Source organism: Pelophylax lessonae (genome assembly GCF_965119305.1).
Source record: "Pelophylax lessonae genome assembly, chromosome: 11".
Taxonomy (NCBI): domain Eukaryota; kingdom Metazoa; phylum Chordata; class Amphibia; order Anura; family Ranidae; genus Pelophylax; species Pelophylax lessonae.
In genome coordinates, this window is record NC_138778.1 from 231159906 (window position 1) to 231448263 (window position 288358).

The following is a 288358-nucleotide window of genomic DNA, read 5'->3' on the forward strand; positions in this document are numbered from 1 at the left end:
GAACATTCAATCTCCAAGTTCCTCACCTTGCAACGTAAACGTGAAATCCATGCTGTACATCGCATTGATGGCGCTATTGTTGGCTTTACATTTGTAAGACCCGAGGCTGGTGTGATTATAGATGGTGACGTTGAATGTGGCTTCCCTCTTCTCCGATACCGTCATTCTTCCTTTGGTTGTCTTATTTTGAAATAACACTAAAGTGACGGGGAGCGATGCGTTTCTAACGAGGCAGCGGATGGTCACTGTGCTTCCCATTGTTACATTGGGGGATTCAGGAATCAGCTCCGGGTTTGACAATATTCCTAAAATGAACATTAAAATGAATAAAGATGCTGCAGTAGTTTGTGTCTCTGCCCCTCCCACAATGGTGAGATTTTCCCCTAGTAGTCTGTGTGTCTGCCTCTATCTTAATAGGGAGATTTTCCTGCAATCGTTTGTGTCTCTGCACCTCCCACAATCATGAGATTTCCTGCAGTAGTTTGTGTCTTTGCCCCTCCCACAATCATGAGATTTCCCTGCAGTAGCTTGTGTCTTTGCCACTCCCACAATGGTGAGATTTTCCCCCAGTAGTCTGTGTCTGTGCCTCTCCCTTAATAGGGAGATCTTCCCACAAAAGTTTGTGTCTTCTCCCCTCCCACAATCATGAGATTTCCTGCAGTAGTTTGTGTCTCTGGTCCTGCCACAATGGGGAGATTTCCCTGCAGTAGTTTATGTCTTTGTCCCTTGCACAATGGAGAGACTCCCCCTAGTAGTTTGTGTCTCTGCCCCTTGCACAATGGGGAGATTTCCCTGCAGTAGTCTGTGTCTCTGCCCCTCCCACAATGGTGAGATGTCCTGCAGTAGTTTGTGTCTCTGCCCCTTGCACAATGGTGAGATTTCCTGCAGTAGTCTGTGTCTCTGGCCATGCCACAATGGGGAGATTTCCCTGCAGTAGTTTGTGTCTCTGCCCCTCCCACAATATGGAGATATTCCATAAAAAAAAAAAACCCGTACAAACATTCTGAAACCAACCCTCCTTTATCTCTGTAGCTATAGGCACTGTGGAGAAATTCACATTCAAAGTTCACAATAGAGGCACTGAAATCTCAACTCTTTTCTATAGACCGGAATCTTAGCAACCCTCTAATAGAGATGTATAGAACTGTTCGCCGGCGAACAGTTCCCGGCGAACTTAGCATGTTCGCGTTCGCCGCTGCCGGCGAACATATGCGATGTTCGGTCCGCCCCCCATAAGACATCATTGAGGCAAACTTTGACCCTGAACTTTACAGTCAGCAGACACATTTTCCAGCCAATCAGCATACCTCCCTCCCACACCCTCCCACCTCCTATAAATAAGCAAGGGCTGGTATTTGTGTAATTTTTTTTCTATATATATATATATATATATATATATATATATATATATATATATATACCTAGCGTCCCCAAAAGCCCTTTTAAGGGCTGGTAATTGAGTTGTTTCTTCTTATATATATATATATATCTATATCTATCTAGTGTCCCCAAAAGCCCTTTTAAGGGCTGGTAATTGAGGATTTTTTTTTATTTATATATATATAGTGTCCCCAAAAGCCCTTTTAAGGGCTGGTAAGGTAATAGAGTTTTTTCTTTATATATATATCTATATATATCTATTGTACACTGCAGTTGCCTGCCCGCTGTGTGTGAGAGGCCACAGACCTACCACAGACTGTACTGTGTGCACACCACACTCATTTCGGGTGGCACAGGCACAGTACCTTGCATTTTAAAAAATATTTTTTTTTTTCCTCTGTCATAATTGCAGTGAGTGCTGTGTCAGGTCCACAGAGTGCACTGTACCCACTGCAGTGCACTGCCCACCACTGATATATATACGGTGGCACAGCATCTTGTTGCAAATTGAAAAAAAAAATATTTTTTATTATTGCAGTTGCCTGGGCTGCCAGTGACTGTCAGGTCCACAGAGTGTACTGTGCCCACTGCAGTGCCACTGTGTGCTCACCCATCACTGATATATAAGGTGGCACAGCAGCTTGCAAAGTAAAAAAAAATATATATATTTTTTAATTGCAGTTGCCTGGGTGCCAGTGACTGCTGTCAGGTCCACAGAGAGTGTACTGTGCCACTGCACACCCACCACTGATATATAAGGTGGCACAGCAGCTTGCCAAGTAAAAAAAATATATATATTTTTTAATTGCAGTTGCCTGAGTGCCAGTGACTGTCAGGTCCACAGAGTGTACTGTGCCCACTGCCCAACACTCCTATAGGGTGGCACAGCAGCTTGCACTCATAGTACAACACATTAAAAAAGAAAATGACAGGCAGAGGCAGGCCACCCCGCAAGGGCCGTCGTGGTCGTGGTGCTGTGATTTCCTTAGGCCCTAGAATAATGCCCAGTGTTCAGAGGCCACCACAGACCCTGAACTCAAAAAATTCTGAGGCCATAGTTGACTGGCTTACACAGGACACCCAATCGTCTACAGCTTCCGCTCGGAACCCTAATGCACCATCCTCCTCCAGCTCAGCTTCGGGCACCTCTCAATTTACCACTCGCCAGCCCGCCGGCACCACCACCAACACTAGCACCACAGCCGCTTCACTTGATCCGTCAGAGGAGTTATTTTCACATCAGTTTGAAGAAATAAGTGATGCGCAACTATTAGTGCCAGAGGATGTAGATAACGGGGATATGTCTCAGTCAGGCAGCATTATACACATGGACGTACATTGTGATGATGATGATGTTGTACCTGCTGCTGCTGCCTTTGCTGAGTTGTCAAGTGAAGCGGCTGATGATGACGATGTGTCTGTGGATGTCACCTGGGTGCCTGCTCGAAGAGCAGAAGAAGAGGGGGAAAGTTCAGATGGGGAGACAGAGAGGAGGAGGAGACGAGTTGGAAGCAGGGGGAGGAGGTCATCGCAAGGAGCTAGTGGCGCAGTCAGACAGCATGTAGATTCGGCACCCGGGGTCAGCCAGACAGCACGCCAATCAACGCAAGCTGTTGCCACCACCAGAATGCCGTCCTTGCAAAGCTCAGCAGTGTGGCATTTTTTTTGTGTGTCTGCCTCTGATATCAGCGATGCCATTTGTAACCTGTGCCAAAAGAAACTGAGTCGTGGGAAGTCCAACACCCACCTAGGTACAACTGCTTTGCGAAGGCACATGATCTCACATCACAAACGCCTATGGGATCAACACATGAGTAAAAGCAGCACACAAACTGAAAGCCACCATCCTCCTCCTGGTCCAGCATCTTCAGCCACGTCAACCACTGCTGTCCTCCATGCCCCCTATCAACAACCCGCCCCTCCGCCTCTCACCTTCAGCAGTTCCTGCTCACCTGCCCACAGTCAGGTGTCTGTCAAGGAAATGTTTGAGCGTAAAAAGCCAATCTCGCAGAGTCACCCCCTTGCCCGGCGTCTGACAGCTGGCTTCTCGGAACTCTTAGCCCGCCAGCTTTTACCATACAAGCTGGTGGAGTCTGAGGCCTTCAAAAAATTTGTCGCTATTGGGACACCGCAGTGGAAGGTACCCGGCCGAAATTATTTTTCACAAAAGGCAATCCCCAACCTGTACTCTATTGTGGAAAAGGAAATCATGTCACGTCTGGCACACAGTGTTGGGGCAAGGGTCCATCTGACCACTGATAGCTGGTCTGCAAAGCACGGTCAGGGCAGGTATATAACGTACACTGCGCATTGGGTAAACCTGCTGGCGGCTGCCAAGCATGGAATGCGTGGCTCTGCTGCAGAGGAGTTGGTGACACCGCCACGACTTGCAGGCAGGCCTGCTGCCACCTCCTCTACTCCTCCTACTCCATCCTCTTTGCTAACCTCCTCGGCTGAGTCCTCTTCTGCTGTTGCGTCTTGCTCCACACCAACTGCACCCCCCCAGCTCCCCAGGGGCTATTCCACATGCCGGATACGACAGTGTCACGCTGTCTTGGGGTTGACTTGCCTGAAAGCAGAGAGTCACACCGGACCAGCACTACTGTCCGCCCTGAACGCACAGGTGGATCAGTGGCTGACCCCGCACCAACTGGAGATTGGCAAAGTGGTGTGTGACAACGGGAGCAATTTGTTGGCGGCATTGAATTTGGGCAAGTTGACACATGTGCCGTGCATGGCACATGTGTTGAATCTGATTGTGCAACGTTTTGTGCAGAAGTACCCAGGCTTACAGGACGTCCTCAAGCAGGCCAGGAAGGTGTGTGGCCATTTCAGGCGTTCCTACACGGCCATGGCGCACTTTGCAGATATTCAGCGGCGAAACAACATGCCAGTGAGGCGCTTGATTTGCGACAGCCCGACACGTTGGAATTCAACACTGCTAATGTTCGACCGCCTGCTCCAACAAGAAAAAGCGGTCAACGAGTATTTGTATGACCGGGGTGCTAGGACAGCCTCTGCGGAGCTGGGTATTTTTTTGCCACGTTACTGGACGCTCATGCGCAATGCCTGTAGGCTCATGCGTCCTTTTGAGGAGGTGACAAACCTAGTGAGTCGCACTGAAGGCACCATCAGCGACATCATCCCATATGTTTTTTTCCTGGAGCGTGCCCTGCGAAGAGTGCTGGATCAGGCCGTAGATGAGCGTGAAGAGGAAGAGGAAGAGTTGTGGTCACCATCACCACCACCAGAAACAGCCTTACCATCGATTGCTGGACCTGCGGCAACACTGGAAGAGGAGTGTGAGGAAGAGGAGTCAGAGGAGGAATGTGGCTTTGAGGAGGAGGAACACCAACCACAGCAGGCATCCCAGGGTGCTCGTTGTCACCTATCTGGTACCCGTGGTGTTGTACGTGGCTGGGGGGAAGAACACACCTTCAATGACATCAGTGAGGACGAGGAATTGGACATGAGTAGCTCGGCATCCAACCTTGTGCAAATGGGGTCTTTCATGCTGTCATGCCTGTTGAGAGACCCTCGTATAAAAAGGCTGAAGGAGAACGACCTGTACTGGGTGGCCACGCTACTAGACCCCCGGTATAAGCAGAAAGTCTGTGATATGTTACCCAATTACCGGCAGTCGCAAAGGATGCAGCAGCTACAAAATAAGTTAAAAACTATGCTTTACACAGCGTATAAGGGTGATGTCACAGCACAACGGGAATCCAACAGGGGAAGAGGTGAAAGTAATCCTCCTCCTACCACCACAACCACGCCGGCAAGGACAGGACGCTTTACAGACGTCTTGTTGATGGAGGACATGCGGAGCTTTTTTAGTCCTATGCATCGCCACAGCCCTTCGGGGTCCACCCTCAGAGAACGACTCGACCGACAGGTAGCAGACTACCTTGCCTTAACTGCAGATATCGACACTCTGAGGAGCGATGAACCCCTTGACTACTGGGTGTGCAGGCTTGACCTGTGGCCTGAGCTATCCCAATTTGCCATTGAACTTCTGGCCTGCCCCGCTTCAAGTGTGCTGTCAGAAAGGACCTTCAGCGCAGCAGGAGGTATTGTCACTGAGAAGAGAAGTCGCCTAGGTCAAAAAAGTCTTGATTACCTCACGTTTATTAAGATGAATGAGGCATGGATCCCGAAGGGACTGACAGTGGGGGATGCATTTGACTAAAAAAGGCCTGGTGATGACTGAGATGCCTTGGCCTAAAAATGGTCCACACGCTGCTGTATATAATCATTCTCTGCATGCCGGATGACTTACGTGACGTCTCCGCCACCAACTACGGTTCAAGCCGCAATGTTTTAGTGCACTTTCTGCCTTAAAACCTCAATTTTTCAGGCCGCTGCTACAGCAGCGGCTGCAACAATACCTACTTTTTCATGTGGCTGCAAAAAAACAAAAAACAAAAAAAAGGCACATACATGTGTCAATTCCGCTTCGTGATCGTTACCTTGTCGTGGTGAAGGGGCTTGCGTATCACAATGAAGCGATCACCTCTAGGATTGTGTTGGCACACCCCAGATGATAAGGTCGTTGCTGTCATGGTCTTACCTTCTTGCTGTTTTCCTTCGTTTGACATGTGCTGGCGGCCATCTTGGTTTCTGGGTTTCTTGTAGCCTCCTACCCTGCGGCTCCTCCTTCCCTCTGGGAGGAGCTGGATGCCTAGCTCATATATATAGGAGGTCTGTGGCTTCAGTTCCCTGCTTGGTCCTCCTGAGTTCACATGCTCCTAAGACTGCTGCTGCTTCTGGCTCCTGTTCCTGGCTTCGTCTGACTACCCTGCTGGTTCCTGATCCTGGCTTCGTCTGACTACCCTGCTGGTTCCTGATCCTGGTTTCGTCTGACTATCCTGCTGGTTCCTGACCCCTGGCTTCGCAAAAGACTCTGCATCAGTTTCGCCACCCGTTTGGACTTTTGCTTTCTTATTTTCACTTATCTGTTGTTGTACGTCTGGTTCATGGTTCCGTGACATTAGGACCAAGCCATGAATTCTGACGGTACAGGGCCATCCTCGCTACCCACGCTGGTTGCCAGACTTGATCAGCAGGATCACCTGTTGGGTCGGTTCACCGTGGCGTTGCAAACCCTGCTTGAACGCACGGTACCACAGGCCATGAATTCTGACGGTACAGGGCCATCCTCACTACCCTCGCTGGTTGCCAGACTTGATCAGCAGGATCACCTGTTGGGTCAGTTCGCCGTGGCGTTGCAAACCCTGCTTGAACGCACGGCTCATTTCGCTCCCGTTGCCGATGGGTCGGTTGTCGCTCCTGGGCCCGCTCCTACTACCGCTCCGGTTGTTGCGCCAGAGTCTACCCCGACACCTGTTGTTGCGCCTGCGGTGTTTCGGGGTATGTCCGGTTCTGCCCCCCTTCCACAGCGCTTTGGGGGAGAGCCAACTCAGTGCCGAGGTTTCCTTAACCAGGTGGGCATTTATTTCGAGTTGCTGCCACATGCCTTTCCCACTGAGAGATCAAAGGTGGGCTTCTTAATCTCGCTGCTCTCGGACAAGGCCTTGGCCTGGGCCAGCCCTTTATGGGAGAACAACAATCCGGTGGTTGCCGAGTTTTCCGGTTTTGTTGCTTCTCTTCGGAAGGTATTCGATGTGCCGGCTCGTGCTGCCTCTGCTGCGAAGCTCCTTATGTCCATCAGACAGGGTTCACGATCCGTAGCTGAATACGCCATTGAGTTTCGTACCCTGGCAGCAGAGGTGGGCTGGAATAATGAGGCTCTGGTCGCTGCTTTCTCTCATGGTCTCTCGGATGCCTTGAAGGATGAGGTTGCAGCTAAGGACCTACCAGTGGAGCTCGAGTCTCTTATTTCTTTCCTGATTTTGATTGACACCAGACTCAGGGAGAGACCTTCCTTTAAGGAGAGTCTGCGGAGGCCTCCTAACAGATTGGCGCCTACCTTTGTTGTCCCACCCGTGCCTCCCTCTCCTCCCACGCCTCCTGGGGATGACTTGTCTGGGGGTGAACCCATGCAGCTGGGGTTTGCTCGCCTGTCCGAGGGGGAGAGGGTACTCCGGAGACGCGAGGGCCGATGCATGTACTGTGGTCTCGGTGGGCATTTTCGGTTGGCATGTCCGAACCGTCCGGGAAACGCTCGCACCTGAGATCCTGTCGGGGGCAGATCTTGGGTGGAGTCTCCTCGTCCCCGGTTTCCCGTGTTGACAAACCACTGATCACTGTTGTCCTCTCCTGGGTCGGGGGCTCGGTGACGACCCAGGCGTTGGTGGACTCTGGTGCTGGTGGTTTGTTCATTGATAGTGTGTTCGCTGCCGCCAATTCCATTCCTCTGCAGGCTCGAGGTTCTCCTCTGGCTCTTGAGGCGATAGACGGCAGACCCCTTCTGCCGCCACACGTGACTCATGAGACCCTTCCAGTGGGGTTAGCCATTGGTGCCGTCCACAGAGAGTCGGTCTGCTTCCAGGTTATTTCGTCTCCACACTACTCGGTGGTCTTGGGGTACCCCTGGCTCCAGAAGCATAATCCGATTTTCGATTGGAGATCGGCCGAGATCCTCTCGTGGTCACCGCAGTGTGGGGCTAGTTGCATCCATGAGCCTGTCAAGTTGCTGTGTACTTCCTCGGACTCTCTGTTGCCCCCTGAATACGAGGAGTACCGGGATGTATTCGATAAGGTGCGCGCGGTTGCCCTACCTCCGCACCGCCCATACGATTGTGCCATCGAGTTACAATCTGGTGCCGTTCCTCCTCGTGGCAAAGTCTATCCACTGTCGGTAGCGGAGAATGAGGCCATGGAGGAGTACGTGAGGGAGGCGCTTTCACGCGGGCACATTCGCAAATCCTCGTCCCCGGCAGGGGCTGGATTTTTCTTTGTGAAAAAGAAGGGCGGTGAGTTGAGGCCTTGCATCGATTACAGGGGTCTCAATCGCATCACGATCAAGAACGCTTACCCGATACCCTTGATTTCCGAGCTGTTCGATCGCCTTAAAGGGGCCACGGTCTTTACCAAACTCGACCTGAGGGCGGCATATAACCTTGTAAGGATCAAGGCGGCGATGAGTGGAAGACCGCGTTTAACACCAGGACCGGTCATTATGAATCCTTGGTTATGCCCTTTGGGCTGTGCAATGCGCCCGCAGTCTTTCAGGAATTCATCAACGATGTTTTCCGTGACCTGTTGCAGCAGTGTGTGGTGGTCTATTTGGATGACATCTTGGTATATTCTGAGTCCATGGAGACCCACATTCTGGATGTCAAACGAGTGTTGCAACGGTTACGAGAGAACAAGCTGTTCGGTAAGCTTGAGAAATGCGAATTTCACCGATCCCAGGTAACCTTCTTAGGTTACATCATTTCCGCTGAGGGGTTCTCCATGGATCCTGAGAAGGTTTCGGCTGTCCTACAGTGGCCCCAGCCCAGTGGTCTTCGCTCCCTGCAGCGCTTTTTGGGCTTCGCCAATTATTATCGGAAGTTCATCAGGGACTTTTCCATGCTAGCCAAGCCTCTCACGGATCTGACCAGGAAGGGCAGTAATTCCCAGGTCTGGCCGCCCGAGGCCATCCGAGCTTTTGAGGCTCTAAAGTCCGCCTTTGTGTCAGCTCCGATTCTGTCGCATCCCAACCCTGGGTTGCCCTTTGTCCTCGAGGTGGACGCGTCTGAGACGGGAGTAGGCGCCCTTCTGTCTCAGCGTAGAACACCAGAGGGTCCTCTGCTTCCTTGTGGGTTTTACTCCCGGAAACTGTCTTCCGCGGAGTGCAACTATCAGATTGGTGACAGGGAGTTATTGGCCATCGTGCAGGCTCTTAAAGAATGGAGGCACTTGCTCGAGGGTTCGGTGGTTCCGGTCCTCATCCTGACGGACCACAAGAATCTGACCTACCTTTCTGAGGCCAAGAGATTGACACCACGTCAGGCCAGATGGGCTCTGTTCTTGTCACGTTTTAATTACGTGGTCTCCTACCTACCCGGTTCCAAGAACATCAGGGCGGATGCCTTATCACGGCAGTACTCCGACCTGTCCAGGGAGGAGTCGATTCCGACTTCGATCATACCTCCGAATCAGATCCTGGCCGCCATTCGCACCAGCCTGACCTCTCCCCTGGGTGAGCAGATTTTGGCGGCTCAATCTGGTGCTCCCTCTGGGAGACCCAACGGCAGATGTTTTGTGCCTAAGGAGTTGCGCACTCGGTTGTTGCGAACCTACCATAACTCCAAGACCGCGGGGCATCCTGGAAAGAATCAGCTGTCCTGGGCTGTTTCACGTCTGTTCTGGTGGCCTTCCCTACGTTCCGACATCGCCGCATATGTAGCGGCATGCTCCGTTTGTGCCCAGAGTAAGTCTCCTCGGCACCTTCCGTTGGGCCTTCTGCAACCCTTAGCCACCGGGGAGCGCCCATGGTCACACCTGGGGATGGATTTCATTGTGGACCTCCCTGCATCCCGAGGCCATACGGTCATTCTCATGATTGTGGATCGGTTTTCCAAAATGTGCCACTGTGTTCCTCTCAAGAAGTTACCCTCTGCACAGGAGTTGGCCACGATCTTTGCCTGGGAGGTCTACCGGTTGCACGGTTTGCCCAAGGAGATTGTGTCGGATCGGGGGAGTCAGTTTGTGTCCAGGTTCTGGCGCGCCTTTTGCTCCCAGTTGGGGATTCATCTCTCCTTCTCCTCGGCCTACCAGCCTCAGTCCAATGGGGCCGCAGAACGATCCAATCAGGCCTTGGAGCAATTCCTTCGTTGCTATGTCTCCGATCACCAAGACAATTGGGTTGACCTCCTGCCTTGGGCTGAGTTTGCCAGGAACACGGCGGTGAACTCTTCCTCTGGGACGTCTCCCTTCATGGCCAACTATGGGTTCCAACCTGCCGTGTTACCGGAGGTATTCTCTCCCCAGGATATTCCGGCTGTGGAGGATCACCTTTCCGTCCTACGTGCTTCTTGGGTACAGATCCAGAGGTCCCTTGAGGTCTCTACGCAGCGCCAGAGACTCCAGGCTGATCGCAGACGAGCACCTGCTCCTTCCTACCAGGCCGGAGACCGTGTATGGTTGTCCACCCGCAACCTCAACCTTCGAGTGCCCACTCCCAAGCTGGCGCCTCGCTTTGTTGGTCCCTTCCGAGTGCTTCGCAGGGTAAACCCGGTAGCCTATGCCCTTGCGCTTCCTCCTGGCATGCGGATCTCCAACGTGTTTCATGTCTCCCTGTTGAAGCCACTGGTGTGTAATCGTTTCACTTCCTCGGTTCCTCGGCCTCGTCCGGTCCGAGTGGGCAATCATGAGGAGTATGAGGTGAGCAATATCCTGGACTCACGCCTGGTCCGCGGTCGGGTGCAGTTTTTGGTTCATTGGCGTGGTTATGGTCCAGAGGAGCGTTCCTGGGTTCCCTCCGCAGATGTCCATGCTCCTGCCTTGCTCCGAGCCTTCCACGCACGCTTCCCTCAGAAACCGTTCTTTACTCCGCGGAGGAGGGGCCCTTGAGGGGGAGGTACTGTCATGGTCTTACCTTCTTGCTGTTTTCCTTCGTTTGACATGTGCTGGCGGCCATCTTGGTTTCTGGGTTTCTTGTAGCCTCCTACCCTGCGGCTCCTCCTTCCCTCTGGGAGGAGCTGGATGCCTAGCTCATATATATAGGAGGTCTGTGGCTTCAGTTCCCTGCTTGGTCCTCCTGAGTTCACATGCTCCTAAGACTGCTGCTGCTTCTGGCTCCTGTTCCTGGCTTCGTCTGACTACCCTGCTGGTTCCTGATCCTGGCTTCGTCTGACTACCCTGCTGGTTCCTGATCCTGGTTTCGTCTGACTATCCTGCTGGTTCCTGACCCCTGGCTTCGCAAAAGACTCTGCATCAGTTTCGCCACCCGTTTGGACTTTTGCTTTCTTATTTTCACTTATCTGTTGTTGTACGTCTGGTTCATGGTTCCGTGACAGTTGCTTCATTGTGTACAGACCAAAAGCGATCCGCAGGATAATTTTTCATAAAAAAAAACATTCATTTTCTTTCATTCTTTCTGCGGAGCTGGGTATTTTTTGGCCGCGTTACTGAATGCTCATGAACAATGGCTGTAGGCTCATGCGTCCTTTTGCGGAGATGACAACCCTGGTGGTCAGTCGAACCCAAGGCAACATCATCGACCTCATCCCATATGCGTTTTTTCTGGAGCGTGCCCTGCGAAGAGTACTGGATCAGGCTGTAGATGAGCATGAAGAGGAAGAGTTGTGGTCCTCATCACCACCAGAAGCAGCCTTGTCGTTGTCAATTGCTGGACCTGTGGCAACGCAGAGAGAGGAGTCTGAAGAAGAGAAGTCAGAGGAGGAAGGTGGCTATGAGGAGGTGGAATACCAGCCACAGCAGGCGTCCCAGGGGGCTTATTGTCACCTTTCGGGGACCCTTGGTGTTGTATGTGGCTGGGTGGAGGAAGAGACCTTCAATGATGTCAGTGAGGACAAGGAACGGGACATGGCTAGCTTGGTATCCAACCTTGTGCAAATTGGGAGTTTGCGGTTGTGCAAATGGACTGACTGACTGTTAAACGGGGAGTTTGGTCTGTCAGAGTTTGGTCTGTCACTGTGAATCGGGCGACGGGCGTAACCCTTACACTACTTGACCGATAAAACATCATACCTGATCGTATTCACACACTGGATGTTTTAGTGCTGGTTTACACTGCCGCTACCACTAAAGTAGCGTCGCTTCCAGTGCGACTTTGGCGCGACTTAGCGCGACTTTGGCGCGACCTCATCGCGAGGCGACTTTTTATTTGGCCAATCACAATATCATGTTTTGTGACCGTCACCTAATTTCCTTTTCCTGTTTTTTGTTTTACATATTTCCCCATGTGTGCAGTGTTGTCTGTGTCATAGCTCAACTGATAGGCATGTTTGCCTTGGCATATCATATTTCAGCTTGCCAGAAAGAAAAAAAGACAGCTGGAAAGACACTGCATTAGTTTTCTACTAAAAATCATAAGAAAAATGCTGTTTTTTTTGGGTTGTGGACATACTACAGAGCTGAAACTTGACAGGTACACTTTTTAGACCCCCCAGACACTAAATACAAAAAATGACATGCCTGCCTAAAAAAATGCCCGCTAAATGCCTGCAAGAAAAAAAGCCAGCCGCAGAGAAGCCATATTCCTGAAAATATAAGAAAAATGCTGTTTTTTAGGGGTTCTGGACATGCTACAGAGCTGAAACTTGACAGGTACACTTTTTAGACCCCCACAGACACTAAATACAAAAAATGACATGCCTGCCTAAAAAAATGCCCGCTAAATGCCTGCAAGAGAAAAAGCCAGCCGCAGAGAAGCCGTATTCCTGAAAATATAATAAAAATGCTGTTTTTTAGGGGTTCTGGACATGCTACAGAGCTGAAACTTGACAGGTACACTTTTTAGACCCCCCAGACACTAAATACAAAAAATGACATGCCTGCCTAAAAAAATGCCCGATAAATGCCTGCAAGAGGAAAAGCCAGCCGCAGAGAAGCCGTATTCCTGAAAATATAAGAAAAATGCTGTTTTTTAGGGGTTCTGGACATGCTACAGAGCTGAAACTTGACAGGTACACTTTTTAGACCCCCCAGACACTAAATACAAAAAATGACATGCCTGCCTAAAAAAATGCCCGCTAAATGCCTGCAAGAGAAAAAGCCAGCCGCAGAGAAGCCGTATTACTGAAAATATAATAAAAATGCTGTTTTTTAGGGGTTCTGGACATGCTACAGAGCTGAAACTTGACAGGTACACTTTTTAGACCCCCCAGACACTAAATACAAAAAATGACATGCCTGCCTAAAAAAATGCCCGCTAAATGCCTGCAAGAGAAAAAGCCAGCCGCAGAGAAGCCGTATTCCTGAAAATATAATAAAAATGCTGTTTTTTAGGGGTTCTGGACATGCTACAGAGCTGAAACTTGACAGGTACACTTTTTAGACCCCCCAGACACTAAATACAAAAAATGACATGCCTGCCTAGAAAAATGCCCGCTAAATGCCTGCAAGAAAAAAAGCCAGCCGCAGAGAAGCCATATTCCTGAAAATATAATAAAAATGCTGTTTTTTAGGGGTTCTGGACATGCTACAGAGCTGAAACTTGACAGGTACACTTTTTAGACCCCCCAGACACTAAATACAAAAAATGACATGCCTGCCTAAAAAAATGCCCGATAAATGCCTGCAAGAGATAAAGCCAGCCGCAGAGAAGCCGTATTACTGAAAATATAATAAAAATGCTGTTTTTTAGGGGTTCTGGACATGCTACAGAGCTGAAACTTGACAGGTACACTTTTTAGACCCCCCAGACACTGAATACAAAAAATGACATGCCTGCCTAAAAAAATGCCCGCTAAATGCCTGCAAGAAAAAAAGCCAGCCGCAGAGAAGCCATATTCCTGAAAATATAAGAAAAATGCTGTTTTTTAGGGGTTCTGGACATGCTACAGAGCTGAAACTTGACAGGTACACTTTTTAGACCCCCCAGACACTAAATACAAAAAATGACATGCCTGCCTAAAAAAATGCCCGCTAAATGCCTGCAAGAGAAAAAGCCAGCCGCAGAGAAGCCGTATTCCTGAAAATATAAGAAAAATGCTGTTTTTTAGGGGTTCTGGACATGCTACAGAGCTGAAACTTGACAGGTACACTTTTTAGACCCCCCAGACACTAAATACAAAAAATGACATGCCTGCCTAAAAAAATGCCCGCTAAATGCCTGCAAGAGAAAAAGCCAGCCGCAGAGAAGCCGTATTCCTGAAAATATAATAAAAATGCTGTTTTTTAGGGGTTCTGGACATGCTACAGAGCTGAAACTTGACAGGTACACTTTTTAGACCCCCCAGACACTAAATACAAAAAATGACATGCCTGCCTAGAAAAATGCCCGCTAAATGCCTGCAAGAAAAAAAGCCAGCCGCAGAGAAGCCATATTCCTGAAAATATAATAAAAATGCTGTTTTTTAGGGGTTCTGGACATGCTACAGAGCTGAAACTTGACAGGTACACTTTTTAGACCCCCCAGACACTAAATACAAAAAATGACATGCCTGCCTAAAAAAATGCCCGATAAATGCCTGCAAGAGATAAAGCCAGCCGCAGAGAAGCCGTATTACTGAAAATATAATAAAAATGCTGTTTTTTAGGGGTTCTGGACATGCTACAGAGCTGAAACTTGACAGGTACACTTTTTAGACCCCCCAGACACTGAATACAAAAAATGACATGCCTGCCTAAAAAAATGCCCGCTAAATGCCTGCAAGAAAAAAAGCCAGCCGCAGAGAAGCCATATTCCTGAAAATATAAGAAAAATGCTGTTTTTTAGGGGTTCTGGACATGCTACAGAGCTGAAACTTGACAGGTACACTTTTTAGACCCCCCAGACACTAAATACAAAAAATGACATGCCTGCCTAAAAAAATGCCCGATAAATGCCTGCAAGAGAAAAAGCCAGCTGCAGAGAAGCCATATTCCTGAAAATATAAGACAAATGCTGTTTTTTAGGGGTTCTGGACATGCTACAGAACTGAAACTTCACAGGTACACTTTTTAGACCCCCCAGATGCTAAATCCAAAGACATTTTTTATTTTTATTTTTTTTTAATTTTTCCAATAATTGGTCTCTATCAAAAAATTATAATTTTTAAGAACTTTTTTTTGCGTGATCCCTCTCCGGCATGCCACAGTCCAGGTGTTTGTCCCCTTGAAACAACTTTTCCATCACTATTGTGGCCAGAAAGAGTCCCTGTGTGTTTTAAAATTCGCCTGCCTATTGAAGTCTATGGCGGTTCGCCCGGTTCGCCGGTTCGCGAACATTTGCCGATGTTCGCGTTCGCCGTTCGCGAACGGCGAATTTTAGGTTCGCGACATCACTACCCTCTAATGCAAACACACATGTTTCTAAGCTGCTATAAAGCAACTGAGTCCCAATTATAGAGTCTTTACAAGATCTTTGAGTCAGGGCGGGGACAAGAGGTGGGCAAGAGGGACGGCTGTGATGAATTATTCCAGAGTACCTGCAGCTAGAGGGGTCAGGAATGGCTATTTTTTTTGTTTTGGTTTTTACTGGGTCCAGGTGATCTTTATTTATCAGGACACAGTCACATTTTAGTAGAGGAAGTTACAGTGATATTATAAAATATGACTTTGCACTAAACTGTGTGTCCCGATCCATGGGTTGTGAGCTCTGCGGAGACAGAGGGGCAGTTATCACACCATGATTAATACATACACCCCCCCTCCCCCCCCCTCCAAATCTCTACCAAGCCGTCACCCTGAGAACATTCAATCTCCAAGTTCCTCACCTTGCAGGATAAATGTGAACTCCGTGCTGTACAGCGCATTGGTGGCGCTATTGTTGGCTTTACATATGTAAGACCCGAGGCTGGTGTGATTATAGATGGTGACGTTGAATGTGGCTTCCCTCTTCTCCGATACCGTCATTCTTCCTTTGGTTGTCTTATTTTGAAATAACATGAAAGTGACGGGGAGCGATGCGTTTCTAACGAGGCAGCGGATGGTCACTGTGCTTCCCATTGTTACACTGGGGGATCCAGGAATCAGCTTCGGGTTTGAAAATGTTTCTAAAAGGAACATTAAAATGAATAAAGATGCTGCAGTAGTTTGTGTCTCTGCCCCTCCCACAGGGTGAGATTTCACTGCAGTAGTTTTTTTCGTATCTGCCCCTCCCACAATGGTGAAATTTCCCCCAGTAGTTTGTGTCTCTGCCCCTCCCACAATAGGGAGATTTCCCCCAAATAGTTTGTGTCTCTGCCCCTCCCACAATGGTGAGATTTCCTGCAGTAGTTTGTGTCTCTGCCCCTCCCACAATGGTGAGATGTCCTGCAGTAGTTTGTGTCTCTGCCCCTCCCACAATAGTGAGATTTCCCTGCAGTAGTTTGTGTCTCTGCCCCTCCCACAATAGGGAGATTTTCCTGCAGTAGTTTGTGTCTCTGCCCCTCCCACAATGGTGAGATTTCCTGCAGTAGTTTCTGTCTCTGCCCCTCCCACAATCATGAGATTCCCTGCAGTAGTTTGTGTCTCTGCCCCTCCCACAATGGTGAGATTTCCTGCAGTAGTTTGTGTCTCTGCCCCTCCCACAATGGGGAGATTTCCTGCAGTAGTTTGTGTCTCTGCCCCTCCCACAATGGGGAGATTTCCTGCAGTAGTTTGTGTCTCTGCCTCTCCCACAATGGTGACATTTCCTGCAGTAGTTTGTGTCTCTGCCCCTCCCACAATTGTGAGATTTTCCTGCAGTAGTTTGTGTCTCTGCCCCTCCCACAATGGGGAGATTTCCTGCAGTAGTTTGTGTCTCTGCCCCTCCCACAATGGGGAGATTTCCTGCAGTAGTTTGTGTCTCTGCCCCTCCCACAATGGGGAGATTTCCTGCAGTAGTTTGTGTCTCTGCCCCTCCCACAATTGTGCGATTTTCCTGCAGTAGTTTGTGTCTCTGCCCCTCCCACATTGGTGAGATTTCCTGCACTAGTTTGTGTCTCTGCCCCTCCCACAATGGTGAGATTTCCTGCAGTAGTTTGTGTCTCTGCCTCTCCCACAATGGTGACATTTCCTGCAGTAGTTTGTGTCTCTGCCCCTCCCACAATTGTGAGATTTTCCTGCAGTAGTTTGTGTCTCTGCCCCTCCCACAATGGTGACATCTCACACCATCTTTGTTCAGGGATCATCCAGGGTGACCATCTGCTTCCTGGACTGAGATTCTGGTTCACAGATGACACAATCATTTAAAACCTTTTGCCCGAGTAGTTCTTGGCTGTGGTCACAAACATCTGACACAGATCAGCCCCTGCTGCAGCCTCTCACCTTGAGTTACAAAATTACAATGTTCAGTCTGATCCATAGGGGAGAGGGGAGACTGAGGAAACGCGTTCTCCTGCCTGCAGCTGACTGATTACATCATCTCAGCCTAGGCAAAGTCAACGGGGGAGGGGAGACTGAGGAAATGCTTTCTCCTGCCTGCAGCAGACTGATCACATTATCTCAGCCTAGGCAAAGTCACTGGGGGAGGGTGAGACTGAGGAAATGCTTCCTCCTGCCTGCAGCAGACTGATCACATCATCTCTAGCTAAGATAAGTCACTGAGGAGGAGGGGGGGGGACAGACTGAGGAAAGGCTTCCTCCTGCCTGCAGCAGACTCTTGACATCATCTCTGCCTAGGCAAAGACACTAAGGGAGACTGAAAAAATGCTTTCTCCTGCCTGCAGCAGACTGATGACATCATCTCAGCCTAGGCAAAGTCACTGGGGGAGGGGAGACTGAGCAAATGCTTCCTCCCGCCTGCAGCTCACTGATGACATAATCTCAGCCTAGGCAAAGTCACCGGTTAAGGGGAGACAGAGGAAATGCTTCCTCCTTCCTGCAGCAGACTGATGACATCATCTCAGCTTAGGCAAAGTCACTTGGGGGAGGGTAAGACTAAGCAAATGCTTCCTCCTGCCTGCAGCAGACTGATCACATCATCTAAGCCTAGGCAAAGTCACTGGGGGAGGGTGAGACTGAGGAAATGCTTGCTCCTTCCTGCAGCATACTGATCACGTTATCTTAGCCTAGGCAAAGTCACTGGGGGAGGGAAGACTGAGCAAATGCTTCCTCCTGCCTGCAGCAGACTGATCACATCATCTCAGCCTAGGCAAAGTCAATGGGGGAGGGGAGACTGAGGAAATGCTTGCTCCTTCCTGCAGCATACTGATCACATTATCTTAGCCTAGGCAAAGTCACTGGGGGAGGGAAGACTGAGCAAATGCTTCTTCCTGCCTGCAGCAGACTGATGACATCACCTCAGCCTAGGCAAAGTAACTGGGGGAGGGTAAGACCGAGGAAATGCTTCCTCCTGCATGCTGTAGACTGATGACATCATCTCTGCCTAGGCAAAGTTACTGGGGGGGGGGGCAGACTGAGAAAATGCTTCCTCCTGCCTGCAGCAAACTGATGACATCACCTCAGCCTAGGCAAAGTCACTGGGGGAGGGTGAGACTGAGGAAATGCTTCCTCCTGCCTGCAGGCGACTGATGACATCTCAGCCTAAGTAAAGTCACTGACCTCCCACACAGAGTTGCACACTTACTGACCGGTCCATTTTAAAAAGTCCATATGAAAAGGCAACTTACTTGAGACATCGTGGGCTGAGACATCGTGGGCTGAGACATTGTGAGCTGAGACATTGTGGGCTGAGACATTGTGGGCTGAGACATCGTGGGCTGAGACATTGTGGGTTGAGACATTGTGAGCTGAGACATTGTGGTCACCACTGATTCTCGGAACTGTGGAGAAGAATCAATAAAAGACGTTAGAATCTGTGACTGGCCATTTTTTCTGTACTTTACGTGTTTATCCCTGGCAGCCCAGAGTCCCCAACTTCCAGCATCCCTTGTAAATATTGGGGCATTTGGTGGGAATTGTTAGATTTTTGTAAATCTCCCTCCAAGCTGGACCGATCCTTCACTTCTATAGAGGAGAAGGAAGAATCCAACAAAACTCACCCAACCCACTAACAGTAATAGTGAGAATGGTGGTGAGGAGGGCATGGGGATTGTTTCCTGCCCACCTTTCCTCTGGGGATTCCTTTCTATAGGTAGCCTAAGCTGGATCTTCTCTTCGTGTCCAGCCTCCTCCAGATCCACACATCCGTTCCTCCATAAGGTTCGGACTTACCCGCTACGTTCAGGAGACAGAATGCGGCCAACCATAAAACCTCCATTTCTGGTCTTCACTGACACTGAACACAGAAAGAGGAAGAAGGTGGTCACACACAGGAAGCACAAAGTTTTTCCTTTAAACTTCTGCAGAAGCGATTTCCAGATAAAAAGCTTCGTGCCGTGCGTGACCAGCATGGCGGCTGCTAAGATTCCATCAAAGACGTCATCCTGACCACGCCGCCTCCGGTCTTCATGGGGTGTAAGGTTTCCAATAAGCTTTGACGAAGTTCTGTTTCTATAAGTCTGGCTCCTGGTTCTGTCCTCGTTATGTTGATCCCTACCGATGATATGAAAGTGCTTCTTCCCCTGGCCGTCCTGCCGATCATGACTCCGAGCAAAGTGGTTCCAGACTCAGAACGTATTGAAGCCAGTCAGTCAGCATTTTCATTTTAACTGTGTGAAAGAGTGTATCAATGTGCCTTACTGAAATATTATATTTCATAATACATTTCAGCTCATGCCCACTTTCCAGTGGAATGTGGCCACTTGCAATTATATTAAACACACCTCATTCATACACCCTGGACACTTGGCAGTTGGATTTTTTGCATATAGACGACAGACAACACCTGAACACAATTGACAATTGCTTACATTAACACATCAGACAGCTGAACGCAGACGGAGCGGCTTTCCCACAAAACACAATTTTGACAGAGATGTATGGGGAACACAAGGGCCTTTTCATGTATTGTTTCTGTGAGATATGTTCTATTGTTAAGTTGACCCATGAATTGTAACTGGTTTAAACTGGGTTTTGCCGCTCAAATTTCCTTTAAATGTGTGAGCCACCTTGAAATAAATCAGATGTGTCTACGCTAAGCTTAAGTTGCTATGTGTCGTCGCATCTCCTGGCCAGCAGACGGAGAATTCACTACACAGGGGGAGTTAGGACTGAAGGGCCGTAAATCATCTTGAAATTGCCTCCTGACAAGATTGAGCTAACACTATGACTCTCAGGTCTTTAGTATCTGGAGTAGAAGGGAAAGATTAGAGTCGTCAGTTTGTGGTCACACGGTTCCTAACCTGATCTGTGATAACAGACAGAAAAACCCCCGAAAGGGCATCATGGGAAAAAAAATTTCCAGCTAACCTCAATGTGGTTTATGGTTGTGAACAAACTATGTGTAATGTTCTGGTACCTTTGGGTACCCTAATTACTCTTTCATAAGTGTATGCGCCCCACCATTCTCTTTTGGTAAGGTGCGCATACACCTTTAAGACTGATGCTGTCATCACTGAGCGCCGGACTGGATGGCTATTTAGATTGCCGGCTCTCACTCACATGTGTTCGTTCAAACTGCTTTGTGCCTTGATGCTAACCTGTCTTGAAGCTCTCATGCTTGCAAGCATACCTCGCTGTCGGAACCACGCTGCGCTGATCCCTGTATCCCGCTACCGGATCATCCGCTCTTGCCGAACCTCTCCTCTGCTACATTGCTATTAGTGATAAGTACCCCACAGGGGAAACCTCTATAACCTTTATACTAAAGCTTACACTATCTAGCTCTGCATACTAAGGACTATTACTACATCTGCATTATCCAAGATTGCTAGCTCTTGAGCCTACTACCACCTGTTCTTGCACTGGGTTGATCTCTCTTGTATGTCCACCTGCTACTCTGTCATCTACTACTATACATGATTGCTAAACCTATCTGCATCCCATCTGCTGCTATCTTACTTTCAAGAACATTTCCTTTCAAGTGTCTGTCATCTACCATCTCTACCCAACCTGTCTCTTCAGCCTATCATCACTGTGTTACTATATACATAAGTCACTCTAGGAAACATCTTATTGAGTGTGTGTATTTACTTGCTGAATTGAGATCATCCACACATGATGAGTCATTGAGAGTTGGGATTGGTGTCTCAGCGTTTCTCTACATGACTACTGAAGTGGAATATTTCTGCAGCTGAAAATCCACATCATACGTAAAACGCAGGAGCGTTACAGATTAAACGAACCACAAATGGATTCAGCAGAAATAACCACTCAGATGACACAATTAAAACAGCAAGTACCTGCGTTAATACACGCACTTGCTGAATTAAAAGAAGACAATCAAGCTCTGTCGCAGCAGGTAATTAGACTGACACAACTTACCACTGCTCAGTCCCCTGAACCCAAAATAAATCCTCCTTTGGTATTTACAGGCGATCGCAAAAAATTTCGCGAATTTAAAAACGCATGTGAGTTATTTTTCTTGCTAAAACCCCGTACCTACCTTACTGATCACATTAAGGTTTGTACTATTATTTCTTACCTAACAGGCGATCCTCGGGCCTGGGCAGACTCTCTTTTTGAGAAAAGCGACCAGCTTCTCAACTCCTATGCCTTGTTCCTAGCAGAACTCACTAGCCTATATGATGATCCCAATAGGCAGAGTACTGCCGATCTTCAATTAAGATCCTTGAAACAAGGTGGGAGACCTGTAGAAGACTTTGTCGCAGAATTCAAGAGATGGACCCTTGATTCAGAATGGAATGATGCATCTCTGAAATCCCCGGATCACAAAATAAACGTCTGTCCCCTAGTCTACAAAAAGAAGGGTGAGTGTTCACATGTCCTCCTAGGGGGATTGACAACTTCAATCACTAACCCTTACCTTTCTGTTTGCTTAACATTACAGTGGGACCAGAACAGGATTACTACTAAGGCCATGATTGACACAGGATCTTGTGGAAATTATATTGACATACGTTTTGCTGCTTTAAATAAAGTTCCTATTATTTCTAAACTTAAACCTGTCTCAGTGAGTCTTATTAACGGTGTTCCTTTATCCTCTGGTCCGATCACTGATCAGACACAGGCACTCCTAGTCACTACTAACGGGTCTCATATGGAGACCACTACCTTCGATCTAATACCTTCACCCCACTTTCCCATTGTTTTGGGACTTCCCTGGTTGCACACACATCAACCAACCATAGATTGGAAGGAACGGACCCTGACCTTCCTCTCTTGCTATTGCGAGGGTACGTGTAACCTCCCGTCTTTCGGGAAGATCCTGTCTGTGGTGACAGATGAGATTGCACCACTATGTTATCAGGATCTCTCTGAGGTTTTTCTTGAGAAAAATGCTCAAGCACTACCTCCCCATCGAGACTATGATTGTAGCATTGATCTACTCCCAAATAGCAAATTGCTGTTCGGTCATGTTTATCCTCTTTCACAGGATGAACTTTCCCATCTCAAAGACTATTTGGATGAGAATTTGGAAAAAGGTTTTATTAGACCTTCCACTTCTTCCACAGCAGCAGGACTCTTTTTTGTCCGCAATAAGGACTCAAGTCTCAGGCCTATCATCGACTATAGGCAATTGAATGCTATTACAATAAAAGATCGCTATCCTCTACCGCTTATCCCTGAGCTCATTGAGCAGGTGCGTGGAGCTACCTATTTTTCAAAATTGGACCTGAAAGGAGCATACAATCTCATTCGAATCCGTGATGGACACGAGTGGAAGACTGCATTCAGAACCAGATACGGATTGTTCGAATATCTGGTAATGCCATTCGGGCTATGCAACGCCCCTGCAGTTTTTCAACGATTTATAAACAATATTTTCAGAGACTTACTAGATGTCTGTGTTGTGGTATATCTGGACGATATACTTATATATTCACGATCCCTGTCTGAACACATAAGACATGTAAGACTAGTATTATCGAGATTGCTTGCACACAACCTTTATGTGAAACTGAAAAAATGCTTGTTTCATAAAGAAGAGGTACTGTTTCTAGGCTACATCATGTCCAAAACAGGAATCGAGATGGACATGAGTAAGATATCCTGCATTCAGGATTGGCCTACACCAACCACACGCAAGGCGCTACAGCGATTCCTTGGATTTTCGAATTTCTACAGGAAGTTCATCAGAAACTTCTCTGCCATTGTGAGACCCCTCACACAGCTCACTAGCATTAAAAAACCATTCAAATGGTCAGATGAAGCAAATAAAGCTTTTCACCTGTTAAAGACAAGGTTTACTTCTGCTCCCATACTACGCCATCCAGACCCATCCCTCCAATACATTCTGGAAGTAGATGCGTCAAACATGGCAGTAGGAGCAATACTCTCCCAACGACCAACTCACACTTCACCACTTCATCCAGTCGCCTTTTTTTCTAAATCCCTAAGCAGTCCAGAGATAAATTACCCCGTGGGTGAAAAGGAACTGCTTGCTATAAAATTGGCTCTGGAGAATTGGCGACATTTACTCGAAGGCACCCAAGTACCAATAATAATATACACGGACCATAAAAACCTCCAATATCTTCAGACTAACAAAACTCTCTCGCATCGACAGGTACGATGGTCACTATTCTTTCTAAGGTTTAACTTCCTAGTGACCTACACACCTGCAGATAAGAACAAAAAGGCGGATGCACTATCACGACTAACTGAAGAAAACTACTTCGAAATCCCTTCCGTTCCTATAATACCTCACAAACGCATTATTGGAGTTGTCCGTTCCTTGAAGGAAGAGGTTTTGCATGGTATAAGTTTGGATTCACCCCCACCACAACTAAATACTGATGCAGAAGGCTTCCTCTACTACAACGACAAACTTTACATACCACCTACCATACGCACCAAGATCTTGGAATTATCGCATGATGTGCCTATGGCAGGACATATGGGTATGACAAAGACTCTTAATCTGATTACCAGGCAATTCTGGTGGCCTGACATGAAAACATCTATACAAAAATTCGTGTCTTCATGCAATGTCTGTGCCAGGTCCAAAATTGACACTACGAGACCATCCGGTCTACTATGCAGTCTACCAATACCCCAAACTCCATGGGAAGTTGTGTCCTTGGACTTTATAGTGGAATTGCCTCCTTCCAAAGGATTTAATACCATCTTAGTGTCAGTGGACCATCTGACAAAAATGGCACATTTCATTGCTATTCGCAGACTACCTTCGTCCAAACAAACGGCAGAACTCCTGATGAAACATGTCTTTAAGTTACATGGTATCCCAAAAACTCTTCTGTCTGACTGTGGATCACAATTTATTTCCAAGTTCTGGCAAGAACTATGTCACATACTACGGATCGAGCGGAAGCTCACTTCTCCTTACCATCCGCAGACCAACGGACAGACTGAAAGAGTCAACCAATGCATCAAGCAATATTTACGTTGTTACACTTCTTACCAACAGGATGATTGGGTGGATCTTCTCCCTCTGGCAGAATTTGCCTACAACAACGCAACCCACAGTACGACCAAGCAGAGTCCGTTCTACTTGAACTATGGGTTTCATCCCTCTATTCTTCCACCACGCATCCTTCCTTCAAATAACCCAGTAGCCTCAGACTATCTTACCCAAATAAAGGATTCTCTGGGTTTATTAAATACTACCATTGCACACGCTCACAGTCAACAAAAGAAGTACTATGATCTTCGCAGAAGACCTTCTCCTCAGTACGCTATCGGGGACCTCGTTTGGCTCTCAACAAAAAATTTAAGACTGAAAATCCCTAGCAAAAAGCTTGGACCTCTGTTCTTGGGACCTTTCCCAATCAAGAAACTTATTGGAAAAGCTGCAGTACAGCTTACATTGCCAATAGACCTCAAAATACATCCCATTTTCCATGTGTCGCTACTGAAGCCCCATGTTCCTGACCAAGGAATAAGGCCTACTATCCCACCTCCTCCTCCTGTACAAGTTGAAGATGGAGAAGAATATGAGATAAAAGAGATTCTGGATTCTCGTATCCACAGAGGAAGACTTCAGTACTTGGTTCGATGGAAGAACTATGGGCCCCAAGATGACACCTGGCTAAACACCTCTGACATACATGCCTCTAGATTAATCCGCAATTTTCATGTGAAGTACCCAGACAAACCAGCTCCAGAGGCCTTCAGGAGCCGGCCTTAAGGGGGGGGTACTGTAATGTTCTGGTACCTTTGGGTACCCTAATTACTCTTTCATAAGTGTATGCGCCCCACCATTCTCTTTTGGTAAGGTGCGCATACACCTTTAAGACTGATGCTGTCATCACTGAGCGCCGGACTGGATGGCTATTTAGATCGCCGGCTCTCACTCACATGTGTTCGTTCAAACTGCTTTGTGCCTTGATGCTAACCTGTCTTGAAGCTCTCATGCTTGCAAGCATACCTCGCTGTCGGAACCACGCTGCGCTGATCCCTGTATCCCGCTACCGGATCATCCGCTCTTGCCGAACCTCTCCTCTGCTACATTGCTATTAGTGATAAGTACCCCACAGGGGAAACCTCTATAACCTTCATAATAAAGCTTACACTATCTAGCTCTGCATACTAAGGACTATTACTACATCTGCATTATCTAAGATTGCTAGCTCTTGAGCCTACTACCACCTGTTCTTGCACTGGGTTGATCTCTCTTGTATGTCCACCTGCTACTCTGTCATCTGCTACCATACATGATTGCTAAACCTATCTGCATCCCATCTGCTACTATCTTACTTTCAAGAACATTTCCTTTCAAGTGTCTGTCATCTACCATCTCTACCCAACCTGTCTCTTCAGCCTATCATCACTGTGTTACTATATACATAAGTCACTCTAGGAAACATCTTATTGAGTGTGTGTATTTACTTGCTGAATTGAGATCATCCACACATGATGAGTCATTGAGAGTTGGGATTGGTGTCTCAGCGTTTCTCTACATTACTACTGAAGTGGAATATTTCTGCAGCTGAAAATCCACATCATACGTAAAACGCAGGAGCGTTACACTATGTGAAACACAGTGGGGGGTATTTGCTAAAACTGGAGCATACAGAATCTGGAGAAGTTGTGCGTATTAACAAATCAGCTTCCAAGAGTTTCAAACACCTCTGTAATCAAGCCCCATTGGACAGGGCGTAACGCGTAAGGGTGGGCTGAGGCCACACATTTCATCAGCACTGGGTGGATCTGATCAGCATCCCACACCATATAGTTTGATACTAGTGGATGAGTGAATTGACGCCTTCTCCCATCTTCTGGACACCGGTAGGGAGACCTTCAACCCTTAGCTTGGAGCGGCACTTCAAGTCCTTTCATGAATCCACTCCCGACTCCAGCTTGTTCAGTTGGGCTTTGAAAATGAAAGGTAAAAGCTGATTGGTTGCCATGCATAACTGCTCCAGATTCTGGCTGCTCCAGTCTTAGTAAACACCCCATCATATGGCAATACGATACTTAGACCCTGTGCTGCCATGGAGATTCGTCAGGAAGACTGAACATTTTATTATATAGTTACATAGTAGGAGAGGTTGAATAAAGTCAATAGTCCATCTAGTTCAACCTGTGTAGGTGTGTGTGGCCGTAATCCTCTCGCATACCCCTGAATGTTCTGATTCTTGAGATGTACGTATGAGTCTTTTGAGAGCCACCATACTTCCCGCAGAAACCACCTCTTGTGGTAGAGAATTCCACAATCTTGTAGCCCTAACAGTAAAGAACCCCCCCCCACGTTGCCTGAGGTTAAAACGCTTCTCCTCTAATCGCATTGTATGTCCTTGAGTCCTCATGCAATCCTTCCGACTGAATAGCTTTTTTTCTATGCTGAGATCACCATTGAGGTATTTATAAATTGCTATCATGTCCCATCTCAGGCGTCTCTCCTCCAGGGAGAATAAATCAAGCAATTGCAGACGCTCTTTATAATTAAGATCCTCCAATCCCCTAATTAGTTTAGTTGCCCTTCTCTGGACTTTCTCCAGCTCCAACACATCCCTCCTGAGGACCCGCGACCGCGACCAGAACTGGACAGAATACTCCAGGTGTGGTCGGACCAGAGTTTTATAAAGTGGAAGGATTATCGTTTTATCTCTGGAATACAAGGGGTATCAAGAGCAGAGATCAGAGATCAAATAAAGTATCAAATACTTACCTTAGTTTCCCTTTCCTGACCTATCTTTATGACAAAATACTAACATGATCCTACCCTACCATGGGTTGGTCAGGAGAAACTGCATACAATTACTTTCCTTAATTTCATTCCCTGAATCTATCTACACGATAAACATACTAATGAGATGCTATGCGTTCATGGGAAGGTACGGAAAATGGGAAACTTTTTAGATCTACTTACCTTCGTTTTTCTTTCCTGACAAAAAACCAATGCGAATCCACCCTGCCAAAGGATAGCCAGGAGATTTGCAGACATTTACTTACCTTAATTTTCCCCTCCTGACCTATCCTAATGGTAATGGATTCTCTACTTCCATAGGATGGTCTGGAAATAGGAAAACCAATTTTACCTTAATTTTTATCTCCTGAGTCCTGACAAAATACTAATGTGATACTGCCCTGCCATGGGATGGTCAGGAGATCTGCCTACAATTACTTACCTTAATTTCCATCCTTGACCTATCTCCATGTTAAACATTCTAATGAGATCCTGTGCTTCCATGGGATGGTATGGGAAAGAAAAAACTGCTCAGAACTATTGACCCTAATTTTCTTTTCCTGACGTATCTCTATGTACTTCTAGTATTCTAATGACACCCAATGCTTCTCTGGGATGGTCATAAAAATGTAAAATTGCTTACAATTTCTTATCTTAAATTTTCTTTTCCTGACCTATCGGCGTGACCAAATTCTAATCCAACCCTTTGTTACCATAGCTTGGTTACATGGATTGGGTCTCCATGACAAAATACTAATGTGATCCTGCCCTTCCATGGGATGGTCAGGAGATATGTTTACAATTACTTACCTTAATTTTCCTTTACTGACACCAACATGGCAGCATACATGTGATAAATAACGAGCAAAATGGAGTGCTCATGCTGCAAATTCAACTTTAACTAATAATAGACACCGAAGCCCGATTCATCTTGTTCCGAAAGACTGGGCATGCTCAGAGAAGAAAGAACACAAAGAAAGCAATCCAACACATGACATCACTTCTGAAGTAGAATTCTGTCGGTCGACAAAATTCGTGTCCAGTCTAGAGCACATTCCAACCAACAAAACACCACTCTGGACAAAAGATGGACGACCGGTCGGCGGAAATTCGTTGCGTGTGTACTAGGCTTAAGGATCCACCCTGTAGTGCCTCGGAAACATGTGCTGTGATGACCAACTTTCTGCTTCGCAGATAATTTCCATCAACACTCTTGCCTATGCTGCCTATGAGATGGAGATTGACCTGGTGGAATGAGCCTTCACCGCTCCTGGAGGGTCTTGCCTGGCCGCTCTATATGCTCTTTGGATGGTCTTGACCATTCAGGATGACAACGTTCTGGCTGTGGCTTTGGATTTTCCAGATGGGAGAATAAACACTATGTCTGAGGCCCCCTAAATGAGGAGGTGGCTCCGAAATATGTGCTGAGGACTTATGGGGACATTCAACTCTTGTAGTTCCGGTTCTAACCCTGCTGGGAAGGATGGCAGCACCCATTCCTTGGTGAGGGGAATGATGGAAGAAGACAATGCAGGCCACCATGTCTATTAATTAAAGTTGATTATGCAGAATTAGCACTCTGTTTAGCTCGTTATTTATCAGAGGTATGCTGCCATGTTGGCATCAGGAAAATTTTATCAAATACTTACCGTAATCTTCCTTTCCTGACGCCAATCCATGGCAGCATACGGACCCTCCCTTTTTGATCTTGTTATTTTTACGGAGAATGGGGAAGGTTGCTCTAGCTTTCCTTTTATAGATTTAAGCAGGTTCTGTGTGTGTGTAGCTAGGGGCAGAGTTATATCACATGTATGCTGCCATGTTGGTCTCAGGAATAGAAAATTAAGGTAAGCAATTGAATGCAATTTTCCTAACTGACCCATGGTAGCATAGGATCAGATTAGAAATTGGTCACAGCGATAGGTCAGGAAAAGAAAATGAAGGTAAGTAATTGTAAGCAATTTTCCATTTTCTTGACCATCCAATAGAGGCATAGAGTGTCATTAGTATACTACCACGGAGATAGGTCAGGAAAACAGAAAATTGTTATCAGATACTTACCATCATTTTCCTTTCCTGTCCTAGCCTCATGTCAGCACACAATGGGTTAACACCTCCTCTGGAACCCACAGGACCACCTCTTCCTAGCTAAATAAAAGACAGCACCTCCCCAACTGAAGTGATGGATAACCTAGCCTGCGACAGGCCACTAAGGAGGGAGTCCTGTGCTGACGCGGGGATAGGCCAAGAAAGGAAAAATTACGGTAAGTATCTGATAACAATTTTCGGTTTTGCTGGCCCTACCTCACGTCAGCACACAATGGGATATAACTGGCAGAATAAATGGGAGGGAGAGAACACATGAAAGAAACATTGACAATCAAAGAAAAGAAAAAAGATAATTTATGTCTCATCCCAAACTTTGCAGAACTTGCTGACCATATGTCTAGCTTTTAAAGTCAATCGAAGGGCTCACATATATCTTCCACCAAAATCCTGGCATCAATGCTCCAAAGGCTGCCACCTCTCTGGTCGAAGGAGCTTTCACCTGTTCCTGAGCAGAAAGGCCTACTTCCTGCATGCCAATCTAATCACCCTGGTTACATTGTTAGTGAGGTTAAAAAAAGACATCAGTCCATCCAGTTCAACCTATGATGTGTGTGTATGTTTGCTGTTAACCGTACATTGTAAACCAATAATGACTTTTCAGAACCTGATGGCAAAAAGAAAAGATTGTAGGCTTTCCTCGCATCTTTTGACATGTACACTGTTTGCAACTTGTCCATATGTAAGGAACTGAAGTCTTCTAGTGACTTTCATGTGAATGTTTGGTGGGACTGAGCCCATTTTTCCTGGGAACCGGATACCACTTTAGAATTGAGCTTTGTAGATGGACATAGTATCACTATTTCTGGTAAAAAGACACAAAAGAGATCTTTACAGGAAAATGCTGCAATCTCCAACAGTTTGAAGCAACTGCTGTCAGAAGAACTAGTTTTACCACCAGAAACCGCAATGGAAGTGAAGCTTTTGGAGCAAAGGGTGCCTGTACTCGTGCTTACAGAACCAATACTAAGTCCCATGAAGGGAACAAGCATTTCCTTGGTGGTCGTATATGGATTACTGCCTGCATGTAGCATCTGGACAATGGCTCTTCCACCCATCTGCAGCCTGAAAAAGAGGATTAAGGCTGAGACCTGTACTTAATGGAGTTGTATGCCAGACCAACCTCTGGCGCTAATTGTAAAAATGTCCAGGATATTAGCTGGAGCCGGGGATACAGGAGAGAAATATTTTGCTGAGAAAACAGAACAAACTTCCTTCATATCCTCTCATATGTAGCATTCATGGATGATCTTGTGGTCTTTACCAAGGTCTGAACCACCTCGGATAAGAATCCCTGCACCTCTAGTCCATCTGATTCAATAGCCAAGCTATTAAGACTGTGACTGGATTAGGGTGCAGCCATTGACGTTGGCATAAAAGATCTTGTTTGACTGGAAATGGGATTGGTGGTGCTGATGACATCTGGGAGAGCAATGAAAACCAAGGCCTCCTTGGCAGGTGGAAAGCACCTGTATGGGATAAATGTTTTCTGTCCAAATTTTCTGAAGAATCTTCATAATCAAGGACACTGGAGGAAGACAAACACCAATGGAAATAGCCCATGGCACTGTGAACCCAACTTCTATCACTTCACCTTTGTACCTTGTTGCCAATACCGGAAGCTGCGTGTTCAGTGGAGTCTCTATGAGAACTATTGCTGGAATGCCCTATAGCAGTGATGGCGAACCTTGGCACCCCAGATGTTTTGGAACTACATTTCCCATGATGCTCATGCACTCTGCAGTGTTGTGGAGTATCATGGGAAATATAGTTCCAAAACATCTGGGGTGCCAAGGTTCGCCATCACTGCCCTATAGAGACAATACTAGTTGAGGTACTCATTGTTGCAAAACAATCTGCCTAACTGATCCGTTAGTGGATTCTGCTTTCCTAGCAAGTAGACTGTCGTTAACTGCCTGTAAGCGGCTCTCTGCCCAGCAAAAACAACCAACCACAACCACAAAGCTCTCATGGCTGAGTTAATTTCGTCCAAAACTAAAATAGCATTTTAGTCATATGACTAAAACTAAATCGAAAATTTACATCAAATTTATACTACTCTGCTGGCTTTTTCTAAATCGCCAACACAATCCCATCCAGAGCATGTAATAATCGCACATTAAAGTTTAAACATGTATTGCACCACTGCATAAGCATAAATAAGGGGCGTCTACTAAGCTGCTGAAAAAATTAGAAAAAGGCTTTTTTTTATATTTTTTCTTAATATATAATGTTGGTAATATATTCAGGCAGTATGTGGAATGACATTACAGCCAAAAGAATTTAGATTTTTTTTTTTTTAACCACTTCCGGACCGGACGCCGCAGTTATACGTCGCTACTTTGACGTTAAATTCCGGGGTTATGGCAGCAGATAGCTGCCATAACCCCGGTATTTTTTTACTGGGTGGGCGGTCCGCCATTCACCGCGGGATCAATTTTATGGGTGGCGGGAGACGTGCCCCCCCCCCTCCCCCTCTAGTGCCACTTCCCAGTCGTTTTCCCCACTTACCGCAGCCATCGGTAGTGACGAAAACTATCCGGGCCTTTCCCCTCCTAGGTAGGAAGTAGAGTGAGGGCAAGCTGCCCCCCACTCCACTCTATGGCCTTGACGAGAGTTGAAGATCTTGGCAGGTTGAAACTTTCGGCAGGACACCGCCCTGTAAAATGGCGGCGGGCGGTAATGCTATTGCTGATTGACAGGCACAACCCTGCCACACTATAGATTCTCTACAAGTCTGAGGGCCAAAAAAGTGAAATGCTTATCAGCGCAACTAAATATGATAATAAATATAAATATTTAAATAATAAATAGTATTGTGGCTGCAATATCGAAATAGTGAATCACTACTCATAAAATCAATAAATATATACTGTATAAAGTGATATCGCGCAACAATAAAGTGCTAAAGACCAAAAAATGCTGTGTTGTGCAAAAAATGCAATTATTCAAAATGTTAAAAAAAATAACAAATGAATCAATAAAATAATTCATCAACATAATACATATGTGTCCATGCGACTGCTTCAAATAAAACGCTTAGATGACATGTCAAAACAACTTGATCACATCAAATGAATTAAGTAAATAAAAAGTGCAAAGTGCTAGTCCATTAAATTAATTTTCCAGTGAACAAACAGTCTCTAAAGTGCCAAAAATAGTGCAGCTGCCGCTATGGATCATTAAGGTGCTCACGATCCCACTACCAGTGATGGATGGCCTCTCACCTTATATTTTGACCAGTGTTTTACCACTAGGTCAAAAACAGCTTGGAAAAGAAAAAAAGAGGAGGCGCAAACACCTAGTGCATTACCCGTGGTCAATTTGCAAATTGTTTAATAAAAAATGCCAAATGCATACTCACAGACGTAAAGATAAAAACATGTTGCAAGAATCCACCATGTGTGAACTGGGACACGTCCTTCAGTCAGGACCGCTAACGCGTTTCGGGGGTCAGGCCCCCTTCCTCAGAGCTGGGGACTGCAGCTAAGGAAAAGTGCCCGTACACCTGCACTGCAGCCAAACCGCAGCACACTGTGTGAGCCCAAAGGCTTGTATGCACTTACAGAAGGCACTGCCACTCCACTGAAAAGTGATCCATGCTCAGATCACTTTTAAGAGGCATTTGACAAGCAGTGAGGAGGTGATATCACATTTCCTCCCTGCCTGTTTTAACTTCCTAAATGCCAGTCCTTTCAGGTTAATGGCACTTCTAAAAGGGGGGGGGGGCTCCACTTAGGTGTAGAAATTTACTATGAACATAACCTTATGGAAACAAGGTGAAGTTCAAAGTGAATTTCTTCACCTAAGTGGAGCATCCCTTTTGGAAGATTTGAGGATATTATTGAACCCAGAGACTGGTGGACTTAAGCCACCACAGACATTGAAATTTCTGCTGAACCGGCAGAATTTCCATCTATGTGTAGACTGGTTGTACAGAATTCAATCTATCAATTGACTTCAATACAACCAGCGTATCTTTTTTGATCACTGCTGGCTGTTATATTTGCCGGCAGTGTTCACTGTATTCTGATGGCTGGGAAACTTTCACCGCAGAGCACACGCCAGCACACAGTTCTTATGGAAGTTTGGTAAATCAAATGCCAGGCTTCCCGAGCATTACACCTGTGCGGCTGTGAACAAGTCTGGGCACAAGCCAGCACAGGCTCCTGGAAATACAGGAGGCCAGTAAGAGGAGAGCTGGGATATGGTGTTACTTATGTCATATCCCTGCCACTCCAGCACCAGGCCCACGATGCCCTTAATCTGGCCCTGGGGGCCGGTGCACCAGCATGTGCCTGCATGTGCTTTTCTCACTACCCGCAATTGGCACAGGAGGAGCCTGAAGCCTGGGGAATTTGGTGGTCGTGCCCAGGGAGACAACAGGACTTGCATGTTTAGCCTGCTGCACTTACTGTGACTCTCGGCTACTCTGCTTGCTTGGCTTGCCCAGTGGTGTGGCGCTCACTCACCAGAGAAGGTCCAGACTCCACAAGTAGTGCTTAGTGTAGCAACAGTGACAGCCAAGACTTTAGTCTTCATCTTCCTGCAGTCTCTTTGGTCTGTGTACTGGGTGTGGGGAAGGGGCAGGCTCTCTGTCTCATTCTCTCTGGGACAATCATGTGGAGCAATCTCTGAGAGACTGCTCCACATGATTGCCCAAACAGAGAGTATCCTCCGCAGAGAGTGACCGGGGGGGGGGATGTTGTCCCGGGGGGATTATGTCCAGGAGGATGTTTTCCGGGGGGATATTGTCCGGGGGGATATTGTCCAGGGGGATATTGTCCTGATACCAAAAAATACTGATTTTAACTTGTAAACAACAAGTGTCAGAAATAGGAGAAATAGGCCTGGTCCTTAAGTGGTTAAACATGCCAGCGTCATTGGATAAAGTGTAGAGAACTTGTACTGTATATTGGTCTTCTTATCAGATCTCTCCCGTTCTTCGTCAATTAACTTTTTAACTCTTTGTCATTCTGGGAAGAGAAGGACCTCCCTTTTTCACATTTGGAAACATTTGCGTGCTTTTTGCGGTGGTTAAGCCTGGGTACTAAATAGACCAATGAGATTGAAATCAAAAGAATGCTCTTTTTTTCCTCTGGCCCGTGGCACGGATATTTGCTGCTTACTTTGTGCTACAGCCTCTTAAATCTAGGCTTTGAAATGTGTGCCTCCGCTTCCTTATCCAATGTCACTTGGGTGTAATCCATGCAATCAAATTTTCCGTCACTGCAGACTGCATGCAAGTCCAACATGCACCCTGGGGGGGGGGGGGGGGGCATTTCCTATTGCGCTGATATAAACACATGTGAGCTGCTTGAAGAGCATGACAGCCACCCTGTGCATGAATCTGAGGAATGCAGATTGTTCTGGTCAGGAGATGACCAGTGGCGGGTCTTTTTCTGTTTTTCTGACTATCCCATGCATACATAGCATCACAATAGTATGCTACCATGGAAAGGAAAGGAAAATTAAGGTAAGTAATTGTGAACAATTTTCCATTCTCCTGACCATCCCATGGAAGCATAGTGTCTGTTCACTGATGGCTCAATGTCAGCACAGCTGTTTGTAGGCAGCTACGTGGCAGTTACGTGGTGGTCAATCAGGGGAGGACTGGGTCAGGGGGCAGGGGGGCAACTTCCCCCCCGGCTGCTCTTATGCCCTGTAAAAAGGCTGCACCACTTCTTCCACAGACATGCCTAAAGGATTCCTGGTGAAAAGAACTAAAATGTGCCCACTGCTGACCTACTTAGTGTGGGATAAAGACAGGGGAGGACTGGGCCAGGGGGCAGGGGGGCAATTGCCCCCGAGGCCACTCTGATGCCCTGTAAAAATTCCCTGCCGCTGATCTACTGAGTGCGGGTTGAAGACAAGGGCAAAGCACAAGCCTCCCACCCCCATCATGGATGGTGTAAACTGTGTCTGAGCAGAGGCCGGTTCCATGCCCCACTGGGGACTCTTCTGCCCTGGCCAACCCCAACCGAGCTGTCCTAGCTCCCCCCAACCTCCCCCTGCTGGCCAGGTTGGAAACCCAGATTCAGCCAGTAAGTAGAGAGTATCTGGAGAAGGGCTTCAGCATCGAATGGGGGTCAGGAGGAGGCCGGGAAGAGGGAGAGTGGGAGGGGGTCGTGTCACTGCACCATGGACCTCTGGTTTGTACTTTCCCCCCGGGCCAAAAAGTGCCAGTCTGTCCCTGGATAAAGACAAGGACAGAGCTCTGACCTCTCCCCCCCACATGGATGGTGTAGACTGTGTCTGAGCAGAGGCTGGTTCTATGCCCCACTGGAGACTCTCCTCCCCCAGGAAGCCCCAACCGAGCTGTCCCAGCTCCCCCGCTGACCAGGTCAGGTGCCGGATTAGGCCGGTGAGTAGACAGTACCTGGAGCAGAGCTTCAGCCTTGAATGGGGGTCAGGAGTAGGCTGGGAAGAGGGAGAGTGGGAGGGAGGCTGAGTTGCTGCACCATGGGCCTCTGGTTTGTACTTGCCCCCTGGACTGAAAGTTGCCAGTCAGCCCCTGGGGTCAATATATCTATACGTTCATGGCTCATTACTGTAAAGAAGCGGCCTTTACGACGGTTACGTTTGGTAGAGGCATCCTCGCTTTGGCTTTTAGCCAGAATTAGGGAGTCTGTAGCATTAACCCTCCCCTGTATGGCTAGTTAGTTCCCAGCTGTGGTGACATGGAGCCATCAGGAAAAACTGAAAATTGAATGACAAATACTTACCGTAATTTTTCTTTCCTGACGAGCTCCCTGTCAGCACAGTTCCCACCCAGCTTGGTAGGACTAGTTACAGCCATTAATGTATATATATTGACACCCACGTAGCTGTGGTGACATGAAGCGCATCAGAAAAGGAAAATTATGGTAAGTATCGGTCATTCAATTTTCCGTTATAATTAAGCTACCATGGAGAAAGGTATGGAAAAGAAAATTAGGGTAAGTATCGGTCATTCAATTTTCCGTTATAATTAAGCTACCATGGAGAAAGGTATGGAAAAGAAAATTAGGGTAAGTATCGGTCATTCAATTTTCCGTTATAAATAAGCTACCATGGTAAGGAAAGGAAAATTAAGGTAAGTCATTGTTAGCAATTTTCCATTTTCCTGACTATTGCATGCAGGCATAGGGTCTCATTAATATACCACCTAGAGATAGGTAAGCAAAGGAAAATTAAGATAAGTAATTGTATGCAATTCCCCTAACCATCCCATGGTAAGGTAGGATCACTTTAGTATGCTGACATGGAGATGGGTCAGCAAAGGAAGATTAAGGTAAGCCACTTTGAGCAGTTTTTCCATTTTTCTGATCATCCCATGGAAGCATAGTGTTTCATTAGTATGCTCCCATGGAGATAGGTCAGGAAAGGAAAAATAGGGGTAAGTCATTGTGAGCATTTTTCCGTTTTCCTGACTATTCCATGCAGAGGCGTAACTAGAACCTTCAGGGCCCACGGAGCAAGAAACCATGAAGGGGCCCCCGGACCCCTGGCCTGGGGCTCTTTCCACTGATCCTGGGGCCCTTTACTCTCATTGAGGGGCCCTTTATTACGGTCCGGTAGCGGGACCCTTTCACAAGCTCTGCAGAGGGCCTCCTTCCACCTCACAGTGGTGGAATGCCAGGGCCTGGTTGCAAGTGTGACCTTTGCGATCCTGGAAGTTCACCCACCGGTGTCAGTAGTTTTTATTTTTTGGTATTTTAATTGTATTATTTTTTATCATTATATTTTTTTACAATGTCACTGACTATGACTCTGTCAGAAAAGGAGGGAGCTGGTAAATTACATATTTACCGACCCCTTCCTGGTTCTCTATTGTGACACATCCCCTGCAGCAGCCGGCAGGAGAGAGGAGGGAGCACAGGGGGGGTGGGGGCAAGACAGTTGGGGGGGGGGGGGTGACCAGGGGAGCACACAGGGGCCCAGAGACAGCAGAACACAAGTGAACTGGATAGGAGGAGTGGCGCGGTCAGCATGCAGAGGAACCAATCTCCTCCATTTTCCTCCTGCAGATACAGGAGGAAAGAGGGCAGTGATTTCTCTACATGCTGCCCCCGCCGTCCCTCCTATCCAGGTGTACAGGGGAGCTGCACGGGCCCCCTGGAACATGGGGCCCGGTTGCAATTGCAACCCCTGTAATTACGCCCCTGATTCTGTGTAAGCATAGAGTTTCATTACTATGCTACCATGGAGATAGGTCAGGAAAGGAAAATTAAGGTAAGTATCAGTTAAAATTTTTCGTATTCTCATTTCTGTGTATTTTTCCTGCACAGGAAGATGCAGCTCCAATGGCTCCCCTGTCATTAGAATGAGGAAGGAACATAATACATTGGATGAAATGGAAGACTTAAAGCATATCTGCAATAAAGTTATGAATTTTGGCATATTGTCTTTGCTCCTGATGGGAGTCGGAATAGTTTGCAGTGTTGGTTGTGCAGCATCTGGTTTTGCTGGTTAAAATTTTCATAGAGAGGTTTTAGAAGGCCATCTGATGGAGCAGGCCGAGTGCAACATGTCTTCCAGTACAATCAGTGGTGCACCACTAAAATGATAGCAAATATTTCAAAACGATTGGTATAGACATTGGCCGAAATTTTTGGCCTTTAAGACCAGCTATGATTGGAAATCCAGATTTTGGATAAAAACAGCAAATGAACATCAGCAACACAGGAGACGCAGATGCGCAGAGATGTATGGTAACTAAGTAGAACTACTTCACTACTGTACTTAAGTACTGAAATGCGGTATCTGTACTTTCCTAGAGTAGAATTTTTTTCTCCTACTTCCACTTTTACTTCACTACATTTTTTCGATGATTTCAATACTTCTACTCCGATATTTTTTTTTGTGCTGCATAGTTACTCGTTACTATTATAAAAATGACCACTGCCAGAACAGTAGATGGCAGGTTTCATGAAGCTCAAACAAATGTGTATAATGTCATGTGTAAATCAGCGCATAGGAAAATAAATGCTACTGTATGTATAAATAAAATGGTCTATATATCTGCTGTTAAGGGGAAAGAGAACCTCCCCCAACCAAGGAGAGTCACAAGCGTACATAGAACTTTTTTCTGGTAAGAGGCTGATTTTGCTTTTTTCACTGGAAGTTGAGAGCACAGGTTTTGCAGTTTTGTTTCACTGGAAGTCTATTTGGATATTATTTTGCACTTACCTTCATCCGCCGTGTGTAACTAAAGGACATGTTTTATCCACTCGCTGGCTTGTATACAATTTTTGGGCAATTTTAAGGCATTTTGCCAAGGCACCCCTGAAGAAACCTTAAGGCACCCTGGTTGAAAAAGGCTGGTGTAGAAGAGTCATTGCGTTGGAGCTGCACAGCGTAGTGGCTCCTGCATAGGCTGTCAGATCCGAGATACCAGACTGCTCTCCAGAAAAGCTTATGACAACGAATTGCCAGGGGAAGCCACCAAGTGGGCAGTGCAGGATTTGCATGTTGGATCATTTTTGGGATTGGCAACATTAAGACTTAAAGCGGAGTTCCACCCTGGATTTTTTTTTTTTTTTTTTTTAATACCCCCGGGACAGTCAGGGCTAGTACATTCCACAATGGCTAGCCTCTGATCTGTCCCGGGTTGCACTTACCTGTTAGGACAAATACTTACCTTGCAAACGTCTTGTCCAGATGTGGGCAGCTTGAAGCCAGCGAGATCCCCTTCGGCGTCTTCTTCCGCCTTCTTTGGTCCCACGATGCTCTGCGCCGGCCCCGACGTCACTTCCGGGTCGCGCGCGTCATCCCTCTACAGCTTCTGGGCATGCCCAGAAGCTGTTTAGAAGGGGATGACGCGCGCGACCCGGAACTGACGTCGGGGCCGGTGCAGGCGCAATGATTCCTGGGAGCTATGACGTTCAGCTCCCAGGAATCATTGCAGAGCCAGGAAGTGACGACGGGCCGCGGCCGAGGAAGGAGGAAGAAGGAAGTAAGGTAAGTATTTTTTCTTCGCTACGAGGTAAGTAAAAAAAAAAAAAATATGCGATTATCCATTTCTTTTTCAGGTGACCCGGAGCGAGAAGATGGAGGTAAGTATAAAAATAGGGTGGAACTCCACTTTAATACTGAAAAAAAAAGTTGCTGTTCTTTTGCTGTAACCACGATGATACAATGCATCCGGAAAATATTCACAGCGCTTCACTTTTTCCACATTTTGTTATGTTACAGCCTTATTCCAGAATGGATTCATTATTTTCCTCAAAATTCTACAAACAATCCCCCATAATGACAATGTGAAAAAAGTTTGTTTGAAATCTTTGCAAATTTATTAAAAATAAAAAAACAAAAAAATCCCATGTACATAAGTATTCACACCCTTTGTCCAAGACTTTGGTGAAGCTTCTTTGGCACCAATTACAGCCTCCAGTATTTTTGAGTATGATGCTACAAGCTTGGCACTCCTATTTTTGGGCAGTTTCTCCCATTCTTCTTTGCAGGACCTCCCAAGCTCCATCAGGTTGGATGGGGGGAGGGTCGGTGCACAGCCATTTTCAGATCTCTCCAGAGATGTTCAATTGGGTTCAAGTCTGGGCTCTGGCTGGGCCACTCAAGGACATTCACAGAGTTGTCCCGTAGCCACTCCTTTGTTATCTTGGCTGCGTGATTAGGGTCGTTGTCCTGTTGGAAGATGAACCTTCGCCCCAGTCTGAGGTCCAGAGCGCTCTGGAGAAGGTTTTCATCAAGGATGTCTCTGTACATTGCTGCATTCCTCTGTCCCTCAATTCTGACTAGTCTCCGAGTTCCTGCAGCTGAAAAACCTCCCCACAGCACGATGCTGCCACCACCATGCTTCACAGTAGGGATGGTATTGGCCAGGTGATGAGCGGTGCCTGGTTTCCTCCAGACACGGCGCTTGCCATTCAGGCCAAAGAGTTCAATCTTTGTTTCATCAGAGTAGAGAATTTTGTTTCTCATGGTCTGAGAGTCCTTCAGGTGCCCTTTGGCAAACTCCAGGTGGGCTGTCATGTGACTTTTACTGAGGAGTGGCTTCCATCTGGCCACACCCATACAGGCCTGATTGGTGGAGTGCTGCAGAGATGGTTGTTCTTCTGGAAGGTTCTCCTCTCTCCACAGAGAAATGCTGGAGCTCTGTCAGAGTGACCATCGGGGTCTTGATCACCTCCCTGACTAAGGCCCCCCTCCCCCGATCGCTCAGTTTGGCCGGGCGGCTCTAGGAAGAGTCCTGGTGGTTCCAAACTTCTTCCATTTACAGATGACGGAGGCCACTGTGCTCATTGGGACCTTCAATGCTGCAGAAATGTTTCTGTACCCTTCCCCCGATCTGTGCCTCCATACAATCCTGTCTCTGAGGTCTACAGACAATTCCTTGGACTTCATGGCTTGGTTTGTGCTCTGACATACACTGTTAGCTGTGGGACCTTCTATAGACAGGTGTGTGCCTTTCCAAATCATGTCCAATCAACTGAATTTACCACAGGTGGACTCAAGTTAAGTTGTAGAAACACCTCAAGGATGATCAGTGGAAACAGGATGCACCTGAGCTCAATTCTGAGTGTCATGGCAAAGACTGATATTTATGTACATGGGGATTTTCTTTTTTTTTTTTAAATAAACTTGCAAAGATTTCATACAAACTTCTCTCACGTTGTCATTATGGGGGATTGTTTGTAGAATTTTGAGGAAAATAATGAATTGAATCCATTTTGGAATAAGGCTGTAACATAACAAAGTGTGGAAAAAGTGAAGCGCTGGGAATACTTTCCGGATGCGCTGTATGGTAAAAAAAAAAAAAATAGACAGGGGGTCTAACCCCTCACTAATAAACCCAAAACTAAAACAAACATTTTGCCTTTACATAAACTACACAGATAACCAACGGCGTCAGCGCTAAAGAATAAAAGCTTAGCCCCCGGAGGAGAGTTTGCAGTTTGTTACGTTGTTGTGTTCTACTTTGTCCTTGGCAGCTGCTCCTTGTACGGGACGTTTTGTGGTGGCAGTGGGTGACGTCACTGTCCCGGGGACGTGTTGTCCTCCTTGGCTGCTCTTCATTGGGTAACAAGACGGCAGTTCTATAACACAATACACCATTGAGGTCACGTCTCTGAAGGTCACTCTGGCTTGTGGAAAGTCACCATTGTCCTACGCCAGTCTAAACTTCCCCCAAATTTTTCCTAGATCCGCCGTCACCTTCCACAGAGAGCCGATCATTTCACATTCCACTGCAAGACTTTTTTTTTTTCACTTTTAGATCCTCCATGAGACAAAATTCATCATTCCAATCAATTTGCAAAAGTTGCACCCTTCATAGACTAAAGCCCCGTACACACGTACCGATGGTCGGCATACAAATGTTCGTCTTTTCTCCCCGGGATGTCGGTGTCTGTTGAAAAGTGCAAAGACAGCACAAGGACAGCACAAGAATTTTGTCTGCAGACTTCAGCTGACTGCAGAAGTGATGTCATGTAATGGTTAACTTTCCCTGTGTTTTTAATTTTCTGAGCATGCCCAGTCTTGCAAATCTGCGGTCTGTCGGCCGAATTCTGTACTGACAGGCGAACAATCGTCCGTTCTGGTGTCCGCAGACAAAAATTTTCATGTTTGCACGAAAGACTTTTGTCCGCGGATTGTGTGCAGACATCTGTCGGAGGCACCATACTAACACGCGTACAATCGGCAGATCTTTCGTCCGCCGACGTTTGTATGCCGACGATCAGTACGTGTGTACGGGCCTTAATGCCCCGTACACACGTGCAGATTATCTGCAGACTTTTGTCTGCAGACTTACCAAAACCATATAATATGAGGTCAAACCTAAGCACTTTCAATTTGTATGCAATCCGGCAGGCCCTTGCACTACATAGAAAAGGTAAGTCTGCAGACAAAAGTCTGCAGATAATCTGCACGTGTGTATGGGGCAATAGATACAGGTTCTCATGCTATCACTCTTCTTTTTATTTCCTTATGATTTCTCTGTATTGGGCATGGCTCTGAGCCAATGTGTGTGTGTTGGGGGGGGGGGGGGGGGGTTCTGAGTCATTTTCTAGCAAAAAGATGATGATTTTTACATGTAGGAGCGAAGTGCCAGAAATGGCCTGGTATGGAAACAGTTAATTTTAACCACTTCAATACCGGGCACTTTCACCCCCTTCCTGCCCAGGCCAATTTTCCCCTTTTAGCGTTGTTGCATTTTGAATGACAATTGCGCGGTCATGCAACACTGTACCTAAACCAAATTGATGTCATTTTCCCCCCACAAATAGAGCTTTATTTTGGTGGTATTTGATCACCTCTGGGTTTTTTCCTTTTTGCTAAACAAATAAAAAAAGACCGAAAAATTTGAAAAAAAAAAAAAAAAGTTTTTTTGTTTATGTTATACAATTTTGTAAATAAATAAGTTTTTTCCTGCACTGATGAGACTGCACTGACAGGCACTGATGAGGAGGCACTGATGGAGCACTGATGGGGTGGCACTGATAGGCGGCACTGATAGGCACTGATATGTGGCACTGATAGGTAGCACAGATATGCAGCATTGGGGGGCACTGATAGGCGGCACTGCTGGGCACTGATAGGCGGCATTGATGGGCACTGATAGATGGCACTGATGGGCACTGATAGGTGGCACTGATGGGCACTAATGGGCACTGATAGGTGGCACTGGTGGGCACTGATGGGCACTGATGGACACTAATGGGCACAGATAGGCGGCACTGGTGGGCAATAATGGGCACTGGTGGGCGACACTGAAACATGGCAATGATGGGCACTGGTGGGCAGCACTGATAGGGAGGGCACTGGCGGGCAGCACTGATAGGGAGGGCAATGGGGGGCTCCCTGAGCCCTGATTGCCATCCCTGGTGGCCATAGTGGGCATCCCTGGGGTCATAGGTGGGCATCCCTGGTAATCAATTATCCGATCCTTTACTCGTGCCTGTCAGGCACGAACTAAGGAAAGCCGATCAACGGCTGTTCCTGTTTACGATGTGACCAGCCGTGATTGGACACGGCTGATCACATGGTAAAGAGCTACGTCAGTAGTCTCTTTACCGAGATCGGAGATGCAGGGTGTCAGACTGACACCTCGCATCACCGATCGCCGCTCTGTGCGCCGGGGGCGCCCAGAGCTGTGTTATCCTGCCGCCGTCATATGATGTCCGGTCAGGATAATACAACCACATTCCCGCCATCAATCGCCTATAGGGCTGGAGGGGAGTGGTTAAATTAAAAATCAGATTTTAATTCAACATTAGTTGCAATATTTTTTTTTTTTTTTGCTGAGAACCCCCCCTTATTACCCCCCCCCCCCAGACAGGGTGCGTGTCATCCCCGTCTATGTATTACAATTGCAGCCCAGGTGACTTTGGTGGTAATAGTAACAATGTGCAGCTTGGACTTGGGGGGGGGGGGGGGGGTTAGGCGAAGAGCAGGGGGGGGGCGGATTGTCACAAACTGATTTTTGCACCTGCCCTTTAACAATTTACAACTCCGCACCCTTTCCATAGCAATGGAGGATTGGTTGCCAGAAGGTACTGTAGTGGTAAGGAGGAGGATCATTTCAGGCTCAGAGAATGGGAGTCTCCCTCCACACGGCAAAAGTAGTTACAAAGTTGGAGAAAAATTATATTTTCTTTATTTATTTTTTTTAAAGTGAACTGCCTCTGTGTGAAGTCTGATATAGAGGGTTTCTGTTGCTTTATGTAAACTATATAACAATCCTTACTGCTGATTATCTGTGTGGCCCCCTTCCTGTGGGATGTGGCCCTTCCCCTCCTACAGCTTTTGTTTGCTTATTTTTCTCCCTCTGACATCCGCTCCTCCGAACACCAAACTCATCCTCTGCTACAGAGATATGACTGGGAGGGGACATTAGAGTGTAAGCTCCTCTGGTACAGAGACTGATGTGACTGGCTCAGTGATCTCTGTACAGCACTGCGGTATATGTCAGAGCTATATAAATGTATAATAATAATAGTGTGTGACTGTGGGGGAGGGGGCATTAGAGTGTAAATTGTTGTTTATTAACCACTTTACCACCGGAGGATTTTGCTGTCTTACGTCTGGGCCACTTTTTGCGATTCGGCGCTGTGCGACTTTAACTGACAATTGCGCGGTCGTGCGACGCTGTACCCAAACAAAATTTACGTCCTTTTTTCCTCACAAACAGAGCTTTCTTTTGGTGGTATTTGATCACCTGTGCGATTTTTATTTTTTGCGCTATAAACAAAAAAATAGCAACAATTCTGGAAAAAAAAAAAACAATATTTTTCAAATTCTGCTATATGAAATTCCCCAAAATAAAAAAAATGTAAAAATCGAAATATAATATAAACAAAAAAAGAGCGTAAATTTTGAAAAAATAACAATATTTTTCACATTTTGAAATGTGGGGGGCGAATTATGAAATCCTCCCCCCCCCCCCCCCAAATGTAAAAATCAAAATGTTTTTAAATTTTTGGCCAATTTGTTTTCTGCTACCTATGTTTGGTAAAAAAAAATCACAATAAGCGCATTTTGATTGGTTTGCGCAAAAGTTATTGCGTTTATTAACTAAGGGAAAGATTTTTGTCATTTTTGGTGGTTTTTTTTTAACGAGTAATGGCGGCGATCTGCGATTTTTTTTTTGCGGGACTGCGACATTGCGGCGGACAGATCGCTCCCTTGACTGACATTTTTGACACTTTTGGCGGTACCAATGACATTACTGCAGTAATCAGTGCTATACATATGAACTGTTACTGTAAAAATGACACTGGCAGGGAAGGGGTTAATTTTATTGGAGAGGGAGGGGTTAATGTATGCCTGGTGCTTACTAACGTGTGTTGGGGGGAGGTGACTGAGTGACACAGGGACAGATCGCATGTTCAGCTATGCTGAACCCTGCAATCTGTCACTGTCTGTCACTGAGGAGATCCGCCCGCTCTGTTTACACAAGCGGGCGGATCTCCAGACTCTATTCCCCGACGATCGGGGAAGAGCAGCGGCGATCGCCGCTGCTCCTCCCCTGGCCCGACTCCCGCTGTGAATGAACACAGCGGGAGCGAGCCTCCGGCGGCGCGCGAGCGCCGCCCACAAGGGGAGGAGTCCAGCGACATAGTACTACGTCGCTGGACGATAACGAGCCACTGTGCCGCAGTAGAGGCACAGTGAGCAGTCGTCAAGTGGTTAAAAATCTTACAAGCATAATAAAAACATATTTACATATTTACAAAATTAAATAAATATATAAACAAAAAAAGCTTACATCAGCATAGAAAGAGAAAATTGTTACTATCATGACTAAACTCAACAAAGCCCCAACCTCCACCTAAACCCCCCCTCCCCACCCCCCTAACCTCCACCTAAACCCCCCCTCAGGCTAAGAAACGATTACACATTGATGCCATGCATGCAGCCTTTTTTCCTAAATTCAATCTTATAAAATTCTAGGGGACGTGAAAGGAAAGAAAGAAAAGCCGCACACCCAGAGACTGACAGACAGCAGCTACGGGGACCTGACATTCCTCCACGCCTTTTCCCAGGCTCCCGGCCTCCACCTGTCCTTCTCAAGAACCTGAATCTTCCCAACCTCACCCAGAATGTTGTGCACCACCACCTCGACAGGAAGCACTTTTTTCCGAGTGGAAACCTGACACTGTGCATTCCACGTGAAGTAACGGACTACTAAGCTAACTAGAAAAAGTGTCTCGAAATCAAAATCCTGATGTGTCTCAAAACACCCGTACGACCATTCCGCATAACTTAAGCGGGAAAGGGAAGGGATACCCAGAGCCCCACCCACCCGCTTATAGACTTCTATATTGAAGGGGCACTGAAGCAAGAAATGGTTCATAGTCTCCTCCACACCTCCACACTCCACTCTTGGACAACCACGGTTCTCCGGCGAACGATGCTTCAAGTTGCCCTTCAGATAGAGTCTGCCATGGAATGAGAACCAAGCCAAATCCCAAAACTTCAAAGGGATTCTCTCCAGATTAATCAAACGCAGACCCTCCCTCATAACAGGGTCTGGGCAATCCCTCAAGGCCAGTGGCTCGTTAAAGGCAGATTCAACAACCCTCTTCTCCAGGGCCTTCCTAGGAAGAGACTTTATTTCCTCCGCCGTCACTTGCCATTGCCGAAGCATCTTCAGGCATGGAGCAACGTAAGCTGAGAGCTTACCATGTTGGACCCTCAAGCTTTTAACTGGACCACCTTTCTCCCAACTTCGCAGAAAAGGCCTAAACCAGGACTGAAAAATACCAACCCACCCAGGCGGTTCCTCTGCCAGCATGTTACCAAAATTATGTTTCAAAAACATCAGAGAAAAAAATACCACCTGGTTGACCATACCCAAGCCACCCATCCGCCTGGGAAGATTGGTTACAGACCTCTTAATGAGATTCAGTTTTTTCCCCATAACATCTGGAAAAAACAGCTGTAGATCCTTGCATAGAGAGACACTGGCAAAACGCAGACAAAGCTGACATACAGAAATACTGGGATCAGGTAAGTTTTAATCAGGTCAATCCTTTCCCTGTAAGAGAGTTTCCATTCCTTCCAGCTGGCAACCTTGGCATTGGCATCTTGTAGCCTGCTTTCCCAATTTGCAAGGCCATAACAGTGCCATCTTAAGGGCAATAGAGGGCCACGGGCAATGTAGTGCACTGGGGCCCCGCCTACACAATCAGCCATGAGAATAAAAATGCAAATTATCGATAAAGCAATATTTATTGGTTCAGCAGTGCCAGTCTAATGACAGCTTCCAGGTTTGGCGGCTGGGTCCTGTGAATACACGGACGGGAGTCAGACTCGGCTGTCCTGTGTGTCCCCCGTGGAGGGGGACAGGCATTCCTGCAGTTGTGGGCTTCCCCTCCACGGCCCAAGTGACCTGACAGCAGCGCAGGGCCGACAGGCGCTTGCCACCTACTAAGTTCGGCGGCGGGATGCACACAGGATTCGGGACTAATGCTTGGCTGGGGCTTGGTCGTTGGGCAGGTGGGGCCCCCCGGGCAAGTGGGGCCCCCGGGCAACTGCCCAGCATGCCCAATAAGTAAGATGGCCCTGGGCCATAATTGCCGGGACCAAATTTGATGCCTAAAACTTTTATTTCCTGTCGGGCTCTGGGAAGGTGTCCGGAAGCTCAAAGCTATCGCCTTCTTCTCCCATCCAAAAAACTTCACTCTTATCCTGATTGATCTTTGAGCCAGATGTCTCACCATACTGCTCCATCACCGAGACCACCTCCTTCGCCTCCTCTGTCCCAGAGATGAAAACAGACATGTCATCAGCATAGGCCACAACCCTCAAAGGGGGCTCACCAGCAATGCCCAAAGGCACCCACCACAACGGTCCACACTCTAATCTCCTGATGAAGGGATCGATTGCGAACGCGTATAGCAGAGGACTCAAAATACACCCCTGACGCACACCCGAGCCAACCTCAAAGGGCTGTCCAATCCAACCATTCACAAGCATGAAGCTTTCAGCTCCTCTGTACAAAGTCTTCAGCCAATCAATAAATCCCCCCTCCAGGCCATACTTGCCAAGAAGCAACCATAGGTACTCATCATTGACCCTATCAAAAGCTTTTGCCTGATCCAATGCCAGCAGGTACTTTCCCCAGCCTGCAGCCCTGCATCATTCCAGGGCCTCCCGGACAGCTAACACCGCTGAAAAAGTGCTTCTACTCTGAACCCAACAGTGCTGGTGGTGAGAAAGTAGATTGCCTGCTACAGACGATAAACGCCAGAAAATGATTTTTTCCAGCCTTTTTTCAACCTTAAAATGCTTGTAAATCTCAGCTGTCAATCCATCTGGTCCAGGCGACTTCTTAATGGCAAACTTATCAATAGCCTTAACCACCTCATCTGCAGTGATGTCCTCTGCCAAACTCACCAGAGAACTGCCATTTCCCAGTCCTGGAATAGAATAAAAAAAACCAAGGTCCCTCCTGCCCAGGAGGTCAGCATAATATGACCTGGCGATTTCCAGGATCCCCAACTTGGACTTGGTCAAGGAAACCGTACTGTCAACCAGGCCTACAACTGACTTAACTGCTCTACCAGGGGCTGACTGGCAACTTTCGGCCCAGGGGGCAAGTACAAATGAGAGGCCCATGGTGCAGTGACTCTGCCCCACTCTCCCTCTTCCTGGCCTCCTCCGGATCCCCATTCCAGGCTGAAGCTCCACTCCAGGTACTCTTTACTCACCGGCTGAATTTGTGTTCCCAACCTGGCCAACAGGAGGGAGCTGGGATAGCTCGGTCGGGACTGGCCAGGGGAGGAGAGTCTCCAGTGGGGCAAAGAACCAGCCTCAGACACAGTTTACACCATCCATGCTAAGGGGGAGGCCTGCCCTGTGTCCTTGTCTTCATCCCGCATTCAGTAGGACAGCAGTGGGGGCTTTTTACTTCTCTTCACCAGGAATCCTTTAGGCATGTCTGTGGCAGAAGCGGTGCAGTCTTTCTACAGGGCATCAAAGCGGCCCAGGGAGCAATTTCCCCCCTACCCCCTGGCCCAGTCCTCCTCTGCCTCTTCCCACATCATTCACCCCAACCTCCACATCTTTCAACTTGCATTCTGCACCAGCCACTCTCATTCCCTTCTTACCCCACCAACATCCAATCCATCACCCACTCTACCCCTTGGCATCTGCTGACCTCCAGCTGCACCATGTCATCCTACCAGCATGGTACTTTATGGACTGTTAGCCATTAGTCAGTATGATTAGAAGATGTCTATTTTAGGGGCCATTTCTGCCTATATATAAATAGCTTTGTCTTTCATCCCGCTTCCTCTCATACATTGTCCGGCTTCGCTGTATGTTGGTGATTTCCTTGGAATGCGTCCTTCGTGTGAATACCGCCGGACTCCATTGTCCTTTTATCTGTAGAAGGAGGGACATGGTCCTGGAAAGATCACAGAAGGAGATCCCTCTGATGTATGTGGAGTCCCAACATCCCATCTCCTCATTGGGGCCCTCAGATCATTCAACACATCGCTCATGGCTTCAGAAAGGAAGCTGTACAACCTCAGATCACCCCACCCTAACCAGAAAATGTACACAAATGCTGCTCTACCCAAGGTGCAGCAATGCATTTTTGCACTATTCTTAAAGGGCACCACCACCCAGAAGTGATATTTCAGCTCTGTGTGGTTCCTATAAGACAATTACATGTTGGCTTCTTTTATTTCTAAGGGACTGCAGTGATGACAATTCCTATTTTGCTCAAACTCAGCATGTTGTCAAGCCACGTTCCACCAATAGATTCTCTATAACGTAGAATAAAAATAATTCTGGAGCCCATTCTGTCCTGGTAGACTCAAATTACTGCAGGGAAATCCCCCCATTGTGGGAGGGGCAGAGACACAAACTATGGCAGGAAATCTCACTATTGTGGGAGGGGCAGAGACACAAACTACTGCAGGAATTATCACTATTGTGGGAGTGGCAGAGACACAAACTACTGCAGGAAATATCACTATAGTGGGAGGGGCAGAGACACAAACTACTGCAAGAAATCTCACCATTGTGGGAGGGGCAGAGACACAAACTACTGCAGGAAATCTCACCATTGTGGGAGGGGCAGAGACACAAACTACTGCAGGAAATATCACTATTGTGGGAGGGGCAGAGACACAAACTACTAGGGGGAAATCTCACCATTGTGGGAGGGGTAGAGATACAAACTACTGAAGGAATATTCCACTGCTGCAGTTTTTGAAAGGCACAAACTAGCGTGATACACAAAGAAAATTCTACTTACCAATTCCTTCCCAAAGCTGATATACAGTGCACCCGGAAAGTATTCACAGCGCTTCACTTTTTCCACCTTTTGTTATGTTACAGCCTTATTCCAAAATGGATTAAATTCATTATTTTCCTCAAAATTCTACAAACAATCCTCCATAATGAAAACGTGAAAAACATTTGTTTGAAATCTTAGAAAATGTAATAAAAATAAAAAAGGAAAAAATCCCATGCACATAAGTATTCACACCCTTTGCCCAATACTTTGGTGAAGCTCCTTTGGCACCAATTACAGCCTCCAGTCTTTCTGAGTATGATGCTACAAGCTTGGCTCTCCTATTTTTGGGCAGTTTCTCCCATTCTTCTTTGCAGGACCTCTCAAGCTCCATCAGGTTGGATGGGGGAGGGTCGGTGCACAGCCATTTTCAGATCTCTCCAGAGATGTTCAATCGGGTTCAAGTCTGGGCTCTGGCTGGGCCACTCAAGGACATTCACAGAGTTGTCCCGTAGCCACTCCTTTGTTATCTTGGCTGTGTGCTTAGTGTCGTTGTCCTGTTGGAAGATGAACCTTCACCCCAGTCTGAGGTGCAGAGCGCTCTGGAGAAGGTTTTCATCAAGGATGTCTCTGTACATTGCTGCATTCATCTTTCCCTCCATCCTGACTAGTCTCCCAGTTCCTGTTACTGAAAAACATCCCCACAGCATAATGCTGCCACCACCATGCTTCACAGTAGGGATGGTATTGGTCAGGTGATGAGCGGTGCCTGGTTTCCTCCAGACATGACGCTTGCTATTCAGGCCAAAGAGTTCAATCTTTGTTTCATCAGAGCAGAGAATTTTGTTTCTCATGGTCTGAGAGTCCTTCAGGTGCCTTTTGGCAAACTCCAGGCGGGCTGTCATGTGACTTTTACTGAGAAGTGGCTTCCGTCTGGCCACACCCATACAGGCCTGATTGGTGGAGTGCTGCAGAGATGATTGTTCTTCTGGAAGGTTCTCCTCTCTCCACAGAGAAATGCTGGAGCTCTGTCAGAGTGACCATCGGGTTCTTGGTCACCTCCCTGACTAAGGCCCTTCTCCCCCGATCTCTGTTTGGCCGGGCGGCCGCTCTAGGAAGAGTCCTGGTGGTTCCAAACCTCTTCCATTTACAGATGAAGGAGGCCACCGTGCTCATTGGGACCTTCAATGCTGCAGAAATGTTTCTGTACCCTTCCCCCGATCTGTGCCTCCATACAATCCTGTCTCCGAGGACTACAGACAATTCCTTGGACTTCATAGCTTGGTTTGTGCTCTGACATGCACTGTGAACTGTGGGACTTTATATAGACAGGGGTGTGCCTTTCCAAACCATGACCAATCAACGGAATTTACCACAGGTGGACTCCAATCAAGTTGTAGAAACATGTCAAGGATAATCAGTGAAAACAGGAGGCACCTGAGCTCAATTCTGAGTGTCATGGCAAAGGGTGTGAATACTTATGTACATGGGATTTTTTCGTTCTTTATTTTTAATAAATTTGCAAAGATTTCAAACAAACTTCTTTCATGTTGTCATTATGGGGGATTGTTTTGTATTGTATTTAATCTATTTTGGAACAAGGCTGTAACATGACAAACGTGGAAAAAATGAAGTGCTGTGAATACTTTCCGGATGCATTGTATCTGTTTTGAATTGAACTGTCCTTTCAATCTTTTTTTAGGTACGTTGTATCTTAAATACAATCTATCGCTGGTCTCCGTGTGTGACCCATAACTGTGATGTTGAGTCACGTTGCAGAAACTGCAACTTCCCCAAACCTTCTTCTCTTCCCCGAGTCTGCTCACGCACAGGACCTTCTGAAGAAGAACGATGGTGGGGCTATTTCTTCTCCTTCTCCTCGGTGGGACATGTAAGACACAACATTTATCATTTTAAACATTTGTCTGTCCTTAATATGTTCATTTAGATGAGTTCTAACAACTGAATTCATTAACTACTTTACCACCGGAGGATTTTCCTGCTTTACGTCCAGGCCACTTTTTGCGATTCGGCACTGTGCGAATTTAACTGACAATTGCGCAGTCATGCAACACAAAATTTACGTCCTTTTTTTCCCACAAACAGAGTTTTCTTTTGGTGGTATTTGATCACCTGTGCGCTTTTCATTTTTTGCGATATTAATAAAAAAAGTGCAAACATTTTGCGAAAAAATTGACATTTTCTATTTTGACAGTTAAAAAATATCCAATATATTCAATTTTTGTCATATATTTAGGCCAAAATGTATTTAGCTACATGTCTGTGACAAAAAAAATTCTCAATGAGCGTATTTTTAACCGCTTTAAGACCGGAAGATTTTACCCCATTCCTGACCAGGCCATATTTTGCGATTCGGCACTGCATTAATTTAACGGACAATTGCGCAGTCATGCGACGCCGTACCCAAATGAAATTGACGTCCTTGTTTTCCCACAAACAGAACTTTCTTTTGGTGGTATTTGATCACCTGTGCGATTTTTACTTTTTGCGCTATAAACAAAAAAAGAGCGACAATTTTGAAAAAATAACAATATTTTTCACATTTTTTTATATGAAATTCCCACCCCAAAAAATGTAAAAATCAAAATTTTATCATTTTTGGCCAATTTGTTTTCTGCTACATATTTTTGGTAAAAAAAAATCGCAATAAGCGTATTTTGATTGGTTTGCGCAAAAGTTATTGCGTTTACCAACTACGGGAAAGATTTATGTCGTTTTTGGTGTTTTTTTTTTAACGAGTAATGGCGGCGATCTGCGATTTTTGTTTGCGGGACTGCGACATTGCGGCGGACAGATCGGACCCCTGACTGACATTTTTGACACTTTTGGGGTTACCAGTGACATTACTACAGTAATCAGTGCTATAAATATGCACTGTTACTGTAAAAATGACACTGGCAGGGAAGGGGTTAATTTTTATTGGTGATCAAGGGGTTAATGTATGCCTGGTGCTTACTGACGTGTGTGGGGGGAGGGGACTGTGTGACACAGGGACAGATCGCATGTTCAACTATGCTGAATCCTGCAATCTGACCCTGCCTGTCACTTAGGAGATCCGCTCGCTTTGTTTACAAAAGTGGGCGGATCTCCACACTCGATTCCCCGACGATTGGGGAAGAGCAGCGGTGATCACCGCCACTCCTCCCCTGGCCCAACTCCCGCTGTGACTGAATACAGCGGGAGCGAGCCTCCGGCGGCGCGCGCGCCGCCGAGAGAGGGGAGTGTCTGGCGACATAGACCTACGACGCCAGACGTTATCGAGCCACTTTGCCGCAGTAGAGCTCCAGTGAGCAGCGGTAAAGTGGTTAATATGTTAATTTAGATGAGTTCTAACAACTAAATTCATTAAAAAATATTTTTTGTTGCCTTTTTCTGGATTAGCAGTGGGTTTAGGGTTCAATGAGTACAGAGCATGGAAGGCTCACTTTATTATTATTATTAATATTAAACTTTTATTTTGTATAGGTAGCTTCTCAAAGCTCTTTACAAAGAACTTTAACCACTTCATTACCGGGCGCTTTCACCCCCTTCCCGCCCAGACCAATTTTCAGCTTTCAGCGCTGTCACACTTTGATTGACAATTATTCAGTCATGCAACACTGCACCCAATCAAAACTTTTATCATTTTTAGAGCTTTCTTTTGGTGGTATTTAACCACTTGCTGACCAGCCGTCATACATATACTGGGGCAGGTCAGCTCTGTCCCGCTAAATACGACGTACCTGTACATCATTTTGCGCCCATTCACCACAGGGGAAGCCAATTCGCGGCCGTGAAATGCCTCTCGGGGGATCAGGAAGGAATTTTTTTCCCCTGCTGTAGAAAATTGGATCATGCTTTGCTGGGTTTTTTCGCCTTCCTCTGGATCAACTGCAGGTATAGGATTGTGTATATAGAAATGAGGTTGAAGGATTATAAGAGGTGCATGGAAGTCAGCCAGCCCCCAGTCTGATGTACTCACCCTCCAGTCTGTCACCAACCAACTAGACCTGTCTCTTGATACAAAGAACAGGGGTTTAGTTGACACACATTTGCAAACGCATGTGAAAGCTGCAGAGCCACTTCACGGCACCCTGTTAAATCTGCAGTCCTACACTCCTAATTTAGTGTCCTCACACTAGAGGCACATGGCTGCTAATGGTGGATGGATGGGGGAACAGGTGAGAGGGAGACAGCCCAAACCTCCCCCAACCCACCCCCATCCATGACTGGTCTGTTGTCTCAAAACTCAAATAACTAAGTTGTAGCGATGGTACAAACTGGAAGGGACCAGCTGAGAAGCATTACACCTCCATCCTCTTGGTGGATCCAGTATAAAGACAGATAGGGATTTTAAATATATGGGGCATGGCCTGTAAAGCACAATGCCTTTCAATCCCTAATTTCCTATTTGGGACTTTGTGTGAGACAAGCAGGTCATGCTATTGGTCTCCATCCCTGTATACGGAAAAGTAAGGTCAAATCAGACTGCATCCACCAAAAACGCACGAAAATCGCACGGTGGGACTTTATATGAGGCACCAAGCTGTAAGCAAGGCGTCTCCATCCCTGGTTGCTTAAACACAATAGGCTAGGTGGGACTTTGAGTGAAACCCCAGCAGGTAGTGCCCGGCGTCTCCATCCCTATAACAAGAAAAAAAATGAGGTTGAAGGATTATAAGAGGTGCATGAAAGTCAGCCAGCCCCCAGTCTGATGTACTCACCCTCCAGTCTGTCACCAACCAATTATTTTTTATTTTTTTTATTTTTATTTTTTTTTTTATTTTATTTTTCTTGTTATAGGGATGGAGACGCCGGGCACTACCTGCTGGGGTCTCACTCAAAGTCCCACCTAGCCTATTGTGTTTAAGGATTGTGTATATGGGATTATTGTATGGTTGGGTTTTCTTTACTGTTGTTTTTTTTGTTTTTTTGTTTTTTATTGGTTTAGCCAGATGGACTTGTGTCTTTTTTTCAACCTGACTAACTATGTAACTATATGTAATGGCACCCCATGGAGACAGAACGGCGGTCTGCTGTTGTAAACACGGCAGACCGCTGTTCTGTCTGTTATGAACACAGGGATCCTCTTATTTAGGATCACAGGTCTCGGGTGTTCATACAGCAAGCCCATCCCCCACACAGTTAGAAAACACCCCTTAGGGCAGTGATGGCAACCCTTGGCACCCCAGATGTTTTGGAACTACACTTCCCATGATGCTCATGCACTCTATAGTGTAGTGGAGCATCATGGGAAATGCTGTTCCAAAACATCTGGGGTGCCAAGGTTCACCATCACTGGCCCAGGGACACATTTAACCCTTTGATCGCCCCTGGTGTTAACCCCTTCCCTGCCAGTGTCATTAGTACATTGACAGTGAGTTATTTTTAGCACTGATTTCTGTAGTAATGTTACTGGTCCCCCCCCCAAAAATGTCAGTTAGGGGTCCGATCTGTCCTCCGCAATTTCGCAGTCCCGCTAAAAATCGCTGATCGCCGCCAGTACTAGTAAAAAAAAAAAAATATATATATATATGTATGTGTGTGTGTGTGTATATATATATATATATATATATATATATATGACATAAATCTTTCCCCTAGCTTGTAGACGTGATAACTTTTGTGCAAACCAATCAATATACATTTATTGGGATTTTTTTTTACCAAAAATATGTAGCAGAATACATATTGGCCTAAAATGAATAAAAAAAAAAAGGTGATTTTTAATTTTTTTTTATTAGGAATATTATATAGCAGAAATAAATAATGTTTTTTTTTTTTTTGTTTTTTTCAGAATTGTTGCATTTTTTTGTTTATAGCGCAATAAATAAAAATCGCACAGGTGATCGAATACCACCAAAAGAAAGCTCTATTTGTGGGGGAAAAAAAGACATCAATTTAATTTGGGTACAGCGTCGCATGACCACGCAGTTGTCAGTTAAATTAACGCAGTGCCGAATCGCAAAAAATGGCCTGGTCATTAAGGGGGGAAATCCTTCCAGTCAGGAAGTGGTTAATCACCACTGGGTTTTTTATTTGTTTGCGATACAAGTGAAAAAGAGAGCCAATATTTTTGAAAAAAAATAAATAAAAACACTTTTTTCTTAGTTTCTATTATAAAATGTTGCAAATAAGTAATTTTTGTTCATAAATTTGGGCCAAAATTTATACTTCTACATAATCTTTGGTAAAAAATAACCCAAATTAGTGGTTAATATTTAGTCTGTGTAAAAGTTATGGAGTCTACAAACTATGGTGCCAATCATTGAGAATTGATCACACCTGATGTACGAATGGCCATCTCATTTCTTGAGGCCCTGAAATGTCAGGACGGTACAAATATCCCCCAAATCACCCCTTTTTGGAAAGTAGACATTCCAGGGTATTAGGAGGCATGGTGAGTTTTTTGTAATTTTTTCCACAATTCTTGGAAAAATTAAGAAATATATTTTTTTATTTTTTTACACAAAATTGTTATAATAACAAGCTATTTCTCACACACAGTATATGCATACTTGCAAATACACCCCAAAATACATTCTGCTACTCCTCCTGAGTATGGCGATACCACATGTGTGAGACTTTTTCACAGCCTGGCCACATACAGAGGCCCAACATCCAAGTAGCACCGTCCGGCATTCTAGGAGCACAAATTACACATATAATTTCCTGACAACCTATCGCACCTTTGAAGGCCCTGGAGCACAAGGACAATGGAAACCCCCATAAAATGACCCCATTTAAGAAAGCAAACACCCCAATATATAATATATGAGGCATGAGCTGCAGATAGGTACTCGGGTACTCTGATGGGCTGCAGACAGGTACTCCGTAATCTGATGGGCTGCAGATAGTTACTGTGGTATACAGTAGGTACTCCAGTACTGTAATGTGCTGGAGACAGGTACTCGGGTACCCTAATGGGCTGGAGACAGGTAGTCAGGTACTCTGATGGTCTGCAGATAGGTACTCGGGTACTCTGGGCTGAAGATAGGTACTCGGGTACTCTGGGCTGAAGACAGGTCCTCGGGTACTCTGACGGTCTGCAGATAGGTACTCGGGTACTCTGATGGGCTGGAGACAGGTACTCGCGTACTCTGAGGGGCTGTGACAGGTACTCGGGTACTCTGATGGTCTGCAGATAGGTACTCTGGGCTGGTGACAGGTACTCGGGTACTCTGATGGGCTGTGATAGGCACTCGGGAACTCTGATTGGCTGTGACAGGATCTCGGTTACTCTGATGGGCTGTGACAGGTACTCAGGTACTTTGAGGGGCTGTGACAGGTACTCTGATGAGCTGTGACAGGTACTTAGGTATTCAGATGGCCTGTGACAGGTACTCGGGTATTCGGATGGGCTGTGACAGGTGCTCGGATGGGTTGTGACAGGTACTCAGGTATTCGAATGGGCTGTGACAGACATTCAGGTACTCTGATGGGCTGTGACAGGTACTCCGGTATTCGGATGAGCTGTGACAGGTGCTCTGATTGGTTGTGACAAATACTCAGGTATTTAAATGGGCTGTGACAGGTACTCAGATGTGCTGTGATAGGTACTCGGGTATTCTGATGGGCTGTGACAGGTACTCAGGTGCTCTGAGGGGTTGTGACAGGTACTCGGGTATTTGGATGGGCTGTGACAGGTGCTCTGAGGGGTTGCAACAGGTACTCAGGTATTCAAATGGGCTGTGACAGGTACTCGGGTACGCTGATGGGCTGTGACAGGTACTCGGGTACGCTGATGGGCTGTGACAGGTACTCGGGTATTCGGATGGGCTGTGACAGGTACTTGGGTACTTTCATGGGCTGTGACAGGTACTCGAGTGCTCTGAGGGGTTGTGACAGGTACTCAGGTATTCGGATGGGCTGTGACAGGTCCTCTTTATTACTGGGGCAATCAGTGTGTTTTTCTTTGTACTATGCAGTAACAGAAAGTTACCCCCCCCCCCCCCATCTCCTCCTCACACGGGATCGGTGTGTGAGGAGGAGAGCCCAGTAACAGCTTGTTCCACAGTTTGTTTACATTCTGTGGCTGGCTGTGATTGGACACAGCCGGTCATGTGGTAAAGAGCCAATTTCATTGGCTCTATACCCTGATTGGGATGGGCTGTGTCAGAGTGACACACCTCATCCCTGATCTCTGCTCTGCGCGCCCCAGGGTGCACGCACGAGCGGGGTTCACAAGGACAGTGATTGGACACAGCTGGTCACTTGGTAAGGAGACATATTTATTGACTCTTCACACTGATCGGGAATGGGCTGTGTCCTGAGGGACACACCTCATCCCCAATCGCTGCGCGCCGAGAACGTAGAGAGAGTGTTCCTGCCGATGTCTGGGAAGGCCGTCCACAAGGTTTAGGAGTGTCTATGGGAATGTTTGACCATTCTTCCAGAAGTGCATTTGTGAGGTCAGGCACTGATGTTGGGTGAGAAGGCCTGGCTCACAGTCTCCACTCTAATTTATCCCAAGGTGTTTTATCGGGTTGACTCTGTGCAGGCCAGTCAAGTTCCTCCATCCCAAACTCGCTCATCCATGTCTTTATAAACCTTGCTTTGTGCACTGGTGCGCAGTCATGTTGGAACAGGAAGGGACCATCCCCAAACTGTTCTCACAAAGTTTGTCCAAAATGTCTTGGTATGCTGACGCCTTAAGAGTTCCCTTCACTGGAACTAAGGAACTGGGACTATTGAATTAGCCCTCCCTTTGCAGCTATAACAGCTTCAACTCTTCTGGGAAGGCTGTCCACAAGGTTTAGGAGTGTCTATGGGAATGTTTGACCATTCTTCCAGAAGGGCATTTGTGAGGTCAGGCACTGATGTTGAAGAGAAGACCTGGCTCACAGTCTCAGCTCTAATTCATTCCAGAGGTCAGGACTCTGTGCAGGCCAGTCAAGTTCCTTTACCCCATATGCACTCATCCATGTCTTTATGGACCTTGCTTTATGCACTGGTCCAAATCATTTGGTGGAAAGGGGATTATGCTGTTTTTATTTTTCCTCAGGGGTTGGGTTTGGCCCCTTAGTTCCAGTGAAGGGAACTCTTAAGGTGTCAGCATACTAAGACATTTTGGACAATTTCATGCTCCCAACTTTGTGGGAAGAGTTTGGGGATGGCCCCTTCCTGTTCCAACATGACAGCGCACCAGTGCACAAAGCAAGGTCCATAAAGACATGGATGAGCGAGTTTGGGGTGGAGGAATTTGACTGGCCTGCACAGAGTCCTGACCTCAACCCAATAGAATACCTTTGGGATGATTTAGAGCGCAGACTGTGAGCCAGGCCTTCTGTGCAACATCAGTGCCTGACCTCACAAATGCCCTTCTGGAAGAATGGTCAAACATTCCCATAGACACTCCTAAACCTTGTGGACGGCCTTCCCAGAAGAGATGAAGCTGTTATAGCTGCAAAGGGTGGGCCAACTCAATATTGAACCTTACGGACTAAGACTGGGAAACCATTACAGTTCATGTGTGTGTAAAGGCAGGCGTCCCAATACTTTTGGTAATATAGTGTAACTAGTAAGACAATGGTGCTGGTAATAATTATTACAGTAATCAGTATTCTAGTAAGTTACATTCATATTCTTTGTTATTCCTTTATAGGTCACATAAGCGAAGGACAGACTCATGGTAAGTGATTTTTTTTTCTCTGTCACAGGAAACCTCGGTTGGAATTATGTAAGATTAAAAATATACACTGACTGGCCAAAAAAAAAAGTTGCCACCTAGAATTTACTAAGCAACTTACTAAACTAAGCATGCAGTACCTCTCCTATTGGATATTACTGCAGCTGACTACCTGAATATACTAAATGATCCGGTTATTCCATCAATGGATTCTTCCTTCCCTGATGGCACGGGAATATTCCAAGATGACAATGCCAGGATTCAGAGTGGTTCAGGGAGCATAAGACATCATTGTCACACGTGGATTGGCCACCACAGAGCCCAGAACTTCCCCCCATTCAGAATCTTTGGGATGTGCGGGAGAAGGTTTTGCGCATTGGTCCGACTCTCCCATCATCAATACAAGATCTTGGTGAAAAATGAATGCAACACTGGAGGGAAATAAATCTTGTGACATTGCAGAAGCTTATCGAAACAATGTCAATGTCGTAATCAAAGCTAAAGGCGGTCCAACAAAATATTAGAGTGTGTGACCTTTTTTGGTTTTTTTTGCCCAGGCAGTGTGTTCAGTCCTAACGACAATCTGTAGCTATTTTAGGTCAGTTAATTTTAAATAATAATTGTGACACATGTGGCCATCATCCACAATCGTATATGTGTAAAAAGAAGAAAAAATCGGACTGCACAGGACAGACAGAAGGATATCCATAATTAGATAAAATATATGTTTTTATTATATCAAAATAAAAACAATAAAAAATGACAGATAAGTAAAAAAAAAGGGAAAAATAGTGTGGCTGGTTTAATAAGCACTATAAAATTAAAGGTCTTCGGTGCCAACGCGTTTCATAAATCGCTTCCTCAGGGCTTCAAAGACCATATAGTACTTGTAACGGAACCTCAGACCCACACTGTACCTGTAGTTTTCCGTCCGTATACGGCTTCCTCCCAGTCATGAACATAGATATGAAATCCCAGCCGCTGTCATACAAAGCTAGCCTGACACTTAGTTTGTATACTGGAAACAACTAACTCCTTTATTGAAAAAGAAACAGACTTTTATACACTTGAGAAGTATGTCAGTCACTACATGAATAGATAACGAGGTACAGCTGACTCATGGCTAATCCCAATTAACATGCTAATTAACTCATTACACTTACACCCGGTTCACACTAGGGCGACCTGTGAGGCGACCTGGGGGCGGCGCCGCATCATTGGCGTTGGTGCTCGCCCCACCCCGCCGGCCAATGATGCGGCATCTGATGAATCCCCGTAAAGTTTTTTTTTTTTTTTTTGTCTTCAACTTGAAGTAACTATGCAACTAATGAGAACAATGGTGGTGGAAAAACTGTAATTATTATTTCAATTCAATTCGAATTAAAGTAAGCAACAATATTTTTCTTTGTTTTAAATTTTTAGGTGTTGTAATTGAAGTACAGACTGCAAGTAAGTGACTCAAATATTTTCTCCGTCGCTGGAAATCCCCATTGTGTATAACCACTTGCCAGAAATACTGCGGCAGGCTGGCTCGGCTGCACGAATCGCCGTACCCATACCTTGCAGCAATTCGTGATAGAGAAAGCTGATATGCGGGGCCGGCGGCCGCGATGTTGGCTGGGCACCCGCGATCCCTCCCCTGTCAGCAATCAGCACAGAGCTCTTGTGTGCCTCCTATTTAGGAACACAGGTCCCTATGTTAATCCAATAAGCCCATCCCCCTCACAGTTATAAAACACCCCCTAGGGACACATTTAACCCTTTGATCACCCCTGGGTTAACCCCTTCCCTGTCAGTGCCATTATTACAGTGACAGTGCATATTTTTAGCACTGATTACTGTAGTAATGTCACTGGTCCCGTCAAAAGTGTCAAAAACGTCAGTTAGGGGTCGGATCTGTCCGCCGCAATGTCGCAGTCCCGCTAAAAATCGCTGATCGCCGGGATTACTAGTAAAAAATAAATAAATAAATAAAAAGGACATAAATTATTCCCCTAGTTTGTAGACACGATAACTTTTGCACAAACCAATCAAAATACACTTATTGGGATTTTTTTTTAACCAAAAATATGTAGCAATATACAAATTGGCCCAAAATGATGAAAACATTTGATTCGATTTTCTACTAGTGGGCACTAATTAGCAGTACTGATGGGCACTGATAGGTGGCACTAGTGAGCACTGATTAGCAGTACTGATGTGCGCTGATAGGTGGCACTAGTGAGCACTTATTAGCAGTACTGATGGGCACTGATAGATGGCACTGGAGGGCACTGATTAGCAGCACTGGTGGGCACTAAGGGGGCTGATGTCCCTCTAACAGAAGCCGGTTAACGGCTTTCTTCACGCTCTCAGCGTGAGGGGAAAAAAAAGCCGATAACCATCTTCTATTTACTTCCACGATCAGGTGTCATTAGCTGACAGCTGATCACATGGTAAAGGGCCCGCTGTGATTGGCCCTTTACCCCGATCAGTGATCAGCCTAGTCCCAAGGACTCAGCAATCACAGAGTGCACAGCCGGGCAGCATGAGAACGGAAGGACATCCATGGACGCCCTCCTGGCATTTTAAGCCCGCGCTGTAGCCGTCTTTCGGCTATAGTGCGGGGGCCAAGTTATGGAAGAATCTGAATACTCAGTACTAAAAATAATCTGTAGGTGTTTTAGGTCAGTTGTATTCTAACATCCCAGATTTATAGGTTATTAGATTGATTTTTCTATATCTTTTTTTTTTACTATTTAGTTAAAGAGTATATTTTTTATCAGAATTTAGCAGCCATTCTCAACCAGGGTTCCTCCAGAGGTTGCTAGGAGTTGCTTGAACCATGGCTGACTGGCCTCACATTGGATGGTATTTTTGGATAAAAATGTTTTTTTTCTTTTTTTTTAAATCCATATTCAGTGGCCATCCCCAGCCAGGGTTCCTCCAGGCGTTGGTAGGGGTTTCTTGAGTTCTTGAGTGAACTCCCAGATAGTGGTGCCTGCATAGTTCCAGGGTCAACGCCAATGGGCAAAGCCTACTGCATGGCACCAATAATGGTTATAGCTGCCTGTAAGGGTGGCATTCTGATTACCACTGTAAAGGGGGCATTTTTTGATCGATCGCCAATGAATATATTTTAACAAATCTTTCCTAAGACCCGGTGGTGGGTGGTCATACGGGGAGCAGGGGCTCCGCCCCCCTATCCATGCGTCCGGCCCCCTAATCTACATGCGGGGCGACGGTAACATGGAGTTCAATGGGGCTTTTTTTTTTTTAGCTATGTGATTAGAGCCCCGATCCCACCCAGTTGTGTGACAATAGCGAATGAACATTCGCTATTGTCACACGGATCCTCCTCCTGGCCAATCAGGAAGCGGGTTTTGAGGAGGAGGAGGGAAGAGACGTAAAAGACGGGGAAGAAGCCGAAGCTGCCATCGCCACCTGCTGCTGCATCCAGGCAGGATGAGTGAGCGGGGGGTCCTGCCTGTTTTTTCTGTCCTCTCCTCTCTTCTATCTCCCTGTGGTCTGAGGGGGGGTATGGTGTGCGGCCTGGTGTGGTCCGGGGGGGGAGGGTTGGTGTTGTCTGTCTGCTGCCCCCCCAGCCCATGGGGCAACAGGTGCCACTGCTAAGACCTGAAAATTATTTCAAAGGTTCCTCTAAGGCAGTGGTCCTCAACTCCGGTCCTCAGGGCCCACTAACAGGCCAGATTAGAGTACTGCAATCACCGAGCAGCAAATGATATCACCTGGGATTTATTTCAGTTATCTTGCAAACCTGGCCTGTTAGTGGGCCCTGAGGACCAGGGTTGAGGACCACTGCTCTAAGGTACCTAAGGGGGCATTTTCCTCAATAACAAACAATAAATTGGTTTTAGCAAGGGTTCCCCAAGACCAGAAAATTATATCAATTGTTCTTCCAAGGTAAAAAAGTTTAGAAAGGCTGGTTGGTGTACAGTGTCATCCCTCTATTGTACATCTATGGCATGGTCTTGTGAGTATTTGTATGAGAGACTAGCACAGAAGCTGTTTTCTTTTAGACACTGTCTAATAAGAAACCTCCTATGACCTCCACTGGAGGGGAAAGCAGGGTAGGTTAAACCTCTGAGTCTTTTAGTTTAAAATGTAAAAAATGTGACTCATTAACATAGTATACATTTTAGCTTCAGCTATTGGGTTCTGTAAACAACAGCCATTTTTTTTTTTAAGCAGAACAGTTAGGATTAGTCTGCAGCCATCTTCAGCCAGGGTTCCTCCTGAGAATATTAAGGTTACTCAAGCTGTGGCTGACTAACCTTCAATTTGATGGTGCCTGCATAGTTCCAGGGTCAACGCCATTTGGCAAAGCCAACTGCATGACACCGACAATGGTTATAGCTGCCTGTAAGGGTGGCATTTTGACCACCACTGTAATAGGGGGCAATTTTTGATCGATAACCAATGAATACATTTTAACAAATCTTTCCTAAGATTTGAAAATTATTTCAAAAGTTCCTGTTAGGTAGCAAGCTTGAGGAAGTCTGGCATACTGTGTCTTCCCTGTACTGTACACTTATGAGTATTCTTAACTACTTCCATGGACGTCCTCTGGTTTCAGTGGTTATACCGGGATGGTGCCTGCACCTACAGGCATCATTCCAATTTGTATTTCTTCAGCCGGCAATTCTCTTTTTTGCAGAAGTGATCTGAGTGGCTCATTAGCCACTCGATCACTTCTGCAGGTGGCGGAAGGGGGTCCAACCCGCCGCCTTTCCCGGGCTCTCCAGTCCCGGAGCGATGCGGCGATGGCTGCCCTGTACAGAGAGAGAGGAACTGACATCATTCCCCTCTCTCTCTGTAACCCTGTCACTTCCGGTTTCGGCTCTTTGCTTACCTGGCCATTAGTGGTCAGAGAAGCAACCGAACAGACTGATCCGTGTCTGATTGGCTGCATAGGAAGCCAGAGGAGAGATTTGGGGTCTAATAGACCCCAGATCTCTCCATAAAGAGGACCTGTCACGGCCCATGCCATCACAAGGGATGTTGTTCATCCCTTGTAATAGCAATAAATAATTTTAAATTTATATACAATATATATAAAATATATATATTAAAAAAATAAAGCATCCCCGTCTCACCGTGCTTACGTGCGAATGCAACGCATATGTTACTCCCTCACACATATGTAAATAGTGATCGCAGTCGCACCACACATATGAGGTATTTTTGCGAACGTCAGAGCAGGAGCAATAATTCTAGCACCAGACCTCCTGTACCACATTAAACTGGTAACCTGTAAAGGTATTTTTAAAGCGTTGCCAATGGAGAATTTTAAGCAACGTGTTTTGCTGCCATTCCATGGGCAGACGCGAATTTAAAGCCTGACATGTTCGGTATTTATTTACTCAGAGTAACATCCTCTTTCAAATTATACAAAAAAAATTGGGCTAACTTTAGTGTTTTTTGTCTTTTTTTAATTCATGAAAGTGTTTTTTTTAATACTGTGTGGCATAAAAATTGCAACACCCACCATTTTATTCTCTAGGGCAGGCATCAAGACAATTCTACCTGGACCACAGCTCTGCCACTTAGCAGCCTGGATATCCTCTCCTGGCTGACAGCTTCCTTCTCCCGCCACTGTCACAGCATTTGTACATAGCAAGCAGACGGCACGGCATGTTCCGGACAGAGGGCGGGACATTCCTTTCAAGTTAACAAGCCAGTGATTTATTGCTAGGATGCGGGGCAATCCTAGTAATCAATCCTCTGCCTGTTAATATTAAAAGCATTTCCCGCCGCCTTCTGTCTGGACATGCCATGCCTTCTGCCTTCTATCTGCTGTGTAAGGTAGAATCGCAAACATTGGAGGAGGATTACAGGGACAGAAGAGTGGCTGTAAAGGGGACCAGTATGAAAAAAAGGGGAGGTGGTGCTGTGAAGGGGACTTGGATACAAGGAAGGTGGGGGGGGGGGGGGCTGTGAAGGAGACTGAGATGAAAGTAAGGAGCTGTAAAGAGGACTGGAGTGTTAGGAGAGGGGCTGTGAAGGGGACTGGGATACAAGGAGGGGGGGGGGGCTGTGGAGGGGACTGGGATTAAAGGAGGGGGCTGTGAAGGGGACTCAGATGCAAATAAGGGGGGGCCTGAGATGCAACTTAAGGGGGCTTTAAAGGAGACTGGGTGCTAGAAGGGGGGCTGTGAAGGGAACTGGGATACAAGGAGGGGGGGCTGTGAAGGGGACTGGGATACAAGAGGGAGGCTGTGAAGGGGACTGAGGTGCATATAAAGGGGGGCTGTGAAGGGGACTGAGGTGCAAGGAAGGGGGCTGTGAAGGGGACTGAGCTGCATGTAAGGGGGACTGTAAAGGAGAGTGAGGTGCAAGGAATTGGGGCTATGATATGGACTGGGGGGGGCAAGGAAGAGGGTCTGTAAAGGGGACTGGGATGCAAGTAAGCGGGGGAGACTGCAAAGGGGACTGAGGTGCAAGGAAGGGGGGCTGTGAAGGAGACTGAGATGCAAGTTAGAGAGGGCTGCAAAGGGGAATGAGGTGCAAGGAAGGGGGGCTGTGAAGGAGACTGAGATGCAAGTTAGAGAGGGCTGCAAAGGGGAATGAGGTGCAAGGAAGAGGGGCTGTGAAGGGGACTGAGGTGCAAGGAAGGGGGACTGCCGTAGGTATCTGATTTAAGGTGGGGGTGTTGTGATGTGAAGGGGGACAGAAATCATTTAAGTAAAGGAAGCACTGTGATGTAAAATGGGGGGACTTGGATGCAAAGGGGGGCTGTGATGTAAAGCAGGCACTGTAATGTAAAGGGGCTGTATTGTAAAGGGGTGCTCTGATGTAAAGCGGGTGCTGTATTGTAAAGTGTGTTTACATTAGCCGTCTGCCTTTCTCCTGCTCTAACGGACGATCGCGAGTGACCGGCGGACATCGGGTCCGCCGGGCACACGCACGGGGGATCCGTGACCTCGCGGGAGCGCGCCTCCGGCGGCGCGCGCTCGCTCCCTAGACCCTCACAGGCTAGCGATGTAGCCCTACGTCGCTTTGCCTGTGAGGGGCTGACTGCCGACATAAATAGTCGTGCGGCGGTCAGCAAGTGGTTAAGTTTGAAATTCCCTTTTGAATTTCCTGTAATTCTCTCTATATTGGAGTAGACTCTATAATCTGATAAGTAGGCGAGATTAATTATGCAGTGTGGGTGGAGCTTCAGGGAAGTGGGTGTGGTAAGTAATTGATAGCTGCAAAGTGTCCCTGGAATTTTTTTTAAATGTTGGCAACTATGTGTCAAGTCCCATCACAAGATTAAAATGTGGCTCATTTACGCTTACCAGACAGTGTGGACCTGTATAGCCATATAGCAAAAACAGGTCTAACTTGGCATGGTCTAACTTGGCATGGTCTAACTTGGCATGGTCTAACTTGGCATGGTAAAAGCAGGGATCCCTCTGGAGTGTTGTTTACATAGGATGTACAGGGATGATGCAGGAATGGTGAGTCCCTCACTCATCAGCCATCTAAGCAAGCCAAATAAAAATACATAGCGTAATACTGCTATATCAAAATTTATTAAAATAAAAAGTCTTGTACTTACAAACATGCAACAGTAAACAGCATAATAAAATCAAGGAAGGCCGGTTAAATCATCCTGATATATTTATATTGATTAATTATCACTGTTCCATTTGTTAGAGTTTTTTTCATCGAATTTTTATTAATTCTTTGATTTTTATACCACATATATAAACAATTCATAGTTTACTTTCTAGCGCTGCACTTATTTACATGTCGTTTTGCACCACTTTTTTGTCAGTTGGATGCGCTAGCAGCTTTTCTTTTCAGGTTAGTGCGGTGGTTTCACACATATATTTCGGTTTATGTATAAGGGGAAGCTGTAATGTAATGGGGAGGGGCTGTAATGTGATGAAACCGAGTCATAGCACAAACATGAGAATTTTAACGGCCGGACCTCCGAGAATTTTAATTCAATACCCCTAGGGCCTCTGCTAAAAACAATATATAATGTTTGGGGGTTCTAAGTAATTTTCTAGTAGATTTTTTACATGTAGGAGCGACGTGTCAGAATTGGCCCGGATGGAAAGTGGTTAAGAGGCACCAACACAGAAGCTGTTTCCTCTCAGACCCTCTCCTCAAGGGCCTCCTCCCTACAACCTTGAACTTGTGTTTGTGGGGACCTGCAGGTCTTATCAGAATGTACCCCTAAGTACCCCTTACCTATTCACATGACAACAGGTGGTATCTAGGGGCCCCCTTATTGTTAAATGGGGCTTCCAGATTCCGATGAGCCCCCCCAATCTGCAGACCCCCAAAACCACTAGGCCAGAGTTGTGGGGAAAAGGCCCTTGTCTTCATCAATAGGGGGACAAGGTGCTTTTTCCGGGGGAATTCCTCCTGGCAAGGTACCCCTCCAGTTTGAGGGCATGTGGCCCAGTATGGTTCAGGAGCGGGAAGCACGCTAGTCCCCTCCTTTCCTTGCTATCCAGGCTACATACTTGGATCAGAGTCTGATATGGAATTTAGGGGAACCTTACACTGTTTTTTACATTTTTTTTTTTTTGCCGTGGGGTCTCCCCTTAAAAACTTGCTTACCAGGCACATATACCCCTTCCTGCCCAGGCCAATGTTCAGCTTTCAGTGCTGTCAATTTTTGAATGAAAATTGCACGGTCATTCTTTTGGTGGCATTTATTCACTACTGGGGGTTTTATTTTTTGCTAAACAAACAAAAAAAGACCGGAAATTTTGAAAAAAAAAAGTTTTCATAGTTTGTTCTATGTTTTCCTCTTCACTGATGTGCGCTGATGAGGCTGCACTGATGGTCACTGATAAGGCGGCACTGGTGGGCACTAATCAGGAGGCCCTGATAAAAGCTGCACTGATAGGTGGCACTAATGGGTACTGATAGGCAGCACTGATGGACACTGATAAGACGGCACTGATGGACACTGATAAGGCGGCACTGATGAGGCTGCACTGATAAGGCGGCACTGATGGACACTGATAAGGCGGCACTGATGGACACTGATAAGGCGGCACTGATGGACACTGATAAGGCGGCACTGATGGGCACTGATGAGGCTGCACTGATGGACACTGATAAGGCGGCACTGATGGACACTGATAAGGCGGCACTGATGGGCACTGATGAGGTGGCACTAGTGGGCACTGATCAGGGGGCCCTGATAAAGGCTGCACTGATGGCACTAATGGGTACTGATAGGCGGCACTGATGATGAGGCACTGATGTGCACTGATTGGCAGAACTGATGGGGGCTGATAGGTGGCACTGGTAGGTGGCACCGATGGGCACTGCTTAACGATACTGATATGCACTGGTAGGTGGCACTGATGGGTGCTGGTGGGCACTGCATTGTCTGTGTGCGGGACCGATGTCCCGTTTACACAAGCCGTTTTTTTTTTCTTCTCACGATGATAGCCGATTTACCGTCTTCTGTTTACATCACGTGATTAGCTGTTATTGGCTGACAGCTGATCACGTGGTAAGGGGCGGGATCGGCCCCTTACTCCGATTTGTGATCAGCCGAGTCTCATGAACTCGCTGATTACAGAGTGTGCTGTCTGCGCCCCCTGCAGGGGGCGCGCAGGCCGCACATGCACAGGAGGACGTTTAGGCCCGTGCTCGGCTATAGCGTGGGTGGGAAGAGGTAAAATTCATACCAGATGTGAAATGGTGGGGTTTTCTGCGCTAATCAAAGAATTGTGATAGCAATTATTATAGTGAGCTGCTGCACAAAGGAAACATAGAAGTACCAACAAAATATACAATCAAAAAATGTGCTGCGCTACAAAAGAAGTCTCCCAAATAAATGGAAAAGTGCTGATCTATCAAATACTTAATATATGGTACAATCTAGGATAAAAAGCAAAAATGTGCACGCAAGTTATAAATTATCAGTGTGAAGAAAAAAGGGTGTTTTAAGTCCCAATAAAGTCCGTAGCTTTAGAACGTGAAAATGATGTTCAAAGAAATCAACTAAAAAAAGGTCCCAGAGGCTGAATCCAGATGACACTTTTTAAGAAGATAGGGGAGACACCGACGTGCAGATCACCAGATACAAAAAACAAGATGGCTGCTTACCAGAGCAAGATGGTCTCTCAACCTAATGAGCTGACCAAAACGAGCTTATGTGTAAAACCAGGGATAATCACCGGATATTTCCTTATGGATCCAGATACAGCATTTATCCTCTATATCCAGGCAATGGAATTTGTTGGTAATACCACAATAAGCCACAAGGTGTCTCTCTATGGGCTCACACACGATATCCACATCATGAAGTCAAAAGATAAAAGTATATACAGGGACATAGCATAACTCCATTTTAAAAGTTTTATTCAAAGTAAAAGCAAACAGTGCACTCACGTTTTTAGTAGAGCATCAAGGCATGTAAAAAACAGCTAAGAGCGAGCAAACATCTCTTGCAGTATGGAGATCCTTGGTAGCCGGCTATTGGGGGCGCGGTAGGGTCACGACTGGCTTCACCCAAGGTCTCAGGTGTGAATGGGGAGCAGGTGTGGTAAATTTGGTGTTATCGCTCTCACTCTCTCATACTGGTCACTTGACGTTCAACATGGCACCTCATGGCAAAGAACTCTGATTGTGCACAATCTTCCCTGCACAATCAGAGTTCTTTGCCATGAGGTGCCATGTTGAACGTCAAGTGATCTCCAGTGTTGCTATATGTAGGTGGGGTGGGAAGACAGCCCAACCGGGAACACTCATGGGTTCCAGATGAACTGACAACGCCTGTTAGGATGGGCGGAATGCAGCCTGGCCTTCTTGTGCCCAGGTGGGAAGATGTCCAGAGAAGTTGCCATCCCTACGTTTTCCCTCATTATCAGGAACCTTTCCCTGCTACTAGTTCTGTCCCTAACAGACGGAGTACCTGTCCCTACTCTACCCACTCACAAATGCATGCCAAGCCTGGGGGCAGGGCCCTAAATAGGCTCTGCCTGACCCATGATGGCTTCTAGAGTCATATGGGGTGGTAGTATCCAATTGGATAGCTTCCCAAGGGACCCAGAAAACCATAGAGGGACCATGTTCCTCTTGACTTCCTCTCCATCTGTAATGCCTCTGCAGATGAGTGCCACCTACAGTAAAGAAAGTAGACTGCACCTGCCAACATATGCACTGGATATCATGGCAGAGGTGTGAACTTGTTGCGGGGCCCTTTATTACGGTCCCATAGCGGGACCCTTTCACAAGCTCTGCAGTTGCCCTATTCCTGCCATCTTGGGGCCTCCCCATGGTGGTGGAATGCCAGGGCCCGGTCGCAAGTGTGACCTTTGCGATCCTGGAAGTTCACCCACTGGTGTCAGTAGTTTTTATTATATTTTTCTGTATTTTAATTGTATTATTTTTTTATCATTTTACTTTATTTTTTTTACAATGTGACTGACTATGACTCTGTCCATTCAGAAAAGGAAGGAGCTGGTAAATTACATATTTACTGACCCCCTTCCTGGTTCTCTATTGTGACACATCCCCTGCAGCAGCCGGCAAGAGAGGGGAGGGAGCACAGTGAGGGGAGGGAGCACAGTAGGGGGGGGGGGGGACAGAGGAGCACACAGGGGCCCAGAGACAGCAGAACACAAGTGAACTGGATAGGAGGAGTGGCGGGGGCAGCATACAGAGGAACCAATCTCCTCCATTTTCCTCCTGCAGCTACAGAAGGAAAAAGGAGGACAGTGATTTCTCTACATGCTGCCCCCACCGCCCCTCCTATCCAGGTGTACAGGGGAGCCGCACAGAGCATGGGGCCCGGTTGCAACTGCAACCCCTGTAGTTACGCCCCTGCTTTAAGATATCACAAGGTAAGGTATAAATTCAGCATGCTGAACCAACAAACATGCAGCGCAATAAAATGCTCATTATTTATTGTGGAATCTTTTAGATTACAAATGTTCTTAGTATGCTTTGAGATTTATTGCATAAATACAGCTGCATCTCATAAAATTAGAATATCATCAAAAAGTTTTATTTCAGTAATTCAATTCAAAAAGTGAAACTCATATTTTATATAGATGCGTTACACAGAGTGATAGATTTCAAGCATTTCTTTATATTAATTTTGATGATTATGGCTTCCAGCGAGTGACACCCCAAAATTCAGTATCTCAGAAAACTATATTATTACATGATAGGACCAATAAAAAAAATGGATTTTTAATACAGAAAACTTGGTTTGTCCATGTACAGTATAGGATGCACTCAATACTTGCTCGGAGCTCCTTTGCATGAATTACTGCATCAATGCGGCGTGGCATGGAGGCGATCAGCCTGTGGCACTGCTGAGTTGTTATGGAAGCCCAGGTTACTGTGATAGCGGCCTTCAGCTCATCTGCATTGTTGGGTCTGGTGTCTCTCATCTTCCTCTTGACAATAGCCCACAGATTCTCTATGGGGTTTAGGTCAGACGTGTTTGTTGGCCAATCAAGCACAGTGATCCCATGATCATGTGACCAGGTATTGGTAGTTTTGGCAGTGTGGGCGGTGCCAAGTCCTGCTGGAAAATGAAATCAGCTTCTCCATAAAGCTGGTCAGCAGAGGGAAGCATGAAGTGCTCTAGAATTTCCTGCTAGAGGGCTGCGCTGACTTTGCACTTGATAAAACACAGTGGGCCAACACCAGCAGATGACACGGCTCCCCAAATCATCACTGACTGTGGAAATTTCGCACTGGACCTTATGCAATTTGGATTCTGTGCCTCTCCACTCCTCCTCCAGACTCTGGCGCCTTGATTTCCAAATAAAATGCAAAATTTTCCACATTCTGTGGAAACCTGGGCTTCTATAACACCTGAGCAGTGCCACAGGCTGATCGCCTCCATGCCACGCCGCATTGATGCAGTAATTCATGCAAAAGGAGCCCCGACCAAGTACTGAGTGCATCCTATACTGTACATGGACAGACTTCTCACTAAGCCAACATTTCTGTATTAAAAATCCTTTTTTTTTGGTCTTATGTAATATTCTAATTTTCTGAGATACTGAATTTTGGGGTGTCACTCGCTGGAAGCCATAATCATCAAAATTAGGAGAAAGAAATGCTTGAAATCTATCACACTGTGTGTAACATCTATATAAAATATAGGAATTTTAGTGTTTGAATTGAATTACTGAAATAAATGAACTTTTTGATGATATTCTAATTTTATGACATGCACCTATATGTAAAATCTTTGGCTGTATCTGTTATTTTCCAGCTGAGGGAGTTTTACTAAACTCAGAACTGATTCCTGGATCGCCCGAGGCCACGATTGGACAAATGCAAACCATCCGTTGCGTGTCCAGAGGGGGATCACCCCCCATCACGTACAAATTATTCCACAACAAGCAAATCACAGGAACGGCAACTGTGTCGGAGGAGGGAGGAGCCACGTTCAGCGTTACCATCTATAATCGCACCAATCTCGGGCCTTATAAATGTAAAGCCAGCAACCGCGTCCCTGGTGGCATCTACAGCACGACATTCTGGTTTACACTGCGAGGTGAGGAACCCTGACTCCCCCACTGGAAATCCCATTTGGGTTTATGGAAGAATCTGAATATTCAATCCTAAAGAGAATCTGAAGCTGTTGTAGGTCAACTGTGTTCCAATTGCTATTATTTATTTATTTTTAATCTATTCCAACCACCGTATATATATCAGTAGTATAAGCCAGCTTTCCCCCCCCCCCCCCTCGGCTTATACTCGAGTCACGGTCTCACTTACCTGTTCTCCGGTCAGTGTGCATGAGTCGCCGCCGCTCGGGAAAGCTCGTGCGCGTTCGGCTATTTCCAGGCAGAGGGCGCATGCGCGGTGACAAGTTGGCGCCAGGCAGCACCATTTTTAAATGTAAGGCGCCTCACCGAAAGGTAAGTGAGACTCCTCCTGTACCATGCCCGCAGCACTGCATCTCCTGTGCCATGCCTGTACCATCCCCTGTGCCATGCCTGAACCATCCCCTGTGCCATGCCTGAACCATCCCCTGTGCCATGCCTGTACCATCTCCTGTGCCCTGCCTGTACCATCTCCTGTACCATGCCTGTACCATCTCCTGTACCATGCCTGTACCATCTCCTATACCATGCCTGAACCACCTCCTGTGCCATGCCTGAACCATCTCCTGTGCCATGCCTGTACTATCTCCTGTGTATGCCTGAACCATCTCCTGTGCCATGCCTGTACCATCTCCTGTACCATGCCTGAACCACCTCCTGTGCCATGCCTGAACCATCTCCTGTGCCATGCCTGTACTATCTCCTGTGTATGCCTGAACCATCTCCTGTGCCATGCCTGCACCATCTCCTGTACCATGCCTGAACCACCTCCTGTGCCATGCCTGAACCATCTCCTGTGCCATGCCTGTACCATCTCCTGTGTATGCCTGAACCATCTCCGCTGCCATGCCTGTATCATCTCCTGTACCATCTCCTGAGCCATGCCTGAACCATCTCCTGTGCCATGCCTGTACCATCTTCTGTGCCATGCCTGAACCATCCCCTGTGCCATGCCTGTACCATCTTCTGTGCCATGCCTGTACCATCTCCTGTGCCATGCCTAAACCATCCCCTGTGCCATGCCTGTACCATCTCATGTGCCATGCCTGTACCATCTCCTGTACCATCTCCTTTACCATGCCTGAACCATCTCCTGTGCCATGCCTGTACCATCTCCTGTGCCATGCCTGTACCATCTCCTGTACCATGCCTGTACCATCCCCTGCACCATGCCCGCAGCCCCGGTTTTGGGTCTCGTGGTGGCCCAGTAGCTGCTGCATTTCCCACCCCAGGCTTATACTCGAGTCAATCATTTTTCCTAGTTTTTTGTGGTAAAATTAGGTGCCTCGGCTTATATTCGGGTCGGCTTATACTTGAGTATATACGGTATTAATATATAAACTATTTATACTAGATTCCAACATTTTATAGGTTTTAAATTTCATATCTTTTATTTTAATATTTAGATAAAATGGTTATTTTTGTTTAGATCACTATTCACTAGTCATCCTCATCCAGGGTTTATCTAGTTGTTGGTGGCAGTTCCTTAAGCTGTGACCGATTGGCCTCCCATTAGATGGTGCCTGCATAGTTCTGGGGACAACGCCAATGGGCCAACCCAAGGCAAAGAAAGCTGCATGACACCAATAATGGTTTTAGCTGTCTGTAAGGATGGCATTCTGACCACCACTGATCACCAATGACTTCATTTTAGTAAGGGTTCCTCAAGATCTGAAAATTATTTCAAAGGTTCTTCCAAGGCAAGCAACAACCATTTTTTTTTTTTAGCAGAACAGTTAGAATTAGTCTTCAGCCATCTTCAAGTAGGGTTTCTCCAGAGGTTGGTAGGGGTTCTTTGAGCTGTGGCCAATGGACTTCCCATATGGTGGTGCCTACATAGCTGCAGCCATCTTCAAGTAGGGTCTCTCCAGAGGTTGGTAGGGGTTCCTTGAGCTGTAGCTAATGGACTTCCCATATGATGGTGCCTACATAGCTCAATGCCAGCAGCATGACACCAATAATGTTTTTAGTTGGCTGTAAGGGTGGTATTCTGACTTCCACTAAAAAGGGTTCCTTAAGACCTGAAAATTATATCAAAGGTTTTTTCCATGTAAAAAGGTCTTCAAAGGCTGTCATCCCTGTACTGTACACCTTTGACGCTTCCTATGTTTTTCAGGTGGTCTGTTTATTTATCAATGGTTTTTAAAATCCATTTGTCTTGGGGGGTATGGGGCTTGAAAAAGGTGAACCTTTCATTGAGAATGGAAGGTGCACTTGAAACCCGATGGACATGTGCCTTTTTTTTTTCAATGTGATGTAACTATGTACTGTAATGAAAACATGACAGCGGTAAGCATTATTGGTATAGTAATTGACAGAATTGTGGTAACATTAATTTTCATTTTTGCTCCTTCTTTAGGTCCCATAAGTGAAGCACAGACTGTAAGTAAGTTTTTTTTTTTCCCTCCGTCACTGAAAATCCCAGTTGGGTTTATGGAAGAATCTGAATATTGAGCCTTAAAGAGGATCTGTAGCTGTTTTAGGTCAATTGTGTTCTAAATTCCAACATTTACCTGTATAGTTATTTTTTTTTTTTATTTAATTTTTATATCCTTTACTTTACTTTTTAGATAAAGTGTTTCTTTTTCAAATCAGTATTCAACAGCCATCCTCAACCAGGGTTCCCCAAGAGGTTTTTAGGGGTTCCTTGAGCTGTGACTGGTTGACCTCCCATCTGATGGTGCCTGCATAGTTCCAGACTCAACACCAATGGGTAAACAATACACCTCCCTTCAGAGGTGTAACTAGAACCTTCAGGGCCCCAGTGCAAGAAACCATGAAGGGCCCCCCGGACCCCTAGCCGGGGCCCTTCTCTTCAAGCCTGGGGCTCTTCCCACTGATCCTGAGGCCCTTTACTCTCTTTGCGGGGCCCTTTATTACGGTTCTGCAGTGGGACCCTTTCACAAGTTCTGCAGTGGCCCCCCTTTCTGCCATCTTGGGGCCTCCCCACGGTGGTGGAATGCCAGGACTCAGTCCCAAATGTGACCTTTGTGATCCTGGGTATTACACAGGGGCCCAGAGACAGCAGAACACAAGTGAACTGGATAGGAGAAGTGACGGGGGCAGCATACAGAGGAACCAATCTCCATTTTCCTCCTGCAGCTACAGGAAGAAAAAGGAGGACAGTGATTTCTCTACATGCTGCCCCCACCACCCCTCCTATCCAGGTGTACAGGGAGTTGCACAGGCCCCTGGAGCATGGGGCCCGGTTGCAACTTCTGTAGTTACGCCCCTGCCTCCCTTCATAGTGGTCAAATATAGCATTTTCAACATCACAAGTGCAAATAACAATGCGACTTATAGAAATAAATCTGAAATCTAGTGTTACAATGCAACTCCCTAATACTATCACCACTACGCAATACAATACAATTCCCCAAGGCCTGAAAAATATCTCAAGGGTTCCTTTGAGGTAAAAAGGTTTATGAAGGCTGGTATGTGTGTGTTGTCGTTCCTGTACTGTTCACCCATGACACTGCCTTCTGATTATTCTAAAGAGACACCAACACAGAAGCTGTTTTCTTTCAGACCCTCTCTCCACATTGATGAAGGCAAGGACCTCTTCCCCACAACCTTCGCCAGGTACATATAAAGTATTATCTGTTTAATTATTTGAATAATAAATGAATCAGATCGATGTCAGCAGCGTTTGATGTTTGGTCACAACTCCACCAATCTAAAGTTCCTTCCAGTCATTCCAGTTTGATGAATACTTGCTGGTCTGTTTTCAGGTTATTATGAATGTGATTCAGGATTAGTCTTTTGGGGTGTTATCATGAAAACCAGCTGGTGTTTAGACTGTATGCATGGGGTAAAACCATGTCATCCACCAGGGAGGTGTTACTCTAATACTGTGCTTCCCAGCAGAGTGCACAAAATCCTGCAACAATGCACACCAGCCTATTGCAACAGGGCATTCTCATGGGATTTTGAGCTCCTAGCTCTGCTTTCCCAGCATGGTGACCTTCTATTGGGCATTTGCTTTGTCAAGTTCTATTTGCTCATAGTGCACCTGTCCTGTGATATTATTTTATGGCCCAGTAACTGGGGGTGTGGCTTTTTGGTTTTGACACTATAAGGAGGTGGGGCTTTGTAACCAGTGTACCGGGGCTATGGCTGAAGCCACTCCCACTGCTGGGGTTTCTTGGGCTTACCATTTTCACCGGCGAGTCTAGAAAATACACGTTGTGGTCTGCAAGCAGTTTACCGGGGCTATGGCTGAAGCCCCTCCCACTGCTGGTGTTTCTCGGGCTTACCGTTTTCACCGGCGACTCTAGAAAATGATCCAATGGTTTGCGCGGCTGGCCATAGAGGTGAACAGAGACCAGATAGTCTCTGATCACCTCTATTATCTTGGAGGACAGGAGCAACTTCTGGTTTAGGGCAGAAGAAACTTTTTTTTTCTTTTTCAACCAAAGATCACATTATTTTTGTTGATATTTTGCTTTTAAAGGTAGAGGAGAGATTTGGGGACCCCAGATCTCTCCATAAAGAGGACCGTTCATACTTTATTTCTATTACAAGTGATTAAAAAAAATGAAAGAGGAACTGAGGGAACCAAACTACGTCACTGGAAATCCCATTTGGGTATATGGACGAATCTGAGTATTCAGTCCTAAAGAGAATCTGTAGCTGTTTTCGGTCAAATGTATTCCAAATGCTAACATTTATAGGTTCTTAAATTGATGTTTTGTATCTTTTTATTTTACTATTTAGATAAAGTGTTTCTTTTTCAAATTAGTTTTCAGTACCATCCTCAACCAGGGTTCCTCCAGAGGTTGGCAGGGGTTCCTTGAGCTGGGGCTGACTGATCTCCCGTCTGATCTGATAGATCTGCATAGTTCCAGGGCCAATGGGCATGACACCAATAATGGTTTTAGCTAGGTGGCATTCTGACCACCCCTTTAAAGGGGGGTATTTGCTGATCATTTCCCCACTGATCACCAATGAATTGGTAAACTAATTTTAGTAAGGGTTCCTCAAGACCCCATGCGTCAACGCCAATGGGCAAAGCCGACTGCATGACACCAATAATGGTTTTGGCTTTCTGTAAAGGTGGCATTCTGACTACCACTGTAAAGGGGGCTTTTTCCCCAGCAGTCACCAAGGTAAGGGGCATTTCCTCACTGATCACTAATAAATTTGTTTTAACACAGGGTTCCCTAAGACCTCAAGGGTTTCTCTAAGGTAGAAAAGGTAGAAAGGTTGAGAAATCCAGGTGTACAATACCACCCCTGTACTATACACCAATGACAATTCCTTATATGAATATTTTTAAGAGACACCAACACAGAAGCTGTTTCCTTTCAGATGTTGTCTCTAATGTAAATCTGTCTATGGCCAATGAGTAGGGTGAATTAGTCCTCTGGGTCTTTTAGTGTACAAAAAAAGACTCATTAAAAAAGTATAAATGTGAACTTCAGCTATTGGGTTCCATAAACAACAATCAATTTCTTAGCAAAACATTTAGGATTAGTCTGGTAAATACGTGAACAACAATTTCAAGCTCCCTGTAGGGATTCGAACCCGTGACCAGCCACACCCCAGGGGGTAGCCCTGCTTACTAGGCTACCATCCTCTCTGGACATTCCTCTCTGGACATTCCTCTCTGGACATTCCTCTCTGGACATTCCTCCCTGAAGCCTATTATTCAACCTTAGTCTTGCCAAGCCTTGCTCATCACCCTTGATTCCCCACACCTGGTACTTCCCTATATAAGTCCAGCCCCTTGCACTCCAGCTTGCTGATTATTGAGCTCCTGAGCCTTGATCAAACTTCTCCTCATCTGCTGCTTTTGCCTACTACCACAAGTCCACTGCTGACCAGGAATTGACTAGCGACTGTAACGGATCTTAGTATCCCAGGTGGGGCACATCCGCCGGACCTGTGTCTCCTGTCCTCCAAGCGCACCCACAGTCTGCGGAGAAGCCATACCCAGCCCTTAATCCCTCAATCACGAGACAATCCACACAGGTGTTGAGGGTTCAACATGCAGAACTTAAACTGTTTATTAAATTCCAAGACATACAGTTTTACACACAGTTAGGGACACTCCCCTTAGCCTTGCCAAAGGGGGGAAGGGGACAAGGAACAACCAATGGGAACTGAACATTTGTACATTGAAACAGGCTTCAGATAACCTAATGAGCTTATGGTAAACAGGCAGTCTCTCAATACACATCCCCTGCGGAGAGATGTCTCCAGTCCAGACCATTGTCTATGTGTCATGAATCCACACAATTAGACACAGAAACAGGAGGGGGGATGGGGGAGGGAGAAGGGCTGTAGCATTACATTACATTAACTCAATGCTAGCATGTCCCCAGGTCTTCTGGCCCATAGTCTGTCGGTAGGAGGCTTGCGCACAGTCCCCTCCAAAATACACAGAGACAGTGGGTTCTGTTCACAGACTACTCTTCTGCTTTGTCCCTACCTATTGAACTGCTACCACCGTTGCCGATCCGGATTGTCTGACCACGCTTATGGCTGCCCACCCTAACCTTTGGCTCGTCTGACTTCTCTCTGGTTTTCCCTTGTCTGCTTCTCCGTCTCCGGACCGAACCTGCACTCTGCCTGGCTGGGTGATCCTGAGGACCGCGTCCTGGTGTTAGCTTGCAGTGCAGTCCATCCCCACCATCAGGGGCTCTGGGGAATACCAGCTAGCACTTAGTTTCCGCACCTCAGATGAACCCGTGTCCTCGTCAGAGTGCTACCTAGTGTCCATCTGGTATCCAGCACTGCTACCACCGTAGCCGACCCGGATTGTCTAACCACGCCTCTACCAGACTTCCTGCACCTACTACCTGCCTGCAGTCCTTGCCACTGGGCTTCACTCCTACCTCCGGCCAGCTGTCCTCTGACTCAGGTGAGCCTGTAGGATTGTTACACTCCCCTTCTGGCTGGACATAGGTAAATATGAAGTATTATCTGTTCATTATTGCAACAATAAAGAAATTACCTGATCGGAGCACTGATTGATGAGTGGTCACAGCTACATCAAAGTGACCTCCAGTTGTTCCAGTTTGATGTACTGTATATTTTGCCAGTCCATTCCCAGGTTGTTATGAATGAGAATCGGGATTAGTTCATCATTTTCTCTCTCTCTCGACAGAACCAACATTGCACTGGTTAATCTTATGGATGCGCCTTCTGATCTTCCTAAATCTCTTGTTTTTAACCCTTGTGATCATGGTGGCCTTGATAAGGACTGGTGAGTCATCCGTGGTGCTCATATCTGGGAGATGTAGACTTGCCTACACCCTACCAGCTTTAACAGTTTCAGTGTCATCATCCTATATTATGATTGGTTGTTGTATATAGCCATGAGTCCACCAACCCAAGTAAGATGTCTTTTAGGACTTTAATGGTTTGACAGCTAAATGTTCTCTGCTGTCCTTCAGATAACAAAATCCTTAAACTCCACAAATAACAAATACAATAAATGAAATATGTTATATACATTTATAAAAAAAAGATAAAATCTTAACAATGAACTCTTTTTTTTTTTTTTGACACTTACAGGTGTTTGGAAGCTATGATGACCAAAGATTTGGACATTTCAAGTGTTTATTCACTTCCTGGGGCCGATTCAGTGAATGTACTTTGTTGGGTGATGTAAAATATGGGGGTGTCATTGTAGAGCAGAGCCAATAGTGTGGGGCCAGAGGGGCTTTTCCTATCCTTTGTCAGATAAATGCAATAAAGACAATATTCATGTTAGGAGGCATTCATCAAACTGACCAGCAAAGTAAGGAGCATTCTTCCCACTGACCTCCAATGTAAGGAGCATTCTTCCCACTGACCTCCAATGTAAGGAGCATTCTTCCCACTGACCTCCAATGTAAGGGGCATTCTTCCCACTGACCACCAATGTAAGGGGCATTCTTCCCACTGACCACCAATGTAAGGAACATTCTTCCCACTGACCACCAATGTAAGGAACATTCTTCCCACTGATCACCAATGTAAGGAGCATTCTTCCCACTGATCACCAATGTAAGGGGCATTCTTCCCACTGACCACCAATGTAAGGGGCATTCTTCCCACTGACCACCAATGTAAGGGACATTCTTCCCACTGATCACCAATGTAAGGGGCATTCTTCCCACTGACCACCAATGTAAGGAGCATTCTTCCCACTGACCACCAATGTAAGGGACATTCTTCCCACTGACCACCAATGTAAGGAACATTCTTCCCACTGATCACCAATGTAAGGGACATTCTTCCCACTGATCACCAATGTAAGGAGCATTCTTCCCACTGACCACCAATGTAAGGAGCATTCTTCCCACTGACCACCAATGTAAGGGACATTCTTCCCACTGATCACCAATGTAAGGGGAATTCTTCTCACTGACCACCAATGTAAGAGATGTTCTTCCCACTGATCACCAATGTAAGGATCAATTGTTCAACTGACCACCAATGTAAGGGACAGTCTTCCCACTGACCATCAATCTAAGGGGAATTCTTCCCACTCACCACGAATTTAAGGGACATTCTTCCCAATGATGACCATTGTAAGTAGCATTCTTCCCACTGACCACCAATGTAAGGAACATTCTTCCCCCTGACCACTAATGTAAGGGACATTCTTCCCACTGACCACCAATGTTTGGGACATTCATTACGATGACCACCAATTTTTAGGGGAATTCTTCCCACAGACCACCAATGTAAGGAGCATTCTTCCCAATGACCACCTATTTAGGGGAATTCTTCCACTGACCCCCAATGTAAGGAGCATTCTTTGCACTGACCTCCAATCTAAGGAGCATTCCTCCTACTGACCACCAATAAAGGGACATTTTAAGGGATCACCCATGGTAAAATATTGAAGGATGGTCTAGGCTTGGAATGTGTCCTATTGAGCTTGTGGTGTGATTCTCTTGCTTTATATATGATTAATTCTTGAAATAAGTGTACAGTAAAATGTTTACTTTTATTTATCCTGTTCTCTTTTCTGTTTTTATTTATTTATTTTTAATGTATAACTTGGTTCAGATTAGTAAAAGCTAAAAATATTCAAAGATGACTCCCTTGTTCAGCAATCCCATGTTCTAGCAAACAGCAGTCATCTCAGCTTGGTAAAGGACACACCCCCAGCCTGTGATAGGTTCATGAAGAAGCAGCAGGACACTGATGACTTACGCCTTCTACTCACTCTCTTGTCTTGCCATAAAGCAGAACCTGATTAGGTCCCAGTGCTGGGTGTGTATGCAATGGGATAATACCAGGACAGATTCTGGTTATTAATGCTAGCTTGTCATTTAAAGAGAAATCATTAATTTATGGCTGCACACAATAATTGCATTAAATGGTGTTTTATGTCTGCAGAGTTTAGTTAGCAGAAGACTGGGACCCGAGCAGTACGTTAAATGGCATAATGCACTGCGGTAAGCACAGAATAATTTTGCTTCTCAGCCTTTTGGCTAAGATCAAGTGTAGTATCTGTTCTTACCAGTAGGGACGCTGTTCTGTCATCTGGCCTGACCAAGGTTGGAGTGATGGGGATCTGGAAAGTTGTATCGGCAGGAACTGAAAGCGGAGCGCCTGAGCGTAATTGGGGGCCGGGAGTAAGTTCTCCCTGAGAAAGCTGGAAGGGTCCATTACCTCTTGATTTGAGCATGCTACCTTGTCTGGCCATAGGATGAGAAGGCAGAGAGCCCGCGGTGTCTGTGCCCTCTGGGAGTAGTCGCCCCTAGAGGTGCTCTTATTAACAGTTGGGTGTGGGACCCCAATGTGTGAACCGACACATGGTCACAGATTCCAAACACTTTTTTCTGCACTGCGCCTTTTAGGGCCTGGCCTTTTGGCTAAGTCCGGGGGCAATTTTTGTCTACCAGGCCTCAGGGTCTAGGCCAATGCACATTCGGCACGGACACTTTTTTAGTCTCTATTTATTTTTCTCCCACGTTTGTCACTCTTTCACTCTTGTGTGTGTTTTCATGGATTGTAGGGTGTGAGTCCTCTGGCTTACCCTGAAGTCTAGGGGGAGGATGTGTGGCCCTTAGGTTCCTTCCTCCCCTGCCTCTGGAGGGTCTCTCTTCGGGAGAGCCCCTCGACCAAGTATTCGGTGGCGGCTTTGGCTGCCCAGAAGAATGGGGTCTGCCAGGCCTTCTGGCTAGGCAGACCATGTAAACCTTTGTCCCTGTCAGGAGCCTTGCGCCCCAGGGGATCACCACCCTTTGGGGGGGGGGGGGGGGGGAATTAAAGCACACCCTTAAGTGCACTTTTTAGTGTGTTCACATGCACGTTTTTTGTTCACTTACTGGGTTTTTTCATTGAGGTTTTTGCGAATCGCAGATTTAAAAAAAAAAAAATCCTTCCACTTTATAAAACTCTGGTCCGACCGCATCTGGAGTATTCTGTCCAGTTCTGGTCGCCAGTCCTCAGGAGGGATGTGTTGGAGCTGGAGAGAGTCCAGAGAAGGGCAACTAAACTAATTAGGGGATTGGAGGACCTTGACTATGAGGAGCGTCTACAATCGCTTGATTTATTCTCCCTGGAGAAGAGACGTCTGAGGGGGGACATGATAGCAATTTATAAATATCTTAATGGGGATCCCAGCTTAGAAAAAAAGCTGTTCATTCGAAGGGATTGCATGAGGACTCGAGGGCATACAATGCGATTAGAGGAGAAGCGTTTTAACCACAGGCAACGTGGGGGGTTCTTTACTGTTAGGGCTACAAGATTGTGGAATTCCCTACCACAAGAGGTGGTTTCTGCGGGTAGTATGGTGGCTTTCAAAAGACTCTTAGACTTACATCTCAAGGATCAGAACATTCAGGGGTATGAGAGATGATTACAGCCACACACACCTACACAGGTTGAACTGGATGGACTATTGTCTTTATTCAACCTCACCTACTATGTAACTATGGTTAGGAAGAACTAATAAACCAGCCTCCATCCTCCTGGTCCCGGTCTAGGCACCCTCATAATACCATATTCCCAGCCTCCATCCTCCCGGTCCCGGTCTGGGCACCCTCATAGTACCATATTCCCAGCCTCCATCCTCCCGGTCCCGGTCTGTGCACCCTCATAGTACCATATTCCCAGCCTCCATCCTCCCGGTCCCGGTCTGTGCACCCTCATAGTACCATATTCCCAGCCTCCATCCTCCCGGTCCAGGTCTAGGCACCCTCATAGTACCATATTCCCAGCCTCCATCCTCCCGGTCCCGGTCTGGGCACCCTCATAGTACCATATTCCCAGCCTCCATCCTCCCGGTCCCGGTCTGGGCACCCTCATAGTACCATATTCCCAGCCTCCATCCTCCCGGTCCCGGTCTGGGCACCCTCATAGTACCATATATCCAGCCTCCATCCTCCCGTTTCCGATCTGGGCACCCTCATAGTACCATATTCCCAGCCTCCATCCTCCCGGTCCCGGTCTGGGCACCCTCATAGTACCATATTCCCAGCCTCCATCCTCCCGGTCCCGGTCTGTGCACCCTCATAGTACCATATTCCCAGCCTCCATCCTCCCGGTCCAGGTCTAGGCACCCTCATAGTACCATATTCCCAGCCTCCATCCTCCCGGTCCCGGTCTGGGCACCCTCATAGTACCATATTCCCAGCCTCCATCCTCCCGGTCCCGGTCTGGGCACCCTCATAGTACCATATTCCCAGCCTCCATCCTCCCGGTCCCGGTCTGGGCACCCTCATAGTACCATATATCCAGCCTCCATCCTCCCGTTTCCGATCTGGGCACCCTCATAGTACCATATTCCCAGCCTCCATCCTCCCGGTCCCGGTCTGGGCACCATCATAGTAACATATTCCCAGCCACCATCACTTTTTTGTTATACACATTTGATTTACATATTTACATTTTTTAAATATTTTTTTACATTGTTAATTTTTTTTATCCCTTGTAAGGCCGTCCCTGCCCAAGTCAAGCAAACACAGGCAGGGACGGCAGTGCAAACTGGGAAGGATGCTGCAAGGGGATCTGATTGTTTTTTGTGGGGTGGCTATATTTGGTGGGAGACTCAATTCAATTCCCCTTTCAGCCCTCAATGGTCTTTTCCTGTTAGTCCTCCTCCAGGGGTAAGAGGGAGGAAAGGGCAGGCAGCAGCTAAAATTTAAGCATGCAATCCTCCAGCCACAGGCTTGTGGGTGGGACTCTGTGCTGGATGCCTCTAGGCAGGGTTTTTTTTTCAGCGGGAACATAGTTTGGGCACCTCCCCCACTAAATGTGTGTGATGGCAAGGGGTGCTGGAGGGTCTATTGATGATAGCTGCTGGGAGATCTATTGTCGCTGGTGGTGATCTGTTTTTGTGTTGGGGGTCTATTGTTACTGTGGGGGGGGTTATGTTGCTGGGGTGTCAATTGTTACTGGGAGGAATCTACTGTTGAGGGAGAGGTCTATTTTTGCTGGCTGCCAGAGAGTCTATACTGGCTGCTTGGAGGTCTGTTGTAGCTGCAGGGGGCAGGGCCACTGATAAGGCAGTATGTTCAGCCCTCCTGTACTAGGCCCAGGCCCCATCAGTTTAAAAGGGGGGGGGGGGGGGCTTATGCACCTGCTGAGCAGGAGCGACTGCTGTACTGCCTCATTGGCAACTCTTGTCTCTCCCCCTGCAGCTCTGCCAGCTTCCCCTCCATTTTCTTGCTTCAGCTGCACTGCAGGGGGATTGGTATCTGCATCCCCACCCCCCTGCTGTCCGGGCCCCTCCCCTGTATGGCCCCCTCCCCTGCAGCATTGCCAAATTCTCTCCTCTCCTCTGCTGCCAGCAGCTGCTGAGGGCTTAGAGGGGGAGGTTTTGGCATAGAGAGGGGTTGAGCACAATAAATGTTCTATTTACCAGCCCCTTCCTTTCCTGAATAGACACAGTGAGCGATCAATAACAATAACTCATTGTGTCCATTCATCACTGAAGCATAGTAAATTGTGTACATATGTAGAAAAAAAAAAAGAGGGGAGGGTCTGTCAGGTAGGCATTTCTAACAGCAGCCCTGGCAGGGGGTCTATTATTGCTTGGGTGGTATTTTGTTGCGAGGGGGCCTATTGTTGCGGAGGGAGGTTTATTGTTGCAAGGGGGATCTGTTGTTGCTTGGGGTCTATTGTTGCCAGGTGGTCAATTGTTGCTGGGAGGGATCTACTGTTGAGGGAGGGGTTTATTTTTGCTGGCTGCCAGAGGATCTACACTGGCTGCTGGGAGATCGGTTTTAGCTGCTGGAGGTCTATTGTTGCTGGGGTGATATTTTGTTGCGAGAGGGGCATCCATTGTTGCGGAGGGGGGTTTATTGTTGTATCAAGGATCTGTTGTTGCTGCGGAGGTCTGTTGTTGCTAGGGGGGTTGATTGTTGCTGGCTGCAGGGGATCTATTACAATTACAAAATTATACCTACAGTATTTCACACTCACTTGATTTGGCCTGATGATTGGCTAAAGTCAGGGTGCCTTTGGCCAATCATGGCTCAGGGGCTAAGTCCACGCCCCACACTATATAAGGCTGCTTTCATGGCAGCTGTGTATAGTGTGTGTTAGTGGAGATCAGGAAGGTAGTTAGTGGATTGTGTGTTCAGTCAGTTTAGTGCAGTCAGTGTAGTGTTGTGCTGTGATTCTTGTGAACAACACAGTGTAGTGGTGCCACTGAAGTGTTGGTGTGTGCACCACATCTGTGTCACCCCACTAATGCCATTTTTTTTCATTGATATATATATTTTTTTTCATTTGTTTATTATTTTTTGCAGCATTAGGTTCTGTTACTGCATCTGTGTTGTAGGTACTGTTTCTTCTGCGTCAGCAGGGTTTTTTTGTGGCGCAGCAGCACTAATAATATTTAAGGCATAATTGCTTTTCCCCCTTCTGCGTTGCAGGTGCTATTCCTTCTGCATCAGCAGTGGTTTTCTTTTTTTTTTGGTAGCACAGCAGCACTAATAATAATTAGGACATAATTGCTGTCCCCCCTTCTGTGTTGCAGGTGCTATTCCATCTGCATCAGCAGTGGTTTTCTTTTATTTGTGGCACAGCAGCACTAATAATATTTAGGGAATAATTGCTTTTCCCCCTTCTGCGTTGCAGGTGCTATTCCTTCTGGGTTAGCAGTGGTTTTCTTTTTTCTTTTTTTTTGTGGCACAGCAGCACTAATAATATTTAGGGCATAATTGCTTTTCCCCTTCTGTGTTGCAGGTGCTATTCCTTCTGCATCAGCAGTCGTTTTCTTTTTTGGTGGCGCAGCAGCACAAATAATATTTAGGGCATAATTGCTTTTCCCCCTTCTGTGTTGCAGGTGCTATTCCATCTGCATCAGCAGTGGTTTTCTTTTTTAGTGGCGCAGCAGCACAAATAATATTTAGGGCATAATTGCTTTTCCCCCTTCTGCGTTGCAGGTGCTATTCCTTCTGCATCAACATTGGTTTTCTTTTTTTGTGGCACAGCAGCACTAATAATATTTAGGGCATAATTGCTTTTCCCCCTTCTTTGTTGCAGGTGCTATTCCTTCTGCATCAGCAGTGGTTTTCTTTTTTTTGTGGCGCAGCAGCACTTATAATATTTAGGGCATAATTGCTTTTCCCCCTTCTTCGTTGCAGGTGCTATTCCTTCTGCGTCAGCAGTGGTTTTCTTTTTTTGGTGGTGCAGCAGCACTAATAATATCTAGGGCATAATTGCTTTTCCCCCTTCTGCGTTGCAGGTGCTATTCCATCTGCATCAGCAGTGTTTTTTTTTTTTGGGGGGGGGGTTTTCTTGGTGGCGCAGTAGGACTAATAATATTTAGGGTATAACTGCTTTTGTTTTTCGGCTTTCTTAATTTTTTCTTTTTATAAAATGGTTTATAGTGCACCAAACACAAAAGTTATGCACCCAAGCACCATATTCCCTTCCCACATTCTATGATAAAAAGTTATAAAAATCCCCCCCCCCCAAAAAAATAAAAACCAATAATAAAACATGTTACAGTGTTCAGGCTTCACCAACACCCAAGGCCCAATTTTCTGCATCTGTTTGACAGGTGCATGCAAATTCAATTATTTTTTCTAATTTTAACTGTGAGGGGTTACAATGTTCAGGCACCACTAGGGATGGGTGAACGGTTTGGGCTGAGCATAAGTTTGACCTAAACATTGCCCATTCAGGTACTCGCCTAACACCTGAAATCTCTCGGCATTTAGCGGGATGTTCGCTCGCCGAGCGCACAGTCACTAAGTTGTTAAGGCTTCCCTGCTGAGAGATGAATTTAAAAAAATTATTGTAAAAAAAAAAAGTAAATTAAAAAGAATTGGGGTAAAAACTGCTTGGGGGAACCCTCTGGGTCTGGTATGGCTTTTAAGGGGAACACCATGACAGAATAAAGAAAAAAAATGGCTTGGGGTCCCCCCCCCAAATCCATACCAAGCCCTTTGGGTCTGGTATAGCTTTTAAGGGGAACTCCATGCCAAAATGTATAAAACAAACGGCATGGGGTCCTCCCCGAAATCCATACCAGACCCTTACCTGAGCATACAGCCTGGCAGGCCAGGAAAGGGGGCAGGGGGTGAGCAAGCTCCCCCTCCCTCCTGAACTATACCAGGCCACTTGCCCTAAACATGGGGAGGGTACTTTGGTCTGCGGGTGGGGGGCTTATTGGAATCTGGAAGCCCCCAGATCCTGCCCCCCCCCATGTGAATGGGTATCAGGTACATTGATAGGCAATCGCCTTTTTTGTAAAAGCCATCCTAGTGTCTAATTAGAAGCTGGATGGCTTTTACAAGCAGGGGGAGGGGTTGCACCCCCCCCCCCCACTCCTGCCACCCACCAGTGACTCTCTGGGCTCTTCATCCCACCAGAGAATAAGGAAGTGAAGCCAGTGGTTACTATTGTAATTTTCAAAGACTAGAAGGTCCTCGATCATCTCTGTGGTATAGGAGGCCGGAAGCGACCAGCATTTTCATAATTTCCGGTTTTCCGGCGCCATGATTAAAAATTGAAAGCATCTGAACACACCAATCTTGGTGTTTCTTGGATGCTTTTAAGGGCAGAGGAGGGATCTGGAGCCTAATAGACCCCAGATCTCTCCATAAAGAGTAACTGTCACTGCCTATTACTGTCACAAGGGATGTTTACATTCCTTGCAACAGCAATTAAAGTGATAAAAAAATGTACAGAAACAGTGTAAAAAAAAAAGATTCCTCCTGTGGTTCCGCACGCATACGTAAACGATGATTGCACTACACATGAGGTGTTGCCTCATGAAGTAGACACTGGACAGGCTAGTGCATCAGGCTCTCTCCTGTCTAGCCTGCCACAATGCCCTTACAGGTCCCTTTAAATTATGCAGCCTTTCCATTCAGCCCTCACCTTGTGCAGTTTCCCCACCCTCCCCCTCTTGTGGTGTACCCCCTGATACCCCTCATCTTGTCCTGCTTCCCCTCACCTTGTGCAGCTTCCCCACCCACCCCCTCTTGTGGTGTACCCCCTGTTACCCCCAATCTTGTCCTGCTCCCCCTCCCCCCTCAACTTTTGCAACTTCCCCATCCCTCCTTCACCTTGTGCAGCATTCCAACCCTACCCCTCTTCTGGAGCACCCACTGACACCCCCATCTTGTCCTTCTACCCCTCCCCCCTTCACCTTGTGGACCTACCCCTAACCCCCCCCCCAGTCCTCCTCTACTCCTGCCCCCACCTTGTACAGTCTTCCCATGACCCCTCTTGTGCACCCCCCACCTTGTCGTCCCCAACCCACCTCACCTTGTGCTGCTCCCCCTTCCCCCTCTCACCCTTTGCAGCTTCCCCATCTTGTACACCCCCTCTCTCCCCCTCTTACCTTGTGCAGCTTCCCCATGCCCCCTCTCCCACCTTGTGCAGCTTCTCTTCCCCCCCCCATATCTTGTGCACCCCCCATTCTTGTGCAATCCCCCCCCATATTTTGTGAACCCCATTTCTCCTCTTACCTTGTGCACCCCCTCCACCCTGTGCAGCTTCTCCATGCTCCATATCATGTTGCCCTGTTTTTCCCCTTTGACACTGGTAGCACTGGGGGGGTCTTGCACTGCACACAGTACATGCTGTGGTTCTCCAGTTTGTGGTCAATACTGGTGGAGATCAGTCTCCTGGCCGTGGGCGGGTGATACCATGCAGTGTTTGGCCAGCGGTACCCAGGCAGGTGACAACAGAAGCAGCAGGGCTCACATGTTGCACTCCTCGCACATGACGGTGGCCTGCTGCGGCCTGCCTTGCTCCGCTGGTAGTGCCTGGCACCCCTGGCGGGTGTCACCCGGCTGCGGGCACCCCATAGTCAAGCCAATGAGACCTCTTGTGTAACTCTCCACTGGTAACCAGTAAAGGCTTTTAAAACGTCACCTATGGAGATTTTTAAACACCGTAATTTGGAGCCATTTCGCAATGCGCAATTTTGAAGCGTGACATGTTAGGTATCTATTTACTCGGCGTAACATTATCTTTTATATTTTGCCCAAAAAATTGTATTATATTGTGATTGTGTGCAATAAAATGCATTAAAGTGTATTTTTTCCAAAAAATGTGCGTTCGAAAAAACTGCTAGGCAAATTCCTGTGTGCCCTAAAAATACGCAAAACCAACTATTTTAACAATATTAAAAGAGCCCGAGACGCTTACTACACCGACGCTTGCTGGGACTTGACGGCTTTCCTCTGACATTCAAATGCTGCATCGAATATTACATCTCGGGAACAGCCATATCTAATGTGAGTGGCTATTTATTTTATGTCAATAAAATTTTTTATATGATTACACTATGAGGAGCATATTGTTTTCCCACATATGTCCACTGACTGCTGAACTGGGTGCTCACAGTCCGTGAGAGGCTTTACCATATAGCTGAACGCAGAGCGCCTAACTCGCGATCTCTATCGAGAAACGGCATACCTGTGATCGAGTGCTGTATCCATTACGCTTATGTTGATCTCTGTAGTGGGGGGTCTGCATCATGATCTTCTGGTAAGCAGCTCTGTGATCGGGTGTTTGTGAAGGCTATCTCACTGAACTTTTCATCAACTTTTACATTTTTTGACATGGTTCATCAATATGGACTTTTAATGGTTTATTTATACATTTATTTTACAGCACTGCATCATTTGTGTATATTTTGTAACTTGTTGTGGATTGGTAACATTGTGCTGGCTGCTAAACTTTCTTCTTTTTTATAATTTTTAATTTTTGCCAAGCGCAACAATTATCTTAACATTTGTAACAATAATTATTGTCAAGTTTCATCAGGTGTTCCCATCAAAGTGCCCCTCATCATATTTCCCAAGTCAGAGTGCCCATTTCCATCATATTACCCCATCAGAGTGCCCCTTTCCATCACATGTGCCCATCAGTGTGCCCCTTTCCATTGTATGTGCCCATCAGAGTGCCCCTATCTATCACATGCCCACAAGAGTGCCCCTATCTATTACGTGCCCACCAGAGTACCCCTATCTATCATGTGCCCACCAGAGTACCCCTATCTATCATGTGCCCACCAGAGTACCCCTATCTATCATGTGCCCATCAGAGTGCCCCTATCTATCACGTGCCCATCAGAGTGCCCCTTTCCAACACATGTGCCCATCACAGTGCCCCTTTCCAACACATGTGCCCATCAGAGTGCCCTTTAAATCACATGTGCCCATCAGAGTGCCCCTTTCCATTGTATGTGCCCATCAGAGTGCCCCTTTTCATCACATGTGCCCCTTTCCATCGTATGTGCCTATCAGAGTGCCACACATGCGGCCATCAGAAGGCCCCTTTTTATCACACGTGCCCATCAGAGTGCCCCTTTATATCACATGTGCCCCTTTCCATTGTAAGTGCCCCTTTCCATCGTATGTGCCCATCTGAATGCCCCTTTCCATCACATGTGGCTATCAGAGTGCCTCTTTCCATTGTATGTGCCCATTAGAGTGCCCCTTCCATCACATGTGCCCATTAGAGTGCACCTTTCCATCATATGTACCCACCAGAGTACCCCTTTCCATTGTATGTGCCCATCAGAATGCTCCTTTCCATCACATGTACCCATCAGAGTGCCCCTTTCCATTGTATGTGCCCATCAGAGTGCCCCTTTCTATCATGTGCCCCTCAGAGTGCCCCTTTCCATCACATGTGTCCATCAGAGTGCCCCTTTCCATTGTATGTGCCCATCAGAGTACCCCTTTCCATTGTATGTGCCCATCAGAGTGCCCCTTTCCATCACATGTGCCCATCAGAGTGCCCCTTTCCATTGTATGTGCCCATCAGTGCCCCTTTCCATTACATGTGCCCATCAGAGTGCCCCTTTCCATTGTATGTGCCCATCAGAGTGTCCCTTTCCATCACATGTGCCCATCAGAGTGCCCCTTTCCATCACGTGCCCATCAGAGTGCCCCTTTCCATCACAAGCACCCCTTTCCATTGTATGTGCCTATCAGAGTGCCCTTTTCCATCACATATGCCAATCAGTGTGCCCCTTACCATAACATGTGCCCATCAGCATGCCCCTGTAAACAATATACCAGCATGTAAGTACATAGCATACCTTGCAGACAGGCAGAGAGCGGGAGCTGCACTAAGAACCTTACTGAAGGGGGCGGGGTGCACACATGACGTCATTGGTTGTTGGGACACCCGCGATGACTGCTGAGTGGCTGGGATCTGGCAACTCGGACTGGCGGGCTGAAAGTCCGGACAGGAGCGTCGCTCGGTCCGTATCCGGACCGCGGTCCCCCCATTTAATGACAAAAAAACAGGCAGAAGGATTCATTGGTATAAAATCTTTATTTACAACAAGCCAATACAAAATGATGCAATGCAGATTCCAGTGTTTTTGGTTTTCTTTATATTAGTAAAGCTGAAGTCGGACATATTGAAAGGACGCAATGGGGAAGGGGCACGGAGACAAATTCCCATAAGGGCAATAAGAATTTTTTTTTTGTAGTCCCATCTTGTGGGGTTGTGTTGCTGTGCACCGGTTTCTTCATATGTTCCTTGTACACTTGTCACGCCTCGGTAATGCTCTTAGCAGCGTTCCGGCACACAGTGGTTCTCATCCATTGGGGATTGTCTGTAAATGATATCCGCGCCCCCCTCCAAGCAGCTGTGCCCCAAAAACTGATGGTGGCATGAGATGTGCTATAAAGCCTCCCCACCATTAATTGTCTTTAATATTTACAGGGGTCTCTTGTAAACATAGAAACATGGATTCCTTCTGGTGGTTCCAGGCCCCCGTGGTTGGGATGAAGAGTCCACCATGTATTGGTTTTGGATTGGGCTGTGATGCGGGGAAATTGACCAAACGCCGGACCCTTCGGCGGTTTCAAAGCTGATGTCGGTTATTTGGGGTGCCGCATCCATGTTTTTACCACAATTTGTGACGAGGAGGGCTTTTATTGATCCATGTTGCCCCCGGATGATCCTTCATCCCTATGTGAGGTTGTTGGTGATGGGGTTTTCCTACAACGATAAATAATCTATTACTGGTCTGCTAATATTACCAAATATATTGCGTATTGATAAAGAATCGGCCCATTGGAAACTGCATGTTGTCTCTGCGGTTAGCGGCTTGCCGACCAGCTGCTGTAGTTTTACTGCGGCAGGTCAGCTCTGTCCCATGTAACGTTGCTTAGCGGGGGTGCGCGTGCACTCATTGGCCACAGGGGGAGCCAATTCAGCTGGTCCAGCTAATGCGATGTCCGCCAGGCACCCGTGATCGCCCCCTGTGTAAACACAGCAAACCGCTGTTCTATCAGTAATGAACACAGGGATCCTCTTATTTTGGATCACAGGTCTCTGTGTTCATGCAGCAAGCCCCCCCCCCACCGTTAGAAAACACCCCCTAGGGAGACATTTAACCCTTTGATTGCCCCTGGTGTTAACCCCTTCCCTGCCAGTGTCATTATTACAGTGACAGTGCATATTTGTAGCACTGATTACTGCAGTAATGTCATTGGTCCTCCCAAAAGTGTCAAAAATGTCAGTCAAGGGTCCGATCTGTCCGCTGCAATGTCGCAGTCCCACTAAAAATCGCAGATCGCCGCCATTACTAGTAAAAAAAATAAATAAATATAAATTACATAAATCTTTCCCCTAGTTTGTAGATGCGATAACTTTCGCGCAAACCAATCATTATACGCTTATTAGGATTTTTTTTTTTTTTTTTACAGAAATATGTAGCAGAAAACAAATTGGCCCAAAAATGATGAAAAAAATTAGATTTTTATATTTTTTTTATTGGAAATATTATATAGCAGAATGTGAAAAATATATATATTTTTTTTTTCCAGAATTGTCGCTCTTTTTTTGTTAACAGCGCAAAAAATAAAAATCACACAGGTGATCAAATACCACCAAAAGAAATCTCTATTTGTGGGAAAACAAGGACATCAGTTTCATTTAGGTACAGCGTTGTACGACCGCGCAATTGTCCGTTAAAGTAACACAGTGCCGAATCGCAAAAACTGGCCTGGTCATTAAGGGGGTAAATCCTTCTGGTCCAGAAGTGGTTAATATGTGTGAGTGTGGAAAATACTGCATTATGGCCACTAGATGGCGCTGACTCTTATAAGAAATGAGTTTGCTCCCCAACTCCATCTAGTGGCTATTATGTGATATTTTCCACATTTCACTCATTCGGTCACCAGAGCTGGAAAACATTTGATTTTACCCCATTTGGACAGAATAACATATAACTAAAGGCAACATTTTTTTTTTTGAGAGGGGCGGCTTGCCCTGGGCACTGTGGTATCATGTGAGGTTGGGGGGGGGGGGGGTGCCACAAGCAGATTGGGAAGGAGGGAGTTTGGGGGGGCTGGCAAGGGGGTAAGAATTGTTCTAGGAGGGGAAATTTGGGGAGGTGTGCTTGGAGTGGTGATACATGGGGGATTTCTGTTGGGAGGGGGGATGGATAAAGAGGAATTGTGCTAGGAGGGGGGATTTGTGCTAGAAAAGGTAATATGGAAGGGGGGATTTGTGCTGAGATCGGAATTTTGTTTTGGGGGGGGCGGGGGTTGTGCTAGTAGGGATGATTGGGGGGTGTTTGTGCTAGGAGGGAGAGTTTGGAGTGGGGAGGGGAAGAGGATTTGTGCTCGGAGGGGAAAGTTTTTCTTTTTTGAGGGGCAATATGTGCTGGGGGCATGTGGGGTGAGAAAGTATTTGAGCTGGGGGGGGGGGGGCAAAGATTTGTGCTAGGAGGGGGGATTTCAGCAGTACGGTGGATTTGTACTGGGAGGAAGGAGGATTTATGCTTAGGAGGGAGCATGCAGATTAGTGCTCAATTTTTTACTTTTTTTGGGTGGGGGGATTTTTGCTGATTCATAATCATATATCTTGGGGAAAGGGGCACAGTTTGGCATGTTCGCCCAGGGCTCTAGATGACCTTGTCCCGTCACTGGTGACAGCGACATCACTGCTAACCCTAAGGGAAAGGGGGTGCAGTTTGGCACCTTTGCCCTGGGCACTGGATGACCTTGGGCACAGCTGCTCCCACTTTCATGTCGGTGCGGGTGCACATTGTCTGAATTTGGGGCCATGCACCCGCACCTTCACAGATGTCAAATTGGGAGCAGTGGCTGTTCTCCTATGTCTCCCCGGCATGTCCTCCTATGTCTCCCCGGCATGTTCTCCTATGTCTCCCCGGCATGTTCTCCTATGTCTCCCCAGCATGTTCTCCTATGTCTCCCCAGCATGTTCACCTATGTCTCCCCGGCATGTTCTCCTATGTCTCCCCGGCATGTTCTCCTATGTCTCCCCGGCATGTTCTCCTATGTCTCCCCAGCATGTTCTCCTATGTCTCCCCGGCATGTTCACCTATGTCTCCCCGGCATGTTCTCCTATGTCTCCCCGGCATGTTCTCCTATGTCTCCCCGGCATGTTCTCCTATGTCTCCCCCGGCATGTTCTCCTATGTCTCCCCCGGCATGTTCTCCTATGTCTCCCCCGGCATGTTCTCCTATGTCTCCCCGGCATGTTCTCCTATGTCTCCCCCGGCATGTTCTCCTATGTCTCCCCGGCATGTTCCCCTATGTCTCCCCAGCATGTTCCCCTATGTCTCCTCAGCATGTTCCCCTATGTCTCCCCGGCATGTTCTCCTATGTCTCCCCGGCATGTTCTCCTATGTCTCCCCGGCATGTTCTCCTATGTCTCCCCGGCATGTTCTCCTATGTCTCCCCGGCATGTTCTCCTATGTCTCCCCGGCATGTTCTCCTATGTCTCCCCAGCATGTTCTCCTATGTCTCCCCCGGCATTTTCTCCTATGTCTCCCCAGCACGTTCTCCTATGTCTCCCCAGCACGTTCTCCTATGTCTCCCCGGCATGTTCTCCTATGTCTCCCCGGCATGTTCTCCTATGTCTCCCCGGCATGTTCTCCCATGTCTCCCCGGCATGTTCTCCTATGTCTCCCCGGCATGCTCTACTATGTCTCCCCAGCACGTTCTCCTATGTCTCCCCAGCACGTTCTCCTATGTCTCCCCAGCACGTTCTCCTATGTCTCCCCAGCATGTTCTCCTATGTCTCCCCGGCATGTTCACCTATGTCTCCCCGGCATGTTCTCCTATGTCTCCCCGGCATGTTCTCCTATGTCTCCCCGGCATGTTCTCCTATGTCTCCCCCGGCATGTTCTCCTATGTCTCCCCCGGCATGTTCTCCTATGTCTCCCCCGGCATGTTCTCCTATGTCTCCCCGGCATGTTCTCCTATGTCTCCCCCGGCATGTTCTCCTATGTCTCCCCGGCATGTTCCCCTATGTCTCCCCAGCATGTTCCCCTATGTCTCCTCAGCATGTTCCCCTATGTCTCCCCGGCATGTTCTCCTATGTCTCCCCGGCATGTTCTCCTATGTCTCCCCGGCATGTTCTCCTATGTCTCCCCGGCATGTTCTCCTATGTCTCCCCGGCATGTTCTCCTATGTCTCCCCAGCATGTTCTCCTATGTCTCCCCCGGCATTTTCTCCTATGTCTCCCCAGCACGTTCTCCTATGTCTCCCCAGCACGTTCTCCTATGTCTCCCCAGCACGTTCTCCTATGTCTCCCCGGCATGTTCTCCTATGTCTCCCCGGCATGTTCTCCTATGTCTCCCCGGCATGTTCTCCCATGTCTCCCCGGCATGTTCTCCTATGTCTCCCCGGCATGCTCTACTATGTCTCCCCAGCACGTTCTCCTATGTCTCCCCAGCACGTTCTCCTATGTCTCCCCAGCACGTTCTCCTATGTCTCCCCGGCATGTTCTCCTATGTCTCCCCGGCATGTTCTCCTATGTCTCCCCGGCATGTTCTCCCATGTCTCCCCGGCATGTTCTCCTATGTCTCCCCGGCATGCTCTACTATGTCTCCCCAGCATGTTCTCCTATGTCTCCCCCCAGCATGTTCTCCTATATCTCCCCAGCATGTTCTCCTATATCTCCCCAGCATGTTCTCCTATGTCTCCCCGGCATGTTCTCCTATGTCTCCCCGGCATGTTCTCCTATGTCTCCCCGGCATGTTCTCCTATGTCTCCCCGGCATGTTCTCCTATGTCTCCCCAGCACGTTCTCCTATGTCTCCCCAGCACGTTCTCCTATGTCTCCCCAGCACGTTCTCCTATGTCTCCCCGGCATGTTCTCCTATGTCTCCCCGGCATGTTCTCCTATGTCTCCCCGGCATGTTCTCCCATGTCTCCCCGGCATGTTCTCCTATGTCTCCCCGGCATGTTCTCCTATGTCTCCCCGGCATGTTCTCCCATGTCTCCCCGGCATGTTCTCCTATGTCTCCCCGGCATGCTCTACTATGTCTCCCCAGCACGTTCTCCTATGTCTCCCCAGCACGTTCTCCTATGTCTCCCCAGCACGTTCTCCTATGTCTCCCCGGCATGTTCTCCTATGTCTCCCCGGCATGTTCTCCTATGTCTCCCCGGCATGTTCTCCCATGTCTCCCCGGCATGTTCTCCTATGTCTCCCCGGCATGCTCTACTATGTCTCCCCAGCATGTTCTCCTATGTCTCCCCCCAGCATGTTCTCCTATATCTCCCCAGCATGTTCTCCTATATCTCCCCAGCATGTTCTCCTATGTCTCCCCGGCATGTTCTCCTATGTCTCCCCGGCATGTTCTCCTATGTCTCCCCGGCATGTTCTCCTATGTCTCCCCGGCATGTTCTCCTATGTCTCCCCAGCACGTTCTCCTATGTCTCCCCAGCACGTTCTCCTATGTCTCCCCGGCACGTTCTCCTATGTCTCCCCGGCATGTTCTCCTATGTCTCCCCGGCATGTTCTCCTATGTCTCCCCGGCATGTTCTCCCATGTCTCCCCGGCATGTTCTCCTATGTCTCCCCGGCATGCTCTACTATGTCTCCCCAGCACGTTCTCCTATGTCTCCCCAGCACGTTCTCCTATGTCTCCCCAGCACGTTCTCCTATGTCTCCCCGGCATGTTCTCCTATGTCTCCCCGGCATGTTCTCCTATGTCTCCCCGGCATGTTCTCCCATGTCTCCCCGGCATGTTCTCCTATGTCTCCCCGGCATGCTCTACTATGTCTCCCCAGCATGTTCTCCTATGTCTCCCCCCAGCATGTTCTCCTATATCTCCCCAGCATGTTCTCCTATATCTCCCCAGCATGTTCTCCTATGTCTCCCCGGCATGTTCTCCTATGTCTCCCCGGCATGTTCTCCTATGTCTCCCCGGCATGTTCTCCTATGTCTCCCCGGCATGTTCTCCTATGTCTCCCCAGCACGTTCTCCTATGTCTCCCCAGCACGTTCTCCTATGTCTCCCCAGCACGTTCTCCTATGTCTCCCCGGCATGTTCTCCTATGTCTCCCCGGCATGTTCTCCTATGTCTCCCCGGCATGTTCTCCCATGTCTCCCCGGCATGTTCTCCTATGTCTCCCCGGCATGTTCTCCTATGTCTCCCCGGCATGTTCTCCCATGTCTCCCCGGCATGTTCTCCTATGTCTCCCCGGCATGCTCTACTATGTCTCCCCAGCACGTTCTCCTATGTCTCCCCAGCACGTTCTCCTATGTCTCCCCAGCACGTTCTCCTATGTCTCCCCGGCATGTTCTCCTATGTCTCCCCGGCATGTTCTCCTATGTCTCCCCGGCATGTTCTCCCATGTCTCCCCGGCATGTTCTCCTATGTCTCCCCGGCATGCTCTACTATGTCTCCCCAGCATGTTCTCCTATGTCTCCCCCCAGCATGTTCTCCTATATCTCCCCAGCATGTTCTCCTATATCTCCCCAGCATGTTCTCCTATGTCTCCCCGGCATGTTCTCCTATGTCTCCCCGGCATGTTCTCCTATGTCTCCCCGGCATGTTCTCCTATGTCTCCCCAGCACGTTCTCCTATGTCTCCCCAGCACGTTCTCCTATGTCTCCCCGGCACGTTCTCCTATGTCTCCCCGGCATGTTCTCCTATGTCTCCCCGGCATGTTCTCCTATGTCTCCCCGGCATGTTCTCCCATGTCTCCCCGGCATGTTCTCCTATGTCTCCCCGGCATGTTCTCCTATATCTCCCCAGCATGTTCTCCTATGTCTCCCCAGCATGTTCTCCTATGTCTCCCCGGCATGTTCTCCTATATCTCCCCAGCATGTTCTCCTATATCTCCCCAGCATGTTCTCCTATGTCTCCCCGGCATGTTCTCCTATGTCTCCATGCACACACAGGCTGTTATCAGCAGTTTTTGGCAGGGGGCGTTTTCTGGCTGGAAAAAACCTGAAATCTAGTGGGTTTTGAGTGGCGTTTTTCAGCTGCAAAAACACTCTAACGTCAATAAACACCAAAAAACGCTGCTAATTGGCGTTTTTTGAAGTTTTTAACTCCATTGATTTTTTTAAGCCTGGGTTGTGTTTGGAGGTGTCGTTGATGGAACATAGCCTGGGGTCACACTGGTTCATGCTGAACACCGCATGTGATTTACACCAAAAACGCACCGCATTCCTGTGCACATCACATGTGATGTCTCTGCGATGCGATTTGAGACATTTATTTTGTATGGCTCAAAATGTTGTAGGACCCTTTTATTCCCCCGCACCAAAATCTTATCGCATGAGTGTGAACACCTATGGGATGCGATTCTGGCAAGCATTAAATTGTGGGAAAGTGGGAGTTACTAAAATAGCAGAGAGGTGATTTTTAGCTAAAAACGCCAATACAAAGACGCTGAAAAACGCACTACAAAGCTTCTGGCGTTTTTATAATGTCCAGTGTGGATGAGGCCTCATGGTTGGAACTCTTCCTCTGTGTTGCATTGCAGTGATGTGCACATTCAGTTTGAATGGTGCCCCAACGCACTACGGAAACGCAGCCCCAGTGCCCATGCTTTGCAGCGTACCTCAATGCATGGTGACGCACCGCTGCGTGTTGGAGTGAGTCGCATTGTGAAATGATGAATGTCCTGTTTCGTGGTTGCTTTGGTGCGTTCTCCGTCCATTCATCTGACATTTGGACTGTCTTAGCGCTCTTTCAGGCTGCAGTCACACCTCTGCGATTCGAATCTGGAAACAGCCGAATGACAGATTGCAGAACTCCCATTGGATTTGCCATGATCTTAAAATCGCAGTGCGGTTCTGGCACGATAATTTGCGCTACAAACTGCATTGTGTGAAGCATGTAGCCCAAAATAAGCTCCTGAACTTTGTTTTGCGCGGCAAACATCATGCCATGCGCGACTGCAGTGCGATTTATCGCGGCAGAACCGCACCGCGATTTTAGGTGCCATTCTAATGAACCGCATCGCAAAATGTGAGCTCTGGGATTTGTCATTCGTACCCGGCCACTTTGAAACTGCAGTCAGAATCGCTGCAAATCTACCCACAATTCAAAACACTGAATTGTGCATGCAGGCTCAGATAGGCAACCGCGGGGGGGGTTAAAAAAGGGCAGCTGAGCTTAAGCTGCGCTTTTGCCCCCCACCCACATGAAATGTCCTAATACAGCCAGACAGGGCTGTACAGATGCCATGGCTGCAACGCTTTGCAGTTGCTACATTGGCGCACATTGCGTGAAGCTTGTCGCCAAAGAGAACAACGTGAGAAAAAGCGATCACTCCCAGCGCTCAGCCCTGTTCACACCTGGGGGTATTTCAGCTGGTAAACCGCTCATCTCTGAAGTCTCAAAACACCCAACAAGCAAAATCCCATTCATTTCAATGGCCCCCGTTCACATCTCAGCGTTTTGTCCCCTGAAGACAAAACGCCCACCCAGTTGTGTGACAATAGCGAATAAAAATTCACTATTGTCACAGGGATCCTCCTTCTGGCAATCAGGAAACGGGTTTTGAGACCCATTTCCTGATTGGCCGAAAGGAGAAGCCATGCCATTGGGCATGGAGGAGGAGGGAGGAGACGCAGAGGACGGGGAAGAAGCCGAAGCCGCCGCCTGCTTCTGCATCCAGGCAGGGGGAGCGCGAAGGGGGGTCCTGTCCTGTCTCGCTGTGGTCCAGGGGGGGGGGGGGTTGTATGGTGTGCGGCCTGGTGTGGTCCAGTGTGGGGTATGGGGTGGTCTGTCTGCCCCCCCCCTCCCCCGACCCATGGAGCACCAGCTGCCACTGATTTTTGGTAACGCTCTGGGTGTTTGCTCCTTCCCTGTTTGTTCTTTTTGTTATTTTAACCACTTAAGCCCCGGAGGATTTGGCTGCTAAAGGACCAGGGGTTTTTTTGCGATTTTTTACTGCGTGACTTTAACAGACAATTGCGCGGTCGTGCGACGCTGTACCTAAACGAATTTGACGTCCTTTTATTCCCACAAACAGAGCTTTCTTTTGGTGGTATTTGATCACCTGTGCGATTTTTTGATCACGCGCTATAAACAAAAAAAGAGCGTAAATTTTGCAAAAATAACAATATTTTTCAAATTTTTTTATATGAAATTCCCCCAAAAAAATGTAAAAATCAAAATTTTTTAACATTTTTCGGCCAATTTGTTTTATGCTACCTATGTTTGGTAAAAAAAAATCACAAAAAGCGTATTTTGATTGGTTTGCGCAAAAGTTATCGCGTTTACTAACAAAGGGAAAGATTTTTGTCATTTTTGGTGTTTTTTTTAACGCGTAATGGCGGCGATCGGCGATTTTTTTTTCGGTACTGCGACATTGCGGCGGACAGATCGGACCCTTGACTGACATTTTTGACACTTTTGGGGGTACCAGTGACATTTCTACAGTAATCAGTGCTATACATATGCACTGTTACTGCAAAAATGACACTGGCAGGGAAGGGGTTAACTTTATTGGACAGGGAGGGGTTAAGTGTGTCCTAGGGGCGTGTTTCTAACTGTGTAGGGACATTCCTATTGGTGTAAAAGCAAAGATCAACCGTTCTGCATAGTAGAACGGACAGATCTTCACTTTTACACAGGGAGAACTGACAGGCAGCTTGTTTACACAAGCCGCTCTGTCTTTCTCCCTTCACAGGAGCGATCGTAGTGTGACTGACGGACATCGAGTCCGCCGGTCACACACACTGACTTGTCTGTGAACGAGCCGCGGCGGGCGCGCGCCTCGGCGGGCTCGCGCCCGCCCGCAAAAGGCTCGCAAGTCAGTGACAGCCGAGTGACGTACCGATACGTCACTCTGCCTGGCCGGGGCTGACCGCCGCAGTATATAGTCGTGCGGCGGTCGGCAACCGGTTAAATCAGCCTTTTTCAACCAGGGTGCCTAGGCAAAATGCCTAAAACTGATCAAAATTCTTATACAAGCCAGCAGATGGATCAAGCCTGCCTTTTAGATACACAAAGCCACGGGTTTTCATTATGAACCATTACAACTTTCTAGACAGGCATTCTAACAACCAATGACGTCATCTTCTAATACGGAGGATGTCTGTTGCCTCCACAGCATCCTTTGTTTCACCCTCCTGTGCCCCTCTACCTCAGCGCTGGGGGTGACATTAGCTGACTGATGTAGAGATATTGAGGGAGAAGAGAAACATTGGAATACTAGTCAGTACCGGCGTGCAAAAGTGTATTTGCTTTGAAGACTAACTCACCTCTAAGTTTGGGTGTCCTATGTATGGATGTTGCTGCATTTTGTAAAGCTATTAGAATAGGCTTTTACATTTTAGAATACATTTTAGAATGGGGCGCCTCAAGAATGTCCATAATTTTAAAGGGTGCCTCGACTAAAAAAAGGTTGAGAAACGCTGTTTTAAATTGTCACCAAAAAGGAGCCACAGCTTCTTATTGAGCTTTGTTCATTGGGGTTTGCCGCGTTTCTGTGCCATTGACAATGAATTGCACCCGAACCGACATGATGCGATTTGTCATTTTTGTGCAGAGCATTTTGGGATCGTGGGCAGATTTGCACTGATTCTGCTTGAGGTCGCAAACGCTGACGTATGAACAGGGCCCAATGTATAAAATAACCCCTTCTGGACCGGAAGGATTTGCCCCCTTTAATGACCAGGCCATTTTTTGCGATTCGGCACTGCGTTACTTCAACGGACAATTGTGCGGTCGTGCGATGCTGCACCCAAATAAAATTGACGTCCTTTTTTCCCCCCACAAATAGAGATTTCTTATAGTGGTATTTGATCACCAAAAGAAATTAAATTTTGATTTTTTTGCGCGATAAACAAAAAAAGAGCAACAATTCTGAAAAAAAAAAAATCGTTTTTCAATTTCTGCTATAGAACATTCCCCAAAAAAATGTAAAAATCTAAATTTTTTAACATTTTAGGCCAATTTGTTTTCTGCTACATATTTTTGGTAAAAAAAAAATCGCAATAAGCGTATTTTGATTGGTTTGCGCAAAAGTTATCACGTCTACAAACTACGGGAAAGATTTATGTCATTTTTATTGTTTTTATTTTTTTACTAGTAATGGCGGCGATCTGCGATTTTTAGCGGGACTGCGACATTGCAGCAGACAGATCGGACCCCTAACTGACATTTTTGACACTTTTGGGGGGACCAGTGACATTACTACAGTAATCCGTGCTAAAAATATGCACTGTTACTGTAATAATGACACTGCCAGGGAAGGGGTTAACATTGTGGGTGATCCTAGGGGAGTGTTTCTAACTGTATGGGGGCAGGGCTTGTGAAATGATCATAGAGACATGTGATCCTATATAGAAGGATCACAGGAGCTCTGTGATCATTCCAGGGAGAAGAACGGTCAGCTGTTTACAACATCCGACCGTCCTTCTCTCTCAGCGGCGGGAGATCGTGGGTGGCCGGTGGCAATCGGGGCCGCCTGCCCTGTGTATCTCGTGCCTACAGCCAGGGGGCTATCGCGCGCCGGTGGCGGCGGGCGCTCGCCCCCTAGCTGCAGGCGCGTGACCGACATAGCCCTACATCGGTTCACGCAGGAGGGGCTGCCTGTCGCAGTATATCTGCGGCGGGCGGTCCAGAAGCGGTTAACTTACTGTTTTTGGTCATTTTATTGTTACTGTCGCCTCGTTTGTGTTTGTTATTGTGATTTTGTGTTGTCTTTGGTGCCACCTGTCAAACTTGACCGTTGTGTTTTAGCCCCTGTTCACACCAGTGCGACTTGTTGTGCTATTTGCCAGTTCAAAATTGCATGACAAATTGCACCCCATTGCCGGGAATAGAACTGTTCATATTACTGCGATTCATGTTGCAGCGATTATGAAAAAGGTTCCTGCACTACTTTTTGCTGATTTTATTGCGACTTGCATAGACGTCTATGAAATGAAGCTGCGATACCCCAATGAAATCGGCAGTGCAAATTGCTTTGAAATCGCACTGAAATAGTGAGATTTCAAAGCCGCACCGGTGTGAATGGGGGCTAATGGGGCAATGCATGCGAAAAGAGCATGGTAGTGTAGCGGTAAAGGATTAAATAAGGTGGTAAGGAGACATTATAATGCAGAGTGCTCATCAAAGGACAAAGCACGGCAATGCAAGTCTGAAAGAGCACTTAATGCAATGCATGCCAATGTGTGAAGAAAACGCATGGTAATGCATGTGCGTTAACACAATGGACCAGAAATCTGAATGGGCCACCAAGCTTTTATTTATTTGGTGCAATACATTATTATTTTCACATTTTCTGTCCTGTTCACTTTCATTTTAGTGTGGAATAGTTCCATTGAAAGTTGTATATACAGTGGGTACGGAAAGTATTCAGACCCCCTTAAATTTTTCACTCTTTGTTATATTGCAGCCATTTGCTAAAATCATTTAAGTTCATTCTTCTTCCTCATGAATGTACACATAGCACCCCATACTGACAGAAAAACACAGAATTGTTGACATTGTTGCAGATTTATTAAAAAAGAAAAACTGAAATATCACATGGTCCTAAGTATTCAGACCCTTTGCTGTGACACTCATATATTTAACTCAGGTGCTTTTCATTTCTTCTGATCATCCTTGAGATGGTTCTACACCTTCATTTGAGTCCAGCTGTGTTTGATTATACTGATTGGACTTGATTAGGAAAGCCACACACCTGATTATATAAGACCTTCCAGATCACAATGCATGTCAGAGCAAATGAGAATCATGAGGTCAAAGGAACTGCCTGAAGAGCTCAGAGACAGAATTGTGGCAAGGCACAGATCTGGCCAAGGTTACAAAAAGATTTCTGCTGCACTTAAGGTTCCTAAGAGCACAGTGGCCTCCATAATCCTCAAATGGAAGACGTTTGGGATGACCAGAACCCTTCCTAGAGCTGGCCGTCCGGCCAAACTGAGCTATCGGGGGAGAAGAGCCTTGGTGAGAGAGGTAAAGAAGAACCCAAAGATCACTGTGGCTGAGCTCCAGAGATGCAGTCAGGAGATGGGAGAAAGTTGTAGAAAGTCAACCATCACTGCAGCCCTCCACCAGTCGGGGCTTTATGGCAGAGTGGCCCGACGGAAGCCTCTCCTCAGTGTAAGACACATGAAAGCCCGCATGGAGTTTGCTAAAAAACACCTTTGTGGCCTTAATTCTAAGCGGTATGTGTGGAGAAAACCAGGCACTGCTCATCACCTGTCCAATACAGTCCCAACAGTGAAGCATGGTGGTGGCAGCATCATGCTGTGGGGGTGTTTTTCAGCTGCAGGGACAGGACGACTGGTTGCAATTGAGGGAAAGATGAATGCGGCCAACTACAGGGATATCCTGGACAAAAACCTTCTCCAGAGTGCTCTGGACCTCAGACTGGGCCGAAGGTTTACCTTCCAACAAGACAATGACCCTAAGCACACAGCTAAAATAACGAAGGAGTGGCTTCACAACAACTCCGTGACTGTTCTTGAATGGCCCAGCCAGAGCCCTGACTTAAACCCAATTGAGCATCTCTGGAGAGACCTAAAAATGGCCGTCCACCAACGTTTACCATCCAACCTGACAGAACTGGAGAGGATCTGCAAGGAGGAATGGCAGAGGATCCCCAAATCCAGGTGTGAAAGACTTGTTGCATCTTTCCCAAAAAGACTCCTGGCTGTATTAGATCAAAAGGGGGCTTCTACTAAATACTGAGCAAAGGGTCTGAATACTTAGGACCATGTGATATTTCAGTTTTTCTTTTTTAATAAATCTGCAACAATGTCAACAATTCTGTGTTTTTCTGTCAGTATGGGGTGCTATGTGTACATTCATGAGGAAGAAGAATGAACTTAAATGATTTTAGCAAATGGCTGCAATATAACAAAGAGTGAAAAATTTAAGGGGGTCTGAATACTTTCCGTACCCACTGTAGTGCTGTATCAGGGTGTAATTCCAAATATCACCAGCAGGTGTCGCTCAGCATTTCTGCACACCTAATGACCTGCACCTGCTGGGAGGTTATATATATATATTCCCTGCAGGTGTCTCTGGCCCTCCTCTGTAGTCTAGTTTAGTATGTTGGTGTCTTGTTCTGAGAGAATCCTCTGAGTCTTCGCTTCACATCCATATAGTAAGGTCCATGTATATTCTGACACAGGCACAATTTTTATACTTTTGGCTCTGTATGCCAGCAGAATAATTTGTGGGTCATTCTGCCTTTAGTTTTGACATTACCAAAGACTGGGTTTCCTCCTTTCAGATGATTTGTCAGACTCTACCTGCAGCTGTCTTCAGTTGTTCTTTGTTTGTGGGTCTTTCTGCCTTTAGTTTTGTCTTCAGCAAGTGAAATGCATCCTCAATTGGGTGGAGATCAGGAGATTGAATCGGCCACTGCAGAATATTCCACTTCTTTTTCTTCGAAAGCTCCTGGGTTGCTTTTGCAGTGTGTTTTGGATCATCATTGTCCATCTGTACTGTGAAGTGCCGTCCAATCAACTTGCTGCAATCGGCTGAATCTGGGCTGACGGTATATCTCTAAACACTGCAGAATATTCATCCAGCTGCTTCTGTCACATCATCAATAAACAATGACCCAGTGCCACTGGAAGCCATGCATGCCCATGCCATCACACTGCCTCCACCATGTTTTACAGATAACGTTGTGTGCTTTGGACCATGAGCTGTTCCAAGTCTTCTCCACACTTTTTATTTCCGTCATTCTGGTACAGATTAATCTTCGTTTCATCTGTCCAAAGAATGCTTTTCCAGAACTGGTCTGGCTTTTTTAGATGTTTTTTTGGAAAAGTCTAATCTGGCTTTTCTATTCTTTAGGCTTATAAATGGTTTGCACCTTGTGCTGAACCCTCTGTATTTGCTCTTATGAAGTCTTCTCCGGATTGTAGACTTTGACAATGATACGCCCACCTCCTGGAGAGTGTTCTTCACTGGTCTAGATGTGGTTAGTGGGTTTTTCTTTACCATAGAGAGGATCTTACGATCATCCACCACTGTTGTCTTCCATGGATGTCCAGGCCTTTTTATGTTGCTGAGCTCACCAGTGCATTCCTTTAGGGTAAATACCTGAAAAATGGTGCCTTTTATGTGCTTTTTATGGACCTAACTGTAATATTTGGATTTTGTTTTTTTTTAGGTATTTACCAAAACCTGTTCATGCTATAGTTATATAATAGATATAGGATGAAAGTGCACACTCTTGGGTTTAATTTGAGGGTATGTACATCCAAATCGGAGGAGGGGTTTAGGGATTACAGCTCTTAAGAATAGCCACCCCTTTTTTAAAGGACCAAAAGCAACTGGACAATTGAATCAAAAGCTGTTTCATGGCCAGGTGTGGGCTACTCCTTCGTTATTTTTTCATCCATTAGGCGGGTAAAAGGTCTGGAGTTGATTCTAAGTGTGGTATTTGCATTTTTAATCTATTGCTGTGAACCTCCATCATGTGTTCAAAGGAGCTGTCCATGCAAGAGAAACAGGCCATTGTAAGGCTTCAAAAACAAAATAAACCCATCAGAGAGATAGCAGCAACATTAGGAGTGGCCAAATCAACAGTTTGGTACATTCTGAGGAAAGAAGAATGCACTGGTGAGCTCAGCAATATAAAAAGGTCTGGATGTCCACGGAAGACAACAGTGGTGGATGATCGCAGGATCCTCTCTATGGTAAAGAAGGATCCTCCTCTTTGGTTATGCAGTCTGTAGGCTCTTAGTGAATGGACACGGGTGCTTCATGCCCCTTTTTGGCGACCGTTTGTCGGTGACTCCTTGTAGACCTCTACGCCCACTCTGCCCTGCATGGTGGAAGAGGGTATGCCCTTCCAACCTTTGAGGATTTTCTGATTATCGAATATTCTCCTTGGCTCTCAGCCGTCTATTGCTTCAATGATATCATAATCCCCTTGAAGAAGACCACCATTAGGGTGAAACGCGTCGGGGTTAATGCCCCTCCACCACTTAGTGTTTGGGGCGTTGTTTTGCATTTTATCTTTGTAAATATCATTATGAAATGTAACCTTTTGCTTTTTATACGTATCAGCAACCAGGAGCTCATAACATACTTCCCCTTTAGGGGTTGTTTTTAATATTTAATATTTATTTCACCACTTGTCACTTTTTCCATTTTTTTGTTTAATAAAGTATACTTTTAGAAATATTTTTGAAATTTTTCATTCCATGATTTGGTTTATACTTACTGCCCAAAAACCCGTTGGGGGTTGATACCTCCGGTAACCCTTTTTTCTATGGTAAAGAAAACCCCATTCACAACATCCAGACCAGTGAAGAACACTCTCCAGGAGGTGGGCGTATCATTGTCAAAGTCTACAATCAGAAGACTTCATAAATACAGAGGATTCACCACAAGGTGCAAACCATTCATAAGCCTGAAGAATAGAAAAGCTAGATTGGACTTTGCCAAAAAAACATCTAAAAAAGCCAGACCAGTTCTGGAAAAGCATTCTTTGGACAGATGAAACAAAGCTTAATCTGTACCAGAATGACGGGAAGAAAAAAGTGTGGAGAAGGCTTGGAACAGCTCATGGTCCAAAGCACACATCATCATCATCTGTAAAACACGGTGGAGGCAGAGTGATGGCATGGGCATGCATGGCTTCCAGTGGCACAGTGTCATTGGTGTTTATTGATGATGTGACAGAAGACAGAAGCAGCTGGATGAATATTCTGCAGTGTTTAGATATAAACTGTCAGCCCAGATTCAGCCAAATGCAGCAAAGTTGATTGGACAGCGCTTCACAGTACAGATGGACAATGATGATCCAAAACACACGGCAAAAGCAACCCAGGAGCTTTTGAAGGAAAACAAGTGGAATATTCTGCAATGGCCTAGTCAATCTCCCGATCTCCACCCAAATGAACATGCAATTAATTTGCTGAAGAAAAAACTAAAGGCAGAAAGACCCACAAACAAAGAACAACTGAAGACAGCTGAAGGTAGAGTCTGACAAAGCATCAGAAAGTCTTTGGTAAACCCAGTCTCTGGTAATGCCCATGGGTTCCAGACTTAAGTCATTGCCAGTAAAGAATCCTCAACAAAATATTAAAAATGAACATTTTATTTATGATTATATTCATTTGTCCAATTACATTTGAGCCCCTGAAAATGGAGGGACTGTGTAGAAAAATGGTTGCAGTTCCTAAAATTTGTACTTGATATTTATGTTCAACCCCTTGAATTAAAGCTGAAAGTCTGCACTTCACATTCTTTTGGATTGTTCCATCTTAATTTTATTCTGGTGGCATAGAGAGCCAAAAGTATGACAATTGTGCCTGTGTCCATCCATACACTGAATAAAATTATAAACATAACACTTCTGTTTTTGCCCCCATTTTTCATGAGCTGAACTCAAAGATCTCAGACTTTTTCTATGTACATAAAAGGCCGATTTCTCTCAAATATTGTTCACAAATCTGTGTAAATCTGTGTTACTGAGCACTTCCACTTCCTCACAGGTGCGGCATATCAAGATGCTGATTAGACAGCATGATTACTGCACAGGTGTGCCTTAGGCTGCCCACAATAAAAGGCCACTCTAACTTGTGCAGTTTTATCACACAGCACAATGCCACAGATGTCCCAAGTTTTGAGGGAGGGTGCAATTGGCATGCTGACTGCAGGAATGTCCACCAGAGCTGTTGCCTGAGAATTGAGCGTTCATTTCTCTACTATAAGCCGTCTCCAACGGCGTTCCAGAGAATTTGGCAGTACATCCAACCGGCCTCACAACCACAGACCACGTGTGACCACACCAGCCCAGGACCTCCACATCCAGCATCTTCACCTCCAAGATTGTATGAAACCAGTGCCCCGGACAGCTGTTGCAACAATCGGTTTGCATAACCAAAGAATTTCTGCACAAACTGTCAGAAACCATCTCAGGGAAGCTCATCTGCATGTTCATCGTCCTTAATCGGGGTCTCCACCTGACTGCAGTTCGTCTTCGGCACTTTAGAGAGGTGTTCTCTTCACGGATGAATCCCGGTTCTCACTGTACAGGGCAGATGGCAGACAGTGTGTATGGCATCGTGTGGGTGAGCGGTTTGCTGATGTGGATGGAGTGGCCCATGGTGGTGGTGGGGTGATAGTAAGGGCAGACGTATGTTATGGATGGAGTGACCCATGGTGGCGGTGGGGTTATGGTATGGGCAGTTGTATGTTATGGACGGAGTGGCCCATGGTGGCGGTGCAGTTATGGTATGGGCAGGCGTACGTTATGGATTGAGTGGCCCATGGTGGCGGTGCGGTTATGGTATGGGCAGGCGTATGTTATAGATGGAGTGGCCCATGGTGGCGGTGCGGTTATTGTATGGGCAGGTGTATGTTATGGATGGAGTGGCCTATGGTGGTGGTGCGGTTATGGTATGGGCAGGCGTACGTTGTGGATGAAGTGGCCCATGGTGGCAGTGGGGTTATGGTATGGGCAGGCGTACATTGTGGATGGAGCGGCCAATGGCGGCGGTGGGGTTATGGTATGGGCAGGCGTATGTTGTGGATGGAGTGGCCCATGGTGGCGGTGCGGTTATGGTATGGGCAGGCGTACGTTGTGGATGGAGAGGCCAATGGTGGCAGTGGGGTTATGGTATATGGGCAGGCGTATGTTGTGGATGGAGTGGCCAATGGTGGCGGTGGGGTTATGGTATGGGCAGGCGTACGTTGTGGATGGAGTGGCCAATGGTGGCGGTGGGGTTATGGTATGGGCAGGCGTACGTTGTGGATGGAGTGGCCAATGGTGGCGGTGGGGTTATGGTATGGGCAGGCGTATGTTGTGGATGGAGTGGCCCATGGTGGCGGTGGGGATATGGTATGGGCAGGCGTATGTTGTGGATGGAGTTGCCCATGGTGGTGGTGGGGTTATGGTATGGGCAGGCGTATGTTGTGGATGGAGTGGCCCATGGTGGGGGTGATGTTATGGTACGGGGTGAGGTTATGGTATGGGCAGGCGTATGTTGTGGATGGAGTGGCCCATGGTGGCGGTGGGGTTATGGTATGGGCAGGCGTATGTTGTGGATGGAGTGGCCCATGGTGGGGGTGAGGTTATGGTATGGGGTGAGGTTATGGTATGGGCAGGCGTATGTTGTGGATGGAGTGGCCCATGGTGGTAGTGGGGATATGGTATGGGCAGGCGTATGTTAGGACAATGAACACAGGTGCATTTTATTGATGGCATTTTGAATGCACAGAGATACCGTGATGAGATTCTGAGGCCCATTGTTGTGCCATTCATCCACGACCATCACCTCATGTTGCAGCATGATAATGCGCTGCCCCATGGTGCAAGGATCTGTACACAATTCCTGGAAGCTGAAAACATCCCAGTTCTTGCATGGTTGACATACTCCCCGGACATGTCACCCATTGAGCATGTTTGGGATGCTCTGGATCGGCGTATAGGACAGCGTGTTCCAGGTCCTGCCAATATCCAGCAACTTCGCACAGCCATTGAAGAGGAGTGGACCAACATTCCACAGGAACCAATCACCAACCTGATCAACTCTATGCCAAGGAGATGTGTTGCACTGCGTGAGGCAAATGGTGGTCTGGTCACACCAGAGACTGACTGGTTTTCGGACCCCACCAATACAGTAAAACTGCACATTTTATTGTGGGCAGCCTAAGGCACACCTGTGCAATAATCATGCTGTCCAATCAGAATCTTGATATGCCACACCTGTGAGGTGGATGGATTATCTCGGCAAAGGAGAAGTGATCACTAACACAGATTTACACAGATTTGTGAAGAATATTGGAGAGAAATCGGCCTTTTGTGTACATAGAAAAAGTCTGAGATCTTTGAGTTCAGCTCATGAAAAATGGGGGCAAAAACAAAAGTGTTGTGTTTATAATTTTGTTCAGTGTATTTGGACCTAAGACCCCCCATTCACACTACCGCAACTTGTCAGCCTGACAAGTCGCGGTCCTCACGCTCCCATAGTGTAGTACAGGAGCCATTCTAATAGGAGCTCCGACATAGAAAAAGGGTCCTGTACTACTTCGGGTCAACCTCGGAGCGACTTGCATTGACTTCCATTATGTGAAGTCCGTGCAAGTCGCGCAGAAGTCGCGGTGCATAGGACTTCACAGGTCGCCCCCGAAGTCGTGCCGCGGTAGTGTGAATGGAGTGTAAGAGCCGGTTCACATAGGGGCGACCCGACTTCCCAGGGCGACCTGTGAAGTCGCAGTGCACAGCTCGCACTGCGACCTCGGAGCGGCATGCACGGACTTCATATCATTGAAGTCAATGCAGGTCCCTCCAGGTCGCCCCAAAGTAGTATGACTTGTGTCGCTCCTATTAGAACGGGTCCTGTGCTAATCTATGGCAGGCGACCCACGGCGACTTGTCAGGCGACCAGGTCGCCTGACAAGTCACCCCAGTGTGAACCGGCTCTTACTGTATATTGGATAGTTTGTAGCGAGTTCTTAGTAATTATGTAACAGTTCCAGCAGATTCTCAATTCTGAAAATGTATCCATACTTTGGGTTCTTGCACTCAGTAGTGATAAATAAAACATCAGATCGTGCTGGCAGAAAGTTTCTGCACATGCGCAAAAGTAGCGCCAAAACTTTTTTGAGCTTCAGGCGTTTTGGGGTGGAGATGTGAACTCCATAGGGAATAATTGATTTTTTTTTTTCTCCCTGAACATTCGGCGTTTGGAGCTACAAATCGCACGGGTGAGAATGGAGCCTAAAAACGCGTGCAAGAATCGAATATTCGTTTTTCTACGTTTTTTTTTTTTTCTCCCTTAAGGGTAATAAAAGCTTTCTGTGAGCGGTGACAATAAATCTGCATCCAGCCGCTTCCGCCCTGCGAATTCCCTTCCTTTAATAGTCCAGCCGGGACCCTCCAAGACAATGCGGCGATCTATCAGCGCGGCGACACACAAATAGGTGCATTCCTCGCTGCATTTATGTAAACATGGCCGGCGAGGAAAGAAAAATAATGCGGGCTCGCTCGCAGACCGTTTTTAGCCGGGGGAGGGGAGAGATATAAATTTAATGGTGCTGCGGAGGAAATAGGAGTGCGTTTCCTTCCTCCGCCTATAACTGACAGCGCTCATTTAAGACGCGGCCTTTGAAAAAACATATTTGAGGAAATATCTTAACAATGACAAGCCGCCTCGGCCAAGGATGACTAATCGGCATTGTTTATGTAGTATGGAACCCGGGGCCGCCGCGCCATTATTAATGGGGCCCTTCCCTCTAAACTCGCACTTAACCCTTTCATCCCCCCCAATATTTAATTCATTTACCCCCCCCCCCCCCCCCCATCCAATCTACATCCTTGTAGGAGCCACTAAATACTTACATTGACGTTGTTTTCTACAGAATCTGGAAGAAAAAAAAGGGGAAAAAAGGAGTTAATTTTTCAAAAGCGTGTTTTGTTATGTGTTAATAGTAACAAAGTATCAATAATAGAAATAATGATCATCAGGGCGTTTTCTCAGCTGGAACATGGGGGAGAATGCGGGAGAACGCAGTACTGAATGTATGTAATGGATCGGGGTGCTATGGTGTGCTGAACGGTCTATTGATGACCGCTGCTGGGCGATCTATTGTTCCTGGAAGAGATCTATTTTTGCATGGTGGGCTATTGTTGCAGGGGAGCTCTGTTTTTACTGGTCAGGGATCTATTGTTGCTGGGGAGGTCTATTATTGTTGCTGGTGGGGGATCTATTATTGCTTGGGGAGGTCAATTGTTGCAGGAGGGCATCTATTTTTGTGTGGCAAACTATTGTTGCTGGGGAGGTCTGTTTTTAATGGTCAGGGATCTATTGTTGCTGGTTGGGTTTATGTTGCTGGGGGGGTCAGTTGTTGCTGGAAGAGATCTACTGTTGAGGGCGGGGTCAATTGTTGCAGGAGGGCATCTATTTTTTTGTGTGGCACTCTATTGTTGATGGGGAGGTCTATTTTTATTGGTCAGGGATCTATTGTTGCTGCGGAGGTCTATTATTGTTGCTGGTGGGGGATCTATTATTGCTTGGGGAGGTCAATTGTTACGGGAGGGCATCTATTTTTGTATGGCAAACTATTGTTGCAGGGGAGGTCTGTTTTTACTGGTCATGGATCTATTGTTGCTGGTTGGGCTTATGTTGCTGGGGGGGTCAGTTGTTGCTGGAAGAGATCTACTGTTGAGGGAGGGGTCAAGTGTTGCTGGAGGGCATCTATTTTTGTGTGGCACTCTATTGTTGATGGGGAGGTGTGTTTTTATTGGTCAGGGATCTATTGTTGCTGGGGAGGTCTATTATTGTTGCTGGTGGGGGATCTATTATTGCTTGGGGGTCAAGTGCAGCTGGAAGAGATCTACTGTTGGGGGCAAGTCTATAGTTGGTGGAGGGCATCTATTTTTGTGTGGCAATCTATTGTTGCTGGGGTGGTCTGTTTTTACTGGTCAGGGATCTAATGTTGCTGGTTGAGCTTATGTTGCTGGAGGGGTCATGTGTTGCTGGAAGAGATCTACTGTTGGTGGCAGGGTCTATTGTTGCTGGGGGGTGTTTATATTTTATGTGGCAACCTACTGTTGCTGGGGAGGTCTGTTTATACTGTTGATTTAGCATTGATTTTGATTTTGGTGATTAAATACCGCCAAAAGAAAGCTCCATCTGTCTCAAAAAAATGATAACAATTTAAATTGGGTACAGTGTTACAAACTAAATAATATACACTGATTTGGGTTATTTTTTTTTACCACAGAAATGAAGCAGAATACACGCTGGCTGAAATTTATGAAGAAATATTATTTATTTACATAATTTAATAACCGAAAACAAAGGAAAACACATTTCATAAAAATACATAGAGAGAGCCCCCAGCGCTGTCACTTATAAAGATAAAGATAATATGTTCACAACAATAATAAGCGCCGGTTCACATATGAGCGACGCTACTTGCAGGGGCGACCTCCGAGGTCGCGGTGCGAGCAGCGCGCCGCGACCTCGGAGCGGCCGCCACGGACTTCATAACATTGAAGTCTATGGCGGTCGCCTCCTGGTCGCCCCAAAGAAGCTCCGGACCCTTTTTTCTAGGTCGGAGCGACTTGTGTCGCTCCTATTAGAACGGGTCCGCAGCTTTCCTATGGGAGGCGACCTGTGAGGCGACCAGGTCGCCTCACAGGTCGCCCTAGTGTGAACCCGGGGCTAAGGGAAAGCTGCAGCTCCTAGGTCAGCCAAACCCAAAACTGAATAAATGTAAAGAAAAAAATAAAATAATAGAAAGTAGAGCTACAACACAGGATAAGCGCCGCTCTACTTTCTATTATTTTTTTCTTTACATTTTTTTAAAAAATGTTGGTCTTTTTTCATTTAGTAAAAAAATATAAAAACCCCCAGCGGTGAATAAATACCACCGAAACAAAGCTCTGTCTCAAAAAAAAATAAAACTGTCATTTGGGTACAGTGTAGCATGGACCGCGCAATTGTCACTCAAAGTGTGAAAGTGCTGAATGCTGGAAACCGGTGTAACGTTAGAATTCCATACCGTCGTCACTTCCTGTCTGAAACAGCTGAGCAGCGCAGCAGTGCGCATGCTCAGAGCCCCGGAAACGTAATTGAAGAGTAAAGAATTTGAGAAGTGCGCATGCTCGGAGGGAATGAACTTCTCACGGCACTGTGTGTAATTTTATGCTTGCGGCGGTTAAATAAAAACACTTCGGCTGCAACATCAATCATCTCTTCTCCTGTCCCTGTCACTTACCTGATCTCGCCTAATAAATATAAAAGCGGCGGCGGGTGTATGAGATGTAAATGACGGCGATCGCGGCTCCGTGATCCGCTTTTATATTTATTACCCGAGATCAGGGAAGTGACAGGGGGAAGGAGCGTAGATGAGCCATGATGCAGAGGAGCTGTTTTAATGTAACCGCCACAAGTTTAAGTACCGTGAGAAATCCATACCCTCCGTAGGTGCACCGGAAGTGACGAGGGTATGGTTTTCTCACGGGTATGGTTTTTTCACGGAACACCGGCCTGGGCAGGAAGGGGGTGAAAATGCTCTGGTATTGAAGGGGTTAATTGAAGAAGCTGAAGCTAGAAGCTGATTGGCTCCCGTTAGATTTTGCACTCTCCAGTTTCAGTAAACCCCCCCCCCCCCCCCCCAGGAAGTAGTAAGGCTACGTTCAGTCCCAGGGCTGCTATTGCCACACCTCTGAAAAGCGATCTAGTTCTCTTTTCAGAGGCGTTATATAGGCAGCGTGGAAGTCGATATGATGCCACCTTACGGTCTGTTTTTACTCTGTAAATGGAGCCCCCTACTGTGCTGCACCAGCATACGAAGCACGCGATTGCGATGCAGCCCCATTCACTAAAATGGGTTGTGTTCAGCGGGGGTACTGCATTCACTGCGATTCGGCACTGCGTTACTTTAACGGAAAATTGCGTGGTCATGTGACGCTGTACTCAAATTAAATTGATGTCCTTTTTCCCCACAAATAGATCTTTTCTTTTGGTGGTATTTGATCACCTCTGCGATTTTTACTTTTTGCGCTATAAACAAAAAAAAAGAGCGACATTTTGAAAAAATAACAATATTTTTCACATTTTTTCATATGAAATCCCCCCCCCCCCCAAAAAAAAATGTAAAAATCAAAATTTTTTAACATTTTAGACCAATTTGTTTTCTGCTACATATGTTTGGTAAAAAAAAAAAAAAAAATCGCAATAAGCGTATTTTGATTGGTTTGCGCAAAAGTTATCGCAGCTACCAACTACGGGAAATTTGTCATTTTTATTGTTTTTTTTTTTTTTAACCACTTAAGCCCCAGCCCTATTTCGGACACTTTTTGTTTACAAGTTTAAATCAGTATTTTTTCCTAGAAAACTACTTAGAACCCCCAAACATTATATATATATATTTTTTTTAGCAAAGACTCTGGAGAATAAAATGTCGGTCATTGTAATATTTTTTATCACGCGGTATTTGCGCAGCGGTCTTTAAAGCGCCATTTTTTTGGAAAATTTTTGAAAAATCACATTTCACTAATTTTAAAAAATACTAAACAGTAAAGTTAGCCCATTTTTTTTGTATATTGTGAAAGATGATGTCACGCCGAGTAAATAGATACCCAACATGTTACGGTTTAAAATTGCGCCCCCCCGTGGGATCGCGACAAACTACGGTCAATAGAGATCTCAATCTGCGACGCTTTAAATGTATTTAACGGTTACCAGTTTAGAGGTAGAGTGTAGCTCTTTTTTTAAAATTATTGCTCACGCTCTGGCGATCGCGGCGATACCTCACATGTGTGGTTTGAACAGTGATTTCATTTGCGGCTCGACTTCCGTATACGTTTTTTTTTGTGCGCGAGCTAACAGTGACGGGGGCGGCTAAATTTTTTTTTTCCCATTTATTTTATTTATTTTTTTAACTTTATTAAAGTTTTAAAAAAAAAATAAAATCTGATCACTTTTATTGCTGTCACAAGCAATGTAAACATCCCTTGTGACACCAATATGTAGTGACAGGTACACTTTATGGAGGGATCGAGGGTCTAAAAGACACCAACCCCCTCCACTACACTTCCCTGTATGCAAAACGCCGAAAACGGCATTTTTGCATACAGCCGTTTTTCAAATTTGCCGCCTTTTGCAGCACAGTAACCCGGAAGTGACGTCATGGACGCCGCTTCCGGGTTACGTCATCGGAGACCCGATCGATGCCGTTTCCGGCATTCATCGGGACTCCATCCAGCCGGCGGACGTGCCGGCTGGGTGCTCGGGGCTCCCGGTGGAACGGGACCCCCGGGCAAAGCCACGGAAGGCGGCGGGAGGGGGGGGGGAAGTCCCCTCCCGCCCCCCCGGGTACCGATCGAGCGGCTCCCGAGCCGCATCGGTCGGTACCGACGGAAAGCCAACCGTCGGCTCTAAACCACGGTACCGGGATGGTGCCTCTAGCTAGAGGCATCATCCCGGTACACTACCGCAAAGTTTACCGACGTAGATCTACGTTAGTATGCGGTAAGTGGTTAACGAGTAATGGCGGCGATCTGCGATTTTTTTTTTTGCGGGACTACGACATTGCGGCGGACAGATCGGACCCTTGACTGACATTTTTGACACTTTTGGGGGTACCAGTGACATTACTGCAGTAATCAGTGCTATAAATATGCACTGTTACTGTAAAAATGACACTGGCAGGGAAGGGGTTAATTTTATTGGTGATCAAGGGGTTAATGTATGCCTGGTGCTTACTAACGTGTGTGGGGGGAGGGGACTGAGTGACACAGGGACAGATCGCAGGTTGAGCTATGCTGAATCCTGTGATCTGTCCCTGCCTGTCACTTAGGAGATCCGCCCACTTTGTTTACACAGGCGGGCGGATCTCCACACTCGATCCCAGACGATCGGGGAAGAGCAGCGGTGATCACCACCGCTCCTCCCCTGGCCCGACTCCCGCTGTGGCTGAATACAGCGGGAGCGAGCCTCCGGTGGTGCGCACGCGCCGCTGAGAGAGGGGAATGTCTGGTGACGTCGCCAGACGATAACGAGCCACTTTGCCGCAGTAGCAGCTCAGTGAGCGGTCGGCAAGTGGTTAACATCTCGGATTTATTGTTTAACATATCATGGCAGATAACATCGGTACAAATCAAAGTACAAGAACAGTAAACAAACATACAAAGTATTTATTGTACAAACACACAACTTTCTTCATTGTTTCTTTTTTTAGCACTGCGTTGGTTGGTTCATGTCCAGCCAGGTTCTCGTTTCTTATTGTTCTACGCTCTTCACCCCCTCCCCCTTTATCACATCATTTAGACTGGCTGATACGCAGACTTTCACAATTTTGCTATTTTCTCCTGGTATCTTGGTTTTGGGTCTGTTTATCATATTAACACAACCCTGTGTTTCTTTACACAATTTATCGATTTGATATTTTTATACAGTCCTACTTGGCTTTTCAAGACTCACTATGGAGATCTTTATCATCTATATGGACCATGAGCGTTAGCTCTGTGTGGGGGATTATACTCTCTCAGTTCCCAACTTGGACATACTTCTGGGTGATGTGCATCCTCACCGACAGCTATTGCCCCCTATGTAAGCTATATTCTTATTTAACCACTTTACCACCGGAGGATTTTGCTGTCTTACGTCCGGGCCACTTTTTGCGATTCGGCGCTGTGTGACTTTAACTGACAATTGCGCGGTCGTGCGACACCGTACCCAAACTAAATTTACATCCTTTTTTTCCCACAGACAGAGCTTTCTTTTGGTGGTATTTGATCACCTGTGCGATTTTTTATTTTTTGCGCTATAAACAAAAAAAGAGCGTTTATTTTGAAAAAATAACAATATTTTTAAAAAAATTTATATATATTTTATATGAAATTCCCCCCCAAAAAATGTAAAAATCTAAATTTTTTTACATTTTTGGCCAATTTGTTTTCTGCTACCTATGTTTGGTAAAAAAAATCACAATAAGCGTATTTTGATTGGTTTGCGCAAAAGTTATTGCGTTTACTAAGTAAGGGAAATATTTTTGTCATTTTTGGTGTTTTTTTTTTTTAACGAGTAATGGCGGCGATCTGCGATTTTTTTTTTGCGGGACTGACTGCGGCGGACAGATTTTACCCTTGACTGACATTTTTGACACTTTTGGGTGTACCAGTGACATTACTACAGTAATCAGTGCTATACATATGCACTGTTACTGTAAAAATGACACTGGCAGGGAAGGGGTTAACTTTATTAGAGATGCAGTGACTATGTGTGTCCCTAGGGGCGTGATTCTTACTGTGCAGGGATGTGGCTGTGTGTGCAACAGCACAGATCAACGGTCTTACATAGCAGGACTGTTAGATCTGTGCTTTTACACAGGGAAGAATGACAGGCGGCTTTGTTTACATCAGCCGCCTGCCTTTCTCCCTTCACAGCGGACGATCGCGAGTGACCGGCGGACCCGGTGTCCGTGAACGAGCCGAGGCGTGAGCGCGCCTCCGGCGGCGCGCGCCCGCCCGCTATTGGCTCCCAGGCTAGTGACGTACCGGTACGTCACTTTGCCTGGCCGGGGCTGACCGCCGCAGTATATGTACTTGCGGCGGTCGCCAACCACTTGCCGACCGCCGCACGCCGATCTACGTCGGCGGTCAGCCCCTCACAGGCAAAGTGACGTAGGGCTACGTCACTAGCTTGTGAGGGTCTAGGGAGCCAGCGAGCGCGCGCCGCCGGAGGCGCGCTCCCGCGTGGTCACGGACCCCCCCGCGCGTGTGACCGGCGGACCCGATGTCCGCCGGCCACTCTGCAATCGGCGGGGGAGAGGGAGAAAGTCAGGCAGCTTGTGTAAACAAGCTGCCTGTCATTCTCCCCTCTGTATGAGAGCTGATCATATGGATCTACTATGTAGATCCGTTGATCACTCTGCATACAGCTGAAGCCACAGCCAATCACAGTAAGAATCACGCCCCTAGGGACACACACAGCCCCTCCCTCTCAAATAAAGTTAACCCCTTCACTACCAGTGTATTTTTACAGTAACAGTGCATATATATAGCACTGGTTACTGTAGTAATGTCACTGGTAACCCCAAAAGTGTCAAAAATGTCAGTCAAGGGTCCGATCTGTCCGCCCCAATGTCGCAGTACCGCAAAAAAATCGCAGATCGCCGCCATTACGCGTTAAAAAAAAAACAACAAAAATGACAAAAATCTTTCCCTTAGTCAGTAAACGCAATTACTTTTGCGCAAACCAATCAAAATACGCTTTTTGCGATTTTTTTTACCAAACATAGGTAGCATAAAACAAATTGGCCAAAAATGTTAAAAAATTTTGATTTTTACATTTTTTTTGGGGGGAATTTCATATAAAAAAAAGGTAAAAATATTGCTATTTTTACAAAATTGACGCTCTTTTTTTGTTTATAGCGCGTGATCAAAAAATCGCACAGGTGATCAAATACCGCCAAAAGAAAGCTCTGTTTGTGGGAAAAAAAGGACGCCAAATTTGTTTAGGTACAGCGTCGCACGACCGCGCAATTGTCCGTTAAAGTCACGCAGTGCCGAATCGCAAAATAGCCCCTGGTCGTTTAGCAGCCAAATCCTCCGGGGCTTAAGTGGTTAATAACATCTGCATCCTGGCCACACCTCATATAAAGTCCCACTCACTATGTGTTCTATTGTTCAATCACATACATAGGGATGGAGACTCGATGGCAAGAGTCTCATCTAAAGTCCCACTTTTTCCCATTCCCATTTGTCCCTTCCTTTCCCCTTCCCTTTATATCCAACTATCATTTGTTGTTAGGTTTTTTAGCTTTTCCATCAGCTCTTATTTCTTCTTATTATTAATTATTATTATTATTCACATCTGAGTGTAGCGTCTTTTTTAGTGGTTTTCCAGTGTGTTTTCGCACGTTTTTATGCACGATTTTCGCACGTTCTTATGCACATTTTTATACATCTTTGAGCTTTGTGTTTTTTTTTTTAAATTAGCTAATAGAGAAAACTATCAACTGTTGCAACATTTCTCGTTAGGGTTTTCAGCTTTTTTAGCTTTTCCATCAGCTCTTCTTTTTTTTTTTTATTATTATTATTATTATTTATGGGGGGCGTGGCCTGGAGCGGCATGCAGTAGGTCGCAAGTGAGAGGAGCTCCGCCGGCCGTCTATCCTTCACCCCGAAATTATTATTTATTTATTTATTTTTTTGTTGGGGAAAGGATTTAGAGATAACTTAGGTTAGGGGTTAAGCTTGGGGGTTGGGGTTAGGATTAGGGGTTAATTTTATATTTGTTGTCTTATTATTTCTTTATTTTAGAGTGTTCATAATACTACTACTAGTACAGGAATAAATGTAAATGAAATACACAAATAAAAATAATCATAAATAATAAATATAATAAATTAATCTGATTGGCTCCCGTGCACAGCTGCACCAGATTTTGCACTTTCCAGTTCCAGTAATCCCCTACATGTTTTTTTTTTTTTCTACCATTCCATCTCAAAATCTGACTGATTGAAATGCAATTGAATTCTTAACAAAGTGAATTGTTAGGTTTTCTTAGCTTTTCCATCAGCTCTTTTTTTATTTTATTTTTTATTATTAATTTATTATTATTATTATTTTTTTTTTTTTTTTGTTTATGTAAGGATTTAGACCCCGTTCACATAGGCGCGAGGTTGCCGGGGCGACCTGTGAAGTCGCGGTGCGCAGCTCGCACCGCGACCTCGGAGCGGCATGCACGGACTTCATATCATTGAAGTCAAAACAGGTCGCTCCAGGTCGCCCCAAAGTAGCTCAGGACCCTTTTTCCAAGTCGGAGCGACTTGTGTCGCTCCTATTAGAACGGGTCCTGTGCTAATCTATGGCAGGCGACCCACCGCGACTTGACCAGGTCGCCTGACAAGTCGCCCCAGTGTGAACCGGCTCTTAGAGTTAAGCTTAGGTTAGGGGTTAAGCTTGGGGGTTGGGGTTAGGATTAGGGGTTCGTTTTTTTATTTGTTGTCTTATTTATTTATTTTTTTGTTCGGGTTAGAGCCGGTTCACACTGGGGCGACTTGTCAGGTGACTTAGTCGCCTGACAAGTAGCGCTCCATTCAGTGCAATGGAACCGTTCTAATCAGAGTGACTCAAGTCGCTCCGACTTAGAAAAAGGTTCCTGCACTACTTGGGGGCGACATCGGAGCGGCTTGCATTGACTTCTATTAAAGAAGTAATTTGCAAGCCATGCTGAAGTCGCGCTGCAGGGGGCGGCTTCAGAGTCGGGCGGCTTTGAAGTCGCCCCAGTGTGAACCGGCTCTTGGGGGTGTTCATAAGGCTCGGTTCACACTGGGGCGGCACGACTCCTTACTACTTCGGGGGCGACTTGTGCATTCCCATGCACCACGACTTCGGAGCGACTTGCATGGACTTCACATAATGGAAGTCTATGCAAGTCGCTCCGAGGTCGCCCCGAAGTTGTGTCGCTCCTATTAGAACGGGTCCTGTAGCAGTCAATGGACCGCGAGGGAGCGCGACTTGCCAGGCTGACAAGTCGCCTGACAAGTCGCGCTAGTGTGGATCGAGACTAATACTACTAATAAACAATAGTACATGAATAAATGCAAATTAAATACACACATAAAAATAATCATAAATAACGAATACAATAAATGATGTATGTAATATATATAAATGATATTTATATATTTTAATATTAAATATATTTAATATTAAATGATATTTATATATATATATATATATATATATATATATATATATATAATTAATATAAATATAAATGATTATGTAATAAATAACCCCTAACCCTTAAAAAAAAAAATAAATAAATAAATAATAGTAATAAAAAAAATAATAATAATTGTTTAAAAAAAAATTATAATAAACACTCTAACGCAAAATAAATGAATACATTATTATTATTAATAATAATAATAATAATAATAATAATAAAAATAATAATTTATTATTATTATTATTCTTTGGGTGTTTTTTATTATTATTATTATTAATAATAATAATTTGTTATATTTATTTTTTAAGGTTGGGGTAAATACATTTTTTACATATTATTAATTTATTTTATAATTATGATGATTTTTTAGGTATTTGTGTGTTTATTTTACATTTATTAATTCATATACTATTACTATATATATATATATATATATATATATATATATATATATATATATAATTTTTTTTTTTTAACATTTTTCATTTGAGTAGAAAATCGTGCATTTCCATTCATTTCTATGGGAATAAAAACATCGCAAAAATGTGCAAATCTACCAAATTTGAGCTACCAAAAAAAAAATAGCTTGGATTGTTTGCAGATTTTATCATTTTTAGTACATCGATTGGATGAAAGAAATGCCACCACATGAGGGCACACAAACATGAAGAGACAATGATACAATGTATTCATTATTATACAATATAGGGGATGGTTCTAATCCAGAAGATTTGTGCTAGAAGGTGTGATGGGGGGGGGGTTGTGCTAGAAGAGATGATACGGTTGCGGCGGGGGGGGGGGGGTTGGGTTATGCTATAGGAGATGATATGGAAAGGGGGGGGTTGTGGATAATTGTGGAGTACTTTTTATAGGAAGGGACTTTTTTGGGGGGGGGGGGTGGTATTTGTGCTAGGAGGAGGAGAAGATGTGCATTTGGAGGGAACATTTGAGTGGTAGAAGATTTGTGCTAGGAGAGTTGATTGGGGGGGGGGGGTGTGTGCTAGAAGAGGTGATATGGTAAGGGGGATGATTTGTGCTAGTAAAGAAATCTTTTTTTTGGGGGGGGGAGTATTTGTACTAGGAGAGGGAGTTGGGGGGTGGGATTAGTGCTGGGAGGGGGGATTTGGAGTTGGGGGGGGGGGGTATGCACTTGGAGAGAAAATTTGAGGGATAGAAGTTTTGTGCCAGGAGGGGTGATTTTAGGGGGGGGGTGGTTTGTGCTGGAAGAGGTGATATGGGTAAGGGGGGGATTTGTGTTAGTATGGTTTGTGTTAGTAAGGGAATTTTTTTTCGGGAGGGGGGGTATTTGTGCTAGGAGGGGGGGATTTAAAGTGGGGGGGGAGAAGATGTGCATTCTGAGGGAAAATTTGAGTGGCAGAAGATTTGTGCTGCAGGGGTGATTTGGGATGGGGGGGTTGTGCTAGAAGAGGTGATATAGTAAGGGGTTGGGGGGGGGGGATTAGTGCTGGGAGAGGGGATTTGGAGTGGGGAGGGGAGAAGATGTGCACTTGGAGAGAAAATTTGAGGGATTGAAGTTTTGTGCCAAGAGGGGTGATTTTAGAGGGGAGGGGAATGATTTGCGCTAGTAAGGGAATATTTTTTTTTTTTGGGGGGGGGGGTTGTGCTAGGAGAGGGGGTTGGGGGGTATTAGTGCTGGGAGGGGGATTCGGAGTGGGGGGGGGAAATGTGCATTTGGAGAGAAAATTTAAGTGGCAGACTTGTGCTAGAAGAGGTGATATGGTAAGGGGGGGGGGGGGATGTGCTGGAAGAGGTGATATGAGGTGATATGGTAAAGGGGGGGGATTGTGCTAGAAGAGGTGATATGGTAAGGGGGGGGGAGATACAGTGTCTTGCGAAAGTATTCAGCCCCCTTGAACTTTGCGACCTTTTGCCACATTTCAGGCTTCAAACATAAAGATATAAAACTGTAATTTTTTGTGCAGAATCAACAACAAGTGGGACACAATCATGAAGTGGAACGAAATTTATTGGATATTTCAAACTTTTTTAACAAATAAAAAACTGAAAAATTGGGCGTGCAAAATTATTCAGCCCTTTACTTTCAGTGCAGCAAACTCTCTCCAGAAGTTCAGTGAGGATCTCTGAATGATCCAATGTTGACCTAAATGACTAATGATGATAAATAGAATCCACCTGTGTGTAATCAATCTCCGTATAAATGCACCTGCACTGTGATAGTCTCAGAGGTACGTTTAAAGCGCAGAGAGCATCATGAAGAACAAGGAACACACCAGGCAGGTCCGAGATACTGTTGTGGAGAAGTTTAAAGCCGGATTTGGATACAAAAAGATTTCCCAAGCTTTAAACATCCCAAGGAGCACTGTGCAAGCGATAATATTGAAATGGAAGGAGTATCAGACCACTGCAAATCTACGAAGACCTGGCCGTCCCTCTAAACTTTCAGCTCATACAAGGAGAAGACTGATCAGAGATGCAGCCAAGAGGCCCATGATCACTCTGGATGAACTGCAGAGATCTACAGCTGAGGTGGGAGACTCTGTCCATAGGACAACAATCAGTCGTATACTGCACAAATCTGACCTTTATGGAAGAGTGGCAAGAAGAAAGCCATTTCTTAAAGATATCCATAAAAAGTGTTGTTTAAAGTTTGCCACAAGCCACCTGGGAGACACCAAACATGTGGAAGAAGGGGCTCTGCTCAGATGAAACCAAAATCAAACTTTTTGGCAACAATGTAAAACGTTATGTTTGGCGTGAAAGCAACACAGCTCATCACCCTGAACACACCATCCCCACTGTCAAACATGGTGGTGGCAGCATCATGGTTTGGGCCTGCTTTTCTTCAGCAGGGACAGGGAAGATGGTTAAAATTGATGGGAAGATGGATGGAGCCAAATACAGGACCATTCTGGAAGAAAACCTGATGGAGTCTGCAAAAGACCTGAGACTGGGACGGAGATTTGTCTTCCAACAAGACAATGATCCAAAACATAAAGCAAAATCTACAATGGAATGGTTCACAAATAAACATATCCAGGTGTTAGAATGGCCAAGTCAAAGTCCAGACCTGAATCCAATTGAGAATCTGTGGAAAGAACTGAAAACTGCTGTTCACAAACGCTCTCCATCCAACCTCACTGAGCTCGAGCTGTTTTGCAAGGAGGAATGGGCAAAAATTTCAGTCTCTCGATGTGCAAAACTGATAGCGACATACCCCAAGCGACTTACAGCTGTAATCGCAGCAAAAGGGGGCGCTACAAAGTATTAACTTAAGGGGGCTGAATAATTTTGCACGCCCAATTTTTCAGTTTTTTATTTGTTAAAAAAGTTTGAAATATCCAATAAATTTCGTTCCACTTCATGATTGTGTCCCACTTGTTGTTGATTCTTCAAAAAAAAAATTAACAGTTTTATATCTTTATGTTTGAAGCCTGAAATGTGGCAAAAGGTAGCAAAGTTCAAGGGGGCCGAATACTTTCGCAATGCACTGTATGTGCTAGTAAGGATGATTGTGATCAGTGTGTGGGCGGAGACTTTCTACATTGTAACAATAATTCGGATAGTACAATTCTGTTACTGAACTGATACACGTCTTATCTATTTCATTTCCCTTGAAATAAAGTCTTGAAGACAGACTGATGATGATGATGCCCCCCCCCCCCATAGTATGATGTTGGGGGGGGGGCCTGCTGTCCGCCTGCACCCTTCCCCTCCCCCCCACACCATGCAGTCAGTTGATAGAAGGTTTCATAAACAGAGCTTATCTGCCCCCTATGTAGACAATGATGGGGGGGTGGGGGGGGGGGGTGTCAGAGTTTCCAGAGAAGTCTTTGCTGGAAGCGGAGTGTTTGTTTATGTGGTGAGCTCTGTGATCTATCGGACGTAGAATCTCGGCACATGAAATCTGCACGGCGGTGCGGCGAGCCAGGCTTCGTATGATGGCGGCCTTATCTCAGCCAAACACCCTTCCTGTCCATCCGTCAGGAAGAGACGCCGCTTTCCAAACAATGAGCAGCTGTAACTCTTCCCAAAATAACCCGCCAGAGCCCGGCCCGCGTGGAAGGGAGCAGGTGAAAGAGAACGTAGTCCTCTCCCTCCACAGATCCTCAGGAATCAAATGTGACTCCCGAAATTATCTGCAATGTTGATTTATATTTAGAAGATATCAAGGAGCATCTCAAAAATATTAGAAGATCATCAAAAAGTGAATTTATTTCAATAATTTTTACACTGAACAAAATTATTAAACGCAACGCTTTTGTTTTTGCCCCCATTTTTCATGAGCTGAACTCAAAGATCTAAGACACAAAAGACCGATTTCTCTCAAATTTTGTTCACAAATCTGGCTAAATCTGTGTTAGTGAGAACTTCTCCTTTGCCGAGATAATCCAAGATTATGGATCTGATACCAGCCCAGGACCTCCACATCCAGCATCTTCACCTCCAAGATGGTCCGAGACCAGCCCAGGACCTCCACATCCAGCATCTTCACCTCCAAGATGGTCTGAGACCAGCCCAGGACCTCCACATCCAGCATCTTCACCTCCAAGATGGTCCGAGACCAGCCCAGGACCTCCACATCCAGCATCTTCACCTCCAAGATGGTCTGAGACCAGCCCAGGACCTCCACATCCAGCATCTTCACCTCCAAGATGGTCTGAGACCAGCCCAGGACCTCCACATCCAGCATCTTCACCTCCAAGATGGTCTGAGACCAGCCCAGGACCCTCTACATCCAGCATCTTCACCTCCAAGATGGTCTGAGACCAGCCCAGGACCTCCACATCCAGCATCTTCACCTCCAAGATGGTCTGAGACCAGCCCAGGACCTCCACATCCAGCATCTTCACCTCCAAGATGGTCTGAGACCAGCCCAGGACCTCCACATCCAGCATCTTCACCTCCAAGATGGTCCGAGACCAGCCCAGGACCTCCACATTCAGCATCTTCACCTCCAAGATGGTCTGAGACCAGCCCAGGACCTCCACATCCAGCATCTTCACCTCCAAGATGGTCTGAGACCAGCCCAGGACCTCCACATCCAGCATCTTCACCTCCAAGATGGTCTGAGACCAGCCCAGGACCCTCTACATCCAGCATCTTCACCTCCAAGATGGTCCGAGACCAGCCCAGGACCTCCACATCCAACATCTTCACCTCCAAGATGGTCTGAGACCAGCCCAGGACCTCCACATCCAGCATCTTCGCCTCCAAGATGGTCTGAGACCAGCCCAGGACCTCCACATCCAGCATCTTCACCTCCAAGATGGTCCCAGACCAGCCCAGGACCTCCACATCCAGCATCTTCACCTCCAAGATGGTCCAAGACCAGCCCAGGACCTCTACATCCAGCATCTTCACATCCATATGGTCTGAAACCAGCCACCCGGACAGCTGCTGCAACAATCGGTTTGCATAACCAAAGAATTTCTGCACAAACGGTCAGAAACCATCTCAGGGAAGCTCATCTGCATGCTCGTTGTCCTCATCGGGGTCTCTACCTGACTGCAGTTCATCGTCCTAACTGACTTGAGTGGGCAAATGCTCACATTCAATGGCATCTGGCACTTTGGAGAGGTGTTCTCTTCATGAATGAATCCCGGTTCTCAGGGCAGATGGCAGACAGCTTGTATAGCATCGTGTGGTTTGCTGATGTCAACGTTGTGGACGGAGTGGCCCATGGTGGCGGTGTGGTTATGTATGGACAGGCGTATGTTATTGATGGAGTGGCCCATGGTGGCGGTGGGGTTATGGTATGGGCAGGCGTATGTTCTTGATGGAGTGGCCCATGGTGGCGTTGGGGTTATGGTATGGGCAGGCGTACGTTGTGGATGGAGTGGCCCATGGTGGCGGTGGGGTTATGGTATGGGCAGGCGTACGTTGTGGATGTAGTGGCCCATGGTGGCGGTGGGATTAGGGTATGTGCAGGCGTATGTTATGGATGGAGTGGCCCATGGTGGCGTTGGGGTTATGGTATGGGCAGGCGTACGTTGTGGATGGAGTGGCCCATGGTGGCGGTGGGATTAGGGTATTTGCAGGCGTATGTTATGGATGGAGTGGCTCATGGTGGTGGTGGGGTTGTGGTATGGGCAGGTGTATGTTATGGATGGACCGAGTGGCCCATGGTGGCGGTGGGGTTATGGTATGGGCAGGCGTACATTGTGGATGGAGTGGCCCATGGTGGCGGTGGGGTTATGGTATGGGCAGGCGTACGTTATGGACAACGAACACAGGTGCATTTTATTGATGGCATTTTGAATGCACAGAGATACCGTGAGGAGATCCTGAGGCCCATTGTTGTCATTCATCCACGATCATCACCTCATTTTGCAGCATGATAATGCACGGCCCCCATGGTGCAAGGATCTGTACACAATTCCTGGAAGCTGAAAACATCCCAGTTCTTGCATGGCCAGCATACTCACCGGACATGTCACCCATTGGGCATGTTTGGGATGCTATGGATCGGCGTATAGGACAGCGTGTTCCAGGTCCTGCCAATATCCAGCAATTTCGCACAGCCATTGAAGAGGAGTGGACCAACATTCCACAGGAACCAATCACCAACCTGATCAACTCTATGCCAAGGAGATGTGTTGCACTGCGTGAGGCAAATGGGGGTCACACCAGATACTGACTGGTTTCCAGACCCCCGAATACAGTAAAACTGCACATGTTGGAGTGGCCTTTTATTGTGGCCAGCCTAAGGCACACCTGTGCAATAATCATGCTGTCCAATCAGCATCTTGATATGCCACACCTGTGAGGTGGATGGATTATCTCGGCAAAGGAGAAGTGATCACTAACACAGATTTACACAGATTTGTGAACAATATTGGAGAGAAATCGGCCTTTTGTGTACATAGAAAAAGTCTGAGATCTTTGAGTTCAGCTCATGAAAAATGGGGGCAAAAACATAAGTGTTGAGTTTATAATTTTGTTCAGTGTTTTTTATATAGATTTTTTACTAACACATAATACACATACATCCTGAGGAAGGGGGGAGGGGAGGGCAGATTGATAAGTTTGCCCCGGGGTTTAGATGGCCTTGTCCTGGCACTGCAAGTTGCATTGCTCCACTATAATAAGTAGTTGAGTTTAAGAACTGGCAATGGTGGCTCCAGCTGTGTTGGAATTTGGCAATTCATTGTTTAGGAAACCAAAAACCAAAGACACCCTCCAATATACAGGAGCATCTCAAACAATTTGAATATAATTTGATTAAAATAAACTAGTATACTGTATTTTATATAACTAGTATACTGTATTTTATATAGATGTGTTACACACGGAGTGATATATTTCAATAATTTTCTTTCTTTTAACTACTTCCGGACCGCCCACCGCAGTTTTACTGCAGCCCCTCCTGCGCGAACCGATGTAGCTCTACGTCACCCGTGCACCTGCAGCTAGGGGGCGAGCGAGCGACCCCGGCTCACTCTCGCCCCCACTTGACAGCAGGGACTTCGATGCCCGGGGCAGGCGGCTCCGATTGCCGCCTGACACCTGCGATGGCTCCCCGCTGAGAGAGAAGAACGGTCGGTTGTTGTAAACACAGCTGACCGTTCTTCTCCCTGCAATGATCACAGAGCTCCTGTGATCCTTCTATGTAGGATCACAGGTCTCTATGATCATTTCAAAAGCCCCACCCCCATACAGTTAGAATCACTCCCCTAGGTACACATTTAACCCCTTGATCGCCCACAGTGCTAACCCCTTCCCTGCCAGTGTCATTAGTACAGTGACAGTGCATATTTTTAGCACTGATTACTGTAGTAATGTCACTGGTCCCCCCAAAAGTGTCAAAAATGTCAGTTAGGGGTCCGATCTGTCCGCCGCAATGTCGCAGTCCTGCTAAAAATCACAGATCGCCACCATTACTATTAAAAAAAAAAAAACAAACAATAAAAATGACATAAATCTTTCCCGTTGTTAGTAGACGCGATAACTTTTGCACAAACCAATCAAAATACGCTTATTGCGATTTTTGTTTTTTTGTTTTACCAAAAATATGTAGCAGAAAACAAATTGGCCTAAAATGTTAAAAACATTTTGATTTTTAATTTTTTTTTTTTTTTTTGAGAATGTTATATATCAGAAAGTGAAAAATATTGTTTTTTTTTTTTTTTCAAAATTGTCGCTTTTTTTTGTTTATAGCGCAAAAAGTAAAAATCGCAAAGGTGATCAAATACCACCAAAAGAAAGCTCTGTTTGTGGGGGAAAAAAAGGACATGAATTTTATTTGGCTACAGCGTCGCACAACCGCACAATTGTCTGTTACAGTGACGCAGTGCCGAAACGCAAAAAGTGGCCTGGTCATTAAGGGGGAAAATCCTTCCGTTCCAGAAGTGGTTACATTTTGATGATTAAGGCTTACAGCTAGTGCCCCCCTCCCCCCAAAAAAAAAAAAATTCAGTATCTCAGAAAATTAGAATATTACATAAAACCAATAAAAAAATAAAAATAAAAAAAAGGATATTTAATAGAGAAATGTTGTCTTACTGAAAAGTCTGTCCATGTACAGTATAGGAGGAGAAGTCTGTCCATGTACAGTATAGGGGGAGAAGTCTGTCCATGTACAGTATAGGGGGAGAAGTCTGTCCATGTACAGTATAGGAGGAGAAGTCTGTCCATGTACAGTATAGGAGGAGAAGTCTGTCCATGTACAGTATAGGATGAGAAGTCTGTCCATGTACAGTATAGGAGGGGAAGTCTGTCCATGTACAGTATAGGAGGAGAAGTCTGTCCATGTACAGTATAGGAGGAGAAGTCTGTCCATGTACAGTATAGGAGAAGTCTGTCCATGTACAGTATAGGATGAGAAGTCTGTCCATGTACAGTATAGGAGGGGAAGTCTGTCCATGTACAGTATAGGAGGAGAAGTCTGTCCATGTACAGTATAGGAGGAGAAGTCTGTCCATGTACAGTATAGGAGGAGAAGTCTGTCCATGTACAGTATAGGAGGAGAAGTCTGTCCATGTACAGTATAGGAGGAGAAGTCTGTCCATGTACAGTATAGGAGGAGAAGTCTGTCCATGTACAGTATAGGAGGAGAAGTCTGTCCATGTACAGTATAGGAGAAGTCTGTCCATGTACAGTATAGGATGAGAAGTCTGTCCATGTACAGTATAGGATGGGAAGTCTGTCCATGTACAGTATAGGGGGAGAAGTCTGTCCATGTACAGTATAGGAGGAGAAGTCTGTCCATGTACAGTATAGGAGGAGAAGTCTGTCCATGTACAGTATAGGAGGAGAAGTCTGTCCATGTACAGTATAGGGGGAGAAGTCTGTCCATGTACAGTATAGGAGGAGAAGTCTGTCCATGTACAGTATAGGGGGAGAAGTCTGTCCATGTACAGTATAGGAGGAGAAGTCTGTCCATGTACAGTATAGGAGGAGAAGTCTGTCCATGTACAGTATAGAATGCACTCAATACTTGGTCGGGGCTCCTTTTGCACAAATTACTGCATCAATGCCGCGTGGCATGGAGGCGATCAGCCTGTGGCACTGCTGAGGTGTTATGGAAGTCCAGGTTGCTTTGATAGCGGCCTTCAGCTCGTCTGCATTGTTGGGTCTGGTGTCTCTCATCTTCCTCTTGACAATCTCCCACAGATTCTCTATGGGGTTTAGGTCAGGCGAGTTTGTTGGTCAATCAACCGCAGTGACACCCCATGATCATGTGACCAGGTATTGGTAGGTTTGGCAGAGCATCTCCATAAAGCAGGGAAGCATGAAGTGCTCTAGAATTTCCTGCTAGAGGGCTGCGCTGACTTTGGACTTGATAAAACACGGCGGACCAACACCAGCAGATGACACGGCTCCCCAAATCATCACTAGGAGTGATTTTTAGTTCCTCCTCAACTAGTGTCTCTTACTTCAGAACCACCATTGTCAGTTCTTAAATTGACAGCAGAACCTGACCTCCCTTACTATAGTGGAGGCCGGTCACTGCCCCGCCCCCAGCCGGGGATTGGACGATGAAGGCAGAGAAGCACACCGATAAGCTTGCTCCTTTGCTCACTTTGCTCTCATCCGATGTCAGCATGTTCCTTCTCAGCTCATGTGCAAAAGATTGGTAGGACCTGTGTAGCACTACAGCTATCTTGCACTTCACTCAAGCTGTCCCCTCTGGACCCAGACATGTGTGGTATTGCTGTACACTGTCCTCTCTATGACGTTCGGTGTGGTGCTGGTTTGTACTCACTCAGTCCCCTTTAAGTAGTTTCTTAAATCCAGAAAGCTGATGCACTGGCCTCTCTCCTGGGAAGGTTGTTCCTGGCTTGGCTTGGAGTCTGCAGCTAAGCCTAGCTGAGACTGTGCTGGGTGAAGACTTGAAGCTTTCCCCTTCTTCCTGTCTACTCTGCTCTCGCTCCTTCTCTTCTGCTCCAGGGGCAGAGCCCCGGGGACAGCAGTCACCTCCAGAGGGCTGGTCCCTGGACTCTGCTCCCAGACTGCCAGGCTTCTGAGTATTAATGGGTTTTCTCCCCATCTCCTGAGCCCTCCTCTCCAAGGATTGGTGGAAAATCCATAAATATTCAGGCTTCAGCCTCTGTCCCTCCACCCACTAGGTTCTGGAAATATCGAGAGAGTATTCTCAATAAAAGTGGAGTTACTCTTTAAGCAGATAGATGCCTTTCTCCTGCATCTGTACAGTGTAAATCTATACAGTATAAATCTGTACAATGTAAATCTCCTGCATCTATACATCTGTAAAGTGGATCCCTGGGTGAAACATTTCCTTTAGCCTCAGGGATTTTCTAATTTGACCCCCCCCCCCCCCCCCCCAGTTTTGAGCCTGCTGTGACCTCATTGAGCTTCTTGGCAGGTGTCAGCTAATCTGCCTGGGAGGGAAATAGCCCTCCAGGCTGGATGCCTCTCCTCCTTCTGGAACAGAAACCTTCACTGCTCAAGCCAAAGCCTATTCATGTTCTCTCCAGCCACCTTCTAGGCACGCCTCCTCAGGGATTGACTGGGACCTCATAAATATTCAAACTACTCACTCAGCATGCTCCACTCCTATGTTCTGAGCTTTTCTGAAAGCAGGGAGAAGCATTTAGGTGGATAGCTTGTTGTGAGGACCTTGATCAGCCCAAAGCAATCAACCACTGCTCCAATGATTAGAGGAGTACAAAAAAAGAATTAAGTTTGCCTGAAAGCCTAGCACCTAACTAGGAGTGTGCTACACATAAAACCAAAGTATTAAGAAATGAACGTTGGGACTGTTTAACATCTATGTGTGCAACCAACATCTTCCCTCTACTTGAGGGTTAGAAAGATAACCGCCAAAAAAGTTGGTTGATGATGACCAAACTGGCAGATAATATGTCCAAGTGCACATCTTAAAAACACAAAAGCACAATACACGTTAGGAGGGGAACCTTTGGGGGAATCAAAAATGGAGAAAGATCTGGGAGTCCTGGTAGAGGATAGATTAGGCAACAGCATGCAATGTCAAGCGGCAGCTTCCAAGGCCAACAGAATATTAGCATGTATAAAGAAAGGGATGGATTCCAGAGATAAGACTATAATCCTTCCACTTTATAAAACTCTGGTCCAACCGCATCTGGAGTATTCTGTCCAGTTCTGGTCGCCAGTCCTCAGGAGGGATGTGTTGGAGCTGGAGAGAGTCCAGAGAAGGAAACTAAACTAATTAGGGGATTGGAGGACCTTAATTATGAAGAGCGTCTGCAATCGCTCGATTTATTCTCCCTGGAGAAGAGTCGCCTGAGGGAGGACATGATAGCAATTTATAAATATCTCAATGGGGATCTCAGCTTAGAAAAAAAGCTGTTCATTCGAAGGGATTGCATGAGGACTCGAGGACATACAATGCGATTAGAGGAGAAGCGTTTTAACCTCAGGCAACGTGGGGGGTTCTTTACTGTTAGAGCTACAAGATTGTGGAATTCTCTACCACAAGAGGTGGTTTCTGTGGGAAGTATGGTGGCTTTCAAAAGACTCTTAGACGTACATCTCAAGGATCAGAACATTCAGGGGTATGAGAGATGATTACGGCCACACACACCTACATAGGGGGAACTGGATGGACTATTGTCTTTATTCAACCTCACCTACTATGTAACTATGTAACTATCTTCCAGAGGGGCTGAAAGACGCTCCATTGTTGGAGGTTGGGTTCTTGCATCCCAGTAGTGACATTCCTAGCTGTAAGATGGATCTCTCCCACAGGAACCCAACATTGTTTTAGAGTTTAATGTACGCATTTAATACCTTAATCCCCTGAAGACCACAGATGCAGTCATGCTTTTCTTCCATTGTCAGAGAGGATGCAGAATGAAGGTTTCCTCAGCTGACGATTATCGTGGCCTGAGATCTTCAGAGGAACTCTCAATCCATTTCAACAGGAAGGTCCAGATGCCGCGAAGAATCCCAGAAGAGGAAGTGATACCATTCCTGGAGTGTGAGCTTTCTAGTACAAAACTCCATTATGACTCTGTACTAGAACGTGATGTTGATGTACAATACAGGAGATGGTCTCTCTGACAAAGGCACCATCCAAGGAGCCAAGGTTTAATGAACATACCCTGCCACTGAAACAGGGGGAAAAGTTCAGAGAAGAGAAGCTTCAAATTGAACCTAGGCACATTGCCTTCCATCTGCCTTCCAGTATTTCTCCAACCAAATGAAAGATTACATTTCCTCTCTGTAGTTCACCGCCTCCATGACCCTGTTGTTGCTATGGACTCAACTAAACTCAACTCCTTCCAATACTTGTTTTTAGTTTTGTCATGAATGGAGAAGGGTTAAACCCCCTGTTCATATTTTTTTATATACTTTTTGTCGATTTGGTGGGTGACAGCCAGAACATGAAGTGGGAAGCATATACAGGATCTAGAACAAGGGTCTCCATACTTTCTAAACAAAGGGCGGGGTTTACTGTCCTTCAGACTTTAGGGGGTCAGTGTGAGAATAAACAACGCCCCGTCATTGGCATCAGTGGAAGGAATCATTTTCCTTCATTAGTGTTGGGGGGGGGGGGGCATTACCACTTTACTATCCTTCAGTCTTTGGGGGCCAGACTGTGACCAGTGAGAGTAGAAAATGTACCATTATTGGTATCAGTGGGAGGAATAGTGTCCTATCATTGGTGTCAGTGGGAGAAAGTGTCCCATCATTGGTGTCAGTGGGAGGAATAGTGTCCCATCATTGGTGTCAGTGGGAGGAATAACGCCCCATCATTGGTGTCAGTGGGAGGAATAACGCCCCATCATTGGTGTCAGTGGGAGGAATAACGCCCCATCATTGGTGTCAGTGGGAGGAATAGTGCCCTATCATTGGTGTCAGTCAGTGAATGGAACAATGTCCCATCATTGGTGTCTGTGGGAGGAATAGTGCCCCATCATTGGTGTCAGTTGGAGGAATAGTGTCCCATCATTGGTGTCAGTTGGAGGAATAGTGTCCCATCATTGGTGTCAGTGGGAGGAATAGTGCCCCATCATTGGTGTCTGTGGGAGGAATAGTGCCCCATCATTGGTGTCAGTCAGTGAATGGAACAATGTCCCATCATTGGTGTCTGTGGGAGGAATAGTGTCCCATCATTGGTGTCAGTGGGAGGAATAGTGTCCCATCATTGGTGTCAGTGGGAGGAATAGTGTCCCATCATTGGTGTCAGTGGGAGGAATAGTGCCCCATCATTGGTGTCAGTGGGAGGAATAGTGCCCCATCATTGGTGTCAGTGGGAAGAATAGTGCCCCATCATTGGTGTCAGTGGGAGGAATAGTGCCCCATCATTGGTGTCAGTGGGAGGAATAGTGCCCCATCATTGGTATCAGTGGGGGGAATAGTGCCCTATCATTGGTATCAGTGGGGGGAATAGTGTCCTATCATTGGTGTCAGTGGGAGGAATAGTGCCCCATCATTGGTGTCAGTGGGAAGAATAGTGCCTCATCATTGGTATCAGTGGGGGGAATAGTGTCCTATCATTGGTGTCAGTGGAAGGAATAGTGCCCCATCATTGGTATCAGTGGGAGGAATAGTGCCCCATCATTGGTGTCAGTGGGAGGAATAGTGCCCCATCATTGGTGTCAGTGGAAGGAATAATGGCCTATTGTTGGTGTCAGTGGAAGAAATGATGCCCCACTGTTGGTGTCAGTGGGGGGAATAGTGCATTTTATCAAAAGGGAATAATAGTGCTCCAAGGGCCGTATAAGGATAAGCAAAGGGCCACAGTTTGGAGATCACTGATCAAGAAGAATGAGGGAAGAAATCTTTTTCCCGTGTGACAAAGTTGGCTGTGGTTGCATGGTATCCTTGGCAGATTCCAAACACGATATCTATGTTCAACCTACAATGAACGCCCCATACCCTGCATAAAATGTAACTGTCCCATGTGTTCTGTATAAGGAAAGAGTTCTGTATCTGCTGTACAAGGAAAGAAGCCGACATCAAAGGCTCAAAAGATCACAAATCCGATTCATCACAGAAGAGTTACAGAAGTTCCCCATCCATCTCCTGCTGGGGTCAAGACAAACATTTCCAATACACAATAGACCAAGCTGATGTCATTGTCCTATCCATCCAGCACTTCCATGTCATGTAATTCCAATGTAATGGAGTTCCCTGTGTCTGGTGTGCAAGACACGGCTCTCATATTCCATGGACAGTATTATAAACCCAAAAGGTAGAGTAGACAATACCAGCTCTGTGTTCTGTGTATATTATTAAGCCCTATGTCCAGTACATAGCATGATTACTCCTTATCCAACATACACTATATTACCAAAAGTATTGGGACGCCTGCCTTTACCCACACATGACCTTTAATGACACCCCAGTCTTAGTCCGTAGGGTTCAATATTGAGTTGGCCCACCCTTTGCAGCTATAACAGCTTCAACTCTTCTGGGAAGGCTGTCCACAAGGTTTAGGAGTGTCTATGGGAATGTTTCACCATTCTTCCAGAAGGGCATTTGTGAGGTCAGGCACTGATGTTGGAGGAGAAGGCCTCTGCTCTTATTCATCCCAAAGGTGTTCTATTGGGTTGAAGTCAGGACAGTCAAGTTCATCCACCCCAAACTCGCTCATCCATGTCTTTATGGACCTTGCTTTGTGCATTGGTGTGCAGTCATGTTGGAACAGGAAGGGGCCGTCCCCAAAAAAATGTGGTGAATGAACCACCTTTCTCCTGCGCTCAGAGTAACAATGCTTCCCCAACTGCTTTTCCGACTGGACTCTATAAATGGCGTCTCGGATGGCTTAGGTCTTGCTGCCCTAAAGGACTGGGGCAGTCCAACAGTACTGCAAACAAATAGACAAGAAAAAGGGCGCACCGACCTAGCGCATTATCCTCAATATAGGCTTTATTAATTGAAACAAAAAATGGCTACTCACAAACGTAGGTGAAAATCAATCACATCAAACTCATGCACTTGAGTATCAGAAGTAGTCCATACAGATGTCCATAGTCTCATTAGGATGACGGCTGTTTGCTCTGAGGAAGAGGCTTATGCCTCGAAACGCGTCAGCCGTCATCCTAATGAGACTATGGACATCTGTATGGACTACTTCTGATACTCAAGTGCATGAGTTTGATGTGATTGATTTTCATCTACGTTTGTGAGTAGCCATTTTTTGTTTCAATTAATAAAGCCTATATTGAGGATAATGCGCTAGGTCGGTGCACCCTTTTTCTTGTCTTTTTGTTTGCAGGGGCCATCCCCAAACTGTTCCCACAAAGTTGGGAGTATGAAATTGTCCAAAATGTCTTGGTATGCTGACGCCTTAAGAGTTCCCTTTACTGGAACTAAGGGGCCAAACCCAACCCTGAAAAACAACCCCACACCATAATCCCCCCCCTCCACCAAATGATTTGGACCAGTGCACAAAGCAAGGTCCATAAAGACATGGATGAGCGAGTTTGGGGTGGAGGAACTGGACTGGCCTGCACAGAGTCCTGACCCCAACCCGATAGAACACCTTTGGGATGAATTAGAGTGGAGACTGTGAGCCAGGCCTTCTCTCCAACATCAGTGCCTGACCTCACAAATGCTCTTCTGGAAGAACGGTCAAACATTCCCATAGACACTCCTAAACCTTGTGGACGGCCTTCCCAGAAGAGTTGAAGCTGTTATAGCTGCAAAGGGTGGGCCAACTCAATATTGAACCCTACGGACTAAGACTGGGATGCCATAAAATTAATGTGCGTGTAAAGGCCGGCGTCCCAATACTTTTGGTAATATAGTGTATAAATAAAACCATTCCAGTGTTCACTGCACCATCAGCCCACTGCCTACTATCATCCAATCCAAATTCCGAGAGCAATGTCCATATCCAGGTGTAATGCAGCATGGTAATAATACCCAGGGCAAGTAATCCCTATTATTTGTATTGTTATATAGGATTTATATAGCACCGACGCTTTCGCAACGCTTTACAACATGAGGGTAGACACTACAATTACAATACAATAGCCATCCTATATATGGGACATACCATGTGCAGTATACAGTGGGGAAGGCTATATCCTGGCTATGCAGTCCCCCATGTTCAGCATTTAATGAGAGACATGCAGTATACAGTGGTGGCACTCTATATCCAGGCCATACAGTCCCCATATCTTCAGCAGATAATGGATCAAACTATATGCAGCATGCAATGGGGGAACTATAGATCCAATCATGCAGTTGTCCTATATTCAGTATACAATGGAACAGGCCCTGTTTAGTATGCAGTGGGGGAGTTATATATCCAGGCCATACAGTCCTTCCATATTCAGTATATAATGAAGCAGACCATGTGCAATATACAGTGGAGGGGCAATATATCCAAGCCATGCAGTCCCCCCCATATTCTGCAAATGATGGAACAGACCATGGGCAGTATGCAGTGGGAAAGCCATATTTCCAGACTATGCAGTCCCCCTATATTCACTATATAATAGAATAGACCATGTACAGTATTCAGTGGGGGGAGCCATATATCCAGGCCACAAAGTCTTCCCATATTCAGTATATAATGGAACAGACGATGTTTAGTACACTGTGTGGAGCTATATATCCAGGCCATGCAGTCTCACCATATTCAGTATATAATGGAACAGTCAATGTGCAGTATATGATGGGGTGCCAAATATCCAGGATATGTAGCACCCCAAAACTCAGTAAATAATGGAACAAACCATGTGCAGAATACAATGGGGGAACTAAATATCTAGGCCATGAGGCCCCCCCATATTCATCAAACTATGAAACAGACCAATGTGCAATATTCAATGGGGGAGCCACAAATCCAGGCCACAAAGTCCCCTTATATTCCGCAATAATGGAACAAACCATGTGTAGAATACAATGGGGGAACTAAATATCAAGGCCATGTAGTCCCCCCCCCCCCCCCCCATATTCATCAAACTATGAAACAGACCATGTGCAATATTCAATATACAAATCCAGGCCACGAAGTCCCCTTATATTCCGCAATAATGGAACAAACCATGTGTATACATTGGGGGAACTATATATCCAGGCCATGAAGTCCCCCCATATTCATCAAATTATGAAACAGACCATGTGCAATATTTATTGAGGAAGCCACATATCCAGGCCATGAAGTCCCCCTATATTCTGCAATAATGGAACAAACCATGTGCACTATACAATTGGGGAACTATATATGCAGGCCATGAAGTCCCCCTATATTCTGCAATAATGGAACAAACCATGTGCACTATACAATTGGGGAACTATATATCCAGGCCATGAAGTCCCCCTATATTCTGCAATAATGGAACAAACCATGTGCACTATACAAGTGGGGAACTATATATCCAGGCCATGAAGTCCCCCTATATTCTGCAATAATGGAACAAACCATGTGCACTATACAAGTGGGGAACTATATATCCAGGCCATGAAGTCCCCCCATATTCATAAAACTAGGAAACAGACCATGTGCAATATACAATGTGGGAGCCATATATCCAGACCATGAAGTCCCCCTTATATTCTGCAATAATGGAACAAACCATGTGCACTATACAATTGGGGAACTATATATCCAGGCCATGAAATCCCCCTATTTTCATTATATAATGGAACAAACCCTATACAATGGGAGTGCTATATATCCAGGCCATGCAGTCCCCTATATTCAGCAATCTATGGAACACACCATTTTCAGTATACAATGGGGAAGCAACATATCCAAACCATACAGCCCCCCTATAGTCCATATATAATGGAACAAACCATGTGCAGTATATAATGAGGGAGCCATATATCCAGACCATACAGCCCCCCTATAGTCCATATATAATGGAACAGATCATGTGCAGTATACAATAGGTAAGCCATATATCAAGGCCATTAAGTTCCCCTATATTCCTTAGATATTGGAACGGACCATGTGCAGTATACAATGGGGGAGCCATATATCAAGGCCATTTAGCCCCCTATATTCCATATACAATGGAACAGACCATGTGAAGTATACAATGGGGAAGCCATATATCCAGGCCATGCAGTCCCCCCCCCTATTCCATATATAATGGAACAAACCTTGTGCAGTATACCATGGGGGAGCCCATTCATGCTCTCTTCCCATATTCTGCATACAATGGAACAGACCATGTGCAGTATACAATGGGGAAACCATATATCCAGGCCATGCAGTCCCCCTATATTCCATATATAATGGAACAGACCATGTGCAGTATACAATGGGGAAACCATATATCCAGGCCATGCAGTCCCCCTATATTCCATATATAATGGAACAGACCATGTGCAGTATACAATGGGGAGCCATATATACATTCATGCTCTCTTCCCATATTGTGCATACAATAGAACAGGGCAGGTGCAGTATACACTGGGACAATCTTATCTCCAGTATACAAAGCAGTCACTTCTACAATCTACATACAGAATATTTTGGACTCCGTGAGATGAACTTCACCCTAATAGACTTCGGTGACCCCAAACATTATTATTGCAGCATTGTAGCATTGAATTAAGGTAGCATAATATCAGTTTAGCATTGTATCATTCCAGCATTGTATCAGTCTATCATTATATCATTGTATCATTGCAGTATTGTATCAGTCCATTATATCATTCCAGCATTCTATCAGTCTATCATTGTATCAGTTTAGCATTGTATCAGTGTATCATTACATCATTGTATCAGTGTATCATTGCAGTATTGTATCAGTCTATCATTATATCATTGCAGTATTGTATCAGTCTATTATTGTATCATTGTATCAGTCTATCATTGTATCATTGTATCAGTCTATCATTGTATCAGTCCATTATTATATCATTGTATCAGTCCATTATTATATCATTGTATCATTGTATCAGTCTATCATTGTATCATTGTATCAGTCTATCATTGTATCAGTCCATTATTATATCATTGTATCAGTCCATTATTATATCATTGTATCAGTCCATTATTGTATCTTTGTAAGGGGGAAATGTGACTCTCACCATGATGAGGATCCGGTGCTGAACCGTCGGCCTCTGTGTACTCTACTTCATGGTTCTGCTGGTTGTTTCCTAAAGGAAGAACACAAAGTCAATGATGGAGGCAGAAGAAGGGGTGCTAATTTCGGTGGGGACCTTAATGCTCAGAGGTCACACAACACCATCTATCTGTATTACTTTAATAAAGATATCAGAGTTAGAAACCCCCCCCCCCCCCCCCATCCCTCAATATGATGTTTAGAAATGTTTATTAAACTGAAAAGAAATAACTTTTGTGTATTCATTGCTTCTTCCTGACAATTAATACGTCCGAAATCTGAAAAAATATAAAACAATAAAGGAAATCCATCAGTGGGACACATTTGAGCTCTGTATTCCACTGCAAACAGAATTCAGAGAGCACTTCACATGGTGACTGGGAGGGTACTTCCTGGAGCAATTTCTTCTCTCTATGCTTCCTAACTCACATTACAGCTTCCAGGACCGATTCCCATCTGTTTGGTGACTGGAAGAAATTTGTAGCGCCTTAATTCAACATTAGGATTTAGCAAGGAACCTGGGGTGGGTGTCTGGGAATTGCTCTTTACCATCTCAGGATGGTGTCCTCAGATCACCAGTTTATGGGGGCCGTACAGCGATTGAGGAATAAAAAGCCTTGAGGAAGCCAGATAACTCAATGATTGTGTCTCAAGGCTTTAGTTTCAGTTCTGGCTGGGATGCATCTTCTATAGCTGATAAGAGATTAAAGATTTGAGGGTGTGGCAGCATTAAAAACCAGAAAGACTTCCAAGTAGGAACGGGGAAAGTCTCTAAAATCAGATCAATGACATTCATACCGATGGTTTCTGTCGTTTTCAGGATATGTAGCTCTTCTTCATTCTGTGCACTGCCTGCAATTAAATAGAATTATTGTCATACAGAAGAGAACTCCACATTCAAAGTACGGCACAGAGAGCTGTGATTCCTGCAGTCTGGGGTTCTGTATGTTCACAAATGGTGGTTTCTGACAGTAGGGCATCTATAAAGGAACGGACCCCAGTGAAAATTTTGGGGTCCCCCTCCCCTTTGACACGAAGTGGTGTATTTATAAAAAAAAAACTGCATAGCTGTTCATCTTATGAAAACTGCATGTAAATTCATTCTATGCAAATGGTCCAAATCGAATGTTCTCAGGCTTGATTCTAGGCAGATCGAATATATCAATAGGGAAATTTCCTCATGGAAATGAGGAGCATACTTCTTTCTTATCATAGTCTGTGCCATCTAGTGGCCATAATGCAGTCGGGGCCCCTCTTTGTCATTGGCCCCAGTCTAAGAAAGAATGCTGAAGCCATGTCCCTAAAAATGTCCAAACTCCTCACTTCCTCTACCATGACGCTCCAAAGGACAGGAATTGAGGGACCATTATGGGACCTTCCCCACTATTGGATGAGGTCTGGTTGCTGTGGGTTATCACCTGGAATGACAGTGAGATTCTTTGTAATATGGCTCCATAGGACAGGCAGTGACGGGGCCTTCCCTACTCTTGGATGAGGTTTGGTTGCTGTGGGTTATCGCCTGGAATGACAGTGAGATTCTTTGCAACAGGACATTCCCTACTCTTGGATGAGGTCTGGTTGCTGAGGGTTATTGCCTGGAATGACAGTGAGATTCTCAGTGACCGGGCCCCCATAGTACAGGAAGTCAGGGGATAATCAGGAGGCCTTCACTAATCTTGGATAAGGTCTGGTTTCTGAGCATTAATGGCTGGGATGACAGTGAGATTCTCAGTGACGTGGCCCCCAGTGTATAGGAAGTGTGGGGACCTTCCCCACTCTTGGATAAGGTCTAGTTGCTGAGGGCTATTGGCTGGAATGACAATGAGATTCCTGGTAAAGAGGGGCCCTTATAGGACAGGAAGTGAAGGAAAAATCAGGAGACCTTCACCACTGTTGAATGAGGTCTGGACCTGGTTGCTGTGGGTTATTGCCTGGAATGACAGTGATATTCTCAGTGATGGGGCCACCATAGGACAGGAAGTGAGGGGATCTTCCCCACTCTTGGATGAGGTATGGTTGCTGTGGGTTATTCCATGGAAGGACGGTGATATTCTTGGTACAGAGGGGCCCTTATAGTACAGGAAGTGAAGAGACCATCAGGAGGCCTTCAACACTCTTGGATGAGGTCTGGTTGCTGTGGGTTATTGCCTGGAATGAAAGTGAGAATCTTAGTGACTGGGCGCCCCTAGGAGAGGAAGTGAGGGGACCATAAGGGGACCTTTCCAACTCTTGGATGAGGTCTAGTTGCTGTGAGCTGTTGCCAGGGATGACCGTGATATTCTCAGTGTTGGGGGCACCAAAGGGATAAGAAGTGAGGGGACCTTCTCCACTCTTGCATGAGATCTTGTTGCTGTGGGTTACTGTCTTGGATGACAGTGAGATTCTTAGTGACAGGGCCCCCATAGGACAGGAAGTGAAGGGACCATCAGGAGGCCTTCACCACTAATGGATGAGGTCTGGTTGCTGTGGGTTATTGCCTGGGATGACAGTGAGATTCTTAGTGACAGGGCCCCCATAGGACAGGAAGTGAAGGGACCATCAGTAGGCCTTCCCCACTCATGGATGAGGTCTGGTTGCTGAGGGTTATTGCCTTGGATGACCGTGAGATTCTTAGTGACGGGGCCCCCCTAGGACAGGAAGTGAAGGGACTATCAGGGACCTTCCCTGCTCTTGGATGAGGTCTGGTTGCTGTGGGTTATTGCCTGGGATGACAGTGAGATTTCCAGTGACGGGGCCTCCATAGGACAGGAAGTGAAGGGACTATCAGGGACCTTCCCTGCTCTTGGATGAGGTCTGGTTGCTGTGGGTTATTGCCTGGGATGACAGTGAGATTCCCAGTGACGGGGCCTCCATAGGACAGGAAGTGAAGGGACTATCAGGGACCTTCCCTGCTCTTAGATGAGGTCTGGTTGCTGTGGGTCATTGCCTGGGATGACAGTGAGATTCCCAGTGACGGGGCCTCCATAGGACAGGAAGTGAAGGGACTATCAGGGACCTTCCCTGCTCTTAGATGAGGTCTGGTTGCTGGGGGATATTGCCTGGGATGACAGTGAGATTCCCAGTGACGGGGCCTCCATAGGACAGGAAGTGAAGGGACTATCAGGGACCTTCCCTGCTCTTAGGTGAGGTCTGGTTGCTGTGGGTTATTGCCTGGGATGACAGTGAGATTCCCAGTGACGGGGCCCCTGTAGGACAGGAAGTGAAGGGACTATCAGGGACCTTCCCTGCTCTTAGATGAGGTTTGGTTGCTGTGGGTCATTGCCTGGGATGACAGTGAGATTCCCAGTGACGGGGCCCCCCTAGGACAGGAAGTGAAGGGACTATCAGGGACCTTCCCTGCTCTTAGATGAGGTTTGGTTGCTGTGGGTCATTGCCTGGGATGACAGTGAGATTCCCAGTGACAGGGCCTCCATTAGACAGGAAGTGAAGGGATTATCAGGGACCTTCCCTGCTCTTGGACGAGGTCTGGTTGCTGTGGGTCATTGCCTGGGATGACAGTGAGATTCCCAGTGACAGGTTTCGGGAAGTGACTGAAGATTTAGGCAGCTCACCAAAATACGAGTCATCGCTTTTCACGTCCGCCGCTGACTTCTCACCGCTGGAATTAACAGCCTTTGATGATCTGGAAAACAAACACACCTTTCATGGAAAATCGGCTAAAATTGGCATTAGAAACAACGATGAAAATAACAGATCCACACAGAAAATGTCAGGAGCGGCGGGACGCACCTCGATGAGTCACTGGAAATGTTTTTCCCTGGAAAAGATACAAATAGAAAAGAAAGTTAAATTCCAGATCCCAGAATGTAACGGAGGTTGTTCTGAACCAATGATCCGTGATGTCATCCCTCTACTCACATGGATACTTTATATAAATGTTTACATCATTCAAAGGATCAATAAATGTCAGAGCTCCGCCCCCTCCTACCTTCTGATTGGTCCATTAAAGAAGTAGATGACTTCTTGGACCAATAACTTAGTAGCAGTCTACCGTAGCATTTCAGCTTTTTCTAGCAGTCTCAAATAATTTAGTAGCAGTCTCCAGTAACATTCCACAGCTGTCTCCAATAACATGGAAGCATTCTACAGCAGTCGTCCAAACATGGAAGCAGTTTTAGTAGACTCCGATAATACGGAAGCAGTCTCCAGTAACACATAGACAGGCTCACATATCCATGGTAGTCTCCAATACTATGGCAGCAGTCTCTAATAACATTGAAGCAGTCTCTAATACTAAGGCAGCAGTCTCTAATACTATGGTAGCAGTCTCTAATAACATGGAAGCAGTCTCTAATACTATGGTAGCAGTCTCTAATAACATGGAAGCAGTCTCTAATACTATGGTAGCAGTCTCTAATACTAAGGCAGCAGTCTCTAATACTATGGTAGCAGTCTCTAATACTAAGGCAGCAGTCTCTAATAACATGGAAGCAGTCTCTAATACTAAGGCAGCAGTCTCTAATAACATGGAAGCAGTCTCTAATACTATGGTAGCAGTCTCTAATACTAAGGCAGCAGTCTCTAATAACATGGAAGCAGTCTCTAATACTATGGTAGCAGTCTCTAATACTATGGAAGCAGTCTCTAATACTATGGTAGCAGTCTCTAATACTATGGAAGCAGTCTCTAATACTATGGAAGCAGTCTCTAATACTATGGTAGCAGTCTCTAATACTATGGAAGCAGTCTCTAATACTATGGTAGCAGTCTCTAACAACATGGAAGCAGTCTCTAATACTATGGTAGCAGTCTCTAATACTAAGGCAGCAGTCTCTAATAACATGGTAGCAGTCTCTAATACTATGGTAGCAGTCTCTAATACTATGGAAGCAGTCTCTAATACTATGGTAGCAGTCTCTAACAACATGGAAGCAGTCTCTAATACTATGGTAGCAGTCTATATTAACATGGAAGCAGTCTGTAAAACCATGGTAGAAGTCTTTAATAATATGGTAGCAGTCTCTAATAACATGGACACAGTCTCTAATACCATGGTAGCAGTCTCTAATAACATGGACACAGTCTCTAATACCATGGTAGCAGTCTCTAATACCATGGTAGCAGTCTCTAATACCATGGTAGCAGTCTCTAATAACATGGAAGCAGTCTCTAGCAGTCTTCAGTAACCATGGTAGAATTCTACAGTAGTCTCCAATAACATGGATGCAGTCTCTAGCAGTTGCGGATACTATGGTAGCAGTCTCTAGCAGTCTCCAATACCATTGTAGTAGTCTCTAATACCATGGAAGCAGTCTCCAATAATCATGGTTGCATGCTACAACAGTCTCCAATAACATGGACACAGTCTCTAATACCATGGTAGCAGTCTCTAATACCATGGTAGCAGTCTCTAATACCATGGTAGCAGTCTCTAATAACATGGAAGCAGTCTCTAGCAGTCTTCAGTAACCATGGTAGAATTCTACAGTAGTCTCCAATAACATGGATGCAGTCTCTAGCAGTTGCGGATACTATGGTAGCAGTCTCTAGCAGTCTCCAATACCATTGTAGTAGTCTCTAATACCATGGAAGCAGTCTCCAATAATCATGGTTGCATGCTGCAACAGTCTCCAATAACATGGACACAGTCTCTAATACCATGGTAGCAGTCTCCAACAACATGGAACCAGTCTCTAATACTATGGTAGCAGTCTCTAATACTATGGAAGCAGTCTCTAATACTATGGTAGCAGTCTCTAATACTATGGAAGCAGTCTCTAATACTATGGTAGCAGTCTCTAACAACATGGTAGCAGTCTCTAATACTATGGTAGCAGTCTCTAATACTATGGTAGCAGTCTCTAATAACATTGAAGCAGTCTCTAATACTAAGGCAGCAGTCTCTAATAACATGGAAGCAGTCTCTAATACTATGGTAGCAGTCTCTAATACTATGGAAGCAGTCTCTAATACTATGGTAGCAGTCTCTAATACTAAGGCAGCAGTCTCTAACAACATGGAAGCAGTCTCTAATACTATGGTAGCAGTCTATATTAACATGGAAGCAGTCTGTAAAACCATGGTAGAAGTCTTTAATAATATGGTAGCAGTCTCTATTAACATGGAAGCAGTCTCTAATAACATGGACACAGTCTCTAATACCATGGTAGCAGTCTCTAATACCATGGTAGCAGTCTCTAATAACATGGAAGCAGTCTCTAGCAGTCTTCAGTAACTATGGTAGAATTCTACAGTAGTCTCCAATAACATGGATGCAGTCTCTAGCAGTTGCGGATACTATGGTTGCAGTCTCTAGCAGTTGCGGATACTATGGTAGCAGTCTCTAGCAGTCTCCAATACCATTGTAGTAGTCTCTAATACCATGGAAGCAGTCTCCAATAATCATGGTTGCATGCTGCAACAGTCTCCAATAACACGGACACAGTCTCTAATACCATGGTAGCAGTCTCCAATAACATGGAAGCAGTCTCTAGCACTCTTCAGTAACCATGGTAGCATTCCACAGAAGTCTCCAATAACATGGACACAGTCTCTAGCAGTCTCCAATGCTATGGTAGCAGTCTCTAATAACATGGAAGCAGTCTCCAATAAACATGGTTGCATGCTACAACAATCTCCAATAACATGGAAGCAGTCTCTGGTAGTCTCAAATAGCATGGAAACAGTGTCTATTAGTCTTAAGTAACATTGTAGAATTCTGTAGCTATCTCAGATAACATGGTAGCAGTCTCCAGTAACATTATAACATTCTGTAGCAGTCTCTAGTAACATTCTCTAGTAGCAGTCTCCAGTAACATTCTCTAGTAGCAGTCTCCAGTAACATTCTCTAGTAGCACTCTCTAGTAGCAGTCTCCAGTAACATTCTCTAGTAGCAGTCTCCAGTAACATTCTCTAGTAGCAGTCTCCAGTAACATTCTCTAGTAGCAGTCTCCGGTAACATTCTCTAGTAGCAGTCTCCAGTAACATTCTCTAGTAGCAGTCTCCAGTAACATTCTCTAATAGCAGTCTCCAGTAACATTCTCTAGTAGCAGTCTCCAGTAACATTCTCTAGTAGCAGTCTCCAGTAACATTCTCTAATAGCAGTCTCCAGTAACATTCTCTAGTAGCAGTCTCCAGTAACATTCTCTAGTACCAGTCTCCGGTAACATTCTCTAGTAGCAGTCTCCAGTAACATTCTCTAGTACCAGTCTCCAGTAACATTCTCTAGTACCAGTCTCCAGTAACATTCTCTAGTAGCAGTCTCCAGTAACATTCTCTAATAGCAGTCTCCAGTAACATTCTCTAGTAGCAGTCTCCAGTAACATTCTCTACTAGCAGTCTCCAGTAACATTCTCTAGTAGCAGTCTCCAGTAACATTCTGTAGTAGCAGTCTCCAGTAACATTCTCCAGTAACATTCTCTAGTAGCAGTCTCCAGTAACATTCTCTAGTAGCAGTCTCCAGTAACATTCTGTAGTAGCAGTCTCCAGTAACATTCTCTAGTAGCAGTCTCCAGTAACATTCTCTACTAGCAGTCTCCAGTAACATTCTCTAGTAGCAGTCTCCAGTAACATTCTCTAGTAGCAGTCTCCAGTAACATTCTCTAGTAGCAGTCTCCAGTAACATTCTCTAGTAGCAGTCTCCAGTAACATTCTCCAGTAACATTCTCCAGTAACATTCTCTAGTAGCAGTCTCCAGTAACATTCTCTAGTAGCAGTCTCCAGTAACATTCTCTAGTACCAGTCTCCAGTAACATTCTCTAGTAGCAGTCTCCAGTAACATTCTCTAGTACCAGTCTCCAGTAACATTCTGTAGTAGCAGTCTCCAGTAACATTCTCTAGTAGCAGTCTCCAGTAACATTCTCTAGTAGCAGTCTCCAGTAACATTCTCTAGTACCAGTCTCCAGTAACATTCTCTAGTACCAGTCTCCAGTAACATTCTGTAGTAGCAGTCTCCAGTAACATTCTCTAGTAGCAGTCTCCAGTAACATTCTCTAGTAGCAGTCTCCAGTAACATTATAACATTCTCTAGTACCAGTCTCCAGTAACATTCTCTAGTAGCAGTCTCCAGTAACATTCTCTAGTAGCAGTCTCCAGTAACATTCTGTAGTAGCAGTCTCCAGTAACATTCTCTAGTAGCAGTCTCCAGTAACATTCTCTAGTAGCAGTCTCCAGTAACATTCTGTAGTAGCAGTCTCCAGTAACATTCTCTAGCAGCAGTCTCCAGTAACATTCTCTAGTACCAGTCTCCAGTAACATTCTCTAGTAGCAGTCTCTCTCCAGTAACATTCTCTAGTAGCAGTCTCCAGTAACATTATAACATTCTCTAGTACCAGTCTCCAGTAACATTCTCTAGTAGCAGTCTCCAGTAACATTCTCTAGCAGCAGTCTCCAGTAACATTCTCTAGTACCAGTCTCCAGTAACAATCTCTAGTACCAGTCTCCAGTAACATTCTCTAGTAGCAGTCTCCAGTAACATTCTCTAGTAGCAGTCTCAAGTAACATTCTCTAGTAGCAGTCTCCAGTAACATTCTCTAGTAGCAGTCTCCAGTAACATTCTCTAGTAGCAGTCTCTCTCCAGTAACATTATAACATTCTCTAGTACCAGTCTCCAGTAACATTCTCTAGTAGCAGTCACTCTCCAGTAACATTCTCTAGTACCAGTCTCCAGTAACATTCTCTAGCAGCAGTCACTCTCCAGTAACATTCTCTAGTAGCAGTCTCCAGTAACATTCTCTAGTAGCAGTCTCCAGTAACATTCTCTAGTAGCAGTCTCCAGTAACATTCTCTAGTAGCAGTCTCCAGTAACATTCTCTAGTACCAGTCTCCAGTAACATTCTCTAGTAGCAGTCACTCTCCAGTAACATTCTCTAGTACCAGTCTCCAGTAACATTCTCTAGCAGCAGTCACTCTCCAGTAACATTCTCTAGTAGCAGTCTCCAGTAACATTATAACATTCTCTAGTACCAGTCTCCAGTAACATTCTCTAGTAGCAGTCTCCAGTAACATTCTCTAGCAGCAGTCACTCTCCAGTAACATTCTTTAGTAGCAGTCTCCAGTAACATTCTCTAGTACCAGTCTCCAGTAACATTCTCTAGTAGCAGTCTCCAGTAACATTCTCTAGTACCAGTCTCCAGTAACATTCTCTAGTACCAGTCTCCAGTAACATTCTCTAGTAGCAGTCTCCAGTAACATTCTCTAGTAGCAGTCTCCAGTAACATTCTCTAGTACCAGTCTCCAGTAACATTCTCTAGCAGCAGTCTCCAGTAACATTCTCTAGTAGCAGTCTCCAGTAACATTCTCTAGTACCAGTCTCCAGTAACATTCTCTAATAGCAGTCTCCAGTAACATTCTCTAGTACCAGTCTCCAGTAACATTCTCTAGTAGCACTCTCCAGTAACATTCTCTACTAGCAGTCTCCAGTAACATTCTCTAGTAGCAGTCTCCAGTAGCAGTCTCCAGTAACATTCTCTAGTAGCAGTCTCCAGTGACATTCTCTAGCAGCAGTCTCCAGTAACATTCTCTAGTAGCAGTCTCCAGTAACATTCTCTAGTAGCAGTCTCCAGTAACATTCTCTAGTACCAGTCTCCAGTAACATTCTGTAGTAGCAGTCTCCAGTAACATTCTCTAGTACCAGTCTCCAGTAACATTCTCTAGTAGCAGTCTCCGGTAACATTCTCTAGTACCAGTCTCCAGTAACATTCTCTAGTAGCAGTCTCCAGTAACATTCTGTAGTAGCAGTCTCCAGTAACATTCTGTAGTAGCAGTCTCCAGTAACATTCTCTACTAGCAGTCTCCAGTAACATTCTCTAGTAGCAGTCACTCTCCAGTAACATTCTCTAGTACCAGTCTCCAGTAACATTCTCTAGTAGCAGTCTCCAGTAACATTATCTAGTATCATTCTCCAGTAACATTCTCTAGTAGCAGTCTCCAGTGACATTCTCTAGCAGCAGTCTCCAGTAACATTCTCTAGTAGCAGTCTCCAGTAACATTCTCTAGTAGCAGTCTCCAGTAACATTATAACATTCTCTAGTACCAGTCTCCAGTAACATTCTCTAGTAGCAGTCTCCAGTAACATTCTCTAGCAGCAGTCTCCAGTAACATTCTCTAGTACCAGTCTCCAGTAACATTCTCTAGCAGCAGTCTCCAGTAACATTCTCTAGTAGCAGTCTCCAGTAACATTCTCTAGTAGCAGTCTCCAGTAACATTCTCTAGTAGCAGTCTCAAGTAACATTCTCTAGTACCAGTCTCCAGTAACATTCTCTAGTAGCAGTCTCCAGTAACATTCTCTAGTAGCAGTCTCCAGTAACAATCTCTAGTACCAGTCTCCAGTAACATTCTCTAGTACCAGTCTCCAGTAACATTCTCTAGTAGCAGTCTCCAGTAACATTCTCTAGTACCAGTCTCCAGTAACATTCTCTAGTACCAGTCTCCAGTAACATTCTCTAGTAGCAGTCTCCAGTAACATTCTCTAGTAGCAGTCTCCAGTAACATTCTCTAGTAGCAGTCTCCAGTAACATTCTCTAGTACCAGTCTCCAGTAACATTCTCTAGTACCAGTCTCCAGTAACATTCTCTAGTAGCAGTCTCCTGTAACAATCTCTAGTACCAGTCTCCAGTAACATTCTCTAGTAGCAGTCTCCAGTAACATTCTCTAGTAGCAGTCTCAAGTAACATTCTCTAGTACCAGTCTCCAGTAACAATCTCTAGTACCAGTCTCCAGTAACATTCTCTAGTAGCAGTCTCCAGTAACATTCTCTAGTAGCAGTCTCCAGTAACATTCTCTAGTAGCAGTCTCTCTCCAGTAACATTCTCTAGTAGCAGTCTCCAGTAACATTCTCTAGTAGCAGTCTCCAGTAACATTCTCTAGTAGCAGTCTCCAGTAACATTCTCTAGTAGCAGTCTCCAGTAACATTATAACATTCTCTAGTACCAGTCTCCAGTAACATTCTCTAGTAGCAGTCACTCTCCAGTAACATTCTCTAGTACCAGTCTCCAGTAACATTCTCTAGTAGCAGTCTCCAGTAACATTCTCTAGCAGCAGTCTCCAGTAACATTCTCTAGTACCAGTCTCCAGTAACATTCTCTAGTAGCAGTCTCCAGTAACATTCTCTAGTACCAGTCTCCAGTAACATTCTCTAGTAGCAGTCTCCAGTAACATTCTCTAGCAGCAGTCACTCTCCAGTAACATTCTTTAGTAGCAGTCTCCAGTAACATTCTCTAGTACCAGTCTCCAGTAACATTCTCTAGTAGCAGTCTCCAGTAACATTCTCTAGTACCAGTCTCCAGTAACATTCTCTAGTACCAGTCTCCAGTAACATTCTCTAGTACCAGTCTCCAGTAACATTCTCTAGTACCAGTCTCCAGTAACATTCTCTAGTACCAGTCTCCAGTAACATTCTCTAGTACCAGTCTCCAGTAACATTCTCTAGTACCAGTCTCCAGTAACATTCTCTAGCAGCAGTCTCCAGTAACATTCTCTAGCAGCAGTCTCCAGTAACATTCTCTAGTAGCAGTCTCCAGTAACATTCTCTAGTAGCAGTCTCCAGTAACATTCTCTAGCAGCAGTCACTCTCCAGTAACATTCTCTAGTAGCAGTCTCCAGTAACATTCTGTAGTAGCAGTCTCTCTCCAGTAACATTCTCTAGTAGCAGTCTCCAGTAACATTCTCTAGTAGCAGTCTCCAGTAACATTCTCTAGTACCAGTCTCCAGTAACATTCTCTAATAGCAGTCTCCGGTAACATTCTCTAGTACCAGTCTCCAGTAACATTCTCTAGTAGCAGTCTCCAGTAACATTCTCTAGTACCAGTCTCCAGTAACATTCTCTAGTAGCAGTCTCCAGTAACATTCTCTAGTACCAGTCTCCAGTAACATTCTCTAATAGCAGTCTCCAGTAACATTCTCTAGTAGCAGTCTCCAGTAACATTATCTAGTAGCAGTCTCCAGTAACATTCTCTAATAGCAGTCTCCAGTAACATTCTCTAGTAGCAGTCTCCAGTAACATTCTCTAGTACCAGTCTCCAGTAACATTCTCTAGTAGCACTCTCCAGTAACATTCTCTACTAGCAGTCTCCAGTAACATTCTCTAGTAGCAGTCTCCAGTAACATTCTCCAGTAACATTCTCTAGTAGCAGTCTCCAGTGACATTCTCTAGTAGCAGTCTCCAGTAACATTCTCCAGTAACATTCTCTAGCAGCAGTCTCCAGTAACATTCTCTAGTAGCAGTCTCCAGTAACATTCTCTACTAGCAGTCTCCAGTAACATTCTCTAGTAGCAGTCTCCAGTAACATTCTCCAGTAACATTCTCTAGTAGCAGTCTCCAGTAACATTCTCTAGTAGCAGTCTCCAGTAACATTCTCCAGTAACATTCTCTAGCAGCAGTCTCCAGTAACATTCTCTAGTAGCAGTCTCCAGTAACATTCTCTAGTAGCAGTCTCCAGTAACATTCTCTAGTAGCAGTCTCCAGTAACATTCTCCAGTAACATTCTCTAGTAGCAGTCTCCAGTGACATTCTCTAGTACCAGTCTCCAGTAACATTCTCTAGTAGCACTCTCCAGTAACATTCTCTACTAGCAGTCTCCAGTAACATTCTCTAGCAGCAGTCTCCAGTAACATTCTCTAGTAGCAGTCTCCAGTAACATTCTCTAGTAGCAGTCTCCAGTAACATTCTCTAGTAGCAGTCTCCAGTAACATTCTCTAGTAGCAGTCTCCAGTAACATTCTCTAGTAGCAGTCTCCAGTAACATTCTCTAGTAGCAGTCTCCAGTAACATTATCTAGTAGCAGTCTCCAGTAACATTCTCTAGTAGCACTCTCCAGTAACATTCTCTACTAGCAGTCTCCAGTAACATTCTCTAGTAGCAGTCACTCTCCAGTAACATTCTCTAGTACCAGTCTCCAGTAAAATTCTCTAGTACCAGTCTCCAGTAACATTATCTAGTAGCAGTCTCCAGTAACATTCTCTAGTAGCAGTCTCCAGTAACATTCTCTAGTAGCACTCTCCAGTAACATTCTCTACTAGCAGTCTCCAGTAACATTCTCTAGTAGCAGTCACTCTCCAGTAACATTCTCTAGTACCAGTCTCCAGTAAAATTCTCTAGTACCAGTCTCCAGTAACATTATCTAGTAGCAGTCTCCAGTAACATTCTCCAGTAACATTCTCTAGTAGCAGTCTCCAGTAACATTCTCTAGTAGCAGTCTCCAGTAACATTCTGTAGTAGCAGTCTCCAGTGACATTCTCTAGCAGCAGTCTCCAGTAACATTCTCTAGTAGCAGTCTCCAGTAACATTCTCTAGTAGCAGTCTCCAGTAACATTATAACATTCTCTAGTAGCAGTCTCCAGTAACATTCTCTAGTAGCAGTCTCCAGTAACATTCTCTAGTAGCAGTCTCCAGTAACATTCTGTAGTAGCAGTCTCCAGTAACATTCTCTAGTAGCAGTCTCCAGTAACAATCTCTAGTAGCAGTCTCCAGTAACATTCTCTAGTAGCAGTCTCCAGTAACATTCTGTAGTAGCAGTCTCCAGTAACATTCTCTAGCAGCAGTCTCCAGTAACATTCTCTAGTACCAGTCTCCAGTAACATTCTCTAGTACCAGTCTCCAGTAACATTCTCTAGTAGCAGTCTCCAGTAACAATCTCTAGTACCAGTCTCCAGTAACATTCTCTAGTAGCAGTCTCCAGTAACATTCTCTAGTAGCAGTCTCCAGTAACATTCTCTAGTACCAGTCTCCAGTAACAATCTCTAGTAGCAGTCTCCAGTAACATTCTCTAGTAGCAGTCTCCAGTAACATTCTCTAGTAGCAGTCTCCAGTAACATTATAACATTCTCTAGTACCAGTCTCCAGTAACATTCTCTAGTAGCAGTCTCCAGTAACATTCTCTAGCAGCAGTCACTCTCCAGTAACATTCTCTAGTAGCAGTCTCCAGTAACATTCTCTAGTACCAGTCTCCAGTAACATTCTCTAGTACCAGTCTCCAGTAACATTCTCTAGTAGCAGTCTCCAGTAACATTCTCTAGTACCAGTCTCCAGTAACATTCTCTAGCAGCAGTCTCCAGTAACATTCTCTAGCAGCAGTCACTCTCCAGTAACATTCTCTAGTAGCAGTCTCCAGTAACATTCTCTAGTAGCAGTCTCCAGTAACATTCTCTAGCAGCAGTCACTCTCCAGTAACATTCTCTAGTAGCAGTCTCCAGTAACATTCTGTAGTAGCAGTCTCTCTCCAGTAACATTCTCTAGTAGCAGTCTCCAGTAACATTCTCTAGTAGCAGTCTCCAGTAACATTCTCTAGTAGCAGTCTCCAGTAACATTCTCTAGTAGCACTCTCCAGTAACATTCTCTAGTAGCAGTCTCCAGTAACATTCTCTAGTACCAGTCTCCAGTAACATTCTCTAGTAGCAGTCTCCAGTAACATTCTCTAGTACCAGTCTCCAGTAACATTCTCTAGTACCAGTCTCCAGTAACATTCTCTAGTAGCAGTCTCCAGTAACATTCTCTAGTAGCAGTCTCCAGTAACATTCTCTAGTAGCAGTCTCCAGTAACATTCTCTAGTACCAGTCTCCAGTAACATTCTCTAGCAGCAGTCTCCAGTAACATTCTCTAGTAGCAGTCTCCAGTAACATTCTCTAGTAGCAGTCTCCAGTAACATTCTCTAGTACCAGTCTCTCTCCAGTAACATTCTCTAGTAACATTCTCTAGTACCAGTCTCTCTCCAGTAACATTCTCTAGTACCAGTCTCTCTCCAGTAACATTCTCTAGTAGCAGTCTCCAGTAACATTCTCTAGCAGCAGTCACTCTCCAGTAACATTCTCTAGTACCAGTCTCCAGTAACATTCTCTAGTACCAGTCTCCAGTAACATTCTCTAGTAGCAGTCTCCAGTAACATTCTCTAGTAGCAGTCACTCTCCAGTAACATTCTCTAGTAGCAGTCTCCAGTAACATTCTCTAGCAGCAGTCACTCTCCAGTAACATTCTCTAGTACCAGTCTCCAGTAACATTCTCTAGTACCAGTCTCCAGTAACATTCTCTAGTAGCAGACTCCAGTAACATTCTCTAGCAGCAGTCACTCTCCAGTAACATTCTCTAGTAGCAGTCTCCAGTAACATTCTCTCGTAGCAGTCTCCAGTAACATTGTCTAGTAGCAGTCTCCAGTAACATTCTCTAGTACCAGTCTCCAGTAACATTCTCTAGTACCAGTCTCCAGTAACATTCTCTAGTAGCAGACTCCAGTAACATTCTCTAGCAGCAGTCACTCTCCAGTAACATTCTCTAGTAGCAGTCTCCAGTAACATTCTCTCGTAGCAGTCTCCAGTAACATTCTCTAGTAGCAGTCTCCAGTAACATTCTCTCGTAGCAGTCTCCAGTAACATTCTCTAGTACCAGTCTCCAGTAACATTCTCTAGTAGCAGTCTCCAGTTACATTCTCTAGTACCAGTCTCCAGTAACATTCTCTAGTAGCAGTCTCCAGTAACATTCTCTAGTAGCAGTCTCCAGTAACATTCTCTAGCAGCAGTCACTCTCCAGTAACATTCTCTAGTACCAGTCTCCAGTAACATTCTCTAGTACCAGTCTCCAGTAACATTCTCTAGTAGCAGACTCCAGTAACATTCTCTAGCAGCAGTCACTCTCCAGTAACATTCTCTAGTAGCAGTCTCCAGTAACATTCTCTCGTAGCAGTCTCCAGTAACATTCTCTAGTACCAGTCTCCAGTAACATTCTCTAGTAGCAGTCTCCAGTTACATTCTCTAGTACCAGTCTCCAGTAACATTCTGTAGTAGCAGTCTCCGGTAACATTCTCTAGTAGCAGTCTCCAGTAACATTCTCTAGCAGCAGTCTCCAGTAAATTTGTAGCATTCTCTAGCAGTCTCCAGTAACATTCTCTAGTAGCAGTCTCCGGTAACATTGTCTAGTAGCAGTCTCCAGTAACATTCTCTAGCAGCAGTCTCCAGTAAATTTGTAGCATTCTCTAGCAGTCTCCAGTAACATTCTCTAGTAGCAGTCTCCGGTAACATTCTCTAGTAGCAGTCTCCAGTAACATTCTCTAGTAGCAGTCTCCAGTAACATTCTCTAGTAACATTCTCTAGTACCAGTCTCTCTCCAGTAACATTCTCTAGTAACATTCTCTAGTACCAGTCTCTCTCCAGTAACATTCTCTAGTACCAGTCTCTCTCCAGTAACATTCTGTAGTAGCAGTCTCTCTCCAGTAACATTCTCTAGTACCAGTCTCCAGTAACATTCTCTAGCAGCAGTCACTCTCCAGTAACATTCTCTAGTACCAGTCTCCAGTAACATTCTCTAGTACCAGTCTCCAGTAACATTCTCTAGTAGCAGTCTCCAGTAACATTCTCTAGTAGCAGTCACTCTCCAGTAACATTCTCTAGTACCAGTCTCCAGTAACATTCTCTAGTACCAGTCTCCAGTAACATTCTCTAGCAGCAGTCACTCTCCAGTAACATTCTCTAGTACCAGTCTCCAGTAACATTCTCTAGTAGCAGTCTCCAGTAACATTCTCTAGTAGCAGACTCCAGTAACATTCTCTAGCAGCAGTCACTCTCCAGTAACATTCTCTAGTAGCAGTCTCCAGTAACATTCTCTCGTAGCAGTCTCCAGTAACATTCTCTAGTACCAGTCTCCAGTAACATTCTCTAGTAGCAGTCTCCAGTTACATTCTCTAGTACCAGTCTCCAGTAACATTCTGTAGTAGCAGTCTCCGGTAACATTCTCTAGTAGCAGTCTCCAGTAACATTCTCTAGCAGCAGTCTCCAGTAAATTTGTAGCATTCTCTAGCAGTCTCCAGTAACATTCTCTAGTAGCAGTCTCCAGTAACATTCTCTAGTAGCAGTCTCCAGTTACATTCTCTAGTACCAGTCTCCAGTAACATTCTGTAGTAGCAGTCTCCGGTAACATTCTCTAGTAGCAGTCTCCAGTAACATTCTCTAGCAGCAGTCTCCAGTAAATTTGTAGCATTCTCTAGCAGTCTCCAGTAACATTCTCTAGTACCAGTCTCCGGTAACATTGTCTAGTAGCAGTCTCCAGTAACATTCTCTAGTAGCAGTCTCCAGTAACATTCTGTAGTAGCAGTCTCCGGTAACATTCTCTAGTAGCAGTCTCCAGTAACATTCTCTAGCAGCAGTCTCCAGTAAATTTGTAGCATTCTCTAGCAGTCTCCAGTAACATTCTCTAGTAGCAGTCTCCGGTAACATTCTCTAGTAGCAGTCTCCAGTAACATTCTCTAGTAGCAGTCTCCAGTAACATTCTCTAGTACCAGTCTCCAGTAACATTCTCTAGTACCAGTCTCCAGTAACATTCTGTACAAGTCTCCAGTAACATTCTCTAGTAGCAGTCTCCAGTAACATTCTCTAGCAGCAGTCTCCAGTAACATTCTCTAGTAGCAGTCTCCAGTAACATTCTCTAGTAGCAGTCTCCAGTAACATTCTCTAGTAGCAGTCTCCGGTAACATTCTCTAGTAGCAGTCTCCAGTAACATTCTCTAGTAGCAGTCTCTCTCCAGTAACATTCTCTAGTAGCAGTCTCTCTCCAGTAACATTCTCTAGTAGCAGTCTCTAGTAACATTCTCCAGTAACATTCTCTAGTACCAGTCTCCAGTAACATTCTCTAGTAGCAGTCTCCAGTAACATTCTGTACAAGTCTCCAGTAACATTCTCTAGTAGCAGTCTCCAGTAACATTCTCTAGTAGCAGTCTCCAGTAACATTCTCTAGTAGCAGTCTCCAGTAACATTCTCTAGCAGCAGTCACTCTCCAGTAACATTCTCTAGTACCAGTCTCCAGTAACATTCTCTAGTACCAGTCTCCAGTAACATTCTCTAGTAGCAGACTCCAGTAACATTCTCTAGCAGCAGTCACTCTCCAGTAACATTCTCTAGTAGCAGTCTCCAGTAACATTCTCTAGTACCAGTCTCCAGTGACATTCTCGCGTAGCAGTCTCCAGTAACATTCTCTAGTACCAGTCTCCAGTAACATTCTCTAGTAGCAGTCTCCAGTTACATTCTCTAGTACCAGTCTCCAGTAACATTCTGTAGTAGCAGTCTCCGGTAACATTCTCTAGTAGCAGTCTCCAGTAACATTCTCTAGCAGCAGTCTCCAGTAAATTTGTAGCATTCTCTAGCAGTCTCCAGTAACATTCTCTAGTAGCAGTCTCCGGTAACATTGTCTAGTAGCAGTCTCCAGTAACATTCTCTAGCAGCAGTCTCCAGTAAATTTGTAGCATTCTCTAGCAGTCTCCAGTAACATTCTCTAGTAGCAGTCTCCGGTAACATTCTCTAGTAGCAGTCTCCAGTAACATTCTTTAGTAGCAGTCTCCAGTAACATTCTCTAGTACCAGTCTCCAGTAACATTCTCTAGTACCAGTCTCCAGTAACATTCTGTACAAGTCTCCAGTAACATTCTCTAGTAGCAGTCTCCAGTAACATTCTCTAGCAGCAGTCTCCAGTAACATTCTCTAGTAGCAGTCTCCAGTAACATTCTCTAGTAGCAGTCTCCAGTAACATTCTCTAGTAGCAGTCTCCAGTAACATTCTCTAGTAGCAGTCTCCAGTAACATTCTCTAGTAGCAGTCTCCAGTAAATTTGTAGCATTCTCTAGCAGTCTCCAGTAACATTCTCTAGTAGCAGTCTCCAGTAACATTCTCCAGTAACATTCTCCAGTAACAATTCTCTAGTAGCAGTCTCCAGTAACATTCTCTAGTACCAGTCTCCGGTAACATTCTCTAGTAGCAGTCTCCAGTAACATTCTCTAGTAGCAGTCTCCAGTAACATTCTCTAGTAGCAGTCTCCAGTAACATTCTCTAGTAGCAGTCTCCAGTAATATTCTCTAGTAGCAGTCTCCAGTAACATTCTCTAGTAGCAGTCTCCAGTAACATTCTCTACTAGCAGTCTCCAGTAACATTCTCTAGTAGCAGTCACTCTCCAGTAACATTCTCTAGTACCAGTCTCCAGTAACATTCTCTAGTAGCAGTCTCCAGTAACATTATCTAGTAGCAGTCTCCAGTAACATTCTCCAGTAACATTCTCTAGTAGCAGTCTCCAGTAACATTCTCTAGTAGCAGTCTCCAGTAACATTATAACATTCTCTAGTAGCAGTCTCCAGTAACATTCTCTAGTAGCAGTCTCCAGTAACATTCTGTAGTAGCAGTCTCCAGTAACAATCTCTAGTACCAGTCTCCAGTAACATTCTCTAGTAGCAGTCTCCAGTAACATTCTGTAGTAGCAGTCTCCAGTAACATTCTCTAGTAGCAGTCTCCAGTAACATTCTCTAGTAGCAGTCTCCAGTAACATTCTGTAGTAGCAGTCTCCAGTAACATTCTCTAGCAGCAGTCTCCAGTAACATTCTCTAGTACCAGTCTCCAGTAACATTCTCTAGTACCAGTCTCCAGTAACAATCTCTAGTACCAGTCTCCAGTAACATTCTCTAGTAGCAGTCTCCAGTAACATTCTCTAGTAGCAGTCTCCAGTAACATTCTCTAGTAGCAGTCTCTCTCCAGTAACATTCTCTAGTAGCAGTCTCCAGTAACATTCTCTAGTAGCAGTCTCCAGTAACATTCTCTAGTAGCAGTCTCCAGTAACATTATAACATTCTCTAGTACCAGTCTCCAGTAACATTCTCTAGTAGCAGTCTCCAGTAACATTCTCTAGCAGCAGTCACTCTCCAGTAACATTCTCTAGTAGCAGTCTCCAGTAACATTCTCTAGTACCAGTCTCCAGTAACATTCTCTAGTACCAGTCTCCAGTAACATTCTCTAGTAGCAGTCTCCAGTAACATTCTCTAGTACCAGTCTCCAGTAACATTCTCTAGTACCAGTCTCCAGTAACATTCTCTAGTAGCAGTCTCCAGTAACATTCTCTAGTACCAGTCTCCAGTAACATTCTCTAGCAGCAGTCTCCAGTAACATTCTCTAGCAGCAGTCACTCTCCAGTAACATTCTCTAGTAGCAGTCTCCAGTAACATTCTCTAGTAGCAGTCTCCAGTAACATTCTCTAGCAGCAGTCACTCTCCAGTAACATTCTCTAGTAGCAGTCTCCAGTAACATTCTGTAGTAGCAGTCTCTCTCCAGTAACATTCTCTAGTAGCAGTCTCCAGTAACATTCTCTAGTAGCAGTCTCCAGTAACATTCTCTAGTAGCACTCTCCAGTAACATTCTCTAGTAGCAGTCTCCAGTAACATTCTCTAGTACCAGTCTCCAGTAACATTCTCTAGTACCAGTCTCCAGTAACATTCTCTAGTACCAGTCTCCAGTAACATTCTCTAGTAGCAGTCTCCAGTAACATTCTCTAGTAGCAGTCTCCAGTAACATTCTCTAGTAGCAGTCTCCAGTAACATTCTCTAGTACCAGTCTCCAGTAACATTCTCTAGCAGCAGTCTCCAGTAACATTCTCTAGTAGCAGTCTCCAGTAACATTCTCTAGTAGCAGTCTCCAGTAACATTCTCTAGTAACATTCTCTAGTACCAGTCTCTCTCCAGTAATATTCTCTAGTAACATTCTGTAGTAGCAGTCTCTCTCCAGTAACATTCTCTAGTACCAGTCTCTCTCCAGTAACATTCTGTAGTAGCAGTCTCTCTCCAGTAACATTCTCTAGTAGCAGTCTCCAGTAACATTCTCTAGTAGCAGTCTCCAGTAACATTCTCTAGTAGCAGTCTCCAGTAACATTCTCTAGTAGCAGTCTCCAGTAACATTCTCTAGTAGCAGTCTCCAGTAACATTATCTAGTAGCAGTCTCCAGTAACATTCTCCAGTAACATTCTCTAGTAGCAGTCTCCAGTAACATTCTCTAGTAGCAGTCTCCAGTAACATTCTGTAGTAGCAGTCTCCAGTGACATTCTCTAGCAGCAGTCTCCAGTAACATTCTCTAGTAGCAGTCTCCAGTAACATTCTCTAGTAGCAGTCTCCAGTAACATTATAACATTCTCTAGTAGCAGTCTCCAGTAACATTCTCTAGTAGCAGTCTCCAGTAACATTCTCTAGTAGCAGTCTCCAGTAACATTCTGTAGTAGCAGTCTCCAGTAACATTCTCTAGTAGCAGTCTCCAGTAACAATCTCTAGTAGCAGTCTCCAGTAACATTCTCTAGTAGCAGTCTCCAGTAACATTCTGTAGTAGCAGTCTCCAGTAACATTCTCTAGCAGCAGTCTCCAGTAACATTCTCTAGTACCAGTCTCCAGTAACATTCTCTAGTACCAGTCTCCAGTAACATTCTCTAGTAGCAGTCTCCAGTAACAATCTCTAGTACCAGTCTCCAGTAACATTCTCTAGTAGCAGTCTCCAGTAACATTCTCTAGTAGCAGTCTCCAGTAACATTCTCTAGTACCAGTCTCCAGTAACAATCTCTAGTAGCAGTCTCCAGTAACATTCTCTAGTAGCAGTCTCCAGTAACATTCTCTAGTAGCAGTCTCCAGTAACATTATAACATTCTCTAGTACCAGTCTCCAGTAACATTCTCTAGTAGCAGTCTCCAGTAACATTCTCTAGCAGCAGTCACTCTCCAGTAACATTCTCTAGTAGCAGTCTCCAGTAACATTCTCTAGTACCAGTCTCCAGTAACATTCTCTAGTACCAGTCTCCAGTAACATTCTCTAGTAGCAGTCTCCAGTAACATTCTCTAGTACCAGTCTCCAGTAACATTCTCTAGCAGCAGTCTCCAGTAACATTCTCTAGCAGCAGTCACTCTCCAGTAACATTCTCTAGTAGCAGTCTCCAGTAACATTCTCTAGTAGCAGTCTCCAGTAACATTCTCTAGCAGCAGTCACTCTCCAGTAACATTCTCTAGTAGCAGTCTCCAGTAACATTCTGTAGTAGCAGTCTCTCTCCAGTAACATTCTCTAGTAGCAGTCTCCAGTAACATTCTCTAGTAGCAGTCTCCAGTAACATTCTCTAGTAGCAGTCTCCAGTAACATTCTCTAGTAGCACTCTCCAGTAACATTCTCTAGTAGCAGTCTCCAGTAACATTCTCTAGTACCAGTCTCCAGTAACATTCTCTAGTAGCAGTCTCCAGTAACATTCTCTAGTACCAGTCTCCAGTAACATTCTCTAGTACCAGTCTCCAGTAACATTCTCTAGTAGCAGTCTCCAGTAACATTCTCTAGTAGCAGTCTCCAGTAACATTCTCTAGTAGCAGTCTCCAGTAACATTCTCTAGTACCAGTCTCCAGTAACATTCTCTAGCAGCAGTCTCCAGTAACATTCTCTAGTAGCAGTCTCCAGTAACATTCTCTAGTAGCAGTCTCCAGTAACATTCTCTAGTACCAGTCTCTCTCCAGTAACATTCTCTAGTAACATTCTCTAGTACCAGTCTCTCTCCAGTAACATTCTCTAGTACCAGTCTCTCTCCAGTAACATTCTCTAGTAGCAGTCTCCAGTAACATTCTCTAGCAGCAGTCACTCTCCAGTAACATTCTCTAGTACCAGTCTCCAGTAACATTCTCTAGTACCAGTCTCCAGTAACATTCTCTAGTAGCAGTCTCCAGTAACATTCTCTAGTAGCAGTCACTCTCCAGTAACATTCTCTAGTAGCAGTCTCCAGTAACATTCTCTAGTACCAGTCTCCAGTAACATTCTCTAGCAGCAGTCACTCTCCAGTAACATTCTCTAGTACCAGTCTCCAGTAACATTCTCTAGTACCAGTCTCCAGTAACATTCTCTAGTAGCAGACTCCAGTAACATTCTCTAGCAGCAGTCACTCTCCAGTAACATTCTCTAGTAGCAGTCTCCAGTAACATTCTCTCGTAGCAGTCTCCAGTAACATTCTCTAGTACCAGTCTCCAGTAACATTCTCTAGTAGCAGTCTCCAGTTACATTCTCTAGTACCAGTCTCCAGTAACATTCTGTAGTAGCAGTCTCCGGTAACATTCTCTAGTAGCAGTCTCCAGTAACATTCTCTAGCAGCAGTCACTCTCCAGTAACATTCTCTAGTACCAGTCTCCAGTAACATTCTCTAGTACCAGTCTCCAGTAACATTCTCTAGTAGCAGACTCCAGTAACATTCTCTAGCAGCAGTCACTCTCCAGTAACATTCTCTAGTAGCAGTCTCCAGTAACATTCTCTCGTAGCAGTCTCCAGTAACATTCTCTAGTACCAGTCTCCAGTAACATTCTCTAGTAGCAGTCTCCAGTTACATTCTCTAGTACCAGTCTCCAGTAACATTCTGTAGTAGCAGTCTCCGGTAACATTCTCTAGTAGCAGTCTCCAGTAACATTCTCTAGCAGCAGTCTCCAGTAAATTTGTAGCATTCTCTAGCAGTCTCCAGTAACATTCTCTAGTAGCAGTCTCCGGTAACATTGTCTAGTAGCAGTCTCCAGTAACATTCTCTAGCAGCAGTCTCCAGTAAATTTGTAGCATTCTCTAGCAGTCTCCAGTAACATTCTCTAGTAGCAGTCTCCGGTAACATTCTCTAGTAGCAGTCTCCAGTAACATTCTCTAGTAGCAGTCTCCAGTAACATTCTCTAGTAACATTCTCTAGTACCAGTCTCTCTCCAGTAACATTCTCTAGTAACATTCTCTAGTACCAGTCTCTCTCCAGTAACATTCTCTAGTACCAGTCTCTCTCCAGTAACATTCTGTAGTAGCAGTCTCTCTCCAGTAACATTCTCTAGTACCAGTCTCCAGTAACATTCTCTAGCAGCAGTCACTCTCCAGTAACATTCTCTAGTACCAGTCTCCAGTAACATTCTCTAGTACCAGTCTCCAGTAACATTCTCTAGTAGCAGTCTCCAGTAACATTCTCTAGTAGCAGTCACTCTCCAGTAACATTCTCTAGTACCAGTCTCCAGTAACATTCTCTAGTACCAGTCTCCAGTAACATTCTCTAGCAGCAGTCACTCTCCAGTAACATTCTCTAGTACCAGTCTCCAGTAACATTCTCTAGTAGCAGTCTCCAGTAACATTCTCTAGTAGCAGACTCCAGTAACATTCTCTAGCAGCAGTCACTCTCCAGTAACATTCTCTAGTAGCAGTCTCCAGTAACATTCTCTCGTAGCAGTCTCCAGTAACATTCTCTAGTACCAGTCTCCAGTAACATTCTCTAGTAGCAGTCTCCAGTTACATTCTCTAGTACCAGTCTCCAGTAACATTCTGTAGTAGCAGTCTCCGGTAACATTCTCTAGTAGCAGTCTCCAGTAACATTCTCTAGCAGCAGTCTCCAGTAAATTTGTAGCATTCTCTAGCAGTCTCCAGTAACATTCTCTAGTAGCAGTCTCCAGTAACATTCTCTAGTAGCAGTCTCCAGTTACATTCTCTAGTACCAGTCTCCAGTAACATTCTGTAGTAGCAGTCTCCGGTAACATTCTCTAGTAGCAGTCTCCAGTAACATTCTCTAGCAGCAGTCTCCAGTAAATTTGTAGCATTCTCTAGCAGTCTCCAGTAACATTCTCTAGTACCAGTCTCCGGTAACATTGTCTAGTAGCAGTCTCCAGTAACATTCTCTAGTAGCAGTCTCCAGTAACATTCTGTAGTAGCAGTCTCCGGTAACATTCTCTAGTAGCAGTCTCCAGTAACATTCTCTAGCAGCAGTCTCCAGTAAATTTGTAGCATTCTCTAGCAGTCTCCAGTAACATTCTCTAGTAGCAGTCTCCGGTAACATTCTCTAGTAGCAGTCTCCAGTAACATTCTCTAGTAGCAGTCTCCAGTAACATTCTCTAGTACCAGTCTCCAGTAACATTCTCTAGTACCAGTCTCCAGTAACATTCTGTACAAGTCTCCAGTAACATTCTCTAGTAGCAGTCTCCAGTAACATTCTCTAGCAGCAGTCTCCAGTAACATTCTCTAGTAGCAGTCTCCAGTAACATTCTCTAGTAGCAGTCTCCAGTAACATTCTCTAGTAGCAGTCTCCGGTAACATTCTCTAGTAGCAGTCTCCAGTAACATTCTCTAGTAGCAGTCTCTCTCCAGTAACATTCTCTAGTAGCAGTCTCTAGTAACATTCTCCAGTAACATTCTCTAGTACCAGTCTCCAGTAACATTCTCTAGTAGCAGTCTCCAGTAACATTCTGTACAAGTCTCCAGTAACATTCTCTAGTAGCAGTCTCCAGTAACATTCTCTAGTAGCAGTCTCCAGTAACATTCTCTAGTAGCAGTCTCCAGTAACATTCTCTAGCAGCAGTCACTCTCCAGTAACATTCTCTAGTACCAGTCTCCAGTAACATTCTCTAGTACCAGTCTCCAGTAACATTCTCTAGTAGCAGACTCCAGTAACATTCTCTAGCAGCAGTCACTCTCCAGTAACATTCTCTAGTAGCAGTCTCCAGTAACATTCTCTAGTACCAGTCTCCAGTGACATTCTCGCGTAGCAGTCTCCAGTAACATTCTCTAGTACCAGTCTCCAGTAACATTCTCTAGTAGCAGTCTCCAGTTACATTCTCTAGTACCAGTCTCCAGTAACATTCTGTAGTAGCAGTCTCCGGTAACATTCTCTAGTAGCAGTCTCCAGTAACATTCTCTAGCAGCAGTCTCCAGTAAATTTGTAGCATTCTCTAGCAGTCTCCAGTAACATTCTCTAGTAGCAGTCTCCGGTAACATTCTCTAGTAGCAGTCTCCAGTAACATTCTTTAGTAGCAGTCTCCAGTAACATTCTCTAGTACCAGTCTCCAGTAACATTCTCTAGTACCAGTCTCCAGTAACATTCTGTACAAGTCTCCAGTAACATTCTCTAGTAGCAGTCTCCAGTAACATTCTCTAGCAGCAGTCTCCAGTAACATTCTCTAGTAGCAGTCTCCAGTAACATTCTCTAGTAGCAGTCTCCAGTAACATTCTCTAGTAGCAGTCTCCAGTAACATTCTCTAGTAGCAGTCTCCAGTAACATTCTCTAGTAGCAGTCTCCAGTAAATTTGTAGCATTCTCTAGCAGTCTCCAGTAACATTCTCTAGTAGCAGTCTCCAGTAACATTCTCCAGTAACATTCTCCAGTAACAATTCTCTAGTAGCAGTCTCCAGTAACATTCTCTAGTACCAGTCTCCGGTAACATTCTCTAGTAGCAGTCTCCAGTAACATTCTCTAGTAGCAGTCTCCAGTAACATTCTCTAGTAGCAGTCTCCAGTAACATTCTCTAGTAGCAGTCTCCAGTAATATTCTCTAGTAGCAGTCTCCAGTAACATTCTCTAGTAGCAGTCTCCAGTAACATTCTCTACTAGCAGTCTCCAGTAACATTCTCTAGTAGCAGTCACTCTCCAGTAACATTCTCTAGTACCAGTCTCCAGTAACATTCTCTAGTAGCAGTCTCCAGTAACATTATCTAGTAGCAGTCTCCAGTAACATTCTCCAGTAACATTCTCTAGTAGCAGTCTCCAGTAACATTCTCTAGTAGCAGTCTCCAGTAACATTATAACATTCTCTAGTAGCAGTCTCCAGTAACATTCTCTAGTAGCAGTCTCCAGTAACATTCTGTAGTAGCAGTCTCCAGTAACAATCTCTAGTACCAGTCTCCAGTAACATTCTCTAGTAGCAGTCTCCAGTAACATTCTGTAGTAGCAGTCTCCAGTAACATTCTCTAGTAGCAGTCTCCAGTAACATTCTCTAGTAGCAGTCTCCAGTAACATTCTGTAGTAGCAGTCTCCAGTAACATTCTCTAGCAGCAGTCTCCAGTAACATTCTCTAGTACCAGTCTCCAGTAACATTCTCTAGTACCAGTCTCCAGTAACAATCTCTAGTACCAGTCTCCAGTAACATTCTCTAGTAGCAGTCTCCAGTAACATTCTCTAGTAGCAGTCTCCAGTAACATTCTCTAGTAGCAGTCTCTCTCCAGTAACATTCTCTAGTAGCAGTCTCCAGTAACATTCTCTAGTAGCAGTCTCCAGTAACATTCTCTAGTAGCAGTCTCCAGTAACATTATAACATTCTCTAGTACCAGTCTCCAGTAACATTCTCTAGTAGCAGTCTCCAGTAACATTCTCTAGCAGCAGTCACTCTCCAGTAACATTCTCTAGTAGCAGTCTCCAGTAACATTCTCTAGTACCAGTCTCCAGTAACATTCTCTAGTACCAGTCTCCAGTAACATTCTCTAGTAGCAGTCTCCAGTAACATTCTCTAGTACCAGTCTCCAGTAACATTCTCTAGTACCAGTCTCCAGTAACATTCTCTAGTAGCAGTCTCCAGTAACATTCTCTAGTACCAGTCTCCAGTAACATTCTCTAGCAGCAGTCTCCAGTAACATTCTCTAGCAGCAGTCACTCTCCAGTAACATTCTCTAGTAGCAGTCTCCAGTAACATTCTCTAGTAGCAGTCTCCAGTAACATTCTCTAGCAGCAGTCACTCTTCAGTAACATTCTCTAGTAGCAGTCTCCAGTAACATTCTGTAGTAGCAGTCTCTCTCCAGTAACATTCTCTAGTAGCAGTCTCCAGTAACATTCTCTAGTAGCAGTCTCCAGTAACATTCTCTAGTAGCACTCTCCAGTAACATTCTCTAGTAGCAGTCTCCAGTAACATTCTCTAGTACCAGTCTCCAGTAACATTCTCTAGTACCAGTCTCCAGTAACATTCTCTAGTACCAGTCTCCAGTAACATTCTCTAGTAGCAGTCTCCAGTAACATTCTCTAGTAGCAGTCTCCAGTAACATTCTCTAGTAGCAGTCTCCAGTAACATTCTCTAGTACCAGTCTCCAGTAACATTCTCTAGCAGCAGTCTCCAGTAACATTCTCTAGTAGCAGTCTCCAGTAACATTCTCTAGTAGCAGTCTCCAGTAACATTCTCTAGTAACATTCTCTAGTACCAGTCTCTCTCCAGTAATATTCTCTAGTAACATTCTGTAGTAGCAGTCTCTCTCCAGTAACATTCTCTAGTACCAGTCTCTCTCCAGTAACATTCTGTAGTAGCAGTCTCTCTCCAGTAACATTCTCTAGTAGCAGTCTCCAGTAACATTCTCTAGTAGCAGTCTCCAGTAACATTCTCTAGTAGCAGTCTCCAGTAACATTCTCTAGTAGCAGTCTCCAGTAACATTCTCTAGTAGCAGTCTCCAGTAACATTCTCTAGTAGCAGTCTCCAGTAACATTCTCTAGTACCAGTCTCCAGTAACATTCTCTAGTACCAGTCTCCAGTAACATTCTCTAGTACCAGTCTCCAGTAACATTCTCTAGTAGCAGACTCCAGTAACATTCTCTAGCAGCAGTCACTCTCCAGTAACATTCTCTAGTAGCAGTCTCCAGTAACATTCTCTCGTAGCAGTTTCCAGTAACATTCTCTAGTAGCAGTCTCCAGTTACATTCTCTAGTACCAGTCTCCAGTAACATTCTGTAGTAGCAGTCTCCGGTAACATTCTCTAGTAGCAGTCTCCAGTAACATTCTCTAGCAGCAGTCTCCAGTAAATTTGTAGCATTCTCTAGCAGTCTCCAGTAACATTCTCTAGTAGCAGTCTCCGGTAACATTCTCTAGTACCAGTCTCCAGTAACATTCTCTAGTACCAGTCTCCAGTAACATTCTGTACAAGTCTCCAGTAACATTCTCTAGTAGCAGTCTCCAGTAACATTCTCTAGTAGCAGTCTCCAGTAACATTCTCTAGTAGCAGTCTCCGGTAACATTCTCTAGTAGCAGTCTCCAGTAACATTCTCTAGTAGCAGTCTCCAGTAACATTCTCTAGCAGCAGTCTCCAGTAAATTTGTAGCATTCTCTAGCAGTCTCCAGTAACATTCTCTAGTAGCAGTCTCCGGTAACATTCTCTAGTACCAGTCTCCAGTAACATTCTCTAGTACCAGTCTCCAGTAACATTCTGTACAAGTCTCCAGTAACATTCTCTAGTAGCAGTCTCCAGTAACATTCTCTAGTAGCAGTCTCCAGTAACATTCTCTAGTAGCAGTCTCCGGTAACATTCTCTAGTAGCAGTCTCCAGTAACATTCTCTAGTAGCAGTCTCCGGTAACATTCTCTAGTAGCAGTCTCCAGTAACATTCTCTAGTAGCAGTCTCTCTCCAGTAACATTCTCTAGTAGCAGTCTCTAGTAACATTCTCCAGTAACATTCTCTAGTAGCAGTCTCCAGTAACATTCTCTAGTAGCAGTCTCCAGTAACATTCTCTAGTAGCAGTCTCCAGTAACATTCTCTAATAGCAGTCTCCAGTAACATTCTCTAATAGCAGTCTCCAGTAACATTCTCTAGTAACATTCTTCAGTAACATTCTCTAATAGCAGTCTCCAGTAAATTTGTAGCAGTCTCCAGTAACATTCTCTAGTAGCAGTCTCCAGTAACATTCTCTAATAGCAGTCTCCAGTAACATTCTCTAGTAGCAGTCTCCAGTAACATTCTCTAGTAGCAGTCTCCATTAACATTCTCTAGTAGCAGTCTCTCTCCAGTAACATTCTCTAGTAGCAGTCTCCAGTAACATTCTCTAGTAGCAGTCTCCAGTAACATTCTCTAGTAGCAGTCTCCAGTAACATTATAACATTCTCTAGTACCAGTCTCCAGTAACATTCTCTAGTAGCAGTCTCCAGTAACATTCTCTAGCAGCAGTCACTCTCCAGTAACATTCTCTAGTAGCAGTCTCCAGTAACATTCTCTAGTACCAGTCTCCAGTAACATTCTCTAGTACCAGTCTCCAGTAACATTCTCTAGTAGCAGTCTCCAGTAACATTCTCTAGTACCAGTCTCCAGTAACATTCTCTAGTACCAGTCTCCAGTAACATTCTCTAGTAGCAGTCTCCAGTAACATTCTCTAGCAGCAGTCTCCAGTAACATTCTCTAGCAGCAGTCACTCTCCAGTAACATTCTCTAGTACCAGTCTCCAGTAACATTCTCTAGTAGCAGTCTCCAGTAACATTCTCTAGTAGCAGTCTCCAGTAACATTCTCTAGTAGCAGTCTCCAGTAACATTCTCTAGTAGCACTCTCCAGTAACATTCTCTAGTACCAGTCTCCAGTAACATTCTCTAGTAGCAGTCTCCAGTAACATTCTCTAGTACCAGTCTCCAGTAACATTCTCTAGTACCAGTCTCCAGTAACATTCTCTAGTAGCAGTCTCCAGTAACATTCTCTAGCAGCAGTCTCCAGTAACATTCTCTAGCAGCAGTCACTCTCCAGTAACATTCTCTAGTACCAGTCTCCAGTAACATTCTCTAGTAGCAGTCTCCAGTAACATTCTCTAGTACCAGTCTCCAGTAACATTCTCTAGTACCAGTCTCCAGTAACATTCTCTAGTACCAGTCTCCAGTAACATTCTCTAGTACCAGTCTCCAGTAACATTCTCTAGTAGCAGTCTCCAGTAACATTCTCTAGTAGCAGTCTCCAGTAACATTCTCTAGTAGCAGTCTCCAGTAACATTCTCTAGTACCAGTCTCCAGTAACATTCTCTAGCAGCAGTCTCCAGTAACATTCTCTAGTAGCAGTCTCCAGTAACATTCTGTACAAGTCTCCAGTAACATTCTCTAGTAGCAGTCTCCAGTAACATTCTCTAGTAGCAGTCTCCAGTAACATTCTCTCGTAGCAGTCTCCAGTAAATTTGTAGCATTCTCTAGCAGTCTCCAGTAACATTCTCTAGTAGCAGTCTCCAGTAACATTCTCCAGTAACATTCTCCAGTAACATTCTCCAGTAACAATTCTCTAGTAGCAGTCTCCAGTAACATTCTCTAGTAGCAGTCTCCAGTAACATTCTGTACAAGTCTCCAGTAACATTCTCTAGTAGCAGTCTCCAGTAACATTCTGTACAAGTCTCCAGTAACATTCTCTAGTAGCAGTCTCCAGTAACATTCTCTAGTAGCAGTCTCCAGTAAATTTGTAGCATTCTCTAGCAGTCTCCAGTAACATTCTCTAGTAGCAGTCTCCAGTAACATTCTCCAGTAACATTCTCCAGTAACAATTCTCTAGTAGCAGTCTCCAGTAACATTCTCTAGTACCAGTCTCCAGTAACATTCTCTAGTAGCAGTCTCCAGTAACATTCTCTAGTAGCAGTCTCCAGTAACATTCTCTAGTAGCAGTCTCCAGTAACATTCTCTAGTACCAGTCTCCGGTAACATTCTCTAGTAGCAGTCTCCAGTAACATTCTCTAGTAGCAGTCTCCGGTAACATTCTCTAGTAGCAATCTCCAGTAACATTCTCTAGTAGCAGTCTCCAGTAACATTCTCTAGTAGCAGTCTCCAGTAACATTCTCTAGTAGCAGTCTCCAGTAATATTCTCTAGTAGCAGTCTCCAGTAACATTCTCTAGTAGCAGTCTCCAGTAACATTCTCTACTAGCAGTCTCCAGTAACATTCTCTAGTAGCAGTCACTCTCCAGTAACATTCTCTAGTACCAGTCTCCAGTAACATTCTCTAGTAGCAGTCTCCAGTAACATTATCTAGTAGCAGTCTCCAGTAACATTCTCCAGTAACATTCTCTAGTAGCAGTCTCCAGTAACATTCTCTAGTAGCAGTCTCCAGTAACATTCTGTAGTAGCAGTCTCCAGTGACATTCTCTAGCAGCAGTCTCCAGTAACATTCTCTAGTAGCAGTCTCCAGTAACATTATAACATTCTCTAGTAGCAGTCTCCAGTAACATTCTCTAGTAGCAGTCTCCAGTAACATTCTCTACTAGCAGTCTCCAGTAACATTCTCTAGTAGCAGTCACTCTCCAGTAACATTCTCTAGTACCAGTCTCCAGTAACATTCTCTAGTAGCAGTCTCCAGTAACATTATCTAGTAGCAGTCTCCAGTAACATTCTCCAGTAACATTCTCTAGTAGCAGTCTCCAGTAACATTCTCTAGTAGCAGTCTCCAGTAACATTCTCTAGTAGCAGTCTCCAGTAACATTCTGTAGTAGCAGTCTCCAGTAACATTCTCTAGCAGCAGTCTCCAGTAACATTCTCTAGTACCAGTCTCCAGTAACATTCTCTAGTAGCAGTCTCCAGTAACAATCTCTAGTACCAGTCTCCAGTAACATTCTCTAGTAGCAGTCTCCAGTAACATTCTGTAGTAGCAGTCTCCAGTAACATTCTCTAGTAGCAGTCTCCAGTAACATTCTCTAGTAGCAGTCTCCAGTAACATTCTGTAGTAGCAGTCTCCAGTAACATTCTCTAGTACCAGTCTCCAGTAACATTCTCTAGTAGCAGTCTCCAGTAACATTCTGTAGTAGCAGTCTCCAGTAACATTCTCTAGTACCAGTCTCCAGTAACATTCTCTAGCAGCAGTCTCCAGTAACATTCTCTAGTACCAGTCTCCAGTAACAATCTCTAGTACCAGTCTCCAGTAACATTCTCTAGTAGCAGTCTCCAGTAACATTCTCTAGTAGCAGTCTCCAGTAACATTCTCTAGTAGCAGTCTCCAGTAACATTATAACATTCTCTAGTACCAGTCTCCAGTAACATTCTCTAGTAGCAGTCTCCAGTAACATTCTCTAGCAGCAGTCACTCTCCAGTAACATTCTCTAGTAGCAGTCTCCAGTAACATTCTCTAGTACCAGTCTCCAGTAACATTCTCTAGTACCAGTCTCCAGTAACATTCTCTAGTAGCAGTCTCCAGTAACATTCTCTAGTACCAGTCTCCAGTAACATTCTCTAGTAGCAGTCTCCAGTAACATTCTCTAGTACCAGTCTCCAGTAACATTCTCTAGTACCAGTCTCCAGTAACATTCTCTAGCAGCAGTCTCCAGTAACATTCTCTAGTAGCAGTCTCCAGTAACATTCTCTAGCAGCAGTCACTCTCCAGTAACATTCTCTAGTAGCAGTCTCCAGTAACATTCTCTAGTAGCAGTCTCCAGTAACATTCTCTAGCAGCAGTCACTCTCCAGTAACATTCTCTAGTAGCAGTCTCCAGTAACATTCTGTAGTAGCAGTCTCTCTCCAGTAACATTCTCTAGTAGCAGTCTCCAGTAACATTCTCTAGTAGCAGTCTCCAGTAACATTCTCTAGTAGCAGTCTCCAGTAACATTCTCTAGCAGCAGTCTCCAGTAACATTCTCTAGCAGCAGTCACTCTCCAGTAACATTCTCTAGTAGCAGTCTCCAGTAACATTCTCTAGTAGCAGTCTCCAGTAACATTCTCTAGCAGCAGTCACTCTCCAGTAACATTCTCTAGTAGCAGTCTCCAGTAACATTCTGTAGTAGCAGTCTCTCTCCAGTAACATTCTCTAGTAGCAGTCTCCAGTAACATTCTCTAGTAGCAGTCTCCAGTAACATTCTCTAGTAGCAGTCTCCAGTAACATTCTCTAGTAGCACTCTCCAGTAACATTCTCTAGTAGCAGTCTCCAGTAACATTCTCTAGTACCAGTCTCCAGTAACATTCTCTAGTACCAGTCTCCAGTAACATTCTCTAGTACCAGTCTCCAGTAACATTCTCTAGTACCAGTCTCCAGTAACATTCTCTAGTAGCAGTCTCCAGTAACATTCTCTAGTAGCAGTCTCCAGTAACATTCTCTAGTAGCAGTCTCCAGTAACATTCTCTAGTACCAGTCTCCAGTAACATTCTCTAGCAGCAGTCTCCAGTAACATTCTCTAGTAGCAGTCTCCAGTAACATTCTCTAGTAGCAGTCTCCAGTAACATTCTCTAGTAACATTCTCTAGTACCAGTCTCTCTCCAGTAATATTCTCTAGTAACATTCTCTAGTACCAGTCTCTCTCCAGTAACATTCTCTAGTACCAGTCTCTCTCCAGTAACATTCTGTAGTAGCAGTCTCTCTCCAGTAACATTCTCTAGTAGCAGTCTCCAGTAACATTCTCTAGTAGCAGTCTCCAGTAACATTCTCTAGTAGCAGTCTCCAGTAACATTCTCTAGTAGCAGTCTCCAGTAACATTCTCTAGTAGCAGTCTCCAGTAACATTCTCTAGTACCAGTCTCCAGTAACATTCTCTAGTACCAGTCTCCAGTAACATTCTCTAGCAGCAGTCACTCTCCAGTAACATTCTCTAGTACCAGTCTCCAGTAACATTCTCTAGTACCAGTCTCCAGTAACATTCTCTCGTAGCAGTCTCCAGTAACATTCTCTAGTACCAGTTTCCAGTAACATTCTCTAGTAGCAGTCTCCAGTTACATTCTCTAGTACCAGTCTCCAGTAACATTCTCTAGCAGCAGTCTCCAGTAAATTTGTAGCATTCTCTAGCAGTCTCCAGTAACATTCTCTAGTAGCAGTCTCCGGTAACATTCTCTAGTACCAGTCTCCAGTAACATTCTCTAGTACCAGTCTCCAGTAACATTCTGTACAAGTCTCCAGTAACATTCTCTAGTAGCAGTCTCCAGTAACATTCTCTAGTAGCAGTCTCCAGTAACATTCTCTAGTAGCAGTCTCCGGTAACATTCTCTAGTAGCAGTCTCCAGTAACATTCTCTAGTAGCAGTCTCCGGTAACATTCTCTAGTAGCAGTCTCCAGTAACATTCTCTAGTAGCAGTCTCTCTCCAGTAACATTCTCTAGTAGCAGTCTCTAGTAACATTCTCCAGTAACATTCTCTAGTAGCAGTCTCCAGTAACATTCTCTAGTAGCAGTCTCCAGTAACATTCTCTAGTAGCAGTCTCCAGTAACATTCTCTAATAGCAGTCTCCAGTAACATTCTCTAGTAACATTCTTCAGTAACATTCTCTAATAGCAGTCTCCAGTAAATTTGTAGCAGTCTCCAGTAACATTCTCTAGTAGCAGTCTCCAGTAACATTCTCTAATAGCAGTCTCCAGTAACATTCTCTAGTAGCAGTCTCCAGTAACATTCTCTAGTAGCAGTCTCCAGTAACATTCTCTAGTAGCAGTCTCCAGTAACATTCTCTAGTAGCAGTCTCCAGTAACATTATAACATTCTCTAGTACCAGTCTCCAGTAACATTCTCTAGTAGCAGTCTCCAGTAACATTCTCTAGCAGCAGTCACTCTCCAGTAACATTCTCTAGTAGCAGTCTCCAGTAACATTCTCTAGTACCAGTCTCCAGTAACATTCTCTAGTACCAGTCTCCAGTAACATTCTCTAGTAGCAGTCTCCAGTAACATTCTCTAGTAGCAGTCTCCAGTAACATTCTCTAGCAGCAGTCACTCTCCAGTAACATTCTCTAGTAGCAGTCTCCAGTAACATTCTCTAGTAGCAGTCTCCAGTAACATTCTCTAGTAGCAGTCTCCAGTAACATTCTCTAGTAGCAGTCTCCAGTAACATTCTCTAGTAGCACTCTCCAGTAACATTCTCTAGTAGCAGTCTCCAGTAACATTCTCTAGTACCAGTCTCCAGTAACATTCTCTAGTACCAGTCTCCAGTAACATTCTCTAGTACCAGTCTCCAGTAACATTCTCTAGTACCAGTCTCCAGTAACATTCTCTAGTAGCAGTCTCCAGTAACATTCTCTAGTAGCAGTCTCCAGTAACATTCTCTAGTAGCAGTCTCCAGTAACATTCTCTAGTACCAGTCTCCAGTAACATTCTCTAGCAGCAGTCTCCAGTAACATTCTCTAGTAGCAGTCTCCAGTAACATTCTCTAGTAGCAGTCTCCAGTAACATTCTCTAGTAACATTCTCTAGTACCAGTCTCCAGTAACATTCTCTAGTAGCAGTCTCCAGTAACATTCTCTAGTAGCAGTCTCCAGTAACATTCTCTAGTAGCAGTCTCCAGTAACATTCTCTAGTACCAGTCTCCAGTAACATTCTCTAGCAGCAGTCTCCAGTAACATTCTCTAGTAGCAGTCTCCAGTAACATTCTCTAGTAGCAGTCTCCAGTAACATTCTCTAGTAACATTCTCTAGTACCAGTCTCTCTCCAGTAACATTCTCTAGTAACATTCTCTAGTACCAGTCTCTCTCCAGTAACATTCTCTAGTACCAGTCTCTCTCCAGTAACATTCTGTAGTAGCAGTCTCTCTCCAGTAACATTCTCTAGTAGCAGTCTCCAGTAACATTCTCTAGTACCAGTCTCCAGTAACATTCTCTAGTAGCAGTCTCCAGTAACATTCTCTAGTACCAGTCTCCAGTAACATTCTCTAGTACCAGTCTCCAGTAACATTCTCTAGTACCAGTCTCCAGTAACATTCTCTAGCAGCAGTCACTCTCCAGTAACATTCTCTAGTACCAGTCTCCAGTAACATTCTCTAGTACCAGTCTCCAGTAACATTCTCTAGTAGCAGTCTCCAGTAACATTCTCTAGTAGCAGTCACTCTCCAGTAACATTCTCTAGTACCAGTCTCCAGTAACATTCTCTAGTACCAGTCTCCAGTAACATTCTCTAGCAGCAGTCACTCTCCAGTAACATTCTCTAGTACCAGTCTCCAGTAACATTCTCTAGTAGCAGTCTCCAGTAACATTCTCTAGTACCAGTCTCCAGTAACATTCTCTAGTAGCAGACTCCAGTAACATTCTCTAGCAGCAGTCACTCTCCAGTAACATTCTCTAGTAGCAGTCTCCAGTAACATTCTCTAGTACCAGTCTCCAGTAACATTCTCTCGTAGCAGTCTCCAGTAACATTCTCTAGTACCAGTCTCCAGTAACATTCTCTAGTAGCAGTCTCCAGTTACATTCTCTAGTACCAGTCTCCAGTAACATTCTGTAGTAGCAGTCTCCGGTAACATTCTCTAGTAGCAGTCTCCAGTAACATTCTCTAGCAGCAGTCTCCAGTAAATTTGTAGCATTCTCTAGCAGTCTCCAGTAACATTCTCTAGTAGCAGTCTCCGGTAACATTGTCTAGTAGCAGTCTCCAGTAACATTCTCTAGCAGCAGTCTCCAGTAAATTTGTAGCATTCTCTAGCAGTCTCCAGTAACATTCTCTAGTAGCAGTCTCCGGTAACATTCTCTAGTACCAGTCTCCAGTAACATTCTCTAGTACCAGTCTCCAGTAACATTCTGTACAAGTCTCCAGTAACATTCTCTAGTAGCAGTCTCCAGTAACATTCTCTAGTAGCAGTCTCCAGTAACATTCTCTAGTAGCAGTCTCCAGTAACATTCTCTAGTAGCAGTCTCCAGTAACATTCTCTAGTAGCAGTCTCCGGTAACATTCTCTAGTAGCAGTCTCTCTCCAGTAACATTCTCTAGTAGCAGTCTCTCTCCAGTAACATTCTCTAGTAGCAGTCTCTAGTAACATTCTCCAGTAACATTCTCTAGTACCAGTCTCCAGTAACATTCTCTAGTAGCAGTCTCCAGTAACATTCTGTACAAGTCTCCAGTAACATTCTCTAGTAGCAGTCTCCAGTAACATTCTCTCGTAGCAGTCTCCAGTAAATTTGTAGCATTCTCTAGCAGTCTCCAGTAACATTCTCTAGTAGCAGTCTCCAGTAACATTCTCCAGTAACATTCTCCAGTAACATTCTCCAGTAACAATTCTCTAGTAGCAGTCTCCAGTAACATTCTCTAGTAGCAGTCTCCAGTAACATTCTCTCGTAGCAGTCTCCAGTAACATTCTCTAGTAGCAGTCTCCAGTAACATTCTCTAATAGCAGTCTCCAGTAATATTCTCTAGTAGCAGTCTCCAGTAACATTCTCTAGTAGCAGTCTCCAGTAACATTCTCTAGTAGCAGTCTCCAGTAACATTCTCTAGTAACATTCTCCAGTAACATTCTCTAGTAGCAGTCTCCAGTAAATTTTTAGCATTCTCTAGCAGTCTCCAATAACCAGGATCGGATTATCCAGCAATCGTATAAATCTGATACTAATGATTCTGCCCGTCTCCCTCCATAACTCCCAGCCAGCACCCAGCCATACACCGGTTCTCCCAGGAGCTCTCAAGCAACTCTCTAATAGTGTGGTTTAAAGAGACATTACCTTTTTTCTTCTTGTCCATATATAAGTAGAGGGCGATGCCTAGGGCAGCCACGATAATGAGAAAGACAATGGTGACAATTACAGCCTTCTTCCATCTGGCGAGGATGACTACAAACAGAGGCACCAAGATGAGTATTCACCACATCGAATGTAAGAACGATCGTTACAGCGATGGCTCGAGACACAATATTTATACACTATAATCCTGATATTTCAATTACTATTACAAATCTATTTTTCATTCATATCTTTAGGCACTCCAGTAATATATACATTAATGTATAATCCTTTTTACTTCTCTAGGTGTCTCCCTGCTAGTTGTCTTCTTTGCCCCGAAGAATAAGACTTCAATTTTCTGGAACTTCACATTTTATCTCAGGAGTCCCAACATGCCATGCATGAGCCCTACCATGGGTGTTATTTCCTAAACACCATCCCCTCCCAAACACCAGTGCATGTCTCTCCTCTAGGGCACTGTTGGCAAACCTTGGCACCCCAGATGTTTTGGAACTACATTTCCCATGATGCTCAACTACACTGCAGAGTTCATGAGCATCATGGGAAATGTAGTTCCAAAACATCTGGGGTGCCAAGGTTCCCCATCACTGCCCTAGGGGTTCCAGTTACATAGTAGGTGAGGTTGAATAAAGACAATAGTCCATCCAGTTCCCCCTGTGTAGGTGTGTGTGGCTGTAATCATCTCTCATACCCCTGAATGTTCTGATCCTTGAGATGTACGTCTAAGAGTCTTTTGAAAGCCACCATACTTCCCGCAGAAACCACCTCTTGTGGTAGAGCATTCCACAATCTTGTAGCCCTAACAGTAAAGAACCCCCCACATTGCCTGAGGTTAAAACGCTTCTCCTCTAATCGCATTGTATGCCCTCGAGTCCTCATGCAATCCTTCCGACTGAATAGCTTTTTTTCTATGCTGAGATCACCATTGAGGTATTTATAAATTGCTATCATGTCCCCTCTCAGGCGTCTCTTCTCCAGGGAGAATAAATCAAGCGATTGCAGACGCTCTTCATAATTAAGGTCCTCCAATCCCCTAATTAGTTTAGTTGCCCTTCTCTGGACTCTCTCCAGCTCCAACACATCCCTCCTGAGGACTGACAACCAGAACTGGACAGAATACTCCAGATGCGGTCGGACCAGAGTTTTATAAAGTGGAAGGATTATAGTCTTATCTCTGGAATACATCCCTTTCTTTATACATGCTAATAATCTGCTGGCTTTGGCAGCTGCCGCTTGACATTGCATGCTGTTGCTTAGTCTATCCTCTACCAAGAGTCCCAGATCTTTCTCCATTTTTGATTCCCCAAAGGTTCCCCCCCCCCCCCCAACGTTTATTGTGCTTTTATGCTTTTAGTGCCCAAGTGCAAAACCTTACACTTCTCCACACTAAACCAGTTGTCTTGCACCATCCAGAAAGACAATGGCAGCGTCCCTTGATACCTCCACTAACCTGTGTCTTTGCTCCTCCCACAGGGTGGTACTGACTCCTACGCGATGAAAACACCAATGAGGATGATTGACTCCATCATTTGGTAGAATTGGCAATTCTGGTGGTCATATCTGACCATAGGAGATGAAAATCAACCACCAATGTTTCTGAGATTGCCATCAACCATTCAAAACAGAAATATAGAGGGCTGTCTGACTGACTGTTACAAGCCAAAAAAATCCAAACTTTAGTGTATTTCATAACTTCTGAGCTGATAATAGTACAACCAGAATAAGGACATAGCGCCTTGAAAAAGTATTCACACCCCTTGAAATTTCCCACATTTTCTCATGTTCCAACCAAAAACGTAAATGTATTTTATTGGGATTTTATGTGATAGACCGACACAAAGTGGCCATAATTGTGAAGTGGAAGGAAAATGATAAATGATACAAATAAATCTGTGAGAAGTGTGGCTGCATTTGTATTCACCCCCCGGAGTCAATACTTTGTAGAACCGCCTTTCCCTCCAATTACAGCTGCAAGTCTTTTTGGGGATGTCTCTACCAGCTTTGCACATCTAGAGAGGACATTTCTGCCCATTCTTCTTTGCAGAATATCTCAAGCTCTGTCAGATTGGATGGAGAGCGTCTGTGAACAGCAATTTTCAAGTCTTGCCACAGATTCTCAATGTGATTTAGGTCTGGACTGTGACTGGGCCATTCTAACACATGAATATGCTTTGATGTAAACCATTCCATTGTAGCTCTGGCTGGATGTTTCGGGTCGTTGTCCTGCTGGAAGGGGAACCTCCCCCCCAGTCTCAAGTCTTTTGCAGACTCCAACAGGTTTTCTTCTAAGATTGTCCTGTATTTGGCTCCATCCATCTTCCCATCAACTCTGACCAGCTTCCCTGTCCCTGCTGAAGAAAAACATCTCCACAACACGATGCTGCCACCACCATGTTTCACAGTGGGGATGTTGTGTTCAGGGTGATGTGCAGTGTTAGTTTTCCCCCACACATAGTGTTTTGCTTTTAGGCCAAAAAGTTCAATTTTGGTCTCCTCTGAGCAGAGCTCCTTCTTCCACATGTTTGCTGTGTCCCCCACATGGCTTCTCCCAAACTGCAAACAGGACTTCTTATGGCTTTCTTCCACCAATGGCTTTCTTCTTCTCACTCTTCCATAAAGGGGAGATTTGTGGAGCGCACGACTAATAGTTGTCCTGTGGACAGATTCTCCCACCTGAGCTGTGGATCTCTGCAGCTCCTCCAGAGTTCCCATGAGCCTCTTGGCTGCTTCTCTGATGAATGCTCTCCTTGCCCGGCCGGTCAGTTTAGGTGGACGGCCATGTCTAGGTAGGGGCCTAGCCGGTCAGTTTAGGTGGATGGCCATGTCTTGGAAGGGGCCTAGCCGGTCAGTTTAGGTGGACGACCATGTCTTGGTAGGGGCCCGGCTGGTCAGTTTAGGTGGAAGGCCATGTCTTGGTAGGGGCTCGGCCGGTCAGTTTAGGTGGAAGGCCATGTCTTAGTAGGGGCCTGGCTGGTCAGTTTAGGTGGACGGCCATGTCTTAGTAGGGGCCTGGCCGGTCAGTTTAGGTGGACGGCCATGTCTTAGTAGGGGCCTGGCTGGTCAGTTTAGGTGGACGGCCATGTCTTAGTAGGGGCCTGGCCGGTCAGTTTAGGTGGACGGCCATGTCTTAGTAGGGGCCTGGCCGGTCAGTTTAGGTGGAAGGCCATGTCTTGGTAGGGGCTCGGCCGGTCAGTTTAGGTGGAAGGCCATGTCTTGGTAGGGTTGCAGTTGTGCCATACTCTTTCCATTTCCCATGATGGATTGAACAGCGCTCTGTGAGATGGTCAAAGCTTGGGAGACTTTTTTATAACCTAACCCTGCTTTACACTTCTCCACAACTTTATCCCTGACCTGTCTGGTGTGTTCCTTGGCCTTCATGATGCTGTTTGTTCACTAAGGTTCTCTAACAAACCTCTGAGGACTTCCCAGGACAGCTGTATTTATACTGAGATTAAATGGCACACAGGTGGACTCTATTTACTAATTAGGTGACCTCTGAAGGCAATTGGTACCACTAGGTTTTATTTAGGGGTATCAGAGTGAAAGGGGGGGGGGTGAATACAAATGCAGCCACACTTTTTACAGATTTATTTTTAAAAAATGTTGAAAACCATTTCTCATTTTCCTTCCACTTCACAATTATGTGACACTTTGTGTCGGTCTATCACATAAAATCCCAATAAAATACATTTTTTGGTTGTAACGTGACAAAATGTGGAAAATTTCAAGGGGTGTGAATACTTTTTCAAGGCACTGTACCTGTTTCAGTTAATTAGCACAATTTTATGCCTAAACACCACTGTTCTAGGAGGTACCGGATGCAGGCTAGGCCCATTACCTCTCCTAGGTGAGATAGCCCTTTGATACCCATCATACTTGTATTCATTCACCCTGTAATTTCGTGCCGGACAATAATATACAAGATATCAGAAAGCAACTTGTAGGTATCTCAAGACAATAATACATTAAAAAATGAGGGACAGCTGAAAATTTGCAAAAACTGTGACATCCCATTGGCCACTCCTCAGATCTTCTCATTGGTCACATTTCTGTCCACACCCTCCTCAAGGACCAGATAAAAGGATAAAAGGGGCCCTCTAAGCAGTCTGGAGCTCTATTTTACCAATAAACAAGGAACATCAGCCAAGATCTAGGTGTCAAACTGGAGGCCCTCCAGCTGTTGCGGAACTACAAATCCCATGAGGCTTTGCAGTTACAAGTATGACTCCCATAAGGCAGAGGCATGATGGGATTTGTAGTTCTGCAACAGCTGGAGGGCCGCCAGACTCTGCCGAATTCACCAAACCAGACTTTATCCACTTTAAGACCGGAAGGATTTTCCCCCATTCCTGACCAGGGGGTATTTCGCGATTTGGCACTGCGTTACTTTAACGGACAATTGCGCGGTCGTGCGACGCTGTACCCAAATAAAATTGATGTTCTTTTTTTCCCCACAAACAGAGCTTTCTTTTGGTGGTATTTCATCACCTGTGCGATTTTGTTTTTTGCGCTATAAACAAAAAAAAGAGCGACAATTTTGAAAAAAAAAATATATATATTTTTCACATTCTGCTATATGACATTCCCCAAAATAAAAAAAAAGTAAAAATCTAAATTTTTTAACATTTTAGGCCAATTTGTTTATTGCTACATATTTTTGGTAAAAAAAAAAAAAAAAAAAAAAAAATCACAATAAGCGTATTTTGATTGGTTTGCACAAAAGTTATCGCGTCTACAAACTACGGGAAAGATTTATGTCATTTTTATTGTTTTTTTTCTTTTACTAGTAATGGCGGCAATCTGCGTTTTTTTGCGGGACTTCGACATTGCGGCGGACAGATCTGACCCCTAACTGACATTTTAAACACTTTTGGGGGGGGGACCGGAGACATTACTACAGTAATCAGTGCTAAAAATATGCACTGTCACTGTACTAATGACACTGGCAGGGAAGGGGTTAACACTGTGGGTGATCAAGGGGTTAAATGTGAGCCTAGGGGAGCGATTCTAACTGTGGGGGGGGGGGCTTGTGAAATGATCATAGAGACCTGTGTTCCTATATAGAAGGATCACAGGCGCTCTGTGATCATTCCAGGGAAAAGAACGGTCAGCTGTGTTTACAACATCCGACCGTTCTTCTCTCTCAGCGGGGAGCGATCGTGGGTGTCAGGCGGCATTCAGAGCCGCCTGACCCGTGCATCGATTTCCCCGCTAACATGCGGGGGCGGGAGCGTACCGTCGGCGGCGTGCCCTCGCCCCCCCAGCCTCCTGAGAGCGAGCGCCGTATATGTACGGCGTTTTGCCTGGGAGCGGCTGCCTGCCGCGCAGACGTTAAGCGGTTAAAGGAGGAGCTCCGGGCTCCCCCCAAATAATTAAAATTCAGCAGCTACAAATACTGTAGCTGTTGACTTTTAATATAAAGAAACTTACCTGTCCCACCATCCAGCGATGTCCTCACCTGAGCCAATTCTTGAGGCGCCTGGCATCTCAAGTACGGGAGACGGGCAGTGAGGCCTTGGGGCTTCACAGACTGTTTCCTACTGCGCCTGCTCAGGTCACGATTGTGAATGGACCTGTGATGTGGCCCATAAGACTTAGGGGGAAGGAGAGGGGGCTGAACTTCCAGCTCAGAATGCCCTTCTGTTTTTCTGTTGCATTCTTGTCTCTCTTTCCTTTGTAATACTCTTTTTATGCAAATATATTATTTGCATCGTGCTACTTTCTCTATTAAACACTTTACCACTGAGCCTATTTTTGACACTTTTTGTTCACAAGTTAAAACCAGTATTTTTTGCTAGAAAACTACTTAAAACCCCCAAACATTATATACTGTATATTTTTTTAGCAAAGACTCTGGAGAATAAAATGTCGGTCATTGCAAAATTTTTTGTCACGCGGTATTTCCGCAGCGGTCTTTAAAACGCCATTTTTTTGGAAAAAATTTGAAAAATCACATTTCACTGCATTTAAAAAATACTAAACAGTAAAGTTAGCCCATTTTTTTTGTATATTGTGAAAGATGATGTCACGCCGAGTAAATAGATACCCAACATGTTACGGTTTAAAATTGCGCCCCCCCGTGGGATGGCGACAAACTGCGGTCAATCTGCGACGCTTTAAGTTTATTTAACGGTTACCAGTTTAGAGTTAGAGAGTAGCTCTTTTTTTTTAATTATTGCCCACGCTCTGGCGATCGCGGCGATACCTCACATGTGTGGTTTGAACAGCGATTTAATTCGCGGCTCGACTTGCGTATACATTTTTTTTTGTGCGCGAGCTAACGGTGACGGGGGCGGCTACATTTTTTTTTTCCTATTTATTTTTTCTTTTTTTTTAACTTTTTTACAGGTTTTTAAAAAAATCTGATCACTTTTATTGCTGTCACAAGCAATGTAAACATCCCTTGTGACACCAATATGTAGTGACAGGTACTCTTTATGGAGGGATCGAGGGTCTAAAAGACCCCAACCCCCTCCACTACACTTCCCTGTATGCAAAACGCCGAAAACTGCATTTTTGCATACAGCCGTTTTTCAAATCTGCCGCCTTTTGCAGCACAGTAACCCGGAAGTGACGTAATGGACGCCGCCTCCGGGTTACGTCATCGGAGACCCGATCGATGCCGTCTCCGGCATTCATCGGGACTCCATCCAGCCGGCGGACGTGCTGGCTGGGTGCTCGGTGGGACGGGAGCCCCGGGCAAAGCCACGGAAGGCGGTGGGAGGGGGGGGGGGACGTCCCCTCCCGCCCCCCCGGGTAACGATCGAGCGGCTCCCGAGCCGCATTGGTCGTTACTGACGGAAAGCCGACCGTCGGCTTCAAACAACGGTACCGGGATGATGCCTCTAGCTAGAGGCATCATCCCGGTATAACCACGCAAAGTCAGCCGACGTAGATCTACGTGGCTAGACGTTAAGTGGTTAAACAAGATTTTGAAAAGTGTTAATAATATTGTCTCTAATGCATCTAATGGCTCTTCGAAGAGCGCTAGTATATGGTAAATCTCTGGTAAATTCCTGTCTATGGTGACAGTGGCTATTACATAGACATGTGCAGAACGAAAAATGTTGTTTCGTTTTGATTTGTTATTTACATAAATTAATTTAGTTTAATTCGTTTTTGGAATTCCTTTCATTTATTCGAATCGATTCAAATCGAATTGCATTCTAAATCAAATTTATTCTATTCAAAATTTAATTTATTCTATTCGAATAAACAAAAGGAATTCCAAAAACGAATTAAACTAAATTAATTTATGTAAATAACAAATCAAAACGAAACAATATTTTTCGTTCTGCACGTCTATGTAATAGCCAGGAATACCCAGAGATTTACCATATACTAGCGCTCCTCGAAGAGACAGGGACCCTTTCCTTTTTTGCATTAACCACTTTGCCCCGGAGGATTTGGCTGCTCAAAGACCAGGCCCTATTCGGCACTGTGTGACTGTAACGGACAATTGCGCGGTCGTGCGACGCTGTACCTAAATGAAATTGACTTTCTTTTTTTTCCCACAAACAGAGCTTTCTTTTGGTGGTATTTGATCACCTGTGTGATTTTTACTTTTTGCGCTATAAATAAAAAAAGAGCAACAATTTTGAAAAAATAACAACATTTTTAACATTTTTTGAAATTCTCAAAAAAAAATGTAAAAATCTAAATTTTTTAACATTTTAAGCCAATTTGTTTTCTGCTACATATTTTTGGTAAAAAAAAAAAATCGCAATAAGCGTATTTTGATTGGTTTGCGCAAAAGTTATTGCGTTTACTAACTACGGGAAAGATTTATGTCATTTTTATTGTTTTTTTTTAAACTAGTAATTGCAGAAATCTGCGATTTTTTTTGTGGGACTGCGACATTGCGGCGGACAGATCGGACCCCTAACTGACATTTTTGACACTTTTGATAGTACCAGTGACATTACTACAGTAATCAGTGCTATACATATGCACTGTTACTGTAAAAATGACAGTGGCTGGGAAGGGGTTAACTTTATTAGAGATGCAGGGGTTAATTATGTCCCTAGGGGCGTGATTCTAACTGTGGGGGGTGTGGCTTGTGATGTAACCACAGAGACATACGTTCCTACATAGCGGGATCGTATGATCTCTGTAGTTACATCAGGGAGAATGACAGACGGCTTTGTTTACATCAGCCGCCTGCCTTTCTCCCTCTCCAGCGGGAGATCGCGAGTGACCAGCGGACATCGGAGCCACCAGTCACATGTGCGGGGATGTCAGGGAACGAGCGGGGGCGGGAGCGCGCCCGCCCCCTACAGGCTCGTGGGCGAGTGACGTACCCCTACGTCACTTTGCCCTGGAGGGGCTGACCGCCGCAGTAAATAGTCGTGCGGCGGTCGGCGAGTGGGTAAAGACAATGAAGTCCCGGGGGTCCCCTGTATCACAACTTCCATCTTTTGTAATATAGAGCCGCCGCTCCTGTGAGTGCCAATCCCGAATGTGAGGTGCCCCTCCAAATGGGGAACTCGGGGGGGGGGGACGTCCACTCCCTTTTTGGAAGAATGCATGAGTTGAAGCGCTGCCCACCCACCAGCCCGCCCTTAGTGGATGGTACATCACAGCTTTAGTGGCGGTTTTTTGACCTTGCCAGCATTTGAAGTTGCAGTAAAGGGCTATGCCCTAAATTGGAAATTGGAATTAGGCTGTCTGTCCAACACTTATGGTAAGGACAGGTCCCCTTTGGAATTAAGGTTAAAGCGTGCTCACAGTATAACAGTAACTGGTACTGGTTTAAAGAGGAGTTCCGCCCTCCCCTTAAAAAAATTAAAAGTCAGCAGCTACACATACTGTTCACCTACTGTAACTGCTGACTTTTAACCACTTAAGCCCCGGAAGATTTTACCCCCTTCCTGACCAGGGGGTATTTTGCGATTCGGCACTGCGTGATTTTAACGGACAATTGCGCGGTCGTGCAACGCTGTACCCAAACTAATTTGACGTCCTTTTTTCCCACAAACAGAGCTTTCTTTTGGTGGTATTTGATCACCTGTGCGATTTTTTGATCATGCGCTTTAAACAAAAAAGAGCGACAATTTTGCAAAAATAACAATATTTTTCACATTTTTTTATATGAAATTCCCCCCAAAAAAATGTAAAAATCTAAATTTTTTTAAAATTTTTGGCCAATTTGTTTTCTGCTACCTATGTTTGGTAAAAAAAAAATCACAATAAGCGTATTTTGATTGGTTTGCGCAAAAGTTTTTGCGTTTACTAACTAAGGGAAAGATTTTTGTCATTTTTTTTTTAACGCGTAATGGCGGCAATCTGCGATTTTTTTGCGGTACTGCGACATTGCGGCGGACAGATCGGACCCTTGACTGACATTTTTGACACTTTTGGGGGTACCAGTGACATTACTACAGTAATCAGTGCTATACATATGCACTGTTACTGTAAAATTGACACTGGCAGGGAAGGGGTTAACTTTATTGGAGAGGGAGGGGTTAAGTGTGTCCCTAGGGGCGTGTTTCTAACTGTGATTGGATGTGGCTGTGTGTGTAACAGCACAGGTCAACGGTCCTACATAGCAGGACCGAGTGATCTGTGCTTTTATACAGGGGAGAATGACAGGCGGCTGTGTTTACATTAGCCGCCTGCCTTTCTCCCTCTCTACCTGACGATCGCGAGTGACAGGCGGACATCGGGTACGCCGGTCACACGCGTTGGCTTCGTCGGGTACGAGCGGGGGCGGGAGTGCGCCTCCAGCGGCGCGCGCTCGCCCCCAGGCTAGTGACGTACCCATACATCACTTTGCCTGGGAGGGGCTGACCGCCGCCGTATATAATCGGGCGGCGGTCGGCAAGTGGTTAACCACTTAAGCCCCGGAAGATTTTACCCCCTTCCTGACCAGGGGGTATTTTGCGATTCGGCACTGCGTGACTTTAACGGACAATTGCGCGGTCGTGCGATGCTGTACCTAAACGAATTTGACGTCCTTTTTTTCCCACAAACAGAGCTTTCTTTTGGTGGTATTTGATCACCCGTGCGATTTTTTTGATCACGCGCTATAAACAAAAAAAGAGCGACAATTTTGCAAAAATAGCAATATTTTTCACATTTTTTTATATGAAATTCCCCCCAAAAAAATGTAAAAATCTAAATTTTTTAACATTTTCAGCCAATTTGTTTTATGCTACCTATGTTTGGTAAAAAAAAATCGCAAAAAGCGTATTTTGATTGGTTTGCGCAAAAGTTATAGCGTTTACTAACAAAGGGAAAGATTTTTGTCGTTTTTTTTTAACGCGTAATGGCGGCGATCTGCGATTTTTTTTGCGGTACTGCGACATTGCGGCGGACAGATCGGACCCTTGACTGACATTTTTGACACTTTTGGGGTTACCAGTGACATTTCTACAGTAATCAGTGCTATACATATGCACTGTTACTGTAAAAATACACTGGCAGTGAAGGGGTTAACTTTTTTTGAAAGGGCGGGGCTATGTGTGTCCCTAGGGGCGTGCTTTCTACTGTGATTGGCTGTGGCTTCATATGTATGAACAGTGATCAACGGTCCTACATAGTAGAACCGTATGATCATCCTTCATACACAGGAGAGAATGACAGGCAGCTTGTTTACACAAGCTTCCTGCCTTTCTCCCTCTCCCCCGACGATCGCCGAGTGACCGGCGGACATCGGGTCCGCCGGTCACACGCGCAGGGGGGTGCGTGACCGCGCGGGAGCGCGCCTCCGGCGGCGCGCGCTCGCTCCCTAAACCCTCACAAGCTAGCAACGTAGACCTACGTCACTTTGCCTGTGAGGGGCTGACTGCCGACGTAGATCGGCGTTAGGCAGTCGGCAAGTGGTTAATATAAGAACACTTACCTGTCCTGGAGTCCAGCGATGTCGGCACCCGAAGCCGATTTTGGTATCGGCTCTCGGGTGCTGCCGCCGCCATTCTGGGAAAGGGAACCCGGTGTTCTATCAGATTTGCCTACCCCATCAGATTTCCCTACCTACGTCTTTTCCGGTTGAGATCAGCTGTGGATTGGTCATGCAGCAGCTTGTAGCTGCGTCACATGTCCTATTGGGCATGTGCAGAATAGGTAGGGAATTTTCATAACATCGTAAGGGGTAAGGAAAAAGTCCTAGTGTGCATGCACACCAACGGGTCGGGCAGCGGAATCTCTTATAACAAACATCCATCCGATCTCCATGGCCCACACTGCGCCAAGCCGACACTGCACCAACCCAACAATCCGATCTCCATGCCCCACACTGCGCCGAGCCGACAATCCGATCTCCATGCCCCACACTGTGCCGACCCAACAATGAGACAGTGGGCGTGCGCATGTGGGTAGGGAATAGGATTGTCCCATTGTCGGCTCTGCGCAGTGTGTGCCATGGAGATCGGATGCATGTTTGTTATAAGAGATGCCGCTGCCCGATCCGTTGGTGCGCATGCGCCCGCTCATGTGCAGTAGGACTTGTGCCGCACCCCTTACGATGTTATCCAAATTCCCTACCTATTCCACGCATGCGCAGTAGGACGTGTGTCGCGGCTACAGCTGGTGCACGACGAACCCGCACCGGAAATTACGTAGGTAGGGAAATCTGATGGGGTAGGGTTTTCTGATAGAACACCGGCAGTGAAGCCTTGCGGCTTCATGGCCTGGGTTCCTACTGCTCATGCGCGAAGCGCGCTGCACCTTCCTATTGGCTCGGTGGCAGGGGGAAGGAGGAGGGGGGCCGAACTTCCGGGACACTGCACCCCGGAAGAGGGGAAGGGGTACCTGTCAAAAACGGGTACCCGTTACCCCCTCCCCCCTGAAAGGTGCCAGGGGGGGGGGAAGCAAAATAGCAGAAGTTCCATTTCTGGTTGGAACACTTTAACTACTTCCGGCCCGCGCTATAGCCGAAAGACGTCTTTAAACGGCCTCCCAGTAACAGGCTCCCTGCGCGCGTGCATCGGGGAAAATCTGTGTCGGCCGTGTCCCTTGGACACAGCCAATCACAGATTGTGGTGAATGGCCAATCACAGCGGCCATTTACCACGTGATCGGACCGTGCAATGAGAGATGATCTCATATGTAAACATATGAGATCATCTCTCATCGCCAGCTCTCTTCCTCACACGGAGACTGCAGTGTGAGGAAGAGGAGAGCAGATCACCGGTAAGGGGACACAGAGGAATGTAATCAGGGCACTGATCACCAGTGCCCTGATTACAGAAGAGGGGAAAAAAATGCCACAACTGCCCCCAGTGCCTGCCATCAGTGCCCCCCATCAGTGCCCACATTCAGTGCCCATCAGTGCCTGCTCAACTAGGCACTGATGGGCACTGACTAGCAGCACTATGGGCACTGAGTGTGGGCACTGATGGTGCTGCCCATCAGTGCCATCCGTCAGTATCCATCAGTGCCACCCATCAGTGCCGCCTATCAGTGCTCATCAGTGCCGCCTATCAGTGCCACCTATCAGTGCTCATCAGTGCAGCATATTAGTACCTCCTCATCAGTGCCCATAAGTGCCACCTAATAAGTGCCCATAAGTGCCACCTCATCAGTGCCCATCAGTGCAGCCTATCAGTGCCCATCAGAGATATATAGGTGGTATGGCGCTCATAGATAATGCAGGGGATTTACAATTAGTATGTCTTAAATGAATGGCCAGGACAATATTCAGCGTGTTGTTAGGGGCTGTACTGACAATTAGCACAAGGTGGGGATTATAAGTCCATTGTGCAAGTCTCTGAGGATAAAAGGGGAATAGAATGACCTGGAATCCAATAAAGGATAAGCAGATACGGGGTGGATCCAAGGATGGATGGATGGGTCACAAGGCACTCAGGGCTGCTGTCCGGGAGAGTGAAGTAGACTCTGAGCAGCAGATAAAGAGAAGAGGGAAGCGCCTCTTGAGTGTGGTAAAAAGCACAATTTATTACAAGACAATGTAGTAACTTACATATAAGTAAGCTGGTGAGTGCATGGCTCTGCGAGGGCGGCTGCTGGGGATTGCATCAGAGTATCCAGGTGTCCAGGCGTAGGCTTGATGTCCGGGAACTGGTGGAGACTTGGCTCAATCGTTCCGGAAGTGCCGTGCAGCGGTGGAGACTTGTGCGGCGGCCGGGAGTCAGTGGAGGCGTCTGACGTCACAGGTAGGGGTGGGCAGCCTGGGCTTCACAACTAGTTTCAGAGCATGCGCGAGAGTCCAGTCCAGGACCTGCGCTCTCCTTTCGAGAGTCCAGTTCCCGGACATCAAGCCTACGCCTGGACACCTGGATACTCGGATGCAATCCCCAGCAGCCGCCCTCGCAGAGCCATGCACTTACCAGCTTACTTATATGTAAGTTACTACATTGTCTTGTAATAAATTGTGCTTTTTACCACACTCAAGAGGCGCTTCCCTCTTCTCTTTATCAGTGCCGCCTCATCAGCGCACATCAGTGAAGGAGAAAAATGTATTTATTTTCAAAATTTACTCACAGAAAATAAGAAAAACTTTTTTTTTTCAAAATTTTCTGTCTTTTTTCTTTTTTTTTTTGTAAGAAATAAAAAAGCCAGAGGTGATTAAATACCACCAAAAGAAAGCTCTATTTGTGTGAAAAAAATGATAAAAATGTCATATGGGTACAGTGTAGCATGACCGCGTAATTGTCATTCAAAGTATGAGAGCGCTGAAAGCTGAAAATTGGCCTGGGCAGGAAGGGGGTATAAGTGCCCAGTAGGCAAGTGGTTAAAGTGTTTACATCTTCTGTTGGAAATTGAATAAAGCTGTGGTTCTGCCCCTTTTCCAACCTAATGGTTGTAAGTGTGGTTTCTTACACGAGGCAAGGGAGGGGTGGTATTATAATGTTAATCGTATGGTTTGCCTAGGCCGAAGCGCCTCAGCAGTCAAGTGCTGTAGAAAATCTTGGCTCTTCATAAATAAACAAATATAACAAACAGATATTGGACCTTTTACTTCCCTGGCGTCGCTCCTGGCGCTCTTGTTGGCTTTGTTGGAAGCAGTACAGAAGTAGGCGCCATCCTTCTCCTTGGTGAACGATGGTACTATGTGTTTCGCGTGCATGTCGTCCGTTTCTGTCACGTTTCTCAGTGGAGTAACAATGCCTTCTTTCTTGACATAAAAGGAGAAGGTAAGGGGCAGGGTTCCAGTTTTCGCCTTGCACACCAAGGAAAGCTCTGTTCCCTCCTCTACTTCTCCGTTTTCAGGGATAATTAAAAGGCTTACTTCTCTAACAGGAGCTGCCGGGACAAAAAGATCAAAACAAGACCAAATGCTCAGGTGGGACATATTGCATGAGGATGAAATACATTAAAATGTGACCAGGTGCTCAGGTGGGACATATTGCATGAGGATGAAATACATTAAAACGTGACCAGGTGCTCAGGTGGGACATATTGCATGAGGATGAAATACATTAAAATGTGACCAGGTGCTCAGCTGGGACATATTGCATGAAGATGAAATACAATAAAACGTGACCAGGTGCTCAGCTGGGACATATTGCATGAGGATGAAATACATTAAAACGTGACCAGGTGCTCAGGTGGGACATATTGCATGAGGATGAAATACAATTAAAGGTGACCAGGTGCTCAGGTGGGACATATTGCATGAGGATGAAATACATTAAAACGTGACCAGGTGCTCAGGTGGGACATATTGCATGAGGATGAAATACAATAAAAAGTGACCAGGTGCTCAGGTGGGACATATTGCATGAGGATGAAATACATTAAAACGTGACCAGGATCTCAGGTGGGACATATTGCATGAGGATGAAATACATTAAATTGTGGCCAGTTGCTCAGGTGGGACATATTGCATGAGGATGAAATACATTAAAACGTGACCAGGTGCTCAGGTGGGACATATTGCATGAGGATGAAATACATTAAAACGTGGCCAGGTGCTCAGGTGGGACATATTGCATGAGGATGAAATACATTAAAACGTGGCCAGGTGCTCAGCTGGGACATATTGCATGAGGGTGAAATACATTAAAACGTGACCAGGTGCTCAGGTGGGACATATTGCATGAGGATGAAATACATTAAAACGTGACCAGGTGCTCAGGTGGGACATATTGCATGAGGATGAAATACATTAAAACGTGGCCAGGTGCTCAGGTGGGACATATTGCATGAGGATGAAATACATTAAAACGTGACCAGGATCTCAGGTGGGACATATTGCATGAGGATGAAATACATTAAAACGTGACCAGGTGCTCAGCTGGGACATATTGCATGAGGATGAAATACATTAAAACGTGACCAGGTGCTCAGGTGGGACATATTGCATGAGGATGAAATACATTAAAACGTGGCCAGGTGCTCAGGTGGGACATATTGCATGAGGATGAAATACATTAAAACGTGACCAGGATCTCAGGTGGGACATATTGCATGAGGATGAAATACATTAAAACGTGACCAGGTGCTCAGCTGGGACATATTGCATGAGGATGAAATACATTAAAACGTGACCAGGTGCTCAGCTGGGACATATTGCATGAGGATGAAATACATTAAAACGTGACCAGGTGCTCAGGTGGGACATATTGCATGAGGATGAAATACATTAAAACGTGACCAGGTGCTCAGGTGGGACATATTGCATGAGGATGAAATACATTAAAACGTGACCAGGTGCTCAGGTGGGACATATTGCATGAGGATGAAATACATTAAAACGTGACCAGGTGCTCAGGTGGGACATATTGCATGAGGATGAAATACATTAAAACCTGACCAGGTGCTCAGGTGGGACATATTGCATGAGGATGAAATACATTAAAACGTGGCCAGGTGCTCAGCTGGGACATATTGCATGAGGATGAAATACAATAAAACGTGACCAGGTGCTCAGCTGGGACATATTGCATGAGGATGAAATACAATAAAACGTGACCAGGTGCTCAGGTGGGACATATTGCATGAGGATGAAATACAATAAAACGTGACCAGGTGCTCAGCTGGGACATATTGCATGAGGATGAAATACATTAAAACGTGACCAGGTGCTCAGCTAGGACATATTGCATGAGGATGAAATACAATAAAACGTGACCAGGTGCTCAGGTGGGACATATTGCATGAGGATGAAATACAATAAAACGTGACCAGGTGCTCAGGTGGGACATATTGCATGAGGATGAAATACATTAAAACGTGACCAGGTGCTCAGCTAGGACATATTGCATGAGGATGAAATACATTAAAACGTGACCAGGTGCTCAGCTGGGACATATTGCATGAGGATGAAATACATTAAAACGTGACCAGGTGCTCAGCTGGGACATATTGCATGAGGATGAAATACATTAAAACGTGACCAGGTGCTCAGCTGGGACATATTGCATGAGGATGAACTACATTAAAACGTGACCAGGTGCTCAGGTGGGACATATTGCATGAGGATGAAATATATTAAAACGTGACCAGGTGCTCAGGTGGGACATATTGCATGAGGATGAAATACATTAAAACGTGACCAGGTGCTCAGCTGGGACATATTGCATGAGGATGAAATACATTAAAACGTGACCAGGTGCTCAGGTGGGACATATTGCATGAGGATGAAATACATTAAAACGTGACCAGGTGCTCAGGTGGGACATATTGCATGAGGATGAAATACATTAAAACGTGACCAGGTGCTCAGCTGGGACATATTGCATGAGGATGAAATACATTAAAACGTGACCAGGTGCTCAGCTGGGACATATTGCATGAGGATGAAATACATTAAAACGTGACCAGGTGCTCAGGTGGGACATATTGCATGAGGATGAAATATATTAAAACGTGACCAGGTGCTCAGGTGGGACATATTGCATGAGGATGAAATACATTAAAACGTGACCAGGTGCTCAGCTGGGACATATTGCATGAGGATGAAATACATTAAAACGTGACCAGGTGCTCAGGTGGGACATATTGCATGAGGATGAAATACATTAAAACGTGGCCAGGTGCTCAGCTGGGACATATTGCATGAGGGTGAAATACATTAAAACGTGACCAGGTGCTCAGGTGGGACATATTGCATGAGGATGAAATACATTAAAACGTGACCAGGTGCTCAGCTAGGACATATTGCATGAGGGTGAAATACATTAAAACGTGACCAGGTGCTCAGGTGGGACATATTGCATGAGGATGAAATACATTAAAACGTGACCAGGTGCTCAGCTAGGACATATTGCATGAGGATGAAATACAATAAAACGTGACCAGGTGCTCAGGTGGGACATATTGCATGAGGATGAAATACATTAAAACGTGATCAAATGTTCAGGTGGGACATATTGCATGAGGATGAAATACAATAAAACGTGACCAGGATCTCAGGTGGGACATATTGCATGAGGATGAAATACATTAAAACGTGACCAGGTGCTCAGCTGGGACATATTGCATGAGGATGAAATACATTAAAACGTGACCAGGTGCTCAGGTGGGACATATTGCATGAGGATGAAATACATTAAAACGTGGCCAGGTGCTCAGCTGGGACATATTGCATGAGGGTGAAATACATTAAAACGTGACCAGGTGCTCAGGTGGGACATATTGCATGAGGATGAAATACATTAAAACGTGACCAGGTGCTCAGCTAGGACATATTGCATGAGGATGAAATACAATAAAACGTGACCAGGTGCTCAGGTGGGACATATTGCATGAGGATGAAATACATTAAAACGTGATCAAATGTTCAGGTGGGACATATTGCATGAGGATGAAATACAATAAAACGTGACCAGGATCTCAGGTGGGACATATTGCATGAGGATGAAATACATTAAAATGGCGTTTCCACAAGACCGAACTTTCCCTCTCTCTATCTCTTTGAAAACTCTTCTAAGGCTGCTCTTCGTGACTCTGACCTTTTGCTCCATCAGTTGATTGACCTCTACTATCTGTCTTCTACTTTAATGTCCCATCTGGCAGTTAGTCCTCCAGTTACTGAACAATGGTAAATTTCCATTAAGCAATGGCACTGTGGGGCACCTGCCGTAAGGGGTGAAAAAAACTGTGGCTTTCTTATGGTTACCCGGCCTTGTATACTTAGTATTACTCTCCATACATTAAAAGCTCCTGTGTTCTTGGGCCTTTGTTTTTCATCAGAACCACATTTATCTCCATACAAATCAATATCAATGCAAAAGCTTCTTGAAGCAGCTTAGTAGGAGGTCAACTGCAGGTCAAATACACCTGTGAAGGATCTCAGAAGACTTTCGTATCCAAAGGCATACTGCATCTGTCCATCCACCAATGCCCTAAGACACTCATTTCATACCTTGCTAGCGCTCAGTTCAAACTTCTAGATCAATGGTCTCCAAACTGAACAAAGGGACAGTTTACTGACCTTGAGGCATTTGAGGGGCCAGACTGTGGCCAGTAGGATTAGAAAATGCCTTGGTGTCAGTGAGAGTAAACAGTGCCCCATCATTGGTTTTAGTGGATGGAATAGTCCCTATTGTTGGTATCATTGGGAGGATTTGTACCCCGTTGTTGGTATTCAAGGTAGAAATAGTGCCCCATCATTGGTGTCAGAGGGAGGAATAGTGCCCCATCATTGGTTTCAGTGGGAGGAATAGTGCCCCATCATTGGTGTCAGTGGAAGGAATAGTGTCCCATCATTGATGTCAGTAGGGGGAATAGTGTCCCATCATTGGTATCAGTGGGAAGAATAGTGTCCCATCATTGGTGTCAGTGGAAGGAATAGTGCCCCATCATTGGTGTCAGTGGAAGGAATAGTGTCCCATCATTGGTGTCAGAGGGAGGAATAGTGCCCAATCATTGATGTCAGTAGGAGGAATAGTGCCCCATCATTGGTGTCAGTGGGAGGAATAGTGCCCCATCATTGGTGTCAGTGGGAGGAATAGTGCCCCATCATTGGTATCAGTGGGAAGAATAGTGTCCCATCATTGGTGTCAGTGGGAGAAATAGTGTCCTATCATTGGTGTCAGTGGGAGGAATAGTGCCCCATCATTGTTGTCAGTGGGATGAATAGTGCCCCCATCATTGGTGTCAGTGGGAGGAATAATGCCCCATCATTGGTGTCAGTGGGAGGAATAGTGCCCCATCATTGGTATCAGTGGGAGGAATAGTGTCACATCATTGGTATCAGTGGGAGGAATGGTGCCCCTTCATTGGTGTCAGTGGGAGGAATAGTGCCCCATCATTGGTGTCAGGGGGAGGAATAGTGCCCCACCATTGGTGTCAGTGGGAGGAATAGTGCCCCATCATTGGTATCAGTGGGAGGAATAGTGCCCCATCATTGGTGTCAGTGGGAGGAATAGTGTCCCATCATTGGTGTCAGTGGGAGGAATAGTGTCCCATCATTGGTATCAGTGGGAGGAATAGTGCCCCCATCATTGGTGTCTGTGGGGGGAATAGTGCCCCATCATTGGTGTCAGGGGGAGGAATAGTGCCCCACCATTGGTGTCAGTGGGAGGAATAGTGCCCTATCATTGGTATCAGTGGGAGGAATAGTGTCCCATCATTGGTGTCAGTGGGAGGAATAGTGTCCCATCATTGGTGTCAGTGGGAGGAATAGTGTCCCATCATTGGTATCAGTAGGAGGAATAGTGCCCCCATCATTGGTGTCTGTGGGGGGAATAGTGCCCCATCATTGGTGTCAGGGGGAGGAATAGTGCCCCACCATTGGTGTCAGTGGGAGGAATAGTGCCCTATCATTGGTATCAGTGGGGGGAATAGTGTCCCATCATTGGTGTCAGTGGGAGGAATAGTGTCCCATCATTGGTGTCAGTGGGAGGAATAGTGCTACATCATTGGTGTCAGTAAATGGCATGGTGCCCAAAGGCAAGCACAGGCCCATATCCGGCCCGCAGGCTGCAGTTTGGAGATCACTGTTCTACAGGTCAGCTTAAAAGGTCCCTTACAATGCTGCCCTGGCCTACAGTATGTATATTTCTGTAAAAGGCTAACAGATGTGAAATGTATATAAAAAGACATACCTATGAGGGTGACATTGAGAACCTCGCTGAATGCACTGGACTTATGGTTCCTGTTGGAGGCGTGACATTGGTAATGTCCCAAATCATGCAGCTTGGTGGTGTTGACCATGAATGTGACCTCACTATTATTCTTCATCACCTTACTCTCAAGCTGCTCTCCCTCTCGGTACAAGGTATATACAATGGGAGGGGTGCCGGTCGGTGATCTGCAGGTCAGTGTTAGGGTGTCCCCGAGGACCACCATTTTGTTACCCTTAAGAATCTGTTTGAGTTCAGGCTTGGTGACCGGAGCTGGTGGAGAAAAGTCAAATGTTAGAGGCTAATAAGAACCAAAGAGTCTGAAAAGCAACATGCTGTCACCTTATATACAGATTACTGATCCAGCACTGCTTCCGCCTCCACTACTTATATACAGATTACTGATCCAGTACTGCTTCCTCCTCCACTACTTATATACAGATTACTGATCCAGTACTGCTTCCTCCTCCACTACTTATATACAGATTACTGATCCAGTACTGCTTCCGCCTCCACTACTTATATACAGATTACTGATCCAGTACTGCTTCCTCCTCCACTACTTATATACAGATTACTGATCCAGTACTGCTTCCTCCTCCACTACTTATATACAGATTACTGATCCAGTACTGCTTCCTCCTCCACTATCTGACAAGACACACACTGTCACCTTATATACAGATTACTGATCCAGCACTGCTTCCTCCTCCACTATCTGACAAGACACACACTGTCACCTTATATACAGATTACTGATCCAGCACTGCTTCCTCCTCCACTATCTGACCACACACACTGTCACCTTATATACAGATTACTGATCCAGCACTGCTTCCTCCTCCACTATCTGACCACACACACTGTCACCTTATATACAGATTACTGATCCAGTACTGCTTCCTCCTCCACTACTTATATACAGATTACTGATCCAGTACTGCTTCCTCCTCCACTATCTGACAAGACACACACTGTCACCTTATATACAGATTACTGATCCAGTACTGCTTCCTCCTCCACTATCTGACAAGACACACACTGTCACCTTATATACAGATTTTTCAGGAGTGCACTATTTACAGAGTGCAGGGTTCAGGGGTGCGCTATATACAGAGTACAGGGTTCAGGGGTGCGCTATGTACAGAGTGCAGGGTTCAGGGGTGCGCTACATACAGAGTGCAGGGTTCAGGGGTGCGCTATGTACAGTGCACAGGGTTCAGGGGTGTGCTATATACAGAGTGCAGAGTTCAGGGGTGTGCTACGTACAGAATTCAGGGATGTGCTACGTACAGAGTGCAGAGTTAAGGGGTGCGCTACAGAGTGCAGAGTTCAGGGATGCGCTATGTACAGAGTGCAGAGTTCAGTGAAGGCGCTACATACAGAGTGCAGGGTTCAGATGTGTGCTACATACAGAGTGCAGAGTTCAGGGGTGCGCTACGTACAGAGTGCAGAGTTAAGGGGTGCGCGACAAAGGCAGAGTGCAGGGATGCGCTATGTACAGAGTGCAGAGTTCAGGGAAGGCGCTACATACAGAGTGCAGGGTTCAGATGTGTGCTACATACAGAGTGCAGAGTTCAGGGGTGCGCTACGTACAGAGTGCAGAGTTAAGGGGTGCGCGACAAAGGCAGAGTGCCGGGATGCGCTATGTACAGAGTGCAGAGTTCAGGGAAGGCGCTACATACAGAGTGCAGGGTTCAGATGTGTGCTACATACAGAGTGCAGAGTTCAGGGGTGCGCTACGTACAGAGTGCAGAGTTAAGGGGTGCGCGACAAAGGCAGAGTGCAGGGATGCGCTATGTACAGAGTGAAGAGTTCAGGGATGCGCTACGTACACCCGCTGTGGGTGCAGGGCAGGCAGGGATCTGTGAGAGGTGTCAAGAGGAAAGCTGTGCCTGTAAACACAGACGGCTTCTTTGTTTACAAGTGACAGTGGTGAGCGGAGGGCGAGAACCGGAGGTGGATTTCTGGCTAAAAACAAATCTTTGGTGCGAGGGCCACATGAAAAGGCCCGGTAGGCCACATTTGGCCCGCAGGCCTTGTGGTTGACACATGTGCCAACATTTTAATGTCATCTTAATTTTTAATGTCATGGCGCTCAGATTCATACACTTATATGTGTGTTCATAGGCAGAGGTGTGGATATTTTAGGTTCTCATTCTACTCACCATAGACCTTTACCTGAACCTGATTACTAGTCTTGGTGATGTTGGCGATGGTGACTTGACATTTGTAGTCTCCGCTGTCCGTTGACCTCATTGGCATCATATACTTCCCCCCCCTTCGCATATGTCTTCGCTCTCCATTGTTCACTACTATGAAATAAAAGTCCTGTGTGGATGACACCTGAGGAGGCAAGCTGGAAACGGAACATTCCAGAGCCACCATATCTCCTTCATTGATGAACTCCGTCTTGTTTCCTGTTGGCTTTATAGTTAGTCGAGGTTTGGGAAACAGCTCTGGAAAAGAATTAAAATCATGATTATTGCATTGTTGATCTGCATTTATACTAATAAAACATACTAAACGTTTTCTCCTTCCTCTTTCCTTTCTCCAAAAACCAAGAAGTGAAAATTAAATTATAAAACGTCATCTATATGTAATTATGGAGTAAAGGAGAATGTGGACATCTGTGGTCTTCAAATACAGCATGGTGACTCCCTACCCTAAATACCCGAGCCGTATATCGACCCGGAGCTGTGCTCATCTGCAGGTCTTCTCCCCTCTCTCTGCTCTCCCACGTTTGGCTGACAGCAGCAGGAGCCATTGGCTCCTGCCGTTGCCAGTTATATCCAGTGAGTAGGGAGGAGGAGTCAGGGTCGAGCCATGCTGTGTGTATCTATTGATGCACACAGTGTGGCTTGGAAGTGGCTTCCTTTGGTGGCGCACAAAAAAGAGGCAGAGCAGGGAGCGCTGACATGGGACCCCAGAAGAGGAGGTTCAGGGACGCTCTGTGCAACACCCATGCCAAGACCACGTAAGCAAAACATATTTTTTATTTTAGTTTAAAGAAAAAAATTCCTTTACAAGCTCTTGAACCTATTGGCAAGAAGACTTTGGGAAAACCATTGTTTAGGTAAAATGAACACATAACAACACCCCTTTCTATAAGAACATTTACTGGCAAGTACATGTGAATATTTTTGCACTTTAGCTCCTTTGCTTTACTACTCTTTCTCCCCAAATGATCATAGCTGAGCACATGTGAGCCAGGAAAACAAAACATGTAAGCAGGGGTTAGTACCCCTTTTAGGGAAACCCTCCCCTAGGTGGATACTGTGGGTGGAGCTAGACTTGCCCCTTATATTCTAGAGCAGGGGTGTCAAACTCAAATTCATTGGGGGCCGCATCAGCAGTATAGTTGCCCTCAAAGGGCCGGTTGCACGGAGTGCAGGGTTCATGAGTGCGCTGGGTACAGAGTGCAGAGTTAAGGAATGGGCTGGGTACAGAGTGCAGAGTTCAGGAGTGCGCTGGGTACAGAGTGCAGAGTTAAGGAGTGCGCTGAGTACAGAGTGCTGGGTTCAGGAGTGCGCTGGGTACAGAGTGCGGAGTTCAGGAGTGCGCTGGGTACAGAGTGCAGAGTTAAGGAGTGCGCTGAGTACAGAGTGCGGGGTTCAGGAGTGCACTGGGTACAGAGTGCGGAGTTCAGGAGTGCGCTGGGTACAGAGTGCGGAGCTCAGGAGTGCGCTGGGTACAGAGTGCGGAGCTCAGGAGTGCGCTGGGTACAGAGTGCAGAGTTCAGGAGTGCGCTGGGTACAGATTGCGGAGTTCAGGAGTGCGCTGGGTACAGAGTGCAGAGTTAAGGAGTGCGCTGGGTACAGAGTGCGGAGTTCAGGAGTGCGCTGGGTACAGAGTGCGGAGCTCAGGAGTGCGCTGGGTACAGAGTGCGGAGCTCAGGAGTGCGCTGGGTACAGAGTGCGGAGTTCAGGAGTGCGCTGGGTACAGAGTGCGGAGTTCAGGAGTGCGCTGGGTACAGAGTGCGGAGTTCAGGAGTGCGCTGGGTACAGTGTGCGGAGTTCAGGAGTACGCTGGGTACAGACTGCGGAGTTCAGGAGTGCGCTGGGTACAGAGTTCAGGAGTGCACAGACTGCGGAGTTCAGGAGTGCGCTGGGTACAGAGTTCAGGAGTGCACTGGGTACAGGGTGCGGAGTTCAGGAGTGCGCTGGGTACAGAGTGCGGAGTTCAGGAGTGCGCTGGGTACAGAGTGCGGAGTTCAGGAGTGCGCTGGGTACAGACTGCGGAGTCCAGGAGTGCCTTGGGTACAGAGTGCGGAGTTCAGGAGTGCGCTGGGTACAGAGTGCGGCGTTCAGGAGAGCGCTGGGTACAGAGTGTGGCGTTCAGGAGTGCGCTGGGTGCAGAGTGCGGAGTTCAGGAGTGCGCTGGGTACAGGGTGCGGCGTTGAGGAGTGCGCTGGGTACAGGGTGCGGAGTTCAGGAGTGCGCTGGGTACAGAGTGCGGAGTTCAGGAGTGCGCTGGGTACAGAGTGCGGAGTTCAGGAGTGCGCTGGGTACAGACTGCGGAGTTCAGGAGTGCGCTGGGTACAGAGTGCGGAGTTCAGGAGTGCGCTGGGTACAGAGTGCGGAGTTCAGGAGTGCGCTGGGTACAGAGTGCGGAGTTCAGGAGTGCGCTGGGTACAGAGTGCGGAGTTCAGGAGTGCGCTGGGTACAGAGTGCAGAGTTCAGGAGTGCGCTGGGTACAGAGTTCGGTGTTCAGGAGTGCGCTGGGTACAGAGTGCGGAGTTCAGGAGTGCGCTGGGTACAGAGTGCGGAGTTCAGGAGTGCGCTGGGTACAGAGTGCGGAGTTCAGGAGTGCGCTGGGTACAGAGTGCGGAGTTCAGGAGTGCGCTGGGTACAGAGTGCAGAGTTCAGGAGTGCGCTGGGTACAGACTGTGGAGTTCAGGAGAGCGCTGGGTACAGAGTGCGGAGTTCAGGAGTGCGCTGGGTACAGAGTGCGGAGTTCAGGAGTGCGCTGGGTACAGAGTGCGGAGTTCAGGAGTGCGCTGGGTACAGAGTGCGGAGTTCAGGAGTGCGCTGGGTACAGAGTGCGGAGTTCAGGAGTGCGCTGGGTACAGAGTGCGGCGTTCAGGAGTGCGCTGGGTACAGAGTGCGGCGTTCAGGAGTGCGCTGGGTACAGAGTGCGGCGTTCAGGAGTGCGCTGGGTACAGAGTGCGGAGTTCAGGAGTGCGCTGGGTACAGAGTGCGGAGTTCAGGAGTGCGCTGGGTACAGAGTGCGGCGTTCAGGAGTGCGCTGGGTACAGGGTGCGGCGTTCAGGAGTGCGCTGGGTACAGGGTGCGGCGTTCAGGAGTGCGCTGGGTGCGGAGTTCAGGAGTGCGCTTGGTGCCGAGTTCAGGAGTGCGCTGGGTGCGGGGTTGCGTACGGAGTGCGGGGTTGCGTACGGGGTTTTGGCGTGCAGTGCTCAGGAGTGCGCTCTGCTCCCATCCTCCCACCTGCCTCCACAGCCCTCACCACCCCACCCCGGCCCCCCCAAAAAAACTCTCTCACATCTGTGCTTTCTCTTACCTTCCTATCTGTCCCAGCTCTGGTACAACCCCTGCCTATGCATTGGGCTAAAAGCCCGCTTTCAGGGTGCAGCTCGCAGACAGAAAAAAAAAAAAAAAGGCACTGACACTAATAGCCAGCGCCGCTAGAGGGACTGAGGACTGAGGAGAGAGAGCAGGAGACTGGCCGACCGGTCGGGCATGCGCTCAGCTCAATCAGCCGGCGCCGCTAGAAGGACAGAGGGAGCGTGAGATGTCTCCTTGGAGACCGGCCGGCCGCACATGCGCTCAAACAAAGGCAGCGCCGGAGGATGTATTTGCTTGCGAGACAGTGACAAAGAGGTGAAAAGCAGCAGCCGCCACGTGGTCCGCATGAAAAGGTCTGGCGGGCCCGATTCGGCCTGCGGGCCTTGTGTTTGCCACCCGTGTTCTAGAGCCAGAAGCGCTTGGAGCAGAGGTTGATGGGAACAGGCTACTGCTATTATACTATTATGTAAGCTTGTGGCCCCAGGAAGTGAACCCTTTAGGGTAGGCCCGATTTAGGTTCCGCTGGAGTACCCGCCTAAGGGGACCTACAGTGAGGAAATGGAAGTGATGGCCGGCAACCCTACATTGAAGTTAAGCTTGAAATGTACAGTGCTGCCAATGCTGGGGTAAAGAGGCAGAGGCAGCAATTGTAGCAGGGGTTAGCATGCCTTTAAGTGAGGCCCAGTCCCCTGGGTAGATACTGTGGGTGGGGCTAGACTCGCCCCTTAAATTCTAGAGCCAGAAGAGCTTGGGCCAGAGATTGATGGGAAGAGACTACCACTATTATACTATTATGTAAGCTTGTGGCCTTAAGAAGTGAACCCTTTGGGGTGGGCCCGGATTAACCACTTTCCCACTAGCCACTGTGCTGCTACTGCGGCACAGTGGCTCGTTATCATCTAGCGACGTAGACCTACGTCACTAGACTCCTCCCCTGTAGGCAGCGCTCGCGCGCCGCCGGAGGCGCGCTCCCGCTGTTTTCATTCACAGCGGGAGTCGGGCCAGGGGAGGAGCGGCGGTGATCGCCGCTGCTCTGCCCCGATCGTCGGGGAATCTAGTTTGGAGATCCGCCCGCCTGTGTAAACAGAGCAGGCGGATCTCCTAAGTGACAGGGAGTGACAGATCGGAGTGTTCAGCATAGCTGGACATCCGATCTGTCCCTGGCTCACTCAGTCACCTCCCCCCACACACGTCAGTAAGCACCAGGCATACATTAACCCCTCCCTCTCCTATAAAATTAACCCCTTCCCTGCCAGTGTCATTTTTACAGTAACAGTGCATATTTATAGCACTGATTACTGTAGTAATGTCACTGGTACCCCCAAAAGTGTCAAAAATGTCAGTCAAGGGTCCGATCTGTCCGCCGCAATGTCACAGTCCCGCAAAAAAAATCGCAAATCGCCGCCATTACTCGTTAAAAAAAAAACACCAAAAATGACATAAATCTTTCCCTTAGTTAGTAAACGTAATAACTTTTGCGCAAACCAATCAAAATACGCTTATTGCGATTTTTTTTACCAAACATGGGTAGCAGAAAACAAATTGGCCAAAAATTTTACATCTTTTTTGGGGGGAATTTCAAAAAAATGTTAAAAATATTGTTATTTTTTCAAAATAAACGCTATTTTTTTGTTTATAGCGCAAAAAGTGAAAATCGCACAGGTGATCAAACACCACCAAAAGAAACTCTGTTTGTGGGGGAAAAAAGGACGTAAATTTCGTTTGGGTACGGCGTCGCATGACCGCGCAATTGTCAGTTAAAGTCGCACAGCGCTGAATCGCAAAAAGTGGTTAAGTTCCGATGGAGTACCCACCTAAAGGGGACCTACAGTGAGGAAATGGAAGTGATGGTCGGCAACCCTACGTTGAAGTTAAGCTTGAAATGTACAGTGCTGCCAATGTTGTAGGTAAAAAGGCAGAGGCGGCAAATGTAAGCAGGGGTTGGTATCCCTTTAAGGGAGACCCTCCCTAGGTAGATACTGTGGGTGGGGCTAGATTTGTCCCTTATATTCTAGAGCAAGAAGAGCTTGGGGCAGAGGTTAATGGGAAGAGGCTACCCCTTATATACTATTATGTAATCTTGTAGCCTCAGGAGGTGAGGGGTAGACCCGGTTTAAGTTCCATTGGAGTATCCACCTATTGGAACCTACAATGGGGAAGTGATGGTCGGCAACCCTACATTGAAGTTAAGCTTGAACTGTACAGTGCTGCCGATGTTGGGGGTAAGTATCCCTTAAAGGGAGACCCCATCCCCTTGGTAGATACTGTAGGTGGGGCTAGACTTGTCCCATATATTCTAGGGCTAGAAGAGCTTGGGACAGAGGTTGATGGGAAGAGGCTATCCTATTATATTACTGTGTAAGTTGTACAGTGCTCCCGATGTTGGGGGATAAAGAGATAGAGGGGAAGTTGTATTCGGCAAAGAACTGTGCATTTTGTTGCTGCTGCAGTAAACGTTAAAAAGTTTGAATGTGAGGACATTCCCTTATTTCTGGAGAATTTGGGAGAATATGAGTAATCAAGATGGTGGATTTCCTCCACGTTACGATTGTGGATACCCTATTCCTTTCCAGTTGCAGGAGGATGATGGGAGGGGCCCTTGGCAAGCAGGTTCATTGCTGGTCTGAATCAGGGCCCTGCTTACACACTCTTCTAAGAAAGGGAAGCCTTGCCTGGATTACTCATGATTAGAGTTGAGCGGACACCTGGATGTCCGTGTTCGGCGGGTTCGGCCGAACTTGAAAAAAAAGTCTGGGTCCGTGACCCGGACTTTTTTCGAACTTTACTCGAACACCGAACCCCATTGAAGTCAATGGGGACCCGAACTTTCAGGCACTAAAATTGCTCTAAAAAACAAATGGAAAAGGCTAGAGTGCTGCAAATTGCAGCAAAATGTAGTTAAGAGCATGGCAAGTGCTCTTAAAAAAAATTCCTCTTTACATTTGTAATTTTTAAATAGCAGATTAGAACAGCACTCTGTAGTAAAATATAGCTGAACGCTGCACACAACAGACTGATAAAAATATTTTTTTTCTCCCTCCTCCTCCTCCTCCTCAGTGGGCTCAAGTGAGGGCAAAAAGATTGTTCACTGCACCACCCCCCACACAGAAAAATCGATGTAGATCGCTAACGGACGATTGTTCTGTCCTGTGTCTCCTAATCTCTCCCTGCCTACTCTCTCCAGCCTGTCCCTGAAATGCTCAAATATCTTTCCCTGCCTACACTCCGACCTGTCCCTGCATTCTTTTCGGGCACAATGTTGTTTTTCCCTGTCTGTCCCTAATCAGCAGCAGCCAGCACCGTGGTGTGTGCTCTCTCCCTACACTACAGCAGACTGACGCACTGCGCGCTGTGTCTATAGCTTATAAAGACCTGGGTCACCTGCTTCAGCTGGCCAATCACAGCCATGCCATTAGTAGGCATGGCTGTGATGGCTTCTATGGCACACCAGTTAAACGCTTGTTGATTGGCTGTTGAAAGTCCGCCATTAAAAGCGCGCCATTACATACAGGAAATAAAATTACCGAACACGGATTTTAAACCCGAACATACAGTAAAGTTTTCGGGTCCGTGTCCGGGTAACAAAAATCCAATTATCTGGTATGGACCCGAATAATACAGTCCGTGTTCGCTCAACACTACTCATGGATATACAGTAGCTTAAAATGGCACTATGTTTGTCTAGTTTTTTTTAAAAAAAGTCTACCCATCTGCTTGATTAAAATGCCAGCTGGGTTCCAAGAGCCTATCCCTATTTTGCGTAGATTGGAAGATCTGACTATCAATAGACAGTGAATTGATTGCCAAGATCAACCTGTATGTCAAAAGGTTTCAGAAAATTGCCATTACTGAAGAATGCAACACTGTGACACATGAGTACCAACTTTGCAAGCTGCTGAAGCACCAATAATCCAGGCCATGGTCACTAACCCTCTGAGGGCCAACATAAAATGGATAAAACTGTTGGAACATGATGTACCTTTCACCTCGACCATGGCAGTGGTGGTTTTTGAGGCTGTTTTTCCTTCTGCTTTGCACGTGTAGTTGCCCATGTCACTCACAGTTGCCACTTGAGAATACGTCAATCTTTCTGAGTTGGAAGCCTTTACAATGTGGTTGCCCTTTTGTAAGGTGATGGTCACTTCCTCGGAGCGCCTGTATGACTTCTGAACTGTGCACGTCACCTCCATGACTGCCCCTTCGGTGAAATTGTTTGATGGACGAACTGTGATAGTTGGCGTGCTAAATGGCTCTGTAGGAAAACCGAAAAACACATTGTGTGAAGGTGTGATGACAGCTAAAGTACTGTGTAGATATTGTTAGGACACAGAACAAGCAATGCTAATGTTGATGTAAGTCCATCAGTAGGACTGTGCTGACCAGGACTAGACATTACGATACATAGTATGTTTTTTGCAACTGAAAAACTATATTTAGAGCTGTCTGTGGATTTCCCTTCACTTCCCGTTCAGTCAGAAAAAGAAGGAAGAAAAACATTTCCTAGATAGAGGCACCGACAGCAATAAAAAGTTGAGATTCTACCCCTTCCACACTCCAACTGAAATAACAAAAAGTATTTTATATTGTGAGTGTTGAGCCTGGGAAGAGTTGGTTCACCCAAAGTTGATACAGATGAATGCCTAATTTCATCCAGTTAAAGTTCTTTCCACTGAAGATTCTAAAGCCCCGTACACACGCAACGAATTTCCGCCGACCGGTCGTCCAGAGTGGTGTCTGTTGGTTGGAATGTGCTCTAGACTGCACACGAATTTTATCGTCGGACAGAATTCTACTTCAGAAGTGATGTCATGTGTTGGATTGCTTTCTTTGTGTTCTTTCTTCACTGAGCATGCCCAGTATTGCTCATAAGATTTTTCCCTGTCGAAATCTGTACTGACTGCATGAAAATCAGACGTGTTTTGACGGTGGACAAAAATTTTATAGCCTGCACACCAGAATTTTGTCGGCCGAAAAGTCGGAGTCAGTTGTCGAGAGCACCATACTAACAAGCCGAAAATCGGCAGATCGGTCGTCAGACGAAAATTCCCGGCCGAATTTCGACGCGTGTGTACGAGGCTTAAGGAACATAAGCCTTGGTTCAACGATCTAGGTGACATCCATGGATGCACAATGAGATTTAGGCAGCTCTAATTTTTAAAGTTCTTCTTTAGAGATGCAGTAGAGGAATAGGAGTACCTACCCACCACGGTCACTGTCTTCCTCCTACTTAAAGGTGACTCTGGCTCATCGTCGATCATCAGCTTCAGGGAGCACTCAAAGTGCAATATGCTCTCCCCTTCTTTAATATCATATGTGGCTTCCGCATTATTCTTGTTGGACTGCTTCTTTTTTGGAAGTCCCTTCTCCTTGTCTGTCTTGTAGAAATTGAATGTCATGGGGGGATCCTCGTTTGGGGCTTCACACCTGACCGTAATCTCATCTCCCTCTGAGACCTCCGTCTTTGTTATGCTGATCAAAGGTGTCGACAGCCCTTGGAGATAAAAAAAAAAAGATTAAAAGGGTAATATTCTTTAATGCCTGCACAGTAACTGCAGAAGCTGGAAAAAGTGTTAGTAGATTTCAATGAATGCTGTGTGAGGGAGGTAAAAATGATCACCATTGGAGGAAGGGTTTGGGGATTGGTTGTTTGGGATGGTTTCTATTCAGAGGCAGGTGTACTGCCAGCAGTAGGGATAAACAAAGACCATAGTCCCCAACCACTAATAAATCATGCACCCAGTGTCCAGCCGCTACTGTAGCATGTCCCCAGTCTCCAACCACTACTGTAACATGTCCCCAGTCTCCAACCACTACTGTAACATGTCCCCAGTTTCCAACTAATACTGTAACATGTCCCCAGTCTCCAACCACTACTGTAGCATGTCTCCTGTCTCCAAACAAGACTATAGCATGTCCCCAGTCTCCAACCTCTACTGTAACATGTCCCCAGTCTCCAACATCTACTGTAACATGTCCCCAGTCTCCAACATCTACTGTAACATGTCCCCAGTCTCCAACTAATACTGTAGAATGTCCCCAGTCTCCAACTAATACTGTAACATCTCCCCAGTCTCCAACCACTACTGTAGCATGTCTCCTGTCTCCAACCACCAGGGCTGGCCCAAGACATTGTGCTGCCTGGGTCCAAGAATTAAATGCTGCCCCCCCCCCCCCCCCCCAGAAAAAAAAAAAAAAATCATGCCCAACAAAAGGCCCCCCACATCCATTATTTGATATAAGTAGAAAATGTAGAAAATATTATATATACTGTTATCTAAACATACCATACCTCACAATGGGACCGGTCTACCAAATACCCACTGTCTGTACTCAGTCCTCCTATCACTCCTGCCGAGCCCACCGCCCTAGAAGATCCAGCCTGCCCTGCGTGAGATGGAGTGCGCTGATGTCTGACATCATTGCGCACACCACAATCACGTGAGGGATGTTCCCCAGAGGAGAAGCTCCGCCTTCTCATGCTCATCAGTTTGTACTACGGTCGTCAGTACAAGATGGGAAAATGCCACCCGTAACGTGTCGCAAACTGATGACACACAAGACTGCTGAAGAAACAATCTTTGAAGTTAATTTGCCGCCCCTCTCCAAGTGCTGCCTGGGTCCAATGGACCCAGCGGGGCCCATGATAGGGCCGACCCTGCCAACCACTACTGTAGCATGTATCCTGTCTCCAACCAATACAGTAGCATGTCCCTAGTCTCCACTACTGTAGTATGTATCCAACCACTACTATAGGATGTATCCAGTCTTTAACCACTATTGTAGCATGTCCCCAGTCTCCAACCTCTACTGTAGCAAGTCCCCAGTGTTCAACCCCTACTTTTGCATGCCCCCCGTCCCCATGTCCCCAGTCTACAACCAATACTGTCCCCAGTCTATAACAACTATTGTAACATGTCCTCAGTCTCCAACCCCTACTGTAGCATGTGTCCAGTCTCCAACCACCACTGTAGCCTGTCCCCAGTCTCCAACCACTACTGCAGCATGTCCTAGGTCTCCAACCACCACTGTAGCATGTCTACTTTCTCCAACCAATACTGTAGCATGTCCTAGGTCTCCAACCAATACTGTAATATGTCCCCAGTCTTGAAGCATTACTGTGGCATGTCTGCAGTCTCCAACCACTACTGTAGCATGTCCCCAGTCTCCAACCACTACTGTAGCATGTCCCCAGTCTCCAACCACTACTGTAGCATGTCCCTAGTCTCCAACCACTACTGTAGCATGTCCCCAGTCTCCAACCACTACTGTAGCATGTCCCCAGTCTCCAACCACTACTGTAGCATGTCCCTAGTCTCCAACCACTACTGTAGCATGTCCCTAGTCCCCAAAGACCTTGGTTGATGTCAGGGGTCACAGATGAGTCCTCTCATGCCTCATAATTTAAAAACCCCTAAATTAGGTAATCCCTCAATAAACATTGCACACCGTATTTTTATACTTCTAAGATATCCTTTCTATTTTTTTCCAGGAGGAAATTATAAAACCTTTCTTTAGATGTAAAATCATTTGCTTTCTGTATTTTTTTTTTTATATATGATCACATTTTGTCAAACACATCAACAGTCAATAACAATGGTGTTCTAATAAGCGCTAATACCAAAGTGAAAGAAGCTGCCAGCACAACATAACTGATAAACAGAGTATAAAGTGACAAAAAGGAAAAATAAAGTGCGGTGCTAATAGTGTATACATAAATCATATATGCATAGAAAGTTCAAATAAAGTCCAATAAATGCAGATATGCTTAAATTAAAGTCCAAAATAAGTGATGCATCTTGTCGGTGAACATAATCATATCCAGACTGTGAGAAAGTGAATCCCAACACCAAGTGAACAAATAAAATGGGCGCTCACCAGATCCAATGGGTCTGAATTGCCTTATAGCAGACAGACCTATTAGGCTTTACAAGATGATCTTGATTTCTCCTACGAACATAACCATGGAAGTCGTTTTCAACTCATGTGGCGGTGAGAAGAGGGAAGGAAGTCTCTCAAAAGCAGATGACATAAAAACCAAAAAGAGGAGTGCACATAGCGTAATATTGCTAAAAACTTTTAATGAAGTAAAAGGAATTGCACTTACAAAATTCGCATGGTAACAGGCAATGTAATAAAATGAAGTTCTACTGCGAGCTCCTGACGCGTATCGTCCGCACGGACATCATCAGCGGATATTGCTCCAATATAGAACTTCATTATAGCGTAATATTGCTAAAAACTTTTAATGAAGTAAAAGGAATTGCACTTACAAAATTCGCATGGTAACAGGCAATGTAATATAATGAAGTTCTACTGCGAGCTCTTGACGCGTATCGTCCGCACGGACATCATCAGAGGATATTGCTCCAATATAGAACTTCATTATATTACATTGCCTGTTCCCATGCAAATTTTGTAAGTGCAATTCCTTTTACTTCATTAAAAGTTTTTAGCAATATTAAGCTATGTGCACTCCTCTTTTTGGTTTTTATGTCATCTGGTTTTGAGAGACTTCCTTCCCTCTTCTCACCGCCACATGAGTTGAAAACGACTTCCATGGTTATGTTCGTAGGAGGAATCAAGATCATCTTGTAAAGCCTAATAGGTCTGTCTGCTATAAGGCAATTCAGACCCATTGGATCTGGTGAGCGCCCATTTTATTTGTTCACTTGGTGTTGGGATTCACTTTCTCACAGTCTGGATATGATTATGTTCACAGACAAGATGCATCACTTATTTTGGACTTTAATTTAAGCATATCTGCATTTATTGGACTTTATTTGAACTTTCTATGCATATATGATTTATGTATACACTATTAGCACATCAACAGTCAAATTACAGTTAGGGTTAATCAACCTCTGGTGGGTTCAGACAGTTTTAGGCTCTATAATCAAAATGTGACAGACTAATATGAAGGTTTGAAGCTACAGAGCCCATGGCCAATGGGGGTCCAGCTCTGATCCCCATTCACCATGTTTCAGTCTTACCCCCTCTTGCACTGATGGAGGCATTGACATGATGGGTTCTATGCTATGAGCCTGTCCATATAAACTAGTGGAGTCTTGGTAGTGACCACTGGGAACTCGGCATGTATCGTTGAACAAAAACAGCATCCTGTATTAGCCAGTGGTCCCGTACAAACAGAGACCAGGCTAGACTTACCGGTGACCTTCACCTTCATTTCTTCGCTTGACTTATGTCTCCTGTCTGCATTAATCTGACACTTGTAGAAGCCGGACCGGGACACGCTGGCATTCTGAATGTCGAAAATGGCCTCAGAGCTGGTGGTGGTGACATTGTGGATCAGATTGTCGTCCTTGTAAAAGGTGAACGTACTGGCCAGCGCAAAGTCGGCGGTCTTGGCGATGTTCACAAGGCACTTCAACCTCAGATTTTCACCATTTCTTATGATGGATGAAGGTAAAGGCTGCAGTTCAATGTCGTTAATAGTGAAGTCTAAAGAAAAAGGTTAAATAATGAAAGACAAAATATGGAAATGGAAAATTTATGATCCATTTTAGTAGTCTTTGCAACATCAAGTAACTTTTAATTAAAAAAAAAAAAAAAGAGAAGATTTTGTATGTTTTATTAGAATACTGCCAAATCTGATGTTTCATTGGGTGTGCCAAGATGGTGCCATCTGCAGGTGATGAGTCATTGTGGGTATATAAGGTGATAGAAGAGTATGGTGGACCCCAGATGTCCCGGAATAGTCTGAGGGCACCTGCTGTGTAATACACAAGGATGTTTATTGAAGACTACCAACAAAAGCTGAGGTCATTCAATCCTGACACACCCTCTTTGACCTTTATCGCCCTGGAGCCCTACAAAATAAACATGTATAAATGGTACAGATGGTTCTGAGGCTGTTTTACACTACGTAACCTGCGCCACCAAATGGTGTTCTCCACCCCTCTCTGCCAATCCCTCCACTGGCTTCTACTCAGTGTCCTCCACCCCTCTCTGCCAATCCCTCCACTGGCTTCTACTCAGTGTCCTCCTCCGCTCTCTGCCCAGCCCACCACTGGCTTCCGCTGAGTATTATCCACCCCTCTCTGCCAATCCATCCACTGGCTTCTACTCAGTGTCCTCCACTCCTCTCTGCCAATCTCTCCACTGACCTTCACTCAGTGTTTTCCATCTCCCCCTGCCAATCCTACAACTGGATTCTGCTCAGTGCCCTCCACCCATCTCTGGCTTATGCTCAGTGTCCTCCACCCCTCTTTGCTGAAGCCTCCACCCCTCTCTGCCAAACCTTCCACTGGCTTCTGCTAGGTGTCCTCCACCCCTCTCTGCCAATCCCTCCACTGGCTTCTGTTCAGTGTTCTCCACCCCTCTCTGCCAATCCCTCCACTGGCTTCTATTCAGTGTCCTCCACCCTTCTCTGCCAATCCTTCCACTGGCTTCTACTCAGTGTTCTCCGCCCCTCTCTGCCAATCCTTCCACTGGCTTCTGTTCAGTGTCCTCCACCCCTCTCTGCCAATCCCTCCACTGGCTTCTACTCAGTGTCCTCCACCCCTCTCTGCCAATCCTTCCACTGGCTTCTGTTCAGTGTTCTCCACCCCTCTCTGCCAATCCCTCCACTGGCTTCTACTCAGTGTCCTCCACCCATCTCTGCCAATCCTTCCACTGGCTTCTGTTCAGTGTTCTCCACCCCTCTCTGCCAATCCCTCCACTGGCTTCTACTCAGTGTCCTCCACCCCTCTCTACCAATCCTTCCACTGGCTTCTGTTCAGTGTCCTCCACCCCTCTCTGCCAATCCCACTACTGGCCTGTGCTCAGTATCCTCCACCCCTATCTGCCAATCCCTCCAGTGGCTTCTACTCAGTGTCCTCCACCCCCCTCTGCCACCCCCTCCACTGACCTCCACTCAGTGTTTTCCACTCCCCTCTGCCAATCCCTCCACTGATTTTCCTCCCCTCTTGGCCAATTCCTCCGTTGGCTTCTGCTTTGTGTTCTCCACACTTCTCTGCCAATTACTTCACTGGATTCTGCTCAGTGTCCTCTACGCCTCTCTGCCAATCCCCCCACTGAATTCTGCTCAGTGTCCTCCACCCCTCTCTGCCAATCCAACCACTAACCTCCATTTAGTGTCCTCCACCCATCTCTGTCAATCTCTCCACTGGCTTCTGCCCAATGTCCTCCACCCCTTTCTGCCAATCCCACCATTGGCTTCTGCCCAGTGTTCTCCACCCTTCTCTGTTAATGCCTCCACTGGATTCTGCTCAGTGTCCTCCAGCCCCCTAGGCCAATCCCTCCACTGGCTTCTGCTCAGTGTCCTCCACCCCTCTCTGCCAATCCCGCCACTGGCTTATGCTCCATGTCCTCCACCCCTCTCTGCCAATCCCACTACTGGCCTGTGCTCAGTATCCTCCAGCCCTATCTGCCAATCCCTCCAGTGGCTTCTACTCAGTGTCCTCCACCCCCTCCACTGACCTCCACTCAGTGTTTTCCACTCCCCTCTGCCAATCCCTCCACTGATTTTCCTCCCCTCTTGGCCAATTCCTCCGCTGGCTTCTACTCAGTGTTCTCCAAACCCCTTGGTCAATCCCTTCGCTGGCTTCTGCTTTGTGTTCTCCACACTTCTCTGCCAATTACTTCACTGGATTCTGCTCAGTGTCCTCTACACCTCCCTGCCAATCTCCCCACTGGATTCTGCTCAGTGTCCTCCACTCCTCTCTGCCAATCCAACCACTAACCTCCATTTAGTGTCCTCCACCCATCTCTGTCAATCTCTCCACTGGCTTCTGTCCAATGTCCTCCACCCCTTTCTGCCAATCCCACCACTGACCTCCATTCAATGTCCTCCACCCCTCTCTGCAAACCCCTCCAGTGCCTTCTGTTCAGTGTCCTCCACCCCTCTCTGCCGATCCAGCCACTGGCCTCTGCTCGGTGTTTTCTCTCCGCCAATCCACCCACTTGATTCTGATCAGTGTCCTCCACCCCTCTCTGCCAATCTCAGCACTAACCTCCATTCAGTGTCCTCCACCCCTCTCTGCAAATCCCTCCACTGACCTCCATTTAGTGTCCTCCACCTGTCTTTGCCAGTCCCTCAACTGACTTTCTTCTCAGTGCCCTCCACCCGTCTCTGCCAATCCCAACACTGACCTCCATTTAGTGTCTTCCACCTTTCTCTGCCAATCCCTCAACTGACTCTGCTTGGTGTCCTCCACCCCTCTCTGCTAATCCTGCAACTGGCTTCTGCCCAGTGTTCTCCACCCCTCTCTGTTAATGCCTCCACTGGATTCTGCTCAGTGTCCTCCAGCCCCCTAGGCCAATCCCTCCACTGGCTTCTGCTCAGTGTCCTCCACCCCTCTCTGCCAATCCCGCCACTGGCTTCTACTCTGTGTCCTCCACCCCTCTCTGCCGATCTGCTACTGGTGTCCTCCACCCCTTTCTGCCAATCCCTTCACTGACTTCTGCTCCTCCATCCCTGCAATCCATTCACAGGCTTTGCCCACCAAATAAAAGCCAACATACTAACAACAACATACAAAACCATTGACAACTACTCTGAGTTACATCACCAAGCTCATCTCAAAATATCACCAAAACCATCCTCTCCGCTCCTCCCAAAACCTCCTACTCTCTAGCGCCCACATCACCTCCTCCCATGCTCACCTTTAGGACTTCACCAGAGGCTCTTTCATTCTCTGGAACTCCCCACCCCAATTTACTGGCTCTCCTCTACTCTATCCTTCTTTGGGAGATCCCTGAAAACTAGGGTTGCCACCTGTCCAGGATTCACCCGGACAGTCCTGGTTTTGAGTTTTCGTTTAGGTTTAAGACCACCTAAAACCGGGACACACTATTAAGACAGAATTGTGGCTCCCCAAGTAACCGAGTACCTATAGGCATGCACAGGGGGTGTGCCAAGTACCTTAACCACCCCATGTAGTGCAGATTCCCCCTTCTGCCCGGGACCCTCCCCCCCCCCCCCCCCGATACATCGTGGATGAAAGGTGCCAATTGCCTAAGCCTCCATCCTCGGGTGAGTGAGCTTACCATCTACTGTCTGTGACTGGAGTCTCCCCCCTCCCTTCTCTCTCCTGCCTCTGAGCGGATGAGTGCACTAAGGTAAGGGGGACTCATATATAAAGGGTGCTGTGCAGACTCTGATGTAGGGGGGCATTGGAAACACTGATTTAAAGGGGGGATGCTGGGAATTCTGATGTACTTGGGGGCTTTCCTGAGCAGAAATCCCCTTACACCAGAGTCCACAGTGTTCCCCCTTAAGAAAAAAAAATTGCAGTGCGCCACTAAAGTTTTAGGGTTTGGCTTGAAGAAAAGGTGGCAACCCTACTGAAAACTCATCTTTTGGGAAGCCTATCAGGCCTCCATCTAACAAATGAACTTACACTTTCTCCACCACACTTAATTCCTTTGGTATCACTTGCCCTTCCCCTTTAGATTGTAAGCTCTCGTTTCACTTTACATAATTGGCTGAGCACACTGGTGGTGCTATAAATATCCTGTATAATAATAGTGATTGATATTGCAATATGGATAAGCAAATGTGAGACCACCCAAGTTCTTCGCTAGACTTTGGTGGATCTGAAACACACAACGTCATAAAGCAGAATGAATCTGCGAGGACACAAACACGGAAACAACAACTGGTGACTTGTTCAGAAAGATGCAGGCTGCGACAACTCCCTGATTTGCAAATGGACAGGTTCCCTCTAAAATTGCACTAAATACAATCATCTCCATGTTGTCCCCTCATGTGTAGGCAGATCCCTGAAAACTAGGGTTGCCACCTGTCCAGGATTCACCTGGACAGTCCGGGTTTTGACTTTTCGTTTTGGGTTTAAGACCACCTAAAACCCGGACACACTATTAAGACTGAATCGTGGCTCCCCAAGTAACCGAGTACCCATAGGCATGTGCCAAGTACCTTAACCCCCCCATGTAGTGCAGATTCCCCTTGCTGCCCGGGACCCTTCCCCCCTATGATACATCGTGGATGAAAGGTGCCAATTGCCTAAGCCTCCAACCTCGGGTGAGTGAGCTTACCATCTGCTGTCTGTGACTGAAGTCCCCCCCCCCCTCCCCTCTCTCTCCTGCTTCAGAGCGGGTGAGTGCACTAAGGTAAGGGGGACTCAGATATAAGGGGTGCTCTGCAGACTCTGATGTAAGGGGGGCATTGCAAACCCTGATATAAAGGGGGGATGCTGGGAACTCTGATGTATGTGGGGGCTTTCTTGAGCAGAAACCTTCTTACACCAGAGTCCACAGTGTTCCCCCTTACCACCTAAAACCCGGACACACTATTAAGACTGAACTGTGGCTCCCCAAGTAACCGAGTACCCATAGGCATGTGCCAAGTACCTTAACTACTCCATGTAGTGCAGATTCCCCCTGCTGCCCGGACCCCCCCCCCCCCCATGATACATTGTGGATGAAAGGTGTCAATTGCCTAAGCCTCCATCCTCGGGTGAGTGAGCTTACCATCTACTGTCTGTGACTGAAGTCCCCCCCCCCCCCCTCTCTCTCCTGCCTCTGAGCGGGTGAGTGCACTAAGGTAAGGGGAACTCAAATATAAGGGGTGCTCTGAAGACTCTGATATAAGGGGGGAATTGCAAACCCTGATTTAAAGGGGGGATGTATGTGGGGGGCTTTCGTGAGCAGAAACCCCCCTTACACCAGAGTCCACAATGTTCTCCCTTAAGAAAAAAAAATTGCTGTGCGCCACTAAAGTTTTTAGGGTTTGGCTTGAAGAAAAGGTGGCAACCCTACTGAAAACTCCTCTCTTTTGGGGAGCCTATCAGGCCTCCATCTAACAAATGAAGTCCCCCCCCCCTCCCCTCTCTCTCCTGCGTCTGAGCGGGTGAGTGCACTAAGGTAAGAGGGACTCAGATATAAGGGGTGCTCGCAGACTCTGATGTAGGGGGGGCATTGCAAACCCTGATTTAGAGGAGGGATGCTGGGAACTCTGATGTATGTGGGGGCTTTCATGAGCAGAAACCCCCTTACACCAGAGTCCACAGTGTTTCCCCCTTAAGAAAAAAAAATTGCCGTGCGCCACTAAAGTTTTTAGGGTTTGGCTTGAAGAAAAGGTGGCAACCCTACTGAAAACTCCTCTCTTTTGGGGAGCCTATCAGGCCTCCATCTAACAAATGAAGTCCCCCCCCTCCCCTCTCTCTCCTGCGTCTGAGCGGGTGAGTGCACTAAGGTAGAGGGACTCAGATATAAGGGGTGCTCTGCAGACTCTGATGTAAGGGGGGCATTGCAAACCCTGATATAAAGGGGGGATGCTGGGAACTCTGATGTATGTGGGGGCTTTCTTGAGCAGAAACCTTCTTACACCAGAGTCCACAGTGTTCCCCCTTACCACCTAAAACCCGGACACACTATTAAGACTGAACTGTGGCTCCCCAAGTAACCAAGTACCCATAGGCATGTGCCAAGTACCTTAACCACCCCATGTAGTGCAGATTCCCCCTGCTGCCCGGACCCTCCCCCCCCCATGATACATTGTGGATGAAAGGTGTCAATTGCCTAAGCCTCCATCCTCGGGTGAGTGAGCTTACCATCTACTGTCTGTGACTGAAGTCCCCCCCCCTCTCTCTCCTGCCTCTGAGCGGGTGAGTGCACTAAGGTAAGGGGAACTCAAATATAAGGGGTGCTCTGAAGACTCTGATGTAAGGGGGGAATTGCAAACCCTGATTTAAAGGGGTGATGTATGTGGGGGGCTTTCGTGAGCAGAAACCTCCCTTACACCAGAGTCCACAATGTTCTCCCTTAAGAAAAAAAAATTGCTGTGCGCCACTAAAGTTTTTAGGGTTTGGCTTGAAGAAAAGGTGGCAACCCTACTGAAAACTCCTCTCTTTTGGGAAGCCTATCAGGCCTCCATCTAACAAATGAAGTCCCCCCCCCCTCCCCTCTCTCTCTCCTGCCTCTGAGCAGGTGAGTGCACTAAGGTAAGAGGGACTCAGATATAAGGGGTGCCCTGCAGACTCTGATGTAAGGGGGGCATTGCAAACCCTGATTTAAAGGGGGGATGTATGTGGAGGGCTTTCGTGAGCAGAAACCCCCCTTACACCAGAGTCCACAATGTTCTCCCTTAAGAAAAAAAAATTGCTGTGCGCCACTAAAGTTTTTAGGGTTTGGCTTGAAGAAAAGGTGGCAACCCTACTGAAAACTCCTCTCTTTTGGGAAGCCTATCAGGCCTCCATCTAACAAATGAAGTCCCCCCCCCCTCCCCTCTCTCTCTCCTGCCTCTGAGCAGGTGAGTGCACTAAGGTAAGAGGGACTCAGATATAAGGGGTGCCCTGCAGACTCTGATGTAAGGGGGGCATTGCAAACCCTGATTTAAAGGGGGGATGCTGGGAACTCTGATGTATGTGGGGGGCTTTCATGAGCAGAAACCCCCTTACACCAGAGTACACAGTGTTCCCCCTTACACCAGAGTACACAGTGTTCCCCCTTACACCAGAGTACACAGTGTTCCCCCTTACAAAACAAAATAAAATTCCTGTGCGCCACTAAAGTTTTAGGGTTTGGCTTGAAGAAAAGGTGGCAACCCTACTGAAAACTCCTCTCTTTTGGGAAGCCTATCAGGCCTCCATCTAACAAATGAACTTACACTTTTTCCACCACACCTAATTCCTTTGATATCACTTGCCCTTCCCCTTTAGATTGTAAGCTCTCATGTCACCCCTTTACATAATTCGCTGAGCACACTGGCGGTGCTATAAATATCCTGTATAATAATAGTTAATAATATTGCAATATGGATAAGCACACGTGAGACCACCCAAGTCCTCCGCTAGACTTTGGTGGATCTGAAACACACAACGTCATAAAGCAGAATGAATCTGCGAGGACACAAACACGGCAACAACAACTGGTGACTTGTTCAGAAAGATGCAGACTGCGACAACTCCCTGATTTGTAAATGGACAGGTTCCCTCTAAAATTGCACTAAATACAATCATCTCCAGGTGTAGGCAGATCCCTAGAAACTAGAGTTGCCACCTGTCCAGGATTCACCCGGACAGTCCGGGTTTTGAGTTTTCGTTTGGGTTTAAGACCACCTAAAACCCGGACACACTATTAAGACTGAACTGTGGCTCCCCAAGTAACCTAGTACCCATAGGCATGTGCCAAGTACCTTAACCACCCCATGTAGTGCAGATTCACGGAAACAACAACTGGTGACTTGTTCAGAAAGGTGCAGACTGCGACAACTCCCTGATTTGTAAATGGACAGGTTCCCTCTAAAATTGCACTAAATACAATCATCTCCAAGTTCTCCCCCCCATGTGTAGGCAGATCCCTAGAAACTAGAGTTGCCACCTGTCCAGGATTCACCAGGACAGTCCGGGTTTTGAGTTTTCGTTTGGGTTTAAGACCACCTAAAACCCGGACACACTATTAAGACTGAACTGTGGCTCCCCAAGTAACCTAGTACCCATAGGCATGTGCCAAGTACCTTAACCCCCCCCCCCCCCCCGTGTAGTGCAGATTCACGGAAACAACAACTGGTGACTTGTTCAGAAAGATGCAGACTGCGACAACTCCCTGATTTGTAAATGGACAGGTTCCCTCTAAAATTGCACTAAATACAATGATCTCCATGTTCTCCCCCCATGTGTAGGCAGATCCCTAGAAACTAGAGTTGCCACCTGTCCAGGATTCACCAGGACAGTCCGGGTTTTGAGTTTTCGTTTGGGTTTAAGCCCACCTAAAACCCGGACACACTATTAAGACTGAACTGTGGCTCCCCAAGTAACCGACTACCCATAGGCATGTGCCAAGTACCTTAACCACCCCATGTAGTGCAGATTCACGGAAACAACAACTGGTGACTTGTTCAGAAAGATGCAGACTGCGACAACTCCCTGATTTGTAAATGGACAGGTTCCCTCTAAAATTGCACTAAATACAATCATCTCCATGTCGTCCCCCCATGTGTAGGCAGAACATGCAGACCCCGACAGGCTCAATAAAGAAAAGCAACCAAAACTAAGACACAAAGCCATAAACAGAGAGCCGTCTACTCACTGACAGGTTGTCCGCAGATCATCCAGGCTGGAAAAACAACAAAAAAAAGACGGAATTATTTCCTGGAAACGACAGCTGTCCCCTTTTCCTTATAGCGTTGGTTGATACTTACGCAACAGGAGTAAGACTACCCTCAAATACATGTCGACATTGGAACGGACGCCCACTGAAGATTTAAAAAATGTAAAAATATATATATATATATTCCACGCAAAAAAAAAAAAATTGCAGTTGAGTGACTCCGGCGTCCTAGGATGGTACCCCTGAATTGTTGCTCCGGCACAGGCGAAGGGCTAGCTCACCGTCTGAGCGTCAGCGCAGGTTTGGAGAGGCGAAGCGATTTCGGCTCACAGGCAGACGAGGGAGGAAGTTGGGGAAACGACACTTTTCCTGCAGCAACTTTTCCTGCCTGGGTCCTTAAGATGTGCTCCTGAACAATGCCATAATGACCTGACGGGCGCTGCAGGGGATGTGCGCCCTGATTAGCTCTGATGAGGGTGGCAGGGATTGCCAGTACCCCTTGGAAGCCGGAGAGGCTGGGCCAAAGGGTTAAGGCGCGCCAGCCAGCACCGACGCGGGGAGGCGGCGTTTGGGGATGAACTAGCTTGTTGTGATTAAATGATTATCCTGCTGAGGTTTCCAATACCTTGTGCCTCAAAATGGTACCTCACACACAGGGCTGGGACAAGGGGTGGGCAGGAGGGCACGTTGGTATCATGTGAGGTGGAGGGGCACCAAAAGTAGATGGGGGAGAGGATTTGTGTTGGGAGTAGGGATTTGGGGGGACAGCAGGGGATAGGAACTGTTCTAGGAGGGGGGATTTGGGGAGGTGTGCTAGGAATGATGAGGGGGGATTAAGATTTGTGCTAGGATTTGTGCTAGAAAATGTAATATGGTGGGGGGATTTGTGCTAGGAGGGGAAATTTTGGGCGGGATTTGTACTAGGATGGGGAATTGGAGAAATTTTTTTTTTTTTTGGGGGGGGGGGGTATTTAGAGTGGGGTAGAGGATTGTTGCTCATAGGGGAAATTTCAGGGGTAGAGGATTTGTACTAGGAGGGTGGAGTTTTTTTCAGGGGGGTGGATTTGTGCTAGGGGCATATGGGAAATAAGAGGATTTGAGCTGGGGGGGTAAAGATTTGTGCTGGGAAGGGGATTTCAGCAGGGGGGGGTGGATTTGTACTGGGAGGAGGGGGAAGTTATGCTTAGGGGGAAAGCATGCAAATTAGTTTTTGATTTTTTTTTTAGAGGAGGGGGATTTGTGCTGCCACATAATGCTCATACATCTTTGGGGGGGGGGGGGGGGGGGCGGGGCTCTGACCTTGCAAGTAGTGTCAGTACTTACAAGTCACCTAGGCCTGTGCAGCAGGGCTGCAGTGTGTGAGGAAGAAGCAGCACAAGCAACCAATCGGTTCATGTGCTGACAAGAAGCATGCTGATAGGAGAAGAGAGCAGATTGAGAGAGAGAGGTGAGCTCATCATTAGACTGAGGACATCTGGTGGTGGAAAAGAAGTACTGCGGAGGAAATCTCTGAATTGAAGGTGAATATTGCTGCTTTTGTTATTTTTATTTATTTTATTTTATTAACCACTTAAGGACCACCCCATGCAAATACACTGTGGCAGGGCAGCCCTCCTGCACGACTTGACGTACCTGTACATCGGCTCGTGCTCTGGGTCTGGGGCCACTAGTGACCCGCTCCTGCTGTGATTGGACAAAGTGGGAGCCAATCAGCGGGTCCGGGGGGCTCGATGTCCATTGGGACCTGTCGTTCGTTCGGAGGAGAGGCAGAATGGCGGTCTGTCAGAGAGGAAGTTGGAGATCTTGTGTTTCTGCTAAGCAGGAACACGGATCTCTGCCTTCCCCCAGTCAGACCAACCCCCCCCCCCCAGTTATAAAGCACTCCCTAGGAGCACACTTAACCCTTCAATCGCCCCTGATGTTAACCACTTTAAGACCAGAAGGATTTGCCCCCTAATTACTAGGCCACTTTTTTCAACTTGGCACTGCGTGACTTTAACAGACAATTGTGCGGTCATGCAACGCTGTACCCAAACGAAATTGACGTCCTTTTTTTCCCACAAATAGAGCTTTCTTTTGGTGGTATTTGATCATCTGTGCGGTTTTCTATTTTTTGCGCTATAAACAAAAAAAGAGCGACAATTCTGAAAAAAAAAAAATCTATAATTTTCGCATTCTGCTATATAACATTCCCAAAAAAATGTAAACATCGACATTTTTTAACATTTTAGGCCAATTTGCTTTCTGCTACATATTTTTGGTAAAAAAAGAAAATCGCAATAAGCGTATTTTTTGATTGGTTTGCGCAAAAGTTAAAGCGTTTACTAACTACGGGAAAGATTTATGTAATTTTTATTGTTTTTTTTTACTAGTAATGGCGGCGATCAGCGATTTTTTACGGGACTGCGACATTGCGATGGACAGATCGGACCCCTAACTGACATTTTTTACACTTTTGGGGGGAGCAGTGACATTACTACAGTAATCAGCGCTAAAAAATATGCAGTGTCACTGTACTAATGACACTGGCAGGGAAGGTGTTAACACCAGGGGCGATAAAAGAGTTAAATGTGTCCCTAAGAGGTGCTTTCTAACTGTGTGAGGAATGAGCTCAAATAAATGAACACAGAGATCCGTGTTCCTAAAGAGCAGGAACACAGGATCCCTGTGTTCATCTCTGACAGAACAGATGTCTTCCTTGTTTACATAGGCAGACCGCCTATCCGTCTCCATGGGGAGCGATCGCGGGTGGCTGACGGACATTGCCTTCGCCGGACCCGCTGATTGGCTCCCCCTCAGGGCAATCGGCGCCTGTGCGCCCCCACTGGCTGTTACACGAAACGACGTACAGGTACATTGTTTCATGTAATAGAGCCGACCTGCTGCAGTAAAACTACGGCGGCTGCTCGGCACATAATAAATGCTTGACTTGGCTTATCCTGTATTAGATTGTGTTCAGCAGTTGTTTCATTGACTATGATGAGTGAACGCTTGACAGCAGCCGGCCTCCGGGGGGCGCCAACTTATCTGTAAATGAGATACAATTGTGAAACTGTGAAAGAGCAAGCATGTAAGAATTTACAAATATTACTCTCAGGAAGATGGAGAAGGAAGGCCATCATGTAGCTTCACTTTTCACGTTTATAGAGCTATAATGGTAGGAGGGAGGATTACACTGCAGGTAAGTCTATCTAAACCTGAGAACAAAAATCGAACGTACTGACTCTCAGCAGGCCTTGTGGTGGCTGCATTCGTTTTCATTATTTTTGGTGATCCCGCCAGTAACACACTTCCTACCCCAGGGTGACAAAACTCATTCAGTGCATTGTATGGAGGAGCAGCGTTGTCACCCTAGGCTGCTCTGCTGATTTGGACTACAAACCGTGTGTGTGTTAGCTTAAATAAGAGAGCTGGGAAGGAAGAAAACATTGGGATCTCCGTTAAGCTCACAATTACTGTGACGGAAGGATTTCTGGCAGGATTAACAGGTATGTTATGAAAAAAGAAAAGAAAAAAAAAATTATATATATATATATACACACACACACACAGTATTTCAGAAAAGTAAGTACGCCCTCACATTTTTGTAAATATTTTATTCTCTTTTCATGTGACAACACTGAAGAAATGACACTTTGCTACAATGTAAAGTAGTGAGTGTACAGCTTGTATAACAGTGTAAATTTACTGTCCCCTCAAAATAACTCAACACACAGCCATTAATGTCTAAACCGCTGGCAACAAAAGTCAGTACACCCCTAAGTGAAAATGTACAAATTGGGCCCAAAGTGTCAATATTTTGTGTGGCCACCATTATTTTCCAGCACTGCCTTAACCCTCTTGGGCATGGAGTTCACCAGAGCTTCACAGGTTGTCACTGGAGTCCTCTTCCCCTCCTCCATGATGACATCACAGAGCTGGTGGATGTTAGAGACCTTGCGCTCCTCCACCTTCTGTTTGAGGATGCCCCACAGATGCTCAATAGGGTTTAGGTCTGGAGACATGCTTGGCCAGTCCATCACCTTTACCCTCAGCTTCTTTAGCAAGGCAGTGGTCATCTTGGAGGTGTTTGGGGCCGTTATGTTGGAATACTGCCCTGCGGCCCAGTCCCCGAAGGGAGGGGATCATGCTCTGCTTCAGTATGTCACAGTACATGTTGACATTCATGGTTCCCTCAATGAACTGTAGCTCCCCAGTGCCGGCAGCACTCATGCAGCCCCAGACCATGACACTCCCACCACCATGCCTGACTGTAGGAAGACACACTTGTCTTTGTACTCCTCACCTGGTTGCCGCCACACACGCTTGACACCATCTGAACCAAATAAGTTTATCTTGGTCTCATCAGAGCACAGGAGACGGTTCCAGTAATCCATGTCCTTAGTCTGCTTGTTTTCAGTAAACTGTTTGTGGGCTTTCTTGTGCATCATCTTTAGAAGAGGCTTCCTTCTGGGATGACAGCCATGCAGACCAATTTGATGCAGTGTGCGCACTGACAGGCTGACCCCCCCACCCCCCCACCCCTTCAACCTCTGCAGCAATGCTGGCAGCACTCATACGTCTATTTCCCAAAGACAACCTCTGGATATGACGCTGAGCACGTGCACTCAGCTCCTTTGGTCGACCATAGCGAGGCCTGTTCTGAGTGGAACCTGTCCTGGTAAATCGCTGTATGGTCTTGGCCACCATGCTGCAGCTCAGTTTCAGGGTCTTGGCAATCTTCTTATAGCCTAGGCCATCTTTATGTAGAGCAACAATTCTTTTGTTCAGATCCTCAGAGAGTTATTTGCCATGAGGTGCCATGTTGAACTTCCAGTGACCAGTATGAGAGAGTGAGAGCGATAACACCAAATTTAACACACCTGCTCCCCATTCACACCTGAGACCTTGTAACACTAACGAGTCACATGACACCGTAGAGGGAGAATGTCTAATTGGGCCCAATTTGGACATTTTCACTTAGGGGTGTACTCACTTTTGTTGCCAGTGGTTTAGACATTAATGGCTGTGTGTTGAGTTATTTTGAGGGGACACCAAATTTACACTGTTATACAAGCTGTACACTCACTACTTTACATTGTAGCAAAGTGTCATTTCTTCAGTGTTGTCACATGAAAAGATAGAATAAAATATTTACAAAAATGTGAGGGGTGTACTTACTTTTGTGAGATACTGTGTGTGTGTATATATATATATATATATATATATATATATATATATATAGTGAGGGAAAAAGTATTTGACTCCCTGCTGATTTTGTAGGTTTGCCCACTGAAAAAGAAATGATCAGTCTATAATTTTAATGGTTGGTTTATTTTATCAGTGAGAAATAGATTAACAACAAAAATATTCAGAAAAACGCTTTTAAAATAAGTTATAAATTGATTTTCATTTTAATGAGTGAAATAAGTATTTGATCCCCTATCAATCAGCAAGATTTCTGGCTCCCAGGTGTCCTCTATACAGGTAATGAGCTGAGATTAGGAGGACTCTCTTAAAGGGAGTGCTCCTAATCTCAGCTTGTTACCTGTATAAAAGACACCTGTCCACAGAAGCAATCAATCAGATTCCAATCTGGCCACCATGGCCAAGACCAAAGAGCTGTCCAAGGATGTCAGGGAGAAGATTGTAGACCTACACAAGGCTGGAATGGGCTACAAGACCATCGCCAAGCAGCTTGGTGAGAGGGTGACAACAGTTGGTGCGATTATTCACAAATGGAAGAAACACAAAATAACTGTCAGTCTCCCTCGGTCTGGGGCTCCATGCAAGGTTTAACCTTGTGGCAGGGCCAGACTTGGAATAAAATTCAGCCCTGGAAATAATTTCATACCAACCATGTCAGAGGCTGTGTGGACATGGTACAGGAGATGCATGGGCAGTGGGCATGGTACAGGAAGAGATTTCAGAGGCTGCGGGCAAGGTACAGGAGATGCAGGGGCTGCAAACAAGGTACAGGAAATGCAGGGGCTGCGGACATACTACCGGAGATGCAGAGGCTGCGGACATTGTACAGGAGATACAGGGGCTGCGGACATTGTACAGGAGATACAGGGGCAGCGGACATGGTACAGGGGATGCAGAGGCTGAGGACATGGTACAGGAGATGCAGGGGCTGCGGACATGGTACAAGAGATGTCAGAGGCTGTGCAGACATACTACAGGAGATGCAGAGGCGGCAGGCATGGTGCAGAAGATGCAGAGGCTGCTGGCATGGTGCCGGAGATGCAGAGGCTGCAGGAATGGTACAGGAGATGCAGGGGCTGCGGGCATGGTACAGGAGATGCCAGGGCTGGGGGCATGGCACAGGAGATGCAGGGGCTGTGGACACGGTACAGGAGATGCAGAGGCTGCGGACATGGTACAGGAGATGCAGGGGCTGCGGACACGGTATAGGAGATGCAGAGGCTGCGGACATGGTACAGGAGATGCAGGGGCTGCGGACACGGTATAGGAGATGCAGAGGCTGAGGACATGGTACAGGAGATGCAGAGGCTGAGGACATGGTACAGGAGAGGCAGAGGCTGCGGGCATTGTACAGGAGATGCAAGGGCTGCGGACATGGTGCAGAAGATGCAGGGGCTGCGGACATGGTACAAGAGATGTCAGAGGCTGTGTGGGCATAGTACAGAAGATGCAGAGGCTGAGGGCATGGTGCAGGAAATGCAGGGGCTGCGGGCATGGTACAGGAGATCCAGGAGCTGCGGATATGGTACAGGAGATGCAGGGGCTGTGGTCATGGTACAGGAGATGCAGGGGCTGTGAGCATGGTGCAGGAGATGGAGAGACTGCTGGCAAGGTACAGGAGATGCAGAGGCTACGGGCATGGTACAGGAGATGCAGGAGCTGCGGACATGGTACAGGAGATGCATGGGCTGCGGGCATGGTACAGGAGATGCAGGGACTGCGGGCATGGTACAGGAGATGTAGAGGCTGCGGGCATGGTACAGGAGATGCAGGGGCTGCAAACATGATACAGGGGATGCAGAGGCTGCAGATATGGTCACTGCGCATGCTCTGTCTGCCTGAGAATGGCCAAGCGTGTATGGGATTTCTCGAGCAGTGGCGCATGCGCAGTGTACATGTCGAGCCAGTCGCAGCCATTTTTTTTTACGTGTGCCGCTGACAGTCAGGCAGCCCCAGGCCAGGGGGACTTTCTGCCCTACTGGGAAATTTCCCAGTATCCCGCTAGGCCAGTCCGGCCCTGCTTCATGTAGTTTCAATGATCATGAGAACGGTGAGGAATCAGCCCAGAACTTCACGGGAGAATCTTGTCAATGATCTCAAGGCAGCTGGGACCATAGTCACCAAGAAAACAATTGGAAACACACTACACCGTGAAGGACTGAAATCCTGCAGCGCCCGCAAGGTCCCCCTGCCCAAGAAATCTCATGTACAGCCCGTCTGAAGTTTGCTAATGAACATCTGAATGATTCAGAGGAGAACTGGGTGAAAGTGTTGTGGGCAGATGAGACCAAAATCAAGCTCTTTGGCATCAACTCAACTCGCCGTGTTTGGAGGAGGAGGAATGTTGTCTATGATCCCAAGAACACCATCCTCACCGTCAAACATGGAGGTGGAAACATTATGCTTTGGGGGTGTTTTTCTGCTAAGGGGACAAGACAACTTCACTGCATCAAAGGGACGATGGACGGGGTCATGTACCATCAAATCTTGGGTGAGAACCTCCTTCCCTCAGCCAGGGCTTGAAAATGGGTCGTGGATGGGTATTCCAGCATGACAATGACCCAAAACACACGGCAAAGGCAACAAAAGGGTGGCTCAAGAAGAAGCACATTAAGGTCCTGGCGTGGCCTAGCCAGTCTCCAGACCTTCATCCTATAGAAAATATGTGGAGGGAGCTGAAGGTTGGAGTTACCAAACATCAGCCTCCAAACCTTAATGACTTGGAGAGGATCTGCAAAGAGGAGTGGGACAAAATCCCTCCTGAGATGTATGCAAACCTGGGGGCCAACTACAAGAAACGTCTGACCTCTGTGATTGCCAACAAAGGTTTCCCCACCAACTACTAAGTCATGTTTTGTGAAGGGGTCAAATACTTATTTCCTGACAGACTCCATGGCAGCATACGTATCGGGTTTGGCCCCGCCTCCAAACCTACCCATAGGACCTCACTCCCATAAATCTTTGCTCCTGTTCAGCACACGTGTTCTTTTTTTGTCCTCCAAAGGATTACCTGATATCCTACCTGAAGATGGATTCCGGGTGATGGATGGCTCTACCAGTCGGGTATGGAGCTCTCCAATAAGCCCCAGCTGCTGCGGGGTATGGAGTAGGGGCGAAGATGTATGCAGCCTTGGCCAAAAAGCCCAGCTGCTGCGGGTGGCCGGTACCCTAAGAATGAGATAAGTCCGGTGTGTGCATCCATCCCTGGTGATCTGCGGTCCGTGAGTACAAAGTCCTCCATGGCAGCTATTTTGTTTATATTATTGCTTGCTCGTGCCTTTATGTCTTACCTGGTTTTTCTCCTGCCTTCCCTGGTGGCTAGTGGTCCGGGGCCGGTCAGCGATTCACTTCCTGACCGGCCTCCGGTGCGCGCTACTGCGCATGTGCGGCGCCTCGGGAACGAGGCTTGGTTCTCGCGCATGCGCAGTGTAAGCACGGCGCATGCGCAGTAAGCTGGCGTCGGTGGCGATCGCTGATGACGTCACCAGGCGCCATATTTAAACCCCAGAGCTGTCAGCAGTGTTGTGTTTGTACACACTGCTGATACTGGGTGTTACACATACGAAAATCGTTCGTTTTTGTGGTCATTTTGCTGTGCGCTGCCGCTCTGCCTGCTAACCTTGGTTCCTGGTGAGTACTGGCCCCAGTTTGGGAGCAACCCCCCCCCCCCCCGCTTTGCTGGTTTTTCTGACATGCTGTCCGGCTCATTCTTGTAGGTCAGCATCAGAATGGAAGCTACTTTGCCCTCCGGTGGTCAGCCCGCCCCTAACAGGTATTTGGGGCTTCTTGGTGGGGTTGTGGGTTATAGGGGGTGGGGGTAGGAACTCAAGTGTTCCTAGCTTCCTGTCTGTGTTTTCTGTTTTTTCTCTTGTTCACAGCCCTCCTCGTTCAGAGACTAGGCACTCTTCTCAAAGAAGTGAAAGGCGCTCAAGCTCTCGCCACCGGCACTCTACTGGAAAGTCCCGTTCGGGCTCACATCATCGTAAAGCGTCCACTTCAGCCAGCCACGCACAGAGACCTGACAAAGCAGGTTGCAGGGGCTGTGGCGCTAGTGTCCCGGAGAGGAAGCTTTTCTGTGACAGATGTTTCTCCCAGGCTGCGGGAGAAAGGGATACTTCCGATCAACGCATTGAGGCTTTGGTCAAGAGAGTGGTAAAGGACTCTTTGGCAGAGTTGGGTGTCAGTCGTTCTCAAGACACTGCAACGGCTTCCCCAAGCCCTTCCCCTGTAGCACTACAGGTACAGGAAGATTTCGAGTCAGCCCACACAAGCCATCAGTCGATGCTCTTGTCGGGTAGCGACTCTGAAGATGAAGATCCCTGCTTGGGTTTTGAATATACCTTGGTGCCTTCCCTGGTTAAAGCGGTCAGAGAGACCTTAAATTGGGAAGAGTCAGCTGTTCCCCCTCCCAAGCAGAAGAAGTACTTTAAACAGCTCAATAAGGAGCGTGTTAATTTTCCCTTCCTGGGAGAGTTGGGTGAAATCATCTTGGAGGAGTGGAAAAAGGTGGAACGAAAGAATTCCTTAGTATCCAAGATGGCTAAACTTTACCCCTTCAAAGAGGATGATGTGAAACATCTTGAGTCTCCTCCCCTAGTTGACGCAGCAGTCATGAGACTGGTCAAGCACGTGACCCTTCCCTTAGAGGATACGGTCTCATTTAAAGACCCGTTGGACCGAAGGATGGACTCTGATTTGAAGAGAATCTACCTTACAGCAGGTATGGCCTGTAAACCAGTCCTGGCTTTGGCTGCTCTATCCAAAGCCATGGAGTCTTTGGCTGATGTGGTAGACGAATCGGTCAGATCGGTTTCGGAGGAGGTGGCCAGAAGCGCTCCAATCCAGGAGCTTAGGCTGGGCGCGTCGTTCCTTGGGGAGGCTTCCATAGACTTGATCCGTCTATTGGCAAGAGTTATGCTGTCCTCGGTCACAGCTAAGAGAGCTCTTTGGCTCCGCCCTTGGGTTGCGGATCCGGCATTAAAGCAAGTTTGGTGCCGTATTCCCTTTGAGGGGTCCTCCCTTTTCGGGAATAAACTTGACGAGGCCATAACCCGGGCTACAGGCGGTAAGTCTGGGTTTCTTCCCCAGGATCGGCGCCAGTTCAACGTCAAGAAAGGACAGCCTACCAGAAAATTTGTGCCTGACCGGGCCAGGGAAGCTCGTTCTTATAGACCTGGTCGGGAGTTCAACCGGAACTGGAGATCCAGACAGTCTTCCAGGAAGACGACAAAGAACGTCTCCTCGGGGGACCGTGAGCCCACTAAGTCCTTTTGAAGGTGGGCCCGCTCAGACATGTCGGGTGGGTGCGCGTCTACGCTCCTTCCGACATGTCTGGGCGGCTTCGATTCGGGACCCCTGGGCCGTCAGGACGGTGTCTTCAGGCCACAAGTGGGTCTTCAAGGAGAGGCCAGGCTCAAGGTTCCTGCCTACTGCCATACCATGCCTAGAAGAAAGGCGTCAGATTTTGTTTTCTTACGTCGAAGCTCTCATTGCTCAAGGGGCTGTCATCTCCGTTCCAGAGTCCGAGCGAGGCCAAGGTATATATTCTCCGCTCTTTCTGGTCCAAAAGAAGAACGGATCATGGAGACCAGTAATAGATTTGACCTTCTTGAACAAATTCATAAAAAAAGAAAGGTTCAAAATGGAGACCCTGTTGTCCATACAGCAGTCAGTCCAGCCGGCAGATTGGATGGTGTCCATCGACTTGAAAGACGCCTACTTTCATGTCCCTGTGGACGAAGATTTTCAAAGGTTTCTCCGGTTCGAAGTGGGAGGATTACATCTTCAGTTTATCTGTCTCCCATTTGGGCTCTCAACATCTCCACGGACCTTTTCAAAAATCTTATTGGCCGTGGTAGCCCTACTGAGATTGAAAGGTATCCGTCTTCACCACTATTTGGACGATCTACTCCTGTTGTCCCAAGACAGAGACCAACTATTAGTTCATCTGGAGCAGGTCGTGTCCACTCTCCAGAAGTTTGGTTGGTTACTCAACAAGGAGAAGAGTCACCTGATTCCAACTCAGTCCCTGATCTACTTGGGCGCTCTGTTCGACACAGAGAAGGCGACTATCTCTCTTCCAGAGGAAAAGATAGGGACTCTTCGAGACAGGATTCGCTTTGCCCTCTCATCCTCTCATCTTCAGGCACGTCAATGCCTGAAGGTGATCGGGACTATGGTCGCAGTAGTCCCCATGGTGAAGTGGGCCCTGTGGAGGATGAGACCCTTTCAGAAGGGATTCCTTCAGCAATGGGATACGTGGCATCTGGATCAACGCATCTTCTTAACCCCTTCAATGAGAGCGAGTCTCCCCTGGTGGTTATGCAGAGACCACCTGCTGAACTGCCACTCTCTGAGGCCAGCTCCGTGGGTAGTGGTTACCTCGGACGCCAGCAACATAGGCTGGGGTGCCCACTGTCTGTCGGAGGTGGCACAGGGCAGGTGGGAGTTTTCCACTCGAGGAATAGTATCCAACATACTAGAACTCCGAGCAGCATTCCAAGCTCTTCGAGCATTTGCTCACCTGACAAAAGACCAACCTGTCATGCTGCGCCTGGACAACACCTCAGCAGTGGCATACATCAGGAAACAAGGGGGAACACGCAGCTGGTCCCTATTGAGGGAAGTGGAGCCGATTATGTCCTGGGCACAGAAAAATCTCTCGAATCTTTCAGCGGTTTATGTTCCAGGAGTCCAGAATGTCAAAGCAGACTTCTTGTCCAGAGTGGATCTGGACAACAACGAGTGGTCCCTTCACAAGGAAACGTTCAACTGGATCCTAACATTGGGGCTTTCTCCAGAGGTAGACCTCTTCGCCTCCCCCTGCAATCACAAACTGCCGAAGTACTACTCAAGATTCAGAGATCCACAAGCATCAGGGATAGATGCACTCTCGGATCAGTGGAGATTCCACAGGGCATACGCCTTCCCACCAATTCCGATTGTGTTGCAGTTCCTTCGGAGACTCAGGTCGGAGCCAGTGGAGGTAGTGGCGGTGATTCCCTTCTGGCCGAACAGGCCATGGTTTCCCCTTCTGACGCTACTCAGTGTCCGAGACCCAATCCCGCTACCCTTCAGACCGGATCTGTTGTCCCAGGGGTCTGTACTCCATCCGTGCCCAGACCGTTTACATCTCAGGGTCTGGATGTTGAGAGGAGGAGGTTACAGGCTTTAGGCTGTCCAGAAACGGCAATCTCGACATTACTTAGTGCTAGAAGAAGCTCAACGAACAGGGTGTATCAGAGAATCTGGGAAAAATTTTCTGCACAACTGAATACAAGGCCTGATCCTCAATCTTCAATTAAGATCCAGGATGTATTGAGCTTTCTCCAATCAGGACTGGATTTGCCTCTATCAGTGAGTTCGCTCAGAGTCCAGGTCTCGGCTATTTCCGCTTTTACAGGGATCTCCTGGGCCACTCATGCCCTAATTCGTCAGTTCTTCCAAGGGGCAGTGAGAATCAGACCTCAGAGAAAACCCAGGTTTCCCAAGTGGGATCTGCCACTAGTTCTGGATTTCCTGGCGAGTCAGATTCAAGACATGTCTGATTCTTTGACCATAAGAGAGCTTACACTGATAACAGTGTTTCTGGTAGCTATAACCTCAGCAAAAAGAGTGTCGGAAATTGGGTCCTTTGGGACACAAGAGCCTTTCTTAACCTTTTTTCCTGACAGAGTGGTGCTCATCCCCATGCTGGATGCGAGACCAAAAAGGACCTCTGTCTTCCATGAAAACATAGAAACAGTATTACCAACCTTTAGACAGGAAGAGGAAGAATCTTCGGTTCATCCGCTGGATGTTGGAGAGTGTATTAAGAAATATTTAGATGCCACTTCCTCTTTCAGAAAATCAGAACATCTTTTTGTTACCTTCTATGGAAAAAACAAAGGTTCAAGAGCCTCGACGAGATCCATTTCCTCTTGGATCATCCAGACCATCCAGTGGGCTTATAGGGCTAAGGGCTTGACCCCTCCAGCAGTAGTTACAGCTCATTCGACGCGGAGCATCTCTACCTCCTGGGCAGTATCCAGACATGTGGCTCCTGAAGTCATTTGCAGAGCAGCGTCGTGGTCCTCTATTAACACTTTCTTATCCCATTACTGTGTTGAGCCAGCGGCTCTTTCTTCTGTGAATTTCGGTTTGCAAGTCCTGTCTGTTTGACAAAATGCATTAAACTTTTCTGTTCAGCACCTGCCCACCCTGTGTGTACGGCGAGTTATTTCCCGATACGTATGCTGCCATGGAGTCTGTCAGGAAAACGGAAAATTTATATCAAATACTTACCGTAATTTTCCTTTCCTGATGGACTCCATGGCAGCAGGAGTTCCCTCCCGGATTTCTGTGGAGGATAGTTACAGAACACGTGTGCTGAACAGGAGCAAAGATTTATGGGAGTGAGGTCCTATGGGTAGGTTTGGAGGCGGGGCCAAACCCGATACGTATGCTGCCATGGAGTCCATCAGGAAAGGAAAATTACGGTAAGTATTTGATATAAATTTTCCGTTTTCACTCATTAAAATGCAAATCAATTTATAGCTATTTTGAAATGCGTTTTTCTGGACATTTTTGTTGTTATTCTGTCTCTCACTGGTAAAATAAACCGACCAATAAAATTATAGACTGATCATTTCTTTCTCAGTGGGCAAACGTACAAAATCAGCAGGAAGTCAAATACTTTTTTCCCTCACTGTATATATATATATATATATATTCTTAGCCTGAAAAACAAATGCAGCCACCGCCTAGGGACAGGTAAACTGTAGTTGACATCATTTTTATTCTTGGAATTAGACCTACTTTAATTAGCAGGTATTGGGCGCCCTCTGCTGCTGAGATTGGGTAATGATTTTTAACTAGAGGACTTTGCAGACTTTTAGCTTTGTTCTTACATGGACACATGAGATAATCTTATCGGTGTGTTTTATGGTGTCACAGCTGACCTCATGGCAGATATAAAAACACAATTTAATGCAGCTCTGTAATCATAAATACATCATTAAATATATATTTAATGTTCCAGACCACCCGCTGCCAATTTACTGCGGCAGGCAGCCCCTCCTACGCGACCCGGCGTAAGTCTACGTCGGTCGCGCGCCTACAGCTAGGCGGTGCACTCCAGCCCCCCACTTGGCAGCAGGGACTTGGATGCATGGGGCAGGCGGCTCCGATTGCCACCGGCCACACACGATCGTTCCCCGCTGAGAGAGAAGAATGGTCGGCTGTTGTAAACACATCTGACCGTTCTTCTCTCTGGAATGATCACAGAGTGATCCTTCTATATAGGAACACAGGTCTCTATGATCATTTCACAAACCCCTCCCCCATACAGTTAGAATCACTCCCCTAGGCTCACATTTAACCCCTTGATCACTCACAGAGTTAACCCCTTCCCTGCCAGTGTCATAAGTACAGTGACAGTGTATATGTATAGCACTGATTACTGTAGTAATGTCACTGGTCCCCCCAAAAGCGTCAAAAATGTCAGTTAGGGGTCCGTTCCGTCCGCCGCAATGTCGCAGTCCCGCTAAAAAAAATCGCAGATCGCCGCCATTACTAGTAAAAAAAAACAATAAAAATTACATAAATCTTTCCTGTAGTTTGTAGACTTTTGCTCAAACCAATCAAAATACGCTTATTGCGATTTTTTTTTTACCAAAAATATGTAGCAGAAAACAAATTGGCCTAACATGTTAACCACTTACCGCATTCTAACGTACCGGTACGTCGGTACACTTTGCGGGGTTATACCGGGATGATGCCTCTAGTTAGAGGCATCATCCCGGTACCGTGGTTTGAAGCCGATGGTCGGCTTTCCGTCGGTAACGACCGATGCGGCTCGGGAGCCGCTCGATCGTTACCCGGGGGGGCGGGAAGGGACGTCCTCCCTCCTCCCGCCGCCTTCTGTGACTTTGCTCGGGGCTCCCGTCCCACCGGGAGCCCTGAGCACCCAGCCGGCACATCCGCCGGCTGGATGGAGTCCCGATGAATGCCGGAAACGGCATCGATCGGGTCTCCGATGACGTAACCCGGAGGCGGCGTCCATGACGTCACTTCCAGGGTTACTGTGCTGCAAAAGGCGGCAGTTTTGAAAAATGGCTGTATAAAGTGTACCTGTCACTACCTATTGGTGTCACAAGGGATGTTTACATTGCTTGTGACAGCAATAAAAGTGATCAGATTTTTTTTTTAAAAAAAAACCTGTAATAAAGTTAAAAAAAAAGAAAAAATAAATAGGAAAAAAAAAAAAAAATTTAGCCGCCCCCGTCCCCGTTAGCTCACGCACAAAAAAAAACGTATACGCAAGTCGAGCCGCGAATGAAATCGCTGTTCAAACCACACATGTGAGGTATCGCCGCGATCGTCAGATCGTGGGCAATAATTTAAAAAAAAGAGCTACACTCTAACTCTAAACTGGTAACCGTTAAATAAATTTAAAACGTCGCAGATTGAGATCTCTATTGACCGTAGTTTGTCGTCATCCCACGGGGGGGGGCGCAATTTTAAACCGTAACATGTTGGATATCTATTTACTCGGCGTGACATCATCTTTCACAATATACAAAAAAAATGGGCTAACTTTACTGTTTAGTATTTTTTAAATGCAGTGAAATGTAATTTTTCAATTTTTTTCCAAAAAAATGGCGTTTTAAAGACCGCTGCGCAAATACCGCGTGACAAAAAATTTTGCAATGACCAACATTTTATTCTCCAGAGTCTTTGCTAAAAAATATATATATAATGTTTGGGGGTTCTAAGTAGTTTTCTATGAAAAAATACTGGTTTTAACTTGTAAACAAAAAGTGTCTGAAATAGGGCTGGGGCTTAAGTGGTTAAAAAAATTTTGATTTTTAATTTTTTTTTTTTTGGGAATGTTATATAGCAGAATGTGAAAAATATTTTTTTTTTTTTTTTTTTTTCAGAATTGTCGCTCTTTTTTTGTTTAGAGCGCAAAAAAATAAAAATCACACAGGTGATCAAATACCATCAAAAGAAAGCTCTGTTTGTGGGAAGAAAAGGACATCAATTTTATTTTTGTACAGCGTCGCACGACCGCGCAATTGTCCGGTAAAATAACGCAGTGCCGAATCGCAAAAAATGGCCGGGTCAATAAGGGGGCAAATCCTTCCGGTCCAGAAGTGGTTAAATACAAGCAGTGTAAGTCCCTAAATGCGACCTGGTAGCAGCCTTTTGTAGTCCCCGTACAGCGAAGCGCCAGCCTACGCCACTCCCTGTGTCCAACACTAGGTGGAGCTATGACCTTTGACCTCTGAGCCAAAAACTCCTGGCCTTTGACCTCTGGGTCCACAAATCCTGACCTTTGACCTTAGGGGTGGGTCCATGACCCATTTTCTGTGTCAAAACCATCCCCTGTGTCTTTACCGGCAATCGGCAACCCTAACCCTCACACTGGGGGAGGAAGAAGCAGCACAGGAAGCCATTCATTTCATGTGGTGACATAAAGCATGCTGATAGGAGGAGAGAGTGGAGTGACAGAATGATGAGCTGTGCTGCTTCTCTTTTCACTGTCCAGTCCAGGTCTATGTATGGCTTTTGATTCAATTTCTGCTTAGATTTTTACTTCTCTAGGAAATGTATTATCTCTGATGATATTTTACAGGTTGTCCTGTTCTCATCATTGTTTAGCTAACTCCACCTTTATTCTGCAGAGAGCCTCCATAAAATTGGTCCTTGCTTTGACTTGTTCTGCAACAAACATGGTCAACCCCAGGACCCTCCTATGGAGGTATCCCAAACTTACAAGATACTGGGAGGTAGAGCTGCACGATTCTGGCCAAAATGAGAATCACGATTTTTTAGCTTGGAATAAAGATCACGATTCTCTCACGATTCTCTGTGTAACAAAAAAAAATTGGGATAACTTTACTGTTACGTTTTTTTTTTATTCATTAAAGTTTATTAATTGCGTTTGAAAGACTGCTGCGCAAATTCAGTGTGACATAAAATATTACAACAATCGCCATTTTATTCTGTAGGGTCTCTGCTAAAAAAATATATAAAATGTTTGGGGGTTCTAAGTACTTTTCTAGCAAAAAAAAAATGATTTTAACTTGCAAGCAACAAATGTCAGAAAAAGGTCTAGTCTTTAAGAGGTTAAACTTCCTTTCTCCCTGGCAGAGGGAAGGAAAAGATACAATGTAATCATTTTTGTTTATAGTTACTGGGAGACTTAATGCTGATAGGCGTTTGCGGGAGGAAAGATACAATGTAATCATTTTGTTTATAGTTACTGGGAGTTTTCCACAGCTGTTTTCTCTGCTCCCTCAGCTATGCAAAGAATCGAGAATATGTCAGGTTTAGATCGTCAGGGGGGTGAATCGAGATCGCGATTTTCATACGATTAATCGTGCAGCTCTACTGGGAGGGGGTTATTCAAACCCTCAACAATCTTAAGGGCCCCTCGTTGGACATAGACGCCAATACCTGCATTCTGGGACACTATAATTCCCCCTCCTCCGATGATCAGGAGGTCTTCAGATCATTACGTATTGCTAGCAGAATGTTGGCCATTGGGTTTCTACCAGAACTAAACAGGTTACAAGCATAAAAGAAGTCTGCCTATTTCTTATGCAGGGCTTTTTTTTCAGCGGGAATGCGGGGGAACGCAGTTCGGGCACCTCCAGCACTGAATGAATGTAATGGCAAGGGGTGCTGGACAGTCTATTGATGCTGGTTAAAATGAGCCTTAAAATGACTATCTGAGCGCTCTCCCCTCCCCCTCTCTGAAAGTAGCAGTTGCTCGTGTCTGCAGACACTACACCCCCGCTGAGCCCCATGTGTAATATGCTCCACCCTCTTTCAGACTCCCCATCATCCCCCACATACAGGTGAAAAGTTAAAATATAACTTTTTCCCCATTTAGAATAGAGTAAGGGAGGGATAGAACCCCTGTCAGGTTTTCTTTGCCATCTGTGTCCCCATTAGGGAGATTTCCCTTCACTTCCTGTCCCATAGACAAAAAGAGAAGCTAGAGAAATCCCCCCAGGTGACATAATCCCAGGGTGTCCCCATTGGAAGGTTTCCCCTCTAATTCTGCTTCTGGTGACAACCCAAATATTGGAATTTTCTATCACTTTTGGTGATAATGGTAAACATGAAACACAAAGAGGGTGAATATCCCTAAAGGGGGCGCACACAGCAATAAAAACCTATCAGGTGTTCTAATCCCTCTCCACTCCATCCAAAACTAAAAATAAAAATGTTTTCCTTTATTTATATTTTAACATATAGGCAAGAAATGAATGGGAAAAAAAAAATTATTTGGCAGTGAAAGGGTTAAAGTGTGTGTGGAGGGGGTTATTTAGTTTGGCAGTGAAAGGGTTAATAAATGAAAATGGGGGGCATTGGATTTACAGTTAAAGGTTTAAAAAAAAAAAACTGAAATGTATAGTTTGGTAGTGAAAGGGTTAAAAGCTGAAAAAAAATGTTTTGGCAGGTAAAGGGTTAAAAAGTGTAAAAAGAATTGTTTTGTAAGAATGATGAAATAAATGGGAAGATTTGATCTCTGGGAGGATTTATAAGACTCCATTCACCGTCTTATCATAGGAATACAGATCTTTATTTCAGCCATGGGACTGTAAGGGTTAAATGTCAGTGAAAATAACTGTCACTTCCAGAAAAACCGGTTATTACCGGAGCCGTATCCCTATTAGATCCGTATACTGAGCCTACAGCCTGAAATCACACAGCTCACAAACAAGGACGAGGCTCCTTTAAGAAAAATCGTCAGTTATTTTTTTTTTTGCTGAGTCATTATGAGAAAAAAAAAAGTCACATGACCAGTGGGAGGAGCCAGAGGAGGCTGGGCCTATATAAGGAGCCGCAGGAGCGGCGGATCACTGAGACAAGTGTTGACACCGACCAGTGAAGACCTGTCTATATCTCTGCTGAGATATTTCTTGCGATTTCATTTGAATTCAATTTCATTGCGATTTCATCGTTGGACGTTTAAAGCGCGTTTCATTATTCTTAATAATGAACCAATTTAAATGTAAACAGCTTTTTTCTCTGAAAAACACCAAAGAGAAACCCCCCATAGGAAGAGCAGCTATGGAAGGAGGTATCAGTGACCATCCTGCAGATACCCCAACCAAGAAGCCCCCCAAAATGAAGAGGGGGAGGGCTTTTGTGCGCGGCTGCGTCAGAGCCGTTCTTAGATGTATTGGTTCCGGCCGTAAAGCCAATGGACCGCCCCGAAATACCGACACCGGGATTGGTAAGTGTTGTGGATATTAATAGATACAAAATAACTGACAGCCTTTCATTGGATCCTTCCACCCCATTGATGACAGGTCACCCCTCCCCCCATATATACACATGTATAGGGATTACCATTGATGACAGGCAGAGGCGTAACTAGAACCTTCAGGGCCCCGATGCAGGAAACCATGAAGGGCCCCCTGGACCCCTGGCCGGGGCCCTTCCCTTCAAGCCTGGGACTCTTCCCACTGATCCTGGGGCCCTTTACTCTCATTGCGGGACCCTTTCACAAGTTCTGCAGTGGGCCACCTTCCTGCGATGTTGGGGCCTCCCCACAGTGGCGGAATGCCAGGGCCCGGTTGCAAGTGTGACCTTTACGATCCTGGAAGTTCACCCACTGGTGTCAGTTGTTTTTATTTTTTTGGTATTTTAATTGTATTATTTTTTATCATTTTATTTTATTTTTTTACAATGTCACTGACTATGACTCTGTCCATTGAGAAAAGGAAGGAGCTGGCTGGTAAATTACCTATTTACCGACCCCTTCCTGGTTCTCTATTGTGACAAATTCCCTGCAGCAGCCGGCAGGAGAGGGTAGGGAGCACAGTAGGGGGAGGCAGCACAGTGGGGGGGGGAAGCTCAGTAGGGGGGGGAGCACAGTAGGGGGGGGACCAGGGGAGCACACAGGGGCCCAGAGACAGCAGAACACAAGTGAACTGGATGGATAGGAGGAGTGGCGGGGGCAGCATACAGAGGAACCAATCTCCTCCATTTTCCCCCTGCAGCTACAGGAGGAAAAAGGAGGACAGTGATTTCTCTACATGCGGCCCCTGCTGCCCCTCCTATCCAGGTGTACAGGGGAGCCGCACAGGGCCCCCTGGAGCATGGGGCCCGGTTGCGACCGCAACCCCTGCAACCCCTGTAGTTACGCCCCTGATGACAGGTCACCCCCCCCCCCCCCCCATATGTACACATGTATAGGGGTTGCCATGGATATTGCTGGCTTTTGTCTTATAAACAGAAATCTGCAGATTTTTAGATCAAGAGAAATAAACTGTAAATCTTGGAGCCAAGTCTCCCCTCCCCCAACTCTCTCTCCTCACCTGTTCACTGCCAACCGATTTCTTCTTTTTAAACTGTCAGTGTGAAGGAGAGCGGCATGGTACCCGGGATCTGCTAATCTCACTGCAATGCTTTACAGGAAAAGTAAATGTACGATTTCTTACCTGCTAAAAAATTGCCATTTATTATTCTCAGGTAAAAGGTGAAATAATCCTTTATGGTCGGCTCAGATGAAGTGTCAGCTCTCCATTTATTTTCAATGTACACAAAATCAGACACAATGGAAGAGTTTTATTTTTATTTTTTAAATAATTGTGCTGAGGTTTATACAGTATCTCACAAAAGTAAGTACACCCCTCACATCTTTGTAAATATTTTATTCTATCTTTTCATGTGACAACACTGAAGAAATGACACTTTGCTACAATGTAAAGTAGTGAGTGTACAGCTTGTATAACAGTGTAAATTTGCTGTCCCCTCAAAATCACTCAACACACAGCCATTAATGTCTAAACCGCTGGCAACAAAAGTGAGTACACCCCTAAGTGACAATGTCCAATTTGGGCCCAATTAGCCATTTTCCCTCCCCGGTGTCATGTGACTCGTTAGTGTTACAAGGTCTCAGGTGTGAATGGGGAGCAGGTGTGTTACATTTAGTGTTATCGCTCTCACTCTCTCATACTGGTCACTGGAAGTTCAACAGGGCACCTCATGGCAAAGAACTCTCTGAGGATCTGAAAAAAAGAATTGTTGCCCTACATAAAGATGGCCTAGGCCAGGGGTAAGGAGGTCCGGTCACTAAAATTTGCTTTGGGCCGAGGTCCGAATCTGAAGTCTGTGCTATGACTCAGAAAGATGGGCAAAACAAAAGTGTTCAACAGCGTTGCACTTAACATAAAATATGCCCATTAGAGTGCCCCTAACATAAAATGTGCCCATCAGCATGTCCCTGATCATAAAATTTGCCCATCAGCGTGACCCTTACCATATAATAAGGGGCACACTGATGGGCACATTTTATGTTAGGGGGCACTCTGATGGGCACATTTTATGTTAGGGGGCACGCTGCTGATGGGCAAAATAAAACGTGTTTATCAGTGTTGCTCTTAACATAAAATTTTCCCATGAGCATGACCTTTAACATAAAGTATGCCCATAAGCGTGACCCTTAACATAAAATAAGGGGCAGGCTGATGGGCACATTTTATGTTAAGGGGCACACTGCTGATGGGCAAAACAAAACGTGTCCATCAGCGTTGCTCTTAACATAAAATATGCCCATTAGAGTGCCCTTTAACATGAAATGTGCCCATCAGTGTGACCCTTACCATATAATAAGGGGCACATTTTATGTTAGGGGGCAAGCTGAGGGGCACATTTTATGTTAGAGGGCACTCTGATGGGCACATTTTATGTTAGGGGGCACTCTGATGGGCACATTTTATGTTAGGGGGCACTCTGATGGGCACATTTTATGTTAGGGGGCACGCTGCTGATGAGCAAAATAAAATGTGTCCATCAGTGTGGCTCTTAACATAAAATATGCCCATTCGAGTGCCCTTTAACATAAATTGTGCCCATCAGCATGATGCTTAGCATAAAATTTGCCCATCAGCGTGACCCTTAGCATAAAATGTGCCCATCAGCATGACCCTTAGCATAAAATGTTTCCATTAGCGTGACCTTTAACATAAAGTATGCCCATGAGCGTGACCCTTAACATAAAATAAGGGGCACGCTGATGGACACATTTTATGTTAGGGGGCACCCCCCCCCCCCACTCACTCACCCTGCCTGGATATCTGCAGCAGCAGGCGGCGGCTTTGGCATCTTCCTCCTGTCTTCTGCGTCTCCTCCCTCCTCCTCCATGCCCAATTGCATAGCTTCTCCTTTTGGCCAATCAGGAAACAGCTTTTTTTAACCTATTAGAGCCTCTGGCTCTAATTACATGGCTAAAAAAAAAAAAAAAGCCCCATTGAAGTCCATGCGTCCGGCGCCCCGCATGTAGATTAGGGGGCCAGAGGCATGGATAGGGGGGCGGCGCCCCTGTGCCCCCAAGGCACCAGCCGTCACTGCTTACTGTATATATTATATTACAAGGGACGTCTACATTCCTTGTATTAGGAATAAAAGTGACAAAAATGAAAGGGACCGCATAAAATAAAGAATAAAATAGATAGGGAAAAAAAACACTTTTAGTGCCCCGATCCCTCAGAGCTCGCGCGCAGAAGAGAACGCATATGCAAGTCCCGCCCACATATGTAAACGGTATTCGAACCCCACATGTGAGGTATTGCTGCGAACAATAGATCGAGACCAATAAAAAAAGTGACCTGGAACACGCCATGCGCTACTTTGCCACGTTTGTCGCACATAGGGCGGCCCATTGAAATCTATAGACTGCTCTGTGCTTGTCAGGTAAAAAAAAAAAAACACTTGAAAAAATGGGCGTTTCCCTTGCAGGTGTATGTCAGAGGTGTGACTGGGCGGGGCCTTCATCATTTCACAAACTATGGAATGCTTTGAAGGCAGAAATGAGCAATTAGCACATTGGAAAAATGAAAATACATAAATAAATGTCCAACAGTGAAAGGGTTAAAATGACCCTTAAAATTACCATCTGAGCGCTCTCCCCTCCCCCTCTCTGAAAGAAGCAGTTGCTCGTGTCTGCAGACATTCCACCCCCGCTGAGCCCCATGTGTAATATGCTCCACCCTCTTTCAGACTCCCCATCATCCCCCACATACAAGTGAAAAGTTAAAATAGAACTAAAGACAAATCAATTTTTTCCCCATTTAGAATAGAGTAAGGGAGGGATAGAACCTCTGTCTGGTTTTCTTTGCCATCTGTGTCCCCATTGGGGAGATTTCCCTTCACTTCCTGTCCCATAGTCAAAAACAGAAGTTAGAGAAATCCCCCAAAGTGACAAAATCCCAGGGTGTCCCCATTGGAAGATTTCCCCTCTAATTCTGCTTCTGGTGACAACCCAAATATTGGAATTTTCTTTCACTTTTGGTGATAATGGTAAACATGAAACACAAAGAGGGTGAATAATCCCTAAAGGGGGCGCACACAGCGATAAAAACCTATCAGGTGTTCTAATCCCTCTCCACTCCATCCAAAACTAAAAATAAAATGTTTTCCTTTATTTATATTTTAACATATGGGCTAAAAATGAAAAAAAAAAAAAAAAAAGATCTGGCAGTGAAAGGGTTAAAGTGTGTGTGTGTGTGTGTGTGTGTGTGTGGAGGGGGTTACTTGGTTTGGCAGTGAAAGGGTTAATAAATTAAAGTGGGGAAAACATTGGTTTTACAGTTAAAGGTTAAAAAAATGAAATATATAGTTTGGTAGTGAAAGGGTTAAAAGCTGAAAGGAAAAAAAAAAAGGTTTGGCAGGTAAAGGGTTAAAAAGTATAAAAATAATTGGTTTGTAAGAACGATGAAATAAATGGGAAGATTTGATCTCTGGGAGGATTTATAAGACTCCATTCACCGTCTTATCATAGGAATACAGATCTTTATTTCAGCCATGGGACTGTAAGGGTTAAATGTCAGTGAAAATAACTGTCACTTCCAGAAAAACCTGTTATTACCGGAGCCGTATCCCTATTAGATCCGTATACTGAGCCTACAGCCTGAATTCACACAGCTCACAAACAAGGATGAGGCTCCTTTAAGAAAAATCGTCAGTTATTTTTTTTTGCTGAGTCATCATGAGATTAAAAAAAAAAAAAAAAAAAAAAAAAGGTCACATGACCAGTGGGAGGAACCAGAGGAGGCTGGGCCTATATAAGGAGCCGCAGGAGCGGCGGATCAGTGAGACAAGTGTTGACACCGACCAGTGAAGACCTGTCTTTATCTCTGCTGAGATATTTCTTGCGATTTCATTGGATTTGATTTCATTTGAATTCAATTTCATTGCGATTTCATCGTTGGACGTTTAAAGCGCGTTTCATTATTCTTAATAATGAACCAATTTAAATGTAAACAGCTTTTTTCTCTGAAAAACACCAAAGAGAGACCCCCCATGGAAGGAGATATCAGTGACCATCCTGCAGATACCCCAACCAAGAAGCCCCCCAAAATGAAGAGGGGGAGGGCTTTTGTGCGCGGCTGCGTCAGAGCCGTTCTTAGATGTATTGGTTCCGGCCGTAAAGCCAATGGACCGCCCCGAAATACCGACACCGGGATTGGTAAGTGTTGTGGATATTAATAGATACAAAATAACTGACAGCCTTTCATTGGATCCTTCCACCCCATTGATGACAGGTCACCCCTCCCCCCATATATACACATGTATAGGGATTTCCATTGATGACAGGACACCCCCTCCCCCCATATGTACACATGTATAGGGATTGCTATTATTGACAGGTCACCCCCCCCCCCCCCATATGTACACATGTATAGGGATTGCCATGGACATTGATGACAGGTCACACCCCCCCCCCCCCCCATATGTACACATGTATAGGGGTTGCCATGGACATTGATGACAGGTCACACCCCCCCCCCCCCATATGTACACATGTATAGGGGTTGCCATGGATATTGCTGGCTTTTGTCTTGTAAACAGAAATCTGCAGATTTTTCAAATCAAGAGAAACAAACTGTAAATCTTGGAGCCAAGTCTCCCCTCCCCCAACTCTCTCTCCTCACCTGTTCACTAGTGATGTCGCGAACATAAAATTCGCCGTTCGCGAACGGCGAACGCGAACATCGGTGAATGTTCGCGAACCGGCGAACATTGCGAACCGCCATAGACTTTAATAGGCAGGCGAATTTTAAAACCCACAGGGACTCTTTCTGGCCACAATAGTAATGGACTGTGGCATGCCGGAGAGGGATCACACAAAAAAAAATTGTAATTTTTTGATAGAGAGCCAATTATTGGAAAAAAAAAAAATAAATTTCTTTGGATTTAGCATCTGGGGGGTCTAAAAAAGTGTACCTGTGAAGTTTCAGCTCTGTAGCATGTCCGGAACCAGAAAAAAATACGAGTTAGGGCTAGGGTTAGGGTTAGGGCTAGGGCTATTTTTATGGCTAGGCTTAGAGGGTTAGGGTTATGGTTAGAGGGTTAGGTTTAGTGTTAGGGGATAGGGTTAGGGTTACGGTGAGATACTTAGGGTTAGAGTTAGTAGCCCTACCCCTACCCCTCTAACCCTAACCCTAAGCACTAAAAATAACCCTAACCTTAGCCCTGACCCTAACCCTAACCCTAATTCTATTTTTTTTCTGGTTCTGGACATGCTACAGAGCTGAAACTTCACAGGTACACTTTTTAGACCCCCCAGACAATAAATCCAAAGAATTTTTTTTTTTTTTAAGTTTTTTTTTTTTTTAAGTTTTCCAATAATTGGCTCTCTATCAAAAATGACAATTTTTAAGAACTTTTTTTGTGTGATTTAGTGTCTAGGGGGTCTAAAAAGTGTACCTGTGAAGTTTCAGCTCTGTAGCATGTCCAGAACCAGAAAAAAAAGATAATTTTTCAGTAGAGCAGGGATGGTGGGAACCCCTTTTACACCTATATGAATTTTTTTTTCTGGTTCTGGACATGCTACATATATATATATATATATATATATTAAAAAAATACTCAAATACCAGCCCTCAAAGGGGCTTTTGGGGACAATATATATATATATATATATATATATATATATATATATATATCACAGAACAAAAAAAATTACACAAATACCAGCCCTCAAAAGGGCTTTTGGGGACAATAGATATATATATATATATATATATATATATATATATATATCCAAAAAAAACTCAAATACCAGCCCGAGGAAGGGCTTTTTGGGGTGCTGTCCTTACAGCAGGAGTGTACCAAGAACACTGACTAACAAGACCGGGAACACTGACTAACTGTCCCCAGCTATAACAGCAGCAGCACTTTCCCTGCTCTCAGTAACACAGAAATGATCTAAAATGGATGCTGCCCTTGCTTATTTAGGAGGTGGGAGGGTGTGGGAGGGAGGTATGCTGATTGGCCTGGAATGTGTCTGCTGACTGTGATGTTCAGGGTCAAAGTTTGCCTCAATGATGATGTATAGGAGGCGGACCGAACATCGCATATGTTCGCCCGCATCGGCGAACGCGAACATGCGAAGTTCGCCGGCGAACAGTTCTGTACATCTCTACTGTTCACTGCCAACCAATTTTTTTTTTCTTTTTAAACTGTCAGTGTGAAGGAGAGCGGCATGGTACCCGGGATCTGCTAATCTCACTGCAATGCTTTACAGGAAAAGTAAATGTACGATTTCTTACCTGCTAAAAAATTACCATTTATTATTCTCAGGTAAAAGGTGAAATAATCCTTTATGGTCGGCTCAGATGAAGTGTCAGCTCTCCATTTATATTCAATGTACACAAAATCAGACACAATGGAAGAGTTTTATTTTTTAAATAATTGTGCTGAGGTTTATATCTCACAAAAGTAAGTACACCCCTCACATCTTTGTAAATATTTTATTCTATCTTTTCATGTGACAACACTGAAGAAATGACACTTTGCTACAATGTAAAGTAGTGAGTGTACAGCTTGTATAACAGTGTAAATTTGCTGTCCCCTCAAAATAACTCAACACACAGCCATTAATGTCTAAACCGCTGGCAACAAAAGTGAGTACACCCCTAAGTGAAAATGTCCAAATTGAGCCCAAGTAGCCATTTTCCCTCCCCGGTGTCATGTGACTCGTTAGTGTTACAAGGTCTCAGGTGTGAATGGGGGGAGGTGTGTTACATTTGGTGTTATCGCTCTCACTCTCTCATACTGGTCACTGGAAGTTCAACATGGCACCTCATGGCAAAGAACTCTCTGAGGATCTGAAAAAAAGAATTGTTGCTCTACATAAAGATGACCTAGGCCAGGGTTAAATAAATTAAAATTCAAGGAGGTCCGGCCGCTAAAATTTTCTTTGGGCCGAGGTCCGAATCTCAAGTCTGTGCTATGACTCAGAGGGATGGGCAAAACAAAACATGTCCATCAGCATAGCTCTCAACATAAAATATGCCCATTAGAGTGCCCCTTAACATAAAATATGCCCATCAGCATGACCTTTAGCACTAATTATGCCCATCAGCGTGACCCTTAACATAAAATAAGGGGCACGCTGATGGGCACATTTTATGTTAGGGGGCACTCTTATGATGGGCAAAACAAAATGTGTCCATCAGCAATGCTCTTAACATAATATATGCCCATTCGAGTGCCCTTTAACATAAATTGTGCCCATCAGCATGATGCTTAGCATAAAATTTGCCCATCAGCGTGACCGTTAACATAACATTTTTTTGTTTGTTTAGCAAAAAAAATAAAACCCCAGTAGGGATTAAATACCACCAAAAGAAAGCTCTATTTTTATGGAAAAAAATGATAAAAATATCATATGGGTACAGTGTAGCATGAATGTGCAATTTGTCATTCAAAGTGTGACAGCGCTGACAGCTGAAAATTGGCCTGGGCTGGAAGGGGGTTTAGGTGCCCAGTAAGTAAGGGGTTAATGAAAGCTGCATAACATGAAATTAGCGTTAAAGCTTATATGAGATCTACTTTAACCCCTTGCCACCCGCAATACGTATATATCCGTTGTGATCTGCAAGTGGTTTCCCGGGATTATAGCTGAAAATATCCCCCATAACCCCAGTACCCGGCTTTCTCATGGAACCACTCCAAGTGGCTCATGAAACACTCGCCGGTGTTCCCCGGGCTTACCGTTTCCGCCAGTTCACCTGAGAAAGGATCTGACAGTGCGGCCAGCTGTTCCCATAACCCATCAAAGAGTTAGTACTCTTTCATCCACTCTATGACCTTGGAGGACCTGAGCGCTTTATTTTTTTTTATTATTTATTTTACAAAAAAATGTTTTACCCTTTTCTTTATTTTATATTTTGGTAATAACTTTATTGCTATCACAAGGGGTGAACAGCATCTCTTGTGACAGCATGGGCCGTGACAGGTCCTCTTTATGGAGAGACTTGGGGTCTATTAGACCCCAAATCTCTCCTCTGGTCCCCCATGCAGCCAATCAGACTGAGATCGGTCCGATTGGCTGCTTCTCTGGTCGCTGGAGGACAGGTAAACAAAGGGGGTGAAGCCGGCAAATGATGAATACTCGTCGCTCCCGGTTTCCAGAGAGAGGAGAACGATAGCAGTTCCACTCTCGCTGTACAGGGCAGCCATCACCCCCGGCCGCACCGCTCCCGGCCTCCACGATGTTACTTGAGTGGTGGTGGCAGGGGAGGGGGTGGGACCGCCTTCCAGAACCCGCAGAAGTGATCCAATTGGCCCCTCAGATCACTTCTGCTTTTTAGAGAATTTGCTGGATGCAAACAATGATACGGAGATGATATCTGTAGGTGCCCCCACCATCCCGGTATTACCACTGACACCCGAGGACGTACGGGGCGTACATTTGGGGGAAGTGGTTAAAGGTAAAGAAGAGATTTGGGGTCTTATTGACCCTACATCCCTCCAAACAGAGGACCGGTCATCCTTATCCTTATATTCTATTACAAGGGACGTCTACATTCCTTGTAATAGGAATAAAAGTGACAAAAATGAAAGGGACCGTGTAAAATAAAGAATAAAATAAATAGGAAGAAAAAAAAAACGCTTAGTGCCCCGATCCATCAGTGCTTGCATGCAGAAGAGAACGCATATTCAAGTCGCGCCCACATATGTAAACGGTATTCGAACCACACAAGTGAGGTATCGCTGCGAACAATAAAAAAAGTGACCCGGAACACGCCATGTTTGTCGCACATTGGGCGGCCCAATGAAATCTATAGACTGCTCTGTGCTTGTTGGGTAAAACAAAAAATAAACGCTAGAAAAAATGGGCGTTTCCCATCCAGGTGTATGTCAGAGGTGTGACTGGGCGGGGCCTTCATCACTTCACAAACTATGGAATGCTTTAAAGGCAGAAATGAGCAATTAGCACATTGGAAAAATGAAAATAAATAAATAAATGTACAACAGCGAAGGGGTTAAAATGACCCTTAAAATGACTATCTGAGCACTCACCCCTCCCCCTCTCTGAAAGTAGCAGTTGCTCGTGTCTGCAGACACTCCACCCCCGCTGAGCCCCATGTGTAATATGCTCCACCCTCTTTCAGACTCCCCATCACCCCCCACATACAAGTTAAAAGTTAAAATTGAACTAAAGACAATGTTGTTTTTCCCCATTTAGAATAGAGTAACGGAGGGATAGAACCTCTGTCAGGTTTTCTTTGCCATCTGTGTCCCCATTGGGGAGATTTCCCTTCACTTCCTGTCCCATAGACAAAAACAAAAGTTAAAGAAATCCCCCCAAGTGACATAATCCCAGGGTGTCACCAGAACTAGTGTCCCCATTGGAAGATTTCCCCTCTAATTCTGCTTCTGGTGACAACCCAAATATTGGAATTTTCTTTCACTTTTGGTGATAATGGTAAACATGAAACACAAAGAGGGTGAATATCCCTAAAGGGGGCGCACACAGCAATAAAAACCTAACAGGTGTTCTAATCCCTCTCCACTCCATCCAAAACTAAAAATAAAAACATTTTCCTTTATTTATATTTTAATATATAGGCAAGAAATGAAAAAAAAAAAGAAGAAAAAGAGTTGGCAGTGAAAGGGTTAAAGTTGTGTGTGGCAGTGGAAGGGTTTATATATGAAAGGGGGAAAGCATTGGTTTTACAGTTAAAGGTTAAAAAAATGAAGTATATAGTTTGGTAGTGAAAGGGTTAAAAGCTGAAAGGAGAAAAAAAAAAAAAAAAAGGTTTGGCAGGTAAAGGGTTAAAAAGTATAAAAATAATTGTTTTGTAAGAATGATGAAATAAATGGGAAGATTTGATCTCTGGGAGGATTTATGAGACTCCATTCACCGTCTTATCATAGGAATACAGATCTTTATTTCAGCCATGGGACTGTAAGGGTTAAATGTCAGTGAAAATAACTGTCACTTCCAGAAAAACCTGTTATTACCGGAGCCGTATCCCTATTAGATCCGTATACTGAGCCTACAGCCTGAATTCACACAGCTCACAAACAAGGACGAGGCTCCTTTAAGAAAAATCGTCAGTTATTTTTATTTTTTTTTCCTGAGTCATCATGAGATTTAAAAAAAAAAAAAGGTCACATGACCAGTGGGAGGAGCCAGAGGAGGCTGGGCCTATATAAGGAGCCGCAGGAGCGGCGGATCACTGAGACAAGTGTTGACACCGACCAGTGAAGACCTGTCTTTATCTCTGCTGAGATATTTCTTGCGATTTCATTGGATTTGATTTCATTTGAATTCAATTTCATTGCGATTTCATCGTTGTACGTTTAAAGCGCGTTTCATTATTCTTAATAATGAACCAATTTAAATGTAAACAGCTTTTTTCTCTGAAAAACACCAAAGAGAAACCCCCCATGGAAGGAGGTATCAGTGACCATCCTGCAGATACCTCAACCAAGAAGCCCCCCAAAATGAAGAGGGGGAGGGCTTTTGTGCGCGGCTGCGTCAGAGCCGTTCTTAGATGTATTGGTTCCGGCCGTAAAGCCAATGGACCGCCCCGAAATACCGACACCGGGATTGGTAAGTGTTGTGGATATTAATAGATACAAAATAACTGACAGCCTTTCATTGGATCCTTCCACCCCATTGATGACAGGACACCCCCTCCCCCCATATGTACACATGTATAGGGATTGCTATTATTGACAGGTCACCCCCCCCCCCCCCCATATAAAAACATGTATAGTGATTGCCATGGACATTGATGACAGGTCACCCCCCCCCCCCCCCCCATATGTACACATGTATAGGGGTTGCCATGGATATTGCTGGCTTTTGTCTTGTAATCAGCAATCTGCAGATTTTTAAATCAAGAGAAACAAACTGTAAATCTTGGAGCCAAGTCTCCCCTCCTCCAACTCTCTCTCCTCACCTGTTCACTGCCAACCGATTTTTTTTTTTTAAACTGTCAGTGTGAAGGAGAGCGGCATGGTACCCGGGATCTGCTAATCTCAGTGCAATGCTTTACAGGAAAAGTAAATGTACGATTTCTTACCTGCTAAAAAATTGCCATTTATTATTCTCAGGTAAAAGGTGAAATAATCCTTTATGGTCGGCTCAGATGAAGTGTCAGCTCTCCATTTATTTTCAATGTACACAAAATCAGACACAATGGAAGAGTTTTATTTTTAAATAATTGTGCTGAGGTTTATACATGTCTGTGGGACTCTTGCATGTTCTGTTTTATTTAACCACCCCTTCAAACCCCTCCTACCATTAACATAATTTGGCCACACCCACTGTTCACCACGGCATGCTACGTGAACCGCATTATTCTTCTACTTGGTGTGCCCAAAGGTGCCCCAGGTCTCTTACAATCCTAGCACCACCCTTGGCACAATGAACGCCATGCTTACTCTTCACTGCGCCACACTAAGTACACCACTTTTTTTATTTTTTTAACCACTTTACCGCCGGAGGATTTTGCTGTCTTACGTCCAGGCCACTTTTTGCGATTCGGCGATGTGTGAGTTTAACTGAAAATTGCGCGGTCGTGCGACGCCGTACCCAAACCAAATTTATGTCCTTTTTTTCCCCACAAACAGAGCTTTCTTTTGGTGATATTTGATCACCTGTGCGATTTTTACTTTTTGCGCTATAAACAAAAAAAGAGCGTTTATTTTGAAAAAATAACAATATTTTTTAACATTTTTTATATGAAATTCCCCCCCAAAAAAATGTAAAAATCTAATTTTTTTTTACATTTTTGGCCAATTTTTCTGCTACCTATGTTTGGTAAAAAAAATCACGATAAGCGTATTTTGATTGGTTTGCGCAAAAGTTATTGCGTTTACTAACTAAGGGAAAGATTTTTGTCATTTTTGGTGTTTTTTTTTTTTAACGCGTAATGGCGGCGATCTGCGATTTTTTTTGCGGGACTGCGACATTGCGGCGGACAGATCGGACCGTTGACTGATATTTTTGACACTTTTGGGGGTACCAGTGACATTACTACAGTAATCAGTGCTATATATATGCACTGTTACTGTAAAAATTACACTGGCAGGGAAGGGGTTAATTTTATTGGAGAGGGAGGGGTTAATGTATGCCTGGTGCTTACTGACGTGTGGGGGGGGAGGTGACTGAGCGACACAGAGACAGATCGGATGTTCAGCTATGCTAAACCCTGCAATCTGTCCCTGCCTGTCACTTAGGAGATCCGCCCGCTCTGTTTACACAAGCGGGCGGATCTCCTCACTCGATTCCCCGACGATCGGGGAAGAGCCGTGGCGATCGCCGCCGCTCCTCCCCTGGCTCGACTCCCGCTGTGACCGAAAACAGCGGGAGCGCGCCTCCGGCCTACAGAGGGAGGAGTCCAGCGACGTAGGTCTACGTCGCTGGACGATAACGAGCCACATTGCTGCAGTAGCAGCAATGTGAGCAGTGGGGAAGTGGTTAACAGAAAAAAAAAAAACACTTTTTTTATTTTTAATTAGGCAGCCGAGCCCAACTTATGATTTTGCACACAGGCCCACCGATTTCATAAAACGCCCCTCATATGACAGAATCAGTCCTGTGATTGGCTGGTCCCTCCTGCCCTCCCCCTACTGGGGTAAAGACTCTGTCAAAGGGGGGTTAAGCATAACTAATATATAGCAATTGATGGAACAGCATGAATATCTATAAAACAATGATAAGAATATACTGTAGGAAACCATACATTACTATTCCTACTACATTAGTCACTTGTTTTCTCTCCCGGCCAATGCAAACCTATCAGCTGGTGCCAGGCTGGTGTATGACCCCCATAGCGAGTGACCCCTCTCCTGTCTGATCTCAGGGCTGAGAAATGACAAGCTTTCTGGGCAAAACTGACAGTTAGCAAAGCCTCTGCTTAGCTGGTCTGATGATTCACAAGCCCCTACCACAATGCAAAGCCAAGCAAGTGACACCAATACCTCCTGTTGCAACTTCTTTTGTGACCCGCCCACTCATTTAAACATGAAAGCACATCATCACACCACTAAAAATACTTGTTACCAGCTTCCTGAGTCATTGAAATTTAGTGGATTGGCATAACTGCCAGGCAACCAGAATTTTTATACAAAGGCCAACAGTAGTCATCCCTATGTCCCTGTCATGTTGGGTTTATTTATTGTTCCTTGCACTGAATTTTTCTCTGTATAATTTGATGTTTTATGAAGAAAATATATATGAAATGTAGATGAAGGTGCTAAATCTAATTCTTCTTTTCTATTGCAGATGAAGGCAGAATTTTATTGCAGACGGATCCCACGCAGCAGGCCTTCCCCAGTGAGCAACAACGTGACATCCACTTTGAGGACCAACCAAAATGTGATGTACACATTGAGACTCCAGAAGAATGTGACGTTCCTGTTGAGACTTCAGCAGAATGTGGCATTCCCACTGAGACTCAGGCAGAATGTGACATTCCTGTTGTGACATCACCAGAATGTGACGTTCCCCATGAGACTGCAGAAGAAAGAGACGTTCATGTTGAAACTTCATCACAATATGAAGTTCACATTGAGACTGCTCCAGAATGTGACATTCACAATGGTACTCCTCCAGAATGTGATGTTCACAATGAGACTAATCAAGAATGTGACTTTCACATTAAGACCTCTCCAGAAATTCATCATCACAATGAGTCTCCTCCAGAATGTGATGTTCCTGCTGAGACTCAGGAAGAATGTGATAGTCCTACTGAGACTCAGGCTGAATGTGACATTCCTGTTGTGACATCACCAGAATGTTACGTTCCCGTTGAGACTACAGTAGAAAGAGACGTTTATGTTGAAACTTCATCACAATATGACGTTGACATTGAGACTGCTCCAGAATGTGAAGTTCACAATGGTACTCCTCCAGAATGTGATGTTCACAATGAGACGTCTCCCGAATTTCATCATCACAATGAGTCTCCTCCAGAATGTGACGCTCCCGCTGAGACTCCAACAGAATGTGATGTTCCCTCATATACTTCGGAAGAATGTGATGTTCCCGCTGAGACTCCGGAAGAATGTGATGTTCACATTGAAACTCCAAAACAATGTGACATTTACACTGAGACACCTCCAGAATGTGAGGTTCACACTAAGACTTCTCCTGAATATGAGGTTCACGAAAAGAATCCACCAGAATGTCACATTCACATTGAGATTTTACCAGAATGTGACATTCCCTTTGAAACACCACCAGAATGTGATGTTCATGTTAAGACTGTAGCACAATGTGATGTTCATGTTGAGACTTCAGCACAATGTGACGTTCATGTTGAGAATGCACCAAAATACCAGGGGAGCCATGGGATCACCTCCTCCAGTGAAGATGGGAGCAAGCTTACAAAAATAGAGAGGCAGATACTGGTGGTAGGGGATTCAGTTATTAAAGGGACAGAGAGAGCAATCTGTCAGAAAGACTGTGATCAACGAACAGTACGTTTTTTCCCAAATGCACTGGTTCGGGACATTGCAGAACAGATGGACAAATTGTTGGATGAGGCTGGGGAGGACCCAGCTGTCATGGTACATATTGGCACCAACGACAACATCAGAAGAAGATGGAACATTCTACTAAATGATTTCAGGGCCTTAGGGGCTATATTGAAGAAAAGGACCTCCAAGGTAGTATTTTCAGAAATACTGCCTGTACCTCGAGCCACAACAAGGAGGCAGCAGGAGCTTATGGGGCTTAACAGGTGGCTGAAGAACTGGTGCAAGAAGGAGGGTTTTGGCTTCATGGAGAACTGGACTGACTTTTCAATTAATTACCTGCTCTACAGCAGGGACGGATTTCACTTAAATGAGCAGGGTGCAACTCTGTTAGGAAAGAAAATGGCCAAAAAGTTGGAAAAAATGTTGAATTCACCAAAATGTGTTGTTCACGTTGAGGATTCTCCACAATGTAACATTCCCGCCGAGACACTGGCAGAATGTGACGTTCCGGCTAAGACTACAGCAGATTGTGACGTTTCCGCTGACACTCCAGCAGATTGTGACGTTCCCACTAGGTCTTCGGCAGTATGTGAGGATCCCGATGAGAACCCAGCAGAATGCGACATTCCCAATGAGACTCCAGCTGAATGCGACATTCCCAATGAGACTCCAGCAAAATGCGACATTCCCAATGAGACTCCAGCTGAATGCGACATTCCCAATGAGACTCCAGCAAAATGTGACATTCCCAATGAGACTCCGGCAGAATGCGACATTCCCAATGAGACTCCGGCAGAATGTGACATTCCCATCGAAACTCTACCACAATGCGATGTTCACATTGCGACTTCACCTGCATACAACATTCACATTGCGACTCCACCAGAATGTGATGTTCATGTTGAGACTCCACCAAGAAAGGATCGGCAGATACTTGTGGTAGGGGATGAAATCATTAGAAGGATAGAGAGGGCAATCTGTCACAAAGATCGTTATCGCCGAACAGTATGTTGTTTAACAGGCGCTCATGTTCAGGACATTGTAGATTGCATGGACAGATTGTTGGATGGGGCTGGGGAGGACCCAGCTGTCATGGTACATATTGGTACTAACGATAAAGTTAGAGGAAGATGGAACGCCCTACGAAATGATTTCAGAGACTTAGGGACTATACTGAAGAAAAGGACCTCCAAAGCCGTATTTTCAGAAATTCTGCCCATACCTGGAGCCACACCAGAGAGGCAGCAAGAGCTTGGTGCACTTAACAAGTGGCTGAGGAACTGGTGCAGGGAGGAAGGATTTGGGTTTCTGGAAAACTGGGCTGACTTTTCATACCGTTACTGGCTCTATACCAGAGATGGACTGCACTTAAATGAGCAGGGTGCTGCTCTATTGGGAGAGAAGATGACCAAAAAGCTGGAAGAAATCCAAGTTGAGGCTCCACCAAAATACCAGAGGAACCTTGGGAAGAACTCCTCCAGTGAAGATGGGGGCAAGGATACAGGAAAGAATAGGCAGATACTTGTGATAGGGGATTCTATTATTAGAGGAACAGAGAGGGCAATCTGTCACAAAGATCGTTCTCGCAGAACAGTATGTTGTTTACCGGGCTCTCGAGTTCGGGACATTGTAGACTGCATGGACAGATTGTTGGATGGCGCTGGGGAGGACCCAGCTGTCATGGTACATATTGGTACTAACGACAAAGTTAGAGGAAGGTGGAATGCCGTAAAAGGTGATTTCAGGGCCTTAGGGGCTATATTGAAGAAAAGGATCTCCAAGGCAGTATTTTCAGAAATACTGCCTGTACTTCGAGCCACACCAGAGAGGCAACAGGAGCTTAGAGAGCTTAATAAGTGGCTGAGGAACTGGTGCAGGGAGGAGGGGTTTGGCTTCATGGAGAACTGGGCTGACTTTTCAGTCAACTACCATCACTATGGCATCGATGGAATGCACTTAAATGGGACAGGTGCATCTTTTTTGGGAGTGAAGATGGCCAAAATGTTGGAAGAAATTTTAAACTAGGTGTCAGGGCCTGAACTTGAACCTGGGACCTTTGCTGTGTCTATCAAAGACTATTCTCACTGAGCTTGTTTACCAACTACAGCTCTATTTACACCTTCTATATATGCTACTGGACCCTGGCTTGCTTACCTCCTAGTGGGGGGGGGGCAATCCTGAGGACAGCGACCTGGTACTAACACGCAGCAAAACCCATCTCCGCCATCAGGAGCTCTGTTGAACACCAGTTAGTACTTAGACTCAGGTGAACCCATGTCATCTGCCAGGGTGACCTGCTTCTATACCTATCCTGCTGGTGGGTGGGAGACCAACTACTGCTATAGCTACTGGTCTCCGAACCTGAGCCCTGATTGTGACCGAATAATCCGACTCAAAACATGGAGACCGCTATAGCAAATGTGTGTGTGGTGTGTAGGGATCGACCGATTATCGGCAACACCCATAATGGGGGGTCGATATGTACTTTCCCCGATATATTGGAATATCTATCTATCTATCTATCTATCTACACAGTGACAGTATATGGTAATAGGTAGGTACTTGCAGAGATTTGCTTGTAGTAGGCAAGTGGCTCTGTGTCTGTCTGCCTGAGCCCAGGAGAAAGCATGCGGCTGCAGTATAGAGCAAAGTAACTGTGATAGGTTGTTTCCAGCATGTCAGTGTGCTGGGAGCCATCTGATTGGTTACAGGGAGGAGCTAAGCTCTCTCACTCTAGGATCATATTACCAGACCTGTCTCTATTGAATGAGTGAACGAGTCATCCAGTTCACTGAAAAGAATCAATTCTAAAGGCAGACTTGGAGAGCAGAAAAACACGGTATTTTAAAAATAACCACAATAACAATACCGTGTGTATGCGATACCGCGATATATCGCATTACCGAAAATCGGCATATCTCTACACCCACCACAGTGCTCCAGCAAGCCAGCCACCCACAACAGGGCGACACCAATCCAGCCACCCACCACAGTGTTCCAGCAAGCCACCCACAACAGGGTGACACCTAGCCAGCCACCCACCCACCACAGTGTCCCAGCAAGCAAGCCACCCACAACAGGGTGACAACAAATCAGCCACCCACCACAGTGTTCCAGCAAGCAAGCCACCCACCCACCCACAACAGGGTGATACCAAGCCAGTCACCCACCACAGTGTTCCAGCAAGCAAGCCAGCCACCCCCAACAGGGTGACACCAAGCCAGCCACCTACCACAGTGTCCCAGCAAGCAAGCCACCCACAACAGGGTGACAATAAGCCAGCCACCCACCACAGTGTCCCAGCAAGCAAGCCACCCACAACAGGGTGACAACAAGTCAGCCACCCACCACAGTGTTCCAGCAAGCAAGCCACCCACCCACAACAGGGTGACACCAAGCCAGCCACCTACCACAGTGTTCCAGCAAGCAAGCCACCCACAACAGGGTGACAACAAGCCAGCCACCCACCACAGTGTCCCAGCAAGCAAGCCACCCACAACAGGGTGACAACAAGTCAGCCACCCACCACAGTGTTCCAGCAAGCAAGCCAGCCACCCCCAACAGGGTAACACCAAGCCAGCCACCTACCACAGTTTTCCAGCAAGCAAGCCACCCACAACAGGGTGACAACAAGCCAGCCACCAACCACAGCGTTCCAGCAAACAAGCCACCCACAACAGGGTGACAGCAAACCACCCACCCACCACAGCGTTCCAGCAAGCAATCCAGCTAGCCACCCCCAACAGGGTGACACCAAGCCAGCCACCTACCACAGTGTTCCAGCAAGCAAGCCACCGACCACAGGGTGACAACAAGCCAGCCACCCACCACAGTGTTCCATCAAGCCAGCCACCCACAACAGGGTGACACCAAGCCAGCCACCCACCACAGTGTTCCAGCAAGCCAGCCACCCACAACAGGGTGACACCAAGCCAGCCACCCACCACAGTGTTCCAGCAAGCAAGCCACCCACAACAGGGTGACAACAAGCCAGCCACCCACCACAGTGTTCCAGCAAGCCAGCCATCCACAACAGGGTGACACCAAGCCAGCCACCCACCACAGTGTTCCAGCAAGCCAGACACCTACCACAGTGTTCCAGCAAGCAAGCCACCCACAACAGGGTGACACCAGGCCAGCCACCCACCACAGTGTTCCAGCAAGCAAGCCACCCACAACAGGGTGACGCCAAGCCAGCCACCCACCACAGTGTTCCAGCAAGCCAGCCACCCACAACAGGGTGACACCAAGCCAGCCAGCCACTCATCACAGTGTTCTAGCAAGCAAGCCACCCAAAACAGGGTGACACCAAGCCAGCCACCCACCACAATGTTCCAGCAAGCAAGCCACCCACCACAGTGTTCCAGCAAGCCAGCCACCCACCACAGTGATCAAGCAAGCCAGCCACCACGGTGTTCCAGCAAGCCAGCCACCCACAACAGGGTGACACCAAGCCAGCCACCCATCACAGTGTTCCAGCAAGCCAGCCAGCCAGCCACCCACCACAGTGTTCCAGCAAGCAAGCCACCCATAACAGGGTGACACCAAGCCAGCCACCCACCACGGTGTTCCAGCAAGCAAGCCACCCACAACAGGGTGACCCCAAGCTAGCCACCCACCACAGTGTTCCAGCAAACAAGCCACCCACAACAGGGTGACACCAAGCCAGCCAGCCATCCACCAGTGTGTTCCAATAAGCAAGCCACCCACAACAGGGTGACCCCAATCCAGCCACCCACCACAGTGCTCCAGCAAGCAAGCCACCCACCACAGTGTTCCAGCAAGCCAGAAACCCACAAAAGGGTGACACCAAGCCAGTCACCCACCACATTGTTCCAGCAAGCCAGCCAGCCACCCACCACAGTGTTCCAGCAAGCCAGCCACCCACGACAGTGTTCCAGCAAGCCAGCCACCCACAACAGGGTGACAACAGGCAAGCCACCCACCAAAGTGTTTCAGCAAGCCAGCCAGCCACAACAGGGTGCCAGCAAGTCACCCACACTGGCAGGCATCAGCCACCGACCCACAACAGTGTGACAGCAGCCAGCCACCCCAAAACAGGGTGCCAACAAGCCACCCACCCTGCTAGGCGTCAGCCACCGACCGACAACAGGTTGCCAGCAAGCCACCCCCACTGCTAGGCGTCAGCCACCGACCCACAACAGGCTACAAGCAAGCCACCCAAACTGCCAGGCGTCAGCCACTGACCCACAACAGGGTGACAGCAGCCAGCCACCCCACAACAGGGTGCCAGCAAGCCACCCACACTGCCAGGCGTCAGTAACAGATATGTTTATGAAAAAAACAGGTGTCACTGTCTAGATTTAGATGGAAGATCCCAACTGCTGGACAGAGTAATCACAGAGATGATTGTCACTGATAACCAGCCATTTACAATGGTGTCTAAATTAAGGTTTAAGTGGTTGATGTCCATACTTGAGCCAAGCTACACACTGAAGAGTAAGAAGTATTATCGAACCAAAATGCTGCAAAAGATTCACCAAAAGGTTGTCGAGAAAGTAAAAGGCTATGCTGCAACCAGAGAATGCTGGCGACTCACTCTCATTCACGACTGACTGCTGGTCAGGACAAAAAGTCAGGCGAGTCATTAACGATTCTTACATGCCACTTCATTGACAGCGGATAGACAAAAAGCCAATTGGTGTTGGATACAAAAGTGATGCACGGATCCCACACTGAGTACAGTAGAGAAATGTTTCTAGGCATGCTTGAAGACTGGGGAATCAACAAAGACTGAGTGATGCTTGTGCTTCTTTGAGACAATGGAGCAAACATGCAGAAAGGAATGAGGCTTGCTGATATGTCAGACTTCAGTGTCATGGCACACAACACCCTCCAACTTTCAAATGATGGTCTGTCAAGCCAAAGAGCTTTGGTTGATATATGTTTTGAGAAGCATGAAGAGATTAAAAATGTTGTGCTTGCAAGTCTTTTGAATCCTTGATACAAAAACCATGCTTTCTCTTCTGATGATGTTTTGGCTAAGGCAAAACAATGGCTGACAGAAGATATTCAACAGGAGGTGCAGGAGGTTACTGCCGAGAAGACAAGTCCAGAACAGCATTTTTATAATGTGAAAGAGCAGCATGCTGCAAAAACAGAAAAATGTCCAAAAAGGCCGGTATTTTTCAGGCATGTGTTGGACCAGCTATGAGGGGAGGGGAGGTTGGAGGCCGGTACTTTTTCTTTTTATGTGTGTGTTGGACTGGCTATAAAGGGAGATTAGAGGCCGGTACTTCTTTTTTACAGGTATGCGTTGGACCGGCTATGAGGGAAGGTTGGAGGCCGGTATTTTTTTAGGCGTGTGTTGGACTGGCTATAGGGGAGGTTGGAGGCCAGTACTTTGTTTCCCCAGGTGTGTGTTGGACCGGCTATGAGGGGAGGTTGGAGGCCGGTATTTTTTTTAGGCGTGTGTTGGACTGGCTATAGGGGAGGTTGGAGGCCAGTACTTTTTTCCCCAGGTGTGCGTTGGACCGGCTATGAGGGGAGGTTGGAGGCCGTTATTTTTTCAGGTGTGTTTGACCGGCTATAAGGGAAGGTTGGAGGCTAGTATTTTTTCAGGGATGTGTTGGACCGGCTATGGAGAGAGGTTGGAGGCCGGTATTTTTCAGGCGTGTGTTGGATCGGCTATGAGGGGAGGTTGGAAGTCGGTGTTTTTTTTAGGCGTTTGTTGGACTGGCTATGAGGGGAGGTTGGAGGACGATATTTTTTCAGGTGTGTGTTGGACCAGCTATAAGGGGAGGTTGAAGGCTGGTATTTTTCTCAGACAGGTTTTGAACAGCCTGTAGTGGAAGGTAGTTTCACATATGATTGCAAATATATGTAACCAAAACCTCTGTTTTGAATGAAATTATTGAACTAGTTTAGACTCTGAATGTTTTTTTTTACTTTGTATATCACAGTTTGGAAATGACAGTAGAGTTAGGGACTGCACTTTGCAGAGGGGCCTTGAAGTGGCAGTGCAGCTTCAGATATATTTGCAAATGTATCCAACATAAATCCAATACAAATTGCTGAAACATTGTCGATTTTTTCTTATTTTGCTGATTGGCTGCCCATGCGCACCTTACTTTAACCAGTTCCTGACCACCCACCGCCGTTTTACTGCGGCAGGGTGGCTCGGGCAGGAAAAGCGAGGGTCTACGGGCCTATGGGGCGCCCTCCCGCATGCCCTCGGTCCCCACGATGGTCTGATTCGGTATAGAACTGATAAGTCATCAGGTCCAGGCCAATGATGATTTTTGGCCTGGACCTGGTGATCGGTTCTGACCAATGACAGACCGACCTGTGTAATGTAAACACAGGCACAGGAAAAGGTCCTCCCTTCCCTCCTGGAGTCTTTTTTGGATTCCAACGTGAGAGAAGAGAGGATCAAACTGAGTACACCAACAGCACATATACACACACCTAGCTAGGCACATTTAACGCCCCGATCACCCCCCAGTTAACCCCTACACCCCCTGTCACATTGAACACTATATACAGTATATAGTGGTTTTGCTGATTTCTGTAATAGTGTGCCTTGTGACTTCATTTAGCGTTAGCAACAGTTAGTTTCTGTCCCAAATAGGTTTAGGGTACCCACCATCCCCCCAATAAAGATTTAACCCCCTGATCACCCCCAGTTAACCCCTTCATTGCCCTGTCACAGTGTCACTTTTATAGTTTAAAGTTTTTTTTCTGATCACTATTATTAGTGTCACAGGTGACATTAGTTAGCATTAACGCTAGTTAGCGTCAGTCTAGGACAGCGCAGATCCCCGCCACATAGTTAGAAATATAATTTAACCCTTTGATTACCAGTAACACACACAAACACTAAACACCTCCATTACTAGTATAGTATATGAACGGATCAATATCTTTTATCTGATTAGAACTATACTAGCATCCCCAATAGTTTTAGGGTTCCCAAAATGCAGCATTAGCAGGATCGGCCACGACACCTGCCAGCACCTGCGCTTAGCCCCTCCACCCAGCCCACTCCACCCAGGCAAGAGCAGTAATCAATAGATTACTGTCACTTCCAAAAACACACAAAATCGCAGCGTTAGCAGAGTCAGGCCTGATCTCTGCTAGCACTAGCAGTTCTTTTTTTGTAGCGTTTCAAATAGTCCTGGACAACCAGGTGCTTTTTTACCTGTGAGTCACACTAAGTACCTATAAATGTTGTGGCTAAAATGTCCAAACGGAGGTACACTAGTGAAGAGGCCTACAGGATACTGTCCATGTCAGATGAGGGGAAGCCTCACTGGCAGAATCAGGGTCAGTATACAAACCTGTAGAGAGCAGTGGCTCCCTGACAGATAGCTCCGACGACAGAGGGGTCCCTGCTAAGGTCAGGCATACCTGACCCCGTTCTGGAGTTGCTGAGGTGCAGAGATCACAGGGTGCTAGTATGCAGCAGAGTGTTGGTACTAGTGCCGCTCAAACGTCAGGTGAACTGGCAAGCACCAGCGGCCTAGTACACCCTGGTCGTAGACAAACCAGCACTGCAGTAACACTTGGTGACGTGATGAGTCCCATAAGTGCAGTTAGAGCTGGTGCGGTGGCTAGCACAAGGTGTGGACCGCAGCCACCAAGAATTTGAACACAGGCCCGTAGAGCCCATAGTGTCCTCCCTGATGCGCTGGCATATCTTAATTGGCAGCCCACATATTCTACAGCGCCCGTACTTCCCCCATTCACTGCCCAACCCAGAATTCAGGTGGAAACAGCCAATTTTAATTCCCTAGACTTCTACGAGCTGTTTTTCACGGAAGATCTCTTACAGATCTATTGTGGACCAAAGCAATTTATATGCTGGTCAATTCATCGCCGCCAATCCAAATTCGTCCCTTGCCAGACCATTCGGCTGGAAACCTATAACGGTTTCCGAGTTTAAAACTTTTCTGGGCCTATCCCTCAACATGGGCATAACTAAAAGGAATGAACTGTGGTCATATTGGTCCACTAACCCAGTCCTCCATATGCGCGTGTTCTCTGCTGCCATGGCCAGGGGGAGATACGAGCAAATTCTGCGGTTCATGCACTTCAGTGACAATGAACTCTGTCGTCCTCGGGGAGACCCTGGATATGACCGGCTCCACAAAATTTGACCCATCGTAAACCACTTCAATCAGCGGATTGCAGCCTTGTTTACCCCCCAACAAGTTGTCTGCATTGATGAGTCCCCCTGATTAGGTTTTCTGGCCGCCTTGCTTTCAAGCAGTTTCTCCCCAGCAAGCGTGTCAGATACGGGTTCAAGCTGTATAAGCTTTGTGACAGGCCCTGTCACGACAGCCCTTTACCATGGGATCTGTTATAGAAAAAAGGGAGGTATCTGTGAATGTAATGGAAGCAGAGGGCTTCTAAAACCTATTCACAGAACCAAAAGTTGATCAAATATAGACCCCAATAATGGCACTGAGATAGCTGGGTAAAGTGAAAATGATAAAAAATATATTTTATTGAAGCACTTATGCCTGGTAGATGAACAAAAGACACACATGAACACAATACATAATAAAACAATAAAAACAAGTACATACAGTGGATAGCATCACAGACAGACCACAATGACAATGGAGTATGAGTGCTGTCGGAAAAAATCAATCAAAAATATAGAGCCACATCCATATGGTAGAAAAACCAATGCCTACAATGTTCCTGAATAGGAGTACCGTATATATGGGTATTGCTGTAACTTGATTAGGCACTATAAGCAACAAACCACCTACAATTGGATAAAGACAGCAAATGAAAGCTGCAAAGAGAAAAAGAAAGTCTCCTGAAATGAATATGGATCCAAAAAATGGGATAAAAATGGTATTCCAATTGCTGCTGGAGTAGGAAATAGGTGCTAGCTGGACGATGAGGACTCCAAATGATGATGATGTCCGTCAGAATATGAACAAACCCAACTACAGGTTGTAGCAATCTTCTCCAATTTAGCATGGACATACACAGAACAATTCCCAAAAGACCGTTTCAGTAATGAGGTTGCCTGTCTCACATGTATAAGGGGGACAGGTGGGAGAGTCCTTAAGTGCTGGCAGATAGGAGAGATTGTAAACCTTGAGGTCGTGAAATGAATATATAAAGTTTATACCTCCGTGTGTGAATCGGATGTGTAATCAACTGTCATGGGATCTGTTATGTCCAATGACAGTTGATTACACATAAACAGACTTACCAGTTATCATCTCTCCTTTCCTCACATGCCGTGACTGTGTTAGAAAAGGAGACCCGATAAACAGCAAGGCTGTAAGTACATTGTTTACATTGAGAATCAAGGTCAGTGCCCTGATTATCAGTGCAGCCCCATCAGTACCAATCAGTGCTGCCCATCAGTGCAGTCTCATCAGCGTCCATCAGTGCAGCCTCTTCAGCGCCCATCAGTGCAGCCTCATCAGCACACGTCAGAGAAGAAGAAAAATTACTTATGACATGGTATATGGATTTACAGGATGATATCTTAGAGTAGGGGAGGGCCGGCAGCCTTAGGCCTGGGAGACAAGTCCAGTCAAGTGGCCCATTGAACCACCGAATCAACTCACCATCCATGCCCACCTGGTTTTAAAACGGATATTCATCTTATATAGCAAGACAAATTTGATACAATGTGGTATCATAATTAAATTATAAAAAATACAATTTTTGATCAATTTAGATCAGTATGTATTCTGCTACATATTATTGGTAAAAAAAAAAATAATAAGTGTATATTGATTGGTTTGTGAAAATTTTATTGTGTCTACAAACTATGGGATACATTTATGGATTATTTTTTTATTTTTTATTGTTTTTACTAGTAATAGCGGCGATCAGTGCTTTTTAGTGGGACTGCGACATTGCGACGGACAAAGCTGACACTTTGTGACACTTTTTGGGGACCAGTGACACTAATACAGTGATCAGTGCTAAAAAATGCACTGCTACTGTATAAATGACAATGGCAGGAAAGGGGTTAACACTAGGGGTGATCAAGGGGTTAAGTTTGCTCCTAGGGAATGCTTTCTTACTGTGTGGGGGATGGATGTACTAGAGAAAAAAAAAGATCTGTGTTTCCGCTTAGCTGAAACACAGATCTCCATCTTCCTGTGACAGAACAGCTGTCTGCCTTGTTTACAAAGGCAGACCGCCATTCTGTCATTCTCCTGCATGATCGCGGGTGACCTGCTGTTTGGCTCCCGTTGTGTCGCGCCTCCTAGAACCCATGTACAAAATCACGCACCAGTATGTGATTTTGCGCAGCCAGGCCGCCCTGCAACACTATATATGCGGTGGGCGGTCTGGAAGTGGTTAAGCTGGAAGAGTGGGTCCTGTAGTCCTTCACTAGTTGGGGGATCGGGGGTGTGTGACAAATGCTGAGCTCTGAGGGGCTTATGCTGGGACCTGTAGTCCTTCACTTTTGGGGGGGTTACATCCCCAAAAGCAAAGGACTACAAGTCCCAGCATGAACCCTGGCTGAGATCTAATCATGTGACCTCCTCCTTTGCGGCCAGCTTACGCTCCCATGACACAAGGGGGAGCCCTATGGGACCTCAGAGATCCAATACCTTTAACTGGACTGTATACAGCCTGTATATTGATGTCTAGCTGCTCTTGGCTCTATATGCCTGTCTCATACCTGTATAATACAGGTATGAGACAGGTATATAGTGCCAGGAACAGCTAGACATCAATATACATGTATACAGTGCCAGGGGGTAGCAGAGTACAGGGAAATATGCTCCACGTGTCCATACATGACACTTTTTTTTTTTTGGCACCCACTGCTCTTCTCCGACTCGAGTCCTGACCACCTCACCGCAGCAGGTTGACTCTGGAGACTGGAGAGGTGCTACAGATGGTGGATCTGCTGCTGGCTGCTGCACCTGCGGAGTGCGGAGTGTCTTCAATTCTGGATTGCAGCTTTAGTTTACCAGCCAGGCCCTCTCTTCTGCATCGGCCGGCCCCACATTGGAAGATGGATGGAGGGAGGGAGGAGCCGGAGGTGGGTGGGGGCCAGTAATCGGCGCAGAGGACGAGGAACGAAGATCCTCCCTCCGCTGACCGCTTTGCATTGGTGGGTCCTCTCTGCTCTCTCCACTCTGCCTCGCTTTCGTCCTCTGCTCTGGAGACCGTGACGTCACTGGTTGCTAGACGCTAAGTGGCTGGAGATCTAGCAACCAGGAGGTCTCCGGGGCAGTCGCCGGCCGTGGCCAATCAGTGAGTGACTCCATTTCAATTTCAAAGCAATGCATACTGAGAGTGAGTGAGTGACCCCTTAATGAAGAGAAACTGAGCGGCCGTTTCTGGGGGGGATCAGATCGGCCCGGGGGAAAATTGCCACCCTGCCCCCCGGCCCAGAGAGGTATATATAGATGAATAGAATACTACATAAGAGAGGTATATGGATGAATAGGATGGTATATAAGAGAGATATATGGATGTGCAGGATGATATAGAGAGTGTGTGTGTGTATATATATATATATATATATATATATATATATACTGTATATACATATACACACACACACAGTATCTCACAAAAGTGAGTACACCCCTCACATTTTTGTAAATATTTTATTCTATCTTTTCATGTGACAACACTGAAGAAATGCCACTTTGCTAAAGTGAGTACACCCCTAAGGCCCCTTTCACACATACGGTCCGATCAGATCCGCCTGTCAGTTTTTCAGGCGAACCTGATCGGATACCCCATGCATCCCTATGGGGCAGCGGATGTCAGCAGAAACATGCCTGCTGACATCCAATCCGATCCTGTCCGTCAAATCCGGACGGATCGAAACCCTATTTTCCATCCATCTGGCGGATCGGATGAGAACGGAAAGACGGTCTGTTCTCATCCGATTCCCCCATAGAGGACAGCAGGGATCTGACACCTCTGTCTCCGCACACAGAGTGGAGCCGGAGCTGTCATCCGCCTGCTCAGCGGGGATCGGCGGATAGAGAGAAAACTGAATTTTTGTAAAATCTTACCGTAAAATTATTTTCTCTGAGTCCTCTGACAGTCGCCGCCCCTTATATAGTCTTCACCAATGGGTATTGACCTTTTATCCACAGGAGCAAGCTAGGCATAAGACTTGTTAAAAACACAAACAATTTGCATAGACACACCTGTAGGGTGCTGTCCCACTGGTCCAATACCCCCCTGCTATCAGCATTCCTAACTCAGTTTGGTAGCAAGCAGAAGATAGTCCAAATAACCCCACAAAAGAGGGGCGAGGGCGGCGACTGTCAGAGGACTCAGAGAAAGGAATTTTACGGTAAGATTTTACAAAAATTCAGTTTTCTCTTACGTCCTCTGACAGTCGCCATCCCTCATATAGTCTTCACCAATGGGATGTCCCAAAGCAATGTAGACATGAGGGGTGGGAAGCGCAACCGTCACAAAGGCAATGCAGCACCCAGGTCGGAGAAAGGAACCTTATCTGAACCAGAAAGGTAAACTCTGGGTAACAAGAAAGCTCAATAGGAGCAACAAACCCAGGAAAGCAAATCAACAAAGGGGAAAACAAACCCAACAGACAGGGACAGGTAAACGCCATGTCCCCCTCAAGGCACGGCTGCGCACAGGACTTTGCGGCCAAAAGAGGCATCTGCCGATGCCAAAACATCAAGTTTGTAAAATTTGGAAAAGGTGTGCATGGACGACCAAGTCGCTGCCTTGCACACCTGGGCCACTGAAGCTTGATGCCGGAAGGCCCAGGACGCACTCACCGCTCTGGTAGAGTGCGCCTTGACAGGGAAGGGCGGTTCCCGTTCCCTAATCGAGTAGGCCTGCACAATTGTCTGTCTAATCCATCTTGAAATGGTTGCTGCAGACGCAGCCGTACCCTTCCGAGGGAAGGACAAAAAGAGAATCCGACTTATGGAAGGATTCAGTAGACGACAGGTACACCCTGATCGCCCGGACTACATCCAAGGAATGCAAAGCAAACTCCTTAGGATGCTTAGGATTCGCACACAGCGAAGGCAAGACAATATCCTCGTTAAGCTGAAAATCGGATACCACCTCAGGAAGAAAAGATTGGTGAGGTCGCAAGACCCCTTATCCTTATGAACAACAAGGTAAGGAAAGCGGCAAGATAGGGCCGCCAACTCCGACACTCTGCGGGCAGATGTGATCGCCACCAGAAAGGCAACCTTCCGTGACAGCACAGGCAGAGGAATCTCCCTGATGTTCTCAAAGGGAGGATCCTTGAGGTCGATTGAAGCCAGGAAATCTCCCGGGCTCAGAGAGGCTACCACTGAACGGAGGGATTCCATACGGAACTTCTAAACGAAGCGGTTCTGAGCCTTCAAGTCCAGAATCGGACGTACCTTGCCCTCCTTTCTGGGCACAGTGAACAGATTCGAGTAAAACCCCCGAAATCTGTCCCAATGCGGCACCGGTACGATCACCCCCTGGGCGAGGAGATCCTGAACAGCCCGTTGAAGATCTTGCAAATGATCTGGGGTCAAACGAAGATTTGAGGGAAAGAACCTGTCCGCTGGACGCAAAAGGAATTCGATCTTGTAACCTGATCGAATGATTTCCTGAACCCACCTGTCCGGAATCCGGAGCAGCCAAGGTTCAAGAAAACAATTTCATAACTTGTATGAAAAATACAAGGGCTACAAGACTGTGGAATTCTCTACCACAAATGGTGGTTACTGCGGGGAGTATGGCTACTTTTAAAAGACTCTTGGACATACATATGAAGGATAAAAACATCCGGGGGTATGGGAAATAAATATGTCCACACACACCTACACGCGTTGAACCAGATGGACTATTGTCTTTATTCAACCTTAGCTACTATGTTACTATTTTATATCTTGGTATGCTGACGCCTTAAGAGTTCCCTTCACTGGAACTAAGGGACCAAGCCCAATCCCTGAGAAAAAAAAAAAAAACAGCATAATCCCCCCTCCACCAAATGATTTGGAGCAGTGCATAAAGCAAGGTCCATAAAGACATGGATGAGTGTGTTTGGGATGAAGGAACTTGACTGGCCTGCACAGAGTCCTGACCTCTGGAATAAATTAGAGCGGAGACTGTGAGCCAGGCCTTCTCATCCAACATCAGTAGAATAAAAAAGAGAAAAATAACCGCGCTAAAGTGAATAATATATAAAGAGCAGCGACTTCAAGTGCGACCACACCCTCAGATAATGTATAGAATATTTTCTATACATCCAACATCAGTGCCTGACCTCACAAATGCCCTTCTTGAAGAATGGTCAAAAATTCCATTAGACACACTCCTAAACCTTGTGGACAGCCTTTCCAGAAGAGATGAAGCTGTTATAGCTGCAAAGGGTGGGCCAACTCAATATTGAACCCTACGGGCTAAGACTGGGATGCCATTAAAGTTCATGTGTGTGTAAAGGCAGGCGTCCCAATACTTTTGGTAATATAGAGTATATACTGTATATTTATGGTAGGATTGGCATCTTTTCCCCCTTGTTCTGCACTGTAAATTCACTATTTATTATTACCAAAATCTTCACTATGTAAGTCTTCTTTATTAAACCACGCCCCATTTAAGCCACGCCCACTTTTCACAGGCACTTTTTCTCTCCATGCCTAGTTCCCACTTTTGATCCTGCACATGGGCCCACTGATTTCATGATACGCCCCTGAGCGTCCCCCGCTCCCGCCCCCTTCTGTAGCTCCTGGGCTCTCCCATCCCCCAGGGAGACACAAGCTACCAGCCGACACGTCCGCCGGCCGGCCGGAGACTCATACAAAACCGCAATCAGCTTTGATTGGGTCTCCGCTATAGTAACCCGGAAGCGATGACATGACATGACTTCCGGTTTACCTGACTGTCATCGGCACCAGTGCAAAGGAGGGATTTGGGGACATATTGACCCCCGATCCCCCCATAAAGAGTACCCGTCACATGTCTATCGCTATCACAAGGATGTTTATATTCCTTCTCACAGCAATAAAGTGACAAAAAAAATGTTAAAGAACAGTTAAAAAAAAGAATTCATAATTTAAAAAACATTTAATGAATAATTTAAAAAAATGATTTATTAATTAAAAAAAAAATTAATTCAAAGTGCCCTATCCCCATGTTAGCGTGCAAACAGCGATCGTCCCACACATGAAGTATCACCGCGAACGTCAGATCATGGGCAGTATTTCTAGCACTAGACCTCCTCTGTAGATAGAAAGTGGTAACCTGTAAAGGATTTTAAAGCGTCACCTATGGACAGTAACATTTACGTTGTTTGAAGCCATTGCACCGGTATGCTGACACCTTAAGAGTTCCCTTCACTACTGGAACTAAGGGGCCAAACCAAACCCCTGAAAAACACTCCCACACCATAATCCAAATGATTTGGGCCAGTGCACAAAACAAGGTCCATAAAGACATGGATGAGCGAGTTTGAGGTGGAGGAACTTGACCGACCTGCACATCCATCCCGATAGAACATCTTTGGGATGAATTAGAGTGGAGACCGTGAGCCTGACCTTCTCTCCAACATCAGTGCCTGACCTCACAAATGCGCTTCTGGAAGAATGGTCAAACATTCCCATAGACACTCCTAAACCTTGTGGACAGCCTTCCCAGAAGAGTTGAAGCTGTTATAGCTGCAAAGAGCAGGCGTCCCAATACTTTTGGTAAGATAGTGTATGAATGAATGAATAAACATTCCGTATTTTTATATCCGTTCTTTAGGTGCAAAAAATGTAATTTTTGTAAAATCTTACCGTAAAATACCTTTCTCTGAGTCCTCCGACAGTCGCCGCCACTTCATAATCTTCACTAATGGGGGTAATTGACCTTTGCTCCACAGGAGTAGCTAGGCAACAAGATTTGTTAATATCAAAGCTTTTAGCATATCACACCCCTAGGGGGTGGTCCCCTCAGTCAATACCTCCCTGCTTCCAGCATTCTCAACTCAGTTTCAGTAGCATAGCAGTAGAGTACATAAACAAACCCCAAAAGAGGGGCGGGGGCAGCGACTGTCGGAGGACTCAGAGAAAGGAATTTTACGGTAAGATTTTACAAAAATTCCGTTTTCTCTTACGTCCTCCGACAGTCGCCGCCACTTCATAATCTTCACTAATGGGGACATCCCAAAGCAGTGTAGACATAAGGGGTGGGAAAAAAACGCAGCCGCGCATAAAGCAACGCAGTACCCACATCAGAGAAAGGAACCTTACCAAGTAAGAGAACCAACCTGGCAACAGGAAAACATGCTCAACAGGAGCAACAACCCAGGAAGAACATGTAACCCAGGGGTAAAAACACCCCAACAGCCAAGGGTCCAAACAAGGGACCCTAAGGCACTGCCGCACTAAGAACTTTACGGCCAAAGGAAGCATCTGCCGATGCCTGAACATCCACTTTGTAAAATTTTGAGAAGGTGTGAACGGACGACCAAGTCGCCGCCTTACACACCTGGGCCACAGAAGCCTGATGACGATAAGCCCAAGAAGTACTCAGAGATCTGGTAGAGTGCGCCTTCCCCCTCAAAGCATAGGCTTGCACAATCATCTGGCTGATCCATTTGGCGATGGTAGCAGCCGACGCCGCCATGCCCTTCCGAGGTCCCTCTGGAAGGACGAATAGGGAATCCGACTTGCAAAAGGACTTAGTCGATGACAGGTAAACCCTGATCGCCCGAACAACATCCAAGGCATGCAAAGCCACCTCCTTCGGATGCTTAGGCTTCGCGCAAAGCGAAGGCAAGACAATGTCCCCATTCAGGTGAAACTCCGAGATCCTTTTCGGAAGAAAAGATGGGTTAGGTCGCAAGACCACCTTATCCAAGTGAATCACCAAGTAGGGAGAGCTGCAGGACAAAGCCGCCAGCTCCGACACCCTGCGAGCCGAAGTGATCGCCACCAAAAAGGCAACCTTTTTGGACAGCAGAGACAACGAGATCTCCCTGATCTTTTCAAAGGGAGCCTGTTGTAACACGGACAGAACCAAGTTCAAGTCCCATGGAGGCAAAGGTTCCCTCCTAGGAGGGGCCAAATGTCGCACCCCCTGAACAAAGGTGCTAATCAATGAATTAGACGCCACTGGGCGCTGAAAAAGAACGGCCAGCGCAGAAATCTGACCCTTAATCGTGGCCAGTTTGGAGGAAAGCCAACACTCTCGACACCGAGTATGAGCGAGGGGAATACCCCCTGGACTCACACCAGGCAAAGTATGCTTTCCAAGTACGGTAGTAAATTTTTCCCGAAGAGGCTTTTCTAGCCTTGATCAAAGTGGGAATGACCTCAGGGGAGAGACCCCTATCCTTCAGGACCTGGCTTTCAACAGCCAGGCCGTTAAAGCCAGCGACTGTAAAGCAGGATGGAATATCGGCCCTTGAGACAGGAGATTTTCTCGAAGCGGCAGACGCCACGGAGCGTCGACTGCCAGATTTACGAGGTCTGCGTACCAAGACCGGCGAGGCCAGTCCGGTGCCACCAGAATCACCGCGTGCGGTTCCGAGGCCAATCTGCGAAGCAGCCTGGACAGCAGCTGAATTGGTGGAAAGGCATACATCAGACGATACTGATGCCAGGGCGCCACCAACGCGTCTGAGGCGTCTGCCCGAGGATCGCGCGTCCTTGCCACGAACCTTTCCACCTTGTTGTTCAGACGAGACGCGAACAGGTCCACATCCGGAAGACCCCACTTCGCGCACAACATCTGGAAGACATCCGGGTGAAGGGACCATTCCCCCTGGTCCAGGGTCTGGCGACTCAGATAGTCCGCCTGCCAGTTCTTCACCCCTGGAATGTGTACAGCCGTTATCGCCGGGACGTGCGTCTCGGCCCACGACAGAATGCTGTTTACTTCCCGAGCAGCACGGGCACTCCTGGTGCCCCTTTGATGGTTGATGTAGGCCACCGCTGTGGCATTGTCCGTCTGAACCCGAACCGGACGGCCCTGAAGCCGCTCCTACCAATGCAGAAGGCAAAGTTTTATCGCTCGCAATTCCAGAATGTTGATCGGAAGGGAGGATTCCTCCTCCGACCAAGTTCCCTGGGCGGACAGAACGCCCAGAACACCACCCCAGCCCGACAGGCTGGCATCCGTGGTGATCACAGTCCACGACAAGGGACGAAAGGACTTGCCCCCCGACACCGCCGGAGACTGGAGCCACCACAAAAGACCCCTTCGGGTGTGGCGGCTCAACGAAAGCTGCCGATCCAGAGATTGTGGACGCCCGTCCCACTTGGCCAAGATCTCCGCCTGAAGACCCCGCGTGTGAAACTGGGCGAAGGGAATCGCCTTGAAAGCCGAGACCATTAGACCTAGACATCTCATACATGTCCGGAGGGACGAGCACTGAGTGTCCCTGAGGGACCTGACCTCGTCCTGAAGTGTCCGGAGCTTGTCTTCCGGCAGGAAGACCTTCGCTTGAGCAGAGTCCAGGATCATCCCCAGGTAGGGAAGACGAACCGACGGACACAACGTTGATTTTGGAAAATTTATCGTCCAACCAAACTCCTGCAGAGTCTGCATCGTGGTGGACAGGTCGTTCACCAGGCCCTGACTGGTCGCAGACCGAAGCCAGATATCGTCCAGATATCCCAAGACAGAGACGCCCTGGGCTCTCAACAAAGCCAGGACCGGCGCAAGCACCTTGGTGAAAACCCGCGGAGCCGAAGCGAGACCGAAGGGTAACGCCACGAATTGGTAATGATCCTCCGCAATGGCGAATCGAAGGTACCTCTGGTGACCCTCGAAAATGGGAATGTGAAGGTACGCATCCTTCACATCGATGGAGGCCATGAATTCCCCCGGACTCAGGGCAGCCACCACTGAGCGCAGGGATTCCATGCAGAACTTGCGAACCCGCACAAAGCGGTTCAGAGCTTTCAAGTCCAGAATCGGACGCACTTTGCCCTCCTTTCTGGGCACAGTGAACAGATTGGAGTAGAACCCCCGAAATCTGTCCCGATGAGGCACCGGAACCACCACTCCCTGGGCCCGCAGATCCCGCACCGCCAGGTGCAGATCCTGCAAACGCTCCAGAAACAGCTGAAGATTTGAGGGAAAAAATCTGCTCGCCGGCCGAGAGAGAAACTCGATCTTGTATCCAGATTGAACGATTTCCTGAACCCACCTGTCCCGAATGCGGGCCAGCCAGGGTTGAAGAAAACCGAGCAAACGTCCCCCCACCCCAGAACCGGGTGAGGGCGCCCCTTCAGGCCGAATTGGTATGGGTAGCGGACCCGGACTGACCGGACTTCTGCTTACCTGCCCACGGCTTCTTCTGGGAGCCTTGGCCCTTGAAGGGCTTGCCCTTGTATTGCGACCGAAAGGCACGAAAGGACCCCTGAGAGGGCCTAAACGAGGTATTCTTCTTACCGCGAACAAACTTATGCTTGTGAGTTTGGGGTAAGAGAGTGCTCTTACCCCCGGAAATTTCCTTTATCAGAGAATCCAAAGACTCGCCAAAAAGGCGAGATCCCGCGTAGGGAAGATTAGCTAGAGTCTTGCGAGAAGATTGGTCAACCGACCAACATTTCAGCCATATCAGGCGACGGTTCAACACCGCTACACTGGAGAGGCGTGCAGCCAAAGGGACTAAATCCAAGTCCGCATCGCACAAATACATGACACCCTGATGAATTTGATCTACCATAGCCAACGTTGTCGGCGGAGCAGAGTCAGCCACCAGGGTGCGCCTGAGCACCTGCGTCCAATCCGCAATAGCTTGGGCTGCCATAATGGAAGCAAAAATAGGCTTCAGCATAGAACCAGCAACCGTATAAGTATGACGGGCCAGAGACTCCAATCTCCTGTCCGTAGGGTCCCGGAACACCGGGGTATCCTCAGCAGGAATCGCAGTAGATTTATTGAAAACAGCCACCGCGTGATCCACCTGAGGCGGCACACACCAACGCTCATCAGTGGTGGGTGTAAACGGATAACGCAGCTTGAACGTACTTGGCACAGTAAAGGGCTTCTTTAAATCGCGCCATTGCTCATCAACAGCGCGCTGAAACTCCGCAGGGCAGGGAAAAAACCTGCGCGGATTTGCGTTTCCTTTTCGTCCCATAAGAGGACATCAAAGCAGGAGGACATGGTTCATCCTGCAGATGCAGTGTTTCCTTGATAGAAGTAATCAGCTCATCCATGAGTGCAAGCTCTTCAGGCGAGCCAGGGGGAGAAGTATCAACTCCTTCTACCTCAGCCTCCCCCTCAGACCCCACAAGGTCCAGAGATGAACGAGACCCTGAGAAGGGCACTCCAGCCAAAGCAGCCCCATCGCCCTCTGAATCAGAGGAAATGGATAATCTGGGCCGTTTTGCGGATCGATCAGCCATTAGCATCTGCACCTGAGAAGCCAAGGTTGCTACAACAGCAGCCAGATCAGCCCCTTCGGGGGATGCAGCAGCCCCTTGGCCCTCCACCAGGGTGGGAGGAAACTTGTAATCCTGAGAATCCATGCCCCAGTATCAACTGAAATAAAGGACTTCCCCCCTAAGACCGCGGCGAGCGCAGCCCACCGCACACTACTGTATGTACCGACCCCCGCAGGGATGAGGAGCACTGAGCAAGGAAATACAGGATAAGGAAGGTAAAAACCTGGAGAGACCACAAAGGCTGCTGCCACCGATCGCTGTTCCAGAGCAAAAGGAAGTGATGCAATGGCTGACCGCCCTATATAGCCTATGAGGCTTCACAAACATGGCCGCTCGGCTGAGGGGATCAAGGCAATAAGAAAATGGCGCCGACATGTGCTCGCAGGAGCGATCGCCGCCATAATGGCGGCGTTAGGCGCCAAAACACCGCGCTGTATCACACAGGGCCGGTCACCACAGTTTGCCGAGAAAAATGGCGGGCCGCATCAGTGGTCACCGCACAGCATGTCTGAGCCCAGTCTGCCCCATACATCTCACACAGCAGAGCAGGAGAGCCCCCCCCCCCCCCCCCGCAGCCCACAGAAAGGCAGCTATTCCACACAGGAATCTGACAGGGAGCTCAGCACTTACACAGACATGCAGGGTCACACAGTCACAGACTGACACCCAGACAGGTCCCCACATAGAAATTTACTTACCAGTCCGGATGGCGTGGGGAGCCCTCTCTAGCGACCAAACCGCTGTACTGAGGACAGGGAGTGTCGCAGCCAGGACGCATTGGACTGCGGTGCGAAACCGCAAATGGCGTCCGGTGAGGTAGCCACCTCACAGGCAGCATCCCTGCAGCGAAGAGGGATGGGTCGTTCAATATGCCAGGAAAACCTGAGCTGAACGCTCGATGGCAGGCTGGGGAAACCCCTGGCTCTCAGCCCCGGGATCCAGGGTGGCCAGACCGGGACCCAGCTCCGCATGATCATCTTCATCCGAAGAAACTAAACTAATGCTGAGAAAAAAACAGCTAAGTAAAAGAAAGAGAAAAATACTTGAAATAAAATCCAAAAGAGGATAGAAGGCTGAGACTGAAAGCCCCAGCACAGGAACAGCCAGCTACTCCTAAGCTAGGCAATTGAAAACTGAGTTGAGAATGCTGGAAGCAGGGAGGTATTGACTGAGGGGACCACCCCCTAGGGGTGTGATATGCTAAAAGCTTTGATATTAACAAATCTTGTTGCCTAGCTACTCCTGCGGAGCAAAGGTCAATTACCCCCATTAGTGAAGATTACGAAGTGGCGGCGACTGTCGGAGGACGTAAGAGAAGTGTAAGTTTTGGTTCTGCAGTAAATATAAAGAGCTGATAACTTTCTGGTCTCATTTCCTCTGGACTGTTTTCAGTTAGCATTGTTCCCAGTTCTCTATGTGCACTACAAAACATCACCTCACTATGGTATAGACAGGGGGAAGTATTCCTAACACACTTCCTGTCCTAGGGTGACAACACAGCTTCTCCATAGATTCAGTACAGTGAGTGTTGTCACCCTAGGACAGGAAGTGAGTTACTGGAAAAAGAAAACGAATGCAGCCACCATATCTAAGGACTGCTCAGCTGTAGTGTATTACATTTTTGTGTTTGGGTTTAGATGTTCTTTAGTGATGTTCTAATGCACATGATGGTGGGAAAGACAGGAATGAGATGAGTGGATGAGGAATGACACAATGGTAAAGTATGTGGCTCTCACCCAATCAAGGTTTATCCTGAAGGTGTGGCCTATTGGTGAAGATTTGTCCCTGGATTCCATGCTGAATACATTCCCCATTATTCCCCGCCGTTTGCTGTTTTCAGGGTCAGCAGCTTTTTGAAGAATCAGAACTACTATGTAATACTTCAGGACTTTTCAGGTTCTAAAAATCAGAGAAATCTTTATAAAAATAGAAAAGAGATCTTTCATTTGTAAAGAATAAAATCTTGATAGAAATCTCCTGGAAGAGTAATAATGGCGAGTGTTGGGATCCATTCAGGTCTCATCACTACATCTCTATAGAAGTGTGTCCGATGTTTCCATTGTATCAATACAATTTCCACATTTCCACATTCCAGAAATGGAGGCTGATCAGAACTAATGAGTGTAACCTCCAGTCCTCCGGGTGTGCAGACCCCCCACTTGGAGGAGGAATGGACCCCCCTATGAAAGGGTCAGATATTCTCATATCCTTATCACAGATTTGTCCGGTCGCCGTCTCTGCACAGCTGGCTGCTGTCTGTGTTCAGCCAATGATGTGAAAGATAGAAAATGGCTGACTACCAATGACAGGGCTAGGCTGGGCTGCCATTAGAAATGATGGGGCACTGGAAAGCTGACCAGACACCCCCCACCTATCCACAGGCAGCCTCTGTTGGCGCCCCCTGCTGACCATATGGGAAGTACTGCCTGTACCCAGGGGTCAAGTCCTGTAAAAAAAGTGTGGGAACTAACCCAAGAAAGTACCTAAAATGGCCATTTTTTGTGCTAAACAGTGCAAATATCATTATTTAAACCATAAACATGTAGATAGCGCTATTAGCAATGTGTTTAAGTTAATAAAAGTCAAAAAACATATTTCTCCATTTACACGAAGGTCAGGTTTTAAATAACCCAGCCAGCACAGAGTTCCTCCTTACATCAGAGTCTGCAGAATTCCCCCTTACAGTACAAGGGAATGGGAATGCTGCAGATTATGATCTAAAGGGGAACTCTGATATAAGGGGGGCTCTGGTGCCCAGAGACCCCCTTTATATCAGAGTCCACTGTGTTCCCCTTTCCATCAGAGTTCCCACTTACATCAGGGTCTGCAGCATTGCCCTTTACATCAGAGTTCCCCTTCACATCAGCGTCCACAGAGTTCCCTCTTGCACTGTAAGGGGGAATCCTGCAGACTGATGTAAAGGGGAATGCCGGGAACTCTGATGTGGGGGGGAGGGGGACTCTGGTGACCAGAGACCACCTTCCACAGAGTGAATGCACTAAGGTGAGGGGTCCTGATATAAGGGGGAACCTTTATATTAGTGTCCCCTTACATTATTGTATTCACTCCCCTTTATATCAGTGAACCCCCCCCCCCCCCCGGACTGGCTTGGCAGCACGGTCACTGACCTCCTCTCAGGTGCACCGTGCAGGGCTCAGTCAGTCAGCTCCAGTGGCTCTGGTTTTATCCTATAGTCTCTTCTCCACAGTCCACACATGTCTGACTTCTCCCGTGACCACCATTCCGACGGCGCTCCCACGCTTGAGTCCTCTCCAGACTCCCCCTCAGAGACTGCAGACATGATAAAAGAGATGGTTAGAGGCTGCAGACATGGCACAGGAGAGGTGGTTAGAGGCTGTGGACATGATACAGGAGGTGGTCAGAAGCTACAGACATGGTGCAGGAGATGGTCAGAAGCTGCAGACATGGTACAAGAGATGGTCAGAAGCTGAAGACATGATACAAGAGATGGTCAGAGGCTGCAGATATGGTACAGGAGATGGTCAGAGGCTGCAGGTATGGTACAGGAGATGGTCAGAAGCTGCAGATATGGTACAGGAGATGTTCAGAAGCTGCAGATATGGTACAGGAGATGTTCAGAAGCTGCAGAAATGGTACAGGAGCTGGCTAGAGGATGCGGACATGGTACAAGAGATGGTTAGAGGCTGTGGACAGCCATATTTTTTATGGGCGCCGCTGCCGGTAACAGACATTTACGGGCAGCCTGTAAATTAACGGGTGGTTGGCAACACTGCCCCACACAATAGTGTCCTCCTCTGCCTCCTTCCTTCACTCTCCCCTACAGTAATGTCCTCCTCTGCCCCCTCAAGTAGTGTCCTTCTCTGCCCACTTCATATCATGACCCCCCACTGCAGTGTCCTGCTGTGCCCCTTTCACCTCTCCACATCAGTGTCCTCCTCTGCCCCCTTCACCCCCTCCCCGCACAGTAATGTCCTCCTCTGTCCCCTCCATAGAGCGCTAGGAGGAAGTAATGTCACTTTAGAGCAGCGGTCCGCAACCTTTTTGACATGGGGGACTGATTTTGTAGAAGACAAAAGGACTGGAGGGGGGGGGAATGTAGTTTCAAGGTTGACGGGGAATTCGGTGGCTGTGATTTGTCGGGCAAATGGCTGGTATTAGCACTTAAATCATCCAGACACCATGCTTGATATGGTGTCGGGATGATTGAAGCACATTATTTCTATTATTACATTGTAATTTATAATAAAATAGTTCAACTAACCATAATGCAGAATCAGTGGGAACCCTGAGCTTGTCACTTGCCACCAGATGCAGTGTGCCACTGTCACCTGCTACCAGATGCAGCTTGTCACTTGCCATCAGATACAGCGTGCCACCATCACCATCCACCAGATACAGCCTGTCACTTGCCACCGTCACCTGCCATCAGATGCAGCGTGTCACTTGCCCCTATTGTCTGCCATCAGATGCAGCGTGTCACTTGCCGCTGTCGCCTTCTGCCAGATGCAGCTTGTCACTTGCCACTGTCGCCTTCTGCTAGATGCAGCGTGTCAATTGCCACTGTCGCCTTCTGCCAGATGCAGCATGTCACTTTCCACCATTGCCTGTCCCCAGATGTAGCATGTCACTTGCCATCGTCACCTTCTGCCAGATGCAGCGTGTCACTTGCCACTGTCGCCTTCTGCCAGATGCAGCGTGTCACTTGCCACGGTCGCCTTCTGCCAGATGCAGCATGTCACTTGCCACCATTGCCTGTCCCCAGATGCAGCGTGTCATTTGCCACTGTCGCCTTCTTTCAGATGCAGCGTGTCACTTGCCACCGTCACCTGCCATCAGATGCAGTGTGTCACTTGCCCCTATTGTCTGCCATCAGATGCAGCGTGTCACTTGCCGCTGTCGCCTTCTGCTAGATGCAGCGTGTCACTTGCCACCATTGCCTGTCCCCAGATGTAGCGTGTCACTTGCCGCTGTCGCCTTCTGCCAGATGCAGCTTGTCAATTGCCACTGTCGCCTTCTGCTAGATGCAGCGTGTCAATTGCCACTGTCGCCTTCTGCTAGATGCAGCGTGTCAATTGCCACTGTCGCCTTCTGCCAGATGCAGCGTGTCACTTTCCACCATTGCCTGTCCCCAGATGTAGCGTGTCACTTGCCATCGTCACCTTCTGCCAGATGCAGCGTGTCACTTGCCACTGTCGCCTTCTGCCAGATGCAGCGTGTCACTTGCCAAGGTCGCCTTCTGCCAGATGCAGCATGTCACTTGCCACCATTGCCTGTCCCCAGATGCAGCGTGTCATTTGCCACTGTCGCCTTCTTTCAGATGCAGCGTGTCACTTGCCACCGTCGCCTGCCATCAGATGCAGCCTGTCACTTGTCAATGTCGCATTCTGCCAGATGCAGCGTGTCACTTGCCACCATTGCCTGTCCCCAGATGCAGCGTGTCACTTGCCACCATTGCCTGTCCCCAGATGCAGCATGTCACTTGCCACTGTCGCCTTCTGCCAGATGCAGTGTGTCACTTGCCACTGTCACCTTCTGCCAGATGCAGCGTGTCACTTGCCACCCGCAGCTGGCTACCAGATGCAATGTGTCACTTGCCACCCAAAGCCTGCCACCAGATGCAGTGTGCCACTGGCCACCCTCAGCCTGCCACCAGATGCAGCATGTCACTTGCCACCATTGCCTGTTCCCAGATGCAGCGTGTCACTTGCCACTGTCACCTTCTGCTAGATGCAGCATGTCACTTGCCACCATTGCCTGTCCCCAGATGCAGCGTGTCACTTGCCACTGTCACCTTCTGCCATATGCAACGTGTCACTTGCCACCCGCAGCTGGCCACCAGATGCAGTGTGTCACTTGCCACCCGAAGCCTGCCACCAGATGCAGTGTGCCACTGGCCACCATTGCCTGTCCCCAGATGCAGCGTGTCACTTGCCATCATCACCTTCTGCCAGATGCAGCATGTCACTTGCCATCATCACCTTCTGCCAGATGCAGCATGTCACTTGCCACCGGCAGTGTGCTACGTGCCACCCTCTCTGTCCTTTCTCTTCAGCTGGTCATGCTGGGGCTGCAGTTTCCCCCAGTCCTCGGGACAACATGTCCCACCATCCTCTCTGCTTCTTTTTTTTTTCCTCTTGCCAATAGGAGAGGAAAGATATATAGTGAGTGGCTGTTCTAGCAAGCGCCGCTCCAGTGGCTCTGGTTTTATCCTATAGTCTCTTCTCCACAGTCCACACATGTCTGACTTCTCCCGTGACCACCATTCCGACGGCGCTCCCACGCTTGAGTCCTCTCCAGACTCCCCCTCAGAGACTGCAGACATGATAAAAGAGATGGTTAGAGGCTGCAGACATGGCACAGGAGAGGTGGTTAGAGGCTGTGGACATGATACAGGAGGTGGTCAGAAGCTACAGACATGGTGCAGGAGATGGTCAGAAGCTGCAGACATGGTACAAGAGATGGTCAGAAGCTGAAGACATGATACAAGAGATGGTCAGAGGCTGCAGATATGGTACAGGAGATGGTCAGAGGCTGCAGATATGGTACAGGAGATGGTCAGAAGCTGCAGATATGGTACAGGAGATGTTCAGAAGCTGCAGAAATGGTACAGGAGCTGGCTAGAGGATGCGGACATGGTACAAGAGATGGTTAGAGGCTGTGGACAGCCATATTTTTTATGGGCGCCGCTGCCGGTAACAGACATTTACGGGCAGCCTGTAAATTAACGGGTGGTTGGCAACACTGCCCCACACAATAGTGTCCTCCTCTGCCTCCTTCCTTCACTCTCCCCTACAGTAATGTCCTCCTCTGCCCCCTCAAGTAGTGTCCTTCTCTGCCCACTTCATATCATGACCCCCCACTGCAGTGTCCTGCTGTGCCCCTTTCACCTCTCCACATCAGTGTCCTCCTCTGCCCCCTTCACCCCCTCCCCGCACAGTAATGTCCTCCTCTGTCCCCTCCATAGAGCGCTAGGAGGAAGTAATGTCACTTTAGAGCAGCGGTCCGCAACCTTTTTGACATGGGGGACTGATTTTGTAGAAGACAAAAGGACTGGAGGGGGGGGGAATGTAGTTTCAAGGTTGACGGGGAATTCGGTGGCTGTGATTTGTCGGGCAAATGGCTGGTATTAGCACTTAAATCATCCAGACACCATGCTTGATATGGTGTCGGGATGATTGAAGCACATTATTTCTATTATTACATTGTAATTTATAATAAAATAGTTCAACTAACCATAATGCAGAATCAGTGGGAACCCTGAGCTTGTCACTTGCCACCAGATGCAGTGTGCCACTGTCCCCTGCTACCAGATGCAGCTTGTCACTTGCCATCAGATACAGCGTGCCACCATCACCATCCACCAGATACAGCCTGTCACTTGCCACGTCACCTGCCATCAGATGCAGCGTGTCACTTGCCCCTATTGTCTGCCATCAGATGCAGCGTGTCACTTGCCGCTGTCGCCTTCTGCCAGATGCAGCGTGTCACTTGCCACCATTGCCTGTCCCCAGATGTAGCGTGTCACTTGCCATCGTCACCTTCTGCCAGATGCAGCGTGTCACTTGCCACTGTCGCCTTCTGCCAGATGCAGCGTGTCACTTGCCACGGTCGCCTTCTGCCAGATGCAGCATGTCACTTGCCACCATTGCCTGTCCCCAGATGCAGCGTGTCATTTGCCACTGTCGCCTTCTTTCAGATGCAGCGTGTCACTTGCCACCGTCACCTGCCATCAGATACAGTGTGTCACTTGCCCCTATTGTCTGCCATCAGATGCAGCGTGTCACTTGCCGCTGTCGCCTTCTGCTAGATGCAGCGTGTCACTTGCCACCATTGCCTGTCCCCAGATGTAGCGTGTCACTTGCCGCTGTCGCCTTCTGCCAGATGCAGCTTGTCA

At 46.3% G+C, this 288358-nt stretch overlaps 2 protein-coding genes across 2 annotated transcripts; one reads left to right on the plus strand and one right to left on the minus strand.

Annotated features, from left to right (window-relative positions):
• Positions 1-35967: 35967 nt before the first annotated feature.
• Positions 35968-80568, plus strand: LOC309567506 (uncharacterized protein; the record flags this gene model as incomplete). The annotated part of the gene is made up of 7 exons (XM_082272890.1): positions 35968-35977; positions 37330-37509; positions 59356-59382; positions 60802-60828; positions 72581-72865; positions 80029-80127; positions 80439-80568. The coding sequence occupies 7 exons, from the start codon at positions 35968-35970 to the stop codon at positions 80453-80455; spliced, it is 645 nt and encodes a 214-aa protein (XP_082129016.1). The 3' UTR covers positions 80456-80568.
• Positions 80569-93143: 12575 nt separating this feature from the next.
• On the minus strand, positions 93144-215672 carry PECAM1 (platelet and endothelial cell adhesion molecule 1; the record flags this gene model as incomplete). Its single annotated transcript, XM_082272891.1, has 13 exons — positions 93144-93299; positions 113857-113873; positions 143132-143200; positions 143965-144018; positions 146718-146788; positions 146896-146923; positions 180688-180795; positions 194620-194910; positions 200661-200951; positions 202847-203137; positions 210183-210455; positions 211404-211694; positions 215369-215672. Coding segments are annotated over 13 exons (2118 nt in total), but the record flags the coding sequence as incomplete, so codon positions are not given.
• Positions 215673-288358: the final 72686 nt, after the last annotated feature.